The sequence below is a fragment of the Ranitomeya imitator genome, chromosome 5 (genome assembly GCF_032444005.1).
Source record: "Ranitomeya imitator isolate aRanImi1 chromosome 5, aRanImi1.pri, whole genome shotgun sequence".
NCBI classification, from domain to species: Eukaryota; Metazoa; Chordata; class Amphibia; order Anura; family Dendrobatidae; genus Ranitomeya; species Ranitomeya imitator.
In genome coordinates, this window is record NC_091286.1 from 264,073,595 (window position 1) to 264,361,952 (window position 288,358).

At 44.4% G+C, this 288,358-nt stretch overlaps 1 protein-coding gene across 1 annotated transcript; it reads right to left on the reverse strand.

Moving 5' to 3' along the window:
* Positions 1–63,535: 63,535 nt before the first annotated feature.
* Positions 63,536–238,262, reverse strand: SLC22A16 (solute carrier family 22 member 16). Its single transcript, XM_069726137.1, has 8 exons — positions 237,811–238,262; positions 179,957–180,433; positions 131,151–131,268; positions 127,731–128,268; positions 114,839–114,966; positions 95,465–95,574; positions 71,791–71,890; positions 63,536–63,814 (listed from the first exon to the last, which is right to left on the reverse strand). Exons 1-8 carry the CDS (start codon positions 237,846–237,848, stop codon positions 63,593–63,595), a joined length of 1,731 nt encoding a protein of 576 aa, XP_069582238.1. The 5' UTR covers positions 237,849–238,262; the 3' UTR covers positions 63,536–63,592.
* Between the last annotated feature and the right edge of the window lie 50,096 nt (positions 238,263–288,358).

Below are 288,358 nucleotides of genomic sequence, written 5' to 3' on the forward strand. Positions count from 1 at the left end.
ATAGTGATAGAGATAGTGATAGTGATAGAGATAGAGATAGTGATAGTGATAGAGATAGTGATAGTGATAGAGATAGTGATAGAGATAGTGATAGTGATAGAGATAGAGATAGTGATAGAGATAGTGATAGTGATAGTGATAGAGATAGTGATAGTGATAGAGATAGTGATAGAGATAGTGATAGAGATAGAGATAGTGATAGAGATAGTGATAGAGATAGAGATAGTGATAGAGATAGAGATAGTGATAGAGATAGTGATAGTGATAGAGATAGAGATAGAGATAGTGATAGAGATAGTGATAGAGATAGTGATAGTGATAAAGATAGTGATAGTGATAGTGATAGAGATAGTGATAGAGATAGTGATAGAGATAGAGATAGTGATAGAGATAGTGATAGTGATAGTCATAGAGATAGAGATAGTGATAGAGATAGTGATAGAGATAGTGATAGAGATAGTGATAGAGATAGTGATAGAGATAGTGATAGAGATAGTGATAGAGATAGTGATAGAGATAGAGATAGTGATAGAGATAGAGATAGTGATAGAGATAGAGATAGTGATTGAGATAGTGATAGAGATAGTGATAGTGATAGTGATAGAGATAGTGATAGAGATAGTGATAGAGATAGTGATAGAGATAGTGATAGAGATAGAGATAGTGATAGAGATAGAGATAGTGATTGAGATAGTGATAGAGATAGTGATAGAGATAGTGATAGTGATAGTGATAGAGATAGTGATAGAGATAGTGATAGAGATAGAGATAGTGATAGAGATAGTGATAGTGATAGTCATAGAGATAGAGATAGTGATAGAGATAGTGATAGTGATAAAGATAGTGATAGTGATAGTGATAGAGATAGTGATAGAGATAGTGATAGAGATAGTGATAGAGATAGTGATAGTGATAGAGACAGAGATAGAGATAGAGATAGTGATAGTGATAGTGATAGAGATAGTGATTGAGATAGTGATTGAGATAGTGATAGAGATAGTGATAGTGATAGAGATAGAGATAGAGATAGTGATAGAGATAGTGATTGAGATAGTGATAGAGATAGTGATAGTGATAGAGATAGTGATAGTGATAGAGATAGTGATAGTGATAGTGATAGAGAGAGATAGTGATAGAGATAGAGATAGTGATAGAGATAGAGATAGTGATTGAGATAGTGATAGAGATAGTGATAGTGATAGTGAGAGATAGTGATAGTGATAGTGATAGAGATAGTGATAGTGATAGTGATAGAGATAGTGATAAAGATAGTGATAGAGATAGAGAAAGTGATAGTGATAGTGATAGAGATAGAGATAGTGATAGTGATAGAGATAGTGATAGAGATAGTGATAGTGATAGTGATAGAGATAGAGATAGTGATAGTGATAGAGATAGTGATAGAGATAGTGATAGTGATAGAGGTAGAGATAGTGATAGAGATAGTGATAGTGATAGTGATAGAGATAGTGATAGTGATAGTGATAGAGATAGTGATAGTGATAGAGGTAGAGATAGTGATAGAGATAGTGATAGTGATAGTGATAGTGATAGTGATAGAGATAGTGATAGTGAGAGATAGTGATAGTGATAGAGGTAGTGATAGTGATATAGATAGTGATAGTGATAGAGATAGAGATAGTGATAGTGATAGAGATAGTGATAGTGATAGTGATAGAGATAGTGATAGTGATAGAGATAGTGATAGAGATAGTGATAGAGATAGAGATAGTGATAGAGATAGTGATAGAGATAGAGATAGTGATAGAGATAGTGATAGAGATAGAGATAGTGATAGAGATAGAGATAGAGATAGAGATAGTGATAGAGATAGTGATAGTGATAGTGATAGTCATAGAGATAGAGATAGTGATAGAGATAGTGATAGTGATAAAGATAGTGATAGTGATAGTGATAGAGATAGAGATAGAGATAGTGATAGAGATAGTGATAGTGATATTGATAGTAATAGAGATAGTGATAGAGATAGTGATAGTGATAAAGATAGTGATAAAGATAGTGATAGTGATAGAGATAGTGATTGAGATAGTGATTGAGATAGTGATAGAGATAGTGATAGTGATAGAGATAGTGATAGTGATAGAGATAGTGATAGAGATAGTGATAGTGATAGTCATAGAGATAGAGATAGTGATAGAGATAGTGATAGTGATAAAGATAGTGATAGTGATAAAGATAGTGATAGAGATAGTGATAGAGATAGAGACAGAGATAGAGATAGTGATAGTGATAGAGATAGTGATAGTGATAGTGATAGAGATAGTGATAGTGATAGAGATAGAGATAGTGATAGTGATAGAGATAGTGATAGAGATAGTGATAGAGATAGTGATAGTGATAGAGATAGAGATGGTGATAGAGATAGTGATAGTGATAGTGATAGAGATAGTGATAGAGATAGTGATAGAGATAGTGATAGTGATAGAGATAGAGATAGTGATAGAGATAGTGATAGAGATAGTGATAGAGATAGAGATAGTGATAGAGATAGGGATAGTGATAGAGATAGTGATAGTGATAGAGATAGTGATAGAGATAGTGATAGTGATAGAGATAGAGATAGTGATAAAGATAGTGATAGTGATAGAGATAGTGATAGAGATAGTGATAGAGATAGTGATAAAGATAGTGATAGAGATAGAGAAAGTGATAGAGATAGTGATAGAGATAGTGATAGTGATAGAGATAGAGATAGTGATAGAGATAGTGATAGTGATAGTGATAGAGATAGTGATAGTGAGAGATAGTGATAGTGATAGAGGTAGTGATAGTGATATAGATAGTGATAGTGATAGAGATAGTGATAGAGATAGTGATAAAGATAGTGATAGAGATAGAGAAAGTGATAGAGATAGTGATAGAGATAGTGATAGTGATAGAGATAGAGATAGAGATAGTGATAGAGATAGTGATAGTGATAGTAATAGAGATAGTGATAGAGATAGTGATAGTGATAAAGATAGTGATAGAGATAGTGATAGATATAGTGATAGAGATAGTGATAGTGATAGTGATAGTAATAGAGATAGTGATAGAGATAGTGATAGTGATAGAGATAGTGATAGAGATAGTGATAGATATAGTGATAGAGATAGTGATAGTGATAGAGATAGAGATAGAGATAGTGATAGAGATAGTGATAGTGATAGTGATAGAGATAGTGATAGTGAGAGATAGTGATAGTGATAGAGGTAGTAATAGTGATATAGATAGTGATAGTGATAGAGATAGTGATAGAGATAGTGATAAAGATAGTGATAGAGATAGAGAAAGTGATAGTGATAGAGATAGAGATAGAGATAGTGATAGTGATAGAGATAGAGATAGAGATAGTGATAGAGATAGTGATAGTGATAGTGATAGTAATAGAGATAGTGATAGTGATAAAGATAGTGATAAAGATAGTGATAGAGATAGAGAAAGTGATAGTGATAGTGATAGTGATAGAGATAGAGATAGATATAGTGATAGAGATAGTGATAAAGATAGTGATAGAGATAGAGAAAGTGTTAGTGATAGAGATAGAGATAGTGATAGTGATAGAGATAGAGATAGTGATAGAGATAGTGATAGTGATAGAGATAGTGATAGAGATAGAGAAAGTGATAGTGATAGAGATAGTGATAGAGATAGAGATAGAGATAGGGATAGTGATAGAGATAGTGATAGTGATAGAGATAGAGATAGTGATAGAGATAGAGATAGTGATAGAGATAGAGATAGTGATAGAGATAGAGATAGTGATAGTGATAGAGATAGTGATAGTGATAGAGATAGTGATAGTGATAGAGATAGTGATAGAGATAGAGATAGTGATAGAGATAGGGATAGTGATAGAGATAGTGATAGTGATAGTGATAGAGATAGAGATAGTGATAGTGATAGAGATAGAGATAGTGATAGAGATAGGGATAGTGATAGAGATAGTGATAGAGATAGTGATAGTGATAGAGATAGAGATAGTGATAGAGATAGTGATAAAGATAGTGATAGAGATAGAGAAAGTGATAGTGATAGAGATAGAGATAGTGATAGTGATAGAGATAGAGATAGTGATAGAGATAGAGATAGTGATAGAGATAGAGAAAGTGATAGAGATAGAGAAAGTGATAGTGATAGTGATAGAGATAGAGATAGTGATAGAGATAGTGATAAAGATAGTGATAGAGATAGAGAAAGTGATAGTGATAGAGATAGAGATAGTGATAGTGATAGAGATAGAGATAGTGATAGAGATAGAGATAGTGATAGAGATAGAGAAAGTGATAGTGATAGTGATAGAGATAGAGATAGTGATAGTGATAGAGATAGAGATAGTGATAGAGATAGAGATAGTGATAGAGATAGAGAAAGTGATAGTGATAGAGATAGAGATAGTGATAGTGATAGAGATAGAGATAGAGATAGTGATAGAGATAGAGATAGTGATAGAGATAGAGAAAGTGATAGTGATAGAGATAGAGATAGTGATAGTGATAGTGATAAAGATAGTGATAGTGATAGTGATAGAGATAGAGATAGTGATAGTGATAGTGATAAAGATAGTGATAGTGATAGAGATAGTGATAGAGATAGTGATAGAGGTAGAGATAGTGATAGAGATAGTGATTAACCCCTTCACCCCAAAGCCTGTTTTCACCTAAGTGACAGGGCCAATTTTTACAATTCTGACCACTGTCACTTTATGAGGTCATAACTCTGAAACGCTTCAACGGATCCTGGTGATTCTGACACTGTTTTCTCGTGACATATTGTACTTCATGATAGTGGTAAAACTTCTTCGATATGACTTGCATTTATTTGTGAAAAAAACAAAAAATTGTCGGAAATTATGAAAATTTAGCAATTTTCAAACTCTTAGTTTTTATGCCCTTAAATTAGAGAGTTATATCACATAATATAGTTAATAAACAACATTTCCCACATGCCTGCTTTACATCAGCACAATTTTGGAAACATAACTTTTTTTTGTTAGGACGTTATAAGGGTTAAAAGTTGACCAGCGATTTCTCATTTTTGCAACAAAATTTGCAAAACCATTTTTTTACGGACCACCTCACACTTGAAGTGACTTTGAGGGGTCTATATGACAGAAAATGCCCAAAAGTGACACCATTCTAAAAACTGCACCCCTCAAGGTACTCAAAACCACATTCAAAAAGTTTATTAACCCTTCAGGTGCTTCACAGGAATTTTTTGAATGTTTAAAAAAATTGAACATTTAACTTTTTTTTCACAAAATTTTTATTTCAGGTCCAATTTGTTTCATTTTACCAAGGGTAACAGGAGAAATTGGACAACAAAATTCGTTGTACAATTTGTCCTGAGTACGCCGATACCCCATATGTGGGGGTAAACCACTGTTTGGGCACATGGCAGAGCTCGGAAGGGAAGGAGCGCCATTTGACTTTTCAATGCAAGATTTGCTGGAATTGAGATCGGAGCCCATGTCACGATTGGAGAGCCCCTGATGTGCCTAAACAGTGGAAACCCCCACAAGTGACACCATTTTGGAAAGTAGACCCCCTAAGGAACTAATCTAGATGTGTGGTGAGCACTTTGAACCTCCAAGTGCTTCACAGAAGTTTATAATGTAGAGCCGTAAAAAAAAAAATTTTATTAATTTTCACAAAAAATGATCTTTTTGCCCCAAATGTTTTATTTTCCCAAGGGTAAAAGGATAAATTGGACCCCAAAAGTTGTTGTGCAATTTGTCCTGAGTACGTCGATACTTCATATATGGGGATAAACCACTGTTTGAGCGCATGGCAGAGCTCGGAAGGGAAGGAGTGCCATTTGACTTTTCAATGCAAAATTGGCTGGAATTGAGATCGGACGCCATGTCGCATTTGGAGAGCCCCTGACGTGCCTTAACAGTGGAAACCCCCCACAAGTGACCCCATTTTGGAAAGAAGACCCCCTACTAGGAACTTATCTAGATGTGTGGTGAGCACTTTTAACCCCCAATTGTTTCACTAAAGTTTAGAATGTAGCATTGTGAAAATTAAAAAATCATTATTTCTTTCCACAAAATGATGTTTTAGCCCGCAATTTTTTTTTTCCCAAGGGTAACAGGAGAAATTGGACCCCAAAAGTTGTTGTCCAACTTGTCCTGAGAACGCTGATACCCCATATGTTGGGGGAAACCACTGTTTGGGTGCACGGCAGAGCTCGGAAGGGAAGGAGCGCCATTTGAAATGCAGACTTAGATGGATTGGTCTGTAGGCGTCATGTTGCATTTGCAGAGCCCCTGATGTACCTAAACAGTAGAAACCCCCCACAAGTGACCCCATATTGGAAACTAGACCCCCCAAGGAACTTATCTAGATGTGTTGTGAGAGCTTTGAACCAACAAGTGTTTCACTACAGTTTATAACGCAGAGCCGTGAAAATAAAAAAATTTTTTTTTTCCACGAAAATGATATTTTATCCCCTATGTTTTTATTTTCCCAAGGGTAACAGGACAAATTGGACCCCAAAAGTTGTTGTCCAACTTGTCCTGAGAACGCTGATACCCCATATGTTGGGGGGAACCACTGTTTGGGCACACAGGAGAACTCGGAAGGGAAGGAGCCCTGTTTTACTTTTTCAAAGCAGAATTGGCTGGAATTGAGATCGGACGCCATGTCGCGTTTGGAGAGCCCCTGATGTGCCTAAACAGTGGAAACCCCCAATTATAACTGAAACCCTAACCCCAACCCTAACCCTAGCCCTAACCCTAACCCTAGCCCTAGCCCTAACCCTAGCCCTAACCCTAGCCCTAGCCCTAACCCTAGCCCTAACCCTAGCACTAATGGGAAAATGGAAATAAATACATTTTTTTACATTTTATTATTTTTCCCTAACTAAGGGGGTGATGAAGGGGGGTTTGATTTACTTTTATAGCGTTTTTTTGGCGGATTTTTATGATTGGCAGCTGTCACACACTAAAAGACGCTTTTTATTGCAAAAAATAGTTTTTGCATCACCACATTTTGAGAGCTATAATTTATCCATATTTTGGCCCACAGAGTCATATGAGGTCTTGTTTTTTGCGGGACGAGTTGTCGTTTTTATTGGTAACATTTTCGGGCAGATGACATTTTTTGATCGCTTTTTATTCCGATTTTTGGGAGGCGGAATGAACAAAAACCAGCAATTCCTGAATTTCTTTTAGGGGGGGCGTTTATACCGTTCCACGTGTGGTAAAATGGATAAAGCAGTTTTATTCTTCGGGTCAGTACGATTACAGCGATACCTCATTTATGTAATTTTTTTTATGTTTTGGCGCTTTTACACAATAAAAACTATTTTATATAAAAAAATAATTGTTTTTGCATCGCATTATTCTGAGAGCTATAACTTTTTTATTTTTCTGCTGATGATGCTGTATGGCGGCTTTTTTTTTGCGGGACAAGATGACGTTTTCAGCGGTACCATGATTATTTATATCCGTTGTTTTGATCGCGTGTTATTCCTCTTTTTGTTCGCCTGTATGATAATAAAGCGTTGTTTTTTGCCTTGTTTTTTTTTTTTTTTTTTTGCGGTGTTCACTGAAGGGGTTAACTAGTGGGACAGTTTTATAGAGCGGGTCGTTACGGACGCGGCGATACCAAATATGTGTACATTTATTGTTTTTTTTTTTTTTTACATAAATAAATGGATTTATTGGGAAATGTTTTTTTTTTTTGGGGGGGGATTTTTTTTTATTTTCTTTTACACATTCTATTTTTTTTTTTTTTACTTTCTAACATTGTCCCGGGGGGGACATCTCTGTATTAGATCAGATCGTTGATCTGACACTGTGCATAGCACACTGTCAGATCAACGATCTGACATGCAGTTTAGCTGGCTTTCCAGCGCCTGCTCTCAGCAGGCGCCGGCTAGCCAGGTCACTTCATGACCCGGAAGGAGTCCGGCGGCCATCTTGGATCTGGGGACTCCTTTCGGGTCACCGGAGCAACGCGATCTCATTGCGTTGCTCCGGTGGGAGAGCGCAGGGAGCCCCCGTCCCTGCGCGATCCCCCTCTATGCCGCTGTCACTACTGACAGCGGCATCAGAGGGGTTAAATGCCCGCGATTGGCGATAGCGCCGATCGTGGGCATTGCTGCGGGGTGTCAGCTGTCATATACAGCTGACCCCCGCACCCGATCACCGCGGCGCTCAGCGCGAGACCGCGGTGATCGGTGCGCCGTACTAGTACTGCTGCTGGCACTAATGCAGTGCCGGCAGCGCAGTACTAGTACGGCGCATGTCGCGAAGGGGTTAAGATAGTGATAGTGATAGAGGTAGAGATAGTGATAGAGATAGTGATTGAGATAGTGATAGAGATAGTGATAGTGATAGAGATAGTGATAGTGATAGTGATAGAGATAGAGATAGTGATAGAGATAGAGATAGTGATTGAGATAGTGATAGAGATAGTGATAGAGATAGTGATAGAGATAGTGATAGAGATAGTGATAGAGATAGAGATAGAGATAGAGATAGAGATAGAGATAGAGATAGTGATAGAGATAGTGATACTGATAGTGATAGAGATAGAGATAGTGATAGAGATAGTGATAGTGATAGTGATAGAGATAGTGATAGAGATAGTGATAGTGATAGTGATAGAGATAGTGATAGAGATAGTGATAAAGATAGTGATAGTGATAGTGATAGAGATAGTGATAGAGATAGTGATAGTGATAGAGATAGTGATTAAGATAGTGATAGTGATAGAGGTAGAGATAGTGATAGAGATAGTGATAGTGATAGTGATAGTAATAGAGATAGAGATAGTGATTGAGATAGAGATAGTGATAGAGATAGAGATAGTGATTGAGATAGTGATAGAGATAGTGATAGAGATAGTGATAGAGATAGTGATAGAGATAGTGATAGTGATAGAGATAGAGATAGAGATAGAGATAGAGATAGTGATAGAGATAGTGATACTGATAGTGATAGAGATAGAGATAGTGATAGAGATAGTGATAGTGATAGTGATAGAGATAGTGATAGAGATAGTGATAGTGATAGTGATAGAGATAGTGATAGAGATAGTGATAAAGATAGTGATAGTGATAGTGATAGAGATAGTGATAGAGATAGTGATAGTGATAGAGATAGTGATTAAGATAGTGATAGTGATAGAGGTAGAGATAGTGATAGAGATAGTGATAGTGATAGTGATAGTAATAGAGATAGAGATAGTGATTGAGATAGAGATAGTGATAGTGATAGAGATACAGATAGTGATAGAGATAGTGATAGTGATAGAGATAGTGATAGTGATAGAGAGAGATAGTGATAGATATAGAGATAGTGATAGAGATAGTGATAGTGATAGTGATAGAGATAGAGATAGTGATAGTGATAGAGATAGTGATAGTGATAGAGAGAGATAGTGATAGATATAGAGATAGTGATAGAGATAGAGATAGTGATAGAGATAGGGATAGTGATAGTGATAGTGATAGAGATAGTGATAGAGATAGAGATAGTGATAGAGATAGTGATAGAGATAGAGATAGTGATAGAGATAGTGATAGTGATAGTGATAGAGATAGTGATAGTGATAGAGATAGTGATAGTGATAGAGATAGAGATAGTGATAGAGATAGTGATAGTGATAGAGATAGAGATAGTGATAGAGATAGGGATAGTGATAGAGATAGTGATAGTGATAGAGATAGTGATAGAGATAGTGATAGTGATAGTGATAGAGATAGTGATAGAGATAGTGATAGATATAGTGATAGAGATAGTGATAGTGATAGAGATAGAGATAGTGATAGAGATAGTGATAGTGATAGTGATAGAGATAGTGATAGTGAGAGATAGTGATAGTGATAGAGGTAGTGATAGTGATATAGATAGTGATAGTGATAGAGATAATGATAGAGATAGTGATAGAGATAGTGATAAAGATAGTGATAGAGATAGAGAAAGTGATAGTGATAGAGATAGTGATAGAGATAGTGATAGAGATAGTGATAGTGATAGAGATAGAGATAGTGATAGAGATAGTGATAGTGATAGTGATAGAGATAGTGATAGTGAGAGATAGTGATAGTGATAGAGGTAGTGATAGTGATATAGATAGTGATAGTGATAGAGATAATGATAGAGATAGTGATAGAGATAGTGATAAAGATAGTGATAGAGATAGAGAAAGTGATAGTGATAGAGATAGTGATAGAGATAGTGATAGAGATAGTGATAGTGATAGAGGTAGAGATAGTGATAGAGATAGTGATAGTTATAGTGATAGAGATAGTGATAGTGAGAGATAGTGATAGTGATAGAGGTAGTGATAGTGATATAGATAGTGATAGTGATAGAGATAGTGATAGTGATAGAGATAGTGATAGTGATAGAGATAGAGATAGTGATAGAGATAGGGATAGTGATAGAGATAGAGATAGAGATAGAGATAGTGATTGAGATAGTGATAGAGATAGTGATAGTGATAGTGATAGTAATAGAGATAGTGATAGTGATAGAGATAGTGATAGAGATAGTGATAGAGATAGTGATAGTGATAGTAATAGAGATAGTGATAGTGATAGAGATAGTGATAGAGATAGTGATAGTGATAGTGATAGTAATAGAGATAGTGATAGTGATAGAGATAGTGATAGAGATAGTGATAGAGATAGTGATAGTGATAGTAATAGAGATAGTGATAGTGATAGAGATAGTGATAGAGATAGTGATAGTGATAGTGATAGAGATAGTGATAGAGATAGTGATAGTGATAGAGATAGTGATAGTGATAGAGATAGTGATAGAGATAGTGATAGTGATAGTGATAGAGATAGAGATAGTGATAGAGATAGTGATAGAGATAGTGATAGAGATAGTGATAGTGATAGAGATAGTGATAGAGATAGTGATAGTGATAGAGATAGAGATAGTGATAGAGATAGTGATAGTGATAGTGATAGAGATAGTGATAGTGATAGAGATAGTGATAGTGATAGAGGTAGTGATAGTGATATAGATAGTGATAGTGATAGAGATAGTGATAGAGAAAGTGATAAAGATAGTGATAGAGATAGAGAAAGTGATAGTGATAGTGATAGTGATAGAGATAGAGATAGAGATAGTGATAGAGATAGAGATAGAGATAGAGATAGTGATAGAGATAGAGATAGTGATAGTGATAGTGATAGTAATAGAGATAGTGATAGAGATAGTGATAGTGATAAAGATAGTGATAGAGATAAAGATAAAGATAGTGATAGAGATAGAGAAAGTGATAGAGATAGAGATAGAGATAGAGATAGTGATAGAGATAGTGATAAAGATAGTGATAGAGATAGTGATAGTGATAGAGATAGAGATAGAGATAGTGATAGAGATAGTGATAGTGATAGTGATAGAGATAGTGATAGTAATAGAGATAGTGATAGAGATAGTGATAGTGATAGAGATAGTGATAGAGATAGTGATAGAGATAGTGATAAAGATAGTGATAGAGATAGAGAAAGTGATAGTGATAGAGATAGAGATAGTGATAGAGATAGAGATAGTGATAGTGATAGAGATAGTGATAGTGATAGTGATAGAGATAGTGATAGTAATAGAGATAGTGATAGAGATAGTGATAGAGATAGAGATAGAGATAGTGATAGAGATAGTGATAGAGATAGTGATAGAGATAGTGATAGTGATAGAGGTAGAGATAGTGATAGTGATAGAGATAGTGATAGAGATAGTGATAGTGATAGAGATAGTGATAAAGATAGTGATAGTGATAGTGACAGACCTACCACCGAACCTCGCAAGTGTTACCACTGCAATCAGACTGGTCATATCAGTACCTACTGCCCAGCCAAGCAGAAGAACACCCCAGCCAAGGCCCCAGGGCCTAATGCAGCAGTTCTTTTGGTGGGTGGTGTGGTTGGGAGGGTGTGTGACAACGTACAGCACGTCACTGTGGGAGGCCATGTTGCTACAGGCCTCAAGGACGCCAGGGCTGAACGAACCCTCATCCGACCCGAACTGGCGGCCCCTGAAGAAATCATTCCGGGGAAAACCCTAACTGTCACTGGGATTGGGGGCATCAGCTGTCCCTTACCGATGGCCCGGGTTTTTATTGATTGGGGTGCCGGGAGCGGGGTGAAAGAAGTGGGGCTGTCTGATAATTTGCCCACTGATGTTTTGTTGGGGACTGATTTGGGGAGGTTGGTTGCATACTACGTCCCTGACACCCCTCCCCAATCTACTAATAAGGGTAACGTTAACCCTGATGATGATGATGATGATGATGATGATGATGGGAAATCGCATGTGTTACCTGACCATGCTTTATCTTGTAATGATGCATCTAATAACCATTTTTTCCTAGGATTGATGGTGAAAATGTTGTACCTGTGCCAACAGAACCTGATAATGATTTTTCTGTGAAGGTTAATGTGTCCATAGGTACAGGCGTGCCCAGCCACGTCGCTCTGCGGAGTGAGACGGCTGAGGTTCACCTTCCAGTAAAGACAATGATCCAAAGCATACTGCTTAATCAACACTCGAGTGGTTTAAGGGGAAATGTGTAAATGTTTTGGAATGGCTTAGTCAAAGCCCAGACCTTAATCCAATTGAGAATCTGTGGTCATACTTGAAGATTACTGTTCACCAGAGGAAACCATCTAACTTGAAGGAGCTGGAGTAGTTTTGCCTTGAGGAATGGACAAATATCTCAGTGACAAGATATGGATAGCGCATAGAGACTTATCCAAAGTGACTTGCAGCTGTAATTGCAGCAAAAGGAGGCTCTAAAAAGTACTGACTTTATGGGGATGAATAGTTATGCACACTGAAGTTTTCAGTTATTTTGTCCTATTTGTTGGTTGCTTCACAATTAAAAGAAAACCAAATGTTCACAGTTGAAGGCATGTTGATTACATGAACTGATGCAAACCCTCAACAACAACAAAAATTAAATTGCAGGTTGTAAGGTAGTTAAACAAGAAAATATCAAGGGGGTGAATACTTTGACAAGCCCCTGTAAACAAAATACTACAGATACTGTGAATTACACCCAATATACAGGACAGGAACAGTGGTACTGTGCAGTGTATACAGTATGCAGGCAGGACAGCACGGGAGCATAAATTATTCTTTCTTTGAGGTAAAACATTGCTTACAAACATGCAGTGAAATGTTTTACCTCACAAAAAGAATCAGCTGTGATCCCCTGCTGTAATTTCTGTATACTCTCTTTTGCATCCTCCCATGCCCAGGAGATGTGGTATGATGAAACCATATTTCTGTATGTTCAGACACAGTCAATACACAGTACACACAGCAGGGGCACATTTATTAGATTATCTCAGCACAGTAACATTATTTTTAACACGTCCAATTGTGGAACTTATTATTATTTCAAGATTTAATAATTAAAATATACTTTGTGGAAATCCCTCTTAATGGATTTATTGTACTTGTTACACATCAAATCTATAGATGCGCTCATTGGATGTGAGAGTTTTTAGGGGGACAGATGACTGTCTACAAACAGATTTGTATCGAAAATCCACAGCTGTTAATTCCTTTCTACACGCCTCCTCCTCGCACCCGCCAGCCGTGATAAGATCCATCCCCATTGGCCAATTTTTGTGTTTACGTAGAATTTGTCCTACAGACGAGAACTTTGAAAAACAGGCAGCAGACCTTAGGCTGAGATTCTTGGACAGAGGATATAGCCGCCGTTCTATCAAAAAGGCATACAATCGTGCCAAAAACACCACAAGGCACCAAGTACTATATTCTTCTAAGCCGAAGATGTCCAATCAACAGGTGAGATATATAACACAATATACTGGACAGACCACCCTGATGCGATACTATTTGGAAAAATCTTGGCCTATTCTCCAAGCGGACCCCGTCATTTCTCAATATATCAGTGGAAAACCTAGTCTAACATTCAGAAGGCCAAAAAATCTGAGAGACCAAATGGTCAAGAGCCATTATGTTGAAGAGGTCAGATCATCGTTCCTTTCTGTCTCTAAACCGACTGTTGGCTGCCGTCCTTGTGGCAGATGTGTGGCGTGCCCTAATCTTGAGAGAGCTCAGACCTTCACAAGTTCAGATGGCTTGAAGACTTTTAAAATCAATCATGCTATAACTTGTACCACCAAGGCAGTGGTGTACTACGCTACCTGCCCATGTTCTCTAATATATGTTGGTCTGACCACCCGCCAATTAAAAGTTCATATCCGCGAACATGTTTTGGGGATCTTGGCTGCTAAAGAGACTAAGGATATATCTGTACTTAAGATTCTTCCAAAACATTTTAGGACCTGCCATGATTCAGGTGCGTCGCTGTTACGAGTTATCGGGATTGATACAATTAAACCCACCATTAGAGGTGGTAAGATCAGTATACCATTGGCAAGATTGGAATCCAAATGGATCTGGACCCTCAAAACAGTTTCACCCCTAGGGCTAAATGAAAATTTTAGCTTTGCTTCTTTTTGTGCACCTCTTCTTTTAAATTGTATCGGTACGGTTTTTATTCTTTTATTTCTTTACACATATTTTTAGTGATTTATCTAGATATATATGTGTTGTTCTTATATATGCAGTTTCTTTTTTATATTCCAACTTTTGGAACATGCTTCCTTTATACATATATATATATATATATATATATATATATATATATATATATATATGTGCAATTTCCCGGTGGCCCTTGGTTGTTGTGGATAATTCCTTTTATATTCCAGCCCTTATAATATGCTTCTTTTATATTTATATATATATATACTATATGCAATTTCCCGGTGGCCCTTGGTTATTGTGCATAATTTATAATTTTTTCTGAATTTTTTAATATATATTTTTTTTATTTAAGTGTGCTTTATATTAATTATCCTTTTATTTATCTATTTAGTTTACCTTTGGAATTGTTTCTTTTCCTATGTGTACGGATTGATGTGAGAAGATTCTTGATGGATGGATCTTACTGCTGCTTCCATTTCTTCCACTTCCTAGTGATACCTGAATATATTTCCAAATTATACCACATGTACAGACAAAACAAAATCCTCTAAACTGCATGCTCGCAAACGCCAGAAGCCTGACAAACAAGATGGAAGAACTAGAAGCAGAAATATCTACAGGTAACTTTGACATAGTGGGAATAACCGAGACATGGTTAGATGAAAGCTATGACTGGGCAGTTAACTTACAGGGTTACAGTCTGTTTAGAAAGGATCGTAAAAATCGGAGAGGAGGAGGGGTTTGTCTCTATGTAAAGTCTTGTCTAAAGTCCACTTTAAGGGAGGATATTAGCGAAGGGAATGAGGATGTCGAGTCCATATGGGTTGAAATTCATGGAGGGAAAAATGGTAACAAAATTCTCATTGGGGTCTGTTACAAACCCCCAAATATAACAGAAAGCATGGAAAGTCTACTTCTAAAGCAGATAGATGAAGCTGCAACCCATAATGAGGTCCTGGTTATGGGGGACTTTAACTACCCGGATATTAACTGGGAAACAGAAACCTGTGAAACCCATAAAGGCAACAGGTTTCTGCTAATAACCAAGAAAAATTATCTTTCACAATTGGTGCAGAATCCAACCAGAGGAGCAGCACTTTTAGACCTAATACTATCTAATAGACCTGACAGAATAACAAATCTGCAGGTGGTTGGGCATTTAGGAAATAGCGACCACAATATTGTGCAGTTTCACCTGTCTTTCACTAGGGGGACTTGTCAGGGAGTCACAAAAACATTGAACTTTAGGAAGGCAAAGTTTGAACAGCTTAGAGATGCCCTTAATCTGGTAGACTGGGACAATATCCTCAGAAATGAGAATACAGATAATAAATGGGAAATGTTTAAGAACATCCTAAATAGGCAGTGTAAGCGGTTTATACCTTGTGGGAATAAAAGGACTAGAAATAGGAAAAACCCAATGTGGCTAAACAAAGAAGTAAGACAGGCAATTAACAGTAAAAAGAAAGCATTTGCACTACTAAAGCAGGATGGCACCATTGAAGCTCTAAAAAACTATAGGGAGAAAAATACTTTATCTAAAAAACTAATTAAAGCTGCCAAAAAGGAAACAGAGAAGCACATTGCTAAGGAGAGTAAAACTAATCCCAAACTGTTCTTCAACTATATCAATAGTAAAAGAATAAAAACTGAAAATGTAGGCCCCTTAAAAAATAGTGAGGAAAGAATGGTTGTAGATGACGAGGAAAAAGCTAACATATTAAACACCTTCTTCTCCACGGTATTCACGGTGGAAAATGAAATGCTAGGTGAAATCCCAAGAAACAATGAAAACCCTATATTAAGGGTCACCAATCTAACCCAAGAAGAGGTGCGAAACCGGCTAAATAAGATTAAAATAGATAAATCTCCGGGTCCGGATGGCATACACCCACGAGTACTAAGAGAACTAAGTAATGTAATAGATAAACCATTATTTCTTATTTTTAGTGACTCTATAGCGACAGGGTCTGTTCCGCAGGACTGGCGCATAGCAAATGTGGTGCCAATATTCAAAAAGGGCTCTAAAAGTGAACCTGGAAATTATAGGCCAGTAAGTCTAACCTCTATTGTTGGTAAAATATTTGAAGGGTTTCTGAGGGATGTTATTCTGGATTATCTCAATGAGAATAACTGTTTAACTCCATATCAGCATGGGTTTATGAGAAATCGCTCCTGTCAAACCAATCTAATCAGTTTTTATGAAGAGGTAAGCTATAGACTGGACCACGGTGAGTCATTGGACGTGGTATATCTCGATTTTTCCAAAGCGTTTGATACCGTGCCGCACAAGAGGTTGGTACACAAAATGAGAATGCTTGGTCTGGGGGAAAATGTGTGTAAATGGGTTAGTAACTGGCTTAGTGATAGAAAGCAGAGGGTGGTTATAAATGGTATAGTCTCTAACTGGGTCGCTGTGACCAGTGGGGTACCGCAGGGGTCAGTATTGGGACCTGTTCTCTTCAACATATTCATTAATGATCTGGTAGAAGGTTTACACAGTAAAATATCGATATTTGCAGATGATACAAAACTATGTAAAGCAGTTAATACAAGAGAAGATAGTATTCTGCTACAGATGGATCTGGATAAGTTGGAAACTTGGGCTGAAAGGTGGCAGATGAGGTTTAACAATGATAAATGTAAGGTTATACACATGGGAAGAGGGAATCAATATCACCATTACACACTGAACGGGAAACCACTGGGTAAATCTGACAGGGAGAAGGACTTGGGGATCCTAGTTAATGATAAACTTAACTGGAGCAGCCAGTGCCAGGCAGCAGCTGCCAAGGCAAACAGGATCATGGGGTGCATTAAAAGAGGTCTGGATACACATGATGAGAGCATTATACTGCCTCTGTACAAATCCCTAGTTAGACCGCACATGGAGTACTGTGTCCAGTTTTGGGCACCGGTGCTCAGGAAGGATATAATGGAACTAGAGAGAGTACAAAGGAGGGCAACAAAATTAATAAAGGGGATGGGAGAACTACAATACCCAGATAGATTAGCGAAATTAGGATTATTTAGTCTAGAAAAAAGACGACTGAGGGGCGATCTAATAACCATGTATAAGTATATAAGGGGACAATACAAATATCTCGCTGAGGATCTGTTTATACCAAGGAAGGTGACGGGCACAAGGGGGCATTCTTTGCGTCTGGAGGAGAGAAGGTTTTTCCACCAACATAGAAGAGGATTCTTTACTGTTAGGGCAGTGAGAATCTGGAATTGCTTGCCTGAGGAGGTGGTGATGGCGAACTCAGTCGAGGGGTTCAAGAGAGGCCTGGATGTCTTCCTGGAGCAGAACAATATTGTATCATACAATTATTAGGTTCTGTAGAAGGACGTAGATCTGTGTACTTATTATGATGGAATATAGGCTGAACTGGATGGACAAATGTCTTTTTTCGGCCTTACTAACTATGTTACTATGTTACTATGTTACTATGTTACAGTCTGATGTTGGAGGATCTTTGATGGACGAACTTCTTCTTTATATATTTTTTGGATATATTTTCCAATTACACTATATATTTTCTTCATTATTATGTATCTTACATCGCATAATATATATGTTTTTGTAGTTGAATGTCTTATATGTAACCACTCACTTGATATTCCTCATATTATATCACATGTATTTTCTCAAACTTTTTCACACTAATTAATTTATCATATTGTTCTCATTTTTTATTTATATTTACATATATATATATATTTTTAACTATTATTTATTATTTATATTCTTTTACATTCTAAAGGTTGTCTTCATCTATTTTATTTATTTCTATTACATATTTAGTATCTTTATATTTATTATTAATTTATTTTTTATTTTTTTATTTAATTAATTATTACTTATTACCGTATTTTTTACTATTTTTCTTAATGTTTTTTTTATTTTTATTTTTTTTATTTATTTTTTATTATTTATTCATTATTATTTATTTTTTATTTATTTACCGCTATTTCTTCTTTTCTTTTGCTGCACACTATTTACGCGTTGTACTTGAGGGATGGACGCTATCAGTTATTAGGTATTTTACCGTTCATTACTCCGTACTATATATGGTTTGTTGTTTTTAGGACAGCGGCATATTATCCTTATTATTGGCCCACAGCTTCTTACTTTACAGCCCCCACCCTTCCTTCAGTTTCATTTACACTCCGTAAGTGGCATATTGCCTTTATTATCAGCCCACACTTTTCCCTTCATATCTACCCACACACTGGTGGTATACATTCGACTTCCCTTCATATCCACTCACACACTGGTGGTATACATTCGTTTTTACATTCTTGCATTATTTTTAATTCCCCCCCCCCACGTTCTATTGCCTCAAAATATTATATATGTGGGGTATTAATTACTTACACATATATGCTTAACCTCTAGTTTTTGGCTACCTCACTGCTATTTGTTATTAATTGTTATTTGGCATTTATATAAGCACATTTGCACCTATTTACATTATTTACATAGTGTTGGTATTATATACTTATTGCATTGCACAATAGTACACTTTTTTACTCTTATGGCTGTGTATTTATGAGGTATTACTACATACAGTGGGGCAAAAAAGTATTTAGTCAGTCAGCAATAGTGCAAGTTCCACCACTTAAAAAGATGAGAGGCGTCTGTAATTTACATCATAGGTAGACCTCAACTATGGGAGACAAACTGAGAAAAAAAAATCCAGAAAATCACATTGTCTGTTTTTTTAACATTTTATTTGCATATTATGGTGGAAAATAAGTATTTGGTCAGAAACAAACAATCAAGATTTCTGGCTCTCACAGACCTGTAACTTCTTCTTTAAGAGTCTCCTCTTTCCTCCACTCATTACCTGTAGTAATGGCACCTGTTTAAACTCGTTATCAGTATAAAAAGACACCTGTGCACACCCTCAAACAGTCTGACTCCAAACTCCACTATGGTGAAGAGACCAAAGAGCTATCAAAGGACACCAGAAACAAAATTGTAGCCCTGCACCAGGCTGGGAAGACTGAATCTGCAATAGCCAACCAGCTTGGAGTGAAAAAATCAACAGTGGGAGCAATAATTAGAAAATGGAAGACATACAAGACCACTGATAATCTCCCTCGATCTGGGGCTCCACGCAAAATCCCACCCCGTGGGGTCAGAATGATTACAAGAACGGTGAGCAAAAATCCCAGAACCACGTGGGGGGACCTAGTGAATGAACTGCAGAGAGCTGGGACCAATGTAACAAGGCCTACCATAAGTAACACACTATGCCACCATGGACTCAGATCCTGCAGTGCCAGACGTGTCCCACTGCTTAAGCCAGTACATGTCCGGGCCCGTCTGAAGTTTGCTAGAGAGCATTTGGATGATCCAGAGTAGTTTTGGGAGAATGTCCTATGGTCTGATGAAACCAAACTGGAACTGTTTGGTAGAAAAACAACTTGTCGTGTTTGGAGGAAAAAGAATACTGAGTTGCATCCATCAAACACCATACCTACTGTAAAGCATGGTGGTGGAAACATCATGCTTTGGGGCTGTTTCTCTGCAAAGGGGCCAGGACGACTGATCCGGGTACATGAAAGAATGAATGGGGCCATGTATCGTGAGATTTTGAGTGCAAACCTCCTTCCATCAGCAAAGGCATTGAAGATGAAACGTGGCTGGGTCTTTCAAAATGACAATGATCCAAAGCACACCGCCAGGGCAACGAAGGAGTGGCTTCGTAAGAAGCATTTCAAGGTCCTGGAGTGGCCTAGCCAGTCTCCAGATCTCAACCCTATAGAAAAACCTTTGGAGGGAGTTGAAAGTCCGTGTTGCCAAGCGAAAAGCCAAAAACATCACTGCTCTAGAGGAGATCTGCATGGAGGAATGGGCCAACATACCAACAACAGTGTGTGGCAACCTTGTGAAGACTTACAGAAAACGTTTGACCTCTGTCATTTCCAACAAAGGATATATTACAAAGTATTGAGATGAAATTTTGTTTCTGACCAAATACTTATTTTCCACCATAATATGCAAATAAAATGTTAAAAAAACAGACAATGTGATTTTCTGGATTTTTTTTTCTCAGTTTGTCTCCCATAGTTGAGGTCTACCTATGATGTAAATTACAGACGCCTCTCATCTTTTTAAGTGGTGGAACTTGCACTATTGCTGACTGACTAAATACTTTTTTGCCCCACTGTATACGGTATATATATATATATATATATATATATATATAATATCTCTATTTGTGGGTTTTACAACCCGTGTCCTAACACCGATCTATATGTACTGTTGTCCGTCTTGATATTTATTACGTTTTAATCTAATTTCTTCAAGTACAGGCACATGTGATAGTGCCAGTTGCCAAATTCCAAATAAAGACTTTTTTAATATTATATGCTCTTTGGCTTTTATATATTTTATTACTATTCTTATCCCGATTTTTTTTTTGTTGCTTTCTAGTACCCCGAGTGGTTTAGCCACTCACCCTTTGCGTATCAGTAATCCCGCCCACTTGTATATGTATATTTATTTTACTATTTGCGTGAATGGAGTAACAAATTCTGGTGGGTCCGTCTTTTACTGTGTACATATTTCTCAAGCCAGGATTCTTTGCAGAATTTTCCTGAACAAAACTGGACTTTTTCTGCATTAAATCCGCTCGTGCTTTTATCGCGTTTTTTTTTGCGTATTTTTCACATTTAATTCACGTTTTTTATGTGGATTTTTCCAGAGCTATCCACTACTATATCATAAAGTGGCAAATCTGGAGATTTTCTGCAAAATTAATGAATATGCTGTGTTTTTTTCCGTAATGCGTTTTTTGCGGAAAAAACTCAACATGTGCACAAAAATTGCGGTTTGCATTCTAATAAATAGGATGCTTAATGTAAGCTTTTTTAGTGTTTTTACAGCAAAAAAATGCTAAAAAACACAAAAAGATCTGAACGTGTGCACATAGCCTTAATACTGAGTTAACAGTAAGTGCTGTGGCTTAGCAACTGCATATGATTGGTCAGCTGGAATGTGTGGGAAAAAGCAAATATATAAGGATCGGTCTCACTGTGAGTGGTCAGTACCCGCTCAGTCAGGAGAAGAAGATGGAAGCCCTGCTGTCCCAACTTCTAGCTAGAGTGAGGGAGGACGGAGGGCAAGGTTTATGGGTGTCAGTTGCCGCTTGACGAATAATTTATCGTCGGTTTAGCTGTTTGGTAAGGAAGTCAGGGAGCACATTGCTGAGGAGTTGTTGTTTTACCCCTTAATGACCGCCAATACGTCTTTTAACTGACCTGAGATATAAGAGACTAGTCTCTCCATACATGTGACAATACAGCAGTTATCAGCTGTACACTACAGCTGACAACTTGCTGCATCAGCCACAATCAGTGTTTGCACTGTCCACATCTGTTTAACAGCTTAGATGCTGCTGTCAATAGTGACTACATCATATAAATGCTTAACAGAGTGTGGAGACTTCCTATTTATCCCAATTTGTGCCCTCCCATCGTGATTGTGTGCTCCTGATGTTTGCCATGGCAATTTATGACCCTTAGTGTCTGACGGCTGTTGTAACCTGTTCAGAAGTTAGAGGCATTTAGGTGGTAAAAATACACATTTTCATTTCTGTCATGCCACTTTTGCATTAATTCCTGAAAAGCACCTGAAGGGTCAATAAACTACCTGACAGCAGTTTTCAATACATCAAGCGGTGCTGTTTTTAAAATGGGGGTTTCCCAATATATGGGACCGCTAAAGGCACTTCAAACCAGGATAAGTCCCTAAAAATAATACATTTTGTAAATTTCCTTGAAAAATAATGAAAAATTGCTGCGACATTTTTAAACCTCTTAAAATGCTGCCAAAATAATAGAACATTTTACAAATGATGCTGATGTAAAGCAGACATGAGGGAAATGTTATTTATTAATGTTTTGCTATGGGATGACTATCTGGATTAGGCTACATTCACATTTGCGTTGTGCGGTGCTACGTCGGCGACGCAACGCACAACGCATGCAAAAACACATGCAAAACGCAGCTTTTTGTGACGCATGCGTTCATTTTTTCATGATTTTTGGCGCAGAAAAAACTGCATCATGCAGTGTTTTCTGTTGTGCCAAAAAGACGCATGCGTCACAAAACGCAAGACAACGCATGCCCATGCGCCCCCATGTTAAATATAGGGGCGCATGACGCATGCGTCGCCGCAGCTGCACCCAATGCAGCCCCGCACAACGCTAATGTGAACGTAGCCTATAAGGGACAATCATTCAAAGTTGGAAAATTGCTAATTTTTTTACATTTTTCTCAAATTTCTGATATTTTTTATAAATAAACACAAAACATATCGACCTAAATTTACCATTATAATAAAGTATAATGTCTCACGAAAAAACGATCTCAAAATCACTGGGATTTGTTGAAGCATTCCAGAGTTATTACGACATAAAGTGACACTGGTCAGATTTCAAAAATTTGGCTCCGTCACTAAGGGGCTAATAGGATTGCGGGTCCGTTTTTGTCTCTACCGTTTACTAATTTTAGACTCTCCCCTTTGGGCATTGTCCCTAAAAAGGATTTGAAGTCAGTTAGGATAAGTCATCACCTCTCCTATCCAAAAGAAGCATCTCTGAATGATGAGGTGTACCCTCCTGCTTGTTCGGTTTCTTACACTTCCTTTGATGTGGCAGTGTCCATGTTGCGCAGTTGTGGTAGAAATTTGCTTCTGGCCAAGGCTAACATAAAGGCTGCGTTTAGGTTGCTACCAGTTTACCTTAGCGGATTTAACTCTTTGGGTTTTTCATTCGAAAATCGTTTTTATTTTGACATATGTCTCCCCATGGGGTTTTCCCTTTCGATCTTTTACTTTGAATCTTTTTCCTCATTTTTAGAATGGGCGACGACTGTTACAGAGGCTTCTGTTGGTACTGCTTTGCACTACCTGGATGACTTCTTGTTTTTGTGAGCCGCGGCACGGATGATTGTCACAAGTTGTTGGACACCTTTGTTCAGCTGATGGATTTTTTCGGAGTCCCACCTGCAATGGATAAAACTGTGCAACCTTGCATTTGTCTTGAGTTCTTAAGCGTGGTTTTGTACACCAACACCATGGATCTACGGTTACCTCAGGCAAAAGTGCTGAAATTGCTAGGTCTGATAAATGCGATGTTGTCAAAGCCGAAGCCTATCCTTAGGGAAATTGAATCTTATTTGGGCAGTTTGAATTTTGCTTGCGGATTTTGCTGATGGCTCGCGCTTTTTCCCCGACGATTGTATGAAGGGATTAAGGGAGTACATTCAGCGAGGGATCATATTAGGATTTCTTCGCCCATAAAAGCTGACCTGGGCGATTTTTACTGTCGTTTAATGTCTTTGTACTATTCAAGATGAGTTTGTTAGCTCTGTTAGCTTGGAATTGTTAGTGGGATCAATTTCCCCACACGGCTGTTCAGTGTTTTTCCATTTGTCATGGTCAGCGGTTATTTGGCCGCTATCCTGGGTAGATTGTGAGTTGATAACCAGACCAGTTCTTTGCAAGCTTTTTTTAGTGTTGGTCGCTATTCATTTATGGGGCAATGCCTTGGCAAATAGGAGAATTATCTTGCATTTGGATCATAACGGGGCAGTGGCAGTGTATGCTATCAACATGCTGTCTTCTAAGTGTAGCTTTGTCTCAACAGTTTTAAGTGAGTTGGTTCTTCTATGCCTGTCATATAATATTTGGTTGAAAGCGTCTTTTGTTCAGAAACGATGTAATTCTGCTGATTTTATTTCACAACAACGCTGGGGAGAGTTTCGCCACCATTTTCCAGATATGTCGCAATATGGAATTCCATGCCTGCAAGACCTGTGGGGGGTGATGGGGATTTGATCCCGTCACTGATCAGAAATTCGCTGTCTCCCACTGCATGGGCCTCTTATGTGGCTGCATGGGAAGAATGGAAAAGATTTTGTGCGGTAAGACGTTGTCATATTTTGGCTTTTGATTCTCCATTAACTTTGGAGCTTTTGCAGGAGAAGGTCCTCTCGGGGCCAAGTTTTCCAGCCTTAATAAAGTTTTGGCTGGTATTTTGTACTTCCTAAAATTGTATGGTCGGAGGCCAATGATCGATCTTTTTCCGGTGCAACAATTCCTGAAGGGTTTCAAGAAGGTTTAGTTCCGGCCTGACAATAGACGGCCGATTTCTACTGCTCTGCTGTACAAGCTATGGGACGCGCTTCCTCAGGTTTGCCTTAATAAATTTGAGACATGTTTATTCCAAGCTTGTTTTGTAGTCGCCTTTTTTGGAGCGTTTAGGATTGTGGAGCTGGTCGCATATAGTAAGCTTAAGGTTTCGGGGTTAATGCTATCTGATGTATTTGTATGTGCCTCGCATTTGCTCATCCATATTGGGAGATACAAAACGGATCAGTTGAGCAAAATGTTTCTGTTAAACTAGGTGCCATTCCTGGCTCTCACCTTTGCTTGTGCGCCAATATGCTGAAATGGTTGTCTATTCGGCCCTTTGTAGATGGGCCGCTATTTATTCATGTTTTTTTGGAGCCAGTGACCAGATTTCAGTTCAGTGTGTGATTTATGAAATGTTTAGGCAAATTGGTTTTAAGTAATTTAAAACTGACCATTCACTCGTTTCGGATTGGCGCGGCCACTGAGACGGCACGTCTGGGTTTCACAGGTGATAATATTAAAAGATTGGGCCGATGGGAATCTGATAGGATGAATATTTATATTAGTCCGGACATCTTGTCTAATTTTTAATCTTTCGTTTCAGTAGCAAAAATTGTCTAGGTAATAGGACACTTCTATGTGCACCGGGCAAGGAGGAGAGCAGCAGTACGATCCTATTCCGAGAATCTCTCCTTTGACAGTTCCAGTGTTCTTATCTTTTGGCATGGGTATAGAGGCATGCGGTGGGAGAATTTGTGTCTTTACTTAAAAAAGCTTTCATCTTCTTGCCCCCTTCCTGATCTTATAGTGTTCCATCTTGCGGGGAACAACCTTGGCAGGATCTGTACTTTGGATATGCTTTGGATGATGAAACGGGACGTGAATATTTGTTCCTTGTCTTTTCGGAGGTTGTCCCCCGCATGATTTGGAGTTAGGATCACCTGCGTTTTATGGATGGGATCAGGATACTTAATGTCTTCCTGTTTGGGCAAGATTGCTCGTCATGAGCGAATCAAGGTTTTTATGTTATAAGAGATTGGTTGATATTTATTAGTTATTTATTAAAGAAGTTTTATTATATGGTATTTATTATGAATGTAAATAAATAAATAAAGTAACCCTTAATAAAGCTCCATAGCCATTTGCTTTCACAAACGTCTGAGTGTAGGCTATTGGCTTCTATGTTGCTACGTTAAATCACCGGACCCTTCGTCTGGGGGTTTCATGGCCACATGGCCCCACTAATAGGATGATTTTGTAAGACTTATTGTGCTGTCTGAGTTTTATTCTATCAGTTATCTTAATACTGAGTTAACCGCTCGTTTGGCTGTGTGTGGAGATGATGAGAACATATTAACATGATTACGGAGCAGACTGGAGATGTTTGTACCTGCTGCTGTGGCTTTGCAATTGAATACGATTGGTCAGCTGCAATGTGCGGGAAAAAGCAAAAATATAAGGATCGGTCTCACTGGGAGTGGTCAGTATCTGCTCATTCAGAAGAAGAAGATGCCCACCCGCCCTCCCCCTTTTTTTATTCCTGTTTCCTTCTTGTATTCTATGTTTTTCCTGTCATGAATCTTTATTAGCGAGGGCAAAATTGCTCTTATCATGAGCAAATCAAGGGTTTTATGTTATAAGAGATTGGTTGGTATTTATTAGTTATTTATTAAAGAAGTTTTATTACGTAGTTTTTATTATGAATGTAAAATAAAGTAACCCTTAATAAAGCTCCATGGCCATTTGATTCCACAAATGTCTGATTGTCTTATTTATTTAATATATAGCGTAAAATCAAAATCAAATTTTAAATATTCTTCATTGAAAAAGATTTATTATGGTCCATGGCAGAATCATGTTTCGAAGGCAGATCTTCAGTGAAACATCTATGGGGGCATATCTCCCTACTTAGGATCTGTTTATATATTTCTCTTTTTTCTTTCTTTTTGCACTGATTCTAATGATGTATGATTGTAATGATTGTATTGCATATTTGTATTTTGATGCTATGCACTATATCATAGCACATTATTTATATCACTCTTTATCTTTATTACTGTTGTCGCATTATATGATATATGAATTCTTGCATTTGGGGTTACAATATGTATCATTAACTAAATTAATTTATTCACCATATGCACCTACACTTTATGAGTGTTCTCTATACTTCTTTTCCCAAGGAATTGGGTAATTAGAGACTATGGACATATTTGCCCTTTAACAACATGTGTTGCTTGACTCAGTGCGTATGTCTCCGGCACTGGATGGACCGCGACATCACTTCCGGCATCTATTCATGACGTATGCAGCTCACGACTACCTTGAGTAATAGTCCTGGCTTGGGGCCAGCTTCATATGGTCCAAGGCTACCAGTTCAAGTGGCTGCTTGGTGATGATCGTTATGGTCTTTCCTGCACAGGTTGCATGAGCCACATTCTCTGCACCACCTCTCAATGGCTTTCCTCATGCCAATCCAGTAGAATCTCTCACGAAGTAAGACCTCCAGCTTCTTCCACCCGAAGTGTCCTGCTCCATCGTGATATGCCTCTAAGACCATTGGCGCATCCCGCTTCTGGACTACCAGCTGCCAGACCAATTCGTGTGTGCGAGAGTTGATGTTCCTCCGACACAGCTTACCCTCATAGATGAACAGCTTGCCCTTCTCCTTCCACAACTGTTGCATTTCCTGTGGAGCATCTGGGCCAGGGTGTGAGTCACCTTGTGCAAGCAACTCCTTTACTAGGCGGACTACCGGGTCGCTGTCCTGCGCCTCTGCCCATCCATGGTGGGGCAATGGGTTAAACGTGGCCTCTTGCATGACATAGCGCTTGTTCCTCACACAATGGGAGCACTATGCCGCCTCAGGGCAGTGGAAGGCTGGTAACTCGATTTCTACTAGCTCTTCCGGGTCTTCTCCCTTGTCTGGTAAATTGGGCATCCTGGACAGCACTCGGCATTAGCGTTCTTATGCCCCGCTCGGTACTTGATGGTAAACTCGTAGTTGGACAGCCGGGCCATCCATCACTGTTCCAATGCACCTAACCTTGCGGTTTCCAACTGAGTCAGCGGATTATTGTCTGAGAAGACGGTAAACTTTGCTGAAGCCAGGTAGTGTTTGAATCGCTCGGTCACAGCCCAGACTATGGTGAAAAACTCCAAATTGAAGGAACTATAGTTGTCAGGGTTCCTTTCAGTGGGACGAAGCTTCCTGTTAGGTGTCCATCTTCTCGATTGGGTGTAATGGAAGACCTTTCGGTCCCTATTATACTATTTCTGCGGTGAAATTGATGCCACTTTGGTGGTGTCTGCCAATAATTCTTGTAAATGTGAACACTCCTGGTTGGGTTTTAGTAAGAACCAGGACTTGTGTCTGTTCAGGAAGTGTTGAGAGGGACTTGTGTGAGGGTGAAACAGGCAGGACAATAAGTGTGTCCTGACACTGAGAGACTGGTAAATTAATGGGAGAAAATCGATCCTACGATAACTGAGAACTATCAAGGTGGTTCTACCCAAGCACCTGTAACCTAAGAGAGAAAACAACGCTGTGGTACCAGTAATCCCTCAACATTGAAAATGGGAACGGGACTAACCTGGAAATATGATGGATCCATTAACCTGAATGAAGAGCTCTACACAACAAACTCAGTCGCACTACTTCAGGACCAAGCAGAAGCTATCAGATTTTCTCCTAAGCACAACAGAACTATGAGTGTGACACTGAGGTTCAACTGTGTTTGGGTGCAAAGCAGGGTTCTTTAGCTAGGGCTATGTAGCAGCGCTGCCCGATTATCAGATGGAGCAGGGGAGAAGGGATGACAGCTGGCTTCTGCACCACGCAGGGGAACAGCGCTTACTGCAGCGCTGCTTCCCCCGAACCATCCGTGTGGTACTGATGCGGTATGCGGTTGCCACACGTATGCCGCATGTAATACACACACACACACACGCGGACACGTATATCTCCGGTACCGTGTTTACCGGTACCGGAAATATCAGGACGTGTGAAACCGGCCTAAAGGACAGTTACTTTCAGGGCTTCCTACCTCAGCAATGTTCCTATTACACACACAACCCAGGATTGTGACACCCCTCTTCCTCTCAGAACTACTCACTGAATATTGTAACTAGTAAATCAATCTTTCTTTACTCCCAAATACTCCTCCCATCTGCAGGGCTGGCTATCTGTTAACTCCTCTGTTCCCTGCATCTACTCGGTCACTTTCCAAACACAAGTGCATAGAGGAGCATTAATACACATTAAACGATTGCATCAAACATCAGCATAAAGACAATGCACCATTATAACAATTATAACACTTACCAACACTATAAGGTATTCAGGAAAATATTTATTTTGTTTTGTTTTCCTTACAGACATATAACCATGAACTTGGATGTAGTAAATAAATGGAGGATATGCTGTTGAGCTTGTTAGAGTCAAGGAACTTTTTGAGAGTGCAGCAATATTTTTTATTATTTTAGTACTATTAAGTGAGTGTATATAAGGACATTTGGCAGTCATAGTCATTACTAAGGCTTTCGAATTATTTCACATTACACAATCTATGATATACTCAAAAAAATGATAAAAAATAATATTTGAACAGTTATTTAGCTACATTGTTAAATCAAATTGTTTTTAGTATTTGATTATCTTACTATATGGTATAGCCTAAGGATGCTTTGAGCAAAACTAATCTGGAATTATAGACAGAGAAAAATGAGTAGTTTGTCCAGCATTCAATCTCCAGATAAATTAGACATTAAACATTTTTACAAGTGCGGTAAACCAAGTGTCGTTTGTCTTAATTTATCAACAAAACCAAAACAATTTGGCTACATATAATAGTAAAATTTTCAATATTAAATATTTCCTTAATTGTAGTTCCACACATGTTGTTAATATCAAACAGTATGAACAATGTCATATGTAATATGCAGGAACTTTGAGGCAACGGTTAAGCAGACATTTGAGGAATATTTTAACCCCTTCACGATATGCGCCGTATGTGTACGGCGCATGTCATATCCCTCCCTTTAATGTGGTCTCCAGTGCTGATCCTACTTCTTTCCTGGCACAGGTCAGCTGGTTTGAACCTCAATTCACCCGCAGCGGTTAACACGTTAAATGCCACTATCAAACTCTGACAGCAGCATTTAATATGATTGCGCCGGAAGCGCGTCACTAATCCGCTCATCGGTGCCAGTGTCACATGACCTTGGGTTGTCGATGGGCATGACAACCTGGGGACTGCAGTAAACAAGCATGGTTGTCATTGCCGGATTGCTATGAGCGCCGCCCAGCGGTCGGCTATCATAGCAAGTGAGCATTTCTGCTACACAGGCGATCTGTTCATGGAGACTATTGAAGCATGCAAAAAGTAAAAAAAAATGTTGTTTTCAAAAATATTGAAAAAATTTAAATATAAAAGTTCAAATCACTAGGGTTGAGCGAAACGGGTCGGTAACATTCAGAAGTCGCCGACTTTTGGCAAGGTCGGGTTTCATGAAACCCGACCCCACCGTTTACCAGCGATCGCAAAAAAAAATAAAATCCGGATTTGCGTTGTGTTTCTCTCCCTTCTAATGTGATCGGACATTAGAGGGGAGAGAAATAGGGTCCCCCGAGCCCCCCATGGTACCTTATGTACCGGAGAAGGTGCCCCCCCGGTCCCCGACCCTCCTCGTTCTTCTCCCGGCTCCAAAATGGCGGGCGCATGTGCAGATGCGCCCGCCAAACCTAGCTTCCCCCGGTGTATTGGGGTCAGTTTTTACCGACCCCTGGAGCGATCGCAATCCCGGGGGTCTTTACAGACCCCCTGGGTTACGATCACTGCAAATAGTTTGTAAAAAAAAAAAAAAAAAATGCTTTGCATTTCTCTCCCCTCTGATGTGATCGCACATCAGAAGGGAGAGAAATAGAGCTCCCGAGCCCCCCACCATACCTCTTGTAGTCCTGCATGCCCCGGTCCCCGGTCCCCAGCCCACGGCTCCTGGCCCCCCTTCTTCTTCTCTGCTGGAAGAAAATGGCGGGCGCATGCGCAGTGCGCCTGCCATGATCTGCCAGCAGAGACCCAGCAACCTATGAGAATTTTCTCATTCGCTGCTGGGTTTTGATTACTGTAATATGACCTATTACAGTGATCAAAACCCCTAATATTTAATAAATATGGCAGCACTTGGGCTGTACCTCTCTCTTCTCTCTTTGTAGTTGTTCTAGGAGAGAAGAGAGACTACAGTTCAAGTGCTGCCCTGTCAGTTACAAAAAAAACACTTTTCTATATTCGCCAGCATCCAATTTACCCACTCTCCATAATCCCTGCATCATCAGCAGAGGATTATAAAAAAAAAGAAAAAAAAATTATAATTTTTAAAAAAAAATTTTTTAGGGTTAGGGGAGGAATTAGATAAAATGGCCCGCAGAACTTTCATCGCCGAGCAAGCTTACAGCCTGCTTTGCTCCGGCAGCGAAACAGATGACTCTTCCTCCACGGGATCCCCCAGCCCGGTGGTAGCGGAGTCTGTCGTCACTGCTGAAGCTTCAGAGGCAGGACCAAGTACCGCAGTCCCCCCACTGCTGTGGTATAATGACACCTCATTTTCCCCACAAATTCCCCCTTTTTCTGCAGTCCCTGGAATAAAAGTAGATGTCGCCAATTTTACCATTGATTTTTTTGAAATTTTCATTAGCCCCGAAGTCCTGCAATTAATTGTCCACCAAACAAACCTATATGCCCGGCAATATATTTCCCGAAAACCCACTGCCTTTCATTCCCGTTCCTGGATCCCCACAAATGTCCCCGAAATAAAAAAATTCTTAGGCCTCACCCTGACTATGGGTTTAGTAAAAAAACCCACTCTCCGCTCTTACTGGGCAACAAAAGCTGTCCACTGCACCCCTGTATTTGCAGCTATCATGACCCGAGCCCGTTACGAAGCCCTGATGAGATTCCTCCACTTCAGTGACAATTCCCAAGCTCTCCCACGAACTGACCCCAACTACGATCGGCTAAATAAATTAAGACCCCTAATTTCCCTCCTAAAAACTTCCTTTTTAAATTCCTATACCCCAGAGCAAAATGTGGCAGTCGACGAGTCCTTGATGAGCTACAAGGGCCGTCTGTTATTCCGCCAATTTATTCCCTCCAAGAGAGCCAAATACGGCGTAAAATTATATAAAACTTGCGAGAGCTCATCAGGGTACACGTCCACCTTCCTAATTTATGAAAGTAGAGACCGCCAAATAAACCCCCCAAACTGCCCCCAGACAATTGGTATCCCAGGCAAAATTGTCTGGGAGCTAATGACGCCCTTTCTCAATCAAGGGTACCACGTGTATACCGACAACTATTACACGAGCATCCCCCTATACAAATCCCTCCATGCTGCAAATACAGGGGCCTGTGGGACAGTGAGGAAAAACAGAGTGGGGTTTCCGTCACAGTTGGTATACAGACGTTTGGAGAGGGGGGCGTCATTTTCACTTGCAAGCGACCAACTTCTTGCAGTGAAGTGGAAAGACAGGAAGGACGTCTACATGCTTTCCACACTGCATACGGACACCACTGTGACGGTCAGAGAGAGGGGTGCCACCATGGACAAAGAAAAACCTGTCTGCGTCACAGACTATAACAGACATATGGGTGGCGTAGACCTGTCAGACCAGGTTCTGCAACCATACCTGGTCAAGAGGAAGACCAGGGCGTGGTATAAAAAGGTGGCAATCTATCTAATTCAAACTGCCAAATATAACAGTTTTGTCCTATATAAAAAATCTCAAGGACCACTTACTTTCCTGCACTTTCAGGAAAAAGTAGTAGAGAGCCTCATATTTGAGTCCATGGCACCGGGGGAAGCCTTCGACTCTGAGGATTCCCGGAGACTTTCAGAACGCCATTTTCCTCACCCTGTCCCTGTCACTCCCACCCAAAGGTATCCTCAAAAAAGGTGCCGAGTTTGCAGAAAGCATGGCAGACGGAGTGATTCCCGATTCTATTGCCCCACATGCCCATCCCAACCAGGCCTTTGTATCTCCCCCTGTTTTGAAACCTACCACACCACCTACAATTATTAGTTTGTTTTTTTTCAATAATTTTTATTTTCTGCTTAGTGGCCCCAGTAGTACAATTTGGAACAATTGATAAATAATATTTTAATTAGTAGATCCCATTTTACCCCATTTCACAATTAATTCCAGAACTTGATCAATCTCATACCAAACTACTATCCCAACAAATTCTCATCCACGTACCCACGTCTGTACGCTCTAGAGTGTGGACCCCACAAATGTTCTTGCAAAGTCAGGTCATCTGAAAATTCTACGACTCGATCAATCCCATACCAAACTACTATTCCAACAAATTCTCGTCCACGTACCTATGTCAATAAGCGTTAGAATGTGGACCCCAGAAATGATAAATGAATTCTAGGACTTGATTACTCACAAACATTTTTGACCATTTATCTAACTTTGACTGTTTTATGACTGTCTTGCTACACAAAACTTTGGCTTCCATTTATATTACTTATATTTATGTTGATGATACGGGCATGATCATTTTATTGTAGGATTTCTAAAAAAATTAGGAAGTTCCGTACTTATACACTATGGGCTTTACTTTATGGTTCTTGCCGAACCTCTGGTACCAGACAATACTTTCTATAGAGAACTGGTTGTTTTGTGCATATAGCGGTTCTGACCTTGGCGGGTGGGAGCTTGCTATGGTGTACCACGTCTATTGGCACATTCGTCTCTCATATAGGGATTGATGGAGCTAAAAGGACGTTGTACGACCAGTCTCTGAAAGTGTCTGCCATTCTAGCCCTGATGGTGTTCTTTCATCTTTGGAACAAACTCCGCTTTGCCACATAGTTGGCTGCATTTTCCTACACATTTTGCCCTTCATTCCAGTACAGTTTTTAATCTTCCTGCTACAATATACGCAAATGTGGGACAACTGTTTTGTTAGCAAGACCAATTTTATAGTCAGCCAATGTGTTTTAGGAGCATGCCTCCCTCTGTGAGTAATAATTCCTGGAAGGATTTTCTTTTTTGCTCAATGTCTCTAGAAGCATTGAATGGGTCCTGGATCTTCAATTTCAAATAAAGCCAAATTTGTCACATTGTGCCCCTTTCTGTCCAAGCCCTGCCATTTGTCCAAACAGAACTTTTTGACTACATATGGGATATCGCTGCGCTCATAATAAAGTGGGTAACGAATTGTGGGGTCCACTTTTTGATGTTATTTCTGGAAAAGTGAGACATTCAGGTCTAAAACAAGATTCTCGTGGAAAAAAAATGAATTTTTTCAATATGACGACCTAATGTTATCAAACTCTGTGTCATACATGTGGGTTCAAATTGCTCAATATACCCCTGATTAAAATCTTTGAGGGGTGTAGTTTCCAAAATGGGGTCAGTTGTGGGGGGTTTCTGCTGTTAGGCACATCTACAAACCCAAAATGGCGTCCGCTCTCACAATTAAGAGATTAAAAAGTCAAACGGCGCTCCTTCCCTTCCAAGCTCCGCAGTGCGCCCAAACAAAGGTTTACCCCCACATACGGGGTATCGACATACTCAGGACAAATTGCTCAACAACTTTTGGGAACCAATTTGTCTTGCTACCCTTGGGAAAATAAAAAATTGGGGGTGAAAAGATAATTTTTGTGAAAAAAAATGATTTTTAATTTTTTCGGCTCTACGTTATAAACTTGTGTGAAGCACATGGGGGTTCAAAGTGTTGACCACACACCTAGATAAATTCCTTAGGGGGTCTAGTTTCCAAAATGGTGTCACTTGTGGGGGGTTTCCACTGTTTAGGCACATCAGCGGCTCTCCAAACGCGACATGGTGTCCGATCTCAATTCCAGAGAATTCTATGTTGAAAAAGTCAAATGGCGCTCCATCCCTTCTGAGCTCTACTGTGCACCCAAACAGAGGTTTACCCCCACATACAAGGTATCGACATACTCAGGACAAATTGTACAACAACTTTTGGGGTCCAGTTTGTCTTGCTACCCTTGGGAAAATAAAAAATTGGGGGTGAAAAGATCATTTTTGTGAAAAAAAAATGATTTTTAATTTTTTCGGCTCTACGTTATAAACTTGTGTGAAGCACTTGGGGGTTCAAAGTGTTGACCACACACCTAGATAAGTTCCTTAGGGGGTCTAGTTTCCAAAATGGTGTCACTTGTGGGGGGTTTCCACTGTTTAGGCACATCAGCAGCTCTCCAAACGCGACATGGTGTCCGATCTCATTTCCAGGGAATTCTATGTTGAAAAAGCCAAATGGCGCTCCTTCCCTTCTGAGCTCTACTGTGCACCCAAACAGTGGTCCCTCCCCACATATGGGGTATCGGCATTCTCCGGACAAATTGCACAACAAATTATGTGGTTCATTTTCTTTTTTTACACTTGTGAAAATAAAAAAATTTGGTTCTGAAGTAAAATGTTTGTGAAAAAAAGTAAAATGTTCATTTTTTCCTTCCACATTGCTTCAGTTCCTGGGCAGCACCTGAAGTGTTAATAAACTTCTTGAATGTGGTTTTGCGCACCTTGAGGGGTGCAGTTTTTAGATTGGTGTCAATTTTGGGCATTTTCTGCCACATAGACCCCTCAAACTGACTTCAAATGTGAGGTGGTCCCTAAAAAAAATGGTTTTGTAAATTTTGCTGTAAAAATAAGAAATTGCTGGTCAAATTTTAACCCTTATAACTCCCTAATAAAAAAAAAAAATTTCCAAAATTGTGCTGATATAAAGTAGACATATGGGAAATGTTATTTATTGACCATTTTGTGTGACATATCTCTTTGATGTAAGGGAATAAAAATTCAAATTTTGAAAATTGCTAAATTTTAAAAATTTTCGCCATATTTCCGTTTTTTTAATAAATAAAAGCAAGTAATATCAAATAAATGTTACCACTAACATTAAGTACAATATGTCACGAAAAAACAGTCTCAGAATCAGCGGGATCTGTTGAAGCGTTCCAGAGTTATAACCTCATAAAGTGACAGTGGTCAGAATTGTAAAAATTGGCTCGGTCATTAAGTACCAAATTGGCTCTGTCACTAAGGGGTTAAATAAAAAACAACCTATACATGTTTGGTATATATGAATGCTTAATGACCTGGAGAATCATAATGGCAGGTCAGCTTTAGCATTTGGTGAACATGGTAAAAAAAATCCAAAAAACTGTTGTTGAATTGCACTTTTTTTGCAATTTCACCGCACTTGGATTTTTTTTCCCCGTTTTCGAGTACATTACATGGTAAAAACCAATGGTGTTGTTCAGAAGTACAACTTGTCCCGTAAAAACATGGCCTCACATGGCCATATTGACAGAAAAATAAAAAAGGTTTTTATTGAGTACCAAAGTTTTTTGTATTTACTTATGTTGTTTATGTCTCCACTCCTTGGTAAACTTCAGAAACTGCATCTCATTAGCTGCAAAGTTAGTTTGCTACAGTTTGCCCAAGATGGCTGCGAGGCACAACATGGCTATTTAGCATATTATGGCTGACCATCAGTAGCATACTGCCAATGGTGGCAGGCCACGCGACTGCTATGGGGCCCCGAGGGGTGAGGGGGCTCACCGGAGCCGCCATCAGGGGCCTGATGACCAGAATGGGTCTGCATCGGGCCCCGTCTCTTCTGGTCATCGGGCCCCAGCAGCAGGATTCTGATGGTGCAGAAACTGAACTTGTGTCCGAGATGCAGGTTCAGTTAAACTACAGTATACTGCCGTGTGGGCCCAGGCCCGAACGGCAATAGTGAAAAGCCACCAGCCAATCGGAGGCTGGCAGCGGACATCAGCACGCATGTCTTCAGCGTATGTCATCATTGCCGGTGAGTGCGCGCTTGAACTGTGTGGAGGGAACTTCGCCGCAGGAGCGTGGCAAGGTAAGGAGAAAGGTTTTTTTTTTTTTATTGAATGCGGCATGGGGGTATCTGTTCCTTGACTGTATGTGCTGTTATTTGGTCACTATGTGGTGGTAATATGTGGTCTGGTCATGGTGTGGTGGTATTTGTTCCTTGTATGTGCTATTATTTGGTCACAATGGGGTAGTAATATGTGGTCCGGACATGGTGTGGCGGTATTTGTTCCTTGTATGTGGTATTATAGGTCACTATGTGGTGGTAATATGGGCCTGGTCATGGTGCGGTGGTATTTGTCCCTTGTATGTGATATTATTGGTCATTTTAAAAATTGAAAAATAAATAAAAATATACCAAAATTGTATTGGATATTTTAACAAATTATTAATAGGATAGAGTAGAGTAGGGCTCGGCCAAAAGAGTCTACCTTGTCGTGGTGGCGGCTTAAAAAATCTTTTGGCTAAAACAAAAGCTGCTGGCTATATGTGTGACCTGGTGATGGGAACTGGTAATGTGTGATTGGTGAGAAGTGAAGTTTTTTCAAGAGAGAGCAGTAGGGCTGTGGACAGTTCAAGGGGTTGAGCTTGGGCGGAGTCTCAAAGGGGCCCCGAAAATTTTGCCAGTATGGGGCCTTGAAATTCCTAGTGGCAGCCCTGCATGTGCCTTTAATTAAATGTGCGCGCCGCCGTCACTCTGTACCTGGCTTTCTAGTCCTACACTGCTCCCGGGTGAACTCTCTGTCTGGATTTGCATAAGGATGCCATGCCTCCTGGCTGACATAGCTTTCCAGCCAGAGAGCAGTGTATGCTGGGCCCGGACAGAAGTAGTTGCACATGTGAGGGCGACTACCGGCTGTTGGACGTGGAGCATGAGGAGCTGAGGCTGTATGGAGATGCAAGACGGTGAGCTGGGCCCAGCGGTAATTTTTTTTTTTTTTTTATAAATTATTTATTTATAAGTAAAACAATAAAACAGTAAACGTTACAAAAATAAGGTAAATTTTCTTTTGTCCATTGTTCATACAGTAACGGCCTTATCAGGCGCAAGAAATGATTGGTTGGGGAAAGTTGGGTAGGGGAACGTAGAAACAGGGCAGGGGAAAAGGGAGAGGAAGGGTCAAGGGAAGGGGGCAGGAAAAAAGGGGGATCAACATGTAAAAAACACAAACAAAATATAATCATTGGTTGGTTACATACAATTTGAGATAGGTATAGTTAAGTCGCGTGTGTGACTTTCTAGTAAAGTAAGATGTCAAAGGCAGTTAAGAACGTTTAAGGGTGACGGCCTCTCGAAGTTTTTTCCAAGGGGCCCACGTAGACAGATATGAATCATGGCCAGAGACCTCCCAACTCGATAGTTCCTCAAGTCGTCATATTTGGTCTACTTTGGTATACCATTCCGACACAGTGGGGGGAGATGTGTCCCTCCAATGTAACGCAATTAGGTGCTTAGCGACGCCCACCAGGAGAGGAAGTAGGCCATGCTTCCTTGGCAAGAAATTAACTGACGGGAAGGAGAGGAGAGCCTCCGCTGCCCAAAGGCTTGATTTGATTAAATCTAATTTTTTAAGGATAGAGCCAACTTCCTCCCAGAAGATTCTTATTTTGGGGCAGTCCCAGAAGATATGTGTGTGGTGACCCAGCGCATTTAGGCATCTCCAGCAGGTCCCATTGTTAGCGAGTCCTCTCTGGAGTTTTGCTGGGGTCAAGTGCCATCTAGTTAGGATTTTGTATGCATTCTCCTGCAGAAGTATACACCTAGAGAAGCCTCTAGCATTAGATAATATCCTAGAGATTTGATCCTGCGAGAAAGAGATCCCCAGTTCCAGCTCCCATGAGTATATGAATGAGGGTTTGTTTGGTGAGGGAGGGGCGGAGAGGTGAGAATATATGCGAAATATAATGTTAAGTCTTGGAAGCGGGAATTTGGTTAGTACATCCAACCAAGACCAATTTGACCTGGACGGGTATTTCTGTATAAATTGCAGGACGGTACATTTGATATGGAGTTTCTGGAGGAAATTTTTGGGTTGGGCCGGTGTGTCTGGGGGCCATGTCCCTCCCTGGAGGATTTTATTATTGTAAAATCCATTTAGAGTTTCATTGGGTAAATTTGTCCAAAGTTTATATGGATCTCTAAACGTTGGGTCAATCAAGAATGGTATAGCACTGGGTGTCAGTGTGGAGGGAAAGGTGTCTAGTGTGAGCTCCTTATTCAGAAGTCTTTTTACTTTCAATGTTGTTAGTGTCTCCTCGTCCAGTCCAGTGACGGTTAATGGTTTGGCTCCGGACCAAAGATAGGGGATGCCGCGAGGGCCCAACAGGGCCAGATTAATGCTGTCTCCATTTCCCCTCTCCCAACATGATATCACCTTCAGCCATCTGCTAAGATGTATAGCTCTATAGTAGAGATATGGATCAGGGACTCCCAGTCCCCCCGAGGAGATGGGATAAGATATTGATTTATAGGGTAATCTGGCTGGTTTCGACTTCCAAATGAATTTGGAAATAGTTGTTTTTAGTCTCTTAAAGAAGGTCAAAGGTATCCGGATAGGGACCATATTCATAGCATACAGTATTAATGGCATAATATATGCCTTGAATACATTAATGCGTCCCATCCAAGATAGTGTGGGCAATCCATAGGACTTCATTAAGGTCTCGACTTTTTTTAGTAATGGTGGATAGTTAGCTTGGAAGAGGTCTAGAGGGTTACCGGTTATTGAGATTCCTAAGTATTTAATAGAGGACTTGGCCCATGAAAAAGGAGTCTGGGTGCTGAGAGAAGTTATTTGGGATCTTGGGAGAGTGATGTTCAGGGCTTCGGATTTCCCCGTATTAATTTTAAAATTTGATAGAAGGCAAAATTGACGGAATGTCTTGAGAATGATCGGGAAGGCCTGTAGTGGGTTAGAGATGAGGAAGAGCAAGTCGTCAGCAAAAGCTAGCGTTTTAAGTTTCATGGAACCAATTTTCAGACCCTCTATCCCTTCTTCTTGTCTAATGCTCTGTATCAACGTCTCTATTACCAATATGAACAGTGACGGGGACAACGGGCAGTCCTGTCTAGTCCCATTGTTGATGTTAAAACTATCAGACAGGGTGCCATTGATTCGAACTCTAGCTGTAGGTTGGGAGTAGAGGGAAAGAATTGCTGAGATGTATTGCTCTGGCAGGCCAAATTTAGACAAAACCTTTTCCATATAGCTCCAGCTCACCCTGTCAAACGCTTTCTCGGCGTCTGTTGACAGGAGAACCAAGGGAACACTACGGCTCCTAGCAAACATCGTAGCCTGTATGATCTTAGTCGAATTATCCTTGCCCTCTCTACCCTTAACAAAACCTGTCTGGTCTGAGTGGATTAGCTTAGGAAGGATGTTGCAAAGTCTTCCCGCTAAGATTTTTGCCCACAGTTTTATGTCCACGTTAAGTAACGATATTGGCCTATAACTGGAACATAGGTTAGGGTCTTTTCCCTCCTTCAGTAGGACAGTAATAAAGGCTTCTAGAGATTGCTTAGGTATAGGTTGGCCTTGAAGGTAGGAATTGAATAAGGTGACCAAATGGGGCAATAGAGGTTGTATTAGTTTTTTATAGTAGATGATTGAGAGACCATCTGGGCCCAGGGCCTTACCATTAGGAATAGTAGAGAGGGTGTCTAAAATCTCCTTGGAGGTAACGGGGCATGTCAGTAGGGATTGGCCTTCTTTGGTTAGTTTGGGAAGTTTTAGAGGGGCTAGGAACTCATTGATTTTCTGAATAGCTGGCACAGGATCCTGGAAAAGGTCTGGTGGGCTTAAATTGTAGAGGTTATCATAGAAGGTCCTAAACTCCCTGGCAATTTCAGCAGTTTCTGTCAATAAAGAGCCATTCTCGGTTTTGAGCTGAGTGATGAATGTCTTATCTTTACGTTTCTTGAGCAAAGAAGACATGAGCTTGCTGCTTCTGTTGCCATGGAGATCGAACCTCTGTTTGTTCCTCATATAAATTTTGGCTGATTGAATGTTCAATAAGTTTTTTAAATCATTCCTAAGAGTTATTAATTCTTCTTGCATCCCTTTTGCCTGTGACCTTTTGTGTATCTTTTTGAGGGAATTAATCTGATGTAAGATAGATAATGTCTTTTTCAGCCTCTCTCTTTAGATGTGAGCGTAGTGCAATGAGCTCTCCTCTTATCACCGTTTTGTGTGCCTCCCATACCATGGGCATGGGTGGGCCTGAATGTATATTTTCTTGGAAGTAAAGGTTAAGGGTATCTGTTAACTTTGTGAGCTTGAAGCTAGAGTCGAGTAACGTCTCATTTAGTGTCCAAGACCTAGCGGGTAACGGTAATGTCGAGATGGACAGCTCAAGGAAGTTTGGGGCATGATCCGATAGGGAGATGATATCGATCTCTGAAGATTTTACCAATGGTAAGTTTGGTGACTGTATTAGTAGATAATCAATCCTATGGTAGCTATTGTGTGGATGGGAGAAAAAAGTATAATCTTTACGGGAAGGGAAAAGAGATCTCCAGAGATCTATAAGATTTAGAGCTTGAAGGGAGAGATGTAGTTTTTTTCAGGGTTTTTGGGGAGATAGCAGACTTGCCAGAGGATGTGTCCAAGAATGGGTTAAGGGACACATTGAATTCCCCTCCCACTATTAAACATAGTATCGGATCTCGGTATCGGAATTCCGATACCGCAAGTATCGGCCGATACCCGATACTTGCGGTATCGGAATGCTCAACACTATTTATCACTATTGTATGAATACGTTACGGAGACCTTTGAACTATATATACCGGTCCACTGGATGGAGCATCTGTGAAATAGGCCACCAAAAAACCTTAAACTACATATACCGGTTTACTGGATGGAGTATGTACAAAATGGGCCACCATAAAAACCTCTGTTATCCATTCTGATTTATTAGTATGGACATTTGCTAGCACCTTATGAACTGTATATATCTGCACGGAGGTCTTTTCGTATGCGACTCCGATATATGATTGTGACAGACAGTTTCCTCTTTTTGTTATGTGTTTTTTATGTATAGTATAACTTGTTTCCTTTTATGTTTTATTTCATTCATTTTTTCTTTATTATCTATGTGTTCACACCAGGGCTTTATATATACGCCATTTGAGGGATCTTTAATAGATCGTCCATGATTGGGATAGTACACCTATATACATGTGGGCCACTTGATTATCTAGGTGATTGTAGCGCTATTTTACCCTATTTGGGTGCACTAATCAGTGCATAGATGTATATGGGTTTATGAGATTACTCTTTTAAAACTATAGCGTATGTTACTTTATGTCTCGTATGAGTATGGAAATGATAGTTTCCCCTGTCTATGTTTGTACCTTTGAGAGCAGTTTGGTCCCCTGTATAATGGCCACGCTGTGCACTTCCCCATGGCCTCCTCTATAATGGCCGCTTTATGAGATCTGCGCATGCGCGGACATTCTGCAGCAGTCTAACCCGGAAGTGAGGCTTCTGCCCGGGGCGATGTGGCGCCATCGCTGCGGTGAGCGCATGGGGCCCCGTGCGACTCCTGCTGCGTGGCGTCCGGGCGCTCTGTGAGTGGATTCACCTGGGACCTCATTAGTATTAGGTACTGTGCTGCTATTGGCTATATAATTATGGCTTGCTCTATCACGGTATGTTCCTTTCCCTTATATACCGCACCCAGCCTGTCACTGGTGTACCCCTTGAGAAAGGCAGTAGCCGAAACGCGCGTCGGGGGGGTCAGGTGTGCGGTGCCTTTGGACACGTGTTATCTGTGTACTCTGCCCGGTATGTATACATGATACTATGCATTGTCGCCATTTCCTGTACCTTATGGGTCGCTATACATGTAATCATATGCGGTGACTTGTGCATAGCTTATAACGTTTAGTGTACTGTATCCACAGGGTAGTTTGTACAATATTACTGGCACCTATCACCTGCCCATAGTATGTGTGCATGCTACGTGTAGTACGGGGATTGTTTTATCTCTCCGTTATTTTTTACCTGTTCTTATGATCAATAAAGTTTGTTGTAATTTTTGCATTATTTTGGACTGGTTGCTGCTTCTGTTTCCGTTTTTGGTTTTGGTTATTAATATGCAGTGTGTCCACTATGGTCCGATTTAGGGTCCCACTATACTATATTATATTATATATAGATATACCCTATATGGGTTTTTGAAATAATGTTGGTTACCTTTCGCTTATCCACTTTGTATATTTATCTGTTCCTGTTGCCAATTTGCAGAAATAACTGGCATGAGAGCAGATTTACTACAATCAGTGGTTTCATGGCTTGGGTTAAAGATTTCTTCAGGAAAGATCTAGAGAGTTTCCCCGAGTCGGATTGGGCTAGGTCACTACCTGAGGCCCCGTCGCTCGAGTCATAATCATCATCACGCTCCTCTGTGCCTGTGCCTGTGCGAGAATTTTTTGGGGTGGCCCGGGTCGATGCAGATTTTTGTTTCAAAAACTTGTCCATCTCGCTCTGTTTGCCTTGGTAAAGGACTGCGTCTAGGCTTTTAACACGCTCTTTACTTGTGTTAACCATTGTGTATAATTATAGCATGTGTTAATGAGATCACCACTCGTGCATATAAGAAGAGAAGAGCTAGGTGAGCATATTAATATTGGGAGCCACCACCAAATGGCATTTTGGCAGAGTAAGGTCTATAAAAACTGAATAGAATTATGGAAAGAAAAAGAAAAGAAAATGAGTAAAAATAAACTAAAAAGGGATGAGATCTGGAAGAGTACTTCTGCTGTGCCGCCAATAGGTGGCAGTGAAGTACTGTATAATGGCTTCTTTTGTTTCAGACCCAATCCACAGAGGGATTTTTATCCTCAGTGTTAAGTGAGACAGTTTATTGCAATATAAGGAGTATATGGCATCACAGCAAGCAGTCCCAGATCGCGCAAAAGGAAGGTGGGATGTCTACCACTGTGTGGGACAGCAGGGGACACAGATCAGGACCAGCTGCGTGTGATGGGTCACTGGAGTGTTGAGTGCTGTGTAACCCCCACAAGAGGTCTCACCTCTCACAGAAAATGGACGGTGTGCTTATTGTTGTTAATGGGTATGGGGCAGCAGTAGGTACATACTCGGTCCAGGAGCCGAGAGGGTTTTAGTGGGGAGGAACAAGTCTCTCCTGTAGGTTGCACACAAGCACCCATGGGTATTCAGGTCCAAGATGGCGGCGTATGGCTGGAAGGGAGAAGGGACCCTTAAGTCTCTGCAAAGTTGCCCCCAGCCGGGACCCAGCGCCGGATCTAAGGAGGGGGTGCGCTCCGCAACAGGCAAGCTCCGGGGTCTACACCCCAGTCACCCGCGAGCCACTAGAACCGCCAGCACAGGAAGATTGAGGCGAGCGGTGAGCGATAGGGGAGACCGCAAGAGAGGCAGCGGACGTACCCGCAGGGTCCGGATGCGGGATCTCACGTCACGGGTTCAGGCATTGACGCGTCTCAAGCTGGAATGGAGGGAGCGGGGACGGCGCACCGAGTCCGTATCCGCACGCAGCGGCCCTCTCACAGCGCAGCAGGTACAAGACGGCGCCCCCTCTCTTCGCCTACCTCACACACCGGCCGAGGCGCGGGAGAAAACAGTCCTCTCAGACACCGCAGCTCCCGCCCAACAGACCTCGGGGCACCGATCCCTCTGCGGCGTCCACGGCGGTGATCCAGGCGGCTGGAGGGGAAGCACTTCAGCTCCGGTGTGCCCCGCAAACAGGTGAGCAGGCACCCGGCGGAGCGCGGCAGAGCCCAACCTCCGGGGCGAACGTGGCAGGGCCGCAGTGGTCTCGGCAGGAGTAGGGGCCGGCGGGAGGCACCGCCAGAGAGGCCGCAAGGCGCACATCCTCCACAGGTCCTCTCACCTCTCCTCGGCATCACAGCACAGTCTCCCAGGCTCCACAGGACGTTCTGAACAGCCAGCCAGGACTCCAGATGCAAGGGTGTTGGGGGATTCCACTATAAGTTAGTCTGGCAGGTTCTCCAAACTTGGCTCTGCAGGTAGTCCACAACTGGCGGGAAGAGTACTTCTCCAGTAGGCCCCAAGTCCACGTGTAGGCCTCTGGTTGAAATTGTATTTAAGCACCGATTTGTGGGTCAGATGAGACGGAAAAGTCCTCTGGGCCCGCAGGGAGGTGAATAAAGGCCTCTAATCTGGTGGATGGTCTATCCAAGCTGTAGATTCAATTGGATTATTGCAGCCAGCAGAGGAGCTCAATGGAGACACGTCCTGCTCCTTCAGCTGCTAGCCACGCCCCCGATTTTATTTTTTTAATTGTCTTCTATTTCAAGGTAATCTCTTTCTTAGACAATGTTTGGCCTGTATCTATAACATTTATGCTTTGAGTTAAGAGCACCTGTTGATTTTTTTTTGGGGGGGCCCATTCAGACCTTTGCTATGGGGCCCCATGATTTCTATGTACGCCCCTGCTGACCATTCTCTTATAAACTCCCTCTCTGTGATGATTAACTTGAGATCGGAGATTATATAATCCCTCAAAATTGGTAAGGTATTTTCTGAACAACCTCGGTTTACACAGAGGGCACATGCAAAAAAAAACCAAACACAATTCTTCAAGTGATGAACTCCCAGAGTAACTGATCCACAAAGAAAAAGTTTACTGCACTGTGGAGGGGCAAAAATCCCTAAAAAAAAGCACAAAACCTAATAAATCATCAAATTATTTGTACCAAAATAATTAGTCCCATAATAGTTAAGTTTTTTGATCCATGTCCTCTATTTTTCTTTTTTTTTTTTTCTTTGGTCTCCGAAATTTTGGGGTCTTCTCCCCCTCTCACACTATCAGATTCCCACTGTATAGTGTGAAACAACATCTCCAAATCGTCAACGCTACAAAGTGAGAAGCTGAGGGAGTGCACATATTTACAAGTCTCAAGTCCAGGGCCGGGATAAAAGTTTAGGCAGGGTAGGCACCTGCTTAGAGTGCTACCTCTTGCCTACCCAAAGGGGGCACATTTTGAAAAAAGAAAGCTGAATGCCTGTGGTCACCCGATGCCTTCTTCCAGCTGCAGGAATGCAACACAGTGACTGCTGGGGCACAGGCACTCATGGGAGCAGTGTCAGTAACTGACATCACTCACCCCTCTCTCTGCCTGCTACCCGGCCATCGCTCCTTCCCTGTACTCAATTATATTTGCATCTGTCTGATGCAAATATAAAACTGAAGTCAGCACGTCCAGGACAGGAGCAAAGGAGCTGTCAACAGCCTCCTACTCTTTCGTAAACTCCAGCAAGACACAGGCTGGTCTAATCTGCATTTTGCTAGAGAAGGTGTGCGCAGCAGATGTCGGATGGCACAATGCAGTGACATCATTTTGCCGCCAAGCACCCACTTCTGTGCTTCATAGAAAAGGATGGATGCGGAGTCTGGATTATTTGAGTCAAAGCTTTTTTTTTCTTTTTTAATTCTTATATTATTTGATCATGAAATGAGGGGCTGTGTTGGGAGGGAGGCATAAAATGAGGGGCTATGCCACCATTACCACTCTATTCTACAAGACTACAAGGACGTTTTTTTCCCTCTGCTCCGATATCAACAAGTCAAATGCAACTTAATGGGAATCTGTCACCCCATTTTTCACCTATAAGATGCGGCCACCGACATCAGGGGCTTATCTACAGTATTCTGTAATGCTGTAGATAAGCCCCCGATGTAACCTGAAAGATAAGAAAAACAAGTTAGATTATACTCACCCAGGGGCGGTCCCGCTGCGGTCCTGTCCCATGGGCATCACGGTCCGGGTCCTCCCATCTTCATGCAATGACGTCCTCTTGCTTCCTGTCGCGGCTCCTGCGCAGGCGTACTTTATCTGGGAAAGGTCAGAGAGGCCCGGCGCCTGCGCACTGCAGTACTTTACGCTGCCCTCAACAGGGCAGATAAAGTACACCTGCGCAGGAGCCGCGACAGGAAGCAAGGAAGAGGACGTCATCGCATGAAGATGGGAGACGCCGAACCTGGACCGCGACACCCATCGTACCGGACCGCATCGGGACTGCCCCTGGGTGAGTATAATCTAACTTGTTATCTTTCTGGTTACATCAGGGGCTTATCTGCAGGATTACAGAATGCTGTAGATAAGCCCCTAATGGCAGTGGCCGCAGCTTATAGGCGAAAAAGTAGGTGACAGATTCCCTAAAAATCTCTACGGGGGACAGGTGTCAGCTTGAATCAACTAAAAGAGGTGTGGTTGCGCGCCAGCCTCTTTTGCTACGCTTGCCAGGCATCTCCATTCCGTCTTTTAAAGCTTCTTTGCTACTATATTTTTATAGTCCTTATTTTTTAGTATCTTTCTTATAAAAAAAATTGGGCAGACTAGAAGGCACTCGCAAGTGATTCTCTTTCCATCTGGATTCCGTTGAACGACTTCCACATGACACTATGCTTTTTCCATCCATTCTCTAGCTCTAACCTACAGATTCCTCTGAGGTTCTGCTGGAGGACCCTCCTGGGCTTCTCCTAGCTGCAGCTAACCAGCTCTAAGAAAGTCTGTGAGAGCTTTGTAAAGTCTGAGATGACTATGGAGTAGTGATGAGCGAGTACACTCGTTGCTCGGGTTTTCCCGAGCACATTCGGGTGGTCTCTGAGTATTTGTGAGTGCTCGGAGATTTAGTTTTTGTCAAAGCAGCTGCATGATTTATGGCTGCTAATGAGCCTGAGTACATGTGGGGGTTGCCTGGCTGCTAGGGAATACCCACATGTATTCAAGCTGTCTAGCAGCTGCAAATCATGCAGCAGCTTCGGCAAAAACTATATTTCTGTGCACTCACAAATGCTCAGAGACCACCAGAGCATGCTTGGGAAAACCCAAGCAATGAGTATACCCGCTCATCACTACTCTAGAGACAATCCTTCTGGAAACAGGGACTGAGGTTTATTAGAGAAGGGCAACAGAGCAGACACAGAAGACAGGATAGCTGATGCAAGAGGACACACACAGAAGTCCAGACAAGAAAGCGGCAGCCCGGAACTAGGGCGCAGGGTTTTTTTTTTATATATGGTTAGACAAAGGAAACTACATACTGCAGAGAAAGGAGTATACATTATAGAACAAAGCATGCAATGATACAACATACAATATTTACGAGCATTGTAGCAAAACTCATAATCCTATAGCCCTACATGTTCCTTCTAACTAATTCAATACTGTTGTTATCACTGACATATTTGGTCTTTTAAGGCACCTCAACTGACATAACTCTTCAAATACTGACAGCTCTTTTGACAACTAAGTTTCTATATCAATTCAACATGTTCACTATTAATTACCAAATATCACCACTTACCAACCACCATGGGCCACTACACCTATTCCAGTTAACCTTTTTTGGACTTCTTCTATATTTAATAGTGACACTAGTGTTATTTATGTCTTGTGACAGGGTAATGGCATGGTATGTGAAGGGAGATATGTGTCACGGAGATTTCTTTCCCTGTGATCTAGAAACCCATAATTTTCAGCATGATATGTGCTGAAGGAGTTAAGCAGTCATGTTATGGGCAGGTTTTTAGGAGAGTAGGTAAGAGATAGGCGGGACACCTACTCATCATATCTCCACCTCAAGGGTGTGGTTGGGGAAATAAATGTCCAGCCAGTTTTTTTTTTCTTTGTCTATGTTGTGTAGAGGCAAGGAAGCCTCTAGGCTGATGCTTCTGTGATACCTGCCATATGTGCTGGTCAAGAAGTACTGGGCAGAACTTTTTATTTCCTTTTGAGCCAGAAAGGCTGTTTTTCTGTTACCATTTTGGGTTTATGATACAATAAACCACCCAGAGGCTTTAACCCACATGTGCATGTATATACCTCGAGGAGCAGCTAAGTGAGGCAACCTTCCACAGTCTCCACACTGGGGACAACTTCAGAAACTGCATCTTATCAGCTGCAAAGTTAGTTTGCTAGAGTTTGCCCAAGATGGCTGCTCGGCACAACATGCCTGTTCAGCATATTTTTGCTGACCATTCTCTTACAGATTTCATAGTGATTGGCGTGGAAATTGTTACGAAACCTATTAGAGAGGGAGATTTGCAAAAGAAAGCTTATAACAGAAAGGCATTTTGGATACTGGCATTAGATGAAAGATACCCCTCCAGCTTGAAGCTATATTCTATTCATTATATTTTCCAATTTTTTTTATTTATGTCCACCTATATAGTGGGATTGTAGCAGACTTTTCTGAATTTACTCCATATTTGCTTCTTCATTAATTTAACCCAGCTTGGGCTGAGTTTCCCAGCTAATTTACTGAATACAGACACATATATAAAACAGGGAGTTGACTAACATTTATGCCATGATTAAGAACTACTTACATATCTAAGTTAGAAATGTGTATGTGCTCATGAGTAGGGTTGAGCGAAACGGGTCGAACATTTTCAAAAGTCGCCGACTTTTGGCTAAGTCGGGGTTTCATGAAACCCGATCCGACCCCTGTGCGGGGTCGGCCATGCGGTACGCGACTTTCGCGCCAAAGTCGCGTTTCAATGACGCGAAAAGCGCCATTTCTCAGCCAATGAAGGTAAACGCAGAGTGTGGGCAGCGTGATGACATAGGTCCTGGTCCCCACCATCTTAGAGAAGGGCATTGCAGTGATTGGCTTGCTGTCTGCGACGTCACAGGGGCTATAAAGAGGCGTTCCCGCCGACCGCCATCTTACTGCTGCTGATCTGAGCTTAGGGAGAGGTTGCTGCCGCTTTGTCAGAAGCAGGGATAGCGTTAGGCAGGGTCCATTAACCACAAAACCGCTTGTGCTGCAGCGATTTGCACTGTCCAACACCACCCTCGGTGTGCAGGGACAGTGGAAGTTTTTTTTTTTTTTTTTTCCCCTCAGCGCTGTAGCTCATTGGGCTGCCCTAGAAGGCTCCCTGATAGCTGCATTGCTGTGTGTACGCCGCTGTGCAAACCAACTGCTTTTTTCAAAGCACAAATCCTCTTGTTCCTTCCTTTCTGCACAGCTATCTTTTTTGTTTGTCCACACTTTTTATTTCATTTGTGCATCAGTCCACTCCTTATTGCTGCCTGCCATACCTGGCTGAGATTACTGCAGGCAGGGAGATAGTAGCTGCCTGCCATACCTGGCTGAGATTACTGCAGGCAGGGAGATAGTAATTGTAGGACATTCCCTGTTTTTTTTTTTTTTTTTTTTTTGGTGGGAGATTAAGATTGGCAATTTGGCATTTCTGCTAGAGTGCCATCCCTGTGTGTGCCATCTCTCTCACATAGTGGGCCATAGAAAGCCTTTTCATTTTTCTGTATTTTTTTTTGTGGGGTGTATAAATTCTCCCTGATAAAAATACAGTGGGAGATTAATATTGGCCTTTGGGCTTGTGTGCCAGTCCTGAGTGTGCCATCTCTCTCACAAATAGTGGGCCATAGAAAGCCTATTTTTTTTTTTTTGGGGTTTTATAAATTCTCCCTGAAAAAAAGGGAGATTAATATTGGCCTCTGGGCTTGTGTGCCAGTCCTGAGCGTGCCATCTGTGCCAGCCCTGAGCGTGCCATCTCTCTCACAAATAGTGGGCCATAGAAAGCCTATTTATTTTTTTTTTTTGTTTTATAAATTTTCCCTGAAAAAAGGGAGATTAATATTGGCCTCTGGGCTTGTGTGCCAGTTGTGAGCGTGCCATCTGTGCCAGTCCTGAACGTGCCATCTCTCTCACAAATAGTGGGCCATAGAAAGCCTATTTAAATATTTTTTTGGTTTTATAAATTCTCCCAGAAAAAAAGGGAGATTAATATTGGCCTCTGGGCTTCTGTGCCAGTCCTGAGCGTGCCATCTGTGCCAGTCCTGAGCGTCCCATCTCTCTCACAAATAGTGGGCCATAGAAAGCCTATTTTATTTTTTTTTTGGGTTTTAGAAATTCTCCCTGGAAAAAAAAAGGGAGATTAATATTGCCCTTTGGGCTTGTGTGCCAGTACTAAGCGTTCCATCTCTCTCTCTCTCTCTCTCAGTCAGTGGGCCATAGAACGCCTATTTTTGGTTTTATTTGTTTTATAAATTCTCCCTGAAAAAATCATTTTATTTTATTTGGTTTCTAAATTCTTCCTGATAAAATCTTTTTTTTTTTATTATTTTTTTTTCTAAAGTCTCCCTGAAAAAAAAAAAAAAAAACAGTGGGAGATTAATATTGGCCTTTCTGCTTGTGTGCCAGTCTTGACTCCTGGGTGTGCCATCTCTCTCTCTCTCTCTCTCTCTCTCTCTCTCTCTCTCTCTCCAATTGTGGTCCATAGAAAGCCTATATTTTTTTTCCTTGATTTGGGTTCTAAAATCTACCAGAGAAAATAACTACGTCATCAATCATTGGTAGAAAAATATTGGCCTCTGGGTTTGTGTGCCACTCCTGACTCCTGTGTGCGTCATCTCTCAGTCAGTGGGCCATAGAACGCCTATTTTTGGTTTTATTTGTTTTCTAAATTCTCCCTGAAAAAATCATTTTATTTTATTTGGTTTCTAAATTCTTCCTGATAAAATCACATTTTTTTTATTATTTTTTTTTCTAAAGTCTCCCTGAAAAAAAAAAAAAAAAACAGTGGGAGATTAATATTGGCCTTTCTGCTTGTGTGCCAGTCTTGACTCCTGGGTGCGTCATCTCTCAGTCAGTGGGCCATAGAACGCCTATTTTTGGTTTTATTTGTTTTATAAATTCTCCCTGAAAAAATCATTTTATTTTATTTGGTTTCTAAATTCTTCCTGATAAAATCATATTTTTTTTATTATGTTTTTTTTCTAAAGTCTCCCTGAAAAAAAAAAAAAAAAAAAAAAAAAACAGTGGGAGATTAATATTGGCCTTTCTGCTTGTGTGCCAGTCTTGACTCCTGGGTGTGCCATCTCTCTCTCTCTCTCTCTCTCTCTCCAATTGTGGTCCATAGAAAGCCTACATTTTTTTTCCTTGATTTGGGTTCCAAAATCTACCAGAGAAAATAACTCCATCAATCATTGGTAGAAAAATATTGGCCTCTGGGCTTGTGTGCCACTCCTGATTCCTGTGTGCGTCATCTCTCACTCAGTGGCCCATAGAAAGCATATAGTTTGTTACATTTGTTTTCTAAATTCTCCCTGCAAAAATCTTTTTTTTTTTTTTTGGGGGGTTTCTAAAGTGTTCCTGAAAAAAATAAAAATAAAAAAAAAATAATAGTGTGACATTAATATTAACATTTGTGCTTCAGTGACAGTCCTGCGTGTGGGGCATCTCTCTAATTTGCAGCCACCAAAAAAAGAGTGTGTAACATTGGGCCTGATTTTCGCTGTGGTCTCACCAACCTGTAAAGGGGTAGCTAAATCATACTGAAGTTATAGCTCACCGTGTAAGTTGTGTGACTGCAACAAATAAAGTTAGTTTGGTTACGTTTTTAAAACAATGAGGAAGTCTAGTGGAAGAGGTCGTGGCCGGGGGCGTTCATTGTCAGCTGGTAATGACGGTAGTGGTAGTGGTGGAGCATCAGGTGGTCGTGGGGGAAAAAATATTGCACCTAAGTCTGGAGCTGTGGAGCCAGGTTCGTCGTCCGGCTACACAAGGCCTCGAACGCTCCCTTTTCTGGGATTAGGAAAACCGCTTTTAAAGCCGGAGCAGCAAGAGCAAGTTTTGGCTTATCTTGCTGACTCAGCCTCTAGCTCTTTTGCCTCATCTCGTGAAACTGGTAAAAGTAAAAGCAGCGCGTCGTTAGTGGATGTTCACGGTCAGGGACAAGTCACTTCCTTGTCCTCTTCAGCAAAAACAACAACAGAGAAGAATGCAGCAGGCGACACAACGGGTTACTCCATGGAGCTCTTTACACATACCGTCCCTGGCTTAGAAAGTGAAGCAGTTAACAGTCCATGCCCATTACAAATTGAATCTGACATGGAGTGCACTGACGCACAGCCACAGCCAGACTACTATGCTGGTCCTTTGACTCAGACCACAACATTGCCCTCGCAGGGTGCTGATCAAGAATCAGACCCTGATGAGACTATGTTGCCCCATCACGAACGCTATACCACCGAACGACACGGTGACACAGACGAAGTTGCGCAGGAGGTACAAGAAGAGTTATTAGATGACCCAGTTCTTGACTCCGATTGGCAGCCATTGGGGGAACAGGGTGCAGGCGGCAGCAGTTCTGAAGCAGAGGAGGAGGAGGGGCCGCAGCAGGCATCAACATCGCCACAGGTTCCATCTGCCGGGCCCGTATCTTGCCCAAAACGCGTGGCAAAGCCAAAACCTGGTGGAGGACAGCGTGGCCATCCGGTTAAAGCTCAGTCTGCAATGCCTGAAAAGGTATCCGATGCTAGAAAGAGTGCAGTCTGGCATTTTTTTAAACAACATCCAATTGATCAGCGCAAAGTCATCTGTCAAAAATGTTCTACTTCCTTAAGCAGAGGTCAGAATCTGAAAAGTCTCAATACTAGTTGCATGCATAGACATTTAACCACCATGCATTTGAAAGCTTGGACTAACTACCAAACGTCCCTTAAGGTTGTTGCACCCTCGGCCAATGAAGCTAGTCATCAACGCAACATCCCTTCCGGCAGTGTAGGACCACCATTTAGCGCACCACCTGCTGTATCTGTGCAGGTATCTTTGCCAGGCCAAAGCAGTCAGGGTCAGGGAATCACCAGTTTCGTAGTAGGAAACACTGCATCTAGGGCACCGGCGGCAACAATACCATCTCCCACCGTCTCTCAGTCTGCCATGTCCACCGGCACCCCCGCTAGTTCCACGATCTCCAGCTCTCCAGTCCAGCTCACCCTACATGAGACTATGGTTAGAAAAAGGAAATACTTAGCCTCGCATCCGCGTACACAGGGTTTGAACGCCCACATAGCTAGACTAATCTCGTTAGAGATGATGCCCTACCGGTTAGTTGAAAGCGAAGCTTTCAAAGACCTGATGGACTACGCTGTACCACGCTACGAGCTACCCAGTCGACACTTTTTTTCCAGAAAAGCCATCCCAGCCCTCCACCAGCATGTTAAAGAGCGCATCGTCCATGCACTCAGGCAATCTGTGAGCACAAAGGTGCACCTGACAACAGATGCATGGACCAGTAGGCATGGCCAGGGACGTTACGTGTCCATCACGGCACACTGGGTAAATGTGGTGGATTCAGGGTCCACAGGGGACAGCAAGTTTGGGACAGTTCTGCCTAGCCCACGGTCTAGTAAACAGTTGTCTGTAGCCGTTCGCACCCCCTCCTCCTCCTCCTCCTCCTCCTCGTCCTCCTGCAGAAGCAAGAGCTCGTCCACAGACCGCAGTCGCACAAACACTCCATCCGCACCTGCCACTGTTGCACACCAGGTCTCCCATTATGGGGCAGCTACTGGCATACGTCAGCAGGCTGTATTGGCTATGAAGTGTTTGGGCGACAATAGACACACCGCGGAAGTTCTGTCCGAGTTCTTGCAGCAAGAAACGCAGTCGTGGCTGGGCACTGTAGATCTTGAGGCAGGCAAGGTAGTGAGTGATAACGGAAGGAATTTCATGGCTGCCATCTCCCTTTCCCAACTGAAACACATTCCTTGCCTGGCTCACACCTTAAACCTGGTGGTGCAGTGCTTCCTGAAAAGTTATCCGGGGTTATCCGACCTGCTCCTCAAAGTGCGTGGACTTTGCGCACATATCCGCCGTTCGCCTGTACACTCCAGCCGTATGCAGACCTATCAGCGTTCTTTGAACCTTCCCCAGCATCGCCTAATCATAGACGTTGCAACAAGGTGGAACTCAACACTGCACATGCTTCAGAGACTGTGCGAACAGAGGCGGGCTGTTATGTTTTTGTGGGAGGATACACATACACGGGCAGGCAGTAGGATGGCAGACATGGAGTTGTCAGGTGTGCAGTGGTCGAAGATTCAAGACATGTGTCAAGTCCTTCAGTGTTTTGAGGAATGCACACGGCTGGTTAGTGCAGACAACGCCATAATAAGCATGAGCATCCCCCTAATGCGTCTGCTGATGCAAAGTTTGACGCACATAAAGGATCAGGCGTCTGCACCAGAGGAAGAGGAAAGCCTTGATGACAGTCAGCGATTGTCTGGTCAGGGCAGTGTACATGACGAGGTACCGGGCGAAGAGGAGGTGGAGGATGAGGAGGATGATGGGGATGAGTATATTTTTAATGAGGAAGCTTTCCCGGGGGCACGGGAAATTGGTGGCGTGGCAAGGCCGGGTTCTGGTTTTTTGAGGGACACAAGTGACGTAGATTTGCCTGCAACTGCCCCTCAACCAAGCACAACCGCAGATTTGACAACGGGAACTTTGGCCCACATGGCGGATTATGCCTTGCGTATCCTCAAAAGGGACACACGCATTACAAAAATGATGAACGATGACGATTACTGGTTGGCCTGCCTCCTTGATCCTCGCTATAAAGGCAAATTGCAAAATATTATGCCACATGAGAACTTGGAACTAATATTAGCAACAAAACAATCAACTCTTGTTGACCGTTTGCTTCTGGCATTCCCTGCACACAGCGCCCGTGATCGTTCTCACACGAGCTCCAGGGGCCAGCAGACCAGAGGTGTTAGAGGGGCAGAAATCAGAAGTGGCGTTGGCCAGAGGGGTTTTCTGACCAGGTTGTGGAGTGATTTTTCTATGACCGCAGACAGGACAGGTACTGCAGCATCAATTCAAAGTGACAGGAGACAACATTTGTCCAGTATGGTTACAAACTATTTTTCATCCCTTATCGACGTTCTCCCTCAACCGTCATTCCCATTTGATTACTGGGCATCCAAATTAGACACCTGGCCAGAATTGGCAGAATATGCATTGCAGGAGCTTGCTTGCCCGGCAGCTAGTGTCCTATCAGAAAGAGTATTCAGTGCTGCAGGTTCAATACTAACAGAAAAAAGGACTCGTCTGGCTACCCAAAATGTAGATGATCTAACCTTCATTAAAATGAACCACAACTGGATTTCAAAATCTTTTGCCCCACCCTGCCCGGCTGACACCTAGCTTTCCTATGAAAAGGTCTTGCCTGTGGACTATTCTGAATGACTTTTCCAATCTCGTAATTTTCTTCACCTGATTGTCCAGCATACGACATGTTTCCACCTCACGAAATGGCCAAACTCCCCACACGGGGCCGTGCTATCGCCACTTTGCGCTTGGACCCTTGAGAGTGCTGTTTGTCTGAAGAGGTGGGTGTGGCCGCTTTTGGTCGACGGCACTGCCACTGGGTCCATCATAGTACAATAAAGTGTCTCTGGCGGTGGTGGTGCGCACCCAACGTCAGACACACCGTTGTAATATGAGGGGCCCTGTGCCTGTAACGCCGGCCACAAGACAGTTCCCCCCCCCAGCTCAAACAGTGCTCTACCACTAGCAAAATTATCTCTCACAGCTTCACCAATGTGTAGTCTAGGCGCTGACATCCTTCAATGCCTGGCACTGACAATACCATTGTTTTGACATTTTTGTTATGTTAGGCCTTCGAAGCCTGTCTGCGGTCCCTTCTTTCTACAACTACTACACTGACCAGGCCACTGCTGGCCGTGTTACCCTGGAACCAATTTAAAAGTGCCTACAGTCAGCCCAATTTTGTTATGTTAGGCCTTCGAAGACTGTCTGCCGTCACTCCTTCCACTAGACTTCCACTGACCATACACTGCTGCCCATGTACCCCTGGAACCAATTTAAAGTGCCTACAGCCAGCCCAATTTTGTTATGTTAGGCCTTCGAAGCCTGTCTGCGGTCACTCCTTCCACTAGACTTCCACTGACCAGACCACTGCTGCCCGTGTACCCCTGGAACCAATTTAAAAGTGCCTACAGCCAGCCCAAGTTTGTTATGTTAGGCCTTGGAAGCCTGTCTGCGGTCACTCCTTCCACTAGACTTCCACTGACCAGACCACTGCTGCCCGTGTACCCCTGGAACCAATTTAAAAGTGCCTACAGCCAGCCCAAGTTTGTTATGTTAGGCCTTGGAAGCCTGTCTGCGGTCACTCCTTCCACTAGACTTCCACTGACCAGACCACTGCTGCCCGTGTACCCCTGGAACCAATTTAAAAGTGCCTACAGCCAGCCCAAGTTTGTTATGTTAGGCCTTCGAAGCCTGTCTGCGGTCCATTCTTTCAACTACTACTACACTGACCAGGTCACTGCTGCCCGTGTACCCCTGGAACCAATTTAAAAGTGCCTACAGCCAGCCCAAGTTTGTTATGTTAGGCCTTGGAAGCCTGTCTGCGGTCACTCCTTCCACTAGGCCTCCACTGACCACACCACTGCTGTCCGTGTACCCCTGGAACCAATTTAAAATTGCCTACAGCCAGCCCAATTTTTTTATTTTAGGCCTTCGATGCCTGTCTGCGGTCCATTCTTTCAACTACTACTACACTGACCAGGTCACTGCTGCCCGTGTACCCCTGGAACCAATTTAAAATTGCCTACAGCCAGCCCAATTTTTTTATTTTAGGCCTTCGATGCCTGTCTGCGGTCCATTCTTTCAACTACTACTACACTGACCAGGTCACTGCTGCCCGTCTACCCCTGGAACCAATTTAAAATTGCCTACAGCCATGTGTTATTATTTTAGGCCTTCGATGCCTGTCTGCGGTCACTCCTTCCACTAGGCCTCCACTGACCACACCACTGCTGTCCGTGTACCCCTGGAACCAATTTAAAATTGCCTACAGCCATGTGTTATTATTTTAGGCCTTCGATGCCTGTCTGCGGTCACTCCTTCCACTAGGCCTCCACTGACCACACCACTGCTGTCCGTGTACCCCTGGAACCAATTTAAAATTGCCTACAGCCAGCCCAATTTTTTTATTTTAGGCCTTCGATGCCTGTCTGCGGTCCATTCTTTCAACTACTACTACACTGACCAGGTCACTGCTGCCCGTGTACCCCTGGAACCAATTTAAAATTGCCTACAGCCATGTGTTATTATTTTAGGCCTTCGATGCCTGTCTGCGGTCACTCCTTCCACTAGGCCTCCACTGACCACACCACTGCTGCCCGTGTACCCCTGGAACCAATTTAAAATTGCCTACAGCCAGCCCAATTTTTTTATTTTAGGCCTTCGATGCCTGTCTGCGGTCCATTCTTTCAACTACTACTACACTGACCAGGTCACTGCTGCCCGTGTACCCCTGGAACCAATTTAAAATTGCCTACAGCCAGCCCAATTTTTTTATTTTAGGCCTTCGATGCCTGTCTGCGGTCCATTCTTTCAACTACTACTACACTGACCAGGTCACTGCTGCCCGTGTACCCCTGGAACCAATTTAAAATTGCCTACAGCCAGCCCAATTTTTTTATTTTAGGCCTTCGATGCCTGTCTGCGGTCCATTCTTTCAACTACTACTACACTGACCAGGTCACTGCTGCCCGTGTACCCCTGGAACCAATTTAAAATTGCCTACAGCCAGCCCAATTTTTTTATTTTAGGCCTTCGATGCCTGTCTGCGGTCCATTCTTTCAACTACTACTACACTGACCAGGTCACTGCTGCCCGTGTACCCCTGGAACCAATTTAAAATTGCCTACAGCCATGTGTTATTATTTTAGGCCTTCGATGCCTGTCTGCGGTCACTCCTTCCACTAGGCCTCCACTGACCACACCACTGCTGCCCGTGTACCCCTGGAACCAATTTAAAATTGCCTACAGCCAGCCCAATTTTTTTATTTTAGGCCTTCGATGCCTGTCTGCGGTCCATTCTTTCAACTACTACTACACTGACCAGGTCACTGCTGCCCGTGTACCCCTGGAACCAATTTAAAATTGCCTACAGCCAGCCCAATTTTTTTATTTTAGGCCTTCGATGCCTGTCTGCGGTCCATTCTATCAACTACTACTACACTGACCAGGTCACTGCTGCCCGTCTACCCCTGGAACCAATTTAAAATTGCCTACAGCCATGTGTTATTATTTTAGGCCTTCGATGCCTGTCTGCGGTCACTCCTTCCACTAGGCCTCCACTGACCACACCACTGCTGTCCGTGTACCCCTGGAACCAATTTAAAATTGCCTACAGCCATGTGTTATTATTTTAGGCCTTCGATGCCTGTCTGCGGTCACTCCTTCCACTAGGCCTCCACTGACCACACCACTGCTGTCCGTGTACCCCTGGAACCAATTTAAAATTGCCTACAGCCAGCCCAATTTTTTTATTTTAGGCCTTCGATGCCTGTCTGCGGTCCATTCTTTCAACTACTACTACACTGACCAGGTCACTGCTGCCCGTGTACCCCTGGAACCAATTTAAAATTGCCTACAGCCATGTGTTATTATTTTAGGCCTTCGATGCCTGTCTGCGGTCACTCCTTCCACTAGGCCTCCACTGACCACACCACTGCTGTCCGTGTACCCCTGGAACCAATTTAAAATTGCCTACAGCCATGTGTTTTTATTTTAGGCCTTCGATGCCTGTCTGCGGTCCATTCTTTCAACTACTACTACACTGACCAGGGCACTGCTGGCCGTGTACCCCTGGAACCAACATCAGAAAATATAAAAATAAGTATTTTGCTTATAAAAAAGAAAATACTGGTGAGATATCAAATGCAGACATTTTAACATTAAAAACAAACACACAACTAAAATCTGGTACAGTACTAAAAATGGCCACCAGCTACAATTACTTTCTCCTGCAAGTAGTTAACTGAAAGTTTTTTTAAATTGAAAACACACATATGGCATCCACCGAGTGTTGTCCTGTCGCGTCTTCTTTATATTATTGCCGAGAAGATGCAAAATAATGAAAATAATAAAATCATTAATTACCAAAATAATAGAGAAAGTCAACACCACATTGCAAATAAACATTCATTCCAAATAAAGAAGCAAGGCGCGTCCGAGGGTGAGTATATACCTAATAAGAATCTAATCACCCTCGGACGCGCAATGCTTATTTCCAACAGCCTTCCTTCCTAAGAATCATCCCTTCCGTGGTGTAGAGAGACGTTGTGTTACACTCCAAGGTGTTCCCCAGGTTGCCTTTCCTGAGCTTCGATCTACCGGCTCTCGTTTAGTAGTTGTTGGAAACTACGCTGCATTAGGCCTTCAAATTGGGTATGGGGTGTAGAGAGATGGTGTGTTCCACTCCAAGGTGTTCCCCAGGTTGCCTTTCCTGAGCTTCGATCTTCCGGCTCTCGTTTAGTAGTTCTTGGAAACTACACTGCATTAGGCCTTCAAATTGGGTATGGGGTGTAGAGAGAGGGTGTGTTACACTCCAAGGTGTTCCCCAGGTTGCCTTTCCTGAGCTTCGATATTCCGGCTCTCGTTTAGTAGTTGTCGGAAACTACGCTGCATTAGGCCTACAAATTGGGTATGGGGTGTAGAGAGAGGGTGTGTTACACTCCAAGGTGTTCCCCAGGTTGCCTTTCCTGAGCTTCGATCTTCATGCTCTCGTTTAGTAGTTGTCGGAAACTACGCTGCATTAGGCCTACAAATTGGGTATGGGGTGTAGAGAGAGGGTTTGTTACACTCCAAGGTGTTCCCCAGGTTGCCTTTCCTGAGCTTCGATCTTCCGGCTCTCGTTTAGTAGTTGTTGGAAACTACGCTGCATTAGGCCTTCAAATTGGGTATGGGGTGTAGCGAGAGGGTGTGTTACACTCCAAGGTGTTCCCCAGGTTGCCTTTCCTGAGCTTCGATCTTCCGGCTCTCGTTTAGTAGTTCTTGGAAACTACACTGCATTAGACCTTCAAATTGGGTATGGGGTGTAGAGAGAGGGTGTGTTACACTCTAAGGTGTTCCCCAGGTTTCCTTGCCATTGCTTCGGTCTTCCGACTCTCGTTTAGTAGTTGTAGAAAAGTACACTGCATTAGGCCATACAAAATGGGTATGGGGTGGAGAGAGATGGTGTGTTACACTCCAAGGTGTTCCCCAGGTTGCCTTTCCTGAGCTTCTATCTTCAGGCTCTCATTAAATTGTGGTTAAATGGAACAACTGCATTTGGCGTACTAGTTGGTTTGGGGCCTACTATCGGTGTCTGCCACTCCTTGCTGTTCTCCTCCACTGAACAAAGCTGTGCCGCCTGTTTACTACGGTTGCCAATTTTGAACTGCATTTCGACTACTTACTGATTTGGCCCTACTCTCTGTGTCAGCCTCTCATTCCAGTTGTCCTCCACTGCAATGCCCCCTGGTTATTCCTGTGTTACCAATTTTGAACTGCATTTAGCCCACTTTCTTCTTTGGGCCTATATCTGTGTTTCCACTTCATCGTGCCCATTGCCCAGCCAGTGATAGATGAGTCTGCTGGTACATTGACCCATAACGCAACATTCCCCGTGCACGCTACACAACAACATTGTGACCCTGCTGAAAGTCAGGTTGCTCTTCCCGCATACCATACCACCTTACACGGGGACAAAGAGGAAGGTGCAGATGAAAGTGCAGGTTCCTTCATCAGGTGGGGGGAGGAATACTAGTTGGCGACGTCACTGGCACAGGGCCTCTCATAGTACGCAAAAGTGTTGCTGCCGGTGGGAGGCGCCCCCGCCGTGCAAACACACCGCTGTACTTTGAGGGGCCCTGTGCCAGTGCCAATGCCAACGAGTGGGCCCCCCCTGCTTGCTCAGGTTCACAGCACTTGCAAAGTTGAAATACTTACCTCTCCCTGCTCCACTGCCGTGACGTGGTCCAGATTTCCTGGGCCCACTAATTACTTGAACCAGCCCTACCCCCCACAACTTTAGCCAAATGACCCCCAATTTCAAATGCCTTCCAATTATTATAAGGTAAATTACGCTTGACAAGCTTCATTAAGAAGAATGGATGGTTTTGACATTAAAATGGGCACTCTAGGTGTTTTCCTGGCCCCCACTCACTGCCGACTATGCTGCCCCATTGACTTGCATTGGGTTTCGTGTTTCGGTCGATCCCGACTTTACGTCATAATCGGCCGATTTCACTCGACCCGACTTTGGACATAGTCGGGTTTCGCAAAACCCGGCTCGACTCTAAAAAGGTCAAGGTCGCTCAACTCTACTCATGAGTTTTTTCATGAGGTCTTGTTTGAAACTTGTGCTTTGTTTTGTTTTTTTAAACAAATAAAATTTCTATTGCTTTATATGGAGAATGAGTACTGAACAAACTACCAATTTTTCACAGACTTTTCACAGACTTCATAACCATCCTCCCCAACCAGGAATCATTGTTCGCACGCATCTTCTAAGTTCTTCTTTTTTCAATATTTTCATACATGAAGTGAGCTGAACAAACCCCCTTTTTTTCGTCTGTGATTAATCATAGACTGAGCCTTTTCTACAGACATTTCAGGTCACACTATAAAATACGTATGTGCTAAAGCAAATGACCTCCACTGTCTAATTTACACACCTAACAGAATGGTCAACAAGCTATACATTGATAACTTGTACTTGTTCAAAATATTCATTAACTTATCTTAATTCTACCAATCAATGCCATTATATAAACAAAACAGTTAACAGCAAGATTAATTTAAATCAAATTGAAAAACTAAAAATGTTTGCCTACATAGTAGCAGCTTGAATGTCATTGTGATTCAGAGTTGACTAGTCCATTAGTTCAAGCAAAAATAAAATGATCCCATAATCAGTTACAGCTATAAAATAACTATCAAGAGTATAAATCAAGTGTTAAGGTATGAGCTTGCCCTGATATGGTATTGGGGTGAGAGACGTTAAAGGCTATGGACACCTCTGACATGGAAAACTATATTTTTGTATGCATTTATGCATACATTTAGCTAAAGAAAAAAGTAACTACAATCTTCATTCCTTCATTCATTCTCAACCCAGCCAACACTAGTTTACAACCTGCTCGAAGTTTATCTTGTGGGAGATTCCATTCCAGTAATAAATGCTGGATATGAACTCTGTGTATATAGTTTAAGTATCAGCAATCAGCATAGCTCTTAAACTGAACTTCTTTCATTTTTTTGTGCTTTTCCCTTTGTTTTGTCTTTTCTTTCCACTCCAACTGCACCATCCCCGAGACCACAGATACTTTCTTTTCTCTCTACAGCAGTGGAAATATGAGTATAATAACCTCGCCTACCCAGCTGATATCAGGCCAGTTTCACATATTTGACATATGGATCACAATGTCTGGACTGGCAGCAGATTACTTGACCGAAATTCAACAGCCTCACAGGTATATATGTATGAATGAGTTGAAGGAAATGGGAGGGAGAGTGGCACTTCCAGCAGCTCATAAATCTATTAGTTGAGTTTGGGTCAGGCGGCTGGTGTAGATTTTACAGTCCGTACTTGGACAGTGAATGTAAGGGTATGTTTCCAATGTCCAGATTGGCAGCGCTTTGGACGCAGCTCCGTCCAAAGCACTGCCGGCTTTTGTACGCGCGGTGATTCTGCATATGTTCATTGAATCATGCGGAATCACAACATCCTACACATAGGACGTTGATATTTATCTTGCGGAGACTGAGCATCTCCGCAAGATAAAGTGACATACTGCAGTCTAGAAAGACACGCCGCATGTTCAGTTACACAGGGAAGTCGAAGGCATCCCTGCATGCATAGTGGAGATGGGATTTCATAAAATCCCATCCTCTATGCTGTAACATCTGGACGCTGCAGATTGGACGCTGCGGCTGTATGCAGTGTCCAATCTGCAGGAAATACTGACCGTGAAAACATACCCTTGGACTGTGAAACTAGTCTTACACTTTGATAAGGGAGGGGTAGAACAGAGAGAGCCATCACAACTAGGTGAGGTGCAAAAGCTTGGATTTGAATTAGTTTTGAAAAGCAGGCAGCTATTTAAAGGACTTGCAGACACTGCACCAGCAAAATGCTAAAAAATAATGAAGACTAGTTGGAAAGTTGCTTAAATTTTCATTTAGGAAGCAAATGAATAATACAAAAATTCTACTGGACAGTGTTCATAGCCTTTAACCGTTTTTTGTTTGCAGATTGCCAAAATTCAAAAACTGCAATGACTTGAGTTGTCTCACAGAAGTTGCTGTTTGTGACTTAGATTTTCTATGCTATATGGGAACTTTCAGTCTGTCCTGCAAACTTTTTACACCATACAAAAAAAGATAATTGGTTTTCAAGAGGATTATTGTGTATGTGAGAATGTATATGACATGGTAAGAAGCTTTACAATCTGTGCATCAAAGATCCATCAGAGATATCTGCACCAGAAGATTCTAGTTTTTCCATCACAACGCCATTAGGTTCCAGTAAAGTTTTCCTTTTGCTTTCTTCCATTTTCTGTAATTCTGTAGCTTCTTCCATAGTGTTCACAAGTGGTTTTCCAAGTGTTTCCGGAAGCATAAGTGTTAAAATACCAGTAACTAAAGCCATGATGCCTACAAGTAGCTGAGAAAATAGAAATTAAATATGTTACTTTTGTTACTAATATAGTATGGAAAGCCACTATAAAGTTACAAGGGCACATTTATTAAGCCTGCCATCTCATGTGCCAGTCTTAAGTTACACTTCACTGGATTATAACACTGGTCAACACAAAAAAGCATCAGCAAAGGTAATATGTCTGTTTTATGGAGTTTGATGTGCTGATTCCAAAAATATGCTTAGTTTTGCTCTATCACAATGTTTCTGCTATAGTTTTTTTGTCATTACGTTATTTCTGCATTTTCAATGTATGTCTTTTTTCCTATGTTATTCCCATTTCTTTGCTTGTCTTACTTAATTGTGAATTTTCTTACAGGGACAACATCAGTAAAGGTTTTAGCGGGTTTTATGGGAAGGAGTATTGACAGTGCAGTCAACCAATGACTGCTTCTCAGAAAGTCACATGTTATGGGGAGGAGCTAACTGTTATGAGGCGTTAAAATTTGAGTCAGTCAGAAACGGATGGTGATGGCAGCAAGGACTGGTATGTGAGACTGACAGGAGACAGGCCTCCAAAGGGATCTGAGCCCTGCCACAGGGAGATAGAAGGGAAGGCAGCGGACAGCCACCTTCTGGGCAGTACTGGGCAGAACTTTTTATTTCCTTTTGAGCCAGAAAGGCTGTTTTTCTGTTACCATTTTGGGTTTATGATACAATAAACCACCCAGAGGCTTTAACCCACATGTGCATGTATATACTTCGAGGAGCAGCTAAGTGAGGCAACCTTCCACAGTCTCCACACTGGGGACAACTTCAGAAACTGCATCTTATCAGCTGCAAAGTTAGTTTGCTAGAGTTTGCCCAAGATGGCTGCTCGGCACAACATGCCTGTTCAGCATATTTTTGCTGACCATTCTCTTACAGATTTCATAGTGATTGGCGTGGAAATTGTTACGAAACCTATTAGAGAGGGAGATTTGCAAAAGAAAGCTTATAACAGAAAGGCATTTTGGATACTGGCATTAGATGAAAGATACCCCTCTATCTGCTACAGGGAGATAGAAGGGAAGGCAGCGGACAGCCACCATTGTGAGAGGATTTTCACTGCATTTCTGGGAGGGCAAGTCACCTCAGAGGGAAGAAAACAGCTCAGCCATTGAGGTGTATCTGAGTGAGGGTCTCCACAGAGAGAAAACCTGAAAGAAGCCAGTATCACACGAAGAAACTGCCTGTCTGAAAATGTTCATCTGTAAGGAATAGGCTGACCCGTTTACCTCACAACTGTATATAGTTATCTACCAGATTACCTCCAGTAAAATCAATCCTAAATACAAGCTGCCTCTGTCATCTCTGGGGAAATATCTACATATAGTTCACTGGCTCTTCGCATTTCTTTTTTAGTTTGTCACCACCATTGAACTGAACTTACTTTACTGTTGATCTGATTTGAAGTAGAAAAATGCCTGACAGAGAATCAATCATCTGAACAGATTCTGCTATGTGTGTGGTTCTTTTACATCAAAATGCCAATTACGTTCAATTATTATTATTATTATTTATATAGCACCATTAATTCCATGGTGCTGTACATGAGAAGAGGTTACATCAAAATACAAATATCACTTACAGTAAACAAAACTAACAATGACAGACTGGTACAGAGGGAAGAGGACCCTGCCCATGAGGGCTTACATTCTACAGGATTATGGGGAAGGAGACAGTAGGTCGAGGGTTGCAGTAGCTCCAATGGTGTTGAGGTGGCCGTGTGGTCTTTACAGGCTGTAAGCTTCTTTGAAGAAGTGGGTTTTCAGGTTTCTTTTAAAGGATCCAAAAGTAGTGGATAACCGGATGTGTTGGGGCTCTGAATTCCAGAGGACGGGTGATATTCGGGAGAAGTCTTGGAGGCGATTGGGTGAGGAGCGAATAAGTGTGGAGGAGAGGAGGAGGTCTTGGGAGGACCGGAGATTACGTGAGGGAAGATATTGAGAGATAAGTGTGGAAATATACGGAGGAGAAAGGTTATTGATGGCTTTGTAGGTCAGTGTTAGTAATTTAAACTGGATACGCTGGGAAATTGGGAGCCAGTGAAGGGATTTGCAAAGAGGTGAAGCAGGAGTGTAGTGAGGAGAGAGATTAATTAGTCGGGCAGCAGAGTTAAGGATGGACTGGAGGGGTGTGAGAGTGTTAGAAGGTAGGCCACAGAGGAGTATGTTGCAGTAGTCGAGGCGGGAGATGATTAGGACATGCACGAGCATTTTGGTAGAGTGTGGGTTGAGGAAAGGACGGATTCTGGAAATATTTTTGAGCTGGAGGCAACAAGAGGTGGCGAGAGCTTGGATGTGCGGTTTGAAGGACAGGGCAGAGTCAAAGGTTACTCCAAGGCAGGGGATTTTGGGGACAGGGGAAAGTGTGATTTCATTTATTTTGATAGATAGATCAGGTAGAGAAGATATGCGCGATTGAGGAAAGATAATGAGTTCAGATTTGTCCACATTGAGCTTGAAGAAGCGAGAGGAGAAGAAGGAGGGTATGGCTGATAGACACTCTGGGATTCTGGAGAGCAGAGAGGTGACATCTGGGCCAGAGAGGTAGATCTGAGTGTTATCGGCATATAGATGGTACTGGAAGCCATAGGAACTTATGAGTTGTCCCAGGCCGATTGTATAGATTGAGAAGAGTAAGGGTCCTAGGACAGAGCCTTTGGGGACTCCAACAGAGAGGGGGCGAGATGAAGAGGTAGTATGGGAGTAGGAAACGCTAAATGTGCGGTTGGCAAGGTATGAGGAGATCCAGGATAGGGCAAAGTCTTTGACCCCAAAGAAAGAGAGGATCTGTAGTAGGAGGCAGTGGTCAACTCTGTCGAAGGCAGAGGACAGGTCTAGGAGGAGGAGTATGTTAGCTTTAACTGTAAGTAAGTCGTTAGTAATTTTGGTCAGGGCAGTCTCAGTGAAATGGTGGGGACGTAAGCCAGATTGTAGGTTGTCAAAGAGAGAGTTACAGTGGGGCAAAAAAGTATTTAGTCAGTCAGCAATAGTGCAAGTTCCACCACTTAAAAAGATGAGAGGCGTCTGTAATTTACATCATAGGTAGACCTCAACTATGGGAGACAAACTGAGAAAAAAAAACCCAGAAAATCACATTGTCTTTTTTTAACATTTTATTTGCATAATATGGTGGAAAATAAGTATTTGGTCAGAAACAAAATTTCATCTCAATACTTTGTAATATATCCTTTGTTGGCAATGACAGAGGTCAAATGTTTTCTGTAAGTCTTCACAAGGTTGCCACACACTGGTGTTGGTATGTTGGCCCATTCCTCCATGCAGATCTCCTCTAGAGCAGTGATGTTTTTGGCTTTTCGCTTGGCAACACAGACTTTCAACTCCCTCCAAAGGTTTTCTATAGGGTTGAGATCTGGAGACTGGCTAGGCCACTCCAGGACCTTGAAATGCTTCTTACGAAGCCACTCCTTCGTTGCCCTGGCGGTGAGCTTTGGATCATTGTCATGTTGAAAGACCCAGCCACGTTTCATCTTCAATGCCCTTGCTGATGGAAGGAGGTTTGCACTCAAAATCTCACGATACATGGCCCCATTCATTCTTTCATGTACCCGGATCAGTCGTCCTGGCCCCTTTGCAGAGAAACAACCCCAAAGCATGATGTTTCCACCACCATGCTTTACAGTAGGTATGGTGTTTGATGGATGCAACTCAGTATTCTTTTTCCTCCAAACACGACAAGTTGTGTTTCTACCAAACAGTTCCAGTTTGGTTTTATCAGACCATAGGACATTCTCCCAAAACTCCTCTGGATCATCCAAATGCTCTCTAGCAAACTTCAGATGGGCCCGGACATGTACTGGCTTAAGCAGTGGGACACGTCTGGCACTGCAGTATCTGAGTCCATGGTGGCGTAGTGTGTTACTTATGGTAGGCCTTGTTACATTGGTCCCAGCTCTCTGCAGTTCATTCACTAGGTCCCCCTGCGTGGTTCTGGGATTTTTGCTCACCGTTCTTGTGATCATTCTGACCCCACGGGTTGGGATTTTGCGTGGAGCCCCAGATCGAGGGAGATTATCAGTGGTCTTGTATGTCTTCCATTTTCTAATTATTGCTCCCACTGTTGATTTCTTCACTCCAAGCTGGTTGGCTATTGCAGATTCAGTCTTCCCAGCCTGGTGCAGGGCTACAATTTTGTTTCTGGTTTCCTTTGACAGCTCTTTGGTCTTCACCATAGTGGAGTTTGGAGTCAGACTGTTTGAGAGTGTGCACAGGTGTCTTTTTATACTGATAACAAGTTTAAACAGGTGCCATTACTACAGGTAATGAGTGGAGGAAAGAGAAGACCCTTAAAGAAGAAGTTACAGGTCTGTGAGAGCCTGAAATCTTGATTGTTTGTTTCTGACCAAATACTTATTTTCCACCATAATATGCAAATAAAATGTTAAAAAAACAGACAATGTGATTTTCTAGATTTTTTTTTCTCAGTTTGCCTCCCATAGTTGAGGTCTACCTATGATGTAAATTACAGACGCCTCTCATCTTTTTAAGTGGTGGAACTTACACTATTGCAGACTGACTAAATACTTTTTTGCCCCACTGTAGATGCAAAGTGAGAGGAAAGTTCAGCATGGACATGCTGCTCAAGGAGTTTGGAAGCAAATAGGAGCAAAGATATGGGGTGATAGCTGGACATAGCGATCGGGTCAAGGGAAGGCTTTTTGAGGGTAGGTGTGATAGTGGCATGTTTGAAGGCAGAGGGGAAGGTACCAGAAGCTAGTGAAAGGTTGAAGAGATGGGTTAGGGATGGGATTAGTGTGGTGGTGAGGTTGGAGAGGAGGTGGGATGGGATGGGGTCAAGTGCACAAGTGGTGAGGTGCGATTTGGAGAGAAGATGAGCAAGCTCCCCTTCAGAGATTTTGGAGAGTGAAGTTATGGGGTTTGGGCATTGGTCTCTCATACAAAGGGGTTGTGGTGGTTGGACAACAAAGACTTGCCTTGTTTGGTCTATCTTATTCTTGAAGTGTGTGGCAAAGTCCTCGGCAACGATTAGGGAACTCGGAGGGGGCAGTGGTGGGCGGAGGATAGAGTTAAAAGTGTTGAACAAGTGTTTGGGGTTGTGGGATAAGGTAGATGCGGGGGTCAAGTAGGCCTGTTTAGCAGAGGTGAGAGCTGATTTGAATGCCAGTGTTGCTTGTTTGAGTGCAGTGAAATCATCTTGTGAATGCGTTTTCTTCCAACGCCGTTCTGCAATTCTGGACACTTGCCAAAGGTTTTTAGTGATGTTATTGTGCCAGGGTTGTCTATTGGTTCGTCGCACTCTGCTATGCTAGGGGCGACCGTGTCAATAGCTGATGCAAGAGTGGCATTGTAGAAAGCAGTGGCAGTGTCTGTGTCGTGGAGTGAGGATATAGAGGACAGTGGTAGGATAGAGTCAGAGAGTGTGTTGGTGTCTAGGTGTGCGAGGTTCCTGCATGGGTGCGCATGGTGCTGGACATGGGTGACAGGTGAGGAGGACAGGGATGAGAAAGTGAGTAGATGGTGGTCTGATAGAGGGAGAGGGGAGGTTGTGAAGTTAGATAGGGGGCATAAACAGGTGAAGACCAGGTCTAATGTGTGTCCGTCTGTGTGGGTGGCTGAGGAGGACCACTGAGTAAGTCCAAAGGATGAAGTAAGGGACAGGAGTTTTGAGGCTGCTGACTGGTGGGTGTCAATGGGGATGTTGAAGTCACCCATGATGATGGTGGGAATGTCAGCAGACAGAAAGTGAAGGAGCCAGGTGGAGAATTGGTCAATAAAGGCAGTGGTCGGGCCCTCAATCACTCATGATATTAAAAAGATGTACTAGATGTACTTTAAGTGTTCACTTGGTGTTCAAGACAAAAGCTGGGCCCCTCACGTGATATGCTTAAGTTGTTTAAATGGTCTTTGTGACTGGTTGAATATGAGGAAAGTGGCTATACCATTTGCTGTTCTCATTATTTGGACAGAACCCAAAAATCATATTAATGCTACTTTTGTTATGTCAAACTGAAGGGTTTTTCTACAAAGAACAAACATAAGATTAATTACCCTGAACTTTAATCTGCGATTAGGCCAGTTCCACATGATGGTACCTTGCCAGTTCCTGTACCACCATTGTCTGGATTGGATGAAAATAAAGTAGAATATGAAGACTATGGAGATGAAGCTACTGGCGAAGACATGGAGACCTTAAGTCAAGATGAGTATGTACCTGATGGAGCAGCTGAGCAGCCAGAACGCTTTACTCAACATGAATTAACTGATCTCATCAGAGACTTTTCATTGTCAAAACATAAAGCTGAACTTCTAGCATCTAGATTGAAACAGAACAATCTTCTTCATGATGATGTCAAAGTGTGTTATTACCGAAACAGAAGTAACACTTTAAACACAATTTTTCACAGTTGATGGACCAATGGTGTACTGTAACAATGTGAATGGCCTCTTTGAAGGACTGAATCAAGAGTATTTTGTTACAGATTGGCGATTGTTTATTGACTCATCCCAGAGAAGTTTGAAACCAGTGTTGCTTCACAATGGAATATGAAACCATCAATCCCTGTTGCTCACTCATGTCATCTAAAGGAAAGTTATGAAAATCTGTCAGTTGTTTTGGATGCTATACAATATAAGCATAATCAATGGGATATCTGTGGAGATTTGAAAGGTCTGCTAATGGGAATGCAAGGAGGTTTCCCAAATATTGTTGCTTCTTGTGTTTATGGGACAGTAGAAGTACAGTAGAGCATTATGTTCATCGTGATTGGGGACAGAGAAACATCTATGCTCCAGGTAGAGTCAATGTTCAGCATAATCCTTTAGTTGCTTCAACAAAAATCTTTCTTCCTCCAATACTTATAAAGTTGGGATTGATTAAAAACTTTGTGAAAGCCATGGCAAAGACAAATTCACAAGGGTTCCAGTACATTTCACAGAAATTCTCCAGCATTTAACCAGCAAAACAGAAGGAAGGGGTATTTGTTGGTCCTCAGATCAGAGAGCTTATGAGAGATGATGTGTTTGAAGGAACTCTAAATGATAAGGAATTTTGATCCTGGAAAAGCTTCAAGTGGATCTGTGAAAACTTCTTAGGAAAACAAAAATCTCCAAAATATGTTGAAGGTGTTGAGGAACTGCTAAATGCATACCAGTGTCTTGAATGCTGCATGTCTCTGAAAATGCACTTTTAGATTCATTCCCTCAAAACCTTGGGGATGTAAGCGATGAACAAGGCAAGCGGTTTTACCAGGACATTAAAGAAAGGGAACACCGCTACCAGAGTTTTTGGAATGGCTCAATGATGGCAGATTGTTGTTGGATATTATATAGGGACAACCCTGAAAAAAAATCGTATCAACGACAGTCCAATGTCAAGCATTTTTAATTTCTGCTCATATTTTGGTTTCTATTTTGCATGTGAAATTATTTTGGTTCAATAAAAACTGTTTTATAAGGTAAAACATTTTTTTCTGATATGTAGATTACGGTTTTCTTAATGTCGCCAGTATATTTCCTATACCTTATAATAATGATGCTGCTCCATGGAAACTATACATGCTACAGAAAAACTATATACATTTTTTAAATCAGGACAAAAAGATTATTCAGAAAAGTACAAAGTCACCTGCGATGATTACAAAAAATATTTTTTGTAGACCCGTGTAATGTACCAAATGTATTAAGAGGTATACATCTTGAGCTAATAAGACAAAAAATGAAATCTACGGCTATGAAAACCAGAAACACTTTTAACCATTTTGGCAAGCACAGCACAAACAAATTTGGCACAACTCACAATTTTCATAAAATTTTTGCTCAGTTTAAACTAAAAGTGGACACATTGATTTATGACTTCCTCCCATAAAAGAAAAATGAGACTGTCAAAAAAATGTTTAAACCATAGAACTATGTAAGCGTGAATTCATAAGTTATCACATACATATGCCAATAAGGTTAGAGAAGTCTAAAAGCCAGTACCTGTGGCATGAATATCCATACTTCTGTCAGGTAAACGCAAAATGGAGCAACCACACTTCCAATCCGACACATCATGCTCCCACTACCAACAGCCAAGGATCTAGAATTGCAAGAAAAAGAACTGCTTAAAATGACGCCTGATAAATTTTGTAAATAACATCTTAAAAGTTAATCTGTCACCCTCAAAAATGCCTTTTTGACTAACTATACAGTGATATGGATGACTTCACCCCTACAACAATCAAACTGTGGAGATTTGAAAGGTCTGCTAATGGGAATGCAAGGAGGTTTCCCAAATATTGTTGCTTCTTGTGTTTATGGGACAGTAGAAGCACTGTAGAAGTACCACAACCACAACTACCTGTTCCTGGTACAGTGCTTCTTAAAATAACTTTTAATCCACAGGCAAATAATGGGGCTTCGGTGCATCAATGGAGTGGCCATAACCTGGGTGCATTGTAACTCCTTCTCAATTGACATCTTGAGGACTGCTCTTGCTTGTAATGGAGAGCGCTCACTCCTAGACCAAACGCTGCCCTCCTTGTATGGGCACTGATGCTGGCTGTACAAGCCGTGAGTGGATGGTCGCATTTCCTTTCTGGCTCCTTACATCAGGAAGTATAGGAAATAGAGTCCACAGAGAGCATGGCAGAAGAACGTGCCGAGCCACTTTGTATGCGCCGCTGGCAGAGCCAGCATCATAGTCTCACTGCGCATGTGCAATTACTCTGGGCAGTATTCGCTCTAGGAGTGAGAGTTGTCTTTCACTAGTTATGGCAGTCCCCAAGAAGCCAAATAAGGGGTTATAACAATACATCCAGCTCCTGGACATGGCATGAGTTGACCGTAGCCCTCTCCTTTGCATATGGGTTAAAAGCTATTTGCACAAGCTCTATAGCTTTAACAAGTACAATGCTAGTATGATATTTATAGGGGGAAAGTCCACTATATCACTGTACAGTTACTCTAAAAGGTATATGGAGGGTGATAGACTCCACTTAAAGCAAACTGGACACCAGGTTTGGCCAATGTGAAGTAAGGTTACCAATTTTCAGGGCTGCAGTGTGCTAGCGAAGTTATTGACACCAGTTTGCTGGTAAAAAAATTTACCTACATACCAGATGTTCAAAACTGTGGTTTGTTCGTCACACGGATCACATATAATTGCGCTCAAAATTCTGCCTTTTCTGGCCTCCATTTAAATTTTATTGCAGTATGCTAGCGAAGTTATTGCTGGTAAAAATTGTTACCTACAGGCCAGCTATTTAAAACTGTGGATTGTCAGTCACATGGATCACATATATTTGCGCTCAAAATTCTGCCACTTCTGGCCTCCATTTAAATTTTGTTGCAGTGTGTTAGCGAAGTTATTGACACCAGTTTGCTGGTAAAAATAGTTACCTACAGGCCAACTATTTAAAACTGTGGTTTGTCTGTCACACGGGTCACATATTCAGCCATTTGGAGTGAACGTGGAAAATAATTTCCTCCATTTAAAATGGGCAAGGCGAATGGCAAGGGACGAGGAAGTGGATGTGATGGTGGTGGAGCTTGCAGAGGCCGAGGCCGCGGGCAAGCTGAAATTGTGCCACAACAAACACCCACATCTTCTCGCCCGACCTTCCTGTCTCAATTACTAGGGAACAGCAACACACCACTATTGAACCCAGAGCAGTGTCAAAAGGTTGTTGGTTGGATAGCGGATAATGCTTCCACTCACTTTGCCACCACCACCCTGTCTTCCACACGGTCAAGTCTCAGTAGCCGTGAGTCTGGACCACATATTCCTCACGCTGATCCTCCTTCTTACCACCATGCCGAGTGCCCGGAGACAACTGATCCCACACTTGGACACTATGAAGAGCTGTTCACTTTTCCATTTACAGATTCAGGCCTTTCACCCCATTCACACAAAGGCGACATTGGGAAAGTGTCACAATAAGTGGATGATGATGAGACAATTGCCAGAAAGGAGGAGAAGCAGGGTGTGAAAGTGGAAGACGAGGTAGTGAATGATATAGTAACTGACCCAACCTGGCAGGAGGACATTCAAAGTGAGGACAGCATCACACAGGTGGAGGGAGGCGTAGCACCCCAACAGGCAAGAAGAAGCAGTGTGGTGGCCACAGACAGAAGGCGGGCAACCATTCCCTGTAACACCAACATGACGGAAGTTGCCAGTCCAAATGTTAGGTCTTCCCGAGTCTGGTTGTATTTTAAAGACTCTGGCAATAACCCCAAAAGGCCATTTGCAACACCTGCCAGGCCAGCATCAGCAAGGGTAGCAAAACTACCAGCCTGACCACCACCAGCATGATCAGGAACATGGCAGCAAAGCACCTGACTTTGCGGGCCGAACCCCAGGGTCCAGGAACAGTGTCTGCGGGTGACACCATTGCTTCTTTCGCTGTTGTGCGCGCAAGCCAATTCCTCTGTCCATGGTGCATGTGAAGATGCCTCCTGCCCTGCACCTGTCATTGCACACACTCAGCTAGCACCATCAGCAAGCACATCCACGTCCTTGTCCCGGCACAGCGTTCAGTTGTCCATACCCCAGTCCTTGCCAACGCCCAACAGGCCACATGACTAAATTCACACATTTCGTGACTCCTTGCGCTCGAAATATTGCCTTTTAGGCTTGTGTAGACAGAACCTTTCTGCAAGCTGATGGCGGCCATCCCAAGGTACTCGATCCCCAGCCACCACTGTTTCTCCCGATGTACCACTTCCGCCTTTTACAAGCACGTGTCCCACAACATTAGCTGTGCCCTCAGCAATGCAATAACTGGGAAAGTCCACCTAACCAAAGACACGTGAAGTGTTTGTGGGCAGGGACGGTACATCTCTCTGCTAACAATCAAAGAGGATGCATTGCAGGTGGAGCATGATAAGATGGAGCAAGGAACCATACAGGGTAATTACACACAGCCCAGCTTCATCTCATCCCAACATTGATTGGGTGACAATGTGGAAGAGGAGGAGGAGGAAGAACAGGAACTAGTTTCATGTGCTATAGACGGTACTACCTGCACAACTGACATACTCTCTATTCAGCGTGGATGGCCTGAGGGCAGGGAGGAGGAGGAGGAAAGCATGGTCAGTCATCCTCTTGGTGAGGACATGGAAGTCTAGCCTGTTAGCCATCTGGCACACATGGCTGACTTTATGCTATGCTGCCTTTCCCGTGACCCTCACGTTTTCCAAATTTTGAGTGACAGTCTTTACTATTTGGTGACACTTCTAGACCCACGCTACAAGGAGAACTTTCTATCTCTTATTCCTGAGGCAGACAGGTCTACTAAAATGGGAAAGTACCAAAAGGCACTTATTGCAGAATTATAAAAAAAAATTCCCATCTGAAAACGCTGGCGGCAGAGGTCACAGTTCGTTGGACAACCAAGGAGTATAGGTGAGAGAGACACCTCCAATCCAGCAAAGGCAGGGAAACAATGACAAAGTTCTGGGAGAGTTTTCTCAGACCCTCTTATTGCACAGGCCCTGAGGCACGGGGTACTCTCACAAGGAAGATGTTGAGGGAGTACCTTGCTGACTGTACCAATATCCTCCATGATTCCTCTGTGCCTTATAATTATTGGGTATCCAAGCTGTACACATGGCATGAATTGGCTTTCTATCCTTGGAGGTCCTGGCCTGCCCTGCCGCTAGCATTTTGTCAGAGCATGTTTTTAGTGCCGCTGGTGGAATTATAACTGATAAGCACATCCGCCTGTCAACTGAAAATGCTGACAGGCTGACTTTTATAAAAATAAACAAGGGCTGGATTGGGCCAGATTTCTCAACACCACCAAATGATAGCAGCGTAACAAACTCATATCCAGTGTCTTTTTTGGGAGGCCTGTTCCCATGCACCTCTTCATACCCACACATGGGTATACGCTTCCTGATTTGGGCTATTTGTTGTTGTCCTCCTCCTTCTCCTCCTCCACCATATCACCAGGGTGACCATGGTCTGTGATGCAACACCCACATAATTTTTTTAAAACCGTGTTGATAATGACCATAAAAAAATTGTTATACAGTATGTTCTTATATACCCCCCAGGGGTAAATGTTTGTCAGCCCATACACTTAGTGCATGGGTATTACAAGTATAGGAGACCCACTCCTTTCTAATGGGAACATTTTTTATGAGGCCCTCCTCCACGACTCTTCCAAGGGGCATTGGAGTGCCTCCAAATTGTTGGCACCCCTTGCATTCACTGCATAGGCAAACACCATGGGAGACCATTCCTAATAATAGGAACATTGTTTTCAGGAGGCCCTCCTGAATGTCTCTTCAAAGGGGTATTGGGGTGCATCCAATAACAGTATAGGAGACCCACTGTTTAATAATGGGAACAGCAAAGCATAGCCGGCTGATGGCTCTCTAAGAATAGTGAGGGCCAACTGCTGGCCCTCTAAGAATAGTAAAGGCCGCCTGACTACCCTATAAAAATAGGCTTTGTGACTTTCAGAGTCCCTCCTGCATAAATAAAACAGGATGTGTCTGATGATGTGTCACAAACCACATGGCCAGATAAGGCTGTAAAATGTTAAAGTGACATTTCCCAGTAAATGCATTTGTCTTGGTTGAAAGCAATGCTAAAGTTCAAAAACGTTATATGTGAACATAGCCCAAGGTGTGGAGGAGCATTTTTGTGTTTGGTTATTTATTTTGCCTTATATACAAGTCATTACCCTGGAAAGGATGTTCCTTAACATATTTCCCAGGAAAATCCATTTTGGTTTCATTTTTGTATGTTTTATTGTGAGTCTGTAAAAGTGGTGTAAGACTCTGACAACATTGTTAACAGCAGTGACCTTGGAGTCAGAAATGCTTCCAGGGGTCTTCTCCATGATGTTCCCATGTCATTTGAGCACTGTTCCCATCGATTTCCACAATTTATAGTCCCTCTGCAGACCGCCAGGGGAGGGGGGCGCTGGAAAAATGCTTGAGTTTCCCATAGACTTAAATTAGGGTCGTTGCTCGGGTCAAACACCCAAGCATTCCAATTTGCTAAACTCAAGCAACGAGCACCCAAGCATTTTAGTGCTCGCCCATCTCTAGAAGGGACGTGTCATCCACATGAAGCAAGCAGGAGGACGACAATTGTAAAAAGATGGGTTGCGCAGGACCAAGACCAGGGACACCCCTCGGACCGTACCGCTCCGCAGGTGAGTATGTAAGGGGGTGGATGAGACAGCGGGTACCTGCGTGCTGGGTCCGGAACTAGAGAGGCTGCATCCACTGCTTCCGGGGGGAAGCCTGAGGGAGACTGACCTCCCCATGTGGCCTGAGGGAAGCTCTAGGGAGGAGGGGCTTCCTGCTGTAAGAAGGGGATGGAGAAAGAAAAAGGGTAAGCACGCGAAGGAAGGCAGTTTAGCACTGAGTAGCGCGTAGTCAGGCGGGCCATGTGCCCTGTTCCCCTTCCCACCAGAGAGTACAGGGCCATTGACAGGCCGTGTTCCAGCGGATCAGGAACATAGGAGCTGCTGCGCTGAGAGACTTGGTGTGCCCAGCAGCAATACTGAGAGTGGTACCGCTGCCAGCAGAGCAGAGCCATTTAGCGCAGAGCCGAGTAGAGGTGAGCTGTGCAGCGCAGAGCCGAGCAGAAGTGAGCCATGCAGCGCAGAGCCGTGCAGTGCAGAGCAGAGCCAAGTCGGGTGCTGCAGCAGACAAAGAGGAGTGCTCTGTCTGGGGAGCACCTACGTCACACAGACCAGCGACCGCCGTCGCCCGCTGCCGCCAGCAGGGACAAGAGTTAAGGAGATGTACAGTTCTTGTCCAGTGATCGCCATAAAGTCAGGTGCCAGACACCCCGGGAAAGTGAGTACCGCGAGCGTGCTGCTTGAAAAGAGACCGGGAGCCTAAACTTCAGCTATCCCTGACTGTGTTCGTTAATAGCGGCCCAAACACGCGTGACCTGACTTCGCCAGGCATTATAGTTTTAGAGCTTCTGGTCCATATACCTGCACACGCCCCAGAGCAGAGCTACTTGCCGGTGACTCCCCACACTAGACTCAGTACCATGCTAGACACCTCCAAGCACGGTAAATCTATCCGCTTCCCAGAGACTGTGACGAGGCGTCACGTACCGTTGTTGTCCGTGCCACCGTTGGATCCCCATTTGTTACAAACTTCATCAAGACAGCACATGCCGCAGTTGTCGGTGCCACCGTTGGACCCCTGAGGCACCGAACACAAGAAGACTACAGTCTGATACTTTTTCTCTATCCAATACTAAACTTTCATTCGTCCCTGACCTACCCCGACATTCTCCCAGTTCTTCCCCATTACCCTGCAACTCACTACTCCCTCTGTGGAGTGCGCTTATTGTTAATAAACCTGTTAACCCTTGCTCTGCCTCCCGTCCATCACTGCATCCCGCGTTCCTGTTAGAAACCTTCAAGTATAATAAAAGTTATATTTCTTCTCTAAGGGTATGTGCACATGTTGTGGATTTTCTGTGGATCCGCAGCGTTTTGAAACGCTGCAGATCCACAATTGATTTACAGTAGAATGTAAATCAGTGAGAAAAAAAAAAAGCTGTGCACATGTTGCGGAAAATCCGCTGTGGAAATGCTGCGGTTTAAAAGAAGTAGCATGTCACTTCTTTTTTGAGAATCTGCAGCGTTTTTGTACCCATTCCATTATAGAAATCCGCAGGGGTAAAAAATGCAGCAAATCCGCAAAAAAAAAACGCAGCAAAAACGCACAAAAAACACTGCGACAAATCCGCAGCTGCGTTTTCTGCCAGGAGAGGCAGAATCCGCACCAGAAATTCCTAAGGCTAATCCGCAACGTGTGCACATACCCTTACAGGTTGTGTTGAGGGCAGATATACAGCATCATAGAATGCTGTATATCAGCCCCGAAATGTAACATAGTAACATAGTTATTAAGGTTGAAGGAAGACTATAAGTCCATCTAGTTCAACCCATAGCCTAACCTAACATGCTCTAACATGTTGATCCAGAGCAAGGCAAAAAAAAACCATGTGGCAAATAGTAAGCTCCACTTTGGGGAAAAAAATTCCTTCCCGACTCCACATAAGGCAATCAGACTAGTTCCCTGGATCAACGCCCTATCAAGGAATCTAGTATATATACCCTGCAACATTATACTTTTCAAGAAAAGTATTCAATCCCCTCTTAAATTTAGGAATGAATCACTCATTACAACATCATACGGCAGAGAGTTCCATAGTCTCACTGCTCTAACAGTAAAGAACCCGTGTCTGTTATTATGCCTAAACCTTCTTTCCTCCAGATGTAGAGGAAGCCCCCTTGTCCCTGTCTTAGGTCTATGATTAAAAAGATCATCAGAAAGGTCTTTGTACTGTCCCCTCATATATTTATACATTAAAATAAGATCACCCCTTAGTCTTCGTTTTTCCAAACTAAATAGCCCCAAGTGTAATAACCTACCTTGGTATTGCAGACCCCCTAGCCCTCTAATAAACTTGGTTGCTCTTCTCTGCACCCCCTCTAGTTCAGCTATGTCTTTCTTATACACCGGAGACCAGAACTGTGCACAGTATTCTAAGTGTGGTCGAACTAGTGACTTGTATAGAGGTAAAATTATGTTCTCCTCATGTGCATCTATGCCTCTTTTAATGCATCCCATTATTTTATTTGCCTTTGTAGCAGCTGCCTGACACTGGCCACTGAACATGAGTTTGTCATCCACCCATACTCCCAGGTCTTTTTCATTGACGGTTTTGCCCAGAGTTTTAGAATTAAGCGCATAGTTATACATCTTATTACTTCTACCCAAGTGCAAGACCTTACATTTATCCTCATTAAAGCTCATTTGCCATTTATCAGCCCAAGCTTCTAGTTTACATAAATCATCTTGTAATATAAAATTGTCCTCCTCTGTATGGATTACCCTGCAGAGTTTAGGGTCATCTGCAAATATTGAAATTCTGCTCTGAATGCCCCCTACGAGGTCAGTAATAAATATGTTAAAAAGAAGAGGGCCCAATACTAACCCCCGTGGTACCCCACTGCTAACCGGAACTTACCTCTTCACAGAAGCTGATCAGATTAGTCTGACATGAACGGTCCCTAGTAAACCCGTGTTGATACTGGGTCATGAGGTTATTCCTCTTCAGATACTCCAGTATAGCATCCCTTAGAATGCCCTCCAGTATTTTACCCACAGAAGAGGTTAAGCTTACTGGCCTATAATTACAGAGTTCAGTTTTTGTCCCCTTTTTGAATATTTGCACCACATTTGCTATACGCCAGTCCTGTGGTACAGACCCTGTTATTATGGAGTCTTTAAAGATTAAAAATAATGGTCTATCAATGACTGTTCTTAATTCCTGCAGTACTCAGGGGTGTATCCCATCCGGGCCCGGAGATTTGTCAATTTTAGTGATTTTTAGACGCAGACGTACTTCCTGCTGGGTTAAGCAGGTGACATTCAATGGGGAATTTTTATCACTAGTCATTTTGTCTGCCATGGGATTTTCTTGTGTAAATACTGATGAAAAAAAGTCATTTAGCATATTGGCTTTTTCCTCATCCTCATCCACCATTTCACCCAGACTAATTTTAAGGGGGCCAACACGATCATTTTTTAGTTTCTTACCATTTACGTAGTTAAAGAATATTTTGGGATTATTTTTACTCTCTCTGGCAATGAGTCTCTCTGTCTCAATCTTTGCTGCCTTGATTTTCTTTTTACAGAATTTATTTAATTTTTTGTATTTATTTAATGCTTCATCACTACCTACTTCCTTTAACCCCTTAATCCCATATGACATACTATCCCGTCGAGGTGCTCTGGGACTTAATTCCCAGTGACGGGATAGTACGTCATATGCGATCGGCCGCGCTCACGGGGGGAGCGCGGCCGATCGCGGCCAGGTGTCAGCTGCCTATCGCAGCTGACATTCGGCACTATGTGCCAGGAGCGGTCACGGACCGCTCCCGGCACATTAACCCCCGGCACACCGCGATCAAACATGATCGCGATGTGCCGGCGGTATAGGGAAGCTTCCCGCAGGGAGAGGGGCTCCCTGCGGGCTTCCCTGAGCCCCCCGCAGCAACGCGATGTGATCGCGTTGCTGCGAGGGTCTTAACTCCCTCCCTGCCTGCTCCAGACCCGGATCCAATATGGCCGCGGCATCCGGGTCCTGCAGGGAGGGAGGTGGCTTCACAGAAGCCTGCTCAGAGCAGGCACTGTGAAGCAGCCTAGACTTCTCTTAGATCGGTGATCTGACAGAGTGCTGTGCACACTGTCAGATCACCGATCTGTGATGTCCCCCCCTGGGACAAAGTAAAAAAGTTAAAAAAAAAATTTCCAAATGTGTAAAAAAAAAAAAAAAAAAAAATATTCCAAAATAATGAAAAAAAAAAAAAATATTATTCCCATAAATACATTTCTTTATCTAAATAAAAAAACAAAAACAATAAAAGTACATATATTTAGTATCGCTGCGTCTGTAACGACCCCACCTATAAAACTGGCCCACTAGTTAACCCCTTCAGTAAACACCGTAAGAAAAAAAACAAAAAACGAGGCAAAAAACAACGCTTTATTATCATACCGCCGAACAAAAAGTGGAATAACACGCGATCAAAAAAAAGGATATAAATAACCATGGTACCGCTGAAACAGTTATCTTGTCCCGCAAAAAACGAGCTGCCACACAGCATGATCAGCAAAAAAATAAAAAAGTTATAGTCATCAGAATAAAGCGATGCAAAAATAATAATTTTTTCTATAAAATAGTTTTTATCGTATAAAAGCGCCAAAAAATAAAAAAATAATATAAATGAGGTATCGCTGTAATCGTACTGACCCGAAGAATAAAACTGCTTTATCAATTTTACCAAACGCGGAACGGTATAAACGCCTCCCCCAAAAGAAATTCATGAATAGCTGGTTTTTGGTCATTCTGCCTCACAAAAATCGGAATAAAAAGCGATCAAAAAATGTGACGTGCCGAAAAATGTTACCAATAAAAACGTCAACTCGTCCCGCAAAAAACAAGACCTCACATGACTCTGTGGACCAAAATATGGAAAATTTATAGCTCTCAAAATGTGGTAACGCAAAAAATATTTTTTGCAATAAAAAGCGTCTTTCAGTGTGTGACGGCTGCCAATCATAAAAATCCGCTAAAAAACTCGCTATAAAAGTAAATCAAACCCCCCTTCATCACCCCCTTAGTTAGGGAAAAATAAAAAAAATGTATTTATTTCCATTTTCCCATTAGGGCTAGGGTTAGGGCTAGGGTTAGGGTTAGGGCTAGGGTTAGGGCTAGGGTTAGGGTTGGGGCTAGGGTTAGGGCTAGGGTTAGGGCTAGGGTTAGGGTTAGGGTTAGGGCTAGGGCTAGGGTTAAGGCTAGGGTTAAGGCTACAGATAGGGTTGGGGCTAAAGTTAGGGTTAGGGTTTAGATTACATTTACGGTTGGGAATAGGGTTGGGATTGGGGTTAGGGGTGTGTCAGGGTTAGAGGTGTGGTTAGGGTTACTGTTGGGATTAGGGTTAGGGGTTTCAGTTATAATTGGGGGGTTTCCACTGTTTAGGCACATCAGGGGCTCTCCAAACGCGACATGGCGTCCGATCTCAATTCCAGCCAATTCTGCGTTGAAAAAGTAAAACAGTGCTCCTTCCCTTCCGAGCTCTCCCGTGTGCCCAAACAGGGGTTTACCCCAACATATGGGGTATTAGCGTACTCAGGACAAATAGGACAACAACCTTTGGGGTCCAATTTCTCCTGTTACCCTTGGGAAAATACAAAACTGGGGGCTAAAAAATAATTTTTGTGGGAAAAATTTTTTTTTTTTATTTTCACGGCTCTGCGTTATAAACTAGTGAAACACTTGGGGGTTCAAAGTTCTTACAACACATCTAGATAAGTTCCTTGGGGGGTCTAGTTTCCAATATGGGGTCACTTGTGGGGGGTTTCTACTGTATAGGTACATTAGGGGCTCTGCAAACGCAATGTGATGCCTGCAGACCATTCCATCTAAGTCTGCATTCCAAATGGCGCTCCTTCCCTTCCGAGGCCTTCCATGCGTCCAAACGGTGGTTCCCCCCCACATATGGGGTATCAGCGCACTCAGGACAAATTGGCCAATAACTTTTGGGGTCCAATTTCTCCTGTTACCCTCGGAAAAATACAAAACCGGTGGCTGAAAAATAATTTTTGTGGGAAAAAATTTTTGTTTTATTTTTACGGCTCTGCATTATAAACTTCTGTGAAGCCCTTGGTGGGTCAAAGCGCTCACCACACATCTAGATAAGTTCCTTAGGGGGTCTACTTTCCAACATGGTGTCACTTGTGGGGGGTTTCTACTGTTTAGGTACATTAGGGGCTCTGCAAACGCAATGTGACGCCTGCAGACCATTCCATCTAAGTCTGCATTCCAAATGGCGCTCCTTCCCTTCCGAGGCCTTCCATGCGTCCAAACGGTGGTTCCCCCCCACATATGGGGTATCAGCGCACTCAGGACAAATTGGACAACAACTTTTGGGGTCCAATTTCTCCTGCTACCCTCGGGAAAATACAAAACTGGGGGCTAAAAAAATAATTTTTGTGGGAAAAAATTTTTGTTTTATTTTTACGGCTCTGCATTATAAACTTCTGTGAAGCCCTTGGTGGGTCAAAGTGCTCAAAACACATCTAGATAAGTTCCTTAGGGGGTCTACTTTCCAAAATGGTGTCACTTGTGGGGGGTTTCAATGTTTAGGCACATCAGTAGCTCTCCAAACGCAACATGGGGTCCCATCTCAATTCCTGTCAATTTTGCATTGAAAAGTCAAACGGCGCTACTTCCCTTCCGAGCTCTCCCATGCGCCCAAACAGTGGTTTACCCCCACATATGGGGTATCAGCGTACTCAGGACAAATTGTACAACAACTTTTGGGGTCCAATTTCTTCTCTTACCCTTGGGAAAATAAAAAATTGGGGGTGAAAAGATAATTTTTGTGAAAAAATATGATTTTTTATTTTTACGGTTCTGCATTATAAACTTCTGTGAAGCACTTGGTGGGTCAAAGTGCTCACCACACCTCTAGATAAGTTCCTTAGGGGGTCTACTTTCCAATATGGTGTCACTTGTGGGGGGTTTCAATGTTTAGGCACATCAGGGGCTCCCCAAACGCAACATGGCGTCCCATCTCAATTCCAGTCAATTTTGCATTGAAAAGTCAAATGGCGCTCCTTCGCTTCCGAGCTCTGTCATGCGCCGAAACAGTAGTTTACCCCCACATATGGGGTATCGGCGTACTCAGGACAAATTGTACAACAACTTTTGGGGTCCATTTTCTCCTGTTACCCTTGGTAAAATAAAACAAATTGGAGGTGAAGTAAATTTTTTGTGAAAAAAAGTGAAATGTTCATTTTTATTTAAACATTCCAAAAATTCCTGTGAAGCACCAGAAGGGTTAATAAACTTCTTGAATATGGTTTTGAGCACCTTGAGGGGTGCAGTTTTTAGAATGGTGTGACACTTGGGTATTTTCTATCATATAGACCCCTCAAAATGACTTCAAATGAGATGTGGTCGCTAAAAAAAATTTGTGTTGTAAAAATGAGAAATTGCTGGTCAACTTTTAACCCTTATAACTCCCTAACAAAAAAAAATTTTGGTTCCAAAATTGTGCTGATGTAAAGTAGACATGTGGGAAATGTTACTTATTAAGTATTTTGTGTGACATATCTCTGTGATTTAATTGCATAAAAATTCAAAGTTGGAAAATTGCGAAATTTTCAAAATTTTCGCCAAATTTCCGTTTTTTTCACAAATAAACACAGGTAATATCAAATAAATTTTACCACTATTATGAAGTACAATATATCTTGAGAAAACAGTGCCAGAATCACTGGGATCCGTTGAAGCGTTCCAGAGTTATAACCTCATAAAGGGACAGTGGTCAGAATTGTAAAAATTGGCCCGGTCATTAACGTGCAAACCACCCTTGGGGCTTAAGGGGTTAATTCTCTAAATGCTTTCTTTTGTCACTTATTGCGCCCCTTACAGCTCTATTTAACCATATTGGTTTCCTCCTATTTCTAGTATGTTTATTCCCATACGGTGTATACTGTGCACAGGTCCTATCCAGGATGCTAATAAATGTCTTCCATTTTCTTTGTGTATTTTTAGGTCTCAGGATATCGTCCCAGTTAATTGCACCAAGATCCTCTCTCATCTGTTGGAAATTTGCCCTCCTGAAGTTTAGTGTCCTTGTAACCCCTCTACTACACATCTTATTAAAGGATACATGAAAATTTATTATTTTGTGATCACTAGGGTTGAGCGAAATGGATCGGTCATTTTCATAAGTCGCCGACTTTTGGCAAAGTCGGGTTTCATGAAACCTGACCCGATCCCTGTGTGGGGTCGGCCACGCGGTCGGCAACCTTCGCGCCAAAGTCGCGTTTCCTATGACGCGTTCAGTGACATTTCTCAGCCAATGAAGGTGGACGCAGAGTGTGGGCAGCGTGATGACATAGGTCCTGGTCCCCACCATCTTAGAGAAGGGCATGGCATTGATTGGCTTGCTTTCTGCGGCGTCACAGGGGCTATAAAGGGGCGTGCATGCTGACCGCCATCTTACTGCTGCCGATCTGAGTATAGGGAGAGGTTGCTGCCGCTTCGTCAGAAGCAGGGATAGCATTAGGCAGGGTACATTAACCCCCAAACCGCTTGTGCTGTAGCGTTTTCCACTGTCCAACACCACCTTTTCTTTGCAGGGACAGTGGAGGCTAGATTTTTCTTCCTCAGCTCTGTAGCTTATTGGGCTGCCCTAGAAGGCTCCCTGATAGCTGCATTGCTGTTTGTACGCCGCTGTGCAAACCAACTGCTTTTTTCAAAGCACAAATCCTGTAGCTCCTTCCTCTCTGCACAGCTATAATGTTTGTTTGTCCACACTTTTGTGTGCAGCAGTCCTTTTTATTGCTGCCTGCCATACTTTTCAGAGATTACTGTAGAGAGATAGTAATTGTAGCACAGTCCCTTTTTTTTTAATATATATATATATATCTTCAAGTCACTTTCTGCCACAGAAACTATACTGTAATATAGTGGGCCTGATTTATTCACTGGTCTCCCATATCAAAAAAAAAAAGAGAGGGGGAGATTAATATTGGCAAATCTGCATCTGTGCCAGTCCTGTCTGTGGTATCTGTCACTCATTTTCTGCCACAGAAAATATACTGTATTACAGTGGGCCTGATTTATTCACTAGTCTCCCAGAAAAAATAAAAAAGGGGGAGATTAAGATTGGCAAATCTGCATCTGTGCCATTCCTGTCTGTGGTATCTGTCACTCATTTTCTGCCACAGAAAATATACTGTATTACAGTGGGCCTGATTTATTCACTAGTCTTCCATAAAAAAAAGGGGAAGATTTTAATTGGCAGTGTGCATCTGCGTCAGTCCTGTTAGTGGCATATCTGTCTGCCACTTAAGCTGTGTACTGTTCTACAGTGGGCCTAATTTTCCCTGCAGTCTCACCCACCTATAAAGGGAGATTTAAATTCACTACAAGTTTGCGTACACCTTGTAACTGATTTTACAGTACCAAATACCGTTTGTTTGGTTACATTTTTCAAAGAATAAGGAAGTCTGGTGGAAGAGGTCGTGGCCGTGGGCGGTCATTGCCAACTGGTAATGATGGTAGTGGTGGTGGAGCATCAGGTGGTCATGGGAAAAGCAATATTGCACCTAAGTCTCGAGTTGTTGAGCCAGCGTCATCGTCTGGCTACACCAGGCCTCGAACGTTCCCTTTTCTGGGAGTAGGAAAACCGCTTTTAAAGCCGAAGCAGCAGGAACAAGTTTTGGCTTTTCTTGCTGACTCTGCCTCTAGCTCTTTTGCCTCCTCTTCGGAAAGTGCAAAATGTAAAAGTAGCGCGTCGTCAGTGGATGTTCCTGGTCAGGGACAAGTCGCTTCCTTGTGTTCTTCACCCAGAACAACAGAGAAGGATGCGTCAGACGACACAACGGGTTACTCCATGGAGCTCTTTACACATACCCTTCCTGGGTTAGAAAGGGAAATTGTTAACAGGCCATGCCCATTACAAGATGAATCGGACATGGAGTGCACAGATGCATAGCCACAGCCAGATTATTATGATGTTCCTTTGACTCAGATCAGAACATTGCCCTCACAGTGTACTGATCCAGAATCTGACCCTGATGAGACTATGGAGTCCCGTCACGAACGCTATAGCACCGGCTTACATGATGACGCAGAGGAAGGTGCACAGGACATAGAAGAGGAGGTCATAGATGACCCAGTTGTTGAACCCAATTGGCAGCCATTGGGGGAACAGGGTGCAGGCGGCAGTAGCTCTGAAGCGGAGGAGGAGGAGCCGCAGCAGGCATCAACAACGCAAGAGGTTCCATTTGGCAGGCCCGTATCTGGCAAAAAACATGTGGCAAAACCAAAACCAGTTGTAGGACAGCGTGGCCATCCGGTTAAAGTAGCTCAGTGTGCAATGCCTGAAAAGGTATCCGATAGTAGGAAGAGTGCAGTCTGGCATTTTTTTAACCAAGATCCAAATGATCAGTGCAAAGTCATTTGTAAAAAATGCTCAAGGACCTTCAGCAGAGGTCAGAATATTAAAAATCGAAATACAAGTTGCATGCGTAGACATTTAACCACCATGCACTTGCAAGCCTGGACTAACTACCAAACGTCCCTTAACGTTGTAGCACCCTCTCACAATGAAGCTAGTCAGCAATGCTACATCCCTTCCCTCACTGTAAGCCCACCATTTACCACACCACCTGCAGCAAATGTGGAGGTTTTCTTCGCAAGGCCAAAGCAGTCAGGGAATCACCAGGTTCTTGGTAGGAAACACTGTATGTAGGCCAACAGCAAGAATACCATCACCAACCCTCTCCCAGTCTGCCATGTCCACCGGCACCCCCGCTAGTTCCACCATATGCAGCTCTCCAGCCCAGCTCACCCTACAAGAGACTCTTGTTAGGAAAAGGAAGTACTCATCCTCTCATCCGCGTACACAGGGTTTGAACACCCACATTGCTAGACTAATCTCGTTAGAGATGATGCCCTACCGGTTAGTTGAAAGCGAAGCTTTCAAAGCCCTGATGGACTACACTGTACCACGCTACGAGCTACCCAGTCGACACTTCTTTTCGAGAAAAGCCATCCCAGCCCATGCTGGTGGACAGCATGTAAAAGACCGCTTTGTCCATGCACTCAGGCAATCTGTGAGTAGAAAGGTGCACCTGACAACAGATGCATGGACCAGTAGGCATGGCCAGGGGCGGTACGTGTCCATCACGGCACACTGGGTTAATGTGGTGGATGCAGAGTCCACAGGAGACAGCAATATTGGGACAGTTCTGCCTAGCCCATGGTCTAGGAAACAGTTGGCTGTAGGCGTTTGCCCCCCTCCTCCTCCTCATCCTCCAGCAGAAGCGAGAGCTCGTCCACAGACCGCAGTCGCATGACCACTCCATCCACAGCTGCCACTGTTGCACACGAGGTGTCCCATTATGGAACATCTAGTGGCAAGCGTCAGCTGGCTGTATTGGCAATTAAGTGTTTGGGCGACAACAGACACCGCGGAAGTTCTGTCCGAGTTCTTGCAGCAAGAAACTCAGTCATGGCTGGGCACTGTACATCTTGAGGCAGGCAAGGTAGTGAGTGATAACGGAAGGAATTTTATGGCTGCCATAGCCCTTTCACAACTGAAACACATGCCTTGCCTGGCTCACACCTTAAACCTGGTGGTGCAGTGCTTCCTGAAAAGTTATCCGGGGTTACCCGACCTGCTCCTAAAGGTGCACAGACTTTGCTCGCACATCCGCCGTTCGCCCGTACACTCCAGCCGTATGCAGAACCATCAGCGATCTTTGAACCTTCCACAGCATCGCCTAATCATCAACGTTGCAACAAGGTGGAACTCCACACTGCACATGCTTCAGAGACTGTGTGAACAGAGGCGTGCTGTTATGTATTTGTGGGAGGATACACATACACGGGCAGGCAGTTGGATGGCAGACATGGAGTTGTCAGGTGTGCAGTGGTCGAAGCTACAAGACCTGTGTCAAGTCCTTCAGTATTTTGAGGAATGCACACGGCTGGTTAGTGCAGACAACGCCATAATGAGCATGAGCATCCCCCTAATGCGTCTGCTGATGCAAAGTTTGATGCACATAAAGGAGCAGGCGTCTGCAGCCGAGGACGAGGGAGGCCTTGATGAGTCAGCCATTGTCTGGTCAGGGAAGTCTACTGGACGAGGTGGCGGGCGAAGAGGAGGAGGACGAGGAGGATGATGGGGATGAGTATTTTTTGGATGAGGAAGCTTCTCAGGGGACAATAGAAACTGGTGGCGTTGCAAGGCCAGGTTCAGGGTTTTTGAGGGAAGCAAGTGACGTTGATTTGCCCGAAAGTGCTCCTCAACCCAGCACAAGCAGTGAATTGACAACTGGAACATTGGCCCATATGGCGGATTATGCCTTGCGTATCCTAAAAAGGGACCCCTGCATTATAAAAATGATGACCGATGACGATTACTGGTTGGCCTACCTCCTGGATCCACGCTATAAGGGGAAACTGCAAAATATCATGCCACATGAGAACCTTGAACAAATATTGACAACCAAACAAGCAACTCTTGTTGACCGTCTGATTCAGGCATTCCCAGCACACAGCGCCGGTGATGGGTCTGACACAAGCTGCAGGGGGCAACAGGGCAGAGGTGTTAGAGGTGCACAAATCAGAAGTGGCATTAAACAGAGGGGTTTTCTGACCAGGTTGTGGAGTGATTTCGCAATGACCGCAGACAGGACAGGTACTGCAGCATCAATTCAAAGTGACAGGAGACAACATTTGTCCAGTATGGTTACTAACTATTTTTCCTCCCCTATCGATGTTCTCCCTCACCAGTCATTCCCATTTGATTACTGGGCATAAAAAATAGACACCTGGCCTGAATTGGCCGAATATGCATTGCAGGAGCTTGCTTGCCCAGCAGCTAGTGTGCTATCAGAAAGAGTATTCAGTGCTGCTGGTTCAATTCTGACCGAAAAAAGGACTCGTCTGGCTACCCAAAATGTTGATGATCTAACCTTCATTAAAAAGAACCACTCATGGATTTCTAATTATTTTGCCCCACCTTTCCCGGCTGACACCTAGCTTTCCTGTAAATAGGTCTTGTTTTTGGACTGGTCTTACTGACTGTTCCAATCTCTTAATTTGCAGCTGCTGTATGTCCAGCATATGACATGTTTACACCTCCCTAAATAGGCTGACTCCCCCCCACGGGGCCGTGGTCTCGCCACTTGGCACAAGCACCCGTGAGAGTGCCATTTGTCTGAATAGGTGGGTGTGCTCACTTTTGGTCGAATGCACTGGCACTGGGTCCCTCATAGTGTAATGAAGTGTCTCTGGCGGTGGTGGCGTGCACCCAACGTCAGACACACCGTTGTAACATGAGGGGCCCTGGGCCAGTACCGCTGGGCACGAGAGTGCCCCCCCAGCTCAAACTGTGCTCTACCACTTGCAAAATTATCTCTCACTGCTCCACCGCTGTTTAGTTTATGCGGTGATGTCCTTCAATACCTGGCACTGACAATACCAATTTGTTGACATGTATGATGCTAGTTAAATTATTCAGTGGCCGTGTCCTACATTTACACCAGTAAATACTTTGCGCCAAATAACAATGTCTGAAAGCCAGCAGAGGAGCCCACCCCTGTACCTATGCATGCCACCCTTTTTTTTTTGTTTTGTTTTTTTTTGCGAGACATTAACATCTAGGTATTATTTTGGAGTACAAACTGTGTCAGACACTCCTTCCAATTGTCCTCCGCTGACCACACAAATGCTGCCTGTGTACCCCTGCAAGATAATTAAAACTGCATTGAGCCTATTTTTTTTATTTTAGGACAACTAAGTCTGTCTGCGGTCCCTCCTTCCAATAGTCCTCCGCTGACCACACCAATGCTGCCTGTCTACCCCTGGAACCGATTTAAAAGTGTGTAGAGCCTATTTTTTTTATTTTAGGCCTAGTAAGTCTGTCTGCGGTCGCTCCTTCCAATAGTCCTCCGCTGACCACACAAATGCTGCCTGTGTACCCCTGGAACCGATTTAAAAATGCATAGAGCCTACTTTTTTTATTTTAGGCCTAGTAAGTCTGTCTGCGGTCCCTCCTTCCAATAGTCCTCCGCTGACCACACCAATGCTGCCTGTGTACGCCTGGAACCTATTTCAAAGTGCATATTTTACGCCTACTAAGTCTGTCTGCGGTCCCTCCTTCCAATAGTCCTCCGCTGACCACACCAATGCTGACCGTGTACCCATGTAACCTTTTTTAAACCTACATCGAGCCAACTTTGTAGTGTAAGGCCTACTAGCAGTGTCTGTCTGCGCCACTTAATACTGCTGTCCTCTTAAAAAAAATGAGCTGCAATTGTCAGGTTTTCAGCCAATCGGAATTTTAAAACTGCAGCGGGGCTACTAGTTTGGTTGGGGCCTACTAACAGTGTCTGCCGCTCCAAGGTGTTCTCCAGGTTGCCTTTCCTGAGCTTCTATCTTCAGGTTCTCGTTAAATAGTTGTTAAATGGAACAAATGCATTGCTGCTACTAGTTTGTTTGGGGCCTACTAACAGTGTCTGCCGCTCCAAGGTGTTCTCCAGGTTGCCTTTCCTGAGCTTCTATCTTCAGGTTCTCGTTAAATAGTTGTTAAATGGAACAAATGCATTGCTGCTACTAGTTTGTTTGGGGCCAACTAACAGTGTCTGCCGCTACAAGGTGTTCTCCAGATTGCCTTTCCTGAGCTTCGATCTTCAGGCTCTCGTTAAATAGTTGTTAAATGGAACAACTGCAGTGGGGCTACTAGTTTGGTTGGGGCCTACTAACAGTGTCTGCCGCTCCAAGGTGTTCTCCAGGTTGCCTTTGCTGAGCTTCGATCTTCAGGCTCTCGTTAAATAGTTGTTAAATGGAACAAATGCATTGCTGCTACTAGTTTGGTTGGGGCCTACTAACAGTGTCTGCCGCTCCAAGGTGTTCTCCAGGTTGCCTTTCCTGAGCTTCGATCTTCACGCTCTCGTTAAATATTTGTTAAATGGAACAACTGCAGTGGGGCTACTAGTTTGGTTGGGGCCTACTAACAGTGTCTGCCGCTCCAAGGTGTTCTCCAGGTTGCCTTTCCTGAGCTTCGATCTTCAGGCTCTCGTTAAATAGTTGTTAAATGGAACAACTGCAGTGGGGCTACTAGTTTGGTTGGGGCCTACTAACAGTGTCTGCCGCTCCAAGGTGTTCTCCAGGTTGCCTTTGCTGAGCTTCGATCTTCAGGCTCTCGTTAAATAGTTGTTAAATGGAACAAATGCATTGCTGCTACTAGTTTGGTTGGGGCCTACTAACAGTGTCTGCTGCTCCAAGGTGTTCTCCAGATTGCCTTTCCTGAGCTTCGATCTTCAGGCTCTCGTTAAATAGTTGTTAAATGGAACAACTGCAGTGGGGCTACTAGTTTGGTTGGGTGTTGTGAATTCCGCTCTTGGGCTCCCTCCGGTGGTTGTAAGTGGCACTTTTGTGAGTTCTGCTCTTGGGCTCCCTCCGGTGGTTTTAAGTGGTATGGCTGCTCCTTGGATTTAGCAGCCTGCAGCTGCTTCCACTGATTGTCTTTCTGCTCGGCTATTTATGCCTGGCTCTTTCCTTCAGCCAGTGCCACTTGTCAATGGTTCCTGATTGGATTCACATCTCTCTTGGATGTCCCTGTTATCCTGACCAGTTCAGCAAAGTTAAGTCCTTGCTTGCTCTTTTCTGTCCACAGGTTGTGGACTTATCCGTTCTGTGCTTTTAATGTTTTGTCCAGCTTGTCAGTATGGATTAATTCAGTGAAGCTGGAAGCTCTGGGAAGCAGATTTACCCTCCACACCTTTAGTCGGGTGTGGAGATTTTTGTAAACTCTGTGTGGATTTTTTGTAGTTTTTATACTGACCGCACAGTATTACATCCTGTCCTATCTATCTAGCTAGACTGGCCTCCTGTGCTACATCCTGGTTTCATTCTGTGTATGTCTTTTCCCTCTCCACTCACAGTCATTACTTGTGGGGGGCTATATGTCCTTTGGGGATTTTCTCTGAGGCAAGATAGTTTTCCTGTTTCTAGCTTTAGGGGTAGTTAGTTCTCAGGCTGTGACGAGGTGCCTAGGAAGTGTCAGGATCATCCCACGGCTACTTCTAGTGTTGTGTTGAGCTTAGGGACTGCGGTCAGTATTGGTACCACTTCCTTCAGAGCTCGTCCCATGTTGCTCCTAAACCACCGGATCATAACAGTTGGGGCCTACTAACAGTGTCTGCCGCTCCATGGTGTTCTCCAGGTTGCCTTTCCTGAGCTTCGATCTTCAGGCTCTCGTTAAATTGTTTTTAATATAACACTGCATTTGGCCTACTAGTTTTGTTGGCCCTACTAACGGTGTCTGCCGCTCCTTGCTGTTCTCCACTGAACAAAGCAGTGCCGCCTGTTTACTACTGTTACCAATTTTGAACTGCATTTAGCCTACTTACTGATTTGGGCCTACTCACTGTGTCAGCCTCTCATTACAGTTGTCCTCCACTGAACAAAGCTATGCCGCCTGGTTAGTCCTGTTACCAATTTTGAGCTGCATTTAGCCCACTTTATTATTTGGGCCTATATCTGTGTTTCCTCCTCATCCTGCCCATTGCCCAGCCAGTGGTAGAGGAGTCTGCTGGTACACTGACCCAGACCGCTACATTCCCCTTGCACGCTACACAGCCAGAATGTGACCCTGCTGAAAATCAGGTTCCCCTTCCCGCATACTATACCACCTTACACGGGGACAAAGAGTAAAGTGCAGATGAAAGTGCAGGTTCCTTCATCAGGTGGGGGGGGGGGAATACTCGTTGGTGACGTCACTGGCACAGGGCCCATCATAGTACGCAAAAGTGTCGCTGCCGGTGGGAGGCGCCCCCACCGTGCAAACACACCACCATACTTTGAGGGGCCCTGTGCCAGAGCCAATGCAAACGAGTGGGCCCCCCTGCTTGCTCAGGATCACAGCACTTGCAAAGTTGAAATACTTACCTCTCCCTGCTCCACTGCCGTGACGTGGTCCACGTTTCCTGGGCCCACTAAATACTTGAACCAGCCCTACCCCCCACAACTTTAGCCAAATGACCCCCAATTTCCAATGCCTAACTATTATTATAAGGTAAATTAAGATTGACAAGCTTCAGTAACAAGAATGGATGTTTTTGCCATTAAAATGGGCACTGTAGGTGTTTTCCTGGCCTCCGCTCACTGCCGACTATGCTTCCCCATTGACTTGCATTGGGTTTCGTGTTTCGGTCGATCCCCGACTTTTCGTCATAATCGGCCGATTTCACTCGACTCGACTTTTGAGATAGTCGGGTTTCGCGAAACCCGACTCGACCCTAAAAAAGTAAAAAAGTCGCTCAACCCTAGTGATCACTATTCCCCAAGTGACCCCCAACCCTTATATTTGATATGCGGTCTGGCCTGTTGGTTAATATTAGGTCTAGCAGTGCCCCCCTTCTTGTTTGGTCCTGAACCAGTTGTGAAAGGTAATTGTCTCTCATAGTTGTCAAAAACCGATTACCTTTGCTGGAACTGCAGATTTCCGTTACCCAAACTATTTCAGGGTAGTTGAAGTCCCCCATAATAATGACTTCCCCTTGAGTCTCAGCTTCATCTATTTGCTTTACGAGGATATTCTCCATTGCTTCCATTATTATTAGCACGGGCAGCATGGTGGCGCAGTGGTTAGCACAGCAGCCTTGCAGCGCTGGGGTCCTGGGTTCTAATTCCACCCAGGACAACATCTGCAAAGAGTTTGTATGTTCTCTCCGTGTTTGCATGGGTTTCCTCAGGGCACTCCGGTTTCCTCCCACATTCCAAAGACATACTGATAGGTATTCTAGATTGTGAGCCCCATCGGGGACAGTGATGATAATGTGTGCAAAACTGTAAAGCGCTGTGGAATATGTTAGCGCTATATAAAAATAAAGATTATTTTATATTATTATTATTTTTGGAGATTTATAACAAACCCCTATCAGTAATTTATTATTTTTTCCCCCTCCCCTTATTTCCACCCACAGGGACTCTACATTTTCATTAGATTCACCTATATTATCACGCCGGATGGGTTTTAAGGACGATTTTACATACAGACACACCCCTCCCCCTCGCCTATCCATTCGGTCATTTCTGAACAGACTATAACCCTGCAAGTTAACAGCCCAGTCATGGCTCTCATCCAGCCATGTTTCAGATATCCCCACCATGTCATAATTATGCTCCAACAACATTAATTCTAATTAGTCCATTTTGTTGGCGAGGCTTCTGGCATTAGTATACATGCACTTGATGTTCCTCTCTGTACCCCTTTTCTTTCTTAAATTATTAACTGTTCTAACCCCACCTCCCATGCCACTGCCACCCCATCTTCCTTATTTGTGCCCAGGTCTCTATCTGCACTCTCTTCCCCTCCTATAAAATGAATACCCTCACCCCCAATTCCTAGTTTAAACACTCCTCCAACCTTCTAGCCATTTTCTCCCCCAACACAGCTGCACCCTCCTCATTGAGTGGTGTGGTGGCCTTGCTTCATATTAGCCAAAACTGGTGACAGGTTCACTTCAAGTATAAAGTATATTTCATAGGTTATACCAATCCATCAAATCCTCTTACCGTATGACTGTTGGATATAGTTCCGCTGTGTACAGGTAAATTAATCCAAATGCAATACCTATTGAAAACTTTCCTGCCATGCTCATAACAATGGTTGCTGTATTGTATTCCTGTAATACAAACAAATGGGTTAGCCTCACAGGTATGTGTTAAAAAGGTGGAGCTGTGTATTATGTCCAATAAGGATGTTGTTTATTCATGCCTTCAATCTGTCCCAGATTGAGCAGGATTTTACTGTGCTGGCAGAAATGCTCTATCGCAGCCTGCTTATTCCCGACATCTTACTTCCAAGGAATTCCACTGTGCCTATTCTCCTGAGGACTCCGCTCTAGCTAGTGAAGAGATTGGAGCATGAAGAAATTAAGTATTGTATTTTCTAAAGGCTAGTGACAAGGTACTATGACATTTTTTTCTGAGACTACAGAGGTCATTGATTTGGGACATTCTGGCTTGCTCCGTGGTTGACACTGCTAAGGGTCACTGTGAAGCATGGAGGAATTTGTCATAACATGATATTCCTTCCATCGCTACATGTCTCTCTATTGGCATGGGAAGTCTAGGGCTGGTGACAAGATTCAGGTGATACCATGGTTTGTTTGGTTTCATAATTCCTACTCTTTACCCATGGTTGGGATTCAAATTTTTAACAACAGGTTCTGTGTTTGTGCATAGGAGAAACACACCCATTTTTAAGCCACACCCATTTACACACACCTTTTCCTCAAACATATACAAGTAGGGCTGCAGTTTAACAGTTGAAAAAAAAAAATTGGAATGAGATCAGAACAGTGCACATTCTGGCCAGCGGCTCTCCTGTCCCGAGTGTGACATCTGCATATATTTCTATGCAGCTGTCTCACTTGACTGACCGGCTGGCCACATGATGCTCCATACTGTATAATGGCCACACATGGTGCTCCATACTGTATAATGGCCACACATAGTGCTCCATACTGTATAATGGCCACACATGATGCTCCATTCTGTATAATGGCCACACATAGTGCTCCATACTGTATAATGGCCACACATGATGCTCCATTCTGTATAATGGCCACACATAGTGCTCCATACTGTATAATGGCCACACATGGTGCTCCATTCTGTATAATGGCCACACATAGTGCTCCATACTGTATAATGGCCACACATGATGCTCCATACTGTATAATGACCACACAGTACTCCATACAGTATAATGGGGCAACATGATGCTGGGTACAGTATATTGGCCCCACATGATACTGTGTACAGTATAATGGCCCCATATGATACTGTGTACAGTATAATGGCCACACAAGGTTACCCCACCCCCATTATTGCCCTCACACCCCCATCATTGCCTTCTCCATCACTACACACACACACCTACACACCCTTCAACGTGCTTCCTCACAGCAGTCAACAGCTTCCACTCCTGCAGCGCTGACTGCTCATGTCGCTGCAGCTCCGGTACGCCACTGATAAAGACCTCTCCTTGCCTCCTGTGCCAGCCAGTGTCAGAGCGAGGAGCAATATCTGCTCCGATCTGACACACCTAGCGTCCGCTCCGTACACCTCGTACACACGCGGCTCCGCTTCGTACACACACACACACACACAACTCTGCTCCGAACACCTTGAACACATGCAGCTCCGCTCCGTACACACACACACATGACTGCTCCATACACCTCGAACACACGTGGCTGCGCTCCATACACCTCGCACACGCAGCTCCACTCCGTACACCTCGTACACATGCGGCTGCGCTCCGTACACCTCGTATATACGCGGCTGCGGTCCGTACACCTCGTACACATGCGGCTCTGCTCAGTACACCTCATATACACACGGCTCTGCTACATCCACACTGTAAACTCCTCCTGACCCCACACATAAACTTACCCTCATCCAGCACCATGACAACCAGCAGAGTCCTGCATGCATGCTCGGAGGTCCCAACCATGTGACCCCTGACTCTTCCCCTCCTGTGACCTCATCACAGGTCCTGTGCGCACAGCAGCCATATATGGGGTGTGCTGCTCTGCGGCTGGAGGGATGAGGCTGAGGCTGACATTGCAGTGCATGACGTTGGGAGGTGTACATAAGCACTGGATCGCGGCTCTGAATCTCCCCGGTTCGGGAATCGGCTGCTTTTTTAAAAAGTGGTTCCATCGAACAGGGGAGAACCGGCCGAATCCCACCCCTGTCTTTACCCTAAGGCTATGCTCACACGTTGGATTTTTTGCTGCATTTTTTTTAATGCAAATTAAAAGCTGCTATTTACAGTAAATAGCAAAAGCTATGAGATTTCATAAATCTCACGCACACACTTGTTTTTTCCTGACTGAATTTCTGCATGTCAATTCTTTTAGCTTTTTTTTTTGCAGCCTTCTTTTCTCTCATAGAAAGAAATGAGTAAATTCAAAAAAGCAGCAAAAAAAACCAGTTTTTGCACATTTTTAGTGAAACATCCACAGGTATACAAAGATGTGAAACCCATTAGTGATCTTACCGAAATAAGTACTTTTCCAAACTGAGACAAATCCATATGTCCCTGTGACCCGGGTCTAATTGACCTGGGATGTTTGGATACGTCCCAGTGATATTGCACATACAGTGGCTGTGCGCTCGTGATTGCCGCCAGGTGTCAGCTGATTCTGACAGTTGATGCCTGGCACTAAGTGCCAGGAGCGGTCCTGCACCAATCCTGTCACTTTAGCCCCCTAAATGCTGCAATCAAACGCTATCGCAGCATTTCGGGAGCAGGCAGAAGAAAGACAGCCCCTCTGCCTATGGATCGGAGACCCCGTTACGTCATCACGGGGTCCTGATCGTTGTCTGGTGATCCGATGTCATCATGACGACATCCAGGTCACCTGATCTAAGGAAGTTGCTGATCATGAGCAGTGAAAAAAAAACACAAAAAAAAAAAAAGTACACATATTTGACATCATCGCGTCCAGAACCACCCGACCTATGAAACTGTCCCACTAGTTAACCCCTTTAGTGAACACCATAAAAAATAAATACAATGATTTATCATTCCGCCGATCAAAAAGGGAAATAAAACGTGATCAAAAAGATGAATATAAACATGCTACTGCTGTAAACGTCATCTTGTGCAAAAAACAAGCCAATCATACAGCTCCATCAGAGGAAAAATAAAAAAGTTATAACTCTCAGAATAAAGCAATGCAAAAATAATTTTTTCTATAAAATAGTTGTTATTGTGTAAAGGCGCCAAAACATTAAAAAAAAACTATATAACTGTGGTATCTCTGCAATCGCACTGACCCGAAGAATAAAACTGCCTTATCAATATTACCGCAAGCCCTCACATGACTTGGTCGGCCGAAACACGGAAAAATTATAGATCTCAATATATGGGGATGCAAAAAGTAGTTTTAGTAGTTTTTGCAATAAAAAGCTTGAATCACTTTGCCACCTGGCTTCCACACTTTCTCTCCTGTGACATCCTCACCCTCATCATGGGTGATTTCAACATCCCCATTGCTTTTCCCCTCTCCTCATCTGCTTCTCACCTTTTATCTATAACCTCCTCTTTCGGCCTCTCGCAGCATACTAACTCTCCAAAGCATGAAGACAGAAACTCCTTCGACTTGGTCTTCTCCCGACTTTGCTCAGTGGACGATTTCACAAACTCCCCTCTCTCGCTCGCTGACCACAACCTTCCTTCATTCTCTATCAAGAACTGCCATCCCACTCATGTCACCCCCACTTTCCACACTTATACAAACATACAGGCCATTAACACCCAGAAACTTACAGTGTGCAGAATTATTAGGCAAGTTGTCTTTTAGAGGATTATTTTTATTATTGAACAACAACTACAGTACAGACCAAAAGTTTGGACACCTTCTCATTTAAAGATTTTTCTGTATTTTCATGACTAGGAAAATTGTAAATTCACACGGAAGGCATCAAAACTATGAATTAACACATGTGGAATTATATACTTAACAAAAAAGTGTGAAACAACTGAAAATATGTCTTATATTCTAGGTTCTTCAAAGTAGCCACCTTTTGCTTTGATGACTGCTTTGCACACTCTTGGCATTCTCTTGATGAGCTTCAAGGGGTAGTCACCGGAAATGGTTTTCACTTCACAGGCGTGTCCTGTCAGGTTTAATAAGTGGGATTTATTGCCTTATAAATGGGGTTGGGACCATCAGTTGTGTTGAGCAGAAGTCTGGGGGATACACAGCTGATAGTCCTACTGAATAGATTGTTAGAATTTGTATTATGACAATGTTTTTCAGCTAAGTAAAGAAATACGAGTGGCCATCATTACTTTAAGAAATGAAGGTCAGTCAGTCCAAAAAAATTGGGAAAACTTTGAAAGTGTCCCCAAGTGCAGCTGCAAAAACCATCAAGCACTACAAAGAAACTGGCTCACATGAGGACCGCCCCAGGAAAGTTAGACCAAGAGTCACCTCTGCTTCTGAGGATAAGGTTATCTGAGTCACCAGCCTCAGAAATCGCAGGTTAACAGCAGCTCAGATTAGAGACCAGGTCAATGCCACACAGAGTTCTAGCAGCAGACACATCTCTATAACAACTGTTAAGAGGAGACTTTGTGCAGCAGGCCTTCATGGTACAATAGCTGCTAGGAAACCACTGCTAAGGACAGGCAACAAGCAGAAGAGACTTGTTTGGGCTAAAGAACACAAGGAATGGACATTAGACCAGTGGAAATCTGTGCTTTGGTCTGATGAGTCCACATTTGAGATCTTTGGTTCCAACCACTGTCTTTGTGCGATGCAGAAAAGGTGAACGGATGGACTCTACATGCCTGGTTAACACCGTGAACATGGAGGAGGAGGTGTGATGGTGTGGGGGTGCTTTGCTGGTGACACTGTATGGGATTTATTCAAAATTGAAGGCATACTGAACCAGCATGGCTACCACAGCATCTTGCAGCGGCATGCTATCTTTGCGTTTAGTTGGACCATCATTTATTTTTCAACAGGACAATCACCCCAAACACACCTCCAGGCTGTGTAAGGGCTATTTGACCAAGAAGGAGAGTGATGGGGAGCTATGCCAGATGATCTGGCCTCCACAGTCACCAGACCTGAACCCAATCGAGATGGTTTGGGGTGAGCTGGACCGCAGAGTGAAGGCAAAAGGGCCAACAAGTGCTAAGCATCTCCGGGAACTACTTCAAGATTGTTGGAAGACCATTTCCGGTGACTACCTGTTGAAGCTCATCAAGAGAATGCCAAGAGTGTGCAGTCGTCAAAGCTAAAGGTGGCTACTATGAAGAACCTAGAATATAAGACATATTTTCAGTTGTTTCACACTTTTTTGTTAAGTATATAATTCCACATGTGTTATAGTCATAGTTTTGATGCCTTCAGTGTGAATTTACAATTTTCCTAGTCATGAAAATACAGAAAAATCTTTAAATGAGAAGGTGTGTCCAAATTTTTGGTCTGTACTGCATGTTCTCAATCAACCCAAAAAACTCATAAATATCAAAGCTTAATATTTTTGGAAGTTGTAGTGTTTTTATTTTTAGATTTGGCTATCTTAGGATGATATCTAGGTAACTATTACTGTGCAAAATTATAAGGCAACTTAATAAAAACCAAATATATTCCCATCTCACTTGTTTATTTTCACCAGGTAAACCAATATCACTGCACAAAATTTAGAAATAAAAACATTTCTGACATGCAAAAACAAAACCCCCCAAAATTAGTGACCAATGTAGCCACCTTTCTTTATGATGACACTCAACAGCCTTCCTTCCATATATTCTGTCAGTTTCTTGATCTTTTTACGATCAAAATTGTGTGCAGCAGCCACCACATCCTCCCAGACACTGTTCTGAGAGGTGTACTGTTTTCCCTCCCTGTAGATCTCACATTTTATGAGGGACCACATGTTCTCTATGGGGTTCAGATCAGGTGAACAAGGGGGCCACGTCATTATTTTTTCTTCTTTGAGACCTTTACTGGCCAGCCACGCTGTGAAGTAGTTGGAGGCATGTGATGGAGCATTGTCCTGAATGAAAATCATGTTTTGAACAATGCAGACTTCTTCCTGTACCACTGCTTGAAGAAGTTGTCTTCCAGAAACTGGCAGTAGGTCTGGGAGTTGAGCTTCACTCCATCCTCAACCCGAAAAGGTCCCACGAGTTCATCTTTGATGATACCAGCCCATACCAGTACCCAACCTCCACCTTGCTGGCGTCTGAGTCGGAGTGGAGCTCTCTGCCCTTTACTGATCCAGCCACTGGCCAATCAAGAGTCACTCTCATTTCATCAGTCCATAAAACCTTTGAAAAGTCAGTCTTAAGATATTTCTTGGCCCAGTCTTGACATTTTATCTTATGTTTCAAAGGTGGTCATTTTTCAGCCTTTCTTACCTTGGCCATGTCCCTGAGTATCGCACACCTTGTGCTTTTTGTTACTCCAGTAACGTTGCAGCTCTGAAATATGGCAAAACTGGTGGCAAATGGCATCTTGGCAGCTTCACGCTTGATTTTCCTCAATTCATGGGCAGTTATTTTTGCGCCTTTTTTTGCCAAACATGTTTCTGTTGGCTATTTGCCATGAAACGCTTGATTGTTCGGTGATCATGCTTCAAAAGTTTGGCAATTTCAAGACTGCTGCATCCCTCTGCAAGACATTTCACAATTTTGGACTTTTCAGAGCTCATCATATCTCTCTTCTGACCCATTTTGCAAAGGAAAGGAAGTTGCCTAATAATTAAGCACACCTCATATAGGGTTTAGATGTAATTAGACAACACCCCTCCTCATTACAGAGATGCACATCACCTGATTTACTTAATTGGTAGTTGGCACTCAAGCCTCAACGGCTTGGAGTAGGACAACATGTATAAAAAGTATCATGTGATCAAAATACAACTTGCCTAATAATTCTGCACGCAGTGTATGAAGAACCTGCAGTCCTCATTGGCCCCTATCTCCATCTCATGTCCTGATTCTGCACTGAAGCATTACAATGAAACCCTGCAAGTGCCCTGGGTGAAATTGCACCTCCTATACATAGAACAACTCGGCACACATGGCGACAACCGTGGCACACGCTGCAAACATTTCCTGCAGCGGAGCTCCAGGTGTGCCGAACGTCTGTGGAGAAAATCTAATCTACCCGAAGATTTCATCCATTATAAGTTCATGCTTAAGACATACAACTCTGCCCTGAACCTCTCCAAACAAACCTACTTTAACACCCTCATCACCTCACTGTCCAATAACCCTAAACGTGTCTTTGACACTTTTCATTCTCTACTCAACCCAAGAGTACATGCCCCAACCACGGATCTCCGCGATGACGATCTGGCCAATTACTTCAAAGAAAAAATTGACCACACCCGACAGGAAATTATCTCCCAATCCCTTCATACTATGCACTGTCCTCCCTCCCCCATTGCATCTAGTTCACTCTCTGACTTTGAACTAGTTACAGAAGAACTGTACCAGAAGTAATCAGGCTCCTTGCATCTTCTCGCCCGACCACTTGCACCAGTGACCCCATTCCGTCACATCTCCTCCAGTCCCTTTCCCCTGCTGTCACCTCTCACCTAACAAGAAAATTCAACATTTCTCTCTCTTCGGTATCTTTCCCTCCTCATTTAAGCATGCCATCATACATCCATTACTTAAAAAACCATCCCTCGACCAAAACTGTGCCACTAATTATAGACCTGTCTCTAATCTTCCCTTCATCTCTAAACTCCTCGAACGCCTGGTCCACTCCCGTCTTATCCACTATATCTCAGATAACTCACTTCTTGACCCTCTACAATCTGGTTTCCGCTCTTTACACTCTACTGAAACTGCCCTCACTAAAGTCTCTAATGATCTACTATCCGCTAAATCTAATGGTCACTACTCCATGCTAATTCTCTTGGATCTTTCCGCAGAATTCAATACTTTGGATCATCAGCTCCTCCTCATTATGCTTTACTCCATCGGCCCAAGGACACTGTTCTCTCCTCGTTCTCCTCCTATCTCTCTGACCGCTCTTTCATTGTATCTTTTGCTGGTTCCTCTTCTTCTCACCTTCCCCTTACTGTTGGGGTTCCTCATGGATCAGTCATAGGCCCCCCTCCTCTTCTCTTTGTATACTGCCCCTATTGGACAAACAATCAGTAGATTTGCGTTTCAGTACAATCTCTGTGCTGATGACACCTAATTATACACTTCTCCTGATATCACGCCTGCCTTTTTAGAAAACACCCATGATTGTCTTACCACTGTCTCTAACATAATGTCCTCCCTCTATCTGAAACTGAACTTGTCAAAAACTGAACTCCTCGTGTTCTCTCCCTCTACTAACCGACCTTTGTCTGACATTGCCATCTCCGTGAGTGGGTCCACCCTAACTCCCAAGCAACATGCCCGCTGCCTTTGGGTCATACTTGATTCCGAGCTTTTATTCACCCCCCACATCCGTTCACTGGCTCGCTCTTCTTATCTGCATCTCAAAAACATTTCTTGAATTTGCCCTTTTCTTACTTTCAACTCTGAAAAAACTCTTACTGTTGCACTTATTCATTCTCGCCTGGACTATTGTAACTTTCTACTAATTGGCTAAACTCTTACCAAACTCTCCCCTCTCCAATCTGTCCTGAATGCTGCAGCCAGGATCATATTCCTCACCAATTGTTATACTGATGCCTCTACCTTGTGCCAGTCATTACATTGCTTACCCATTCACTCAAGAATCCAGTACAAAACTACTACCCTCATCCACAGAGCACTCCATTACTGAGCACCACCCTTCATCTCCTCTCTGGTCTCAGTCTACCACCCTACCCGTGCTCTCCGATCTGCTAATGACCTGAGGTTAGCATCCTCAATAATCAGAACCTCCTACTCCCGTCCAAGACTTTTCACATGCTGCACCAATTCTTTGGAATGCACTACCGAGGTTAATAAGATTAATCCCCACAGTTTTAAGCGTGCCCTAAAAATGCATTTGTACAGACTGGCCGACCGCCTCAACGCATTAACCTAACTATCCCTGGGTGGCCCACTCAAAAAACTTAAACCATAATCAGGCTCCTCGCATCATGTTCTCATACACTTTATGCATTTAATAGCCCTCTATGTCTGTACTGTTACATATTTAGGCTGCTAACTCGTTCATGCAGCTTTACATGAACACCAAATCCTTACACTATGGCTGGTCTGAACAACGAAAGCAATTGTTACATCCACCTCTCGTGTCTCCCCTTTTTCCTCATAATTTGTAAGCTTGAGAGAAGGGCCCTCACTCCTCCTCGTATCTGTTTTGAACTGTGATTATTGTTATGCTGTAATGTCTACTGTTTGTACAAATCCCCTCTATAATTGAAAGCGCTGCGGAATATGTTGGCACTATATAAATACAATTATTATTACAATTATTATTATTATTATTATTAAAAAGCGTCTTTTAGTGTTTAACAGCAGCCAAACATAAAAAATCGATATAAATCTTGTATTGCGGTAATTGCACCAACCTGGAGAATAAAGTTTTCTAATCACTTATGCCACAGGAGGAACAGCATAAAAAATAAATACAACCAATTCACCTGTTTTGTTCATTCTGCCTCCCAAAGATCGCTGAGCGCTTCGGAGTTTTTGTGTAAATCTCTGAAATACATGGTTCAGAAGATTCCCTATAATGAGGCAAATAGAAGCACTTTGGACACCATAGGACCTGTGATCTGGCGGTGTACATCTTCTTAACATGGCATAAAAGTGCAGTCGGCCACAGTTTTGTACACTTCAAACTACACCTCTCAACGAATTCATCTAGGGGTGCAGTGATCATATTGACTCCATGGGTGCGTGACAGAATTTTATACCATTGGGCAGTGAAGACAAAATAACTACATTTTTACCACCAAAATTTTGTTTTAGCCCTGGATTTTACATTTTCACACAAGAAGTGGGTAAAAATGGCACCATAATTTGTCCCACAATTTCTACTGAACATGGCAATACCCCATATGTGGCTGTACAGTACTGTTTAGTCATATGGAGAGACTCGGGAGGGACCGAGCGCTATTTATCTCCTAGGAGCATAGATTTTCCTAGGATAGTTTGTGGACTCCATATACACAGAGCCCCCTAATTGCTAGAGGAGCAGAATCCCCCCTCAAGTTGCCCCATTTTGAAAATTATACCCCTTTGGGAATTCATCTACAATTGTAGTGATGATTTTTGACTCCATGAGTGTTTTCCAGAAACAAGCAGCAATGAAAATTGCAAACTGCCATTGTAGTGACCAGTACGTTGTAATGACCAGTACGTTATGTCCAGCTCATGTTTCTGGAGACATGCACCTGTAAGTTAGGAGGGCTTTCATCGCTTCAGAAATGCCAAACGTGTGGACACTATATGTGGTTTAGGTACACTGAAGGGCTCAGAAGGGAAATGTGCATTTGGATTTGGGAGCTCAAGATTGGCTGAATTTCTTTTGAGGGGCAAGGAGCCATTTCACTTTAACAGAGCCTTTGTACTACAGGTTACGTGGAAGTCCCCTATATTTCAATTAACACAAGACAGATCTGAGGGGGCTGTTGATTGATTTGAAGGTTTTAATGGGAACATTTTACATAATGTTTGGGATCACCTTTATCTGGTACTCTACGCTGAGCACTTACTTTGGGGTTTCCATCTAAGGCTAGCGTCACATTGCGTTAGGGCAGTCCATTTAGCGCATAGCGCTACGGACTGCGCTAACGCAATGTCCCAAAAGGGATTGCGTTAGCCGATCCCGCTAGCGCAGATCCCCGATCTGCACTAGCGAGGAATGGACCGCGAACGCTGCAAGCAGCGTTCACGGCCCGTCACTCAGATGACGGCACATCGCTAGCGCACTCCCAATGTGGGCATGCGCTAGCGATGCGTTCGCCATTACAGGCAATGGCGGCGTTAACGGACTACATTACACCGCGTTATGCTACGGTGTAACGTAGTCCGTTAAACGCGGTCACATAACGCAATGTGACCCAGCCTAAATCTCCTGAGTGATGTGAAAGTAAACAACTCAGGAAGAGACGTTACAGCCAGGGAACCGTGTGCTAGTAAGGGCCAAACGGCCCTAGAACTATACTACCACATGGAGGCAGTGCCCTACTGAGTAATGAGGAGAGTACATCCTTCAAGCCAATCTATGAGGTCTGGCCGAAGGGAGATGAAGAGACTCCGGATCAAGTGTTGCATTGAAATATGCTCCGTCCATGCTGCTCTGAACTGGAAGTGACAGCAGGATTGAGGTCCCTGGAAAAGCCACATGATGCCACCCAAGGAAGGGCTGTCGGCGATGATTAAAAATGGTTTACTGTGCCTGTGGAGGCCGTAAGAGATGACAACACCACCTTTGGAAGATAGATGAAAAGACAACTACTTAAGCAGGTGGCTGAAACTCTGGAGACTCAAGAGACACCCTTGCAGGAGGAACCACAAAGAACCGAATGTTCAAGTGCTGGCATTCCCCCTAAGGGTATGTGCACACGTCAGGATTTCTTGCAGAAATTTCCTGGCAAAAACCAGACATTTCTGCCAGAAATCCGCATGCGTTTCTTTCGCGTTTTTATGAGTTTTTTTACGTGGTTTTTTTGCGTTTTTGTGCGGTTTTTTTGTGTTTTTCCCAATGCATTAAATAGCGGGAAAAACGTGAAAAATCCGCAAAATTAATGAACATGCTGCTTTCTTTACCGCAATGCGTTTTTTTCGTGGAAAAAAATGCATGTGCACAAAAATTGCAGAATGTATTCTAAATGATAGGATGCATATGTCTGCGTTTGTATAGCGTTTTTATCACGAAAAAATGCGAAAACAGGAAAAAAACCTGAACGTGTGCACATACCCTAACTGTTATGCACAAGTTGAATTCGTTTGGGAGCAAATCAAACAGAAGACCAAAAAGTGCACTTAATTTTTGTCAGAAATTGGGCTATCTTTGAGGGAGCTCCGGTTACTTAGGGATTCCCCTAGCCCAAAGACATGAGATCTAAAAGGGAGGAGGAGTGTAAGAATGTCCGATGTAAAGGCTGAAGATATCTAGTGCTGTGTGGTATTTTTGTACAAGTGTAATGACCCAGGACGGGCTGGTTCTGGCTCTGTCCTGGTCAGGTCAGGATTAAGATACTTCGCCTCTATTTGGTTCTGGGGTGGCTATTTAATGCTGGTAGTTCCTGGGTCCAGTGTCTGTGATACTTCCTTTTACTCGGCTAGGGATTGCTGACCCAGGTCACTCATTTGTAATCATTGTGCCTCTGTGCTTGTGAGCTTTTTTGTGTATGACCCGGTTTGTCCCCGGACTTCTGCCTTTGTGCTCTGCTCTGTACTGACTTGTCCTTCCTAGTTCTTGGCTCTCCATTTGACTAAGTTTACATTTTGTGCCCAGTGTTCCACGCACTCAGTTGCTTCCCCGTCCTCAAGTACGGTAGCTCCGCCTCCTGCGATCACTGTGCTTAGTGTCAGGTCCTGTGTACACTGCGTGCTTTAGCTCTCACACTCCCTGCGCTCAGTTCTGGGCCCCGTACAAGCGCCCCCTAGGCTCCTCAGGTGACACACAGTGTCACTACATTATCACCGATCCACTTTCAAAATTTGCTTGAGGGCACTTTTGTTTGTCTGTATATATGGATCCGCTGTGTGCTTTGTCTGAGCAGGTAACTAATCTGACTCAGATGATGCAAAATCTGTCTGTGGAGCAAAGGTCCTTAGTGGCATCTCACCAACAGGTGCGGAGAGAACTTGCTGAGACTGTTAAATACGTTCAGAGTGATTCTTTTGTTTCCTGCTGTAAAGATGGGGGTGTGTCTGAAGTTTCATTACTTTCGTCTGAACCCTCTGTCAAACTTCCAGACACATTTTCTGGGGACAAGAGTAAATTCCAGGTGTTTAAGGAGGGATGCAAACTACTGTGTTCTTTGCTTCCTCGGTCTTCAGGCGATGAGAGCCAAAGGGTGGGCATTGTCATTTCTCTTGGAGGAAGGGTCCACAGTCCTGGGCTAATTCCCTGTCTCCCACCACCCCTGAGAGAATGTCTGTTGATCGGTTCTTTGAGGCATTGGGGCTGATTTACGATGAACTGGATTATGTGAGGTTGGCTGAGGACAACATTATGAGTCTCTCTCAGGGAAAGCTCTCAGCCGAATGGCATTGTTCTGAGTATTGACGTTGGGCTCCTGAGATTACTAGGAACGGCTCTGCACTCAGAGGGTTGTTCCGAAGAGGTTTGCCCAACAACCTTAAGGATGCGTTGACTTCGCATCCACCACCCGACTCTTTGGAGGAGGCCATGACGCAGGGCATTCGAATGGATAGCAGGCTTCATGAAAGAGCAATGGTGCAATGTGAGACTCCCTCACTTTCTACCAACTCTGAACCCGCATCATCTGTTGAGCCCATGGAGGTAGGATCTGTCTCCGTGAATGAGATGTCGTAGAGAGAATAAGCTCTGTTTCTACTGTGGGTCCACGGGACATCGTGAAAAGACTGCTCTTCCTGCCCTATGTCTTCCAAGGTGTCAGGAAACGCCCAAGTCTGGGTAACTGTCGTAACTGTCGAGGAGATTGCCCAGACTCCCATTTACATTTTTTCTCGGTTTCCAAGTTATTGCTTGAAGTTGATCTTGGTGTAAACAGCTTTTTTTTCTACGCTGCAGCTTTTGTGGATTGTGGGTCCACTGTGAATTTGATTGGCTCCAGCTTCGAGGCCCAGTGTAGAATAGGTACAGCTAGGTTGGCTACTCCCATAAAAGTGGTGGCTATCAACTCTACATCCCTCACCAAGAACGGGATCTGTTCTGTGTCAGAGGACTTCGTCCTCAAGGTGGGCCCCGTACACACTAAATGGTCACCTGTTTTGCTCTGAACAACTTGCTTGCGGGGTTGGTGTTGGGGTTCCCTTGGTTGCAATGTCATAATCAAGTCATCAACTGGGAATCTCGTGATATTGTTAATTGGGGTCCAAATTATGTTAAAAAATGCCTAATATTTGCATCTGTCTTGTCTGTTGGCTCTGTAGGGTATTCCGGAGTACTTGAAGGACTTCGAAGATGTGTTCTCTGAAAGCAAGGCTGAGATTTTACCACCGCATTGCCCTTTTGATTGTGCCATTGACCTGATTCCGGGGACTAAATTGCTCAAGACCCATCTGTAAAATCTTTCGGGTCCTGAGCAGGTTACCATGAAAGATTATATTTCCGAGATTCTTCGAAAGGGGCACATTTGCCCTTCTGTTTCTCCTGTGGTGGCAGGGTTCTTTTTTGTTAAGAAAAAAAAGATGGTGGTCTCTGCCCATCCCTCGACTTTCGAGAACTTAATAAGATCACGGTAAGAAATACTTACCCGCTTCCACTCATGCCTGATTTGTGTAACCAATTATCTGGGACTAAATGGTTTTCGAAGCTGGACTTGCAGGGGGCATATAACTTGATTCGAAAATGTGAGGGGGATGAGTAGAAGTCGGCATTTCTCACATCGAAAGGATTGTTCAAGAACCTTGTTATGACTTTTGGGTTGACAAATGCTCCTGCGGTCTTTCAGAATTCCATCAATTATGTGTTCTCTGATTTGATTGGGCTGTTTGTGGTCATATATTTAGATGATATTAAGATTTTTTCATCTGATAAGCAGGCTCATATTGGTCATCTGCATACGATTCTCCAGAGGCTCCGGGAAAATCAGCTGTTCGCCGAATTAGAGAAATGTTCATTCTTTGTTCAGGAACTGTCTTTTGGGGGGTTCATTGTGTCCTGTGAGCAGTTTTGCATGGATCCCAAGAAGGTTCAGGCCATTGTGGACTGGGTCCAGCCTCAGGATCTGAAAGGTCTGCAACCCTTCTTGGAATTTGCTAATTATTACTGTAGGTTTATTAAAAGGTTCTCACAGGTAGTTAAGCCCCTCACTGATTTGACGCAGAAAGGGGCTGATGTTAAGAACTGGTCAGTCCAAAGCTGTTTTGGCATTTTTGTCCTAAAAAAATTATTTATGACTGCTCCGGTTTTGGTTAAGCCTGATCCATCTGAGCCCTTTGTGGTAGAGGTGGATGCTTCGGAGGTGGAGGTGGGGGCGGGGTTGTCCCAGGGGCCCGCCACATCGACCATTCTGAGACCATGTGCCTTCTCTTCTAAGAAGTTCTCCCCGGCAGAAAGGAACTATGATGTGGGCAATCGAGAACTTCAGGCTGTTAAGTTGGCTTTTGAGGAATGGAGGCATTTTTTCGAGGGAGCAACTCATTCAATTACCGTGGTGACTGATCATAAGAACATGGCGTACATAGAGTCTGTTAAAAGGTTGACTCCTAGGCAGGCTAGGTGGTCACTTTTTTTTCCCGGTTCCTCTTCTCAATCACTTTTCGTTCAGGATCCAAGAATGAAAAGGCCGATGCCTTGTCCCAGAGTTTTAATCCAGTCACTCCCTCCGTACCTTCATCCTCCATTCTTCAACCTGGGGTAGTGGTGGCTGATGTGTCGTTAGGGCTGGAACGGGAGATTTGAGAAGCTCAGTCTCAAGCTCACCAGTCCAAACTGGTTGATAAATTGTTTGTGCCTATTCAGTTTCGACTTGGGGTTCTCCGTGAGTTCCATGACTCAGCTCTGAGTGGACATCTCAGGATCTCAGCTACTGGTTAGGCCATTGCGAGGGTTTTTTGGTGACCCTCGCTTACATCTGATGTTAAGAAGTTTGTGTCTGCCTGTGAAGTGTGTGCCCGCGCTAAGAGCTCTCATAACGGGCCGGCCGGGGAATTGGGGCCTTTGCCAGTTCCTGATAAACCATGGACACATTTGTCCATGGATTTTATCACCAATCTTCACCCTTCCAAGGGTAATACGGTCATATGGATGGTGGTTGACAGGTTTTCGAAACAAGCACACTTTGTACCTTTGGCGGCGTTCCCATCTGCGGAGACTTTGTCTAGGTTGTTCCTTGAGCATGTGGTGTGATAGCATGGTTTGCCCTGTTAAGGGCAGAGCAAAGTACTGCAGTGCGCAGGCGCTGGAAAGGTCAGAGAGGCCCAGCACCTGCGCACTGCTGTACTTTGCACAAAGTATGCCTGCGCCGGAGCCGCGGCGTGAAGACCAGAAGAGGACGTCATGGAATGAAGATAGGAGGCGCCGGAGCGGACCTGAGACACCCATTTGGCCGGACCAGCAGCGGGACCACCCCTGGGTGAGTGTAATCTAACCTCTTTTTCTCCTCTTTCAGGATACATCGGGGGCTTATCTACAGCATTACAGAATGGTGTAGATAAGCCCCTGATGACGGTGAGCTTACCTCACCATCGATTTTGGGGGTGACAGGTTCCCTTTAACAAGCGCATCCGGCCGGAAATTCATGCACCGGTGACCCCCATCACATGATCGGGGGTCATCGGTGCATTGGCATAACAACTAGAGGTCTACTGCAGACTTCTATGGTTGTTGATGCCTGATCCACCCTGTGGTCGGCGCTCATAGCAATGCTGTAATTTAGCTACATATGGGCGATTTGAGCATCGCTCCTATGTAGCAGAGCATGGCAAAAGTGAAAAAAAAAGTTTTAAAAAATATGAAAAAATAAAAAAATGACTAAACGTTTAAAACACCCCCCTTTTGCCCCATTCAAAATAAAACAATAAGAACATGAAACATACACATATTTGGTACTGCTGTGTTCAGAATCGACCAATCTATCAATAAAAAAGGGTTAACCTGATCGCTAAATGGCATAGCGAGAAAAAAGTTAAAAACACCAGAATTACGCTTTTTTGGTCACCATAACATTGCATTAAAATGCAATAATGGGCAATCAAAGGAATGTGTCTGCACCAAAATGGTATTATTAAAAATGTCAGCTCGGCATGCAAAAAATAAGCCTTCACCCATCCCATAGTGCTTATTGTATTGTTTGTTCTTTTTGTTTTTTTACTACCTGATGAAGGCTGCACTGTAAAAATAGCAGCCGAAACGCGTTGTACTGTTTTTTAAAAAAATTTACAAATATATTTTATTTTGAGAAAATAAATGAATTTTTTAACATTTTTCACTTGAAGTGGATGAATTCAAAAAATCCGTAGGTGCTTAGCGCCACATTTACTTGGAGTTTTTTTTTTTTTTTTTCTCTTTGAAATTGCCACCTATGTGGATCTGAAGCAGGATCAACACATAGTTCTCCAAAGTGAGCTGCACACCTTATTGGATTATAAAACATACGAAGAAGAGTTGCCTAAAGAATTGATTCCTTGAGAATCTCAACGTGCATTTCTTACCGATAGAAGGTGAGCATAACTACAAATAAAAGAAATGTTTTTAACTTGTTGGTAAAAACGTATTACGCTCAGAGGAAGCGCCGCACTTGTCTCTTTTTTTTTTTTTTTTTTTTCCCCCTCTTTCCCTAAACCAGGGTATTTCTAAAGTCTCCTAAGATGTGCAATGTATTCCATAGGGCCCTGCTGAAACCTTTGGGGGCTGTCGAAGAAGGGTCTTTGGATCCCTCGCCACCCGTTTCGGTGGATGGTCAGGAGCAGTACGAGGTGGAGCGCATTGTGGACTCCTGGATGGTCCGTCGTACCCTCCAGTATCTTGTGCACTGGAAAGGGTATGGTCCGGAGGAACAATCCTGGGTTCCTGCCCGATCGGTTCATGCCAATCGTCCGGTGCGGTCCTTCCGATTTCCTGGGAAATCTGGGGTCCGGTGGCCCCCATTGAGAAGTACTGTCATGACTCAGGATGGAGTGGTTCTGGCTCTGTCCTGGTCAGGGTTAAGATGCTTGCTTCTCTTTGGTTCGGGGATGGCTATTTAATGCTGGTAGTTCCTGGGTCCAGTGATGGCGATACTTCTGTTTACTTGGCTAGGGATTGCTGACCCAGGTTACTCATCTGTGCCTCTGTGCGTGTGAGCTTTTCTGTGTATGACCCGGTTCGTCCCCTGACTTCTGCCTCTGTGTTCTGCTCTGTACTGCCCTGTCCTTTCTGGTTCTTTAACCCTTGGCTCTCCATTTGACAACGTTTACGTTTTGTGCCTCGTATTCCGCACTCTCAGTTGCTTCCCCGTCCTCACGAGTGGTAGCTCTGCCCCCTGCGATCACATGACTGTTTAGTGCTAGGTCCTGTGCACACTGCATGCTTTAGCTCTCACACTCCATGCACTCTGTTCTGGGCCCCATACAAGCACTTCCTAGGCTCCTCAGGTGACACACACAGTGTGTCACTACAATAAGGACAGGCATCTGCGGTTCAAATGAGACCTTGTGGAACTAATCAGAAGAGGGATAGTTTCAGGAGGGACCAGTTTGGAAGGGGCACCAGGTCAGGTGGCTTTGATGATGCAGTTACCTGGTATGAAAAGCCAGGGCTCAAAACGGGAAAGAATTTGGTGCCCACAAGAGGGATGATCAGGACATATGGAAGCTGAGACTGAAGCTCTAGTCAATGGCTTGTGGCATATCTGAAAGTAGAATCCAGATAATGCCAGGCAAGCTCCAGAATTCAGATGACGCCGGCCAAGGCCCAAAGACCAGACCTGCACTAGTCAAGATTCGGAGCCCCAGACAATGCTAGTCAAGAACCAAGACCCAGACCTCATCCAACGGGAATTAGAGACATTCGTCGCTGGTCAAGCACCAAAGATTCATGGGGAAATTCCGCTCGAGTGGTGAACAGGAGTCGCGAGTGAGCCAGGACGTTGCTTCTAGCACTGACGTAAAGTATAGGCGTTGGCCTGGGATAGTACAGCAGACAGGATGGGGGACGGTTGATGCAAAAGAGGCCCAGTGAGCTTTCCTAGACTTAGTCAGTTGGACTTTCGGAATAACGGGAAGAACTGAGGGCCCATAATCAGGCCTGTGCTAGAGGAAGGAACTGCACAGTGACTCTCACAGTACTAGGATTACTGCCACTGTTAAGAAGTTATAAGATTATATAAGAAATCATTATAGTGAACCTAAGGATTCATTGTATATTTGACAATGTGCATTGCATGCTGTAATTACTTGCTTTGCAGTGTCTACTGTTGCCATAGTTACCACATTTTCAGCCCATGCATGAAAAAGCAGTTTGATTGGTAACTTCTACCTTGTCCCTGTCTGTGTGTTGCATCCGGTCACCTGCCTAGATTAGCACAATGGGCTACAATTTAATTTACAAGAAATGAAAATATGTTTTTTTTTTCCAATTTGATCTATATGCCGGGAAATTGCTGGATCCCTGAATCAAACTGGACAGAATATGGATTGGTGGTGAGGGATAATTCTGAGAAACGCAGTGCAAAAGGTAAATTATGTCATATAACAAGGGGTAGATGACCATTTGAGCGCACAAATATGAATGAGAAACTTCCTTCAATAATGTCAAAAATGATATGACAGTAACTTTTACATTGAGTGGAGCAGGATAGCATGTATACCTCAGGAATGACCATAATCGCAACACAAATGGCAGTACTGAGTAAAAGGAAAGGAGCCAGCGTATTTCTTCTGCCCAGTTTGTCCATACAAAGACAGCAGACAATATAGGATGGGATTTCCACAGCACCTGTTAAATAATTTTCCACAATTATTTTTTCTTAATTGAATACGTATAAATGATAACATATAAAGAATATAGACCTAGGCATTACAGTTTAGTCCTGTCATGTGGGATGTTGGTTAACTCCATAACTTTATTCAGTAAAAGAGATGAGCGAATATTTCAATATTCCATTTGGATTATGTTTGCCAAATTTGCATTATTTGCCGATTAATTCATTGAATACTTTCCGAACATAGCCAACCACCATTATAGCCAATGGGAGGCAAAAACAAATGCATGTACAACACCTTGGAACGGCCAAAACACATCAAATGAGGGACAGACACCAGGAAAGTGGCCGCAATATACTCACAGTACAAATTGCAGCATGGAACTGCAGCAATCAGCCAGGCATGAGGTATTGGGGTCTGGGACATCATTTACAGCTTTCCAAAGAACGTCACAGTAAGACGAGGTGGGTGAGGGATCAGTGTAGGGCCCCTTTGCTGGGAGCCCTGATAACACATGCAACACCTCTACCTGTTTTCATGCTGAGCCAGTCAGGTGGCACAAATATCAGTTTTCTAGACTACCATTGTCAGAAAAATTTAAGGATAGTAACACAGGTTGTTGAGTGCAAGGAATTGGAGGCCTGACGGTCTTGGAGGCCAACTGCTACAGGCAACACGCCTGAAGGCGACCTAAGCTTAGTGTTTACATTTCCAAAAATTATTGGCAGACACCACCAAATTGTCATCAACTTCACCACAGTAGAAATAGTATAATAGGGACCAACAGCTCTTTCACTACACCCAAACCAGCAGATGGACACCCTACAAGGTGTGTTCACATTTAAAGAAATGAGGGCCTTACATCACAGAAGTGGCATCAATTTCACCACAGTAGAAATAATCTTATAGGGACCAACAGGTCTTTCTCTACACCCAGTCCAGCAGATGAACACCCAACCAAGAGTGCTCACGTTTCCAAAAGTTATTGGCTTACACCACCAAAGTGGCATCAATTTCAACACAGTAGAAATAGTATAATAGGGACCGACATGTCTTTCACTGCACCCAATCCAGCAGATGGACACCCTACCAGGAGTGTTCACATTTCCAAAAATGTTTGGCATACACCACCAAAGTGGCATCAATTTCAATACAGTAGAAATAGTAGAATACGGACCGATTGGTCTTTCACTACACCCAATCCAGCAGATGGACACTAGTGATGAGCGAGTATACTCGTTGCTCAGGTTTTCCCGAGCACGCTCGGGTGATCTCCGAGTATTTGTAAGTGCTCGGAGATTTCGTTTTCGTTGCCTCAGCTTCATAATTTACAGCTGATAGACAGCTTGAATACGTGTGGGCATTCCCTAGCAACCAGGCAACCCCCACATGTACTCAGGCTGGCTAGCAGCCATAAATCATGCAGCTGCAGTCAACAAAAACTAAATCTCCGAGCAGTTACAAATACTCAGAGACAACCCGAGTGTGCTCGGGAAAACCCGCGCAACCAGTACACTCGCTCATCACTAATGGACACCCAACTTGCAGTGTTCACATTTTAAAAAATGAGGGCCTGACACCACCGAAGTGGAATAACTTTCACTAGAATAGAAATAGTATAATTGGGATTGGCATCGTCTTCCACTACAGCTAACACAGCAGATGTAGACCAACTACGACTGTTCACATTTCCACAAATTTGTGTTATCAGCAGCAGCAGCCACAGAAGCGACACTAAAGATATCACAGAGTGCAGTTATGTGACATTAATGCATCACACTAAAAAATGCGATATCACCTAGTCTGTACAGTCTGCGATTGGGGTGCAAAAGTCCTTGGAGATCCATGACATTCATCTTAATGAAAGTGAGGCGGTCAACACTTTTAGGGGACAGCTGTATACGCTTATCCGTCTGGATACCACCAGCAGCACTGAAAACACGTTCTGAGAGATAGCTGGCTGCTAGGCATGATAAAACCTCCAAGGCAAGGCATGTGAGGCGAGCTCAGGTCACTCCTCCACTTTGGAAGACCAAAATGTGAAAGGGTCCAAACCCTCCCTGAGGGTATTGATACTTAGTTCTAGATACTCCTGCACCATCCTCTCCATTCGTTCACCACGTATAAGACTTGGACTCCGTTGTGCTGGTGCATGAGTTGGTCTAAAAAAAGTGCTTCTTCCACTTCCACTACTGCTGCTGCTATTGTTTTGGCATTGACGAATTGATGGGCTGGAGGTTGGAAGTCTACAGCTGCGATGCGAACTGTTTTCTTCACTGCTGTCTTGGGGAAAAGCTCACTTAAGATAGTGCAGAAAGAAGGCACTCATATGTTGGAATCTACCATGAGGTCCAAGCCCATGCTGTGTTGGTGGCTGGGTAACAATGACACTCATTTCCTCAGTCCCCTCCCGTCAACCCCGAACAACAGAGAGGGGAGCATTATCCTCTTCATCTGTCAGTTGCTCGCCCATCACCTCTTCCTTCTCCATTTGATCATCGGATCTTGCACCTTCGATAACAGTCTGTTATCATCACCAGCCCCACTCAACCACAGTACTCCACCCTCCCTTGGCACCCGTCTGTAAGACGACAGTCTTGAACTTTGCGACAATGTTATCCCTTCCGCAGCCTCCTATCCTTCCTCCTCTTCTTCTGGGACCACCCTCTCCTCCCGCAGGCTATTCAAAGTCTGCTCCAGCATATAAATGACCGGTATAGTGATGCTAATGATGGTGTCGTCAGTGCTCACCATCTTAGTAGCCATTTCAAAACTGTGCAGAAGGGTGTAGAGGTCCTTAATCTGTGCCCACTCTGTAAACGTGATATGCGTCACCTCCGTACAGGCTATATGACATACTGCATCAGGGCTCATTGCTACGGTCACAGTCACTGCAACATGTGCAGAGTGGAATTCCACCATGTCGGTACATCACATATCAACCTATTAACTGGCATGGACAAAGACCTCTGTATCGATGCAAGTCGATTAACAGAGGGTGTAAACGGTGGAAATGAACACACAGCTTACGTGCTTTCTGGAGCAGGTCACCTAGGCCTGGATAGGGGCTGAGAAAAAGCTGCACCACCAGGTTGAGGACATAAGCCATGCAAGGCACGTATGTGAGCTTGCCTCGCCATAGGGCCGCCACCAGTTCGCACCGTTATTGGACACGGCCTTCCATGCAGGCTCAGCAGAGACAGCCATTGATCAAATTCAGTCTGTAGAGCTGTCCACAACTCTTCAGCTGTATGACTGCGATCTCCAAGGCATATCAATTTTACGACTGCCTGATTGTGCTGAGCCCTGGCTGCGCAGTATGGAGGTGGTGGGGGATTGTTATGCACTGTTGGAACGCCTGTCTTGTGAAGGCAGAGTTTGAGGGCACAGGTGGAGGCCATAGAGGAGATAGAGGAGGCAGAAGCAGTGGAGGAAATATTAAATGTAGAGGTTTGGCCTACAAGCATTGGGGATTCCAAGACTTGTGGATCAGTGCCTGTCACCACAGCCACGAGAGTCACCCAGTGCCCAGTCAACGAGATGTAACGCCCTTTGCCATGCTTACTCGTCCAAGTGTCTGTGGTTAAATGCACCCTGGCAGACAGACATTTTGTAAAGGAACGGGTGATGTTGTCTGATACATGCTGGTGTAGCAGAGGCACAGCTTTCTTAGAAAAATAATGGCGACTGGGTAACATACATAGTAACATACATAGTAACATAGTTAGTAAGGCCGAAAAAAGACATTTGTCCATCCAGTTCAGCCTATATTCCATCATAATAAATCCCCAGATTTACGTCCTTCTACAGAACCTAATAATTGTATGATACAATATTGTTCTGCTCCAGGAAGACATCCAGGCCTCTCTTGAACCCCTCGACTGAGTTCGCCATCACCACCTCCTCAGGCAAGCAATTCCAGATTCTCACTGCCCTAACAGTAAAGAATCCTCTTCTATGTTGGTGGAAAAACCTTTTCTCCTCCAGACGCAAAGAATGCCCCCTTGTGCCCGTCACCTTCCTTGGTATAAACAAATCCTCAGCGAGATATTTGTATTGTCCCCTTATATACTTATACATGGTTATTAGATCGCCCCTCAGTCGTCTTTTTTCTAGACTAAATAATCCTAATTTCGCTAATCTATTTAGGTATTGTAGTTCTCCCATCCCCTTTATTAATTTTGTTGCCCTCCTTTGTACTCTCTCTAGTTCCATTATATCCTTCCTGAGCACCGGTGCCCAAAACTGGACACAGTACTCCATGTGCGGTCTAACTAGGGATTTGTACAGAGGCAGTATAATGCTCTCATCATGTGTATCCAGACCTCTTTTAATGCACCCCATGATCCTGTTTGCCTTGGCAGCTGCTGCCTGGCACTGGCTGCTCCAGGTAAGTTTATCATTAACTAGGATCCCCAAGTCCTTCTCCCTGTCAGATTTACCCAGTGGTTTCCCGTTCAGTGTGTAATGGTGATATTGATTCCTTCTTCCCGTGTGTATAACCTTACATTTATCATTGTTAAACCTCATCTACCACCTTTCAGCCCAAGTTTCCAACCTATCCAGATCCATCTGTAGCAGAATACTATCTTCTCTTGTATTAACTGCTTTACATAGTTTTGTATAATCTGCAAATATCGATATTTTACTGTGTAAACCTTCTACCAGATCATTAATGAATACGTTGAAGAGAACAGGTCCCAATACCGACCCCTGCGGTACCCCACTGGTCACAGTGACCCAGTTAGAGACTATACCATTTATAACCACCCTCTGCTTTCTATCACTAAGCCAGTTACTAACCCATTTACACACATTTTCCCCCAAGCCAAGCATTCTCATTTTGTGTACCAACCTCTTGTGCGGCACGGTATCAAACGCTTTGGAAAAATCGAGATATACCACGTCCAATGAACACACAGCTTACGTGCTTTCTGGAGCAGGTCACCTAGGCCTGGATAGGGGCTGAGAAAAAGGTAATTGGTACTGGGGAATGTGATGGCCATCAGCTTTTGGAAGCTGTCGATATCCACCAGGTGGAAAGGCAGCATTTCCGTGGCCAACAAATTGGAGATGGTGGAGTTCAACCTCTTAGCTTTGTCATGCATAGGAGAAAACCATCTTTTCTGTTATCACAACTGCAGATCCATGGGCTGGCTGCAGTGCTGTGAGAGAGCGGAGTATGGTGAACCGGACAAACTGCTGGACTGTGAGAGAGGTGCAGGTGGAGTGGAAATGTTACTGTGGATTGAGAAACTTGTGGTGTGATCGTTCTGTGAGATCGGTCAAAAACAGCAGGCAGAAACTACTGCAATCCCTCACACTTAAAATCTGTGCCACTGCCCCCCACCCCCCTCCTTCCTCTCTCTGGGGCACTTTGGAATGCCCGCTCCATCTGCAACAAGCTCCACGTGACCAACGATTTGTTTACTTTCTGCAATCTTTCCTACCTGGCCCTCATTGAGACCTGGCTGACGCCTCCTGACATGGCCTTCCCTGCTGCACTGAGTTACAGTGGCCTCCAATTTACCCACACTACTTGCTCTAGCAACATACATGGTGGAGAAATGGGTTTCATTCTTTTTAAAAACTGATCCTTCAACCCTATCCAACCCCCACCCTCCCTTATCCTCCCTTCTTTTGAGGTTCACTCTTCCCGTATCTACTCTCCTAATGGCTGTCATATACCGACCACCGGGCTCAGTCACTGCCTTCATTGACCAATTCTCCACCTAGCTTGTTCACTTCCTCTCTGCTGATATCCTCACCATCATAATGGGCGACTTTAATATCCCTACTGACACCCGCCAGCCAGCAGCCTCCAAGCTCCTGGCTTCACCCATTGGACTCACTCAGTGGTCCTCCACAACCACCCACACAGATGGACATACACTAGACCCCATCTTCACCCCCCTCGGTTTCTTATCTAATCTCACAATCTTTCCCTTCCCCCTATCTGACCACCATCTACTCACCTTCTCATCCTTGTTCTCCTCACCCGCCCTCCTTGTCCAGCCATTACCACATCCTCGCAGAAACCTCGCACACCTAGACATTCACAGACTCTCAGACTCTCTTCTCCATATCTTCACTCCACAACACGGACAGCACCACCGCTTTCTATAACACCACCCTTACATCAGCCATAGGCTCAGTCGCCCCTCTCATGTATGGCAAAGTGTGACAAATCAATAGGCAGCCCTGGCATAACAATCTCACCAAAAAACTTTGACAAGCATCCAGGGTCACGGAGCAGCGTTGGAAAAAAACACGCCTGCCAGACGACTTTACTACTTTCAAACAAGCTACACTTGCCAACAAATTAGCCTTCACCTCTGCTAAACAGACCTATTTCACAAACCTTGTATTTTCATTATCCTACAACCCAAAACAACATTTAACTCTCTCCTTCGCCCATTACTGCCACCTCCAACTCCCCTCATCTCTTCCGAGGACTTTGCCACCTACTTCAAAACCAAGATCGACCAAACAAGGCAAACCTTTACTGTTCCACCACCCCAACCACTCCATATACCAGACTTCTGCCCTTCCCTAATAACCTCCCTCTCCAACATCACTGAAGGAGAGCTTACTCACCTCCTTTCCAATTCACACCTTACCACCTGTGCACTTGATCCCGTCCCTTCCCACCTGCTCCCCAACCTCACTAACACTCACACAACCTATCGCTATCTTCTGGTACCTTCCCCTCTGCCTTCAAACATGCCACATCACACTCATCCTCACAAAAACTAACCTTGACCCAACTGCAATGCCCAGCTATCACCCCATATCACTGCTTCCATTTGCTTCAAAACTCCATGAGCAGCAATGTCCATGCTCAACTTTCCTCACACCTCTCATCTACCTCTCTCCTTGACAACCACCAATCTGGCTTATGTCCCCACCACTCCACCGAAACTGCCCTGACAAAAATTACTAATGACTTACTCACAGCCAAAGCTAACAGACAGTTCTCCATCCTCCTCCTTTTCGACCTGTCCTCTGCCTTTGACACAGTCGACCACTGCCTACTGCTACAGATTCTTTCTTCCCTTGGCATCAAAGACCTTGCCCTGTCCTGAATTGCCTCATACCTTTGGGATCGCACATTTAGCATTTCCCACTCCCACACTACCTCCTCATCCTGCCCTCTCTCTGTTGGAGTCCCTCAAGGTTCTGTCCTAGGGCCCCTACTTTTTTCCATCTATACTCTTGGCCTAGGACAACTCAAAGTCCCATGGCTTCCTGTACCACCTGTATACGGACGACACTCAGATCTACCGCTCTGGCCCAGATGTCACCTCTCTGCTGTCCAGAATCCCAGAGTTTCTATCAGCCATATCCTCCTTCTTCACCTCTCGCTTCCTAAAACTCAATATAGACAAAACTGATCTCATTATCTTTCCTCCATTTCATGTATCCCCCTTACCTGATCTACCTATTATGGTAAACGGCATCACGCTCTCTCCTGCACCTGAAATCCGCTGCCTTGGGGTAACTCAACTCTGCCCTTCAAACCACACATCCAAACTCTCGCCACCTCCTGTCGCCTCCAACTCAAAAATATTGCCAGAATCCGTCCCTTCCTCAGCCCGCAATCTATTAAAACTCTTGTGCATGCCCTCATCATCTCCTGCCTCGATTACTGCAATACCCTCCTCTGTGGCCTCCCCGCTAAATCTCTTGCACCGCTCCAGTCTGTCCTCAATTATGCTGCCCGGCTAATCTGTTATGATCTGGTGGCCTTGGAGCAGCATGAGACGTACTCTGGAGAAGGTGGAACCTGTACTGACCGCAAACCCTGAAATTAACAGCGCAACTAGAAGTAGCCGTGGGGGTACCTAACACTCCCTAGACCCCTCGACACAGCCTAAGAACTAACTACCCCTAAAGACAGAAACAGGAAACCTATCTTGCCTCAGAAAAAATCCCCAAAGGAAAGACAGCCCCCCACAAATATTGACTGTGAGAAGAGAGGGAAATAACATACGCAGAAATGAAATCAGGATTTAGCATAGGAGGCCATACTAGCTAAAAAGAAAGAATAGAACAGAGTACTATGCGGTCAGTATTAAAACACTAGAAAATATCCACCACAGAAAATACAAAACACCACATCTGACTAAAGACATGGAGGGTATATCTGCATCTCCAGAGAAATAGGTAGGCTGCAAAAAATCCTTCACAGACTAAGCTGGACAAGATAAAAACATGAAAATGCACAGAACTATAAGGTCCACAGCAGGTGGACAGCAAAAACAAAGCCAGGACTTATCTTTGAAGAAAAGCACAGCAAACAGGAGAGACCAGAAGGGATGTGAATCCTCCAAAAACAATGGACAACTGGCACTGACTAAAGAATCAAGCAAGGCTATATAGCCCAGCCCGAATTGCAAAAAATAGATACACCTGATAAATGCTGCGATCCAACTACCGCAGCACTACCACTCAACCACCGGAGGGAGCCCAAGAGCAGAATTCACAACACTAATCCACCTTTCTCCTCGTTACTCCCCTGCTTCTCCCCTCTGCAAATCCCTCCAGTGGCTCACAATTCCCCAACGAATCCAGTTCAAACTGCTAACACTGATCTACAAAGCCATGTCCTGTCCCTTCCCTATATCTCTGAACTATTCTCCCAATATTTTCCCTTTTGTAATCTTCGATCCTTCCAAGACCTCCTACTCTCCTCCACACTTATTCGTTCCTCACACAACCACCTCCAAGATTTCTCCCGAATATCCCCTATCATCTGGAATTCCACGCCTCAACATATCCGATTATCCACCACCCTCGGATCCTTCAGACGGAACCTGAAAACCCATCTCTTCAGGAAAGCCTACAGCCTGCAATAACCATTCTGCTGCCTGACCACCACCTGAGCTGCCGCCTCACCACCACCAGAACTGCCGCCTCACCACCACCAGAGCTCCCGCACCCCCAACCTTCTGTCTCTTCCCCATTATCCCATAGAATGTCAGTCCGCAAGGACAGGGTCCTCTCCCCTCTGTAATTGTAAATTTGTTTACTGTAAACAATATCTATATGTAACCGTTTCTCATGTACAGCATCATGGAATTAATGATGCTATATAATTAAATAATAATAATGTCCGCTTCCGTTAAAGCTGAAGGCGGCCTCTCAGTCAGCATGACTCGATCGGGTAAAGAACCTGAGGTTCTACGGTCAAAGACCTGCATCTCAATAGTTGGCACGATAACAGAGGAGGAGGAAGAAGCAGCAGATGCGATTGAAAGGGTGGCTGATGTTCACTGGTCTGCATTTTTGCACAGTGGGATTCCCAACTAATGCTGTTATGACCTGGTGGTTAGGAGCACCCGGAATGACCTGATAGTTAAAACTCACACAGGACAAGCTCTGGGATGTGGGAGCTCTGCTGACCGCAATCCCTAATCCTATCACACACACTAGAAATAGCCGTGGAGCGCTCCTGACTCTACCTAGGCGCCTCGTCACAGCCTAAGAGCTAGCTAGCCCTAGAGATAGAAAATAAAGCCTACCTTGCCTCAGAGAAATTCCCCAAAGGAAAAGGCAGCCCCCCACATATATTGACTGTGAGTAAAGATGAAAGTCACAAACGCAGAAATGAAACAGGTTTCAGCAAAGGGAGGCCAGACTTACTAAATAGACAGAGGATAGGAAAGGTAGCTTTGCGATCAGCACAAAAAACTACAAAAGACCACGCAGAGTGTGCAAAAAGACCTCCGCACCGACTAACGGTGCAGAGATGCCACTCTGCATCCCAGAGCTTCCAGCTATCAAGACAAAATCATGATATCCAGCTGGACAAGAAAACAATGAATGAATTAGATACTATCAGGAACTTAGCTTCTGCTGGAGTAGACAGGTCACCAGAAAGATCCAAGAGCAAACTGAACCAATGCAGAAACATTGGTAGCTGGCATGGAGTAACGATCTAAGTGGAGTTAAATAGAGCAGCCAGCCAAAGGATAAACCACGTCACCTCTGTAAGGAACCTCAGAAGCAGCAGCTCCACTCACAGCCATCAGAGGGCGTCCATGGACAGAACTCACCGAAGTACCATTCACGACCACAGGAGGGAGTTCGACAACAGAATTCACAACATAAAGCATGTTGATTGCACATGTGAAGGTTCATACATGTAGTAGTCAAATTATTCCAGTTTTTACACTGACTCAGTTTTTTTCCAAAGTTGGCAGATTACGTGAGTTGGCTCATCCTTTGCAGTTTCAAAAAAGGCCCAGGCTAGGCAACGCTTGCCACACCTGCAAGCTGCTGACCCAAGGACAAGGCTGGTCAGAGGCACAGTTGTTGCTGAGGATGCATCGCTTGTCGTGGCTGCATCACTACATGTCTGCAACGGATGGCACAACATAACCTCCTTTTCTTCCTCCTCAGATGACCTACTCATCTGTGTGCCTCTATGTTCACGCCAACTGAGATCTAACACCTCATCATCCTCTGTGTTATCACATTCCTGGCCATTGGAGTCACTCTCCTCCTCTTCTTGCTCTGACAGCACAGTACAGACCTTGTGAGCCTCAGATATCTGAGTCTCATAAGGATCACCTCCTCCCCCAGGAGTTAACGTCTGATGATGAGGGTCAGGATACTGTTGGGACCATACTTCTTCCTGCCCTGGATCCAAGCTAAAAAAATTTGGGGCCTCGGTGCAGATTTCCTCTTCTTGACTCTGCAAAGCTTTTGAGTACACTTCTGATGAACATGGCATAGAATGTGTGAACAGCTCTTCAGAATAATCCATCTGTGGTCCCTTGCAGTCAGTTGAACGTTTGGATAGTTGGGATGCGGGGGGAAGTAAGGGGAATTTGGATGCCACATCTTTGCACTGTACTGGGTGCGATGTTGAGGTGGAGGAAGAGGAGGAGAGGTCACTTGAAGCTGCACTTGCCATCCACTCGAGTACATGCTCTTTCTGGGCATCATCAACAAGGCGTACCGCTGTGCATCTGCCAAAGAAAGGTAGTTGTGTAGCCTGTCCAGTAACACATAAGTTGTCAGTTGTCTTTGTATAGGACGTGACGTTGCTTCACTAGTGCTTTCACCAACATTACCAACTACCCCACGTACACCTTGAACACCAAGCCTAATTCCCCTTCCACCATGGCCTCGCTTTTTCACAGTCATGTTGTTCAGATAGTGTGGTAGGAGCACAGTATTAACAACCAAAAATTAAATTTTAAACTTTGCACCACATCTGAAAACACTTGAATTTCAGCGACAGTAAATTCAAAGTTGAAATATGGCGTGCTGTATCATGATAGTCACAGAAAAAATATTTTTTTCTTTGGATCGGGCCTCTATAACACAATAGATGCGACAAACTATTTTTCAAGTCAGGTCCTAACTGTATGATGTTAATAACTGAAGAATTTGTTTGTGGCCTATGTATCAGGCCTCCATAATACACTAGATGCTACAAACTCTTTTTAAAGGTAGGTCCCTTACTGTATGACGTTAACAACAGAATTTTTTTTTTTTTTGAACCAATGATCAGGCCTTTATAACACACTAGCTGCTACGAACTATTTTTCAAGTCAGGTCCCTTACTGTACGATGTTAATAACAGAAGAATTAGTTTTTGACCTCTGTATGAGGCCTCTACAACTTAATTTCAACCCAAACAAGTAAAGTGTGATACAGCGGGTTGTCTAACTTTTTGCAACTGAAAAATTATAATTTTTTTTTATGTGCCTTAGGTCTGCAAACAGTTTTATTTCACCTGAGCACTAAATTATAAGGTGGAATACAGCAGGCTGTTTAATATTTTTTCACTAGCACATGTGAATTAGAATGCTATACTCATGTATCGATCACAATAGAAGCAGTGCACAACACGTGCCCTGCTGGTTTTGTTTGTGCACCTCAGTATGGCCAAAAAAGAAAAAAAAGTGCTGAAAGGTAAATTTAACAGCCACACTGGACACTAGCTACCTACAGTATCTGATTGATATACAACCACCTATCTTACTAGCTAAAATCAGGAATACAGCAGGCTTTTCCACATTTAGCTATTGAAATAATATCATTTAGAATGCTATACTCGTGCATGCAGCACTACAGAATCTGTGCAAAACACACTTGTAGGACATGTGCCCTGCCGGCTTTGTCTGAGAACCTCAGTAATGCCACAAAAAAAAATTCCGGAAGGTAAATTTTACAGCTACACTGGAAATTATCTAGCTACACTATCTGACTGATATACAATCGCCTAATTAGCCGTGGTTGCAGGACATTGTGGGTGTTTCCTGCACCCTGATTGGCTAGCCGCAATGTGCACAAAGTTAGGGGGAAAAAAAGTGACTGCTGTGCTGTGTTTCCAAAAACGCCTTCGCCTCTCAGCTCTGGAAACCCCCTCCCCTCATCAAACACGTGCCAAACGCTCATAAAACACCACCAATATCATTGCTAAAGTCTGGGAAATATTTTGGTGGCAACACAAATATTTCCCCGCACTTTTACCGAATTTTAACGATTTTTTAGTGATTTTATAAAATTTTGCTCGGATTTACGATCACGAATCCGAATGTGCCATATTTGTGTTTGGCGATCATTTTCCGAACAAATTCGCTCATCTCTTTTCAGTAGTACAAATGGGTGCAAAATATAATTTCTACATGCAAGAAGGAAAATTGGGAATGTAGCTTTTCTGTAACCTGCAGTTATTACATGAGTACTGTTATGTTGTCTGCTTCTGGCATAAAGTATATGGCAGCTTATAACTTGATGTCTATGACAAACTGACAATACCTGTGAGAAAAAGGTTTAAATATTCATTTCCTCCAAGGTTGACAGAGTTTAAAGCGAATACATAGTATCCCAAACTTCCAGTAAACCAGGCGAGCCAAACAGAAATGGTTCTTCTTGCAAAACTGCAGTTGTGAAATAGGGCAAGCACATTGTGTCTTTTGGGGGGTTGGATATCATTTCCACCAAGCTCACCGGCCTCCTCCACGGGGCATAATTCTGAAAGCTTGCATGGAGTGCTCACTTTGTTCCACTTTTCCATTGTAGCGATTATATTTTCTACTTCTTTATATCTTCCCTGGGCGTGGAGCCAGAACGGAGTCTCAGGAAGCATCCAGCAGCAGAGGACAAATGGCAGGGTGATTACAGACAAAATTATTTGATATATCCACCATGTACGCACCAAGTAACCAACAAAAGCCACAACCATAATGCCAACAGCAAAGAAAGCATGAATGTGTATTGATGCCCAAGTGCGAGCCTTTATTCCTATATATTCTGTCACATAAACAAAGACCACAACTAGGTATCCACTGGATGCCTGAAAAGAGAAGAGAAGAGGATTACTCTTTATGTACAACTAAAAATAAAAATAAACATTATTAAGGGTTTATTCAAATCACACAATGTTATTTGTCTGAATATTAATTTGAGAGTATTACAGCTCGACAACTTTTGAGTTATACAAACTAAATTACTTTCACTGAGGCCATTGTTGTAAGACCAAAGTATCAGTAAAAGTATCATAATTTCCTGATCCCAATGGATCTTCCTGGAAATAATCTGTCATGAAAGTGTCAGGAGGCCCAATGCACATCAGATCGTTGCGTGAAGAAAAAAGGTTCCAGCTCCAGAAATCCTATAAAACGAATGTTTATTGAAAATTTTTAGCTACTAACCCTATAGGGGGGAGTTCACACTGGCAGATGTGTTTCAGATCACAAGGTCTTTAGTCATTGCATCCCATATTGTCCTACCCCTCAACCTTATATACCATTTCCTGTATGAAACAGCTGATTGAATTTAACCAATCCTATATCACTGCTACAAATGAGGTAAAAAAAACACACATTGATATTCATGCTGAACTGCCGACCTGTCTGTGCCTCAGATACCTGGCCTCAGTTGGGTAAGCTGACTATTTTCCTTTTTCTTTCTACATCAGATCGTTGGTCTAGCCCACCCAAATCAAGTTTAATTTAATGTCAGATGGATGGAGGGGTATGCAAGGGAAAGTAGGAGTAATAAATATGTAAGTCTGCTTGCAAATACAAGAAGCCTTGCAAGCAAAATGAATGATTTTTATAGACTCTTGTGTCAGCCACAGATTACAATTTGGTGAGCATCATGGAAACCTGGCTTGACGAAAGTGTTGGACAAATGCTAATTATTGTAAATACTAGATGGTGGCCCGATTCTAATGCATAGGGTATTCTAGAATATGTACGTAGTTTATTTATGAGGTTTTAACAATAATGCAATGAATACACAGGATTTTACGGGTAAAATATATACATTATCATTAGCAAAGCATGGTTCAAATCCCGAGCCGATTCGCGGCTGGACTGCGCTTGTCGCTGATTGGTCGCGCCAGCCGCCCACGACCAATCAGTGACGCGGGATTTCCGTTACAGACAAATGGACAGAATTAGACGATTATATAGTAGATTGCATCAGCTACTATTTACTGCAGGTTAACCCCTTCAAAACGCAGTCCTTTTTTGTTTTTTAGCGTTTCTCGCTCCCCTCCTTCCCAGAGCCATAACTTTTTAATTTTTCTGTCAATATGGCCATCTGAGGGCTTATTATTTGCGGGACTAGTTGTACTTTTGAACGATGCCATTGGTGTCACCATGTCTTGTACTAGAAAATGGAACAAAAATTCCAAGTGTGGTTAAATTGCAAAAAAAAAGTGCAATCCCACACTAGTTTTTTGTTTCGCTTTTTTGTTAGGTTCACTAAATGTTAAAACTGACCTGCAATTATGATTCTCCATGTCATTACGAGTTCATAGACACCAAACATGTCTAGGTTCTTTTTTATCTAAGTGGTGAAAAAAAATTCCAAACTTTTCTAAAAAAAATAAAATAATAATTTGGCCAATTTTCTGTTACCCGCAGCATCTCCATTTTTCGTGATCTGTGGTTGGGTGAGGGCTTACTTTTTGCGAGCTGCACTGATGTTTTTAATTACACCATTTTGGTGCAGATACGTTCCTTTGATTGCCCGTTATTGCATTATAATGTAATGTCGAGGCGATCAAAAAAACGTAATTCTGGCATTTTTACTTTTTTTTTTCTCATTACGCCATTTAGCGATCAGGTTAATCCTTTTTTTAATTGATAGATCAGGCGATTTTGAATGCAGCGATACCAAATATGTGATGGTTTGATTTCTTTTTCCTATTCTTATATTTTGAATGGAGCAAAAGGAGGTGATTTAAACTTTTATTTATTTTATTTTTTTTCATATTTTCAAAAACATTTTTTTTTTTTATTTTGGCATGCTTCAATAGCTTCCACCGGTGGTGCACGCATTTCTGGCCGGATGGCCAGAAGCACTTGTTAAATGCCACTGTCAGAGTTTGACAGCGGTATTTAACTGGTTAATAGGTTCGGGCCGATCACGATTTCACACGCGCCTATTGCAGGCACATGTCAGCTGTTCAAAACAGCTGACATGTTCCGGCTTTAATGCGGGCTCACCGCCTGAGCACATGTCAAAGCGGGGGTTTTGTCATCGGACGTACTACTCCGTCCGATGGCAGAAAGGGGTTAAAGCGGGCACTCATTAAGGGTGGAAGAAAGGAGATTCCGACACCTAAATAGGAAAGGATTCTTTAGTTAGATTAGTCAGACGGTGGAATGCCCTACCACAAGAGGTAGTAATGGTAGACACTATAACAGCTTTCAAAAAAGGGCTGGATGATTTCCTCAGTACACAGAACATTGTGGGTTATAGTCAATTTAGTGACAAAATGTTTAATGGACGTAGAAAGGTTGAACTTAATGGACCTAGGTATTTTTTCAACCTATGTAACTATGTGTGTATGGGGGCTTTAAGTCCATTTTCTAACAACAGCTCTTATGCTTTGAAACACTGATGATACATTATGATCAGTTAAAATGAGCCTTACAATTTTTGACCCATTGATGATAAAAAAAGCACTGTGATGTGTATCCTGTAAAAATCTGATAGATTGTAAATTGAGATTTGCACCAACCTTTCATACATCACTCATTGCGTTCTAGGATAAAAAAATATATATAAATATACATTGTGATGGATTGTTTTATATAATTAGAAATAATTTTATCACAATCAAAATGTACATTGTTTAAAATGTTTCAGTTTGCAAAAAACTTTTTTTATCAGAACTTTATACAGTACTGTAACATAGAATATAATAAAATATAAACAAACCATGGCCAAGAAAAAACGGACAATGACAAAGCTGTAGTAGTTGAAAGTAAATGCCACTGCAACACCGAATATAAACTGGCATGAACTTGTGAACCACATAATTGGTCGTCTTCCCACTCTGGAGATAATGAGAAAAAAAAACAAGAAATTTGGTATTGAAACATTAAAGAAAATTAATCCTATCATATTATTATAAAAAAATATTATAAATGTAAATGACTTGCTGTCCACATTCTCTTAGGCCAGTCTCACACGTCCAGATAATTCCGGTACCGGAAAAATCGGTACCGGAATTATCCGTGTCCGTGTGCCCGTGCGTTTCTGTGGCACATGAGTGTGGCACACGTGCGGCACACGTGTGCTGACTGGGTACCACATGCACCATGCAGGAGACAGCGCTAGAGATAAGCGCTGTCCCCTGCATCTGGTGCTGAAGCCGCCATTCATATCTTCTCTGCAGCAGCGTTTGCTGTAGAGAAGATATGAATAATCCTTTTTTTTTTTGTTTCTCGTGTTTAAAATAAAGATCCATGTCCCCAACCCCCTCCCGCTCGTCCGCTGTTATTAAAATACTCACCCGGCTCCCTCACTGGCGCTGCTTCCTGTCCTGGCCGCATCGTCTACTGTATGAGCAGTCACGTGGGCCGCCCATTACAGAAATGAATATGCGGCCCCACCCCTATGGGGATCTTTATTTAAAACACGAGAAACAAAAAAAAAAAGGATTATTCATATCTTCTCTACAGCAAACGCTGCTGCAGAGAAGATATGAATGGCGGCTTCAGCACCACATGGGGGGGAAAGCGCTTACTGTAGCGCTGTCTCCTGCATGGCACACGGACTGCACACGGACAAGGTCCGTGTGCGGTATGTGTTTTACACGGACCCATTGACTTTAATAGGTCCCTGTAATTCGTGCGCTCCCATGAACACTGACATGTCTCCGTGTTTTCCAAACGGACACACGGTCCGTGAAAACATGCTGACATGTGCAGAGACACATTGATTTCAATGTGTCTACGTGAGTCAGTGCCTCCGGTACGTGAGGAAACTGTCACCTCACGTACCGGAGCCACTGACGTGTGAAACCGGCCTTACAGTGAATATCTTACCTTAGGGCTCATGCCCACTTGCGATGAAATCGGACGAATTCAATCCGATAAAAAAAATCGGATTGATTTCGGACCAATGTTAATCTACGATGGTGTGCTCATCAGAGTTTTTTTCTTTTCCAGCTCGTATCGGATCACGATCGGCCTGGAAAAAAAAAAAAAAAAAAAAATCACACCATGCTGCGATTGTAATCAGACAACGGATCGCATCCTGCAATAGAAGTAAATGGGTGCGAGGGAAAAAAAAAAAAAAAAAAAAAAATCGCACAGCAATTGACCATGCTAGTGCTGTGCGATTTTTTTTTTTTTTATTATTTTTTTTTTCACCGGTGTCCTTTGTAAAGACAGTAATTCATATGCGGCTACTGTAAAATCACACTGACAGGTTATAACAGAAAAGATAGAATATATATATATATATATATATATATATATATATATATATATAATCTACTATATAATTGTCTAAGGGTCACTTCTGACCAATCAGCGACGGGCACAGTCTGGCGGCAAAATGGCCGCTCCCTACTCCCTTGCAGTCAGTGCCTGCTCCATACTCCCCTCCAGTCAGCGCTCACACAGGGTTAATGGCAGTGTTAACGGACCGCGTTATGCCGTGGTGTAACGCACTCTTTTAAAGCTACTATTAACCCTGTGTGACCAACTTTTACTATTGATGCTGCCTATACAGCATTAATAGTAAAAAGATCTAATGTTAAAAATAATAATAATAAAAAAAATCATTATATACTCACCTTCCGGCGCCTTTCCCGCTCCTCGCGACGCTCCGGTGACCGGTCCATGCATTGCGGTCTGGCGACATGACGACGTAGCGGTCTCGCGAGACCGCAATGAACTCTCGGTACCGGAGCATCGCGAGGAGCATCGGTAAACGCCTCGCCTGGATCCGGGGGCCGACGTAGGGTGAGTATATAACTATTTTTTATTTTAATTCTTTTTTTTTTAACAGGGATATGCTGCCCACATTGCTGTATACTACTTAGGCTGTGTTAGATACTGCGTGGGCTGTGTTATATACTACATCTCTGTGACATATACTATGTGGGCTGTGCTATATACTATGTGTCTGTGGTATATATTACGTGGCTGGGCAATATACTAGATCGCTGTGTTCTATACTAAGTGGCCTGTGTTATATACTGCATGGGCAGTGTTATATACTATGTCTCTGTGCTATATACTACGTGGCTGTGCAATATATTACGTATCTGTGTAATATACGTGTCTGTGCTATATACTACGTGGCTGGGCAATATACTACATGTCTGTGTTATATACTACGTGTCTGTGCTATATACTACGTGTCTGTGCTATATACTACGTGGCTGGGCAATATACTACGTGGCTGGGCAATATACTACGTGGACTGTGCTATATACTACATGGCCTGTGTTATATACTACGAGTCTGTGCTATATGCTACGTGTCTGGGCAAGATACTACATGGCTGGGAAATATACTACGTGGGCTCTGCTATATACTACGTGGCTGTGCTATATACTACGTTGTTGTGCTATATACTACGTGGCTGTGTTATATACTACGTGGCTGTGCTATATACTACGTTGGCTGTGTTATACGCTACTTGGCTGTGCTATATTTCTCGGCTGCATCTGTGCATCATGAATCGTGGTATGTGTTAAAGAGGGGGGCCCACTGAGACTTCTTTCCCCCGGGGCACTCAAAAACCTGGAGCCGGCCCTGGATTCACTGATTTGTCACGCCCGGCCGCGGACAATCAGCGACAGTCGCAGTCCGCCCGCGAATTGGCGTGGAATTTGAACCACGCTTCGCTAATTGGTCGCGGCCGGCCGGCTGAATCCTGTCTATAAATTGCATTAGTATGAAAACTACATAAATAAACTACATAAATATTCTAGAATACCCGATGCGCTAGAATCGGGCCACCATCTGTTATATATATATATATATATATATATATATATATATATATATACAGTGGGGCAAAAAAGCATTTAGTCAGTCAGCAATAGTGCAAGTTCCACCACTTAAAAAGATGAGAGGCGTCTGTAATTTACATCATAGGTAGACCTCAACTATGGGAGACAAACTGAGAAAAAAAAATCCAGAAAATCACATTGTCTGTTTTTTTAACAATTTATTTGCATATTATGGTGGAAAATAAGTATTTGGTCAGAAACAAACAATCAAGATTTCTGGCTCTCACAGACCTGTAACTTCTTCTTTAAGAGTCTCCTCTTTCCTCCACTCATTACCTGTAGTAATGGCACCTGTTTAAACTTGTTATCAGTATAAAAAGACACCTGTGCACACCCTCAAACAGTCTGACTCCAAACTCCACTATGGTGAAGACCAAAGAGCTGTCAAAGGACACCAGAAACAAAATTGTAGCCCTGCACCAGGCTGGGAAGACTGAATCTGCAATAGCCAACCAGCTTGGAGTGAAGAAATCAACAGTTGGAGCAATAATTAGAAAATGGAAGACATACAAGACCACTGATAATCTCCCTCGATCTGGGGCTCCACGCAAAATCCCACCCCGTGGGGTCAGAATGATCACAAGAACGGTGAGCAAAAATCCCAGAACCACGCGGGGGACCTAGTGAATGAACTGCAGAGAGCTGGGACCAATGTAACAAGGCCTACCATAAGTAACATACTACGCCACCATGGACTCAGATCCTGCAGTGCCAGACGTGTCCCACTGCTTAAGCCAGTACATGTCCGGGCCCATCTGAAGTTTGCTAGAGAGCATTTGGATGATCCAGAGGAGTTTTGGGAGAATGTCCTATGGTCTGATGAAACCAAACTGGAACTGTTTGGTAGAAACACAACTTGTCGTGTTTGGAGGAAAAAGAATACTGAGTTGCATCCATCAAACACCATACCTACTGTAAAGCATAGTGGTGGAAACATCATGCTTTGGGGCTGTTTCTCTGCAAAGGGGCCAGGACGACTGATCCGGGTACATGAAAGAATGAATGGGGCCATGTATCGTGAGATTTTGAGTGCAAACCTCCTTCCATCAGCAAGGGCATTGAAGATGAAACGTGGCTGGGTCTTTCAACATGACAATGATCCAAAGCACACCGCCAGGTCAACGAAGGAGTGGCTTCGTAAGAAGCATTTCAAGGTCCTGGAGTGGCCTAGCCAGTCTCCAGATCTCAACCCTATAGAAAACCTTTGGAGGGAGTTGAAAGTCCGTGTTGCCAAGCGAAAAGCCAAAAACATCACTGCTCTAGAGGAGATCTGCATGGAGGAATAGGCCAACATACCAACAACAGTGTGTGGCAACCTTGTGAAGACTTACAGAAAACGTTTGACCTCTGTCATTGCCAACAAAGGATATATTACAAAGTATTGAGATTAAATTTTGTTTCTGACCAAATACTTATTTTCCACCATAATATGCAAATAAAATGTTAAAAAAACAGACAATGTGATTTTCTGGATTTTTTTTTTCTCAGTTTGTCTCCCATAGTTGAGGTCTACCTATGATGTAAATTACAGACGCCTCTCATCTTTTTAAGTGGTGGAACTTGCACTATTGCTGACTGACTAAATACTTTTTTGCCCCACTGTATATTTCCAAACACTAAGTTTTGTATTTATTTTCAGAAAATGAGAAATGGTCAAAAGAACAAAAAAAATGCAGTGCTTGCAGACTTCAAAAAATGCTAAGGAAACAAGTTAATAATCATTTAGAATCAACAGTACTAATGTTTTAACTCAGGAAGAGTTCATAAATCAATATTTTGTGGAATAACCATGATTTTTAATCACAGCTTTCATGCATCTTGGCATGCTTTCCACGAGTCTTTCACACTGCTTTTGAGTGACTTTATGCCACTCCTGGTACAAAAAATTAAGCAATTCTTCTTTGTTTGATGGCTTGTGACTATCCATCCTACTCTTGATTACATTCCAGAGGTCTACATCGGGGTTCAGGTCTGGAGATTGGGCTGGCAATCAGGGCCGGTTTTAGACAAAGTGGGGCCCTAGGCAAAAATTTAAAGTGGGGCCCCAAATGCTAACATTGTAAAATCACTCAAACATTTAGGTTACATTACATGAGCAGGATGCGGATATAGTTGGTGGAGGGGCCTGGAGCTAGTGCTCACACTGTGGCCCCCATATTTAGGGGCCTTATATCGGCTAGCAGGTCTGCCATTATTAGCTGTATGCAGGGGCGTTGCTAAGGTCAGAAAAGATTGGGGGCCCAAGCCCCAAGACAAAGAATTGCCCTCAACTCCCTCTTAAATTTTTTTTTTTTTTTAACACCACAGATAATACAGTGATAACTCTCTGAGTACAGATAATTTAGTAGATGTCACCTGCAGTCCTATGTAACACCACAGATAGAATTAGCGTTTCAGAGTAAGACTATGTTTACATGCAGCATTTTTTTCAGTAGCCAAAACCTTTTCTATTAGCAGTAAAAATGTTGCGTTCAAAACACCTGTTTTTCAGCTTGTTTTGTGGTGTTCTTCACACTTTTTTCAGCTTTTTTTAGGAGTGAGGATGTTTGCTTTGTCTACAGTATGTTTCAGGCCAGTTTCACACGCCCAGATAATTCCAGTACCGGAAAAATCGGTACCGGAATTATCCGTGTCCGTGTGTCCTTGTGTTTATGTGGCACATCAGTGTGGCACACGTGCGGCATCCGTGTGCCGCCCGTGTGCCAACTGAGGACCACACGCACCGTGCAGGAGACACCGCTACAGTAAGCGCTGTCCCCTGCATCTAGTGCTGAAGCCCCATTCATTTCTTCTCTCCAGCATCGTTCGCTGGAGAGAAGATATGAAAAATATTTTTTTTTGTGGTTTAAAAAAAAGATCCCTGTCCCCAACCCCCTCCCACCACCTGTGCGCCCCCCGCTGTTAATAAAATACTTACCCAGCTCCCTCACTGCTTCCTGTCCTCGCCGCAGCTTCTCCTGTATGAGCGGTCACGTGGTGCCGCCAATTACAGTGATGAATATGCGGCTCCACCTCCCATTGGGGAACACTGACATGTCTCCGTGTTTTCCAAACGGACACACGGTCCGTGAAAACACACTGACATGTGCAGAGACACATTGATTTTAATGTGTCTACGTGAGTCAGTGTCTCCGGTACGTGAGGAAACTGTCACTTCACGTACCGGAGCCACTGACGTGTGAAACCGGCCTAAGACTACATTCATACGATCAGTATTTGGTCAGTATTTCTCATGAGTATGTGTAAGCCAAAACCAGGAGGGTGATAAATACAGAAGTGGTGACTGGTTTCTCAGGGTATGTGCACACGCTGCGGATTTTGCTGTGGATCTGCAGCAGTTTTCCATGCGTTGTACAGTACCATGTAAATGTATGGAAAACAAAATCCACAGTACACATGCTGCGGAAAATATCGCAGAGAAACGCTGCATTGTATTTTCTGCAGCATGTCAATTCTTTGTACAGATTCCGCAGCGTTTTGTACCTACTCCATAATAGGAATTTGCAGGTGTAAAAACGCTGTTGAAAACCACACAAAAACCACAGTAATTCCGCTCTAAATCTGCAGGTAAAACGCAGATTTTTAGGAATCTGCATGGAATAATCCACGGCAGATTCCGCAAAGTGTGCACATAGCCTCATTGTTCCACTGCGGTTTCTGCATTACAAATACTGATGTGAAATACTGAACATGTGAACGAGACCTAATAGTTTATTTCACCAAAACCACTTAAAAATTTGCGGTGAAAAATGCCGTTGTAATATCTGCAGCTTTTTTTATTCTTTCATTGCTTTCTACAGGTGAAAACACACTGAAAGAAGTGACACGCTACAGATTTAAAAAGTGCTACAGTTCTGGAAACCAGTCAGAAAACAAACAAGCGCCTGCAGGAGACTTCGGAAATCTCATGTTTTGCTGGCACTTTGAAAAGCAGCTTTTGGCCATGTTCATATGCAGAATTTTTGCAGCTTTTTCTTCTGCAAATAAGTTTACAGCATTTTACAGCACAAGCAAAAACTGAGATTTTCAGAAATCTCCTGCACACCCTTTTATTTTCTCCTTTTCTCACAACAGAAATGGCCAGAGCAAGGCCGTCCCCCCCCCCCCCTACCTCACCCAAGGCCTGGGCGGAGGCCAACATGACAGTGGTTTGGAGGTGGGTATTTAGGGTAATTAAGGGGTTAATGGGGCTGGGGGTATTATAAGGCTAGTTGGGGGTGGGGCCCGTCCGTTCCCGCTCTCTGAACCCCTGAAGCATCCCGCCCTCCCGCCCTCTCTTTTTGGTCATATGGGGGCAGTTAAGTGGGTCAGTGTCTATTTTTGCATTTTGCCGGGTCATTGCGGCCGAGGCGGCTGGGGGGGAGTCCTTGGAGTTGGTGGAAATTGGTTTGGGGGATCCATTGGCATATGGGTCCCCTGTTTTTTCAGAGTTCAACAGGTTTCGGATCTGGTGAATTGTGGAGGGGACTTTCGGCTGGGGTGGCCGAATCTCCGAGAAGTTTATCGTGAACAGTTAAACCTTTGAATTTATTGGTGCTCCCGAGCCAGAGTGGTAACGGCTGGGAGTAATTTGGTGTTTACTGTTATGTTTACAGTTATGTTTTGGGTTATTCGCCAGATTCTTTGTAGCTTCAAGGACTCCTCCTAGTAGAAGAGTTAATACATACATTGTGTGTAATTATTTATTTGATGTGTTTAAAATAAAAAGGCTGCTGTGGCCAAGTTATTCCAAAGAAATTATTGCCATGTGTTCTTTGTGTGAGTGGGAGTATGGGTATTGTGCAATGGTTGGGTAAAGGGGGAGGTTATAGGGGTGGGTTTTGGGTAAAAGGAGGTCACCCGGTATACCCAAGGACTCGACAATGCCAGTGTCATGCAGCCTTTTTTAAATCTGCAGCGTGTCTATTTCAGCAATTTTTTTTCACCCGTAGAAAGCAATGAAAAAGTTTTAAAAATGCTGCAAATGTTGCAACGTTGTTTTTCACTGTGTTTTTGGTGAATAAAACTAACTTTATTAAACATGTACTGTAGACAAAATGCATGCTGAAAAAAAAACAAACTAACCGCAAAAGCTCTAAGGGTGTGTGCCCACAATCAGTAAACGCTGTGGGTCGGCTGCTGTGTACTTGTACAGCGTCCAACCCGCAGCGGCCAGATGTTACAGTATAGTGGAGGGGATTTCAAGAAATTTCATCTCTACTATGTGTGCACTGACACAGGCACCTCACCCGCAGAGGCGCGTCTCTCCAGACCCCAGTATGCCAATTTTATCTGGTGTAGACGCAAGTCTCCACAAGAGAAATCTCACCCGTGCAATGTGTAGGACGTGGTGATTCCACACGGTTCAATGAACACATGCGGAATCACCTGTGTTCAAAACATGGCAGCACTTTGGACGCAGCACATGTCCACTGCATCCAAAGGGCTGCCATTTCCGGATCCTCTGCACATACCCTAAAAAATGGGTGCTTTGAAAGCAGTGTTTTTAATGCCAAGTGAGCAGGTTTTGGCTGCAAAACAAATGCACCAAAAACACGGATTCCTATGCACACCTGTACTATATATGTGTATGGTTTACCCTTATTATTTCACATGGGAATTCATTTATTTCAATATAATAAATGCCCTGATTCAGCAGACAATATTCCTGTCTTGTGTCATCCAGACAGTAGTGACAGGAGGTCGCCCTGTCGGATTAAAAGCAGAGATTTAGTTACTGTGGTCAGAGCCCATGCTGATGGCTGCTGTATGTGACTGATCCTACACCAATCAGCACAGAGCTCCTGGACCACAGTGAGTAAATCAATGCACTGAGGGGGTCTCAATGGGGGTTTGGGAGAGACGCTCTTGGACTACAGAGCAATGCACAGCATTATTCACTTCTGAACACCCTCTGGGCACTTCATATAGGGGGCTGCAGATGCAGGGGGCCCCCTTTGTAGGTGGGGGCCCCATGCATCTGCCTGGTCTGCCTGTGCCAAACTCTGGCCCTGCTGGCCATGGCAGGGATTTGATGTGGTGGTACTTCATTCACACATTGATTGACCTAGCTGTGTGGCGTGGTGCATTGTCCTGCTGCAAAAACCAGTCCTCAGAGTTGGGGAACATTGCCTGAGCGGAAATAATCAACTGTTTTTCCAGGATAACCTTATATGCGGCTTGATTCATACATCCTTCGCAAAGAGTAACCTGCCCAGTTGCAGTCTTGCTGAAGCATCCCCAGGTCATCACCGATCCTCCACCAAATTTCACAGTGGGTGCAGGTCTCTTTCTAAACATTAGACGACCAGGTGTTGTTCAAAGCTGAAAATTCTACTCATCAGAGAAGATTACCTTACTCCAGTATTCTATGGTCCAATCCTTATGGTCTTTGGCAAACTTCAGCCTGGCTCTCCTTTGCTTCCCATTGATGAAAGGCTTTTTTCTAGCTTTACATGACTTGAGCCCTGCCTTTAGGAGCCTGTTACGAACTGTTCTTGCTGTGCACTTCACCCCAGCTGCCATTTGCTGTGGTTGCTGAGTGACATTCGAATAAGATGATGGTAATCCCGGTCAGTGGAGAGTCGTTTTTGCCCTCTGCCAGTCTGTAGCTTTGTTGTCCCCAATGTCTGTTGCTTGACCTTGATGTAATGGACTGCCGTCTTAGAAATTTTAAGGATGGAGGCAACATGACGCTCACTGTCGCCCTCTGCTAATAAAGCCAGAATTGAGCCCTTCTTTTCCTCACTCAAGACTTTTCTTTTCAACCTCTTTGGTATTGTTAAAGTTATTTTTTTATTCCTATTACTTTTGGGATTTTACTAGCACTTGTTTTGCCATCCAGCTTGTCCTATTGCAAGAGGATTGGGAACACCACAGCAGGGTTTTTATACTTTCCTTCGTTAAATAAGATTTGGTTCAGGTAATCACCTAATCAGAAGCACATTAAGTAGAATGAGGTGTACGCTGGTTGGAATTCAACAGACACTGGAATGGAATGGCTGTCAGGCATGTAGAGAAGCTGATTTTTATAAAACTGTGCAGTGGACTCTTAATTTTTCCAGAGCTGTAATATATATATATATATATATATATATATATATATATATATATAATATTACAGCTCTGGCAAAACATATATATATATATATATATATATATATATATATATATCACATACATATGTACATACATATATATATATATGTATAGATAGATAGAGTCATAGCCAAGAATATTGACACCTCTGCAATTCTGTCAGATAATACTCAGTTTCTTCCTGAAAATGATTGCAATCACATATTCTTTGTTATTATTATCTTCATTTAATTTGTCTTAAATGAAAAAACAAAAGTGAATGAAGCAAAACGCAAAACATTGATCATTTCACACAAAACTCCAAAAATGGGCCAGACAAAAGTATTGGCACCCTCAGCCTAATACTTGGTTGCAAAACCTTTAGCCAAAATAACTGCGACCAACCGCTTCCGGTAACCATCAATGAGTTTCTTACAATGCTCTGCTGGAATTTTAGACCATTCTTCTTTGGCAAACTGCTCCAGGTCCCTGATATTTGAAGGGTGCCTTCTCCAAACTGCCATTTTTAGATCTCTCCACAGGGATTCAGGTCTGGACTCATTGCTGTCCCTTTTCATTCAGATGCCGACGGATAGTAGGGGCTGACACTGTTGTACCTTCGGACTGCAGGGCAGCTTGAACTTGTTTGGATGTTAGTCGAGGTTCTTTAGCCAACATCCGCACAATCTTGAGTTGAAATCTCTTGTCAATTTTTCTTTTCCGTCCACATCTAGGGAGGTTAGCCATAGTGCCGTGGGCTTTAAACTTCTTGATGACACTGCGCACGGTAGACACAGGAACATTCAGGTCTTTGGAGATGGACTTGTAGCCTTGAGATTGCTCATGCTTCCTCACAATTTGGTTTCTCAAGTCCTCAGACAGGTCTTTGGTCTTCTTTCTTTTCTCCATGCTCAATGTGGTACACACAAGGACACAGGACAGAGGTTGAGTCAACTTTAATCCATGTCAACTGGCTGCAAGTGTGATTTAGTCATTGCCAACACCTGTTAGGTGCCACAGGTAAGTTACAGGTGCTGTTAATTACACAAATTAGAGAAGCATCACATGATTTTTCGAACAGTGCCAATACTTTTGTCCACCCCCTTTTTTATGTTTGGTGTGGAATTATATCCAATTTGGCTTTAGGACAATTCTTTTTGTGTTTTTTCATTTAAGACAAACTAAATGAAGATAATAATACCAAATAATTTGTGTTTGCAATTATTTTCAGGAAGAAAAGGAGTATTATCTGACAGAATTGCAGGGGTGTCAATACTTTTGGCCATGACTGTAGATAGATAGATAGATAGATAGATAGATAGATAGATAGATAGATAGATAGATAGATAGAAACGGAACAGCATCCAAAAATACCTCAACTTTATGCAGAGCTCTTCCAACCAGCAGTCCAAAAGCCTCCAATGATGGTAACAAAAAAAGAAAAGCAGCACAGAACAAAATAGAAAAAAAAGTGGACTTTATTGCCTGAACGGCGTGGCGACGTTTCGGATACAAAATCCTTTTTCAAGCAGTGAACACATGAGTGAAACAACCATTTGTAAGCGTGGTAGGATGCCGAAGACCGAGTCCAACATGGCAAAACAGTGTTTGTGTAAGTCCTTTTTAATCATGAATTTTTGAGACAGGGACACCTGACTTTTTGGAATTATTAATTGCTCATTAAATGTATTTTAAGAATAATCACGGAATATGCAATATATTATGTTCACAGATAATGAATTTAGTGGGGCTATCATTATTCACAAGGATGCACTTTTTTATGGATTGTTAATATGTATAATCTATTAATAGTTACAATATTGCACATAATGAATTTTATAATTGGATATGTATGTGTTTTGTATAAATGGTTGTTTCACTCATGTGTTCACTGCTTGAAAAAGGATTTTGTATCCGAAACGTCGCCACGCCGTTCAAGCAATAAAGTCCACTTTTTTCTATTTTGTTCTGTGCTGCTTTTCTTTTTTTGTTAATATATATATATATATATAGCCGACAGGATAGGAGACATGGTTTACATACAGTAAATCCATGCAGAATAGTTTGATATATAGATGTCAGTGACTAATACAATTAGTATTTGTGTGTGCAAATTAGGGGACATGCATGTAATTTATAAAAGATTCTTTTTTTGGGGAAAAAATGGCGTGGGCTCCCGCGCAGTTTTCAAAACCAACAGAGGGAAAGCCAGTGACTGGGGGCAGATGTTTATAGCCTGGGAATCGGGTAATACCCATGGAGCTTCCCAGGCTATTAATATCAGCTCACGGCTGTATACTTAGGCTTTACGGACTATTAAAATGGGGGACCCCAAAAAATGATGTGTGGTTCCCCCATAATTAATAACCAGCAACGGCTATGCAGACAGTTGCGGGCTGATATTAATAGCCTAGGAAGGGACCATGGATATTGGACCCCCTGGCTAAAAACATCAGCACTCAGCCGCCGCAGAAAAGGCGCATCTCTAAGATGTGCCAATTTCAGCACTTAGCCTCGCTCTTCCCACTTGCCCTGTAGCAGTATCAAGTGGGGTAATAGTTTCGGGGTTAATGTCACCTTTGTATTGTAAGGTGACATCAAGCCGGCTTAGTAATGGAGAGGTGTCAATAAGACACCTATCCATTACTAATCCTATAGTTGTTACATATGAAATAAAGACACAGCCAGAATAAAGTATTTTAATGAAATAAAACACTAAACACAGTTTGCCATCTTTGTTGTACTCCTAATCCATGCAGCGCCCTCGATCTCCTGTAATTAAATAAAATAATAAACCAACAATATACCCATACCTGCCTGTAGTTGTGTCCCACGCCATAATCCATGTCTAGGGAATATACAATTTGCAACCAGGAGCGGTGCTAAGATGCGACCGCCCCAGCTGCAAACTACTGATCAATAATGAGATGCTGGGAGAGGAGCTTCAAAGACTAGCACTGCCGTCACTGAAGCTGCGCTCCTTCACAGCCTGAACTGCACTGAACTCTGGAGCATGGAAAAATGCCAGTTCATTTTCCCATGGTGCAGAGGTTATGGCAGGTCAGGTTGTGAGGGAGCGCAGCTTCAGTGACGGCACCGCTAGTCACTGAAGCTCCGCTCCCAGCATCTCATTCATTCACCAGTAGTTTGCAGCTGGGGCGGTCGCATCTTAGCACCGCTCCTGGTTGCAAACTGTATATCCCCTAGACATGGATTACGGCATGGGACACAACTACAGACAGGTATGGGTATATTGTTGGTTTATTATTTTATTTTTATTACAGGAGATTAAGGGCGTTGCATGGATTAGGAGCACAATAAAGATGGCAAACTGTTTAGTGTTTTATTTAATTAAAATACTTTATTCTGGCTGTGTCTTTATTTCACATGTAACAACTATAGGATTAGTAATGGATAGGTGTCTTATTGACACCTTTCCATTACTAAGCTGGCTTGATGTCACCTTACAATACAAAGGTGACATAAATACCTGTTGTGAATTCTGTGGCTGAGTTCACTTCTGTGGTCACAAGTGGTATTGCAGTCTCTGGGCTTCCTCCCTCAGGTGTTTTGGTGAGCTCGTTGGCTGCCTTGCTATTTAGCTCCACCTGAGTCTGTCTTCCTTGCTCCTTGTCAATGTTCCAGTGTTGGATCTGAGCTACTGCATCTTTCCTTGGGCCTGCTGCTCTGCTAGATAAGTGCTTCTAGTTTGTTTTCTGTTTTTTCTGTCCAGCTTGCTATTAACTTTTGCTGGAAGCTCTGAGAAGCAAAGGGGTGCACCGCCGTGCTGTTAGTTCGGCACGGTGGGTCTTTTTGCCCCTTTGCGTGGTTTTCGTTTTAGGGTTTTTTGTAGACTGCATAGTTCTCTTTGCTATCCTCGCTCTGTCTAGAATATCGGGCCTCACTTTGCTGAATCTATTTCATTCCTACGTTTGTCTTTTCATCTTGCTAACAGTCATTATATGTGGGGGGCTGCCTATTCCTTTGGGGTATTTCTCTGAGGTAAGTCAGGCTTGTATTTCTATCTTCAGGCTAGTCAGCTCCTCAGGCAGTGCCGAGTTGCATAGGTAGTTATAGGCGCAATCCACTGCTGCTTATAGTTGTGTGAGGATAGATCAGGTACTGCAGTCTACAGAGATTCCACGTCTCAGAGCTTGTCCTATTGTTTTTGGTTATTGCCAGATCTCTGTATGTGCGCTGATTACTGCACGCTGTGTTGCCTGATTGCCAGCCATAACAAATACCCCAACTATTAACCCACTTGCCACCACTACAGGGCAAGTGGGAAGAGTAAGTACCGGAATTGGCGCATCATAGCAATGTGCCTCTTCTGGGGCGGCTGAGTGCTGATGTTTTCAGCCAGCGGGTCCAATATCCATGATCCCTTCCTAGGCTATTAATATCAGCCCACAGCTGTCTGCATAGCCTTTGCTGATTATTAAATATGGAGGAAGCCCACCTCATTTTTTGGGGGGTCCCCCATTTTAATAGCCAGTAAAGGATAAGTATACAGCTGTGAGCTGATATTAATAGCCTGGGAAGCTCCATGGGTATTACCCCCTTCCCAGGCTATAAACATCTGCCCCCAGTCACTGGCTTTCCCTCTGCTGGTTTTGAAAATTGCGCGGGAGCCAACGCCATTTTTTTCCATAAAATATTTTTATTAATTAAATACATGTCCAGTAATTTACACACACACACTGTACTAATTGTATTTGTCACTGACATCTATATAGCTACCTATTCTATATGTATATACTGTATGTAATCCATTCCTTCTATCCTGTCAGTTCCTGCAGTGATTTTACAGAAGTCGGCAGATGTATTACCGGCTTTTCTTCTATCCATCCTTCTGTGCAATATAAATGCATATATATGTATGTGTGTGTTACTGATAATATATATCTGTTCTGAATTTTTATAATTGAGGTGTGGTATTTGCCTGGGGGGCTTTGCACTCGGACTCATTCTTTGTGCTGCTCTAATTTTCTTCTATCTAATATGTGTATATATATATGTGTATATATATATATATATATATATATATACACACATACATACACACACACACACACTAATACATATATATATATATATATATATATATATGTATTAGTGTGTGTGTGATTTGAAGAATATTCATTGAAAATGATGTGTAAATGACAGAGAATTTCTGTATGTAAAAGCTCATGTTAAAATCGCATTGCAATCAGAAAGCAATCACACTGCATTCTGATGTAAATCGGATGCTAGGTGTGAAAAATCGGATTGTACTCGCATAGAAAACGCATTACACTCGCATGACACTTGCATTACACTCGTCCGACTCTCCTGCATCAAAATCGGACCGATTTTTTAAATCGCTAGTGTGTCTCCAGCCTTAAGCTGCATTTACACTGAAAGATTATCATGAGTGAGCATTCTAAATGGGGATATGTCAGCAGTAGGTAGTGATAGCGAAACCGTGGATGTTCAGGTATGGCGAACTCAGACAAACATTTAAAAAAAAAGTTTTTGGTTCAGGTACCAGAACCCGAAGTTGGACTCCATTCAGAGGAGGCCCAAACATCCGTTGTTTACCGCACTGTCATCTGCTTAATAGAATGGGAAACACAGGCTGTGATCGGTGGTAAAATCGTTACTGCTTGTCAGAGTGCTGCAGTTCCCATGCTGTCAGATTACAGCATGTGAGGCATCAGCTGTGACCGGCGGTAAAAAGGTTACCGCTAGTAACAGGCATTGGATGAAGAGTACTACTCCAATCATCCTACACCTGCTCTCGCTGATAGCAGCAAGAGCAGGTCAGGTTGATGAGAATATTCATCAGCCGGCGCATGTACAATAAATAAATAAAAAAATAAAGTGGGATTCCCGTCTATTTTTGATAACTACCACAGGTAAAGCTGACAGCTCCGGGCTGCAACCCCCAGTTGTCAGCTTTATATTGTTGGGTTATCAAAAATAGAGGGGTCTCGAAGCCAATAAGCCATTGATGCCCATGTCCCACTATGAAAGACAAAAAAATAACAAAACACCATATTCCTCACCTGTCTGACAATAATCCATTATTGGCCATTTCCCATGAGGATCCAGATGATTTGGAGAGTGGTAACATCAGTGATATGACAGCTCCCCATGTCAGCCGGAACATACTGAGACATGAGTGTGATTACACTCCTGCAGTGTGTAGCGCTGACATGAAAAAGGTTATCAGAGTTCATAGCTAATGAACCCCAGTCACCTCACTTTTGGCACCGTTCGCATCGTAGGAAAATTCTCACACAGTGAGCAGTGCTGTAAGTGAGGTGTCCGGGGTTCATCAGCTATGAACTCTGGTGACTTTTCTCAAGTCAGCGCTGGACACTGCAGGAGCATAATCAGATTCTGTCTCATTGTGTTGCGGCTGGCATAGAGAGCGGTTGCATGATCCGGATAATTTGGAGAGCGGTCACTAGGAGACTTGGCCATTAATGGATTATTGTTGGACAGGTAAGGAATATGGGGTTTTATTATGTTTTGCCTTTTACAGTAGGACATGGGCATCAATGTATTATCAGCAGAAAGGGGAGTATAACTTTGCTTTTTATTTTTAGTGAATAAATGGGGGGAAGTTTTTATTTAAAACAAAGGAGTCTTTCAATTAAAGGAATTTATTCTGGCTGTGTATTTTTTACAATATATCTATGGGGTTAGTAATGTGAGCATCTTATAGAGACCTCTTCATTACTAACCTGTGGGCTTGATGTCAGCTGACATTACAAAGCTGACATCAATCCCACAAATATCATCCCACTTGCCACTGCACCAGGGTAAGTGGGAATAGCCAGGCAAAGCACCAGAATTGGCGCATCTAAAAGATGCGCCTATTCTGGTGCAGAAGAGGGTTTTTATTTTTAGGCTGGGGAAAGCCAATATCCATGGCCCCTTCCCAGTCTGAAAATACCAGCCCCCAGCTGTCTGCTTTAGATTAGATGGTTGCAAAAAATGGGGGACGTGTCTTAAAATAATTTATTTAAATAATTTTTAAAAAACGAGTGGGGACCCTTATATTTTTGATTACCAGCCAATATAAAGAGAACAGCTGGGGGCTGCATCCTTCAGCTGTTAGCTTTACCTTTGCTGGCTACCAAAATACAGGGGAACTGTCATGGGTGTGTCAGATGCTACAGACAGTCACTCTGCATCTGGCCACAGAATGTCTCCGCATTTAGCATCGCAAACGCCTTCTTAATCTGCTTCAGGGTGTCACCGGTGATAGTCACATTTTTCCCTTGCGAAGGCTTGGAGCTATGGCAGTACGCTTTCTTCCTCTCTGGTGCTGTTGGAGGACATTTGGTGTTATCTCTCTGGAGTCTGCTCAAGTTAAGTTGTTTCCCCTTGTTTGTCTCCCTTCTTCTCTTTAGTGTTGAATGGGGACTGACCAGTGTTCATTCCCCCCACTTCCCTATCCAGGGCCTAGCTCTATGGATATACCGGGCTTAGGTTCCTGCTCGGCGAATGGTGTGGAACCAATATAGGGATGATAGGGGAGGCAGGATACTATTAGATCTACCAAGGGGTCTCCACTCCCCCTTTCCCTAGCATTTGGGCTTTCTTCCCCTCGTGTTGCACTAGTCTTCCCACACTGTGCGTGACAGGAACCCATGCAATTTTTTTTTAAATTAATTAATTTATTGCCAGGACGCTGACTGATGAATACTCTCATGAGCCTCGCCTGAGATCGCTGCTATTAGCTAGAGCAAGTGTAGGATGATGAGAGTAGTACTTAACGAACTGACTGCCGATCAGAGTTGCCGGGGTTTATCAAGCTGTCACACAGATGACAGGGTGGGAAACATGCAATGTTCACGCTACCAAACGAAAACAGTAACACGTACTTCCTGGAGAAGTTCATGTTTGGGCTTTGCGCACGGACACTAGGTGTTCGGTACGGACCCCGAATTTTACTGTTTGGGTTTGCCCATCACTAGTCAGCAAGTTTTTGCCAAGTAACCTGAAGGCAGCATAAGGTAGGGGCTGAGACACAGATTTCAGTGATGTGTCATTTATTAGGCTTCATGCTGTTTCAACACAATGAGTGTTTTAGCAGCAGGAGACTATCACTGCCCGGACTACAGCTCGCATGAGCCTGGTCCAACTTAGGGTACCGTCACACAGTGTCATTTTGATCGCTAACACGGCACGATTTGTGACGTTCCAGCGATATACTTACGATCTCGCTGTGTCTGACACGCTCCTGTGATCAGGGACCCCGCTGAGAATCATACGTCGTAGCAGATCGTTTGAAACTTTCTTTCGTCGTCTAGTGTCCCGCTGTGGCGGCATGATCGCATGGTGTAACAAAGGTGTGCACGATATTGTATACTATGTGCGCATAGTAACCAACAGCTTCTACATCACAAATACGTCGTGAAATTATCGCTCCAGCATCGTGCATTGCGAAGTGTGACCGCAGTCTACGACGCTGGAGCGATATTGGAGCGATGCTGGAGCGTCACGGATCGTGCCGTCGTAGCGACCAAAGTGCCACTGAGAGACGGTACCTTAAGCCCCCAGCACTGATTAGCAGCTTACTATCAATAGACAATGTACATAAAAAGCCATGGTGTGGGCTGGGTAAGCTTTATGAGCTCTGCTACATCTAAAAACTCTGATTGTATCACAGCTGCTGCACCCAGAAAACTAAGTGGCATATCGCTGGAATCAAGGTATTTTGGCTACATTATGCTGCTCTCAGATGAGGTAGCAAAAACCTGGTGACAGATTCTCTTTAAAAAAAATGCTCGCTCATTTGGTGAAATTATGTCTTGTGCAATGAACTTTTGTGCAGCCCAAAATATAATTGTTCTCGGCTATACATTGTCCTGTGTAAACAGGACCCGAGGTGATAATCACAACAGTAGCCTGTACGCACTGAATGATCTGACACTGAGTGTACATAGTTAACCATATTCTATTAAAAGATTGCCAGTTTGTAAATGTTTATCAATCAACGGATATTAGTGCTGTCAGAAATTCCGTATAAATGGACCATTAGACATTCGCAACAGTTAGGTTGTTTGGTAAGTATTCAGTTCCCTCGGGGTCTCCGGCATGCTTCCTGCCTAGAAGATAAACTTTTATATCCTTACTTTAGGTGATTTATAGCATCAACAAGATTCTATTCTTTGCTGAAATTATTGTATTATTTCAGACACTTGGGACCACTTGTTAAAAGGAATCTGTCACCCCATTTTTCGACTATAAGCTAAATGTACCATCACACTAAGCGACACTGCAGTGATACCGACAACGATGTGGATCGCTGCAGCGTCGCTGTTTGGTCGCTGGAGAGCTGTCACAGACCGCTCTCCAGCGACCAACGATCCTGAAGTCCGAGGGTAACCAGGGTAAACATCAGGTTACTAAGCGCAGGGCCGCACTTAGTAACCCAATGTTTACCCTGGTTACCGTTGTAAATGTAAAAAAAACAAACACTACATACTTACATTCCCGGTGTCTGGTCAGGTCCCTCACCTTCAGCTTCCAGCACTGACTGAGCGCCGACCGTAAAGTACAGCGGTGACGTCACTGCTGTGCTTTGCTTTACGGCTGGCCGGCGCTCACCAGTCAGTGCGGGAAGCTGAAGGCTGGGGACATGACCAGACACCGGGAATGTAAGTATGTAGTGTTTGTTTTTTTACATTTACAACGGTAACCAGGGTAAATATCGGGTTACTAAGCACGGCCCTGCGCTTAGTAACCCGATGTTTACCCTGGTTACCAGTGATGACATCGCTGAATCGGCGTCACACACGCCGATTCAGCGATGTCAGCGGGAGGTCCAGCGACAAAATAAAGTGCTGGACTTTCCCCAGCGACCAACGATCTCCCAGCAGGGGCCTGATCGTTGGTCGCTGTCACACAGAACGATTTAGTTAACGATATCGTTGCTACGTCACAAAAAGCAACGATATCGTTAACGATATCGTTCAGTGTGACGGTACCTTTAGGCCACCGCCATCAGGGGCTTATCTACAGCATTCTGTAGATAAGCCCCGATGTAACCTGAAAGATAAGAAAAACAAGTTAGATTATACTCACCTGGGGGGCAGTTCGGGTCCGGCGCCTCCCATCTTCATACGATAACGTCCTCTTCTTTGCTTCCTGTCGCGGCTCCTGCACAGGTGTACTTTATCTGCCCTGTTGAGGGCAGAGCAAAGTACTGCAGTGCGCAGGCGCCGGGCTTCTCTGACCTTTCCGGCGCACTGCAGTACTTTGCTCTGCCCTCAAAAGGGCAGATAAAGTACGCCTGTGCAGGAGCCACGACAGGAAGCAAAGAAGAGGATGCTATCGTATGAAGATGGGAGGCGCTGGACCCGAACCATGACGCCCATCGACCGAAGCGCACCGGGATTGCCCCTGGGTGAGTATAATCTAATTTGTTTTCTTATCTTTCAGGTTACATCGGAGGCTTATCTACAGCATTACAGAATGCTGTAGATAAGCCCCTGATGCCGGTGGCCTTAGCTTATAGGCGAAAAATGGGGTGACAGATTCCCTTTAAAAGGATGACGTCTATAGATTGATAGGACTTAGTTCCCAAAACTCTATAGGAGGCCATGACTAGTTGTAACTGAACATCTTTAAGGGTACCTGACACGAGGTTTGGCCTATAAGAGATACGGCCATCACCTTTCAGGGCTGATCTGTTGTGAATTCTGTTTTCGAACTCCCTCCTGTGGTCATGAATGGTACTTCGGCGAGTTCTGTCCATGGACTCCCTCTGGTGGCTGTGAGTGGAGCTGCTGCTTCTGAGGTTCCTTCCACAGGTGACGTAGTTTATTCTTTGGCTGGCTGTTCTATTTAACTCCACTCAGATCGTTACTCCATGCCAGCTGTCAATGTTCTTGTACTGGTTCAGTTCGCTCTTGGATCTTTCTGGTGACTTGTCTACTCCAGCAGAAGCTAAGTCCCTGCTAGTTAATTATTTGTTCATTGTTTCCTTGTCCAGTTGGCTATCATGATTTTGTCTTGCTAGCTGGAAGCTCTGGGATGCAGAGTGGCACCTCCGCACCGTGAGTCAGTGCGGAGGTCTTTTTGCACACTCTGCGTGGTTTTTTGTAGTTTTTTGTGCTGACCGCAAAGATACCTTTTCTATCCTCAGTCTGTTTAGTAAGTCTGGCCTCCCTTTGCTGAAACCTGTTTCATCTCTGTGTTTGTGACTTTCATCTTAACTCACAGTCAATAAATATGGGGGGCTGCCTTTTCCTTTGGGGAATTTCTCTGAGGCAAGGTAGGCTTTATTTTCTATCTTTAGGGCTAGTTAGCTCTTAGGCTGTGAAGAGGCGTCTAGGTCGTGTTAGGTACGCTCCACGGCTATTTCTAGTTGTGCGATAGGATTAGGGGTTGCGGTCAGCAGAGTTCCCACTTCCCAGAGCTTGTCCTGTGTGAGTTTAACCATCAGGTCGTTCCGGGTGCTCTTAACCACCAGGTCCATAACACTGATCTACAGCATTCTATAATGCTGTATATCTGCCCTCAACCCGACCTGCAAGGGAAGAAAAATAACATTTATTATACCCCACTGCGGGGCCGGGCCGGTCAGATGGGTGTCGCTCTTTTTGGTTCGGCGCCTCCCTTCTTCTTTGATGCTGCCCTCCTGCTTCCTTCGTGTGGATGACGCATATCCTCCTGTGCAGGCACACTTCTCTGCCCTGTTGAGGGCAGAGCAAAGTACTGGCAGTGAGCAGGTGGAGGGAAATGTCAAAGAGCCCCTGCGCAGTGTAGTACTTTGCTCTGCCCTCGACAGTGCAGAGAATTACACCTGCGCAGGAGCGCTGTGCCTACGAGACTGTGTGGATGACACAAAGGGATGCGTCATTCACACAAAGCAAGCAGGAGGACGGGGATTGTAAGAAGATGGGAGGCGCCGGACCGAGACCAGCGACGTCTATCGGACTGGACTGCAGGTCAGGTTGGGGGCAGATATACAGCATTATAGAATGCTGTATATGAGCCCTGAAAGGCAGTGGGTGTATCTCTTATCAGCCAAACCTGGTGACAGGTTCACTTTAAATGCTCCAGAAGTGAATGTCTCCAAAGTGGAAAATTCCATTAATAAAATAGCATCCAGAAGAATTTGTGCAACTTCCATACAGAATTGGCAAATTAACCCCTTCCCGACCCATGACGCCACGTAGGCGTCATGAAAGTCGGTGCCATTCCGACCCATGACGCCTATGCGGCGTCATGGAAAGATCGCGTCCCTGCAGATCGGGTGAAAGGGTTAACTCCCATTTCACCCGATCTGCAGGGACAGGGGGAGTGGTAGTTTAGCCCAGGGGGGGTGGCTTCACCCCCTCGTGGCTACGATCGCTCTGATTGGCTGTTGAAAGTGAAACTGCCAATCAGAGCGATTTGTAATATTTCACCCATTATAACGGGTGAAATATTACAATCCAGCCATGGCCGATGCTGAAATATCATCGGCCATGGCTGGAAATACTAATGTGCCCCCACCCCACCCCTCCGATCGCCCCCCCACCCCCCCGATCTGGCCGGTACACTGCTCCGGCTCCCCTCCGTCCAGTGCTCCGCTCCCCCCCGTGCTCGTGTCCGCTCCCCCCGTGCTCCAATCACCCCCCCGTGCTCCAATCACCCCCCCTGCACTCCGATCCACCCCCCCCGTGCTCCGTTCCACCCCCCCGTGCTCCATTCCAGCCCCCCCGTGCTCCGTTCCACGCCCCCCGCGCTCCGTTCCACCCCTCCCGCGCTCCGATTCCCCACCCCGTGCTCCGATCCCCCCCCCGTGGTCCCCCCCCCCACCCTATCATACTTACCGATCCAGCCGTGGTCCCGTCCGTCTTCTCCCGGGCGCCGCCATCTTCCAAAATGGCGGGCGCATGCGCAGTGCGCCCGCCGAATCTGCCGGCCGGCAGATTCGTTCCAAAGTGCATTTTGATCACTGAGATATAATCTATCTCAGTGATCAAAATAAAAAAAATAATAAATGACCCCCCCCCTTTGTCACCCCCATAGGTAGGGACAATAAAAAAATAAAGAAATTTTTTTTTTTCCACTAATGTTAGAATAGGGTTAGGGTTAGGGGTAGGGTTAGGGGTAGGGTTAGGGTTAGGGTTAGGGCTAGGGGTAGGGGTAGGGTTAGGGTTAGGGGTAGGGTTAGGGTTAGGGGTAGGGTTAGGGGTAGGGTTAGGGTTAGGGGTAGGGTTAGGGCTAGGGTTAGGGTTAGGAATGTGCACACGTATTCTGGTCCTCTGCGGATTTTTCCGCTGCGGATTTGATAAATCCGCAGTGCTAAACCGCTGCGGATTTATGGCGGATTTACCGCGTTTTTTTCTGCGCATTTCACTGCGGTTTTACAATTGCGATTTTCTATTGGAGCAGTTGTAAAACCGCTGCGGAATCCGCACAAAGAAGTGACATGCTGCGGAATGTAAACCGCTGCGTTTCCGTGCAGTTTTTCCGCAGCATGTGTACAGCGATTTTTGTTTCCCATAGGTTTACATTGAACTGTACACTCATGGGAAACTGCTGCGGATCCGCAGCGTGTGCACATACCTTTAGAATTAGGCCATGTGCACACGGTGCGGATTTGGCTGCGGATTCGCAGCAGTGTTCCATCAGGTTTACAGTACCATGTAAACATATGAAAAACCAAATCCGCTGTGCCCATGGTGCGGAAAATACCGCGCGGGAACGCTGCGTTGTATTTTCCGCAGCATGTCAATTCTTTGTGCGGATTCCGCAGCGTTTTACACCTGTTCCTCAATAGGAATCCGCAGGTGAAATCCGCACAAAAAACACTGGAAATCCGCGGAAAATCCGCAGGTAAAACACAGTGCCTTTTACCCGCCGATTTTTCAAAAATGGTGCGGAAATATCTCACACGAATCCGCAACGTGGGCACATAGCCTTAGGGTTAGGGTTGGAATTAGGGTTGTGGTTAGGGTTAGGGGTGTGTTGGGGTTAGTGTTGTGGTTAGGGGTGTGTTGCGGTTAGGGTTGTGATTAGGGTTATGGCTACAGTTGGGATTAGAGTTAGGGGTGTGTTGGGGTTAGTGTTGGAGTTAGAATTGAGGGGTTACCACTGTTTAGGCACATCAGGGGTCTCCAAACGCAACATGGCGCCACCATTGATTCCAGCCAATCTCGTATTCAAAAAGTCAAATGGTGCTCCCTCACTTCCGAGCCCTGACGTGTGCCCAAACAGTGGTTTACCCCCACATATGGGGTACCAGCATACTCAGGACAAACTGCGCAACAATTACTGGGGTCCAATTTCTCCTGTTACCCTTGTGAATCTAAAAAAATGCTTGCTAAAACATAATTTTTGAGGAAAGAAAAATGATTTTTTATTTTCACGGCTCTGCGTTGTAAACGTCTGTGAAGCACTTGGGGGTTCAAAGTGCTCACCACATATCTAGATAAGTTCCTTGGGGGGTCTAGTTTCTAAAATGGGGTCACTTGTGGGGGGTCTCTACTGTTTAGGCACACCAGGGGCTCTGCAAACGCAACGTGACACCCGCAGACCATTCCATCAAAGTCTGCATTTCAAAAGTCACTACTTCCCTTCTGAGCCCCGACGTGTGCCCAAACAGTGGTTTACCCCCACATATGGGGTATCAGCGTACTCAGGAGAAACTGGACAACAACTTTTGGGGTCCAATTTCTCCTGTAACCCTTGGGAAAATAAAAAATTCTGGGCTAAATAATTATTTTTGAGGAAAGAAAACGTATTTATTATTTTCACGGCTCTGCATTATAAACTTCTATGAAGCACTTGGGGGTTCAAAGTGCTCACCACACATCTAGATAAGTTCCTTTCAGGGTCTAGTTTCCAAAATGGGGTCACTTGTGGGGGGTTTCTACTGTTTAGGCACATCAGGGGCTCTGCAAACGCAACGTGACGCCCGCAGAGCATTCCATCAAAGTCTGCATTTCAAAACGTCACTACTTCAATTCCGAGCCCCGGCATGTGCCCAAACAGTAGTTTACCCCCACATATGGGGTATCAGCGTACTCAGGAGAAACTGGACAACAACTTTTGGGATCCAATTTCTCCTGTAACCCTTGGGAAAATAAAAAATTCTGGGCTAAATAATTATTTTTGAGGAAAGAAAACGTATTTATTATTTTCACGGCTCTGCATTATAAACTTCTATGAAGCACTTGGGGGTTCAAAGTGCTCACCACACATCTAGATAAGTTCCTTTCAGGGTCTAGTTTCCAAAATGGGGTCACTTGTGGGGGGTTTCTACTGTTTAGGCACATCAGGGGCTCTGCAAACGCAACGTGACGCCCGCAGAGCATTCCATCAAAGTCTGCATTTCAAAACGTCACTACTTCAATTCCGAGCCCCGGCATGTGCCCAAACAGTAGTTTACCCCCACATATGGGGTATCACCGTACTCAGGAGAAACTGGACAACAACTTTTGGGGTCAAATTTCTCCTGTTACCCTTGGGAAAATTAAAAAATTCTGGGCTAAATAATTATTTTTGAGGAAAGAAAACGTATTTATTATTTTCACGGCTCTGCATTATAAACTTCTATGAAGCACTTGGGGGTTCAAAGTGCTCACCACACATCTAGATAAGTTCCTTTGGGGGTCTAGTTTCCAAAATGGGGTCACTTGTGGGGGGTTTCTACTGTTAAGCCACATCAGGGGCTCTGCAAACGCAACGTGACGCCCACAGAGCATTCCATCAAAGTCTGCATTTCAAAACGTCACTACTTCACTTCCGAGCCCCGGCATGTGCCCAAACAGTGATTTACCCCCACATATGGGGTATCAGCGTACTCAGGAGAAACTGGACAACAACTTTTGGGGTCAAATTTCTCCTGTTACCCTTGGGAAAATAAAAAATTGCAGGCTAAAAGATCATTTTTGAGAAAATAATTTTTTTTTTTATTTTCATGGCTCTGCGTTATAAACTTCTGTGAAGCACTTGGGGGTTCAAAGTCCTCACCACACATCTAGATTAGTTCCTTTGGGGGTCTAGTTTCCAAAATGGTGTCATTTCTGGGGGATCTCCAATGTTTAAGCACACAGGGGCTCTCCAAACGTGACATGGTGTCCGCTAATGATTGGAGCTAATTTTCCATTTAAAAAGCCAAATGGCGTGCCATCCCTTCCGAGCCCTGCCGTGCGCCCAAACAGTGGTTTACCCCCACATATGGGGTATCAGCGTACTCAGGACAAACTGGACAACAATATTTGGGGTCCAATTTCTCCCATTATCCTTGGCAAAATAGGAAATTCCAGGCTAAAAAATCATTTTTGAGGAAAGAAAAATTATTTTTTATTTTCATGGCTCTGCGTTATAAACTTCTGTGAAGCACCTGGGGGTTTAAAGTGCTCAATATGCATCTAGATAAGTTCCTTGGGGGGTCTAGTTTCCAAAATGGGGTCACTTGTGGGGGAGCTCCAATGTTTAGGCACACAGGGGGCTCTCCAAACGCGACATGGTGTCCGCTAACAATTGGAGCTAATTTTCCATTCAAAAAGTCAAATGGCGCGCCTTCCCTTCCGAGCCCTGCCGTGTGCCCAAACAGTGGTTTACCCCCACATATGAGGTATCGGCGTACTCGGGAGAAATTGCCCAACAAATTTTATGATCCATTTTATCCTACTGCCCATGTGAAAATGAAAAAATTGAGGCGAAAATAATTTTTTTGTGAAAAAAAAAGTACTTTTTCATTTTTACAGATCAATTTGTGAAGCACCTGAGGGTTTAAAGTGCTCACTAGGCAACTAAATAAGTTCCTTGGGGGGTCTAGTTTCCAAAATGGGGTCACTTGTGGGGGAGCGCCAATGTTTAGGCACACAGGAGCTATCCAAACGCGACATGGTGTCCGCTAACGATGGAAATAATTTTTCATTCAAAAAGTCAAATGGCGCTCCTTCCCTTCCGAGCCTTACCATGTGCCCAAACAGTGGTTTACCCCCACATGTGAGGTATTGGTGTACTCAGGAGAAATTGCCCAACACATTTTAGGATCCATTTTATCCTGTTGCCCATGTGAAAATGAAAAAATTGAGGCTAAAAGAATTTTTTTGTGAAAAAAAAGTACTTTTTCATTTTTACGGATCAATTTGTGAAGCACCTGGGGGTTCAAAGTGCTCACTATGCATCTAGATAAGTTCCTTGGGGCGTCTAGTTTCCAAAATGGGGTCATTTGTGGGGGAGCTCCAATTTTTAGGCACACGGGGGCTCTCCAAACGTGACATGGTGTCCGCTAAAGAGTGGAGCCAATTTTTGATTCAAAAAGTCAAATGGCGCTCCTTCCCTTCCAAGCCCTGCCGTGCGCCCAAACAGTGGTTTACCCCCACATATGAGGTATCAGCGTACTCAGGACAAATTGGACAACAACTTTCGTGGTTCAGTTTCTCCTTTTACCATTGGGAAAATAAAAAAATTGTTGCTAAAAGATAATTTTTGTGACTAAAAAGTTAAATGTTCATTTTTTCCTTCCATGTTGCTTCTGCTGCTGTGAAGCACCTGAAGGGTTAATAAACTTCTTGAATGTGGTTTTGAGTACCTTGAGGGGTGCAGTTTTTAGAATGGTGTCACTTTTGGGTATTTTCAGCCATATAGACCCCTCAAACTGACTTCAAATGTGAGGTGGTCCCTAAAAAAAATGGTTTTGTAAATTTCGTTGTAAAAATGACAAATCGCTGGTCAAATTTTAACCCTTATAACTTCCTAACAAAAAAAAATTTTGTTTCCAAAATTGTGCTGATGTAAAGTAAACATGTGGGAAATGTTATTTATTAACTATTTTGTGTCACATATCTCTCTGGTTTAACAGAATAAAAATTCAAAATGTGAAAATTGCGAAATTTTCAAAATTTTCGCCAAATTTCCGTGTTTATCACAAATAAATGCAGAATTTATTGACCTAAATTTACCACTAACATGAAGCCCAATATGTCACGAAAAAACAATCTCAGAACCGCTAGGATCCGTTGAAGCGTTCCTGAGTTATTACCTCATAAAGGGACACTGGTCAGAATTGCAAAAAACGGCAAGGTCTTTAAGGTCAAAATAGGCTGGGTCTTGAAGGGGTTAAGAATGTTGGTGGAATTAATTTATTGTGACATTCTAAGAAAAATCTGCTGGTCTTTGCACTTTTGTACTCCTAGGAGAGTTATAAAATGTTGGCTTCATTTGGTTTGCTGATGTACCTGTGATGGCCTCATTCAGCTCTGGCAAACACTTCAAAGGTAACTTGTTTATATGTAAACATGTTTCTGCAATTCCTATGAACTTGTGTGTAACTCATTGCCTCCTAGGTTCCTGGTGACATTCCAAATCTTGTGTGTTTATTTTTAAAGAATATCCTTAAAATCAAGCAAATCACAGCAGATGGTTACCCGTATACAGTACTGAATGTTCACATTCTGCTTAATTTCCTGGTTTCTGCCTGCAGTCTTTACATATCTTTATGTTCATATTCAATCTTAAATTAACGCTTAGATCATTTTCCGTTATTGTGCTTCCATTGTTTACTCCAACTCTCCTAAAAGCGAAAAAAAAATTTTGTTTTCCTTTTTTTGTCGCTATAGCTTTATGAGGGTTTGTTTTTTGTGGGAGTTGTAGTTTTAAAATGACAACGTTCATTTTAAATACAATGTCCTAGAAATAGCACAAAATAAATAACCTGGCAACATGATTTTCCTGGTCAGTATGACTGTAACAATAAGAAACTGGATCATTTAATTATTTTAGTGGTGAAAAAAAATTCTGAAGGGCGGGGACGATGCGGGGGGGCGGCACCTGAGCAAGGTTTTTTTTTGTTTTGTTTTTTAAAGTCCTGGGTCACCTCCCAACCGACCGCCCCCCTCTCCCCCCGCCCGCCTGCCTGCCTCCCACCCACCCTCCTTGAAGACGATACTCACCCTGCTCCAGCGATGCCTGGTCTCAGCGTCTGTAGCGTGTCCTGAGAGAGTGGTCACGTGGTACCGCTCATTAAAGGTCATGAATATGTACATATTCATGACCTTAATGAGTGGTACCACGGGATCGCTCACTCAGGAAGGTGCTGCACCGGGAGTCGGGACAGAGCCAGAAGGATGTCGGCGCGGCCGCGCGGTGTGGGACAGGTGAGTATGAGGGATGGGGGGAAGAAAGAGGACAGGGAGCCCGGAGCAGAGCCATGGGAGAAGGAGCGGGGGGGGGTGGAGAGATGAGCCATGCACACGGGGGTATTATGAGCCATGCATACAAGAGGTGGGGGGGAATTATGAGCCATGCATACAAGAGGTGGGGGGGAATTATGAGCCATGCATACAGGAGGGGGGAGGGAATTATGAGCTGTTGTGAATTCTGTGGCTGAGTTCACTTCTGTGGTCACAAGTGGTATTGCAGTCTCTGGGCTTCCTCCCTCAGGTGTTTTGGTGAGCTCGTTGGCTGCCTTGCTATTTAGCTCCACCTGAGTCTGTCTTCCTTGCTCCTTGTCAATGTTCCAGTGTTGGATCTGAGCTACTGCATCTTTCCTTGGGCCTGCTGCTCTGCTAGATAAGTGCTTCTAGTTTGTTTTCTGTTTTTTTCTGTCCAGCTTGCTATTGTCTTTTGCTGGAAGCTCTGAGAAGCAGAGGGGTGCACCGCCGTGCTGTTAGTTCGGCACGGTGGGTCTTTTTGCCCCTTTGCGTGGTTTTCGTTTTAGGGTTTTTTGTAGACTGCATAGTTCTCTTTGCTATCCTCGCTCTGTCTAGAATATCGGGCCTCACTTTGCTGAATCTATTTCATTCCTACGTTTGTCTTTTCATCTTGCTAACAGTCATTATATGTGGGGGGCTGCCTATTCCTTTGGGGTATTTCTCTGAGGTAAGTCAGGCTTGTATTTCTATCTTCAGGCTAGTCAGCTCCTCAGGCAGTGCCGAGTTGCATAGGTAGTTGTTAGGCGCAATCCACTGCTGCTTATAGTTGTGTGAGGATAGATCAGGTACTGCAGTCTACAGAGATTCCACGTCTCAGAGCTCGTCCTATTGTTTTTGGTTATTGCCAGATCTCTGTATGTGCGCTGATTACTGCACGCTGTGTTGCCTGATTGCCAGCCATAACAGTACAAGGAGCCAACCAATGATTCCCAATAGAGGGAAAAAAGAAATCCTGACATCATTTTTTTTTCTTAGCTCTGTCTTCAGTCTTTTTTTTCCCCTAGACATTAGAGTGCTTCAGGACACAGCTGTGGACATGGATATTCAGGCTCTGTGCTCCTCAATGGATAATCTCGTTGTAAATGTACAAAAGATTCAAGATACTATTGATCAGAAATCGATGCTAGAACCAAGAATTCCGATTCCTGATTTGTTTTTTGGTGACAGAACTAAGTTCCTGAGCTTCAGAAATAATTGTAAGCTATTTTTGGCCTTGAAACCTCATTCTTCTGGTAATCCTATTCAACAGGTTTTGATTATTATTTCTTTTTTGCGCGGCGACCCACAGGACTGGGCGTTTTCTCTTGCACCAGGAGATTCTGCATTGAGTAATGTTGATGCATTTTTCCTGGCGCTCGGATTGCTTTACGATGAGCCTAATTCAGTGGATCAGGCTGAGAAAAATCTGCTGGCTTTATGCCAGGGTCAGGATGATGTAGAAGTATATTGTCAGAAATTTAGGAAATGGTCAGTACTCACTCTGTGGAATGAATCTGCACTAGCGGCTTTGTTCAGAAAGGGTCTCTCTGAAGCTCTTAAGGATGTAATGGTGGGATTTCCTATGCCTGCTGGTTTGAATGAGTCTATGTCCTTGGCCATTCAGATCGGTCGTCGCTTGCGCGAGCGTAAATCTGTGCACCATCTGGCGGTACTGCCTGAGAGTAAACCTGAGCCTATGCAGTGTGACAGGACTATGACTAAAGTAGAACGGCAAGAACACAGACGTCTGAACAGACTGTGTTTCTATTGTGGTGATTCTACTCATGCTATTTCTAATTGTCCTAAACGCACTAGGCGGTTCGATAGCTCTGCCGTTATTGGTACTGTACAGTCCAAATTCCTTTTGTCCATTACCTTAATGTGCTCTTTGTCATCGTATTCTGTCATGGCGTTTGTGGATTCAGGCGCTGCCCTGAATCTGATGGATTTGGATTATGCTAAACGTTGTGGATTTTTCTTGGAGCCTTTGCGGTGTCCTATTCCGTTGAGAGGAATTGATGCTACACCTTTGGCCAAGAATAAGCCTCAGTACTGGGCCCAGCTGACCATGTGCATGGCTCCTGCACATCAGGAAGTTATTCGCTTTCTGGTACTGCATAATTTGCATGATGTGGTCGTGTTGGGGTTGCCATGGCTACAAACCCATAATCCAGTATTGGATTGGAACTCTATGTCGGTAACCAGCTGGGGTTGTCAGGGAGTACATGGTGATGTTCCATTTTTGTCTATTTCGTCATCCATTCCTTCTGACATCCCATAGTTCTTGTCGGACTTTCAGGATGTATTTGAAGAGTCCAAGTCTGATGCCCTACCTCCGCATAGGAATTGTGATTGTGCTATCGATTTGATTCCTGGTAGTAAATTCCCTAAGGGTCGTTTATTTAATTTGTCCGTACCTGAACACACCGCTATGCGCAGTTATGTGAAGGAGTCCCTGGAGAAGGGACATATTCGCCCATCGTCGTCACCATCGGGAGCAGGGTTCTTTTTTGTAGCCAAGAAGGATGGTTCGCTAAGACCGTGTATTGATTACCGCCTTCTTAATAAGATCACTGTTAAGTTTCAGTATCCCTTGCCATTGATTTCTGACTTGTTTGCTCGGATTAAGGGGGCTAGTTGGTTTACTAAGATTGATCTTCGTGGTGCGTATAATCTGGTGAGAATCAGGCAGGGAGATGAATGGAAAACGGCATTTAATACACCCGAGGGTCATTTTGAGTATCTGGTGATGCCGTTCGGACTTGCCAATGCTCCATCTGTTTTTCAGTCTTTTATGCATGACATTTTCCGTGAGTATCTGGATAAAGTCTTGATTGTTTACTTGGATGACATTTTGATCTTCTCAGATGATTGGGAGTCTCATGTGAAGCAAGTCAGAATGGTTTTCCAGGTACTGCGTGCTAATTCCTTGTTCGTGAAGGGATCAAAGTGTCTCTTCGGTGTGCAGAAAGTTTCATTTTTGGGGTTCATCTTTTCCCCTTCTACTATCGAGATGGATCCGGTTAAGGTTCAGGCCATCCAGGATTGGACTCAGCCGACATCTCTAAAAAGTCTGCAGAAATTCCTGGGCTTTGCTAATTTTTATCGTCGCTTCATCTGTAATTTTTCTAGCATTGCCAGACCATTGACCGATTTGACCAAGAAGGGTGCTGATTTGGTTAATTGGTCTTCTGCTGCCGTGGAAGCTTTTCAGGAGTTGAAGCGTCGTTTTTGCTGTGCCCCTGTGTTGTGTCAACCTGATGTTTCTCTTCCGTTCCAGGTCGAGGTTGATGCTTCTGAGATTGGTGCAGGGGCGGTTTTGTCACAGAGAGGTTCTGGTTGCTCAGTGTTCAAACCATGTGCTTTCTTTTCCAGGAAATTTTCTGCTGCTGAGCGTAATTATGATGTGGGCAACCAAGAGTTGCTGGCCATGAAGTGGGCATTCGAGGAGTGGCGTCATTGGCTTGAGGGTGCTAAGCATCGCGTGGTGGTATTGACTGATCATAAGAACTTGACTTATCTCGAGTCTGCCAAGCGCTTGAATCCTAGACAGGCCCGTTGGTCGTTATTTTTTGCTCGTTTTGATTTTGTGATTTCATACCTTCCGGGCTCTAAAAATGTGAAGGCGGATGCTCTGTCTAGGAGTTTTGTGCCCGACTCTCCGGGGTTATCTGAGCCGGCGAGTATCCTCAAGGAAGGAGTCATTGTGTCTGCCATCTCCCCTGATTTGCGGAGAGTGTTGCAGAAATTTCAGGCTAATAAACCTGATCGTTGTCCGGCCGAGAAACTGTTCGTCCCTGATAGGTGGACTAGTAAAGTTATCTCTGAACTTCATTGTTCGGTGCTGGCCGGTCATCCAGGAATCTTTGGTACCAGGGAGTTGGTTGCTAGATCCTTCTGGTGGCCATCTCTGTCACGGGATGTGCGTGCTTTTGTGCAGTCCTGTGGAATTTGTGCTAGGGCTAAGCCCTGCTGTTCACGTGCCAGTGGGTTGCTTTTGCCCTTGCCGGTCCCGAAGAGGCCTTGGACACATATTTCGATGGATTTCATTTCTGACCTTCCCGTTTCTCAAAAAATGTCGGTCATTTGGGTGGTCTGTGATCGCTTTTCTAAAATGGTCCATCTGGTGCCCTTGGTTAAATTGCCTTCCTCCTCTGATTTGGTGCCTTTGTTCTTCCAGCATGTGGTTCGTTTACATGGCATTCCTGAGAATATTGTTTCTGACAGAGGTTCCCAGTTTGTCTCGAGGTTCTGGCGAACCTTTTGTGGTAGGATGGGCATTGACCTATCTTTCTCCTCGGCCTTCCATCCTCAGACTAATGGCCAGACCGAACGAACCAATCAGACCTTGGAAACATATCTGAGATGTTTTGTTTCCGCTGACCAGGATGATTGGGTGTCATTTTTGCCGTTGGCTGAGTTCGCCCTTAATAATCGGGCCAGCTCGGCTACCTTGGTCTCTCCATTTTTCTGCAATTCTGGGTTCCATCCTCGTTTCTCTTCAGGACAGGTTGAGTCTTCGGACTGTCCTGGTGTGGATTCTGTGGTGGACAGGTTGCAGCAGATCTGGACTCGGGTAGTGGACAATTTGACCTTGTCCCAGGAGAAGGCTCAGCTTTTCGCTAATCGCAGACGCCGTGTGGGACCCCGACTTCGTGTTGGGGATTTGGTTTGGTTATCTTCTCGTCATATTCCTATGAAGGTTTCCTCTCCTAAATTTAAACCTCGTTTTATTGGTCCGTATAGGATTTCTGAGATTCTCAATCCGGTGTCTTTTCGTCTGACCCTCCCAGACTCCTTTTCCATACATAATGTATTCCATAGGTCGTTGTTGAGGAGATACGTGGCACCTATGGTTCCATCTGTGGAGCCTCCTGCCCCTGTTTTGGTGGAGGGGGAATTGGAGTATATTGTGGAGAAGATTTTGGATTCTCGTGTCTCTAGACGGAAACTCCAGTATCTGGTCAAATGGAAGGGTTATGCTCAGGAAGATAATTCCTGGGTTTTTGCCTCTGATGTCCATGCCCCAGATCTTGTTCGTGCCTTTCATGTGGCTCATCCTGGTCGGCCTGGGGGTTCTGGTGAGGGTTCGGTGACCCCTCCTCAAGGGGGGGGTACTGTTGTGAATTCTGTGGCTGAGTTCACTTCTGTGGTCACAAGTGGTATTGCAGTCTCTGGGCTTCCTCCCTCAGGTGTTTTGGTGAGCTCGTTGGCTGCCTTGCTATTTAGCTCCACCTGAGTCTGTCTTCCTTGCTCCTTGTCAATGTTCCAGTGTTGGATCTGAGCTACTGCATCTTTCCTTGGGCCTGCTGCTCTGCTAGATAAGTGCTTCTAGTTTGTTTTCTGTTTTTTTCTGTCCAGCTTGCTATTGTCTTTTGCTGGAAGCTCTGAGAAGCAGAGGGGTGCACCGCCGTGCTGTTAGTTCGGCACGGTGGGTCTTTTTGCCCCTTTGCGTGGTTTTCGTTTTAGGGTTTTTTGTAGACTGCATAGTTCTCTTTGCTATCCTCGCTCTGTCTAGAATATCGGGCCTCACTTTGCTGAATCTATTTCATTCCTACGTTTGTCTTTTCATCTTGCTAACAGTCATTATATGTGGGGGGCTGCCTATTCCTTTGGGGTATTTCTCTGAGGTAAGTCAGGCTTGTATTTCTATCTTCAGGCTAGTCAGCTCCTCAGGCAGTGCCGAGTTGCATAGGTAGTTGTTAGGCGCAATCCACTGCTGCTTATAGTTGTGTGAGGATAGATCAGGTACTGCAGTCTACAGAGATTCCACGTCTCAGAGCTCGTCCTATTGTTTTTGGTTATTGCCAGATCTCTGTATGTGCGCTGATTACTGCACGCTGTGTTGCCTGATTGCCAGCCATAACAATGAGCCATGCATATGGGGGGGATTATGAGCCATGCATACAGGAGGGGGGGTGGAATATGAGCCATGCATACAGGAGGGGGGAGGGAATTATGAGCCATGCATACAGGGGGGATTATGAGCCATGCATACGAGGGGGTGGAATATGAGCCATGCATACAGGAGGGGGGAAGGGAATTATGAGCCATGCATACAGGGGGATTATGAACCATGCATACAGGAGGGGGGTGGAATATGAGCCATGCATACAGGAGGGAGGAGGGAATTATGATCAATGCATATAGGGAGGGATTATGGGCCATGCATACAGGAGGGGGGTGGAATATGAGCCATGCATACAGGAGGGGGGAGGGAATTATGAGCCATGCATACAGTAGGGGAGGATTATGACCCATGCATACAGGAGGGGGGGTGGAATATGAGCCATGCATACAGGAGGGGGGAGGGAATTATGAGCCATGCATACAGGGGGGGATTATGAGCCATGCATACAGGAGGGGGGATATGAGCCATCATACAGGAGGGGGGGAATATGAGCCATGCATACAGGAGGAAGGGGGGAAGATGAGCCATGCATATGGGATGGGAGGGAGATGAGCCACGCATACAAGATGGGAGGGGGGCATTATACAGTATTGAGCATCATGTGGGTCATTATACAGTATGGAGCATCATGTGGGGCCATTATACAGTATTGAGCATCATGTGTGGCCATTATACAGTATTGAGCATCATGTGTGGCCATTATACAGTATGGAGCATCATGTGTGGCCACTATACAGAATGGAGCATCATGTGTGGCCAATGGCCATTATACAGTATGGAGCATCATGTGTGGCCATTATACAGTATAGAGCATCATGTGTGGCCATTATACAGTATGGAGCACTGTGGCCATATTTATTTTTGTTTATATTTATTGTATATGAAACAGTGTGATCAGCAGTGCTAAATGGGTGTGGTTGGGATGTGGATATGGGTGTGACTAGTTGTGAAATGGGTGTGGTCAGAGCCGTGGCCTAAAATTTGCCGCAAACTTTATACCTCTTTCCCTTCTTCAAAAGTTGGGAGGTATGGTACCACATTTGCCAGATCATGGCAAGTACCACAAATCCCATGGGGAATGAAGGAGGCCAAACGCAGTTTTTCCGTAAGTGATCCGTTACACGGCAGATGCAGAAAAACTGCCTGATCTGCTGCAAAAGGCTACTTCCACATCAGCGATTCTTGCCAAAGTCTATGCCAATAGTGTCATACTCACCAATGGGGGAGGTAGCACTAAAAGTGCCTAGGGCAGCAGAAACTCTAAGGCTAGGGTCACATTGCGTTAGCAGCAGCCCATTCAGCGCATACTCTAACGGGCTGCTGCTAGCGCAAGTGCCTGCGCTATATCACGCTAGCGCAGATGGAGCATCTGCTAGCTCCATCTGCGCTAGCAGTGACGGACCCAGAAACGCTGCAGCCAGCGTCTCGGGTCCGTCACTCAATGATGGCGCATCACTAGCGGACGCCCATTCTGGGCGTGCACTAGGCGATGCGTCCTGCATTGCATTCAATGGCGGCGTTAACGGAGTACGTTATGCCGCGGTGTAATGCACTCCGTTTAACGTTGCCCCTGAACGCAATGTGAACCAAGCCTAAATGCGGCCCTGGTCCTGAGATAATATTTTTATTAATACTAATTTAGGATACATATGATATTTTCATTGCTTTGCAGTGCATTTGTTGGGGAAATCTGGTGATTGAAAAATGGCATTACGATTTTTGTTTTCAGCTTTTTACCTCATGTGCAGGGCATTTCAGTAGCTTAGGCATCAATGGTTACGGCCACTAACGGCTAACTAACTGTTACTATGTGAATGCTCGTAATGAGGACTGGAGTTGAGAAACACTGATGTAGTGAAAAAACTTTATGAGTCTAGGAATATCGCTACATGACACTTTGAACAGAATGTGTATAAGGCCCTCCTTTATGTATAATACAGGGTGTATCTAAGTCCCTCTTCCAGCAAATTTTTGGCAGTTCCTGCTTCCTTCATAAATTACACTGACACTTCCATTTTTTAATAAAGATTTAAATTTTGGTTTATCTACATAACACTGTTTTTGGCGCCCCCGCTCAATGGAAGCTGACCCTAAATATTCCTGTAAGTCCCTGTTACATCAAATATTCCTAAGGGATCCTATACTAGACAAAGACCAACTCTCTGGCAGAAGCTTGAAACCTATGTGTAGTATACCTGGTGTCTAGCCACCGTTGAGCAGGGGCACCAAAAACTTCATTATCTAGGGTGCCAACCTCTGCTGCCAGGCAGAGTCAATTTAAGGACATCTCAAGGATTCATGGGTCCTATTTGGTATCACCTGGGATAAGCATGCAGTATCATTTTTCTCTGTATTTTCCGGTCTCCCTTTATGGTAACAGTGATACAGTGGGTATTGAAAGTATTCACACTCCTTTTAAATTTTTCATTCTTTGTTTCATTGCAGCCATTTGGTAAAATCAAAAAAGTTCATTTTTTTCTCATTAATGTACACTCTGCACCCCATCTGACTGACAAAAAAACAAATGTAGAAATGTTTGCATATTTATTGAAAAAGAAAAACTGAAACATCACATGGTCATAAGTATTCAGACCCTTTGCTCAGACACTCATATTTTCATATTTAAGTCATATGCTGTCCATTTCCTTGTGATCCTCCTTGAGATGGTTCTACTCCTTCATTGGAGTCCAGCTGTGTTTAATTAAACTGATCGAACTTGACTTGGAAAGGCACACACTTGTCTATATAAGACCTCACAGCTCACAGTGCATGGCCAAGGAGCTCAGAGACAGAATTGTGGAAAGGCACAGATCTGGCCAAGGTTACAAAAGAATTTATGCAGTACTCAAGGTTCCTAAGAGCACAGTGGCCTCCATAATCTTTAAATGGAAGAAGTTTGGAACCATCAGAAGTCTTCCTAAACCTGGCCAACCAGACAAACTGAGCAATCGTGGGAGAAGAGCTTTGGTGAGAGAGGTAAAGAAGAACCCCAAGATCACTGTGGCTGAGCTCCAGAGATGCAGTAGGGAGATGGGAGAAAGTTCCACAACGTCAACTATCACTGCAGCCCTCCACCAGTCAGGCCTTTATGGCAGAGTGGCCCAACGGAAGCCTATCCTCAGTGTAAGACATGAAAACCCGCATAGAGTTTGCTAAAAAAAAAAAAAAAACACATGAAGGACTCCAGGACTATGAGAACTAAGATTCTCTGGTCTGATGTGACAAAGATAGACCTTTTTGGTGATAATTCTAAGAGTTATGTGTGGAGAAAACTAGGTGTGAGCAGCAGTCAGGGCCGTAGTCATGTCCAGTATGGAAGAGGCATTGACATATACCTTGTCATTAGTGCCTTCTTCCCATATGAAGCCATATCCATGATCAATGTCTGCAAAGACTAAAGACTAATTGCCCGTGAGTACGACACCCAGACATAGCGCCCCCTCCGGGTTGGCGCAGTTCCACCCAGACCCCCTTCTCATGTTGTTTCTTCTGCTCAATTACTCCCACAATCCAGGCGGCCTGGCTGGGAGATGGGAAGAGGCCCTCCGTCTGTGAATGGGTATGGGCTTTATGGAGGGTCAAAATGCCACCGAGAGCGGGCCTGATATGCAGAGGCTCGTCTGGGCTGAGAAATCGAATGACAGACAGGGTTTCTGGGGTGAGGGACCGAGGTGCACTCACCACCTCCGGTTCGAGCATCCTGATCACACCTGTCCCATGTCCGCTGGATTCCTGCGCCACTCCAACCCTGCATTTCGGATCCCAATACTGAAGTTCCGGCTCAGACTTCACTTACGGCGCAAGCTCCTCCAGGGCAGTCATTGTTTCCAGTCCCCTGGCCTCCAAATCTCGACGCGGAGGTTCCTCTGGAACCTTACTTGTTTCCAATCACAGCACATCCACATCTGTTACAGCATCAACACAGAGTTCTGCACATTTCACATCCTTCACTTTCCCTGTGCTCTTCTCTATGTCCTTCAGTTGGTATCCGGATTGTACCATCTCGACCAGTACTGCAGCATCCTCCCTGCTCAGCGTCACTATGCTCAGTAGTTCCCTTGTCCATTTCGCGTCAGATGTAAGGGCATCTGCCCAAGTAGAAAGCTGCCACATTTTGGAGCGACCTGCATTCTGTTGTAGCCTTCCCCTGTAGCTTCTGGCGATCATAGACTCTGGACGGCTGGACTCCTAGCTTCACAACATTGCAGGGTCACTGTGTTGTCCCAGGGCTTTAAAACCCGTCCGGACTGTTTGGGCTCCCTGGTCCTACTACTCACAATAAGGAAATGTCCTAGCTTAATCACAGTGGCCCCTCCTATCTTAACTGTGTGTACTAAGGTACCCCATCTAGTGTCCTAACTGAGGTAATGCCCTTTCCCTATCAATAATGTACAAATAGCAGCACTAGATACGGCATATTAAATTCAACAATAAATACACGGTTTAACGGCATAACAAGGCAGCAATAAACATACAGTTAACCAGGATGTGTTTGGGGCACAAGACTGTTTTTATGACCCCTTACACAGGCACTGCTCATCAAATGCCCAATACAATACCAACTGTGAAACATGGCGGTGGAAGCATCATGTTATGGGCGTGTTTTTCAGCTGCAGGGACAGGACGACTGGTTGCCATTGAAGGAAACATGAATGCGGCCACATACAGAAATATCCTGGATGAAAAAGTCTTCCAGAGTGCTCTGGACCTCGGAGAATGACAGAGGATCCCCAAATCCAGGTGTGAAAAACTTGTTTCATCATTCCCAAGAAGACACATGGCTGTACTAGCTCAAAAGGGTGCTTCTACTCAATACTGAGCAAAGGGTCTGAATACTTATGACCATGTGATATTTCAGTTTTTCTTTTTTAATAAATTTGCAAAAATTTCTACTTTTGTGTTTTGTTTTTTTCAGTCAAGATGGGGTGTAGAGTGTACATTAATGAGAAAAAAATGAACTTTTTTGAATTTACCAGATGGCTGCAATGAAACAAAGAGTGAAAAATTGAAAGGGGTCTAAATACTTTCCGTACCCACTGTATATCTTTAAGTGGGAGAGGCAGTATAGATTGAATTTATTTATTCATTATTTCTGAGTCTAATTTTGGTCTGATCCAACAGACTACTATTACTGATCTGATTTCAACTGATTGTTGTTTCTGTTTTTGGTTTCTTGTTGTGCACTATAGGGATTTAAGTGATTTTTAGAAATGTATTATTAAATTTAGATTTTTAAAATGTTACATGTACGCACTTTTTGTCCCTTGAAATTATTTACTATATGAACAGTACCCATAATGGCCTATGCTGCTATGCACATGTCCATTTTTTCCCAGCAGCATGGATGACAAGGGCTAATCCAAAACTATGGGTCTGTGAAAAACATGTACAGCACACGGATGGAATCCCTGTGGCATCAGTGTTCTGGCTGTGTTTAACATTGCAAAGTACAGGAGAAGCTTTGTAATTTATTTTTCTTTATCCATATTATGACACACTGAAGGTAAAGAAGGGCACACGGATGACACGCTGATGGAAAACACTGGTGACAGTTTTTTTTTTCATGTACCCGTTTTATATGAATGTGTGAAATAGGCCTAAGATAAATTAACTATAATTCTGGCACAACTCGCAGCAAAATAAAGGCCTTTGTGACATGCACTAAATTTATTAGGTATTTAAGGACACGTTCAGTATTTTGGGTAGTATTTTTTATCAGTATCTGTAAGCCAAAATCAGGAGTGGGTGATAAATACAGAATGGTTGACGTGTTTCTATTATACTTTCCTGCGATTGTTCCACAAACAAACGTAGACTAGACAGTCTAAAGATGCACCAAACTGTACTATACACTAAAAGAGATGTACTCTTCCTTACCTTTCTTATTAGCTCAACATATCCAAAGATGTGTCGCATGAGATGTGTCATGAGATGTTGAGAAAAGCACTATTTTCGGTCACGAGATGTTTAATGTTAGATATGTATATGTTATATCGTATGTCTATATGTAGGTACCAAGCTTGCATGGAACCTGAAGCCTGTCAAAGGTTTTGTTAGCATATCATATGGAAATCGAGCCCTCAACAGAATGTAAAGATAGGTGAAAGCAGACCCATCTAAAACTGTGTGTTTGGGATGGGGGGTGTTGGGTATGGGGCTCTTTGATCTTGTGCAGATGAAATAAATGGGTTTACTTTACAATTTATTAATAAGGCCATACGAAAAATAGAACCAAAATAAAGGTGTCATTTAGACAAACAAGACATGAGAGTGAAAGTGGAGCAAATTATTTGCAGTGTCAGATTACCAATTAGGTACAGTGGGCAACTGCCTACGGGCCCCGCATCTCTTGGAGACCCAGTGCACTGGATTAAAAATACTATTGATTTGATTTGAAAGAAATTTACAATGACGGTAGTGGCCCGGGTGGCTGACATTGAAGGTCAGGTGGAGCAACAGAGCGCTGATGTGAACATTACTGCAAGCGGCAGTAAAATTATGTTTTGGTTGTAGTCGGCTATATTTGAGAAATCACAAGTAGTAAAGAAGGGGCATTGATCCAATAGGCCATGGCAACTGTGTGATTTGGTCAGAATGGGGAGTGCGAGTGGAGGAGAGGAAAGTGACTAAGTTCTGGACGACTCTAGATCATAATAAAACATAATAGAAGCTTCATTAACACAGACGAGTATACATTATTATAGGCCTAGGTCGAAATTAGTTAATTACCTTTTCTGAGCTATAATGAAGTTTGATTAACTTCATTTTTTATCTATTTAATAAAATTGAGTTGATGCATTAAAATTGTTAAGCTAAAAATGTATTAGAAAATATTTTGTTGGAGGGGCCACAAGATTCATAATGCTTTGTACCACAGGGTTTAACTCTTCACAACTTCTGACGTACATGTATGTCGAAAGTTGTGTCCCTGTCTGTCTTTGATGCTCGCACAGTGAGCTTGCATCTTTCCCTGCACATGATGACTATTTAATCAGCCATCATGTGCTTTTAAAGTTGCTATCAATCTCTGACAGCAACATTTAACACGTGCTGGCACTCGCCCATTGGCGCACCCGTGACGTGATTGCCATGACAGTCGGGGTTTGCTGAAGCTTGTTGTTTTAATCCTCCAGTGAAAGTCAGCCCATGACTAGCGTTCATAGAAGATCATAATTTCTCTAAACATAACAGAAAAGATTGCAGCTTCAAGTCCCCTAAAGGGAATATTAAATGCAGTAAAAAAGTGACAACATTTTAACCCCTTAAGCCCCGAGGGTGGTTTGCACGTTAATGACCGGGCCAATTTTTACAATTCTGACCACTGTCCCTTTATGAGGTTATAACTCTGGAACGCTTCAACGGATCTTGGCGATTCTGACACTGTTTTCTCGTGACGTATTGTACTTCATGATAGTGGTTAAATTTTTTCGATATAACTTGCGTTTGTGAAAAAAACGGAAATTTGGTGAAAAGTTTGAAAATTTTGCAATTTTCCAAATTTGAATTTTTATACCCTTAAATCACAGAGATATGTCATGCAAAATACTTAATAAGTAACATTTCCCACATGTCTACTTTACATCAGCACAATTTTGGAACCAAAATTTTTTTTTGTTAGGGAGTTATAAGGGTTAAAAGTTGACCAGCAATTTCTCATTTTTGCAACACCATTTTTTTTTTTAGGGACCACATCTCATTTGAAGTCATTTTGAGGGGTCTATATGATAGAAAATACCCAAGTGTGACACCATTCTAAAAACTGCACCCCTCAAGGTGCTCAAAACCACATTCAAGAAGTTTATTAACCCTTCAGGTGTTTTACAGGAATTTTTGGAATGTTTAAATAAAAATGAACATTTAACTTTTTTTTCACACAAAATTTATTTCAGCTCCAATTTGTTTTTTTACCAAGGGTAACAGGAGAAAATGGACCCCAAAAGTTGTTGTACAATTTGTCCTGAGTACGTTGATACCCCATATGTGGGGATAAACCACTGTTTGGGCGCATGGCAGAGCTCGGAAGGAAAGGAGCGCCATTTGACTTTTCAATGCAAAATTGACTGGAATTGAGATGGGACGCCATGTTGCGTTTGGAGAGCCCCTGATGTGCCTAAACATTGAAACCCCCCACAAGTGACACCATTTTGGAAAGTAGACCCCTTAAGGAACTTATCTAGATGTGTGGTGAGCACTTTGACCCACCTAGTGCATCATAGAAGTTTATAATGCAGAGCCGTAAAAATAAAAAATCATATTTTTTCAAAAAAATGATCTTTTTGCCCCCAATTTTTTATTTTCCCAAGGGTAAGAGAAGAAATTAGACCACAAAAGTTGTTGTGCAATTTGTCCTGAGTACGCTGATACCCCATATGTGGGTGTAAACCATTATTTGGGCGCATGGCAGAGCTCGGAAGGGAAGGAGCGCCATTTGACTTTTCAATGCAAAATTGACTGGAATTGAGATGGGACGCCATGTTGCGTTTGGAGAGCCCCTGATGTGCCTAAACATTGAAACCCCCCACAAGTGACACCATTTTGGAAAGTAGACCCCTTAAGGAACTTATCTAGATGTGTGGTGAGCACTTTGACCCACCTAGTGCATCATAGAAGTTTATAATGCAGAGCCGTAAAAATAAAAAATCATATTTTTTCAAAAAAATGATCTTTTTGCCCCCAATTTTTTATTTTCCCAAGGGTAAGAGAAGAAATTAGACCACAAAAGTTGTTGTGCAATTTGTCCTGAGTACGCTGATACCCCATATGTGGGTGTAAACCATTGTTTGGGCGCATGGCAGAGCTCGGAAGGGAAGGAGCGCCATTTGACTTTTCAATGCAAAATTGACTGGAATTGAGATGGGATGCCATGTTGCGTTTGGAGAGCCCCTGATGTGCCTAAACATTGAAATCACCCAAAAGTGACACCATTTTGGAAAGTAGACCCCCTAAGGAACTTATCTAGATGTGTTTTGAGAGCTTTGAGCCCCCAAGTGTTTCACTACAGTTTATAACGCAGAGCCGTGAAAATAAAAATTCTTTTTTTTTTTCACAAAAATGATTTTTTAGTCCCCAGTTTTGTATTTTCACAAGGGTAACAGGATAAATTGGACCCCAAAAGTTGTTGTCCAATTTGTCCTGAGTACGCTGATACCCCATATGTGGGGGGGAAGCACTGTTTGGGTGCATGGCAGAGCTCGGAAGGGAAGGAGCGCCATTTGGAATACAGACTTAGATGGATTGGTCTGCAGGCGTCACGTTGCATTTGCAGAGCCCCTGATGTACCCAAACAGTAGAAACCCCCCACAAGTGACCCCATATTGGAAACTAGACCCCCCAAGGAACTTATCTAGATGTGTTGTGAGAACTTTGAACCCCCAAGTGTTTCACTGCAGTTTACAACGCAGAGCCGCGAAAATAAAAAAAATCTTATTTTTCCCACAAAAATGATTTTTAGCCCCCCACATTTTTAGTTTCCCAAGGATAACAAGAGAACTTGGACCTCAAAAGTTGTTGTCCAATTTGTCCTGAGTACGCTGATACCCCATATGTTGGGGTAAACCCCTGTTTGGGCGCACCGGAGAGCTCGGAAGGGAAGGAGCACTGTTTTACTTTTTCAACGCAGAATTGGCTAGAATTGAGATCCGACGCCATGTCGCGTTTGGAGAGCCCCTGATGTGCCTGAACAGTGGAAACTCCCCAATTCTACCTGAAACCCTAACCCTAACACACCCCTAACCCTAATCCCAATGGTAACCCTAACCACACCCCTAACCCTGACACACCCCTAATTCTAATCCCATCCCTAATCCCAACCGTAAATATAATCCAAACCCTAACCCTAACATTAGCCCCAACCCTAACCCTAACTTTAGCCCCAACCCTAACTTTAGCCCCAACTCTAACCCTAACTTTAGCTCCAACCCTAGCCCTAACCCTAGCCCCAACCCTAACCCTAGCCCTAACCCTAGCCCTGATGGGAAAATGGAAATAAATACATTTTTTAAATTTTATTATTTTTCCCCTAAGGGGGGTGATGAAGGGGGGTTTGATTTACTTTTATAGTGCTTTTTATATCAGAGTTTTATGATTGGCAGCCGTCACACACTGAAATACGCTTTTTTTAAAGCAAAAAAGTTTTTGCGTCTACACATTTTGAGACCTATAATTTTTCCATATTTTGGTCCACAGAGTCATGTGAGGTCTTGTTTTTTGCGGGACGAGTTGACGTTTTTATTGGTAACATTTTTGGACACGTGACAGTTTTTTATCACTTTTTATTCCGATTTTTGTGAGGCAGAATGACCAAAAACCAGCTATTCATGAATTTCTTTTGGGGGAGGCGTTTATACCGTTCCGCGTTTGGTAAAGTGGATGAAGCAGTTTTATTCGTCGGGTCAGTACGATTACAGCGATACCTCATTTATATAATTTTTTTATGTTTTGGCGCTTTTATACGATAAAAGCTATTTTATAAAAAATATAATTATTTTGGCATTGCTTTATTCTCAAGACTATAACTTTTCTATTTTTTTGCGTATTAGGCTTTGTGGCAGCTCGTTGCGGGACAAGATGACGTTTTCAGCGGTATCATGGTTATTTATATCCATCTTTTTGATCGCGTGTTATTCCACTTTTTGTTCGGCGGTATGATAATAAAGCGTTGTTTTTTGGTTCGTTTTTTTTTTCTTACGGTGTTCACTGAAGGGGTTAACTAGTGGGACAGTTTTATAGGTCGGGTCGTTACGGACGCGGCGATACTAAATATGTGTACATTTATTGTTTTGTTTTTTTTTTTAAAGATAATGAAATGTATTTATGGGAATAATATTTTTTTATTTATTTATTTAGTAATTTTTTTTTTTATTTTTTTTTACACATGTGGAAATTTTTTTTTTTACTTTCTTACTTTGTCCCGGGGGGGACATCACAGATCGCCGATTTTACAGTTTGCACAGCACTCTGTAAGATCGGCGATCTCACTGACATCGCTGCAGGCTTACCAGCACCTGCAGGCGACCCGGAAGTACTCCCTGCAGGACCCGGATGCAGCCCCGTGGCCATTTTGGATCTGGGGACTGCAGGGAGAAGACGCTCGGTACACGGTGAGTACATCACCGTGTACCGATCGTCTCAGGGAAGCACGCAGGGAGCCCCCTCCCTGCGCGATGCTTCCCTGTACCGCCGGCACATCGCGATCATGTTTGATCGTGGTGTGCCGGGGGTTAATGTGCCGGGAGCGGTCCGTGACCGCTCCTGGCACATAGTGCCGGATGTCAGCTGCGATAGTCAGCTGACACCCGGCTGCGATCACATCACATATGACGTACTTTCCCGTCACTGGGAATTAAGTCTCAGGTCACCTGGACGGGATAGACGTCATATGGGATTAAGGGGTTAAAATATGAAAAAAACTCAAAAGCTACATTCACCTTCGTTTTGCCTCATTAAAAATAAAACCATTAAAAAAAAATTACACATATTTGGTGATCAAAATATAATTTCTAACCAAAGATGTTATCAGTAAAAACATCACCTCAGGGCTCAAAAAAATAAGCCTTCACACAGACTCATAGCCCGAAAAATGAAACCATTATAGACTCAGAAAATGACAAAAACAAAATTATTTTTATTAAAAATCTCCAAAAATTTTCTCATCACTTAACCCCTTTACCAACTTGGGTTTTCCCGTTTTTGTTTTTTTTTTCCTCTCAATATGGCTATGTGAGGGTTTGTTTTTTACAGGACGAGTTGTTATTTTGAACAACATCATTGATCTTACCATACAGTGTACTGAAAAACGGGAAAAAAATTCCAAGTGCGGTGAAATTGTAAAAAAAAGGGCAATTTCACAATTGTTTTTTTTGTTGTTTTCTTTTTTTTTACTATGTTCACTAAGTGCTAAAACTGGCCTACCATTATGATTAGCCAGATCATTACAAGTTCGCAAACACCAAACATTTAGGTTCTTTTTTATTTAAATGGTGAAAAAAAAATCCAAGCGTCTCCATTTTTATGTGTCTCACCCATCCCTCATCTGGCACTGGGTGAGGGCGTAGGTTTTGTGTGCCAAGCTCCTTTTTTGGTTTATAGCATTTTGAGATACATACAATGTTTTGATTGCATGATTTAGCATTTTATAGCAATGTTGCGGCAGCAAAAAAAAATACATAATTCTGGAGTTTCGATTTTTTTTTTTCTCGTAATGTCAATTACCAATCAGATTCATTCTTTTTATATTTTGCTAGATATTTATATTTTGATAGCCATTTTGAATCTGCAGGTTGTCATGCCAAGCCATTGGCTTCCTGTGGTCATGAGACTTGCATTCAGTTTGCATGGGTTAAATGCCGTTGTCAGAGATTGACAGCAGCATCTAACATGTTAACAGCCATGGGTGGATTATGAATCCACCCACGGCTGTTAGAGGCACATGACAGCTGATCGGATCAGGTGCGGGTTCAGCACCAAAGAGGGGAAGCGACCTATGAAAAAGGTTAAAATCCAAGAAAACCCAATGTGCTTTAGTTGGATAGGCCACCCTTACTGATAGCTATGTATCCATGAGTAAGAGTGATATATCCACTTGATGAGCGTTGATTTTCTTGGCTTTTTTCTTGTCCTGTACTCTTTGTGGACTAATTAAAAAGAAGAATATTTTTTAGAAGATTAGCTTGAGTGCTGGACTATGCCTCTATTATGTTAGTTAGATGGCACCTGCCAGCAGTACCACTTGTATTGCCATGGCTCTATGGCATCCTTGGGCATTGTTGTGCCCATTTTACTTGTACAGTCACTCCACTGTAAACTTGATTCCCATTGAATGACATACCTATGTGCACTGTCCTCTTACTATGAGGACAGAGTATCCATTATCCTTGTACTGTAGCCTCACTGCGCATGATTTAACTACAATGACGCAACTGTTCGAGCAAAGTCCTCTTATTATGACATTGTTTAGTGTAGTATTACTTAACTGTGATATGATTGAATTATGTGTCACTTTGTAGTCCATTCTGATCTCACTAAACTTTTAAGCACCTCTGGCTCTTTTCCAGAGTAATGTTTCTGAGTGCAATGAAAATCAAATAAAACAAAAGAACACATAATCCCAGGCTTCCACGAGCTGACAGGCTGCACTAAAGACTGCAGAATGGTAGAGAAAGAGAAGGCTGAAAATGGTAAACATCCCTGTACTTTCTCCTTTTTTCCTAATACAGTATGTGCATGTGTGCATGGTTACACATTCTAATGGTCAGAAGCGTAACTACAACAGGTGCAGGGGTTGCAATTGCACCCAGGGGCCCTAAAAAGTCCCTCTGGCCTATAGAAAAAGACTATTGCTATTAAAGATTTAAAATATTTGGGGGTGTCGTTGGAGCTTTTGCATCAGGGCCCATAAGTTTCAAGTTATGCCACTGCTGATGGTATACTTTGTACACAGCATAATAGAAAGACACTTTATAACCACCAATGTATTATCACGTCAACTTCCTGTTGCTTCATAGAGTTATATTTTTTGTTAAATTATTCATGATTCATGTAAAATGACTATTAAGTATTGCATTGTTACTGTGTATCTATTAAAATTGGTATATAAAGAAATTACCTGTCTGCGATATCACCAAAAGCTACTGCACCGATAAGTACTCCAACCATGAATATAGGTTGAGCCAATTTAGCAAGCCATTCATGGTCACATACCAGATCCCAATCTGTTACAATGCTGCTTTCCAAATTTCTGTGATCATATTGATATCCATCAGAGCAAGAATATAAAGTTTTATTTCCATGAAATGTATATGTTGGAGTAAATATCCCCTCACGTTTATACCGGTTGCAACGATACAGTTCCCAAATTTCTCCATGTTCCTGCTGTGCAACAATGGGATCTTTGGGTGATGTCCATAAATCCCAAACTTCATTAATCTGAGATAGAGTTTCATTGTGAAGCAGTAGGAGGCTCACATTTCCTTGAGGTCTGCATACATACTTTGGAGTAACAGCAAGGAACACTGAAGCCAAGTAGTGAATGCCACAAGAAGTAGCTTGAAAGGCACATGTAAAATATACATACGCTTGGAATCTGTAGAAAATACAAGGCATGGCATTAGTTAACACACAAAAATGCAAACCAATAATGAATATATAATAAACATGTACATTTGCCAATATGACCTCCGCAAGTTGCAAAACTGAGGTTGCCTCTTCTATGTCTTCAAGGGAAAAGTGGCCATGAATGAACATTTAGTTTCCAATAAAATGTACCGAACATATGGAAACTGTTTGAGTTGGTGGAGTTAAATGGGTCAGACTGTTACACCATGGAAGAGGTTGTGGAAAAGAAAAAAATATCCTTAATTGTGTTTAAATATAAAATATACAACTTGTTCATGCAGTGATAGAAATTCATCTTTTGGCTCAAACCTAGACTGAAAGTGGAGCTGCCCGAATTCGGGACCATGACTGACAGCTCTAAATAGGTTCACATTTGATAATGATATTACTAGAATAAGTTGTACTGTATATGTTTCAATTCCAAAAACATTTACCAAGATTTAATTCTAATTGGACAACTGCTTGTGAAAATCCCTGTAAAGTGAATATTCACCTTTGAGCAAGTTGCTGGGGTCTTGAGTTTCCCATTAAGGCCGGGATCACACATGCGAGAAAGTCGGCCAAGTCTCGCATGTTAATACCCGGCCTTGCCACCTGCACTCCGAAGCGGAGCGTGTGGCTCCATGTATTGCTATGCGACCGCACGCTCCGCTCTGGAGTGCAGGCGCTAGGGCCGGGTATTAAAGGGACACTGTCACCTGAATTTGGAGGGAACAATCTTCAGCCATGGAGGCGGGGTTTTTGGGTATTTGATTCACCCTTTCCTTACCCACTGGCTGCATGCTGGCTGCAATATTGGATTGAAGTTCATTCTCTGTCCTCCATAGTACACGCCTGCAAAAGGCAAGATTGCTTTGTGCAGGCATGTACTACGTTGTCCCTTTAACATGTGAGACTCGGCTGACTTTCTCGCATGTGTGATCCCAGCCTAACATCCATTATACTCATTACTTGAGTCGAGCTCGTCCGAGAGTCCGACCTGCTCGATTTGAGTACTGAGCATTCAAGCATTTTAGCGCTCGATTATCACTACTGTTTATACATGGGTGTGCTCTGTATATACATATGTGTGTGTGTAACATGCATTGTGTGTACCATACTATAAATGCATTTTAAATGTTTCTATGTGAAGGTGCATTATGTTAGCCAGGGCTGCCACCAGGAATTTCAGGGCCCATACTGGCAAAATGTTTGGGCTTCTTCGAGACTCCGCCCAGGCACCACCCCACATCCGCTTGCAACCCTCCACCACGTCCTCACCAATCACATATTAAAAGTTCCCATCTCAACAGTGATGTAAAAAAAAAAGAAAGTCTAAAAGGCTTTTATGCTTTCCTTCTTGTGACGAATGCCTCATTAGTGACAAGAGCGAGCGGAGGTACCGCTGTTAGGCTCTGCTGTGTAGAGCAGTCATCACACAATGGACTGGAGGGGACCCAACTGAATTGCATAAGAGAGTGATCTGTACAAAAGGTCTGCAGATATTCTTTAGCACTCACCTATTGTGAATAGTGGAGCCTGTGCTACCTATACACAGTGCTGATATCTCTCTTTCTACTGTAATCCTGTGTGTAGTAATATCTGGATAAATGCAGAAAACTGATTTGTACAGGCCAAGAAGTGGCGTCAATTATTAAATGTATGAAAACTCCATAATTTTATGTAATTTTTTATATAGATAGTGACATGTGAAATTTAAAAACAACATCAGCAAAACCACTGCCAGAATTGCCGTTTTTTATCCTTTTTGTCTCACATAAATTAAGCCCTTACACAGCTCCATAGACAGACAGCAGTCAGTAAGTTTGACCTTAGTAATACTTAGCAGATTGAAGGCAGAAGACAGGGACGGCCTCCAACTCAACACTACATGAGCAGGGAGTGGACCACAAAGAGTAGTGGGTGGGTCAGTAGGTGAGCAAATGGGAGGTTGGATGAGGGAATGGGAGGTTGGACGAGCAACCAAACGCATCCCATCACTTTTGGGCCCTCAACTCCTGCATATCATCTTCCACAAGGTATCGAAGCATGCCGGCAGCTTAGGAACAGAAGGTGAGCCAGCAGCATCTGTTGTCACAGATGTCAGATGCGACCGGCCCCCTCTGCTGTGGCTATGAGTGACTGGGGCTGCGGGGCTTAATAAACCAAGGTAAAGTAATTAAACCAGGCCTCAGGGTGCCACGCAGTCTGCCAAGCTGTTTGTATAGTGCATTGGCTGGGCTTCCTTAATGTAAGCTGCACAACTTGTCTCACCCAGTCCAAGCCCCTCTTCTTTGCTTCTGCTCACGTGGCCCCATAATCCAGTAATTGAAATATTGCCCTGATGGTGGCCCTGATGTTACCCCCACTTTGTCTAAAACTGGACCTGATGTGGAGACCTGTTGATCAATGTGCAAATGCTGAATAACAGGAGCAGTACAGTACACTATATGGTTTTGTTTAGAAGCTACAGGTCAGAATGTATTTTACAATAAGCCCTATCGTAACATGTATTAGTAGTAGCAGCTAGTCAACAGAGTTAATTTTGCTCAATATTAAGTGATAAAAATGAAAGTAATAATCTGAAAAAAGTTTGGCCTTTTGGTTCAGCCTTACACAACAGTTTCCCATGTGGCCCCTTGGAAAAATTACCGTAATTACTCACCCCTGCACTAGTGTAATAAATGGCAAAAGGCATGTTAAGAAACATTTCACCCCACAGTGCTGATGAAGTGGAAAATTAAAGCAAATTGTCTATTTGGCACTGAAACAAATTTTTGCCATTGCATCTGGGAAAAACAGTTGCATTGCTGAAAAAATAGATAGAAGTAGGTAGTTGGTTTCCATGAGCAGTTGATTTTTATACAGCTCATTTAAAAATTGTCAAAGACTAGAACTAGAGCCATGCCTTTCCTCAGACTACATTATCCTACAACGTTTATAATTAAACCGAAAACAATGAACTGGTGTATAAGTTGATATGCATGCAAAATAGAGGCATGTTCACATTGGCCATTAAACAGACACCGTCTAAGACAGAAACAAAATCTTTTTTTCTGCTTTAATTTTAGGTTTTTGCATTTAGTGCAAGTAAAGGAATGAGTATGTCCTCCTTTTCTTTGAGCTGGGCATTACATTTATATAACTTCCCATTTGCACTGTGTCCATGTTCAGGACCTGGTCCTGCTGAGCCCTTATTCTCACTGATGTCACTATGAAGCACAGTAAGGTTTTAACACCAGAGGTTAGAACTAGAGTTGAGCAAATTTTTTCAAAATTCTATTACAATCGGTGGCGAATATTGCTTTTATATTCGCTGAACGTCATTGGAGTCAATGGGAGTAGAAACTACAGAATATGTTTGGAACTGATCATCAAACATAAGTTTGGCACGAATAGGGTACCAATATGGCATGAATATGGCAAATTCAGATTCGGTGAGCAATTCCAAACATATTCGAACAACTCTAGTTAGAACCATTCTGAATTTGGGGACAACTTGATGCTGGTGGGATGGCTTTTACACTTTTTTTTTTTTTTTTTAACCAAAAACAGTATTTACTAAGTGTCCCATTTACTGTATTTATATGCACAATTACTGCTACTTATTTACTTACAGCAGGATATATGTTCATTTTTTTTGTCTAAAGATTACAATTTTAAAATAATATTTATGAAAGAATTCTGTCAATGTAACAACTGAATTTTAGAAGGGTTGTCCACTGCTACGATATTGATCACCTATCCATAGAATATACCGTACTTTCAAGTAACAGTAATGAACATTGAGGCCAAGTAGTGGATGCCACAAGAAATAGCTTGAAATTCATGTGTAAAATATGCATACACTTGGAATCTGTAGAAGGCACAACACATAGCATTAGACTACACCCAAAAATGCAAATCACAATGAGTATATAATAGGATAAATCATCAATACCAGATCATTGGGGGGGTCTTACACCTGGCAGCTATTATTCTGGTGGCTGGAGATAAGCAGTGTGTAGAGTGGAACAGCACAGCTCCGTACATTGTGTAATGACTGTTGCTGAGAATTGCAGATCAGTTCCCATACATTGTTTAAATCTGGCCACCACTGGAGCCGATCACAGCTGATCAGTGGGGATGCCAGGTGTCGGACCTCACTGTTCTGATATTGATGACGTATCCTAAGTTGTCAATATCATAATAGCAGACAACTTCTTTAATAGGGCATCTATGGGCAACACAATACATTTTATGAGGCCCATGGAGTGGAGAATCCCTTTGCTAGACTATAAAGAAAACCTAGAATGTAAGAAAGACAAAAAATGATTTACGGTACTCTAATTTTGCATCATAGTATACCAAGTATCTGTAGTCATCATTTGCTTAGAGGGATTAACAGCTGAATGCTTTTGGAATTCACTTATTGGCATAGGTTGCTACTAAGAGATGTATTTCTCTGCCAAGAATCTGTCTATTTCTACTTAAACATAAACCACCATACATCCATGGTGCAAGCCTTCAATTACATTGGCCAATATCATCACATTTCTAACTTTAAAATATACAAAGCTTAGTTAGAACTCCATGAAAATCTACTCTTGCATGTTTCTCTACCATTAGAACTCCGATGTCTACATGTTTTAACTTTTTATTACACAATATCCCTTTCAACCTAATTCAGTTTTGATAGGACTTGGTACTTTTCCATTATCTGGCAATCATTACAATTGTAAAATACGTTAATACATGATAATCAGCCAGCACTATGTCCTAGGTGAGATATAAATGGGAAATTATTGTCTGTTACACTTTGGTCACTATAAACATGCTCTAAACAGCACATTTTAGATGGTAATCCTTTCGTAATGATTAAGAATTATCATCCGAAACACGTTGACTAGAGCGTGTTCTCCATTCACCATACATGTGTAATGTTAGTTTCTATGTTGCTGTTTTTATGGAATTTTCTTGATAAAGAAAAAAAACTTTGTCACGAACTGTGGTGCTGGATCTATTTTTCGTGTTTACAGTACGTATTGTACCGTGACTCATGACACCAGGTGTAAGTGAGCTGCATTTACTTATTGCAGTTATAGACAGGTTTTCCTATTGCTAGGAAAATCTATACAGATGCCAGCCTATCGTCTATGTCAGAAAAATGTGTGAATACATTTTGGTCAAATTTAAGCAAGATGGCTGAAGTCAGAGTTATCAGGGTTATCAATTCAAAGAGTGTGTCCTGTCAGCCAGCACACATCCTGCTTTTGCCCGTTATTTAAGAAGTTGTCCACTACTATAAAGTTTGTTGTTTTTTTTCATAAATCTTGCTATTATGTGCCACTGAAAACATCTACTGTGTTTATTTCAGCAATATTACCTGTTATCATGCTGTAGCAGCACATCTTTAGTGCTGGATCCAGCTCTCATGGGGTTAATCGACAACTTCCTTTCTCCTTAGTTATTGTGGTCTAATACTACAAGTTCCATGATGCATTGCACTCGCCTGTAACTCTGCACCTGGCACACCCACTCCAAAACACACCCAAACCCCACCCTCCTCTCCCTCCTCTATGTTCAGGCTGATGAGGAGAGGTCATATCTTGGTCACAAGCTGTAAAGCAGCACCAAGAACTGCACAACCATGGTGATCAAGCTTTGAGCTTTTTTTTCCTTTCTCATCTATTTCATAGTATAGTTTATTATACATATATGATACTAGATGGTGGCCCGATTCTAACGCATCAGTATTCTAGAATATGCATGTCCACGTAGTATATTGCCCAGTCACATAGTATATCGCCCAGCCACGTACTATATTGCCCAGCCACGTACTATATTGCCCAGCCACGTACTATATTGTCTAGCCACGTACTATATTGCCCAGTCACGTAGTATATTGCCCAGCCACGTAGAATATTGCCCAGCCATGTACTATATTGCCCAGCCACGTACTATATTGCCCAGCCACGTATTATATTGCCCAGCCACATAGTATATTGCCAGCCACATAGTAAACTTCTCATTCATTCTCTGAACTGAAATACCCTGCATGTCCACTGCTCCCAGTGGCGTAGGAAGGGGGGTGCGGGGGGGGCGGGCCGCCCCGGGCGGCACAATGCAGGGGGCGGCACAATGCGGGGGGTGGGCCGGCGGTGGCTGAAGAAGAAGATGAGAGAGAGAGCGCTATCTGCGCTATACCATTTGCCATTACGGAGGCCGCGCGTGCGCAGATGATGGTAGTGCTTCCCGGGGCTTCAGGAAAATGGCCGCGGGATGCAGCTGGAGATCGCGGCGGCCATTTTCTTGAAGCCGTGTGCCCGTGTGTTCGCATCTTATTATTACCCGCCGGCCCTAACTTTCACTTTAACTTTCACTTTCACATCTCCTGAGGCGGCTGCCACTGCAGCGATTCCAGGAAGGCTAACGCTGGGGATCTCTGACTGGCTGCACAGCAGCAGCAGCTACAGTAACAGATCACATCACATCGGATTCGAATCGGATCAGAAGATTCATTCAGTCAGATCATCAGAGGCAGACTCGCTGCGCTGGGGTCCTGGGGATCTCTGCATGCACAGCAGCAGCAGGCAGCTACAGATCACATCAGATTCGGATCAGATTCATTCAGAGCAGCAGACTCTCAGGCATGCTGCGCAGCTGCAGTCCCTAACAGGTATTTTTAAGCACAGTTTTTATGTGGAATTTAATATTGGTTTGTGACTTTAGAGAGGGCCAGGCATCTAGGGTTTATGTACCACTTCCTTATGGTACTGTCTAAATGTATATTGTATGTTGTGACCAGTGCAACACTAAGGCTACTTTCACACTAGCGTCGGATTCGGCCATCGCATTGCATCGGGCCGAGATTCCGACGCTAGCGTTTGATGCGCCGCACAACGGGTGCAGCGGATGCATTTCTCCGACGCATCCGCTGCCCCATTGTGAGGTGCGGGGAGGTGGGGGCGGAGAGTTCTGGCCACGCATGAACAGTCTGAAAAAGCGGTCCGTCGGCAGCAAAAAACGTTACATTTAACGTTTTTTGCTCCCGGAGGTCCGCCACAACACGGCACAACCGTCGCACGACGGTTGCGACGTGTGTCAATACCGTACGTCGCAATGCGTCGCTAATGTTACTCTATGGGGCAAAACCGCATCCTGCAAACAACTTTGCAGGATGCGTTTTTTCCCCTAAACGACGCATTGCGACGTATTAAAAAAAATGCCAGTGTGAAAGTAGCCTTAGGCTGGCTACTTTCACACTGGCGTCGGAATCTCCCCGTCGCAATGCGTCGGGAAGAGATTCCGACGCTAGCGTTTAACGCTTTGCACAACGGAGGCAGCGGATGCATGTCTCCGGCGCATCCGCTGCCCCATTGTAAGGTGCGGGGAGGTGGGGGCGGAGTTCCGTCCGCGCATGGGGGGGGGAGGGCGCCAAACTCGGGAACAGCCCCGGGCGGCAAAAGCTCTAGCTACGCCACTGACTGCTCCAGTCCCTGACAGCAAGCAGTCTGAATGGTATCTGAGTCATTCTTTCTTCGGCATTGAATCCTGCATATATCTATATTTGTTAGCCATCTTAGTAATTGTTTTTGTTTATAGATATTTAACCCACTTCTGCTTGTCCTCATGCAAAGAGATCACATAACTGTTTCAAAGCGGTTTATGATCCATGTAGACCTGGACTCTTATTTATCTGTTCACTACATTTATTGTGTCCTGCTGTCTCAACTGAGTTAGATTGATTCCTAACGAGAGGGAAACCAAAAAAAAAGAAGAGATCTAAGAGCAAGCCTTCTATAAATGTAGACATACTTTGGGGAAGCATTCGTGCAGGGGTACATTCGTGCACTATTATTCGTGTACATTTATTCAAAGTGCTTTTTCTAAGTGCTGGCAGTTATACCATGGCAGTGAGACAGGTAAGACAATCTAAATCTATTCCCTGTTCATTTGGCACAGAACAAATACTCACCATATGTATTTGTATATTCTATATCCTGGCTGCCACATTCACCGCCCTTGCATAAACTCTTCACACTCCATCCATATCGGCCCCTCTGTCCTTCCCTCTCCTTTGTATAGCACTCAAGCAATGTGAACAGAGCATAACAGCGCAGATCCATTCAGTCCCACCATCCAACACAAGAGACGCTCTCACAAGTCACTTAACCATCTGCTCACTCTTTCTATCCTCCTTCTCCTAGTCGCTGGAGACATCTCTCCCAACCCCGGCCCCCTATGTTATAGCCAGTCAAACCTCCCAACTGCTACACTCAGAAACCCCTCTAACCTTATTAATATTCCATGCATGTCTTCTGTCTTTTTCAATTGTGCCCTTTGGAATTCTCGCTCTGTGTGTAATAAAATCTCCTTCATCCATGACTTCTTCCTTTCTAATTCTCTTAATCTCCTGGCTCTTACTGAAACCTGGATCCAGCAAGCAGACACCACCGCTGCTGCTGCTGCTCTTTCATATGGTGGACTACACTTTTCTCATACCCAAAGATCGGACAACAGAGCAGGTGGAGGCGTTGGTCTCCTCCTTTCACCCAAATGTACCTTCCAAGTTATCCCCCAAGTGCCCTCACTTGTCTTCCCTTCCTTTGAGGTCCATGCCGTCAGATTCTATATCCCCTTCTCCATGCGAGTGGCAGTGGTGTATCATCCTCCAGGCCCCTCAGTTCCTGGATCACTTTGCCACCTGGCTTCCATACTTTCTCTCCTGTGACACCCCCACCCTCATCATGGGTGATTTCAACATTCCCATTGCTTCTCCCCTCTCCCCATCTGCTTCTCACCTTTTATCTCTAACCTCCTCTTTCGGCCTCTCGCAGCATACTAACTCTACAACACATGAAGATGGAAACTCCCTCGACTTAGTCTTCTCCCGGCTTTGCTCAGTGGATGATTTCACAAACTCCCCTCTCCCACTCTCTGACCACAACCTTCTTTCATTCTCTATCAAGAACTGCCATCCCACTCAGGTCACCCCCACTTTCCACACTTATAGAAACATACAGGCCATTAACACCCAGAAACTTATGAAGAACTTGCAGTCATCACTGGCCCCTATCTCCGCCATCTCATGTCCTGATTCTGCTCTGAAGCATTACAATGAAACCCTGCAAAGTGCCCTGGATGAAGCTGCACCTCCTATACATAAAACAACTCAGCACAGACGGCGACAACCATGGCACACTCTGCAAACACGTTTCCTACAGCGGTGTTCCAGGTGCGCCGAACGTCTGTGGAGAAAATCTAATCTAACCAAAAATTTCATCCATTATAAAGTTCATGCTAAAAACATACAACTCTGTCCTTCACCTCTCCAAACAAACCTATTTCAACACCCTCATCACCTCACTGTCCAATAACCCTAAACGTCTCTGACACTTTTCAGTCTCTACTCAACCCAAGAGTGCAGGCCCCAACCATGGATCTCCGTGCTGAGGATCTGGCCAATTACTTCAAAGAAAAAATTGACCACATTCGACAGGAAATCATCTCCCAATCTCTTCATACCATGCACTGTCCTCCCTCCCCCACTGCATCTAGTTCACTCTCTGACTTTGAACCAGTTACAGAAGAAGTAATCAGGCTCCTTGCATATTCTCGCCCAACCACTTGCACTAATGACCCCATTCCATCACATCTCCTCCAGTCCCTTTCCCCGGCTGTCACCTCTCACTTAACAAAAACATTCAACCTTTCTCCTTTAAGCATGCCATCATACATCCATTACTTAACCCCTTCCCGACCTTTGACGCCACGTAGGCGTCATGAAAGTCGGTGCCAATCCGACCCATGACGCCTATGTGGCGTCATGGAAAGATCGCGTCCCTGCAGATCGGGTGAAAGGGTTAACTCCCATTTCACCCGATCTGCAGGGACAGGGGGAGTGGTAGTTTAGCCCAGGGGGGGTGGCTTCACCCCCTCGTGGCTACGATCGCTCTGACTGGCTGTTGAAAGTGAAACTGCCAATCAGAGCGATTTGTAATATTTCACCTATTATAACGGGTGAAATATTACAATCCAGCCATGGCCGATGCTGCAATATCATCGGCCATGGCTGGAAATACTAATGTGCCCCCACCCCACCCCACCGATCGCCCCCCCAGCCCCCCGATCTGTCCGGTACACTGCCCCGCTCCCCTCCGCCCTGTGCTCCGCTCCCCCGTGCTCTTGTCCGCTCCCCCCGTGCTTCAATCACCCCCCCGTGCTCCGATCACCCCCCTGCACTCCGATCCACCCCCCTCCGTGCTCCGTTCCACCCCCCGTGCTCCGTTCCACCCCCCGTGCTCCGTTCTACCCTCCCCGTGCTCCGTTCCACCCCTCCTGCGCTCTGATTCACCCCCCCATGCTCCGATCCCCCCCCCCGTGCTCCCCCCCCCATCCTATCATTCTTACCGATCCTGCAGGGGTTCGTCCGTCTTCTCCCCGGGCGCCGCCATCTTCCAAAATGGCGGGCGCATGCGCAGTGCGCCCGCCGAATCTGCCGGCCGGCAGATTCGTTCCAAAGTGCATTTTGATCACTGAGATATAATCTATCTCAGTGATCAAAATAAAAAAAAAAATAAATGACCCCCCCCTTTGTCACCCCCAAAGGTAGGGACAATAAAAAAAATAAAGATAATAATCTTTATTTTTATATAGCGCTAACATATTCCGCAGCGCTTTACAGTTTTGCACACATTATCATCACTGTCCCCGATTGGGCTCACAATCTAGAATTCCTATCAGTATGTCTTTGGCATGTGGGAGGAAACCGGAGTGCCCGGAGGAAACCCACGCAAACACGGAGAGAACATACAAACTCTTTGCAGATGTTGTCCTGGGTGGGATTAGAACCCAGGACCCCAGCGCTGCAAGGCTGCAGATTTTTTTTTTCCCCACTAATGTTAGAATAGGGTTAGGGTTAGGGTTAGGGGTAGGGTTAGGGTTTCGGTATGTGCACACGTATTCTGGTCCTCTGCGGATTTTTCCGCTGCGGATTTGATAAATCCGCAGTGCTGAACTGCTGCGGATTTATGACGGATTTACCGCGTTTTTTCTGCGCATTTCACTGCGGTTTTACAACTGCGATTTTCTATTTGAGCAGTTGTAAAACCGCTGCGGAATCCGCACAAAGAAGTGACATGCTGCAGAATGTAAACCGCTGCGTTTCCGTGCAGTTTTTCCGCAGTGTGTGTACAGCGATTTTTGTTTCCCATTGAACTGTAAACTCATGGTAAACTGCTGCGGATCCGCAGCGTTTTCCGCAGCGTGTGCACATACCTTTAGAATTAGGCCATGTGCACACGGTGCGGATTTGGCTGCGGATCCGCAGTGGATTGGCCGCTGCGGATTCGCAGCAGTGTTCCATCAGGTGTACAGTACCATGTAAACATATGGAAACCAAATCCGCTGTGCCCATGGTGCGGAAAATACCGCGGGAACGCTGCGTTGTATTTTCCGCAGCATGTCAATTCTTTGTGCGGATTCCGCAGCGTTTTACACCTGTTCCTCAATAGGAATCCGCAGGTGAAATCCGCACAAAAAACACTGGAAATCCGCGGAAAATCCGCAGGTAAAATGCAGTGCCTTTTACCCGCGGATTTTTCAAAAATGATGCTGAAAAATCTCACACGAATCCGCAACGTGGGCACATAACCTTAGGGTTAGGGTTGGAATTAGGGTTGTGGTTAGGGGTGTGTTGTGGTTAGGGTTGTGATTAGGGTTATGGCTACAGTTGGGATTAGGGTTAGGGGTGTGTTGGGGTTAAGGTTAGGGCTGTGATTAGGGTTATGGCTACAGTTGGGATTAGGGTTAGGGATGTGTTGGGGTTAGGGCTGTGATTAGGGTTATGGCTACAGTTGGAATTAGGGTTGTGGTTAGGGTTAGGGGTGTGTTGGGGTTAGGGTTGTGGTTAGGGGTGTGTTGGGGTTAGGGTTGTGATTAGGGTTATGGCTACAGTTGGGATTAGGGTTAGGGGTGTGTTGGGGTTAGTGTTGGAGGTAGAATTGAGGGGTTACCACTGTTTAGGCACATCAGGGGTCTCCAAACGCAACATGGCGCCACCATTGATTCCAGCCAATCTCGTATTCAAAAAGTCAAATGGTGCTCCCTCAATTCCGAGCCCTGACGTGTGCCCAAACAGTGGTTTACCCCCACATATGGGGTACCAGCATACTCAGGATAAACTGCGCAACAATTACTGGGGTCCAATTTCTCCTGTTACCCTTGTGAAAATAAAAAAATGCTTGCTAAAACATCATTTTTGAGGAAAGAAAAATGATTTAATATTTTCACGGCTCTACGTTGTAAACGTCTGTGAAGCACTTGGGGGTTCAAAGTGCTCAACACATATCTAGATAAGTTCCTTGGGGGGTCTAGTTTCTAAAATGGGGTCACTTGTGGGGGGTTTCTACTGTTTAGGCACACCAGGGGCTCTGCAAACGCAACGTGACGCCCGCAGACCATTCCATCAAAGTCTGCATTTCAAAAGTCACTACTTCCCTTCTGAGCCCCGACGTGTGCCCAAACAGTGGTTTACCTCCACACATGGGGTATCAGCGTACTCAGGACAAACTGGACAACAATATTTGGGGTCCAATTTCTCCTATTACCCTTGGCAAAATAGGAAATTCCAGGCTAAAAAATCATTTTTGAGGAAAGAAAAATTATTTTTTATTTTCATGGCTCTGCATTATAAACGTCTGTGAAGCACCTGGGGGTTTAAAGTGCTCAATATGCATCTAGATAAGTTCCTTGGGGGGTCTAGTTTCCAAAATGGGGTCACTTGTGGGGGAGCTCCAATGTTTAGGCACACAGGGGCTCTCCAAACGCGACATGGTGTCCGCTAACAATTGGAGCTAATTTTCCATTCAAAAAGTCAAATGGCGCGCCTTCCCTTCCGAGCCCTGCCGAGTGCCCAAACAGTGGTTTACCCCCACATATGAGGCATCGGTGTACTCAGGAGAAATTGCCCAACAAATTTTAAGATCCATTTTATCCTATTGCCCATGTGATAATGAAAAAATTGAGGCGAAAAGAATTTTTTGTGTGAAAAAAAAGTACTTTTTCATTTTTACAGATCAATTTGTGAAGCACCTGAGGGTTTAAAGTGCTCACTAGGCATCTAAATAAGTTCCTTGGGGGGTCTAGTTTCCAAAATGGGGTCACTTGTGGTGGAGCTCCAATTTTTAGGCACACGGGGGCTCTCCAAACGTGACATGGTGTCCGCTAAAGAGTGGAGCCAATTTTTGATTCAAAAAGTCAAATGGCGCTCCTTCCCTTCCAAGCCCTGCCGTGCGCCCAAACAGTGGTTTACCCCCACATATGAGGTATCAGCATACTCAGGACAAATTGAGCAACAACTTTCGTGGTTCAGTTTCTCCTTTTACCATTGGGAAAATAAAAAAAATTGTTGCTAAAAGATAATTTTTGTGACTAAAAAGTTAAATGTTCATTTTTTCCTTCCATGTTGCTTCTGCTGCTGTGAAGCACCTGAAGGGTTAATAAACTTCTGAAATGTGGTTTTGAGTACCTTGAGGGGTGCAGTTTTTAGAATGGTGTCACTTTTGGGTATTTTCAGCCATATAGACCCCTCAAACTGACTTCAAATGTGAGGTGGTCCCTAAAAAAATGGTTTTGTAAATTTCGTTGTAAAAATGAGAAATCGCTGGTCAAATTTTAACCCTTATAACTTCCTAGCAAAAAAAAATTTTGTTTCCAAAATTGTGCTGATGTAAAGTAAACATGTGGGAAATGTTATTTATTAACTATTTTGTGTCACATAACTCTCTGGTTTAACAGAATAAAAATTCAAAATGTGAAAATTCAAAAAACGGCAAAGACGGCAAGGTCTTTAAGGTCAAAATAGGCTGGGTCATGAAGGGGTTAAAAAACCATTCCTCGATCACAACTGTGCCGATAATTATAGACCTGTCTCTAATCTTCCCTTCATCTCTAAACTCCTCGAACGCCTGGTCCACTCCCGTCTTACCCGCTATCTCTCAGATATCTCTCTTCTCGACCCTCTTCAATCTGGTTTCCGCTCTTTACACTCTACTGAAACTGCCCTCACTAAAGTCTCTAATGACGTACTAACAGCTAAATCTAATGGTCACTACTCCATGCTAATTCTCTTGGATCTCTCCGCAGCATTCGACACTGTGGATCATCAGCTCCTCCTCACTATGCTCCGCTCCATCGGCCTCAAGGACACCATTCTCTCCTGGTTCTCCTCCTATCTCTCTAACCACTCCTTCACTGTATCTTTTGCTGGTTCCTCCTCCTCTCACCTTCCCCTTACTGTTGGAGTTCCTCAAGAATCAGTTCTAGGCCCCCTCCTCTTCTCTTTGTATACTGCCCCATTGGACAAACAATCAGTAGATTTGGTTTCCAGTACCATCTCTATGCTGATGACACCCAATTATACACTTCTTCTCCTGTTATCACGCCGACCTTTTTAGTAAACACCAGTGATTGTCTTACCGCTGTCTCTAACATCATGTCCTCCCTCTATCTGAAACTGAACCTGTCAAAAACTGAACTCCTCGTGTTTTCTCCCTCTATTAACCTACCTTTGCCTGACATTGCCATCTCCGTGTGTGGTTCCACCATTACTCCAAAGCAGCATGCCCGCTGCCTTGGGGTCATACTTGATGACGAGCTTTCACCCCCCACATCCGATCACTGGCTCGTTCTTCTTATCTGCATCTCAAAAACATTTCTAGAATTCGCCCTTTTCTTACTTTCGACTCTGCACAAACTCTTACTGTTGTTTCACTTATTCATTCTCGTCTGGACTATTGTAACTCTCTACTAATCGGCCTCCCTTTTACCAAACTCTCCCTGCTCCAATCTGTCCTGAATGCTGCAGCCAGGATCATATTCCTCACCAACCGTTACACTGATGCCTCTACCTTGTGCCAGTCATTACACTGGTTACCCATCCACTCAAGAATCCAGTACAAAACTATTACCCTCATCCACAAAGCACTCCATGGCTCAGCACCACCCTACATGTCCTCTCTGATCTCAGTCTACCACCCTACCCGTGCCCTCCGCTCCGCTAATGACCTCAGGTTAGCATCCTCAATAATCAGAACCTCCCACTCCCGTCTCTAAGACTTTACACGTGCTGCGCCGATTCTTTGGAATGCACTACCTATGTTAATACGATTAAGCCCCAATCCCCACAGTTTTAAGCGTACTCTAAAAACTCATTTGTTCAAATTGGCCTACCACCTCAACGCATTAACCTAACTATCCGTGTGTGGCCCATTGAAAAGCAAAAAAAAAATAAAAACATAATCAGGTCCTCGCAACATGTTCTCATACACTTTATGCAGTTATTAGCCCTCTGTGTCTATACTGCTACATACTTAGACAGTTAACTGCAGCTTTACATAAACACCTGAGCCTTACACTATGGCTGGTCCTACTAACTAAAGCAATTTTTACCATCCACCTCTCGTGTCTCCCCCTTTTCCTCATAGTTTGTAAGCTTGCGAGCAGGGCCCTCATTCCTCTTGGTATCTATTTTGAACTGTGATTTCTGTTATGCTGTAATGTCTATTGTCTGTACAAGTCCCCTCTATAATTTGTAAAGTGCTGCGGAATATGTTGGCGCTATATAAATAAAATTATTATATATTGCCCAGTCATGTACTATATATGGCCAGCCACGTAGTATATTGCCCAGCCACATAGAATATTGTCCAGCCACGTACTATATTATAGCTATTCAACCCAAAACGCATGAAGGCGGTTACGAAAGTGCATGAGACTGTTATCCGTGAATTACTATTTGCTGATGACTGTGCACTTAACGCTAGCACGGAACAGCAGATGCAGCATGAAATTGACGGTTTTTCGCAAGCCTGCGACAGTTTTGGTCTCGAGATCAACATTAGAAAAACCGAAGTCATGTATCAACCGGTTCCAGGAAAACTGTACAAGGAGCCACGTATCACGGTGAAGGAGCAAAACCTCAAAGCAGTCGATAACTTCACCTACTTAGGCAGCACACTTTCCCGTGAAGTAACCATAGACGCTGAGGTTAATAACAGAATCGCCAAAGCCAGTGCCGCCTTCGGGAGACTGCGTAAGAACGTCTGGGAACGAAGGGGACTCAGCCTTACCACCAAGCTGAAGGTCTACTGCGCGATGGTCCTCACCACACTTCTCTATGCTAGCGAGACCTGGACAGTGTAGAGCCGGCATGCTAAACAGCTTAATCATTTCCACATGAGTTGCCTCCGCAGAGTCCTCCACATCAGGTGGCAAGACAATGTCCCAGACACGGCAATTCTGGAACAAACTGGGCTCTGCAGTGTTTACACTCTCCTGCTGAAAGTCCAAGCCAGGTGGGCTCGACATGTGGTCAAAATGCCTGACAGCCGACTACCAAAATAACTGCTATACGGAGAACTGTGCCAAGGAAAGCGAGCAGTTGGGGGGCAGAAGAAGCGCTGTAAAGACTGCCTTAAGGTGTCTATCAAAAACCTGGAAGTCAACGCCAATAATGGGAAGAGCTTGCCCTGGATCGACCAGGTTGGCGGGGCAGGATCACCTCATGAGCACGTGCAGCTGAAGATAGGAAAATCTGTCACGCAAAAAGAAAGTGTGCTGTACGCAAGGCACAAATAGAATCTGGTGTACTGACCACATCTGCTTCCTTATGTCAAGTATGTGGGCAAACCTTCAGGGCCCGGATTGGATACATCAGCCACCTCCGGACCCATAACTACTAGTTCTCTTCTAACCGTGAAGTCATGGTCATCTTCGGAAAAAAAAAAAAGATGGACGAACATCAGTATATTGCCCAGTCACGTAGTATATTGCCCAGTCACGTAGTATATTGCCCAGCGACGTAGTATATTGCACAGAGACGTAGTATACAGCACAGAGCCACGTAGTATATTGCCCAGCCACATAGTATATTGCACAGCGACGTAGTATACAGCACAGAGCCACATAGTATATTGCCCAGTCACGTAGTATATTGCCCAGCCACGTAGTATATTGCCCAGTTACGTAATATATTGCCCAGCTACGTAGTATATTGCACAGCGACGTAGTATACAGCACAGAGCCACGTAGTATATTGCCCAGTCACGTAGTATATTGCCCAGTATAGAGAGATATTCAGCACACTCCAAAGAAGTCTGATGCAAGGAGGGGTGTTTAATACATACAGTATTCACAGTCACAAACGTTTCGGTCAAACAAAAGACCTTCATCGGTGTGTTCTAATGTTTACAAGGCGTTAGATTGTACACCCGTACTAATGTAGAATTTTGCGTCAACTTATGAAGTATGGTAAGGACAATAGCTTCCAAATGGAGGGCTGACACTAGCTGGTCGAGCAAAGGAGGTAGATCAGGCTCATTCATAGAGGGCTAACCTAGCCAGTCATCACTATTCAGGATCCAGGGGTGGGGGACGTGGCATCCACCGCAGGTCCACGGCGCGGTGGATGCCACGTCCCTCACCCCTGGATCCTGAATAGTGATGACCGGCTAGGTTAGCCCTCTATGAATGAGCCTGATCTACCTCCTTTGCTCGACCAGCTAGTGTCAGCCCTCCATTTGGAAGCTATTGTCCTTACCATACTTCATAAGTTGATGCAAAATTCTACATTAGTACGGGTGTACAATCTAACGCCTTGTAAACATTAGAACACACTGATTAAGGTCTTTTGTTTGACCGAAACGTTTGTGACTGTGAATACTGTATGTATTAAACACCCCTCCTTGCATCAGACTTCTTTGGAGTGTGCTGAATATCTCTCTATACTACGTCTTAAGGTCTGGGCACCTATTTTCATGCACCTCCACCTTTGGGCTGTGCTGACCATTTAATTTACTGTAGTATATTGCCCTGTCACATAGTATATCACGTAGTATATTGCCCAGCGACGTAGTATATTGCCCAGCGACGTAGTTTATTGCACAGAGACGTAGTATACAGCACAGAGCCATGTAGTATATTGCCCAGCCACGTAGTATATTGCACAGCAACGTAGTATACAGCACAGAGCCATGTAGTATATTGCCCAGTCACGTAGTATATTGCCCAGCCACGTAGTATATTGCCCAGCCACGTAGAATATTGCCGAGTCACGTAGTATATTGCCCAGTCACGTAGTATATTGCCCAGCCACCTAGTATATTGCACAGCGACGTAGTATACAGCACAGAGCCACGTAGTATATTGCCCAGCTATGTAGTATATTGCCCAGCCACGTATGTAACAGGTTAAAAAATAAAAAAGAAACATACTCACCATCCGAAGAGCCCGTTGTAGTTCCGGCACTTCTGTTCGGTGCACCCGGCAGCTTCCGGTCCCAGGATTGGTATAGCGCAGGACCTGTGATGACGTCGCGGTCACATGACCGTGACATCATGGAAGGTCCTTCTCCGACTCCCATAGCATCTTTGGAAGCGGAAGCTGCCGCTTGCAGTGCCGAGGAGAGGACGCGACGGCGGAGGGTGAGAATAAGGTTTTTTTTTGATTATTATTATTTTTAACATTAGATCATTTTACTATTGATGCTGCATACGCAGCATCAATAGTAAAAAGTTGGTCACACAGGGTTAATAGCTGTGTAACCGGAGTGCGTTACACAGCGGTCCGGTAATGCTGGCATTAACCCTGTGTGAGGGCTGACTGGAGGGGAGTATGGAGCGGGCACTGACTGACTGCGGGGATGAAAGAGTGGCTATATTGCCGCCAGACTGCGGCCGTCGCTGATTGGTCGTGGGCGTTTTGCCATGACCAATCAGCGACTTGGATTCCATGACAGACAGAGGCCGTGACCAATGAATATCTGTGACAGAAAGACAGACAGACTGACAGAAAGACGGAAGTGACCCTTAGACAATTATATAGTAGATACTGTAAAGAGATCTCACTGCGTATATGTCGTAGATATGTAAATTACACAGTACATGTGTGGGTATATATGTCCATCTACATACACTTGTGTGCATGTATATATTATGTGTGTTCTTATTTTACACTATTTGTGCTCATATACAGGCACAGTCCGGTGACAAATTGGCCCCCCACTACTTCCATCCAGTCAGTGCCCCCTCCATACTCCCCTCCAGTCAGTGCCCACATAGCGTTTTAGGACTGCGTTTCTCCACGGCATAACGCAGTCCTTTAACGCTGTCATTAATTGCCTAAGTGTGCCCAATTTTTTTTTACTATTGATGCTGCCTATGCAGCATCAATAATAAAAAAACATGATGTTAAAAATAATTTTAAAAAAATACATTATATTCTCACCTTCCGCGCCAGCCTTTCACACTACTCGCGACGATCCGGTCCAAATAATGTATTGCGGCAGTGCCCGAACATGACGTAGCGTTCTCGAGAGACCGCTACATCATCACGTGTTATGGCCGCAAGCATTACTGGCAATGGAACGTCACAACATGGCCTGGATGCGGGGGACGCCGGAAGGTGAGTATATAACTATTTTTTATTTTATTTCTTTTCTTTTTTTAACAGGGATATGGTGCCCACATTGCTATATACTACATGGGCTTTGTTACATACTACGTGGGCTGTATTATATACTACATACATATTCTAGAGTACTCGATGCGTTACAATCTGGCCAACATCTAGTAAATCTTATTCACGCAGCGTTTCCCAGTTGAAAACAAAATGGCAAAATACTAGGCAGAAACATGTGTTAACGCTGTGATAAAGTGCATAGTGCTAATAAGGTGATACATATAGTGCTTACTCATGTGGGTATGGTGCCCGCTGAGTACGTAGCTCCAACGCACCTTTCGCAATATTTGCTTCTTCGGGAGGCTTTTGTACTGCTGCTTCAGATTGTTGTGTCATCACCAATTATCCATGATCTTGACAGATATTTTATGACTTTTTGTATTGTTCAATCAGCTGGCAGAAAGGGGTTAATAAACAATGTTTATGTAAAAAAAAAAAAAAAAAAAAGGCGTGGGCTCCCGCGCAATTTTCTGCACCAGAGGGAGAAAGCCAACGGCCGGGGGCCAGTATTTTTAGCCTGGGAAGGGGTTAATACCCATGGCCCCTCCCAAGCTTTGAATATCATCCCGCAGCGGTCTGCATAGCCTTTACTAGCTATTAAAATAGGGTGACCCCTCCAAAAAATGACGTGGGGTCTCCTTATATTTTATAGCCAGAAAGGCTACGCAGACAGCTGCGGGCTGATATTCATAGCCTTGAGAGGGGCCACGGATATTGCCCCACCCCGGCCACAAATACCAGTCCACCGCCGCCCCAGAAATGTTGCATCTGTAAGATGCGCCAATTCTGGCACTTAGCCCCTCTCTTCCCACTCCCGAGTAGCGGTGTGATATGGGGTAATAAGGGGTTAATGTCACCTTGCTATTGTAAGGTGACATTAAGCTGGGTTAATAATGGAGTGGTGTCAATAAGACGCCTATCCATTATTAATCCCAGTGTAGTGAAAGAGTTAAAAACAAAATTAAGACACAGCCAGAAAAAAGTATTTTATTATTCTTCGTTTCACCATACTTACCATACTTCAGCGCCTGCAAAAAACATAAAATAATAAACTGCATACTACCTGTCCGCCGTAGTCCAATTAATAACGAGTGTCCCATAACGATCTCCCCTATTGAACAGTGACATCGGGTGATGTCACTGCTCTATAGGACCCTCTCTATAGGGTCCTATATCTGTCTGCTCTATAGGACTGACACACTGACAGGAGACAATGGCTCCTGCAGTGCATCACTGAGAGGTTACCTTAGGACAAACTCTCACTTTATGGCAATTGCTGCCTGGGAAAATTTCTCACACAGCAATGGCATAAAGTGAGACTAGGGACTATTTTCTCACAGGGGCGTAGGATTACAGTGTGGAAGGATACCTTCCTCCCATCATTGTAGTCTTGGAGCCCCTAGAGAGCGGTCGCATCAGCTGATGCTCCTGCTCTCCACGGGAGATCGTCGAGGGACACTCGTTTTAATTGGATTTCTGCGGATCAGGGAGTATAGTGTTTATTATTTTAATATTTTTTACAGGTGACAATGGCTTCGGGGAACGAAGTGACAAGTGATGGTGAGTATGTACTCTCTTATATGTACTGTATGTCTGCATGTACGTACTGTATGTACGTACTGTATGTATTGTATGTTGCATGTCCCATTTCGCATGTGGCATGTCCCATGTCGCATGTTGTCCATGTCACATGTTGCATGTAGCATGTTGTCGCATGTCCCATGGTGCATGTCGTCGCATGTCCCATATCACAGCATGTCGAATGTCGTCGCATGTTGTCCCATGTTGCATGTCCCATGTCGCATGTCGTCGCATTGGTGCATGTCGAATGTCATCGCATGGTGCATGTTGTTTCATGTTGTCACATGCCATCGCATGTTGCATGTCGCATGCTATCGCATGTCACATGCTGCATGTTGCATGTCATCGCATGTTGCATGTCATATGTTGCATGTCATCGCATGGTGCATGTCGCATGATGCATGTTGCATGGCACATGTCGCATGTCGTTGTATGGTGCATGTCGTCGCATGCTATCGCATGCCACATGCTGCATGTTGGATGTCATCGCATGTTGCACGTCATATGTTGCATGTCGTCACATGGTGCATGCCGTCGTATGGTGCATGTCACATGTCGTTGCATGGTGCATGTCGCATGTCGTCGCATGGTGCATGTTGCATGTCATCGCATGGTGCATGTTGTCGCATGGTGCATGTTGCCGCATGGTGCATGTCGCATGCTATCGCATGTCACATGCTGCATGTTGCATGTCATTGCATGTCGCATGTCGTCGCATGGTTTATGTCGTTGCATGTTGTCACATGTTGCATGATGTCACATGTCACATGGTGTGTGTTGTATGTATGTATGTACTGTATATGTGTATGTGTTTTTTTTCATTCAACACATTATCCGGATGATGGGACTACTATTGTCCCATCGTTGGCTAATGTGTCACTCACTGTCACTGTAGCAGGCAGAGCCCAATGGGAGTTGTAGTCCCATCGGACGATGCCTGCACACAGAGACACACACACCAATGACCACCCCTGCAGCAGACCCACCGCAGACCCCAGCGCCGGCCCACACATACCGGCACCGACCCGCACATACCGGCGTCGGCACGCAGACCCCCGCACATACTGGCGCCGGCCCGCACATACCGGCGCCGGCACGCAGACCCCCGGCATCCGCACAATCATCCCTGCCTAGCCCTGCCCACCCCCATCCCAGCCCCGCAGGCAGCCACCAGCCTCGCCCACAGCCCAGTCACTCTTGATGAGTGACTGCTGACTGTGAGGCTGGGTCACGCCTGCTGCTGACATCACGTCAATTTCCAGAGTCTGGAAATTGATGCGACATCGGCGGAAATAAGCGGCCGCTGCAGCCTGGGGTTCACATGACCCGGACTCAGCCGCCGGAATAGCGCCGCTCAGAGGCGAAAACGGCAACGGAAGGTATTTGCACAATTCATTAGGGGCCCTGGGGGGATAATTGAAAGTACCATATTGCTGCTATATGGCTTTCCTTAATGTCTTCACCGACTGATCTCAGCTGTATTACCACCTCCATCATGGAGTTTATATGCTCCTGTATGTCTTTCCTTGCACTTAATATCATCTTGTAAAGTTTTCTTAGCAGGAATACTTTGTGATTTAAGCTGGATCTTTCATGTAGCTCTCTCAATGCTTCCCACATTCCTTTTGCTGTATTCTCATTCCTTATGTGGATTAACTGATCATCCTCCCCTAATAAGCTGATCGTAGCTCTTGCTCGTCTATTTTTCTTATCCCATGTCTGATTATTATCATTGGGTCTGTCTGTAGTGCTTACCTTCCATAAATCATCTTTAGACAATAACATCTCCACTTTGAACTTCCATAACTGATAGCTCTAATTGTTCAGCTTAGCTACTGTGAGTCTCAGCTCGGAACTGCTGCTCATCTTTAACTTATTTGCCTTCCTTGTTTGGAGAGAATTGCTCTGAAGTATTCTTTTGCATTCACCAAGTCCTTTTTGGCAAACAAAATCTTTAGGACAGCATACATATTCAGATGGGTGGCCTCAGGCCTGGGTAACCCAACCACCACTCGCAATAGCCATGGAAATACTCCCAACAATATTGTATACAAATGAAAAATTAGAGTACCAGAATCCAGAACAAGAAGTAAAATCAAGATAATTTTATTTACTAATAGATATAAAGCACCAAAATAACATGAAACATGATCATATCATTAACAGAGTTTTTACAAGGCAAAGATTCAGGTGCAGCAGAACACATGCAACCAAACACAGCCAAGCAAGATGGCATCCACTAAGAGATCAGGACTGAGATCAGCCACCTGACGAAGCCCACGTGAAACGCGCGTAGGGGGTCACACGTGCGACAGGCACCACAACTATGGATAAGAACTATTGAACTTATGTGATTTTTAGTGGATGCCATGTGGTAATATGATCAGCTTTACATGTTTACTATATGTCACACTGACCACACTATGTCTTGATATGGCTACCCCTATCATCACCACTTAATTTTGGAGATACTTGAAGCACTGTCATTTACTTAAAAGGGTATATCTTTTAAAATGATCTTGCTTGGTTGTGTTATTTGGTTGCATGTGTTCTGCTGCACCTGAATTTTTGTCTTGTAAAAACTCTGTTAATGATATGATCATGTTTCATGTTATTTTGGTGCTTTATATCTATTAGTAAATAAAATTATCTTGATTTTACTTCTTGTTCTGGATTCTGGTACTCTAATTTTTTATTTGTATACAACCAAGTCCTTTTTGTCTTCTATGCTGGGCCCATAACCTGCTGCATAGTTTGGTCGCAGAAGAAACTTGTGAGAGTAGATTATATGGGGGTAATTCAACTTTTATGCACTTGATATTTGACTATCGCACTTAAACACACGGGCTGATGACCGGATCATGCAGCTTTATATGAAAATCCCTATTTATTATAATTGCCAGACCAGAAATAACAAGCACTTTTCACCTATTGTGTCCCCCCATTTCCTTGTAGATTGTAAGCTTGCGAGCAGGGACATCACCCCTAATGTCACTGTTTAAATTGTCTTAACTTGTACTGAATTTATTGTCTGTACATGACCCCACTTAATTGTAAAGTGCTGCGGAATATGTTGGCGCTATATAAATAAAAATTATTATTATTATTTTATCTTCACAGAACATGAGGTACATGCATCAGCTTCTTAATACAGCATAACAGGAAGTCTGAAAGGACCTTTTACCAGAGAGAAAGTGAAACCAAAAGTACAACAAGTATATGCATTACATTCAACTAAGCATGTAATAGTAACAACATCGCCATCTACTCTCAGAAAAGTGTAAACTCCTAATGCTCACAAATAAGTCTGTATCTGTTGCATATCTGCCAACACAAGGGAGGCCCATATTTTTACGCAGAGCTCCATGAAGTTGGCCTGCTCTGGGGGAGGGATGAAAAAGAAGGAAGAAAAAGAAGATAGCAACATACAGTCATACATACAAACTTAGGGAAACTACAAGGGTTGCTCAGGCATCTTCCTAATGGGGAGGGTGCCTTTTATATCAGATTACTCCCAGCTATTTGCGGGGGGCATCTTAGCCTAACAGTTTGTCTGTGTTTCTGTGACCACTTCGGAAGTATCCTATTCCATCACATGTGTGAACAAGGAAACATCTTCAACATCCAAGTTGTCAGTACAGTCCATCAGTCCCCGTTACCAGCTTGTCAGTGACCTCGTTTCAGCGAACCTGACCCCTGGGATTGGCAGCTGTAGTACTGCCGCGTGCCTAGGAGTGGTAACTGGTGGCTACCTGCAGCCCAGTCTGTCTCCACAGTCAGGAGCTCCAGTGAACACCAGGTCACCACTTAACTATGTCCCTTTCCAGGCATTTCTGGTTCTGTGGCACAGTGGGTCCATGTGCACCACCTGTGGGTGTGACCAGGGCCGGCTCCAGGTTTTTGAGGGCCCCGGGCGAACGAGTCTCAGTGGCCCCCCCCCTTTAACACATACCCGAGTCACTCACTCACTGCTTCGCCGGCCCGTCCATCGCCCTCGTTGTGGACACAGGAGAGGATGCACCGACCGTGCACCTCACTGCAGCTGCTGCTTGTCTTCTCCTGCTTGGCGCTGCCGCTGCTGGACCGGTCCTCATGTCCTGGGTGGTGGACGACGTATAACACACAGCCCACGCAGTATATAACACACAGCCCGTGACCCAGTATATAACGCAAGGCACAGCCAGTGACGCAGTATATAACGCAAGGCACAGCCCGTGACGCAGTATATAACACACAGCCCACGACGCAGTATATAACGCGCAGCCCACGACGCAGTATATAACGCACAGCCCGTGACGCAGTATATAACGCACAGCTCACGCAGTATATAACGCACAGCCCACGCAGTATATAACGCACAGCTCACGCAGTATATAACGCACAGCCCACGCAGTATATAACGCACAGCCACGCAGTATATAACGCACAGCCCACGCAGTATATAACGCACAGCCCACGCAGTATATAACGCACAGCCCATGCAGTATACAGCACAGCGCACGTAGTAATATCACAGCCCCGTGACGTAGTATATAAGGCAACACCTAAAATGGGTGAAACTGGCTGTCTGAGATGAGATTGTGAAAGTAAAAGGGTCAGTGAGACACGCAGCAGACCCTGGCTCAGCAGCAGGCTGCATCCCATGTTCCCTCTCCCCCACAAAGTGCAGACGAGTCACTGACTCACTCACTGCTTCGCCGGCCTGTCCATCGCCCTCGTTGTGGACACAGCAGGAGAGGGTGCACCGTCCTCACTGCAGCACAGCTGCTGCTCGTCTTCTCCTGCTTGGTGCTGCCACTGCTGGACCTGTCCTCATGTCCTGGATGGTGGACGCTGGACGACCAGGGGCTCTCTCTGTCTTCTTGCTCTTAGGATGAAGAGCCGACCGGAAGTAACAGGAGAGATGACCCAGCGTCGCCCGGAAGTATATTGTGTATCCATGGTGAGGGCCGGCAGAGGTGAGTATTGCTGCTATTGCAGCTGCGCAGCGCCAACCGCCAGCGAAACGGCACAGACAGAGCTCTGTGCCCCCTGCAGCCGAGGCGCCGCCAGGCGCCGGGGGGGAGGGGGGGTGATGTCCGATTTGATATGAGTCACTCACTGAAGACAGTCACACACAACACACAGCAGGGATGTAGTGAGTCATGTGTGCTACCATAAATGGGCCCCCCGTCTCACCAGGGCCCCGGCACTTGCCCGGGTGCGCCGGGTGCTGACGCCGGCCCTGGGTGTGACAGTCTGCTCTTTGAAAATCTCATGCGTACGTGCAATTTTCTTGCTTACAAATCATTGAGACTCTGAAGATGGGTGTACGATTCCTGATTTCAGAGGTGCACTATGCATGTCTTCAGCTCCTCTGTAGACGCCAGCTGTCTTCTATGCTTCCGTAAATGGGTTGTGGGTCTCTGAAATCAGGAAATGTACACCTGGCTTCAGAGGCTCAATTACTTGATTAGCAGAAAGTCACATTTGCATTAGAGTCGTAGAAATATGGCGATGATGCCGGCTCTTGCAAATCATGTTGCCACACCCAAAGGAGCGCGATAACATCCCAAGTGGAATGACTAATCTGGGGAAATAAGCTCCCCATCGACTAGTCAAAAGGATATTTGAATATGAAAAATGGACTGTAAAAATACTTTAACATCTTTTTAGGTGACAAACAGTATAAAGTGACTGTTAGGCAGAGTATTTAGCAATAAATATACAAACGCTGGTGGGTTTGAGGGCACCTGGAGGGGGACCTGTCAGATAATCTCTGTTATAATGAAAATGTACATTTACATTTGTAAAACTCATTCACTTCTCTGGCACTGTAATCTACAATGCACAAATCCACAGGTAACAACTGCAGAAATTCTATCCTGTGTGGCCTTGGCTTTAGTTTATTTGAAATGTGCATGTTTTGCAGCTTGAAAACTTCCTTAGAGAACCCCGAGAACTGTTGCAGCCTGGAATGCTCCAGATTGCACAGATGGACATAAGTAAACACACAGCCCCCTTACAGCTGTTGACCCAGAATTTGAGCTGAGGGTCTAAATTTCATCATAATATGTATTACACAGTTGAAGCATGCTTATTGCTTAGTTGACACCAATATGTTGAAACTGTACAACTCTTATTTAGTAATGCAATAAAACGGTTTCTGAATGTTGTAAACAAATCAATAAGTTAGTCACGACGGAAAGAACGGTTTTAAATAAACTGTTATTACTACACTGTAGAATGTTTTATTAGGTTTGGTAACCTAAAAGTTCTGTTAGTCATCTTCTAATCAAGCTTTACATTTGGATCTTAATTTCTATAGAAGTTTTGGAGAAATGGCACCATTCTTAAAATACATTATTTGTATTTAACCCCTTGCCTCGACAGCAAATTTTTGCTTTTAGTCTTGAACTTTCCTTTTTTTCAGGAGTCATAACTTTTTTATTTTTCTGTCCATATTGCCTTCTAAGGGCTATTTTTGCCACATAAATTGTAGTTTTGAATGACATCATCTATTTTACCATATAATCTAAAGTTAAATGGGGAAAAAATTCTAAGTAGTATAAAATGGTGAAAAAAATGCGATTTTTCTTTTTTTTTTTATTTAACAGTATTAATTGAATGGTAAAAATTACCCTTCAACATGCACGAACTGCACATTGTCTTGCTCACAATAAGAGATTGACAGTGACAATGATATGGTTAATATCTGGAATCCAGCCATCTTCAAAGTATCTGAACTCTTTCAATATTGCACAGACAAATGCTGCACCTATTTACAGCATAGGAGAGCACATAATATGAGCCAGCAGCACAACTATGCCACCTATCTGAACTGTCAGTCAATCAGGAACGTAACGTCCCCGGGCAAGCAAGAAGTTCAGATGCAGGGGAGTGCACTAGTGAAGATAAGTTCAGAATACCCTTTAAAGAAGCACTCGCATCAAAGTTTTTGTCCTCATAATATATTCCAATCATATTATATGGCACTGTGTTCTTCAACTGCTCATTTTGCCTTTCTACCCAGCTAATTCGCTCTGCTCAATGTAGAAATAGGAAGTCTCTTGCCCCTCCATTTATCATTCCGGTCTTCAATTCCTGACCCAGCTGCTTTCCTTCTCCCCCTGCCAGGGACCTTTACAGTGGCTCATTTTTCTACATACATCTTAGAAGGATTCAGCTAGTTAGTTTTTAATCAGGTGATGTCATAGAACTAATGGAAAAGAGAAGCATTAGCTGGACAGAAAGACAAAATGAGCAATTGTAAGTACACTGTTATATAATATGCTGATTGCAATACACTGTGTGCAGAATTATTAGGCAAGTTGTATTTTAGAGGATTATTTTTATCATTGATCAACAACTATGTTCTCAATCAACCCAAAAGACTCAAATATCAAAGCTTAATATTTTTGGAAGTTGGAATGGGTTTTTATTAGATTTGGCTATCTTGGGAGGATATCTGTTTGTGCAGGTAACTATTACTGTGCAGAATTATAAGGCAACTTAATAAAAACCAAATATATTCCCATCTCACTTGTTTATTTTCACCAGGTAAACCAACATAACTGTACAAAATTTAGAATTAAGCATTTCTAACATGCAAAAACAAAACCCCTCAAAATTAGTGACCAATATATCCACCTTTCTTTATGATGACACTCACCAGCCTTCCATCCATAGATTCTGTCAGTTGCTTGATCTGTTTACGTCCAACATTGCATGCAGCAGCCACCACAGCCTCCCAGACACTGTTCCGAGAGGTGGACTGTTTTCCCTCCCTGTAGATCTCACATTTTATGAGGGACCACAAGTTCTCTATGGGGTTCAGATCAGGTGAACAAGGGGGCAATATCATTTTTTCTTCTTTGAGACCTTTACTGGCCAGCCACGCTGTGGAGTAGTTGGAGGCATATGATGGAGCATTGTACTGAATGAAAATCATGTTTTTCGTGAACGATACCGACTTCTTCCTGTACCACTGCTTGAAGAAGTTGTCTTCCAGAAACTGGCAGTAGGTCTGGGAGTTGAGCTTCACTCCATCCTCAACCCGAAAAGGTCCCACAAGTGCATCTTTGATGATACCAGCCCATACCAGTACCTCACCACCTTGCTGGCGTCTGAGTCGGAGTGGAGCTCTCTGCCCTTTACTGATCCAGCCTCTGGCCCATCCATCTTGCCCATCAAGAGTCACTCATTTCATCAGTCCATAAAAACTTTGAAAAGTCAGTCTTAACATATTTCTTGGCCCAGTCTTGACGTTTTATCTTATGTTTCTTGTTCAAAGGTGATCATTTTTCAGCCTTCCTTACCTTGGCCATGTCCCTGAGTATCACACACCTTGTGCTTTTTGTTACTCCAGTAACATTGCAGCTCTGAAATATGGCAACACTGGTGGCAAATGACATCTTGGCAGCTTAACGCTTGATTTTTCTCAATTCATGGGCAGTTATTTTGCACCTTTTTTGCCCAACACACTTCTTGCGACCCTGTGGGCTATTTGCCATGAAACGCTTGATTGCTCGGTGATCACGCTTCAAAAGTTTGGCAATTTAAAGACTGCTGCATCCCTCTGCAAGACATCTCACAATTTTGGACTTTTCAGAGCCTGTCAAATCTCTCTTCTGACCCACTTTGCCAAAGGAAAGGAAGTTGCCTAATAATTAAGCACACCTTATATAGGGTTTTGCTGTCATTAGACAACACCCCTCCTCATTACAGAGATGCACGTCACCTGATTTACTTAATTGGTAGATGGCTCTCAATCCTGAACAGCTTGGAGTAGGACATGTGTAAAAAGTATCATGTGATCAAAATACAACTTGCCTAATAATTCTGCACACAGTGTATATTAATTCTGACATTTTGATATAAGTGCTTCTTTAAGCTTTTTTTTTAAATTGCACTTTTTGCCTTTTATAGTCTCTGCATTGTCCCGTTGTTTACACTGGTCATCAAAAAAATCATCAGCAAAGGTAATATGTCTGTTTTATTGTGATTGATGTGCTGATTCCAAAAATATGCTTAGTTTTGCTCTATCACATAACGTTTCTGAGATTGAAGCATTTTTGTTATTACGTTATTTCTGCATTTTCAATGTATGTGGTTTTTCCTATGTTATTGCCATTTCTTTGCTTGTCTTACTTAATTGCGAATTTTCTTAGAGACAACATCAGTAAAGGTTTTAGCGCGTTTAATGGGAAGGAGTATTGACAGTGCAGTTAACCAATGACTGCTTCTCGGAAAATCACATGTTATGGGGAGGAGATAATTGTTATGAGGCAATAAAAATTCAGTCAGTCAGAAAAGGATGGTGATGGCAGCAAGAACTGGTAGACTCTTGACAGGAGACAGGCCTCTACAGGGATCTGAGCCACAGGGAGATAGAAGTGAAGGCAGCAGACAGCCACCATTGTGAGAGGATTTTCATTACATTTGTGGGAGGGCAAGTCACCTCTGAGGGAAGAAAACAGCTCAGCCATGAGGTGTAACTGAGTGAGGGTCTCCATTGAGAGAGAACCTGAAAGGAACCAATATCACACTGAGAAACTACCTGTCTGCAAAAGTTCATCTGTAAGGAATAGCTGACCCATTTACCTCACAACTGTATATACACTGCTCAAAAAAAATAAAGGGAGCATTTAAAAAATAAAATATAACTCCAAGTAAATCAAACTTCTGTGAAATCAAATTGTCCACTTAGGACGCAACACTGTTTGATAATCAATTTCAGATGCTGCTGTGCAAATGGAAGAGACAACAGATGGAAATTATTGGAAATTATCAAGACACATTCAATAAAGGAGTGGTTCTGCAGGTGGGGACCACAGACATCTCAGTACCAATGCTTTTTGGCTGATGTTTTGATCACTTTTGAATGTTGGTTGTGCTTTCACACTCATGGTAGCATGAGATGGACTGTACAACCCACACAAGTGGCTCAGGTAGTGCAGCTCATCCAGGATGGCATGTCAATGCGAGCTGTGACAAGGTTTGTTGTGTCTGTCAGCGTAGTGTCCAGAGGCTGGAGGCGCTACAAAAAGACAGGCCAGTACACCAGGAGACATGGAGGGGACCATAGGAGGGCAACAAACCAGCAGCAGGACCACCTCCTCAGCCTTTGTGCAAGGAGAAACAGGAGGATCACTGCCAGAGGCCTGCAAAATGACCTCCAGGCCACAAATGTGCATGTGTCTGCACAAACGGTTGGAAACCGACTCCATGAGGATGGTCTGAGTGCCCGATGTCCACAGATTGGGGTTGTGCTCACAGCCCAACACCATGCAGGATGCTTGACATTTGCCACAGAACACCAGGATTGGCAAATTCACCACTGGCACCCTGTGCTCTTCACAGATGAAAGCAGGTTCACACTGAGCACAGGTGACAGACGTGACAGAGTCCGGAGACGCCGTGGAGAGCGATCTGCTGCCTGCAACATCCTTCAGCATGACCGATTTAGCAGTGGGTCAGTAATGGTGTGGGGCGGCATATCTTTGGAGGGCCGCACAGACCTCCATGTGCTCGTCAGAGGTAGCCTGACTGCCATTAGGTACCGAGATGAGAACCTCAGAGTCCTTGTGAGACCATATGCTGGTGCGGTTGGCCCTGGGTTCCTCCTAATGCAGGACAATGCCAGACCTCATGTGGCTGGAGTGTGTCACCAGTTCCTTAAAGATGAAGGCATTGAAGCTATGGACTGGCCCGCCCATTCCCCAGACCCGAATCTGATTGAACATATCTGGGACATCATGTCTCGCACCATCCACCATCGTCACGTTGCACCACAGACTATCCAGGAGTTGGCGGATGCTGTAGTCCAGGCCTGGGAGGAAATCCCTCAGGAGACCATCCACCGCCTCATCAGGAGCATGCCCAGGTGTTGTAGGGAGGTCATACAGGAACGTGGAGGCCGCACACACTACTGAGCATCATTTCCTTGATTTGAGGCATTTCCACTGAAGATGGATCAGGCTGTAACTTCCTTTTTCCACTTTGATTTTGAGCATCATTCCAACTCCAGACCTCCATGGGATATTAGTTGTTTTTTTTACGTTGATCATTTTTAAGTTTTATTGTTCTCAACACATTCCACTATGTAGTGAATAAAGATTTACAACTCGAATATTTAATTCATTGATATCTAGGATGTGTGATTTTAGTGTTCCCTTTATTTTTTGAGCAGTGTAGTTATCTACCAGATTACCTCCAGTAAAATCAATTCTAAATAGAAGCTGCCTCTGTCACCTCTGGGGAAATATCTACATATAGTTGGTCGGCTCATTGAATTTTTTTTTTTTTGAGTTTGTCACCACCATTGAACTGAACTTACTCTACTGCTTGATCTGATGTAACCCCTTAACGACCGCTGATACGCCTTTTAACGGCGGCCGCTAAGGGTACTTAAACCACAGCGCCGATTAACGGCGCTGTGGAAAAAGTAAATAGCGGCCCCAGAGTCGGATTTTCTCCGGGGTCTCGGCTGCTGGGGGTAGCCGAGACCCCAGAGAACATGATTCGGGGGGAGGGGTTTACCGACCTCGCATTTGCGATCGCCGGTAATTAACCGTTTACCGGCGATCGCAAAAAAAACCCGATTTCTTTTTAATTTCTCTGTCCTCCGATGTGATCGCACATCAGAGGACAGAGAAATGGGGTCCCAGGCAGCCCACCCAATACTTACCTGTCTCCCCGGTGCTCCTCGTGGCCCCCGATGGGCGCCGCCATCTTCAAAATGGCGGGCGCATGCGCAGTGCGCCCGCCGGCCGGCACCGGGAAAATCTTTGGGGTCTCGGCTGCCGGGGGTAGCCGAGACCCCAAAGAGCATGATCGGGGTCGGTTTTACCGACCCCTGTTTTGCGATCGCCGGTAATTAACTGTTTACCGGCGATCGCAAAAAAAAAAAAAAAGCAAAGTGTAATTCTCTGTCCTCTGATGTGATCGCACATCAGAGGACAGAGAAATAGGGGGATTCGGGGACCCTATTATACTCACCAGTGTCCCTGGGTCCTCCTGCTGCTCCTCCTGGTCTTCTTGGCAAAAGAAAATGGCGGGCGCATGCGCAGTGCGCCCGCCATCTGTCGCCATTTGCCGGAGATGCAGGAGAAGAGCAGTTGGGGCTAAAATTAGGGTTAGGGTTAGGGCTAAATTTAGGGTTAGGGTTGGGGCTAAATTTAGGGTTAGGGTTGGGGCTAAATTTAGGGTTAGGGTTCTTTCACACTTACGTCGGTATGGGGCCGTCGCAATGCGTCGGCCCGACATACCAACGCACATTGTGAAAATTGTGCACAACGTGGGCAGCGGATGTAGTTTTTCAACGCATCCGCTGCCCAATCTATGTCCTGGGGAGGAGGGGGCTGAGTTACGGCCACGCATACACGGTCAGAAATGGCAGACGCGACGTACAAAAAAAGTTACATTGAATGTTTTTTGTGCCGACGGTCCGCCAAAACACAACTGATCCAGTGCACGACGGACGCGACGTGTGGCCATCCGTCACGATCCGTCGGCAATAAGAGTCTATGGGCAAAAAACGCATCCTGCGGGCACATTTGCAGGATCCGTTTTTTGTCCAAAACGACGGATTGCGACGGATGCCAAACGACGCAAGTGTGAAAGTAGCCTTAGGGCTAGGGTTAGGGTTGGGGCTAAAGTTAGGGCTAAAGTTAGGGTTAGAGTTGGGATTAGGGTTAGGGTTTGGATTAGGGTTGGTATTAGGGTTAGGGTTGGCATTAGGGTTACACTTGGGATTAGGGTTAGGTTTGGGATTAGGGTTAAGGTTGTGATTAGGGGTGTATTGGGATTAGGGTTAGGTTTGAGGTTAGGGTTGAGATTAGGATTAGGGGTGTGTTGGATTTAGGGTTTTGATTAGGGTTATGGTTAGGGTTGACATTAGGGTTGTTTTGGGGTAAGGGTTGTGATTATCGTTAGGGTTAGTGATTAGGATTATGGATCGGGTTGGGATTAGGGTTAGGAGTGTGTTGGGGTTAGGGTTGAAGCTAGAATTGGGGGGTTTCCACTGTTTAGTTACATCAGGGGGTCTCCAAACACGACAGCCAATTTTGCGCTCAAAAAGTCAAATGGTGCTCCCTCCCTTCTGAGCTCTGCAGTGCGCCCAAACAGTGGTTTACCCCCACATATGGGGCATCAGCGTACTCGGGATAAATTGGACAACAACTTTAGTGGTCCAATTTCTCCTGTTACCCTTGTGAAAATAAAAACTTGGGGGCTACAAAACCTTTTTTGTGGAAAAAAAAATATTTTTTTATTTTCACGACTCTGCATTCTAAACTTCTGTGAAGCACTTGGGCATTCAAAGTTCTCACCACACCTCTAGATAAGTTCCTTGGGGGGTCTAGTTTCCAAAACGGGGTCACTTGTGGGGGGTTACTACTGTTTAGGTATATCAGGGGCTCTGCAAACGCAACATAACGCCCACAGACCATTCTATCTAAGTCTGAATTCCAAAACGGCGCTCCTTCCCTTCCGAGCTCTGCCGTGCGCCCAAACAGTGGTTTACCCCCACATATGGGGTACCAGCATACTCAGGACAAATTGGACAACAACTTTTGGGGTCCGATTTCTCTTGTTACAAAGTTTTCACCACACATCTAGATAAGTTCCATGGGGGGTCTAGTTTCCAAAATGGGATCACTTGTGGGGGGTTTCCACTGTTTAGGCACATCAGGCGCTCTCCAAACGCGACATGGCGTCCGATCTCAATTCCAGACAATTCTACATTGAAAAAGTCAAACGGCGCTCCTTCACTTCCAAGTTCTGCGGTGCGCTCAAACAGTGGTCTACCCCCACATATTGGGTATTGGCGTATTCAGGAGAAATTGCATAACAAAATTTATGGTTACATTTCTGTTTTTACTCTTGTGAAAATAAAAAAAATGGTTCTGAATTAAAATGTTTGCAAAAAAAAGTTAAATGTTCATTTTTTTCCTTCCACATTGTTTCAGTTCCTGTGAAGCACCTAAAGGGTTAATAAACTTCTTGAATGTGGTTTTGAGAACCTTGAGGGGTGTAGTTTTTAGAACGGTGTCACACTTCATTATTTTCTATCATATAGACCCCTCAAAATGACTTCAAATGTGATGTGGTCCCTAAAAAAAAAAGGTGTTGTAAAAATGAGAAATTGCTGGTCAACTTTTAACCCTTGTAAAGTAGACATGTGGGAAATGTTATTTATTAACTATTTTTCGTGACATATCTCTCTGATTTAAGGGCATAAAAATACAAAGTTTGAAAATTGCAAAATTTTAAACATTTTCGCCATATTTCTGTTTTTTTTCATAAATAATCGCAAGTAATATCGAAGAAATGTTACCACTAACATTAAGTACAATATGTCACGAAAAAACAATCTCAGAATCAGCGGGATCCGTTGAAGCGTTCCAGAGTTATAACCTCATAAAGTGACAGTGGTCAGAATTGCAAAAATTGGCTCGGTCATTAAGTACCAAATTGGCTCTGTCACTAAGGGGTTAAAGGAGAAAAATGCCCCAACAGTGCATCAATCATCTGAACAGATTCTGCTATGTGTGTGAATGCACTTGGACTTCTGGTGTAAAAGAACCAATCACTCATGATATTAAAACAATGTACCAGGTGTACTTTAAGTGTCCACTTGGTGATCAAGACAAAAGCTGGGCCCCTCATGTGTTATGCTTAAGTTGTTCAAATGGTCTTCGTTACTGGTTGAATATGAGGAAAGTGGCTATGCCATCTGCTGTTCCTATGATTTGAACAAACCCAAAAATCATAGTGATGAATGCTACTTTTGCTTTGTCAAACTGAAGGGCTTTTCTTTTTTTTTTTTTTTTTTACAAAGAACTAACATAAGATTAATTACCGTGAACTTGAATCTGCGATTAGGCCAGTTCCACATGAGTGTACCTTGCCAGTTCCTGTACCACTGTTGTCTGGATTGGATAAAAATGAAGTAGAATATGAAGACTATGGAGCTGAAGCTACTGGCGAAGACATGGAGACCTCAAGTCAAGATGAGTATGTACCTGATGGAGCTGCCAGAACACTTTACTCAACATGAATTATATGATCTCATCGGAGACCTTTCATTGTCGAAATATGAAGCTGAACTTCTTGCATCTAGGTTGAAACAGAAGAATCTTCTTCATGATGTCAAAGTGTGTTATTACTGAAACAAAAGTAACACTTTAGCACAATTTTTCACAGTTGATGGACCAATGGTGTGAATGGCCTCTTTGAAGAACTGAATCAAGAGTATTTTCTTGGTGATTATTTATTGAATCATCCCAGAGACGTTTGAAAGTAGTGTTGCTTAACAATGGACATATGAAACCATCAATCCTTATTGCTCACTCATGTCATCTAAAGGAAAATTATGTCAGTCGTTTTGGATGCTATACAATATAAGCATCATCAATGGAATATCTGTGGAGATTTGAAAGTGATTGGTCTGCTAATGTTTACGGGACAGTAGAAATACAGTATTATTTATTTATATCGCACCATTGATTCCATGGTGCTATACATGAGAAGGGGTTACATACAAATTACAGACATCACTTACAGTAAGCAAACTAACAATAGCAGACTGATACAGAGGGGCGAGGACCCTGCCCTTGGGGGCTTAAATTCTACAGGATGGTGGGGAAGAAGACAATGGGTTGGGGGGTTGTGGCAGCTCCGGTGTTGGTGAGGGGGTAGCTCTGGTGGTGGTGAGGAGGCAGTGGGGTCATTGCAAGCTGTAGGCTTTCTTGAAGAGGTGGGTTTTCAGGTTCTGTCTGAAGGATCCGAATGTGGTTGATAGTCGGACGTGTCAGGACACAAAACTCCAGAGGATGGGGGATATTTGGCAGAAGTCTTGGAGGCGATTAGGTGAGGAGCGAATAAGTGTGGAGAGAAGAAGGTCTTGGAAGGACCGGAGATTATGTGAGGGAAGATATCAGGAGATTAGGTCAGAGATATATGGAGGAGACAGGTTGTGAATGGCTTTGTAAGTCATTATTAGTAATTTGAACTGGATACGCTGAGAGAATGGGAGCCAGTGAAAAGAGTTGCAGAGGGGAGAAGGGGTGGAGTAGCGAGAAGAGAGAAGAATTAGTCAGGACAGCAGCATTAAGGATGGACTTGAGAGGTGTGAGAGTGTTAGCAGATAGGCCACAGAAAAGAATGTTGCAGTAGTCGAGGCAGGAGATTATGAGGGCATGAACAAGCATTTTAGTAGATTGAGGGTTGAGGAAAGGACGGATTCTTGAGATATTTTTGAGTTGGAGGTGGAAAGAGCTTGGATGTACGGTTTGAAGGACAGGGCAAAGTCAAGGGTTACTCCGAGGCAGCGGACTTCCGGTACGGGAGAAAGTGTGATGTCATTAATGGTGATAAATAGATCAGGTAAGGAAGATATGTGAGATGGAGGAAAGATGAGTTCAGATTTGTCCACATTGAGTTTGAGGAAATGAGAGAAGGAGGATATGGCTGATAAACTGGGATTCTGGCAGCAGAGAGGTGACATGTGGGCCAGAGAGGTAGATCTGAGTGTCATCAGCATACAGGTGGTACTGGAATCCATGGGACTTTGAGTTGTTCCAGGCCAAGTATATAGATTGAGAAGAGTAAGGGTCCTAGAACAGAGCCTTGAGGGACTCCAACAGAGAGAGGATGGGATGAGGAGTTAACGTGGGAGTGGGAGAAGCTGAATGTGTGGTTGGAAAGCTATGAGGAGATTCTGGATAGTGAGGTCTTAGATGCCAAAGGAGGAGAGCATCTGTAGTAGGAAGCAGTGGTCAACTGTGTCGAAAGAAGAGGACAGATCTAGAAGGAGGAGTATAGAGCTTTGGCTGTAAGTAGGTCATTAGTAATTTTGGTCAGGGCAGTCTCAGTGGAATGATGGGGACAGAAACCAGATTGTAGATTGTCAAAGAGCAAGTTAGATGAGAGGTGGAAGGAAAGTTCAGCGTGGACGTGCTGCTCCAGGAGTTTTGAAGTGAAAGGAAGCAGCGATATTGGGTTATAGATGGACATAGCGGTTGGGTCTAGGGTTGGCTTTTTAAGGATAGGTGTGATTGTGGCATGTTTGAAAGCAGAAGGGAAGGTACCAGAAGTTAGTGATAGGTTGATGGGTTAGGGATGGGATAAGTGTGGTGGTGAGGTTGGGAAGGAGGTGGGATGGGATGGGGTCTAGTGCACAAGTGGTGATTTGCAGAGGAGACAATTAAGCTCCCCTTCAGTGATGTTGGACAGGGAGGTTATGGGGTTTGGGCTTTGGTCTGGTACACAAAGGGGTTGTGAAGGTTGAACAATAAAGACTTGCCTTGTTTTGTCGATCTTATTTTTGAAGTGTGTGGCAAAGTCCTCAGCACAGATGTGGGAGGTTGGAAGAGGCAGTGGTGGGCAGAGGAGGGAGTTAAAAGTTTTAAATAGCTGTTTGGGGTTGGAGGATAGGGAGGATAAAAGGGTTGTGAAGTAGTCCTGTTTAGTAGAGGTGAGGGCAGGACAGTAGAGCATTATGTTCATCGTGATTGGGGGCAGAGAAATATCTATGCTCCAGGTAGAGACAATGTTCAGCATAATCCTTTAGTTGCTCCAATAAATATCTTTCTTCCTCCACTACACACAGTATAAAGTTGGGATTGATTAAAAACTTTGAAAGCCATGGCAAAGACAAATTCACAAGGGTTCCAGGACATTTCACAGAAATTCTCCAGCATTTCACCAGCAAAATTGAAGGAAGGGGTATTTGTTTGTCCTCAGATCAGAGAGCTTATGAGAGATTATGTGTTTAAAGAAACTCTAAATGATAAGGAATTGATATCTTGAAAAAGCTTCAAGTGGATCTGTGAAAACTTCTTAGGAAAAAGAAAAATCTCCAGAATATGTTGACAGTGTTGAGGAACTGCTAAATGCATACCAGTGCAAGGAGGAAAACTGGGCCACGGTTACCTATACCAAGCCGGGTCCAGAACTGTTGAGGCTGCCTCCCTTGTTGCCTGGAGGAAGGAATGAGGATCCGGACCGACCTCATGACCTGGGTAGGAGGTGCAGCTTAAAAGGAAAAGTGCGTGCAGCCGTAGGCAGTTTGGCGTGAACCAACAGCAGCGCACAGCCAGGTGAGCAACGTGCTCAATCCTCTGAGCACCGGCGCTGTGATGGGCTGTGGTGGGTGGTCCACGCCGCCTGCAGCAGGACGACTGAGGACAGAAGTGCCGTGTGCTCAGTAGCTGCCAGAGAGAGAAGTGCCATGTGCTCAGTAGCTGCCAGAGACAGAAGTGCCATGTGCTCAGTGACTGAGTACCGCGCACGTGCAGAAGGCCAAGTATGGGACAGACTTTTGCGACCTTCCTTGCCACTTGCTTCCCGCCCATTTTGCGGGATCATCTGTTGCAGAGGAGCATACAGGACACAATAAGTTCCTTCCTTGGACTGCTATTGTTTTACGTTTGTTATCCCCATTATCGCTCTTTTAACCATTAACCTCCCTGCGTGAAGTGAATACCTTGTTTTATTAAAGTGAACCTGTCACCCCCAAAATCGAAGGTGAGCTAAGCCCACCAGCATCAGGGGCTTATCTACAGCATTCTGAAATGTACAGGACAGACCAAAAGTTGGGACACACCTTCTCATTTAAAGATTTTTCTGTATTTTCATGACTATGAAAATTGTAAATTCACACTGAAGGCATCAAAACTATGAATTAACACATGTGGAATTATATACTTAATAAAAAAGTGTGAAACAACTGAAATTATGTCTTATATTTTAGGTTCTTCAAAGTATCCATCTTTTGCTTTGATGACTGCTTTGCACACTCTTGGCATTCTCTTGATGAGCTTCAAGAGGTAGTAATTTCTTTGATATTACCTGCGTTTATTTGTGTTAAAAAATGGAAATTTGGCAAAAATTTTGAACATTTTGCAATTTTCCAACTTTGAATTTTTATGCAATTAAATCACAGAGATATATCACACAAATACTTAATAAGTAACATTTCCCACATGTCTACTTTACATCAGCACAATTTTGGAACCAAAATCTTTTTTTGTTAGGGAGTTAAGGGTTAAAAGTTGACCAGCAATTTCTCATTTTTACAACACCATTTTTTAGGGACCACATCTCATTTGAAGTCATTTTGAGGGATCTATATGATAGAAAACAACCAAGTGTGACACCATTCTAAAAACTGCACCCCTCAAGGTGCTCAAAACCACATTCAAGAAATGTATTAACCCTGTTGTGAACTGGTGGTTTAGGAGCAACATGGGACGAGCTCTAAAGGAGGTGTGTTATGAACAGGTGATTCAGAACCACAATGGACCTAGTGGTTAAGAGCACACAAAGTGACCTGATAGTTACCAACATAGGACGAGCTCTGAGACGTGGGAACTCTGCTGACCGCAATCCCTAATCCTATCATACCACACTAGAGGTAGCCGTGGATTGCTCCTAACGCTCCCTATGCAACTCGGCACAGCCTGAGAAACTAGCTAGCCCTGAAGATAGAAAAATAAGCCTACCTTGCCTCAGAGAAATTCCCCAAAGGAAAAGGCAGCCCCCCACATATAATGACTGTGAGTTAAGATGAAAATACAAACACAGAGATGAAATAGATTTTAGCAAAGTGAGGCCCGACTTAATGAATAGACCGAGGATAGGAAAGATAGCTTTGCGGTCAGCACAAAAACCTACAAACAACCACGCAGAGGGGGCAAAAAGACCCTCCGCACCAACTAACGGTACGGAGGTGCTTCCTCTGCGTCTCAGATCTTCCAGCAAGCAAGAAAAACCAATATAGCAAGCTGGACAGAAAATATAGCAAACTAAAGTAACACAAAACTTAGCTTATGCAGGGCAGACAGGCCACTAGAATGATCCAGGAGAGAGCTAGACCAATACTGGAACATTGACTGGAGGCCAGGAACAAAGAACTAGGTGGAGTTAAATAGAGCAGCACCTAACGACTTAACCTCGTCACCTGAGGAAGGAAACTCAGAAGCCGCAGCCCCACTCACATCTACCAGAGGAAGCTCATAGACAGAACCAGCCGAAGTACCACTCATGACCACAGGAGGGAGCTTGACCACAGAATTCACAACAGAGGTGGTACCTGTACTGACCGCAGTCCCCAAGCTCAACACAACACTAGAAGTAGCCGTGGAATGCTCCTGTCACTCCCTAGGCACCTCGTCACAGCCTGAGAATTAACTACCCCTAAAGATAGAAACAGGAAAACTATCTTACCGCAGAGAAAATCCCCAAAGGATAGATAGCCCCCCACAAGTAATGACTGTGAGTGGAGAGGGAAAAGACATACACAGAATCAAACCAGGATGTAGCACAGGAGGCCAGTCTAGCTAGATAGATAGGACAGGATAGAATACTGTGCGGTCAGTATTAAAAACTACAAAAAATCCACACAGAGTTTACAGAGTCAGGTGTGGAGGGTAAATCTGCTTCCCAGAGCTTCCAGCTTAACTGAATTAATCCATACTGACAAGCTGGACAAAACATAGAAAGCACAGAACGAATAAGTCCACAACAAGGACTTAACTTTGCTGAACTGGTCAGGATAACAGGGAAATCCAAGAGAGATGTGAATCCAACCAGGAACCATTGACAATTGGCACTGGATGAAGGGAAGAGCCAAGCAAAAATAGCTGAGCAGAAAGACAATCAGTGGAAGCAGCTGCAGACTGCTAAATCCAAGGAGCAGCCATACCACTTACAACCACCGGAGGGAGCCCAAGAGCGTAATTCACAACATAACCCTTCAGGTGTTTCACAGGAATTTTTGGAATGTTTAAATAAAAATGAACATTTAACTTTTTTTCACAAAAAATTTACTTCAGCTCCAATTTGTTTTATTTTACCAAGGGCAACAGGAGAAAATGGACCCCAAAAGTTGTTGTACAATTTGTCCTGAGTACGCCGATACGCCATATGTGGGGGTAAAACACTGTTTGGGCGCATGGCAGAGCTCGGAAGCGAAGGAGCGCCATTTGACTTTTCAATGCAAATTTGACAGGAATTGAGATGGGGCGCCATGTTGCATTTGGAGAGCCACTGATGTGCCTAAACATTTAAACCCCCCACAAGTGACACCATTTTGGAAAGTAGACCCCCTAAGGAACTTATCTAGATCTGTTGAGGGCAGAGGAAAGTACTGCAGTGCGCAGGCGCCGGAAAGGTCAGAGAGGCCCGGCGCCTGCGCACTGCAGTACTTTGCTATGCCCTCAACAGGGCAGACAAAGTACGCCTGCTCCGGAGCTGCGGCATGAAGACCAGAAGAGGACGTCATGGCATAAAGATGGGAGGCGCCGGAGTGGACCTGAGACACCCATTTGACCAGACCGCAGCGGGACTGCCCCTGGGTGAGTATAATCTAACCTCTTTTTCTCCTCTTTCAGGTTACATCGGGGGCTTATCTACAGCATTACAGAATGCTGTAGATAAGCCCGTGATGACGGTGAGCTTACCTCACCATCGATTTTGGGGGTGACAGGTTCCCTTTAAGAAAGCAAAATTGGCTAGAAAGGTCCCTAATGGACTTGACTTCCTAGCAAAAGTCAGGTCTGAACTTCCAGGTTGTCGGACCTTGGTATGCACAGCAGAATATCACAACCCACTACGGCCATTCTCAAAATGAAACAGCGATATCTCGCAGGCAGAGATGAACCATGCCTTGTATCAAAAGTTATGACATCTGTAACCAGTACAAAAAGCACTGGTTCAAAACCCATTTAGAGTATTTCTTGCTTAGTTGATCTCTCAAAATAGTGTTAGCGTAGTATGTGCTTTATCTGAAATGCCTGCAGGCAGGGGCACAGATGGGAGGGCATGTGGCGAATGTGCTTAATGCAGGGCTGGACTGGGACTAACAGTCCTGCAATTGCAAGGTACACAGGCCCACTTGTTGAGTGTTGAATGTGTAATGTCTTTGTGCACTTGTAGGTTACAAGAAGTGAGGAGAGTGTAACACGACTATATAACATAGTCACAGCTGCGTCCAGTATTACAGCTCAGTCATATTTATTGCTTCGTTGCAGGACAATGCAAAGTCACTATATTACATACAGAGGGGAGTCTCGTAAGTGATAAAGAGGATGCTGCGCTCTCCATAGTGCTGCGGCCTCTTCATATAGCTGATGGGCAGGGATGCAAAGCATCAGATACCCACTGAACTAATATTGATGAACTATTCTACAAATAGGAGATCAGTTTCAAGTCCTTTATCATCAATTTAAAAGCATGAGTAATCTAAATCACACCAGAAAACAATAAAATATTTTTATTGTTTTACAAATTAATACGATAACATGAAAATCACAACAGTACAAAGAACAGTTATAAATAAAATGTTTAGTGAAATGAAAATTAAAGCACCACACCATTGTTTTTTTTAATTTTACCACTAGAGTGGTCTCAGTAATCTAAGATCCCTGACCCTAGTGTTAGGCCGGGATCACACATGCGAGAAATACGTCCGAGTCTCGCACGGTAATACCCGGCATTGCAGCCGTCACTCAGGAGCGTGCGGCCCCATGTATTGCTATGCGGCCGACGCTCTGCTCTTGAGTGACGGCGGCAATGCCGGGTATTACCGTGCGAGACTCGGACGTATTTCTCGCATGTGTGATCCCGGCCTTATACTCACCAGTCGCCGTCTTCATCTGTTCTCAGCACTGCTCCATTCGGTCTGCAGCAGTTTGTGACCTTCAGTGTTTGCTGGAAGTCACAACACAATGTGAATGTATGAGAGCAAGAACGAGGATCTCATAGAATTATACTGAAAGCTTGTGATCGTTACCTCTGACTTACAGTCAGTCAGAAGTTGCAATCACAAGATGGTGGCGGAGGAACGGAGTGGCGCCTGGAAAAGATGAAGATGGCGGCTAGTGAGTGCAATACTAGGAACACCAGAGTGGTGCTTTAATGTAGCTTACCAGTAGATATAACTGACATGTTATCTTTATTTGGCCAATACAATTGTGACAATATCAAATGCATAAACTACATTACGTGCAATTTTTTAATAAAATATTTTTTTCACCTATTTCTGAGACCCATTGTTCAAGTTTAGTCATTTTATGTGTCTCAGTTATCACCGACATTGTATTTTCTGTGTATATTAATTATTTCTATATTTTTGTATTGTAAGGTAACAGCACCATCTGCTGGCGGTTTAATGTATATATCCTAGTTTAGTTTGCAATGTATTATGGGAAGTTCCTAGAGAATTGTGGGATTGTTCCTGTTGCAGTGTGGTCTTATTATGACACTGTGGAAGGAACAGCAGCCATTGCTCCTGTATTCTTCTGAGGAGAAAACGCACCACTCGCTTTCGGTCATGCTCCTTGTACACAGCCTGCTCTAAGCATAGTTGGTAAGCCACTATGTGTTACACTCCTGTGTTCATCAGTACGTTTGCTGTATTAATAGCTAATCAGCTTGTATTACCTCATGTTACTGTGTATTGCAGACTATCTGTATTGTATGCACTGTACAGTTATATATTCTGAAATGCTCCTGTTATTGCATCTTATAGTTTCACCCTTTCCTGTCACATCTGCAAGCAATAAAAGATTACAACTTTACAGCCTCTTTTCCTTAAAGACTGGGGGTTTAGCTACATGTCTCGTTGCACACCCTGCTAACGTGTATGAGGACAGTATACCCATAACATTGGTTTTTTTCTGAGAGTGGGCAAATGGGGTTGGGAAGCTGTAGTTTTCAATGGTGCTAATTTTGGGTACTTACAAATGTGCAAATGACAGTTATGAGGGGCAGATCCCGCCATGGAAACCGCCATTGAAAATACTCAAATGCATTTATATATATATATATATATATATATAAAAAAAACTACTTGCCATGCATGCGTTTAGGCTTTTGATCATCTTTTAACCACTTAATGTCTCTAAAAACTCCAAGTGGTTCATTCTTCTGGTATTTTCCACTTGAAAGGCGCTCTGTACTTTACAATGCAAGTCAATGGGAAGGCTCATAAGATGCCTGTACGACTTTGGAAGCATTTTGCTTAAAAATGTATTTATTTATTTTACTCATTTATATAGCGCCTTTAATTCCACAATGCTTTTCAGACATTATTGACACTGTCCTCATTGGGGCTCACAATCTAAATTCCCGATCAGTATGTCTTTGGAGTGTGGGGTAAAACCAGACTATCCAGATGAAACCCACGCAAACACGGGGAGAACATACAAACTCCTGGCAGATGTTGTCCTAGGTGGGAACCCTGGACCCGTGTGCTGCAAGGCTGCAGTGCTAACCATATGTGAAACTTAAGTCATACAGCCAGTGCCTGATATATACTGGCCATGAATCAGTTGTCCGGTCCGCTTTAAGATTCCATAGGTGATTTATGATACATAGCTGCCAACCGTCCCTCATTGTGCGGGATTGTCCCGGTTTTGAGCCTTTGCCCTGCTGTCCAGCGCGGGACGCTCTGATCCCGCACCCGCAGACAGCAGGACCAACACGGCCCCTTGTGTTAAGGCATGCCCCGGGCCCTTACCCTTCCGTAAGGCTGCCTGCTTTCTGTGCACAGGGCCTGTGATGAGGTCACAGGAGGGGAGGAGTCAGCGGTCACATGATCGGGACCTCCGTGGATTGCAGCAGGACTCGGCTGCCTGTGCTGGATGCCAACTTGCTGCCACATGGTGCTGCAGACACAGGATGAGGTAAGTATGCTGCCTTGTGTGGGGTCAGGAGGTGTACAGTGTGGATGTAGCAGAGCCGCGTGTGTGCGAGGTGTACGGAGTGGAGCCGCGTGTGCGCGAGGTGTACGGAGCGGAGCCGCGTGTGCGCGAGTTGTACGGAGCGGAGCCGCGTGTGTGCGAGGTGTACGGAGCGGAGCCGCGTGTGTGCGAGGTGTACGGAGCGGAGCCACGTGTGTGCGAGGTGTACGGAGCGGAGCCGCGTGTGTGCGAGGTGTACGGAGCGGAGCCGCGTGTGTACGAGGTGTACGGAGCGGAGCCGTGTGTGTGTGAGGTGCTATGTGGCGCCATTATATGGTACGAAGTATCATGTGTGGCCAATATGCAGTATGGAGCATCATGTGCGGTCATTATACAGTACTAGATGGTGGCCCGATTCTAACGCTTCGGGTATTCTAGAATATGCATGTCCACGTAGTATATTGCCCAGCCACGTAGTATATTGCCCAGCCACGTAGTATATTGCCCAGCCACGTAGTATATTGCCCAGCCACGTAGTATATTGCCCAGCCACGTAGTATATTGCCCAGCCACATAGTATATTGCCCAGCCACATAGTATATTGCCCAGCCACATAGTATATTGCCCAGCCACATAGTATATTGCACAGCCACATAGTATATTGCACAGCCACATAGTATATTGCACAGCCCACGTAGTACGGTATATTGGCCAGTCACAAAGTATATTGCACAGTCACGTAGTATATTGCACAGTCACGTAGTATATTGTATAGTCACGTAGTATATTGCCCAGTCACGTAGTAGATTGGTCAGCACAGAGCCACGTAGTATAGAGATTTAAAAAAAATAAATAAACATATACTCACCTTCCGAAGGCCCGTTGAAGTCCTGCTATACTCACCCTCCACCGCCTTTCCCACTCCTCGCCACGCTCCCGGGATCGCTCCATTGCAAGCGGCAGCTTCCGGTCCCAGGGCTGGTGTGAGCAGGACCTATGGTGACGTCGCGGTCACATGACCGTGACGTCACGGCAGGTCCTTGTCGCACACCAGCCCTGGGACGGGACCGGAAGCTGCCGCTTGCAATGGAGCGATCCCGGGAGCGTGGCGAGGTGCGGGAAAGGCGGCGGAGGGTGAGTATAGCAGGTTTTTTGTTTTTTTTTATTATTTTTAACATAACATTTTTAGTATTGATGCTGCATAGGCAGCATCAATAGTAAATAGTTGGGGACACACAGGGTTAATAGCAGCGGTAACGGAGTGAGTTACACCGCGGGCCGTTACCGCTGCCATTAACCCTGTGTGAGCGGTGAGCGGAGGGGATTACGGAGCGGGCGCCGGGCAGTGAGTGCAGGGGAGTAGGGGAGGGACTAATCGGACTGTGGCCGTCGCTGATTGGTCGCGGCAGCCATGACAGGCAGCTGCCGAGACCAATCAGCGAATGAATAACCGTGACAGAAGGGCAGACAGACAGACGGAAGTGACCCTTAGACAATTATGTATATAGATGGAGCATCATGTGTGGCCAATATACAGTATGGAGCATCATGTGCGGTCATTGTACAGTATGGAGCATCATGTGCGGTCATTATACAGTATTGAGCATCATGTGGGATCATTATACAGTATGGAATCTTATGTACTCCGATTGGGGTCTGGTTCTGTTGTGATGACCCCACATGGTCTAAAGGGAAAATTCCTTAGTTCCTTAGTTGATGTAAAAAGACATAAATCCATGCGACACATTCATTCCTGCACTAAGACTGTCAAAGGTCATCATCAGTTTATATTCCCATATTCTTCTGTCTCTTTGAGATTTGAAGTTACCTTTTAAAACAAGTAATTTCATGTCCATAATGTTATGATTGGGGAGACAAAAATGTCTTGCCACAGGTAGATCCATTCTTTTTTCTCTTATTGTATGGCGGTGAGAATTCATTCTTGTTCTAAGCTTTTGTCCTATCTCCCCCACATACAGACCCCCAGTTGGACATTTAGTACACCACATTAGAAGTGACGCAGCTGAAAGTACCTGGGATCTTGTAGTCCTGATGTGAATTGGGGATCTTTATCTTGTCCGTGGTCATTATAAATGGACAGGTTTTATATTTTTTCTAGTTGCAAGGAAAGGTTCCTGCAGCTGTTGTAGAGGACAGGGAGCAGGGGTGGATTAAGGGTAGCCAGGGCCCCGGGCTGTTCACACACTGTGGGCCCCCCCGGTCATGTGACGGGGGTCATGTGACAGGGGTCACGTGACGGGGATCATGATATACCCGAACCAGATTATTCCAGAAAAAGGGCCAGGCCCTACTCTACTGTAACCTAGGAAATATTTGTTAAAATCTGCAATACAATTTAGGTATATCTTGACCAATAATATCACATACAAGGAACAAATACCACCGCACCATGACCAGACCACAAATTACAACCACAGTGATCGAATAATAGCACATACAAGGGACAAATACCACCACACCATGACCAGACCACAAATTACAACCACAGTGATCGAATAATAACACATACAAGGGACAAATACCACCGCACCATTTCCAGACCACATATTACCATACCTCCCGTTGCGCGCCGCAGCAAATTTTGGGACACACCTCTGACCACACCCATTCACTAGTCACACCCATATCCATGTCTCAACCACACCCATTTAGCACTGCTGATCACACTGTTCATAAAGAATAATTATTAAAAAAAAATATAGCCACACAGTGCTCGATACTATATAATGGCCACACAGTGCTCCATACTGTATAACGACCCCACATGACCACATGATGCTCAATACTGTATAATGGCCACACATGATGTTCAATACTGTATAATGACCCCACATGATGCTCAATACTGTATAATGGCCACACATGATGCTCCATACTGTATAATGGCCACACATGATGCTCCATACTGTATAATGGCCCCACATGATGCTCAATACTGTATAATGACCCCACGTGATGCTCAATACTGTATAATGGCCCCACATGATGCTCAATACTGTATAATGACCCCACGTGATGCTCAATACTGTATAATGGCCCCACATGATGCTCAATACTGTATAATGACCCCACATGATGCTCAATACTGTATAATGGCCACACATGATGCTCAATACTGTATAATGACCCCACATGATGCTCAATACTGTATAATGGCCCCACATGATGCTCAATACTGTATAATGACCCCACAAGATGCTCAATACTGTATAATGGCCCCACATGATGCTCAATACTGTATAATGACCCCACATGATGCTCAATACTGTATAATGGCCACACATGATGCTCCATACTGTATAGTGACTGCACATGATGCTCCATACTGTATAATGACCGCACATGATGCTCCATACTGTATAATGGCCACACATGATTCTCCATACTGTATAATGACCGCACATGATGCTCAATAATACTGTATAATGACCGCACATGATGCTCCATACTGTATAATGGCCACACATGATGCTCCTTACTGTATATTGGCCGCACATGATAATGGCCACACATAGCTACTCCTACACACGCGGCTGCGCTCCGTAAACTTTGCATACACGGCTCCGCTCCGTACACACGGCTCCACTCCATACATCTCATACACACACGGCTCCGCTCCGTACACATTCAGCTCCGCTCCATACACCTCATACACGGCTCTGCTCCATACACCTCATACACGGCTCCGCTCCATACACCTCATACACACACGGCTCCGCTCCATACATCTCGTACACACGGCACTACTCCGTACACCTCATACACACACCGCTCCGCTCCATACACATTGCACACACTGCTCCGCATACCTTGCACACACACAGCTCCGCTGCGTACACCTCATACACATACGGCTCCTCTCCATACATCTCGTACACACACGGCACTACTCCGTACACCTCATACACACGTGGCTGTGCTCCGTACACCTCATACACACGCGGCAGTGCTCCGTACACACGGCTCCGCTCCGTACACCTCGTACACACGCGGCTGTGCTCCGTACACCTCGTACACATGGCTCCGTACACCTCTTACACACGACTCCGCTCCGTACACCTTGTACACATGCGGCTGTGCTCCGTACACCTCTTACACACGACTCCGCTCCGTACACCTTGTACACATGCGGCTGTGCTCCGTACACCTTGTACACATGGCTCCGTACACCTCTTACACACAACTCCGCTCCGTACACCTCGTACACACGCGGCTGTGCTCCGTACACCTCTTACACACAACTCCACTCCGTACACCTCATACACATGCTGCTCTGCTCCGTACACCTCGTACACACGCGGCTGCGCTCCGTACACCTCATGCACACGGCTCCGTACACATCGTACACACACGACTCCGCTCCATAGACCTTTCACACGCTGCTCTGATCCATACACCTCGTACACACACGGCTCTGCTACATCCACCCTGTAAACACCTCCTGACCTCACACATACGCTGCCTTACCCTCCTCCGGCGCCATGGCAACCAGCAAAGTCCTGTACACGGAGGTCCTCCTCCCGATCATGTGACCCCTGACTCCTCCCATCCTGTGACCTCATCACAGGTCCTGTGCACAGAGCAGCCATTATGTGGTGTGCTGCTGTGCAGGCCTGGTGCAGGGACTCGGAGCTCTCAGCTGACCGGCTGATACACGCACCTCCCAACCAATGCGGGCCCCCTCTCTCTGCCCACCGGGTCCGGGGGCACACAAATGCCGGCGGGCATTCAGACAATTAGTGGAGGGTCAATCTGTGCGGTAGCCCAGGGCCCCCCCAGACCACTGGGCCCTGGGCTACCGCCCATATTGACCCTCTGATAATCCGCCCCTGACAGGGAGCTTTTGACAATGATGCTTCTTAGATTTGGGGGCTGCCTAAAATAGAGTAGTGGGGGGTCTGGAAAAATGGATTGTAAGGGGGCATCTTTTTGCAGTAAAGGTTGTAATTTCCGTGCAGCTCCCCTTAGCACCTCCAGATTTGGATTGTAGGTAACTACTAGAGGCACCCGGTCATTTTCTTCTTTAGCTTTGTAATGTAGCAGGTGATTCCTTGTTATTCTGGTGGCTCTTGTAATCTGGTTTTCAATTGTTCTTGGATGGTAGCCTGATTCAAAAAGGTCTTTCTGAGGTGACCAAGGTGTTCATCCCTATCCATGGGGTAAGGAACATATATGATTGTATCTGATGGCTTGGCTGTAGACAATGGAGGTTTTTTTTATGTGTTTTGGATGGAAACTGTCCCATTTAAGGTATGTTGGACGGTTGATTGGTCAATTTTTATTTATTTTTTTTTTTATCTACTGGCTAACACGGTACCAAGATATATATCTTTCCTGTATCATAATTTTTTAGTAATTTTATAGGATTAGAAAAACTCAGTACAATCTGCAATAGAGATCAAGCACACAATATTCTCCCCATTGCATCACTGAGGCATAATTGCTTTAGCACCTACCTGTAATGTTTAAGGTACCTTCACACTGAACAACTTAACAACGATATCGCTAGCGATCCGTGACGTTGCAGCGTCCTGGATAGCGATATCGTTGTATTTGACACGCAGCAGCGATCTGGATCCTGCTGTGACATCGTTGGTCGGAGCAGAAAGGCCAGAACTTTATTTCGTCGCTGGATCTCCCGCAGACATCGCTGAATCGGCGTGTGTGACGCCGATTCAGCGATGTCTTCACTGGTAACCAGGGTAAACATCGGGTTACTAAGCGCAGGGCCGCACTTAGTAACCCGATGTTTACCCTGGTTACATTTATAAATGTAAAAAAAAAAAAAAAAAAAAACAGTACATACTCACATTCCGGTGTCTGTCCCCCGGCCTCAACCTCCCTGCACTGCGTCAGCGCCGGCCGTAAAGCACAGCCGGCCGGCGCTCACAGTCAGTGCGGGAAGCTGACGGCGAGGGTACAGACACCGGAATGTAAGTATTTACTGTTTTTTTTTTTTTTACATTTACAATGGTAACCAGGTAAACATCGGGTTACTAAGTGCGGCCCTGCGCTTAGTAACCCGATGTTTACCCTAGTTACCAGGGGACTTCGGCATCGTTGGTCGCTGGAGAGCTGTCTGTGTGACAGCTCTCCAGCAACCACACAGCGACGCTGCAGAGATTGGCATCGTTGCCTATATCGCTGCAGCGTCGCTTAATGTGACGGTACCTTTAGAGGTGTGGGCTCAATAACAGGTGAGACTTCCCCCCCCCCCCCCCCCAAAAAAAAAAAATTAAAATTAAATTTTCGTGATTTCTTTTTATTGTATTATAAGAAACAATTCGGACTTCACCTCAGTATGCAAGTACAAAGAAATACACTGCTGTATACAACGTACATGTAGAATCTGAATTACCAAATTCTCCTATCTGTATCATTATGAGCTGTGGCTCATAGATAAAAATGCTGCCTATGAACATTGAGATGCAGAGATTGTGTTCTGGGGAGCCCTGATCACAAAAGAAGAAGCAGTGAGTAGTATAATTTAATTTATGCACTGAGCAGGGAGAAGTGGCCCCACCCCCGAGGAGGAACTATGGAGCAATGAAGATGTCAGTAAGCGGCAAATTTTAGGCCATGCCTCTGACCACATCCATTCATAACTAGTCACACCCATATCCACATCCCAACCACACCCATTTTGCACTGCTGATCACACGGTTTCACAAAGAATAATTATAAACCAAAAATATAGCCACACAGTGCTCCATACTGTATAATGGGCCCACATGATGCTCCATACTGTATAATGGCCCCACATGATGCTCCATACTGTATAATGGCCCCACATGATGCTCCATACTGTATAATGGCCGCACATGATGCTCCATACTGTATAATGGCCGCACATGATGCTCCATACTGTATAATGGCCGCACATGATGCTCCATACTGTATAATGGCCGCACATGATGCTCCATACTGTATATTGGCTACACATAGCTACTCCTACACATGCGGCGGCGCTCCATACACTTTGCACACCCGGCTCCGCTCCATACACCTTGTACACACACGGCTCCGCTCTATACAGCTCGTACGCACATGGCTCCACTCCATACACCTCGTACACACACGGCTCTGCTCTATACACCTCGAACACACATGGCTCCGCTCCATACACCATGACATAGCTCCGCTCCATACACCTCATACACACAGCTAACTGCACAGACTTCTCCATACCTGATACGTTGATCTGCAATTACAGCAGCAGAGGCCAGTAACAGAGGAAGCTGTGAGTGTTTCCATTTCACCATGCTCAGCCCCACTCATTCCACACATGATTAGTTTACTAGCCAGGCATGATCAGCTCAGCAGTCCACTGGTCTGCTGCTTATTGCGGCACCCAGGGCTGTGTTCGGCAGATAAGCCCTGGAGGTGGTGACTGACTGTGTGGTAACTTATGTACCTCAAAGAACAGAAGTGTCCCCTCTGTGTCTCCCTCTCTGAAGTTCTGTACCGCACGCACACTGGAGACTCACTCTGGAACATACCGGGAAGGGGCGTGGCCTAACACAAGGGGGCGTGACACGTACCTCAAAAATGTCCCCTCTCTCTCCCTCTGAGCTGTACCGCGCACACTGGAAGAAAAACAGACTGCAGGAAAAGGGGCGTGGCTTAACACAAGGGGGCGTGTCGGCTGCTTCTCCTGCTGTTTGCGGGAAGCAGAGCGTCCCGTACTGGACAGCGGGGCAAAGCATCAAAACCGGGACAGTCCCGCACAATGAGGGACGGTTGGGAGCTATGGTGTATCTAGCTCTTCCTGCACCCGGGGCAAAGGATCAGTTTGGCGCCCCCCCTCAGATTTCTTCCCCCTATAATGTCCTCAGATTTCTGCCCCCATCCCCTCCCTTCCCGGGTGCAGTTGCATGTGGTGGTGGAGAAATCTGAGGAACACAGTAGTATACAGCACTGCTCACATAGTAGTATACAGCACAGCCCGCATAGTAGTATATAGCACAGCCCACACAGTAGTATACAGCACAGCCCATATAGCAGTATACAGCACCGCCCACATAGTAGTATACAGCACCGCCCACACAGTAGTATACAGCACCACCCACACAGTAGTATACAGTACAGCCCGCATAGTAGTATATAGCACAGCCCACACAGTAGTATACAGCACAGCCCATATAGCAGTATACAGCACCGCCCACACAGTAGTATACAGCATAGTATACAGCACCGCCCACACAGTAGTATACAGCACCGCCCACACAGTAGTATACAGCACCGCCCACACAGTAGTATACAGCACCGCCCACACAGTAGTATACAGCACCGCCCACACAGTAGTATACAGCACCGCCCACACAGTAGTATACAGCACCGCCCACACAGTAGTATACAGCACCGCCCACACAGTAGTATACAGCACCGCCCACACAGTAGTATACAGCACCGCCCACACAGTAGTATACAGCACAGCCCACACAGTAGTATACAGCACTGCCCACACAGTAGTATACAGCACAGCCCACATAGTAGTATACAGCACCACCCGCATCTCTCCTTCTGGCAGTTCGGTGTCTTCAGCTCCAGCCTCCATTACTCAGCCGTCTGGAGCTGGAGCACTTACCACAAACCGCAAGGCTGCCTGTGAAGAGCCGGCGCGTGACGCCTGATCACGCTGCAGGCGCTTCACTGATGCAGAAGTGCCGGCGGCGGTGTCTTCAGCTCCAGCCTCCATTACCCAGCCATCTGGAGCTGGAGCACTTACCACAAACCTCAAGGCTGCCTGTGAAGAACCGGCGAGTGACGCCTGATCACGCTGCAGGCGCTTCACTGATGCAGAAGTGCCGGCGGTGGTCAGGTCATAGATCAAGGGTACTAGCGTATGAAGACGCTAGTACATCCTTGGGAACAGACGCGCAGCACTTTCTCTGAGCCAGCTGTCAATTTGACAGCCAGCTCAGAGAACGGAAGAATCTGTGTGGTGGCAGCAGAATTCTGCCGACAGGGAGCCTCCTCCTTGGACCGCCACATAAGGCGGCCTGCTGGCGCTCCCCTGTCGGCTGCGCCCGGCTGTTCCCCCTGGATATGCCACTGGCTGTTTGCATATTGCTAAATCCATCCAACCATCAAAAAAAGGGGGTTGTTCAGACGATCATATAACAATCATACAGGTGGCACATGGACAGGACCCACAGACCAATACAAGTCAATATTTTATAGCATTTTCACACCCAGATCAATGGTCTGTATGTAAAGAAATCGCAAGATGCACCACTTTTATTTAAATGTTAGAACAGAATCACCTATTTAAAAGGAAATGGTTGTGCAAAACCAGAATCACATATGGGTTATCATTCATATGGCATCCGTTTTTACAGATTAATTCCAATAATTAGCATAGGAAACTGTATTTGACCTTTTTATTATTTATTAAGTTGTCAATGTGAAACCAAGATGCCATATGGATATTGTGCGGATGTAAAAAAAAACAGGCATACTGGTGACATACAGATGACAATATAAATGAAAGATTGTTTTTTGGGTTTTTTTTAGATCTGAACCCAGCTTTAGGCCGGGGTCACACTAGCGTATAATACGTACAGGTGCTATGCGAGAAAACATTGCATAGCACTCGGACCACTGTGTGAGCACACGTTGCGGATTTTGCTGTGGATCCGCAGCGGATTGTCCACTGCGGATTCGCAGCAGTTTTCCATGAGTTTACAGTACCATGTAAACCTAGGGAAAACAAAATCCGCAGTGCACATGCTGCGGAAAAAAACGCGCAGAAACGTAGCGTTGTTTATTCCGCAGCATGTCAAATTCTTTGTGCGGATTCCGCAGCGGTTTACACCTGCTCCATAATAGGAATCCGCAGGTGTAAAACTGCAGGTGAAATCCGCGAAAAAATTGTGGTAATTCCGCAGGAAATCCGCAGTGTGGATTACCTGAGGATTTACCAAATTCAAAAATCCGCACCACTTTCCGCAACTTGCGCACGTGGCCTCAAATCTATGGGGCAGCTCACATCACCGTTTTCTTTCCTCGGGCGTATTCAGCGTGCGAAGTGAAATCGCAGCATGCTGCGATTGTACTCGTATATCACCCAAGTCTCGACAATGCAAGCCTATGGGTGCGAGAAAAACTCGGACACCACACGGACCATCCATGTGACTTGCGACAAATACGCACACATTTTTCTCATTTCAGCCCATTGAGCCATTAAATTCAATGAGGAAAAGCAGTGAGAAATGTAAAGCCATATGCATGTCATACCGATTTCATACGGATACGCAGGTGAGAGAAAATTGCATCATCGCATTGCAAACACATTACACATGGATGACCATACGGAGAACACTTGTGCGACTCTCGGCAGGGAGACTCGGACCGATTTTCCGTATGGCAAGTGTGTCCCCGGCCTTTTTTCTTCTGCATATTTTTATTACAAAAAAAACAGTGTCCTGTTTTTAAAATCTGCAGCATGTCAGTTTCTCTTGAAAAATATATATTTTTTTATTTTACTCACTTATATAGCGCTAATAATTCCACAGTGCTTTACAGACATTACCAGCACTGTCCCCATTGGGGCTCACAATCTAGATTCCCTATCAGTATGTCTTTGGAGTGTGGGAGGAAACTGGAGAACCCGGAGGAAACCCACACAAATATGGGGAGAACATACACACCCCTTGACATATCCATTTTTAGATCATTCTCTGATGGACATGCAGCAAAAACACATGTAATCATTTCATAACTTTATCAATGAAGTATTATTAAGGCGAAGTAACAGGAGGTAGACAAAATCGAACAGGTTTATTTAAAACCTGATCCACAAAAAAAGAGACAAAAAGAAGCAGCTAAAGAAACGTGATAAAAATGCACATATATATATATATATATATATATATATATATATATATATATATATATAACTAAATTAGATAATTGGTGCAGAAATGCTGCCAAAAATCTGCTGCATCAAAAACACACCAAAGACTCCTCACGGGAACATAGCCTAGAGCACTCATCAGGCTTGAGCAGACGTCATGTTTCCTTCATATATCACAATTCTAGCAATACCGTAATGTGATTTTTAGCCGCATCTGGCTGTACAGGTCGAGGTTAAAAAATGTTTTTACAATAGACGGGGAAACAAGATTTTTGGAATGAAAGATATGCATGTCCCGCCTGTAGACAGAACAGCATGTACTGTAACATAATATTCTTATAGAAAGGGTTTCCAAAACAGTTTGAAGCTGTTGAATAAGTATTATTTTCTAGATTATACGGCTGGAGGTAAAATTACATATAAACAGGGTTCTTCTGTAATTTTGCTTGGAAGTCTCCCTACGTGCATACACATATGGCGATCGCTTTAGCGGTTGCCCAGCTTGACAGCGACTTGTTTTCAGGTTCTCATACTACTCATAGCCTGAATCCCTGGTCTAACAATAGCCCTCTCTTCTCATCTAAACTGAGAATACAGCACTGCCTTCTGCTAGGATCAGATTCCTATGAAGCTTTTTCCACCCTCCAGCTCCATACATGACCCTAGTTTTGGCTTTGATTCTTTCCCCACTTTAAGCAGATACATTCACATACAAAGCAGGATGTAAAGTTGGCTTACCTTCCAAAGTGCCCCACATAGTCAAACAGCCCCTCCATGGCCTGGCAGCTGCAGCTCTGCTGTGGTGTTCAGCTTGAGATTTGACCCTGGATTCTTGTGCTTATTCAGCTGGGCAGAATTCTGGAGCCAAGTTGTTTTGTAACTAGTGTATTTCAGTTGATTATGGTGTTGTCAGTTTGCTCAGCTTTTGCAGATATTGAGTGTATGATCATAAAAGACTCTTTTATCAGTCTGTCATTTTTGTAAGGTGTGAAAGATGTGGAGTAATATAGTGTTCCTGCAGTGTGTTTATGAGCTGGTTCAGATGAGGAGTCTGCTGACTCAGACATGTGTTTGTAATGAGAGGTCTTGTAGAGACACAGCTCCTCCTTCACTTCCTAACTTCATGGACAGTTCCAGCAGAGCAATTTAAAGACAACATTGTTTTCCGTAATTCTGTCTATGTATGTAATGAGCTGTGCTCATTGGGGTGGTAATATATTTACCGATCACAGTCTTCTCCCATCTCCTGGGCAGTTCTCTTCTAGGTCACGTGACTCTAAATCAGACAGGAGTTTGCATGTACTGGAAGTCATTTTGTCAATGTACGGCTACTGTCACACTATCAGTATTTGGTCAGTATTTATAAGGCTAATTTCACACCAGCCTTCTTCCTCCGTTAAGCCCCGGCCACTGCCACACCTCTTCCTTCAGCTCCGCATGCATCCTGCGTACCCTATCTTTACATTGGGTACGCAGGCCATGCGGATGTATGTGGATGCCTCCGCATGCGTCTTTTTGACGCTGCGCCGACCGCAACAAAATACAACATGTTGCGTTCGATGCAGCTCAGCGCAGCCTCAAAACGTCGCTTGCGGAGGCATCCGCATACATCCGCATGGCCTGCGTACCCAATGTAAAGATAGGGTACGCAGGATGCATGCAGACGTATACGGCAGTGGTCGGGGCTTAACGGAGGAAGGCGGCTTTCATCCGCAGCCCTGCCGAACGCTAGTGTGAAACCAGCCTAAGCCAAAACCAGGAGTGGGTGATAAATGCAGAAGTGGTGACGTGTTTCTATTATACTTTTTCATTGATTGTTCCTTGCCTGGTTTTGGCTACAAATACTAATACTGACCAAATACTGAATGTGTGAACGTGGCTGAAGTCAATGGATTTATTTCTGAGCCCCCACACAGCAGTCCCTGCAAGATCAGGAAAAGAGGTGGAGCAGTCACGTGATGTAGAAAAGGATTGGATTGGAGAGGCATTGGAGACCGGGGAAGATGGTGATCAGTGAGTATGTTACCCTCCTACACTGCATTAAATAGGTAGATAGGATTAGGGAAAAAAACTGGGAATGCTTCTTTAAAGAGCAATTTTACCTGATTTTAAAATTCTTGCTAATATTAAACTCATCTAACTGAATAATGACTTTCAACATGGGGGGTTGATTAGATGTGGAACATAGTTCTTTTTTTTTTTTTTTCCAAAGATTTTATTTTAAGATAAACAGGCAATTCTGGAATAAGGGCAAGAAGTAAAGTGGGAGGGGAGGGGGTAGGAGTGATGAGGGTAGGGAAGGAAAGGGGGGGGGGGACATAGGGGATCAAATATAACAAGTATAGCAAATATTACACTTAATGCAATATAACTGAAAGAACATATATTAGATTATAAAGTAAAATATATGTAATGCCCAGAAACTCTGGGGATATGTGAAGTACAGAGGTATTGATTGCAAGCCATTTAAGGCCAATCATGTGTGAACAACAATTAAACATTTAGTTAATGAACAGAAATATGCAATTAAATGGTATTGCACCTATAAGTTAGTGGTGAATGAATTAAGTAATGGGTGGTGGAAAGGCCTTGTCCCATTTGCTCCACTTCTTGTAGAATTTTCAAAACTGATTATTGATCAAAGCGAAATTCAGTTCATGGGATCTATGTTGCTGGAATAATTGTAAAATGAAATCCGGATTTGGGAGTGTTTTGTTTTTCCAGTGGAAGGTGGTGGTATTTTTTGCTACAAGACATAAATGGATGAGTAAAGGTTGAAGTGCCAAATCCAATTCATCCAGATTAAGGGATAGAAGGGCCATTTGAGGGGTGAGGGTAAAGACTTTATTGGAAAGTTTATTGAAAGTAGTAGAAATCCAAGACCAAATTGATTTGACTTTAGGACATTCCCAAAACATATGTATTAGGTCTCCCTTGAAGCCGCAATCCCTCTAGCAGAGTGGTGAGGTTGAGGGACCAAAGTGTGCCAGTTTTGCCGGTGTAAGATACCATCTGCTGATAGTTTTGAAGTGCGTCTCTTGAAGCGGAAATTAGATTGTGGAGTTAGGGTATGTTTCCACGTGCAGGAAACGCTGCGTGTCTGACGCTGCATAGAGCCGCAGCGTCAGACACGCAGCGTCCAGATGTTACAGCATAGTGGAGGGGATTTAATGAAATCCCGTCTCCACTATGCGTGGTAACACGCACGCGGCGGCCCTGCGACTCCGGACATGCTGCGCGTCTTTTCAGATCGCAGCATGTCCGTATATCTTGCAGCGACGCTGCGTCGCCGCAAGATATAGCACAGGGCCCTATGCGATGGGTGCGATGATGCCGGATGTGTGCTGTGAACACATCCGGCATCATCGCGTCCCAGAAGGGGGCGGGGCTTAGCGCCGAGCGGCAAAGCCGCTCCGACGATACCGCCGGCCATCCTGATCGTGGACACGCAGCCTTATAGGTTATGGCGAGAGCCTCTTCCCATTGCTCTGGGGAAAAGATAGAGTCCAGGGTTTTTTCCCAGGTAATCATGTAGGGGCTTTTTGACAGACTTTCATCATTGTTGAAGGAGTCGTAAAGGAAGCCATGGCTCCAGAAAATTTTATGATGCGGATTATTTAGGACTTTAATGGAAGCATGAGTGAAGTTGATTTTTGAATTGAGAAATGCAAAGATATTATCTTTTAGGAGAATGAATTCTGTGAATAAGGAAAAGGGGACATTTTTTCTCAGCGATATGAAATCTAGGAAATTACAGCCATTGTGAATATCCCCCAATTTTGTCATTTTCAATTCTGACCAAATGGCAGGGAGAGTTTTGTTAGAGAGGCTAAAAATGAGTGAGGGGAAGTTTTTTAGAATGGAGAATTTGTGTGTCCGTCTCCTTGGTTTGGAGAATTTGCTCCATGCTTGGGCAATGGTAAGGAATAAAGGATGGGCATTTAGGCTGGGAAGGTGGTTTGAGATTGCTTGAATAATAATGTTACTTAGTTGGTTACCATTATTTAAAAATAGTTCTAAGTCGAACCAAGCTGGAGAATCATAATGAAAAATCCAATGAGCACTTCGTTTGATCAGCAGAGTTTGGTAGTGGGCAATAATGTTGGGAAGGCCCATGCTCCCGTGGAACATAGTTCTTTTGAGCAAATAGAAGTGCAGCACCCCAGGAGTTCGGATACCACAGTGGTACTGCCTTCCTCTCGGGGAGGGTGATGCCATGCCTGGAAATGAGGAGGATCCCTTTGACAGGTAATTTGTACATGCAACATGTTCTGACTCTAGGCCAAAAGGGGGAGCTGTAGACATGGTTTCAGGGGAGCATCCCTAGATATATATAGTCTGGCTTGGAAGAGGAGTTAGTTCAGTCTGGAGTTTGTGTGAGACAGAGGAGGGAGGAGCAGAGGAGAAGTGAGGAGCTGGAGGGGAGCTGCGACTGGGCTCCCTCCATGCTGAAGCACAGAGACCGGACACTGGGAGTCAGAGGCTGTGTAGGACTTCATGCCCCACAACAGAAACCGGATTGTAGGAGATTGAAAGTAACTTGTCCACACCTACACCCTGAGGTACAGCAACATACAGAGCCTGGAGACACCATGAATAGAGATCCCTATAAAAAAGGCTCGCTTTGCCTACCATGCAGGAACTGTCGCAGGACAGAGAGTGAGAGAGGACCTTGAAAGAAGCCATAGGCAGCAAGTGACTATTATACAGCGCACTGAGGAAGGCTCCCTATCTGATCTGGCAAAGGGATTTCAACCAGTTTCCAGGCTGCCTTGACTCCACAGTCACCTGTTGCTGGTACCCTGGACTATGGCCATTGTTATGATAGGCAATTCAGTAACACAATGTACATAGCGATCAGAGCACATACAGTGATCTGACAATAACCCAAAATAATAGAACGAGCTCTGAGACGTGGAAACTCTGTAGACCGCAATTCCTGATCCTCTCCAAACACAACTAGAGGCAGCTGTGGATTGCGCCTAACGCTCCCTATGCAACTCGGCACAGCCTGAGAAACTAACTAGCCTGAAGATAGAAAAATAAGCCTACCTTGCCTCAGAGAAATACCCCAAAGGAAAAGGCAGCCCCCCACATATAATGACTGTGAGTAAGATGAAAAGACAAACGTAGGGATGAAATAGATTCAGCAAAGTGAGGCCCGATATTCTAGACAGAACGAGGATAGGAAAGAAAACTTTGCGGTCTACACAAAACCCTAAAGAAAACCGCGCAAAGGGGGCAAAAAGACCCTCCGTACCGAACTAACGGCACGGAGGTACACCCTTTGCGTCCCAGAGCTTCCAGCAAAACAAATAGACAAGCTGGACAGAAAAAATAGCAACAAATAGCAAAGAAGCACTTAGCTATGCAGAGCAGCAGGCCACAGGAATGATCCAGAGAAACACAAGTCCAACACTGGAACATTGACAGGAAGCATGGATCAAAGCATCAGGTGGAGTTAAGTAGAGAAGCAGCTAACGACCTCACCAGATCACCTGAGGGAGGAAACTCAGAAGCTGCAGTACCACTTTCCTCCACAAACGGAAGCTCCCAGAGAGAATCAGCCGAAGTACCACTTGTGACCACAGGAGTGAACTCTGCCACAGAATTCACAACAGGCCATAAATTACCAGTAAAGCAGGTAAAGAGACTGCAGCCTTTTATTCTCTGATTATTTCTGGCACCACACTATCTTTGCCAAATACACCGAGAGCCTTGGGATCCAGCTTCACCTGAGGGAAGCCATACCATCCTTGCTGCAGTGCCATCACTCCCCTGAGGGCCCCTTTAAGCAGCATCAGTCACCCCTGAACAAATATCACAGGTGGCGCCACGAACATTTTTATTTCTAAAAACCCCTTTAAAGACATTTCCTTTAATTTGGACTCCCAGGGCCATGGACCGGGTTGCTGCCACGGTGACCACTGTTATGAAAGGTAATTCAGTACCACAATGGACATAGAGGTCAGCGCACATACAGTGACCTGGCAATAACCCAAAAAACAAGAACGAGCTCTGAGACGTGGGAACTCTGTTGACCGCAATCCCTAATCCTCTCCAACCACACTAAAGGCAGCCGTGGATTGCGCCTAACGCTCCCTATGCAACTCGGCACGGCCTGAGAAACTAGCTAGCCTGAAGATAGAAAATAAGCCTACCTTGCCTCAGAGAAATACCCCAAAGGAAAAGGCAGCCCCCACATATAATGACTGTGAGTTAAGATGAAAAGACAAACGTAGAGATGAAATAGATTTAGCAAAGTGAGGCCCAACTTTCTGAACAGAGCGAGGATAGGAAAGGTAACTTTGCGGTCAACACAAAACCCTACAAACACCACGCAAAGGGGGCAAAAAGACCCTCCGTACCGAACTAACGGCACGGAGGTACACCCTCTGCGTCCCAGAGCTTCCAGCAAGCAGAAAAAAACAAATTGACAAGCTGGACAGAAAAAAACAGCAAACAAATAGCAAAGAGGAACTTAGCTATGCAGAGCAGCAGGCCACAGGAATGATCCAGGAGGAAACAGGTCCAATACTAGAACATTGACTGGAGGCCAGGATCAAAGCACTAGGTGGAGTTAAATAGAGCAGCACCTAACGACTTCACCACATCACCTGAGGAAGGAAACTCAGAAGCCGCAGTACCACTTTCCTCCACCAACGGAAGCTCACAGAGAGAACCAGCCGAAGTACCACTTGTGACCACAGGAGGGAGCTCTGCCACAGAATTCACAACAGTACCCCCCCCCTTGAGGAGGGGTCACCGAACCCTCACCAGAGCTCCCAGGACGACCAGGATGAGCCATATGAAGGGCACAAACAAGATCGGGAGCATGGACATCAGAGGCAAAGACCCAGGAATTATCTTCCTGAGCATAACCCTTCCACTTAACCAGATACTGGAGTTTCCGCCTTGAAACACGAGAATCCAAAATCTTCTCCACAATATACTCCAACTCCCCCTCCACCAAAACCGAGGCAGGAGGATCAACAGATGGAACCATAGGTGCCACGTATCTCCGCAACAATGACCTATGGAATACGTTATGTATGGAAAAAGAATCTGGAAGGGTCAGACGAAAAGACACAGGATTAAGAACCTCAGAAATCCTATACAGACCAATAAAACGAGGTTTAAACTTAGGAGAGGAAACCTTCATAGGGATATGACGAGAAGATAACCAAACCAAGTCCCCAACCCGAAGTCGGGGACCCACACAGCGTCTGCGATTAGCGAAACGTTGAGCCTTCTCCTGGGACAAAGTCAAATTGTCCACTACATGAGTCCAAATCTGCTGCAACCTGTCCACCACAGTATCCACACCAGGACAGTCCGAAGACTCAACCTGCCCTGAAGAGAAACGAGGATGGAACCCAGAGTTGCAGAAAAACGGTGAAACCAAGGTAGCCGAGCTGGCCCGATTATTAAGGGCGAACTCAGCCAAAGGCAAAAAGGACACCCAGTCATCCTGATCAGCAGAAACAAAGCATCTCAGATATGTTTCCAAGGTCTGATTGGTTCGTTCGGTCTGGCCATTAGTCTGAGGATGGAAAGCCGAGGAAAAAGACAAGTCAATGCCCATCCTACCACAAAAGGCTCGCCAAAACCTCGAAACAAACTGGGAACCTCTGTCAGAAACGATATTCTCTGGAATGCCATGTAAACGAACCACATGCTGGAAAAACAATGGCACCAAATTAGAGGAGGAAGGCAATTTAGACAAGGGTACCAAATGGACCATCTTAGAGAAGCGATCACAGACCACCCAAATGACTGACATCTTTTGAGAGACGGGAAGATCTGAAATAAAATCCATAGAGATATGTGTCCAAGGCCTCTTCGGGACCGGCAAGGGCAAAAGCAACCCACTGGCACAAGAACAGCAGGGCTTAGCCCGAGCACAAATCCCACAGGACTGCACAAAAGTACGCACATCCCGCGACAGAGATGGCCACCAAAAGGATCTAGCCACTAACTCTCTGGTACCAAAGATTCCAGGATGACCAGCCAACACCGAACAATGAACCTCAGAGATAACTTTATTCGTCCACCTATCAGGGACAAACAGTTTCTCCGCTGGGCAACGATCAGGTTTATTAGCCTGAAATTTTTGCAGCACCCACCGCAAATCAGGGGAGATGGCAGACACAATTACTCCCTCTTTGAGGATACCCGCCGGCTCAGATACACCCGGAGAGTCGGGCACAAAACTCCTAGACAGAGCATCCGCCTTCACATTTTTAGAGCCCGGAAGGTATGAAATCACAAAGTCAAAACGGGCAAAAAACAACGACCAACGAGCTTGTCTAGGATTCAACCGCTTGGCGGACTCGAGATAAGTCAAGTTCTTATGATCAGTCAAGACCACCACGCGATGCTTAGCTCCTTCAAGCCAATGACGCCACTCCTCGAATGCCCACTTCATGGCCAGCAACTCTCGATTGCCCACATCATAATTTCGCTCAGCAGGCGAAAACTTCCTGGAAAAGAAGGCGCATGGTTTCATCACCGAGCAATCAGAACTTCTCTGCGACAAAACAGCCCCTGCTCCAATCTCAGAAGCATCAACCTCGACCTCAAATGGAAGCGAAACATCTGGTTGACACAACACAGGGGCAGAAGAAAAACGACGCTTCAACTCTTGAAAAGCTTCCACCGCAGCAGAAGACCAATTGACCAAATCAGCACCTTTCTTGGTCAAATCGGTCAATGGTTTAGCAATACTAGAAAAATTGCAGATGAAGCGACGATAAAAATTAGCAAAGCCCAGGAACTTTTGCAGACTTTTCAGAGATGTTGGCTGAGTCCAATTATGGATGGCTTGGACCTTAACAGGGTCCATCTCGATAGTAGAAGGGGAAAAGATGAACCCCAAAAATGAAACCTTCTGAACACCAAAGAGACACTTTGATCCCTTCACAAACAAAGAATTAGCACGCAGGACCTGAAACACCGTTCTGACCTGCTTCACATGAGACTCCCAATCATCCGAGAAGATCAAAATGTCATCTAAGTACACAATCAGGAATTTATCCAGGTACTCTCGGAAGATGTCATGCATAAAGGACTGAAACACTGATGGAGCATTGGCAAGTCCAAATGGCATTACTAGATACTCAAAATGGCCCTCGGGCGTATTAAATGCAGTTTTCCATTCATCGCCTCGCTTAATACGCACAAGATTATACGCACCACGAAGATCTATCTTGGTGAACCAACTAGCCCCCTTAATCCGAGCAAACAAATCAGATAACAATGGCAAGGGGTACTGAAATTTAACCGTGATCTTATTTAGAAGGCGGTAATCTATATAAGGTCTCAGTGAACCATCCTTCTTGGCTACAAAAAAGAACCCTGCTCCTAATGGCGACGATGACGGGCGAATATGCCCCTTCTCCAAAGACTCCTTCACATAACTCCGCATAGCGGCGTGCTCAGGCACAGATAAATTAAACAGTCGACCTTTTGGGAATTTACTACCAGGAATCAAATCGATAGCACAATCACAATCCCTATGCGGAGGTAGGGTATCGGACTTGTGCTCATCAAATAAATCCCGGTAATCAGACAAGAACTCAGGAACCTCAGAAGGGGTGGATGACGAAATAGTCAGAAATGGGACATCACCATGTACCCCCTGACAACCCCAGCTGGACACAGACATGGATTTCCAATCTAATACTGGATTATGGACTTGTAGCCATGGCAACGCCAACACGACCACATCATGCAGATTATGCAACACCAGAAAGCGAATAACCTCCTGATGTGCAGGAGCCATGCACATGGTCAGCTGGGTCCAGTACTGAGGCTTATTCTTGGCCAAAGGCGTAGCATCAATTCCTCTCAATGGAATAGGACACTGCAAGGGCTCCAAGAAAAACCCACAACGCCTAGCATACTCCAAGTCCATCAAATTCAAAGCAGCGCCTGAGTCCACAAATGCCATGACAGAATACGATGACAAAGAGCAGATCAAGGTAACAGACAGAAGAAATTTTGACTGTACCGTACCAATGGTGGCAGACCTAGCGAACCGCTTAGTGCGCTTAGGACAATCAGAGATGGCATGAGTGGAATCACCACAGTAGAAACACAGCCCATTCAGACGTCTGTGTTCTTGCCGTTCAACTCTGGTCAAAGTCCTATCGCACTGCATAGACTCAGGTTTAAGCTCAGGTAATATCGCCAAATGGTGCACAGATTTACGCTCGCGCAAGCGTCGACCGATCTGAATGGCCAAAGACATAGACTCATTCAGACCAGCAGGCATAGGAAATCCCACCATGACATCCTTAAGGGCTTCAGAGAGACCTTTTCTGAAAATAGCTGCGAGCGCACCTTCATTCCACTGAGTGAGTACGGACCACTTTCTAAATTTCTGACAATATACCTCTATTTCATCCTGACCCTGACACAGAGCCAGAAAAATTTTTCTCTGCCTGATCCACAGAATTAGGCTCATCGTACAGCAATCCGAGCGCCAGGAAAAATGCATTGATATTACTTAATGCAGGATCTCCTGACGCAAGAGAAAATGCCCAGTCCTGAGGGTCGCCACGCAAAAAAGAAATAACGATCCTAACTTGTTGAACTGGGTCACCAGAGGAGCGAGGTTTCAAAGCCAGAAATAGTTTACAATTATTTTTGAAACTCAGAAATTTAGTTCTATCTCCAAAAAACAAATCAGGAATAGGAATTCTCGGTTCTAACATAGAATTCTGAACCACAAAGTCTTGAATACTTTGTACTCTTGCCGTGAGCTGATCCACACATGAAGACAGACCTTTAATGTCCATTGCTACACCTGTGTCCTGAACCACCCAAATGTCTAGGGGAAAAAAAAGGCAAAACACAGTGCAAAGAAAAAAAAGTTGGTCTCAGAACTTCTTTTTTCCCTCTATTGGGAATCATTAGTACTTTTGGCCTCCAGTACTGTTATGAAAGGTAATTCAGTACCACAATGGACATAGAGGTCAGCGCACATACAGTGACCTGGCAATAACCCAAAAAACAAGAACGAGCTCTGAGACGTGGGAACTCTGTTGACCGCAATCCCTAATCCTCTCCAACCACACTAAAGGCAGCCGTGGATTGCGCCTAACGCTCCCTATGCAACTCGGCACGGCCTGAGAAACTAGCTAGCCTGAAGATAGAAAATAAGCCTACCTTGCCTCAGAGAAATACCCCAAAGGAAAAGGCAGCCCCCACATATAATGACTGTGAGTTAAGATGAAAAGACAAACGTAGAGATGAAATAGATTTAGCAAAGTGAGGCCCAACTTTCTGAACAGAGCGAGGATAGGAAAGGTAACTTTGCGGTCAACACAAAACCCTACAAACACCACGCAAAGGGGGCAAAAAGACCCTCCGTACCGAACTAACGGCACGGAGGTACACCCTTTGCGTCCCAGAGCTTCCAGCAAAACAAATAGACAAGCTGGACAGAAAAATAGCAACAAATAGCAAAGAAGCACTTAGCTATGCAGAGCAGCAGGCCACAGGAATGATCCAGAGAAACACAAGTCCAACACTGGAACATTGACAGGAAGCATGGATCAAAGCATCAGGTGGAGTTAAGTAGAGAAGCAGCTAACGACCTCACCAGATCACCTGAGGGAGGAAACTCAGAAGCTGCAGTACCACTTTCCTCCACAAACGGAAGCTCCCAGAGAGAATCAGCCGAAGTACCACTTGTGAGTGACCACAGGAGTGAACTCTGCCACAGAATTCACAACAGGCCATAAATTACCAGTAAAGCAGGTAAAGAGACTGCAGCCTTTTATTCTCTGATTATTTCTGGCACCACACTATCTTTGCCAAATACACCGAGAGCCTTGGGATCCAGCTTCACCTGAGGGAAGCCATACCATCCTTGCTGCAGTGCCATCACTCCCCTGAGGGCCCCTTTAAGCAGCATCAGTCACCCCTGAACAAATATCACAGGTGGCGCCACGAACATTTTTATTTCTAAAAACCCCTTTAAAGACATTTCCTTTAATTTGGACTCCCAGGGCCATGGACCGGGTTGCTGCCACGGTGACCACTGTTATGAAAGGTAATTCAGTACCACAATGGACATAGAGGTCAGCGCACATACAGTGACCTGGCAATAACCCAAAAAACAAGAACGAGCTCTGAGACGTGGGAACTCTGTTGACCGCAATCCCTAATCCTCTCCAACCACACTAAAGGCAGCCGTGGATTGCGCCTAACGCTCCCTATGCAACTCGGCACGGCCTGAGAAACTAGCTAGCCTGAAGATACAAAATAAGCCTACCTTGCCTCAGAGAAATACCCCAAAGGAAAAGGCAGCCCCCACATATAATGACTGTGAGTTAAGATGAAAAGACAAACGTAGAGATGAAATAGATTTAGCAAAGTGAGGCCCAACTTTCTGAACAGAGCGAGGATAGGAAAGGTAACTTTGCGGTCAACACAAAACCCTACAAACACCACGCAAAGGGGGCAAAAAGACCCTCCGTACCGAACTAACGGCACGGAGGTACACCCTCTGCGTCCCAGAGCTTCCAGCAAGCAGAAAAAAAACAAATTGACAAGCTGGACAGAAAAAAACAGCAAACAAATAGCAAAGAGGAACTTAGCTATGCAGAGCAGCAGGCCACAGGAACGATCCAGGAGGAAACAGGTCCAATACTAGAACATTGACTGGAGGCCAGGATCAAAGCACTAGGTGGAGTTAAATAGAGCAGCACCTAACGACTTCACCACATCACCTGAGGAAGGAAACTCAGAAGCCGCAGTACCACTTTCCTCCACCAACGGAAGCTCACAGAGAGAACCAGCCGAAGTACCACTTGTGACCACAGGAGGGAGCTCTGCCACAGAATTCACAACAGACCACCCCTTTAATGATGACTGGACCCGGTACTGAGTACCCCTAGGCCCTGGCAGGCGCTCCAGAAGCTGTTATGGTGGGATATGGTCTGTGGATATCATTTTATTTGTATTAATATATTACTGATTTTCATGGTGTTCTCTTGTAGGATGAGTTACTTGCTAATTGATGAATGGCTGTTGCTGCCATCTGATATCAGCCCCCCACAGTACTGTATTGTTGTCTTCTCATATGGTCAGTGAATAATCCTGTTTGCTAATATGTTAATGACAACTAGCTAGTTGAAACAAGGAGCCCCAGTGACCTTCCCCCTCCGGACCTGTGAATGAGGGGAGGGACTTTTAAAATATCAGGGAGGTGAGACACAGATCAGTCCTGTGTGGAATGATGATGTGTTCACAGCACCTCAGAGAGAAAGAAGAGTATGTGGATTGTGTTATCCTCTGTCTGCTGGATTGTTGGACTTTTATCCTATTACTGAACTGCATTCGGGTTTTGGACTATCTTATCCTTTGTGTGGTGGATTGTATATGGGCCTTTTGTATTTTTGCCTAAATAAAGGTCTTGGAAATGTTCACTATTCTCTTGCTCTGTTGATTGTGTGATACCGGAGAAGGACCCCGTGAGAAGGACCCCCTGATAGAAGCAATAACTAAGGAAGGACCTGTGTAGGAAATGAAACATGGCAGCGGTTTTTACAACATAAGAATGCACATATGACTTTATGGTGTTGTAATAAGGCAAAATATTAGTTTATTGAAGGGGTTTTTGGTGCTGGATATAAGTGTTTTATGCTATGATCATCACTGATAGCCCCTGAGTTTCTGACCCAGACTCCCAGAATCCGCATCAAATAATATCTGATTGTTGAGCTTTATTATGACAAATCTAACCCTAGACTTTTAACTCCTTAGTGACAGAGCCAATTTGGTACTTTATGACTGAGCCAATTTTTACAATTCTGACTACTGTCACTTTATGAGACAGAATAAGGTGCAGACTCCTTCTGTACCCGGGAGAAGCAATTTATAGACCTGGTGACCACATACTAGATATAAATCCTTATGCAGTATGCAGGGTATGATATCAGTGAGTCTCCCAAGACACAGTATACTTGTCAAAAGTTCTTGCATCGTAGGGTTTGCACTCCAAGTGCTGTTGTTTTGTAAACTTCATTCCTTCGGCATGGCAGACTTAAAATGGTAATCAAATCTGTCAAGTTGTTCACAAGTCTGGGCAGAATCGGTAAATCACAACTCAATATTGCTCAAATATCCATGGTTATTTCCTGAAAATACCCTTCATCACAAATCATAGAAGTGCTTTCACACCATTCCTAGTCGTTGGAGTGTGGGCATCGCAAGCTGAATTTAAATTTTTTCACTGGAATCTCACCTACTGGAAAATTTATAGCTCTATGTGTTATAAATTTACCTTGTACTAGGTCTACCTCATATCAACGTTTTAAGCTATGCATGAGATTTATCTGTAACCATGGACTCTCTACCCACCTCACAGTCTGGCCCATTACCACATGGCTGCTGGTGAGGTTTCCTCCATTATAACGGGCAGTATCAAAAGTCTCTTTGTGGAAACAGCTAGAGTTAAAATCCTCATATGAGGTTAGGGGCACTGCGAGATATGTCATAGTATTAGAGGATGTTGGGCTATGGGTGCATATCCAGCAGTTCGTAGGAACATATTTAGAAACTATGATTTGCAGCTGGAAATGATGATACGTATTTGTCCCAGTCCTCCTTTAGTACCTCATTGAGAGTTAGGGAAAGGGATGCAATTGTCATCAGCATGGTCCAAAGGGGCAGGGTCATCATCTTTGCTGCTGCCTGGATTCAGGACCTTTCAGTGGCTGGCGTCAATCCAAGTGTCTTTGCCTTGGAGCTTGACAGAAGTAGCAGTGGTCAGTAACACTTGAAATGGATCACTATATCTGGGTTCCAATGGTCTTCTCATATGTCTCTTGACCATGACCCAGTGTCCTAGTACCATTGTGTGTATGCCTCTTATGCAAGTTAGGTTCTGGGATGGAGGAAAGATCACTATTATGAGTAACAGTCAAGACATATTCAGTGAGTACACTGTAGGAGAACTGCAGCTGCTGTAGGGACTACAACCCTGTTCAAGGGACACTACAAAACAGTATCTCATACGGGGACAGCTTCTCTCCACCCCTCCGGGTGGTTCTCACTGAATACAATGCAATAGTCAAGCAATCTACTCAGGACAAGTGTGTTTCCTCCATGCACTTCTGGATTTTTTTTATCTCTGAGTACCATTAAGGCGTTCCACCTTCTCACTACTTTGTGAGTCTAGCGAACATGTAAAGCCTGCTCTATAAAAAAAAGTTGCCATAATCTGTTTCATCAGTTCCTTAGTGAAGTGAGTTCCTCTGTCACTCTCTATGGTTCTGGGCACCCATATTTACAAACCGCCTCACTGACCAATCCTTTTTTTAACGTTGTTCACAGCCAAAGCTTCAGATCATCTTGAAAAGAGATCAATGCATACTAGGACATATTCAGCATCGGACTGGAGCACCTTGTGCCCACCAGAGAAAATCATTCTTGGGGCCCACTATGTAGCTACATAGAAATAAATACAAGACCACCAATTGTTCAGTAAAATGTGCTAATATTAGGGTAAAATATAAGGTAGCACACGTCTTAATTATGTAGCAGGGGTTGGGGTAGCCCCCTCAAAGAAAATAAAGTATCCCCCTCAGAGAATATAATATAGCCCCCACATAGAATATACAGTAGCCCCCTTCATAGAATATAATGTAGCCTCCCTTAGAATTTAATGCAGCCCCCTCACATAATATAATGCAACCCCCCTCATAGGGTATAATGCAGCACCCCACAAAATATAATGCAACCTGTCATGATCCCAATGGCAGGGGATCACAAAAGGACAAGCACAAAAACAAAACAAGCTCTAGGGTGATGGAACCTGAGCTGACCGCGATCCTGAACCTAAACACACAACTAGCAGTAGCCGGGGAACGTGCCTACGATGATTCCTAGACGTCTCGCGCCAGCCGAAGGATTAACTTCCCCTATAAGAAGAAACACAGACCTCACTTGCCTCCAGAGAAACACCCCACAGAAATAGCAGCCCCCCACATGTAATAACGGTGAAATGAGAGGAAAGCACATACGTAGTTATGAAAATAGAATCAGCAAAAATGAGGCCCGCTAAAGCTAGATAGCAGAGGATACAAAAGTGAACTGCGCGGTCAGCGAAAAACCCTTCAAAAAACCATCCTGAAATTACTTGAACTCATGTGCCAACTCATGGAACATGAGGAGTAATTTCAGCCCACTTGAGCAACAAGCAGCAAGGAATCACATATCTGCAAGCTGGACTAAGACAAAAAGTAAGCAAAACGTAGAACAGGAAAATCAAAACTTAGCTTGTCCTGAAGATAACAGACGCAGGGAGCAGAGGTAAAAAGACACGCTGATTACATTGATAGCCGGCGAGGAAATGACAAAAAAGCCAGGTTAAATAGGAAACACCCATAACCTGATGGAACAGGTGGACACCAGAGACCGCAGAGAACACAAGTCACCCAGTACCATCAGTAACCACCAGAGGGAGCCCAAAAACAGAACTCACAACAGTACCCCCCCCTTGAGGAGGGGTCACCGAACCCTCACGAGAACCACCAGGGCGACCAGGATGAGCCCTATGAAAAGCACGGACCAAATCGGCAGCATGAACATCAGAGGCAATCACCCAAGAATTATCCTCCTGACCATAACCCTTTCACTTGACCAAATACTGGAGTTTCCGTCTGGAAACACGAGAATCCAAGATCTTCTCCACAACATACTCCAATTCACCCTCCACCAGCACCGGAGCAGGAGGCTCAAGCGAAGGAACGACAGGTACCTCATACTTCCGCAACAACGACCGATGGAACACATCATGAATAGCAAACGATGCCGGGAGATCCAAACGAAACGACACAGGGTTAAGAATTTCCAAGATCCTATAGGGACCGATGAACCGAAGCTTGAACATAGGAGAAGAGACCTTCATAGGAACAAAACGAGAAGACAACCACACCAAGTCCCCAACAAGAAGTCGAGGACCCACGCGGCGACGGCGATTAGCAAACTGCTGAGCCCTCTCCTGGGAAAACTTCAAATTGTCCACCACATGACTCCAAATCCGATGCAACCTATCCACCACCATGTCCACTGCAGGACAATCAGAAGGCTCCACCTGACCAGAGGAAAAACGAGGATGAAACCCCGAATTACAAAAGAAAGGAGAAACCAAGGTAGCAGAACTAGCCCGATTATTAAGGGCAAACTCGGCAAGCGGCAAAAAGGAAACCCAGTCATCTTGATCAGCAGAAACAAAACACCTTAAATAAGTTTCTAAAGTCTGATTAGTTCGTTCCGTCTGGCCATTCATCTGGGGATGGAATGCAGACGAAAAGGACAAATCAATGCCCATCTTAGCACAGAACGTCCGCCAAAATCTAGACACAAACTGGGATCCCCTGTCAGAAACGATGTTCTCCGGAATGCCATGCAAACGGACCACGTTTTGAAAAAACAGAGGGACCAACTCAGAGGAGGAAGGTAACTTAGGCAAGGGTACCAGATGAACCATCTTAGAAAAGCGGTCACACACAACCCATATGACGGACATTTTTTGAGAGACAGGGAGATCCGAAATTAAGTCCATGGAAATGTGCGTCCAAGGCCTCTTCGGGATAGGCAAAGGTAACAACAATCCACTGGCCCGAGAACAGCAAGGCTTAGCCCGAGCGCAAACTCCACAAGACTGCACGAAAGAACGCACATCCCTCGACAAGGAAGGCCACCAAAAAGACCTGGCCACCAAGTCTCTAGTACCAAATATTCCAGGATGACCTGCCAACACAGAAGAATGGACCTCGGAGATGACTCTACTGGTCCAATTATCCGGAACAAACAGTCTTTCCGGCGGACAACGATCAGGTTTATCCGCCTGAAACTCCTGCAAAGCACGTCGCAAGTCTGGGGAGACAGCCGACAAAATCACCCCATCCCTAAGGATACCAGTGGGCTCAGAATTTCCAGGGGAGTCAGGCACAAAACTCCTAGAAAGAGCATCCGCCTTCACATTCTTTGAACCTGGCAGGTATGAAACCACAAAATTGAAACGGGAGAAAAACAGTGACCAACGAGCCTGTCTAGGATTCAGACGCTTGGCAGACTCAAGGTACATCAGATTTTTGTGATCAGTCAAGACCACCACACGATGTCTAGCACCCTCAAGCCAATGACGCCACTCCTCAAATGCCCACTTCATGGCCAAAAGCTCCCGATTACCAACATCATAATTCCGTTCAGCGGGCGAAAATTTTCTAGAAAAGAACGCACATGGCTTCATCACTGAGCCATCGGAGCTTCTCTGTGACAAAACCGCCCCCGCTCCGATCTCGGAAGCATCAACCTCAACCTGAAAAGGAAGCGACGTATCTGGCTGACGCAACACAGGAGCAGAAGAAAACCGGCGCTTAAGTTCCTGAAAGGCCTCCACAGCTGCAGGAGACCAATCAGTAACATCAGCACCCTTTTTACTCAAATCCGTCAAAGGCTTAACAACACTAGAAAAATTAGTTATGAAGCGACGATAAAAATTAGCAAAGCCCAAGAACTTCTGTAGACTCTTAAGAGATGTAGGCTGCGTCCAGTCACAAATAGCCTGAACCTTGACGGGATCCATCTCAATAGTAGAAGGGGAAAAAATATACCCCAAAAAAGAAATCTTCTGGACTCCAAAGAGACATTTAGAACCCTTTACAAACAAAGAATTGGCCCGCAGGACCTGAAACACCTTCCTGACCTGCTGAACATGAGACTCCCAGTCATCAGAAAAAACCAAAACATCATCCAAATACACGATAATAAATTTATCCAGATATTCACGGAAAATATCGTGCATAAAAGACTGGAAGACAGAAGGAGCATTAGAAAGTCCAAAAGGCATCACCAAATACTCGAAATGGCCCTCAGGCGTATTAAATGCGGTTTTCCACTCATCACCCTGCCTTATCTGCACAAGATTATACGCACCCCGAAGATCAATCTTAGTGAACCATTTAGCCCCCTTAATGCGAGCGAACAAATCAGTCAACAATGGCAAAGGATACTGATATTTGACTGTAATCTTATTCAAAAGACGATAATCTATGCAAGGCCTCAAGGAACCATCTTTTTTGGCCACAAAAAAAAAACCTGCTCCCAAAGGGGACGAAGATGGACGGATATGTCCCTTTTCCAAGGACTCCTTAACATAATTCCGCATAGCAGTATGCTCTGGCACTGACAGATTGAACAAACGACCTTTAGGGAATTTACTGCCAGGAATCAAATCTATAGCACAATCGCAATCCCTGTGAGGAGGAAGCGAACTGAGCTTAGGCTCCTCAAAAACCTCCCGATAATCAGACAAAAATACCGGAACCTCAGAAGGAGTAGATGAAGCGATAGAAATCGGAGATGCATCATCATGAACTCCCTGACATCCCCAGCTTAACACAGACATTGTTTTCCAGTCCAGGACTGGGTTATGAGTTTGTAACCATGGCAGACCAAGCACTAAGACATCATGTAAATTATACAGTACCAGGAAGCGAATCACCTCCTGATGAACGGGAGTCATACGCATGGTCACTTGTGTCCAGTACTGAGGTTTATTCATAGCCAAAGGTGTAGAGTCAATTCCTTTCAAAGGAATAGGAACTTCCAGAGGTTCCAGACTAAACCCACAGCGATTGGCAAATGACCAATCCATAAGACTCAGGGCAGCGCCTGAATCCACATAGGCATCGACGGAAATGGATGATAATGAACAAATCAGCGTCACAGACAGAATGAACTTAGACTGTAAAGTACCAATGGCAACAGACTTATCAACCTTTTTTGTGCGTTTAGAGCATGCTGATATAACATGAGCTGAATCACCACAATAAAAACACAATACATTTTTCCGCCTATAATTTTGCCGTTCACTTCTGGACTGAATTCTATCACATTGCATTATCTCAGGTGCCTGTTCAGAAGACACCGCCAAATGGTGCACAGGTTTGCGCTCCCGTAAACGCCGATCAATCTGAATAGCCATAGTCATGGACTCATTCAGACCTGTAGGCGCCGGGAACCCCACCATAACATCTTTAATGGCCTCAGAAAGGCCATCTCTGAATTTTGCAGCCAGAGCGCACTCATTCCACTGAGTAAGCACCGACCATTTCCGAAATTTCTGACAATATATTTCTGCTTCATCTTGCCCCTGAGAGAGAGCCAATAAAGCTTTTTCAGCCTGAATCTCTAGGTTAGGTTCCTCATAGAGCAAACCCAATGCCAGAAAAAACGCATCCACATTGAGCAACGCAGGATCCCCTGGTGCCAATGCAAATGCCCAATTCTGAGGGTCACCCCGCAGGAAAGATATAACAATCTTGACCTGCTGAGCAGGGTTTCCAGAGGAGCGAGATTTCAAGGAAAGAAACAACTTGCAATTCTTCCTAAAATTCAGAAAACTAGATCTATCTCCAGAAAAAAACTCTGGGACAGGAATTCTAGGTTCAGACATAGGCGTATGTACAACAAAATCTTGTATATTTTGAACCTTAGCAGCAAGATTATTCAGGCTGGAAGCCAAACTCTGGACGTCCATGATAAACAGCTGAGGTCAGAGCCATTCAAGGATTAAGAGGAGGAAAGAAGCAGTCAAGCTGCAATTAAGGCTAGGCAGCAAACACTGAGAAGGAAAAAACAAAAAAAAAAAAAAAACTTCCTCAGACTACTTTTCCTCCTACTTCAGCCAAAACGATGACCAATTTTTTATGGCCGGCTATACTGTCATGATCCCAATGGCAGGGGATCACAAAAGGACAAGCACAAAAACAAAACAAGCTCTAGGGTGATGGAACCTGAGCTGACCGCGATCCTGAACCTAAACACACAACTAGCAGTAGCCGGGGAACGTGCCTACGATGATTCCTAGACGTCTCGCGCCAGCCGAAGGATTAACTTCCCCTATAAGAAGAAACACAGACCTCACTTGCCTCCAGAGAAACACCCCACAGAAATAGCAGCCCCCCACATGTAATAACGGTGAAATGAGAGGAAAGCACATACGTAGTTATGAAAATAGAATCAGCAAAAATGAGGCCCGCTAAAGCTAGATAGCAGAGGATACAAAAGTGAACTGCGCGGTCAGCGAAAAACCCTTCAAAAAACCATCCTGAAATTACTTGAACTCATGTGCCAACTCATGGAACATGAGGAGTAATTTCAGCCCACTAGAGCAACCAGCAGCAAGGAATCACATATCTGCAAGCTGGACTAAGACAAAAAGTAAGCAAAACGTAGAACAGGAAAATCAAAACTTAGCTTGTCCTGAAGATAACAGACGCAGGGAGCAGAGGTAAAAAGACACGCTGATTACATTGATAGCCGGCGAGGAAATGACAAAAAAGCCAGGTTAAATAGGAAACACCCATAACCTGATGGAACAGGTGGACACCAGAGACCGCAGAGAACACAAGTCACCCAGTACCATCAGTAACCACCAGAGGGAGCCCAAAAACAGAACTCACAACAGCAACCCCTCATAAGGTAAAATGCAGCCCCCCTTAGAATATAAATTAGCACCCTCATAGAGTATAATGCAGCCCTCCTCATAAGGTATAATGCAGCCTCCCATAGGGCACAATGCTTCCCCCTCATACAGTATGATGTAACCCCCCAGAATATAATGTAGTCCCCTGACAGAATAATGCAGCCCCCACACAGAATATAATGTAGGCCCCTCATAAAGTGTAATGCAGCCCCACCACAGAATATAATGTAGCCCCCTCAGAGTATAATGCAACCCACTCAAAAGGTATAATGCAGCCCCCCATAGGGCATAATGCTGCCCCCTCATACAGTATGATATAACCCCCCAGAATATAATGTAGTCCACTGACAGAATAATGCAGCCCCCGCAGAATATAATGTAGGCACCTCATAAAGTGTAATGCTGCCGCCCTCATAGGGTATAATGCAGCCCCCTTCTACCTCCATCATTGTTCTCCCCCTCCACCCCATCATTGTCCTCATCCCCACCTCCATCATTGCCTTCTCACCCACCACCCCTATCATTGCCCTTTCCACCACCTCCATCATTGCTTTTTCTCCCACAACCCCCATCATTGCCCATTCCACCACCTCAATCGTTGCCTCCTCCCTCACCACCACCATTGTCCTTTTCTCCACTACCATCATTGTCCTTTCCACCACAATCATCATTGCTTTCTCCCCCACCACCCCATCATTGCCCATTTCAACACCTCCATCATTACCTCCCTCTACAACCACCATTGCCTTCTCTCCCACCACCCCATCATTGCCCATTCCACCACCTCCATCATTGCCCATTTCAACACCTCCATCATTGCCTCCTGAGTCGCCCACCAGGACAATGGGGATACTCAAGGGGATGTCACAGTGGCTGCGACCTGGTCCGTGGCCCTGGGCACTCAATTAAAAGGGAAAAGTCTTTTAAGGGGTTTGTAATAAAGTTTGCATTCCTGACGCCACCTGTGATTCTCGGTCAGAGGGGACCGACGCTGCTTAAAGGGGTCCTTTGGGGTGATGTTACTGCAACATGGATGGTGACGCTTCCCATAGGTTAAGCGGGGTCCCCAGGGTTCCCAGTATACTGGGCAAGAATGGTGGGTTGCCGGTAAATAAACAAAGGACACAGGGTTGCAGTCTTTACCTGGTTTACTGATGGTAGCAGGCCACAGTCCAGGGTACCGGCAACAGGTGTAGATGGAGTCCAGGCAGCCTGAAGACAGGTGGAAACCCCCTTGGCCGGTCAGGTTGGGAGCCTTCCACTTTGCGCTGATTATTAGTCCCTTGCTCCCTGAAGTGTCCTAACAAGGTCCTCCTTCTCTCCTGTCCTGGGACAGTGTTATGATCTGGTGGTTAGGACAAATAGTGGACCTGGTAGTTAGAGCACCAGAAAAGACCTGATAGCACATTAATACAGGACAAGCTCTGGGAAGTGGAACCTCTGCTGACCGCAATCCCTAATCCTATCACGCACACTAGAAATAGCCGTGGAGCGCTCCTATCATGACCTAGGCGCCTCGTCACAGCCTCAGAACTAGCTAGCCCTAGAGGTAGGAAAAATAAGCCTATCTTGCCTCAGAGAAAATTCCCCAAAGGAAAAGGCAGCCCCCCACATATATTGACTGTGAGTAAGATGAAATCACAAACACAGAGATGAAATAGATTTAGCAAAGACAGGCCCGACTTACTAAACAGACAGAAGATAGGAAAGGTCACTTTGCAGTCAGCAAAAAAACCCTACAAAAGCCACACAGAGAGTGCAGGGAAAAATACCTTCCACACCGACTAACGGAGCGGAGGCGCCCCTCTGCATCCCAGAGCTTCCAGCAAGCAAGGCAAAATTCACATAAGCATGCTGGACAGAAAAAATAGCAAACAAGAAAAAAGCAAAGCAAAACTTAGCTTCTGCTGGAGGAAACAGGTAACCAGGAAGATCCAGGAGCGAACTAGACCAATGCTACAACATTGACAGCTGGCATCGGACAAGGATCCAAGTGGAGTTAAATAGAGCAGCCCACTAACGAATTAGCCTCGTCACCTGTAGAAGGAAACTCAGAAACACCCACAGGCATCAGAGAAAGTCCATGGACAGAACCAGCCGAAGTACCACTCATGACCACAGGAGGGAGCCCGAAAACAGAATTCACAACAGTACCCCCCTTGAGGAGGGGTCACCGAACCCTCACGAGAGCCCCCAGGCCGACCAGGATGAGCCAAATGAAAGGCACGAACCAGATCGGCCGCATGAACATCAGAGGCAAAAACCCAGGAATTATCCTCCTGAGCATAACCCTTCCACTTGACCAAGTACTGGAGTTTCCGTCTCGAAATATGAGAATCCAAAATCTTCTCCACCACATACTCCAACTCCCCCTCAACCAACACCGGAGAAGGAGGGTCAACGGATGGAACCACAGGCGCCACATATCTCCGCAACAACGACCTATGGAACACATTATGGATGTCAAAAGAATCTGGAAGGGCCAAACGAAATGACACAGGATTGATAACCTCAGAAATTTTATACGGACCAATGAAGCGAGGCTAAAACTTAGGAGAGGAAACCTTCATAGGAACATAACGAGACGACAACGAAACTAAATCCCCAACACGAAGTCGGGGACCCACACAGCGCCGGCGGTTAGTGAAACGTTGAGCCTTCTCCTGGGACAATGTCCACCACATGAGTCCAAATCTGCTGCAACCTATTCACCACAGTATCTACACCAGGACAGTCAGAAGACTCACCCTGCCCTGAAGAGAAACGAGGATGGAAACCAGAATTGCAGAAAAACGGCGAAACCAAAGTAGCCGAGCTGGCCCGATTATTAAGGGCAAACTCAGCCAACGGCAAAAAGGACACCCAATCATCCTGATCAGCAGAAACAAAGCATCTCAGATATGTTTCCAACGTCTGATTAGTTCGTTCAGTTTGGCCATTTGTCTGAGGATGGAAAGCCAAGGAAAAAGACAGATCAATGCCCATCCTAGCACAAAAGGATCGCCAAAACCTCGAAACAAACTGAGAACCTCTGTCCGAAACGATGTTCTCCGGAATGCCATGTAAACGAACCACATGCTGGAAAAACAATGGTACGAAATCAGAGGAGGAAGGCAATTTAGACAAGGGTACCAAATGGACCGTCTTAGAAAAGCGATCACAAACCACCCAAATGACCAACATCTTTTGAGAGACGGGGAGATCCGAAATAAAATCCATAGAAATATGCATCCAGGGCCTCTTCGGGACCGGCAAGGGCAAAAGCAACCCACTAGCACGAGAACAGCAGGGCTTAGCCCAAGCACAAGTCCCACAGGACTGCACAAAAGAACGCACATCCCGTGACAAAGAAGGCCACCAAAAGGATCTAGCCACCAAATCTCTGGTACCAAAGATTCCAGGATGCCCAGCCAACACCGAACAATGAAGCTCAGAGATAACTCTGCTAGTCCATTTATCCGGGACAAACAGTTTCTCTGCTGGGCAACGGTCAGGTCTATCAGCCTGAAATTTTTGCAGCACCCGCCGCAAATCAGGGGAGATGGCAGACAAAATTATCCCCTCTTTGAGAATACCTGCCGGCTCAGAAACACCCGGAGAGTCAGGCACAAAACTTCTTGACAGGGCATCAGCCTTCACATTCTTAGAGCCCGGAAGGTACGAAACCACAAAATCAAAACGGGAGAAAAATAACGCCCATCGAGCCTGTCTCGGATTCAACCATTTGGCAGACTCAAGATAAGTCAAATTTTTGTGATCTGTCAAGACCACCACGCGATGCTTGGCTCCTTCCAGCCAATGACGCCACTCCTCGAATGCCCACTTCATGGCCAACAATTCACGATTACCAACATCATAATTGCGCTCAGCAGGCGAAAACTTTCTAGAAAAGAAAGCACATGGCTTCATTCCCGAGCCATCAGAACTTCTTTGCGACAAAACAGCCCCTGCTCCAATCTCAGAGGCATCAACCTCAACCTGAAAAGGGAGCGAAACATCTGGCTGGCACAACACAGGGGCAGAAGAAAAACGACGCTTCAATTCCTGAAAAGCATCCACGGCCGCAGAAGACCAATTGACCACATCAGCACCCTTCTTGGTCAAATCAGTCAATGGTTTAGCAACACTAGAAAAATTAGCGATGAAGCGACGATAAAAATTAGCAAAGCCCAGGAACTTTTGCAGGCTCTTCACAGATGTCGGCTGAGTCCAATCATGAATGGCCTGGACTTTAACAGGGTCCATCTCGACAGTAGAAGGGGAAAGAAATGAACCCCAAAAATGAAACCTTCTGAACTCCAAAGAGACACTTTGACCCCTTCACAAACAAGGAATTAGAACGAAGGACCTGGAACACCATTCTGACCTGCTTCACATGAGACTCCCAATCATCCGAAAAGACCAAAATATCATCCAAATACACAATCAGGAATTTATCCAGGTACTCTCGGAAGATGTCATGCATAAAGGACTGAAATACTGATGGAGCATTGGAAAGCCCGAATGGCATCACCAGGTACTCAAAATGGCCCTCGGGCATATTAAATGCTGTTTTCCATTCATCGCCCTGTTTAATACGCACAAGATTATACGCTCCTCGAAGGTCTATCTTGGTAAACCAACTAGCCCCTTTAATACGAGCAAACAAGTCAGACAGCAACGGCAAAGGATACTGAAATTTGACAGTAATTTTGTTAAGAAGGCGGTAATCAATACAAGGTCTCAAAGAACCATCCTTCTTGGCCACAAAAAAGAACCCTTCTCCCAACGGTGATGACGACAGGCGAATATGGCCTTTCTCCAAGGATTCCTTTATATTACTCCGCATAGCGGCGTGCTCTGGCACAGATAAATTGAATAATCGGCCCTTAGGAAACTTACTACCAGGAATCAAATGAATTGCACAATCGCAATCCCTATGAGGAGGTAGGGCACTGGCTTTGGGCTCATCAAATACATCCTGATAATCCGACAAAAACTCCGGAACCTCAGAAGGAGTAGAAGACGAAATTGACAAAAATGGAACATCACCATGTACCCCCTGGCAACCCCAGCTGGACACAGACATAGATTTCCAGTCCAATACTGGATTATGGACCTGTAGCCATGGTAACCCTAAAACGACCACATCATGCAGATTATGTAAGACTAAAAAACGGATATCCTCCTGATGTGCAGGAGCCATGCACATGGTCAATTGGGTCCAGTACTGAGGCTTATTCTTGGCCAAAGGCGTAGCATCAATTCCTCTCAATGGAATAGGATGCTGCAAGGGCTCCAAGAAAAAACCACAGCGCCTAGCATACTCCAAGTCCATCAAATTCAGGGCAGCGCCTGAATCCACAAATGCCATTACAGAATAGGACGACAAAGAGCAAATCAGAGTAACGGACAATAGAAATTTTGACTGTACCGTACCAATGGTGGCAGACCTAGCGAACCGCTTAGTGCGCTTAGGACAATCGGAGATAGCATGAGTGGAATCACCACAGTAAAAACACAGCCCATTCCGACGGCTGTGTTCCTGCCGTTCAGCTCTGGTCAAAGTCCTATCACACTGCATAGGCTCAGGCCCATGCTCAGATAGTACCGCCAAATGGTGCACAGTTTTACGCTCACGCAAGCGCCGATCGATCTGAATAGCCAAAGACATAGACTCATTCAGACCAGCAGGCATAGGAAATCCCACCATGGCATCTTTAAGGGCTTCAGAGAGACCCTTTCTGAAGATTGCTGCCAGGGCACATTCATTCCACTGAGTGAGCACAGACCACTTTCTAAACTTCTGACAATATATCTCTGCTTCATCCTGACCCTGACACAGAGCCAGCAAGATTTTCTCTGCCTGATCCACTGAATTAGGTTCGTCATAAAGCAATCCGAGCGCCAGGAAAAACGCATCCACATCACGCAATGCCGGATCTCCTGGCGCAAGGGAAAATGCCCAGTCTTGAGGGTCACTACGTAACAAAGAAATAATGATCCTTACTAGGGTTGAGCGAAACGGGTCGAAATTGTTCAAAAGTCGCCGACTTTTGGCAAGGTCGGGTTTCATGAAACCCGACCCGACCCCAGTGGGGGGTCGGCCATGAAGTCGGCGATCTTTTGAATCTGGAATCGGAATTCCGATCCCGATTCCCGATATGTTTAAGATATCGGGAATTGGTATCGGAATTCAGATTAAAGTGTAAAATATAGAATTAAAATAAAAAATATTGCAATACTTACCCTCTGACGCGCCCTGGTACTAACCGGCAGCCTTCCTCCTTCGAATCCGCGCTTCTAGGACCTTGCCGTGACGTCGCGGTGACGTCGCGGCTTGTGATTGGCCGCGCGGCCGCCCATGTGACCGATCGCGCGGCCAATCACAAGCCGCGACGTCACCGAAGGTCCTGGAAGGGCTGATTCTTAGGAAGGAAGGCTGTCGGAAGGAAGCAGGGCGCTTCCGAGGGTGAGTATATACCTAATAGGAATATACTCACCCTCGGAAGCGCCCTGCTTCCTTCCGACAGCCTTCCTTCCTAAGAATCAGCCCTTCCAGGACCTTCGGTGACGTCGCGGGTGACGTCGCGGCTTGTGATTGGCCGCGCGAGCGGTCACATGGGCGGCCGCGCGGCCAATCACAAGCCGCGACGTCACCGAAGGTCCTGGAAGGGCTGATTCTTAGGAAGGAAGGCTGTCGGAAGGAAGCAGGGCGCTTCCGAGGGTGAGTATATACCTAATAGGAATATACTCACCCTCGGAAGCGCCCTGCTTCCTTCCGACAGCCTTCCTTCCTAAGAATCAGCCCTTCCAGGACCTTCGGTGACGTCACGGGTGACGTCGCGGCTTGTGATTGGCCGCGCGAGCGGTCACATGGGCGGCCGCGCGGCCAATCACAAGCCGCGACGTCACCGCGATGTCACGGCAAGGTCCTAGAAGCATAGATTTCCAGTCCAATACTGGATTATGGACCTGTAGCCATGGTAACCCTAAAACGACCACATCATGCAGATTATGTAAGACTAAAAAACGGATATCCTCCTGATGTGCAGGAGCCATGCACATGGTCAATTGGGTCCAGTACTGAGGCTTATTCTTGGCCAAAGGCGTAGCATCAATTCCTCTCAATGGAATAGGATGCTGCAAGGGCTCCAAGAAAAAACCACAGCGCCTAGCATACTCCAAGTCCATCAAATTCAGGGCAGCGCCTGAATCCACAAATGCCATTACAGAATAGGACGACAAAGAGCAAATCAGAGTAACGGACAATAGAAATTTTGACTGTACCGTACCAATGGTGGCAGACCTAGCGAACCGCTTAGTGCGCTTAGGACAATCGGAGATAGCATGAGTGGAATCACCACAGTAAAAACACAGCCCATTCCGACGGCTGTGTTCCTGCCGTTCAGCTCTGGTCAAAGTCCTATCACACTGCATAGGCTCAGGCCCATGCTCAGATAGTACCGCCAAATGGTGCACAGTTTTACGCTCACGCAAGCGCCGATCGATCTGAATAGCCAAAGACATAGACTCATTCAGACCAGCAGGCATAGGAAATCCCACCATGGCATCTTTAAGGGCTTCAGAGAGACCCTTTCTGAAGATTGCTGCCAGGGCACATTCATTCCACTGAGTGAGCACAGACCACTTTCTAAACTTCTGACAATATATCTCTGCTTCATCCTGACCCTGACACAGAGCCAGCAAGATTTTCTCTGCCTGATCCACTGAATTAGGTTCGTCATAAAGCAATCCGAGCGCCAGGAAAAACGCATCCACATCACGCAATGCCGGATCTCCTGGCGCAAGGGAAAATGCCCAGTCTTGAGGGTCACTACGTAACAAAGAAATAATGATCCTTACTAGGGTTGAGCGAAACGGGTCGAAATTGTTCAAAAGTCGCCGACTTTTGGCAAGGTCGGGTTTCATGAAACCCGACCCGACCCCAGTGGGGGGTCGGCCATGAAGTCGGCGATCTTTTGAATCTGGAATCGGAATTCCGATCCCGATTCCCGATATGTTTAAGATATCGGGAATTGGTATCGGAATTCAGATTAAAGTGTAAAATATAGAATTAAAATAAAAAATATTGCAATACTTACCCTCTGACGCGCCCTGGTACTAACCGGCAGCCTTCCTCCTTCGAATCCGCGCTTCTAGGACCTTGCCGTGACGTCGCGGTGACGTCGCGGCTTGTGATTGGCCGCGCGGCCGCCCATGTGACCGATCGCGCGGCCAATCACAAGCCGCGACGTCACCGAAGGTCCTGGAAGGGCTGATTCTTAGGAAGGAAGGCTGTCGGAAGGAAGCAGGGCGCTTCCGAGGGTGAGTATATACCTAATAGGAATATACTCACCCTCGGAAGCGCCCTGCTTCCTTCCGACAGCCTTCCTTCCTAAGAATCAGCCCTTCCAGGACCTTCGGTGACGTCGCGGGTGACGTCGCGGCTTGTGATTGGCCGCGCGAGCGGTCACATGGGCGGCCGCGCGGCCAATCACAAGCCGCGACGTCACCGAAGGTCCTGGAAGGGCTGATTCTTAGGAAGGAAGGCTGTCGGAAGGAAGCAGGGCGCTTCCGAGGGTGAGTATATACCTAATAGGAATATACTCACCCTCGGAAGCGCCCTGCTTCCTTCCGACAGCCTTCCTTCCTAAGAATCAGCCCTTCCAGGACCTTCGGTGACGTCGCGGGTGACGTCGCGGCTTGTGATTGGCCGCGCGAGCGGTCACATGGGCGGCCGCGCGGCCAATCACAAGCCGCGACGTCACCGAAGGTCCTGGAAGGGCTGATTCTTAGGAAGGAAGGCTGTCGGAAGGAAGCAGGGCGCTTCCGAGGGTGAGTATATACCTAATAGGAATATACTCACCCTCGGAAGCGCCCTGCTTCCTTCCGACAGCCTTCCTTCCTAAGAATCAGCCCTTCCAGGACCTTCGGTGACGTCACGGGTGACGTCGCGGCTTGTGATTGGCCGCGCGAGCGGTCACATGGGCGGCCGCGCGGCCAATCACAAGCCGCGACGTCACCGCGATGTCACGGCAAGGTCCTAGAAGCGCGGATTCGAAGGAGGAAGGCTGCCGGTTAGTACCAGGGCGCGTCAGAGGGTAAGTATTGCAATATTTTTTATTTTAATTCTATATTTTACACTTAAATATGGATCCCAGGGCCTGAAGGAGAGTTTCCGCTCCTTCAAACCCTGGGAACCATGGAAACCCAATGCACTGCATTGGGTTTCGAGTTTCGGCCGACCCCGACCCCGACTTTTTTATAGGATCGGCCGATTTCACTCGACCCGACTTTTCCAAAAGTCGGGTTTCGTGAAACCCGACCCGATCCTATAAAAGTGAAGGTCGCTCAACCCTAATCCTTACTTGTTGAGCAGGATCACCTGAGGAGCGAGGTTTCAAAGCTAGAAACAATTTACAATTATTTTTGAAATTCAAAAACTTAGATCTATCACCAAAAAATAAATCAGGAATTGGAATCTTAGGCTCTGACATCGGATTCTGAACCACAAAATCTTGGATGTTTTGTACCCTTGTAGTGAGATTATCCATCCAAGAGGACAGACCTTGAATGTCCATGTCCACACCTGTGTTCTGAACCACCCAGAGGTAAAGGGGAAAAATGAGACAGAACACGCTGGAAAGAAAAAAAAATGGTCTCAGATCTGGTGGTTAGGACAAATAGTGGACCTGGTAGTTAGAGCACCAGAAAAGACCTGATAGCACATTAATACAGGACAAGCTCTGGGAAGTGGAACCTCTGCTGACCGCAATCCCTAATCCTATCACGCACACTAGAAATAGCCGTGGAGCGCTCCTATCATGACCTAGGCGCCTCATCACAGCCTCAGAACTAGCTAGCCCTAGAGGTAGGAAAAATAAGCCTATCTTGCCTCAGAGAAAATTCCCCAAAAGAAAAGGCAGCCCCCCACATATATTGACTGTGAGTAAGATGAAATCACAAACACAGAGATGAAATAGATTTAGCAAAGACAGGCCCGACTTACTAAACAGACAGAAGATAGGAAAGGTCACTTTGCAGTCAGCAAAAAAAACCCTACAAAAGCCACACAGAGAGTGCAGGGAAAAATACCTTCCACACCGACTAACGGAGCAGAGGCGCCCCTCTGCATCCCAGAGCTTCCAGCAAGCAAGGCAAAATTCACATAAGCATGCTGGACAGAAAAAATAGCAAACAAGAAAAAAGCAAAGCAAAACTTAGCTTCTGCTGGAGGAAACAGGTAACCAGGAAGATCCAGGAGCGAACTAGACCAATGCTACAACATTGACAGCTGGCATCGGACAAGGATCCAAGTGGAGTTAAATAGAGCAGCCCACTAACGAATTAGCCTCGTCACCTGTAGAAGGAAACTCAGAAACACCCACAGGCATCAGAGAAAGTCCATGGACAGAACCAGCCGAAGTACCACTCATGACCACAGGAGGGAGCCCGAAAACAGAATTCACAACAGGACAGTACCTGTATGGTAGGCAACTTGAGCCATTCCTCTCGGGTCTCTGTATATGGTGACTCCAGGCTCTGGAATGCTGCTGTACCTCAGGTTTAAGGTGGGCAGGTTATTTTAAGCTCTCTGCCCTCTGGTTCTGCTGTGGGACCTGCAGTTGCCTACAACCTCGGGCTCTCGGTGCCCGGCTTCTGTGCTGCAGCTTTGAGGGGCTCAATCACAGCCCTCCTCAAGTTCCTGATCACTCCTCTGCTCTTTCCCTGTCTCCTGTCTGCACCAGACTGACTAACTCCTCCACCTGACCGGGATGTATATTGAGGGACGTTCCCTTAAAACCGGGATTTGAGCTTCCCCTTCTGGCCTCGATTCAGAATGTGTTGTGTGTACAGTTTACCTGCCAAAGGGATCCCTCGTGTCTCCAGGCGTGGCATTACCCTCCCTGAGAGGAAGGCAGCACCACTGTGGTACCCGAAGTCCTGGAGTGCCACACTCCCCCCACTACCCCCATCGTCCTTTCCACCACCACCAATATTGCCTTCTCCTCCACCACCCCATCACTGCTCTCTCCATCACCCACATCATTGCCAATCTCCAATGCACACACACAGCACCACACACACAGCACCACACCACTCTGTCACACACACACACACAACGCACCACACTGCACTGTATACACACGCACACACACAGAGACAGACACACAGCATCACTCACCTCTCGGCACATTCCCCACAGCCGCAGCACAACCCGGAAGCATCTTTGTCGCCAGCAGCTTTCTGTCTGAAACAAGCGTGAGCTGAATGATGACGTCATTCAGCTGTGCTGTGTCAGACAGGAAGCGCTGGGCAGGAAGCAGGACGCCATCGGATCCCTGCAGCTCCACTCCAATGCCAAGCTGCGAAATCACTCCCTGCCCTCCAATTGCCCTCAGGGTTAGCCACCCTGAAGGGGCCAACTCTGAGGCCCCGATGCAGCCGCATCGGCTTTACATGCGGGCAGTGTTAGCTTCAGCCTGCGGCTAACACTGCCCGCTATTAAAGTGAAATGAATGTACACGCCTCTCCACGCCCATGGGGGCGTGGAGAAGCATGAATATTAATTTCTCTTTGGCATCGGGCAGGCCCCCTTGACTCAGGGGCCCCATAGCTGCTGGGTGTGCCGCTATTAGCGACACGCCACTGGCTGGGGGCCTCTGGAGCAGTGGGGGCCCTAGGCAGCTGCTTGCCAGTATGTCAGCAGATGTCTGTGCCTGGACCCACCGGGGAATCCTCTGGTTCTCTGGTGGACCAGTCTGACCCTGGACATATTCATAAGTACCAACCTTAGGTAGCTGTATGTAGTCCACCTCTGCAGTCTCTGAAATGGGTAATCTGGAATCACGGTTCCACCCCTCAGTGTGTCTAGGATGCAATTACCGACAGATCGGCCATCCAACCTGGTATAGGGGCATACTGAAGCTGACAGTACTTTGACAGTTAAGCCATCCAATCTGGTATAGGGATGTGCTGAGCTTGTCAGTGTGTTGATTGACAGCTCAACTATCCAGTCTGAGACGTTAGCTGTCTCCAAGTGTTCATTATTCCAGGTGATTGCTATACTACTTAACTGAGCTGTTTCTCCCAGACCCCTGTCAGACTTACATTCAGCTGGTGAGTTTTGTGCTTCCTGTACCTTGAGTTCTGTATGCTTGATCTTTTGTTACCTGACCTTGGACTTCGTTCTGACCATCTGTCTGTTTAACCTGATCAGCTCTGATCCATTATCCTCTCAGTACTCTGACCTCGGAACGTTACCAGACCAAACTTTTTTGTCTTCCTTCTGTTTATGAAGTACCCTACTGACTTTTGACCTTGGACTCCTTGACCATTCTGACTTACGGCTTGGCCGTGAGAAGTGACTAGTGTCATATTACGCCAGGCCAAAACGTTTTTCTTTTTCATCAGTATGGCTCCTTCTCACATGCCTTGTTATCAGGTGGCGAATTTGATGCAGATGACTCAGGATCTGGTGAAGGATTGCCAGAGTCTGGTGTCTTTGCAATATCAGTTACACGGTCAGATAATTAAATTGATGAAGACCCCCCACATAGCCCCCCACTGCCGGCAGTGGCTGTGACATCAGTACACTCTGATGTACAGTTGGTCTCTCATGAACCTGTGATAACCCTCCCTGATAAATTTTGGGGGAGAAAGAACTGTGGGTTATTTTTTTACCCTGCTCCCCTGGTCATCAGGGGAGGAGTTCCAGCAGGTGCAAATAATCATGTCTCTACTCCTCAGACCTGGGCATTTTCTTTATCCCCACCAGCCCCAGAATGGTTTTCTTTTGATGTCTTTTTTGACAGTTTAGGTCTGATATTTGATGAACCCAACAGAATCCAGGTCGCTGAGGCTAAGATCATTAACTTGGCACAAGGGGGTCGCACAGCTTAGGATTACTGTACTGGGTTCTGCAGTGGTCCACTGAAGTTCTATGGAATGATGCTGCTCTCAGGTGCCAGTTCCAAAAAGGCCTTTCCGAAACCCTCAAGGATGCTCTGGAGGCCATGACTCAGGCCATATCAATGGATCGCAGAATCTGTGACAAACGTGGTGAACAGCAGGCTGAATATTATACTTCCTCGGAGCAGGTCCATTTCCTAAGGTTAGAGTTGCCAGTCTTCATGTTGCAGAGAGAAGACTGAGACCAGATCGAGGACTCTGTCTATACTGTGCCTCTCTGGACATTTACTTAAGAATTGCATTGCTCAACTCGTCCTCAAGCTATCAAACCATCGGGAAAATGTCTGAGTTTGGGTGATGGCCAAGGATGTCACCCAGGCTCCCAAGTTCATTCAGCTGGTGAGGTTCATGCTTTCTGTTCCTCGAGTTCTGTATGGTTGATCTTTTTGTTGCCTGACCTTGGACTTCGTTCTGACCATCCATCTGTTTAACCCCTTCAGCGCTGATCTGTTATCCTTCCTTGGAACATTACCAGACCACTCTTTTGTCTCTACCTTCTTTTTGTGAAGTACCCTTCTGGCTTCTGACCTTGGACTTCTTGACTATTCTGACTTATGGCTTGGCCAAGAGAAGTCACTAGCATCACACCAAGGCTATGTTTCTCACAAACAAGACAAGTCTTTCTTTGCAGCCATATTAAAAAACCCTGAGGGACACCAATTTTGTAGCACTACTGCACACATCACACTCTTTGAATTATGCACTGGGGAAATGTGCTAAGGCAGCCATCATGGGGAACAGGCAGCATGGTAGGCAAATCCTGGTGTTTACCTGCCATACCCCTGACTCTGACCATACAGTACCCGCTTTGGCCCATGTGTTCTTTTCATGTGAGGGAACTTTGGTCTGAAAGACTTGCAGTAGCACACGATCAACGGCCACTGGGGCTGGTGCCGTGACAGTCTCCTTTGTCAAAATAGGGCTTCCTGCACTTTCGGTCACTGAGTCCCCTAGCGGGGCCGTGTCTGTTATGGCCAGTATTCCAGTCAGAGGTAGTCATGCTGTTTCCTTAGTGGCCTGGTCGGCCAAGGCATTCCCTACTACAAGGAGAGTTTGTTCCCATGTGTGCCAATAGCTGCCCTTCAGGGAAGGGTGAGGTGCTGTGAGTAGCTGCTCTATTGCCTCATAGGTTTGCCAGCAGAGTCCTGAAAATTACGGCTGCGCCAAATGGCACCAATGTCATGTGCGACCCTTTAAAACATATCTCGTGTCTGAAAATACATGAATCTCTCTTTACCTTTTTACCCAGATTGCATATTGCAGCCAGAACCTTCAACTCTACCTCTTGCGCAAAGCAGCTGGAGGAGAGTGGTTCATGCATATCCGATGATGAATCGTCCTTGATCATTGATCCAAGCTCTGGGACAATCTACAAAATACTCAGCAGAGGGGTCAATGAGGGGGACATCAGTTGTATCTAACAAGCCCTATGTTTATGCCCCCATCAGTGCCTGACTGTCATGTTCATGTGTTAGGCTACTTTCACACTTGCGTCGTTTAGCTTCCGTCTCTCTCTCTCTCTCTCCATTTGATTCCCGGAATTTGTGTACGACACATCCGTCATTACACTGGATGCGTCGCACACGTTTTTTCCCTATTTTCATGACATCCGTCATTTTGCTGCACCACGACGTACAGCACAAAATGCAAGTGTGAAAGTAGCCTTAGTGTCACACTGAGCTTCCTCATCTGCTAGTTTACAAGGGCAGGTTTTGGTTCTGCCCTTCCTCTTCCCCATCCTGATATTCTCCTCCCTTTTGTAAATCCACTCATAGTAGTGTAGCTGGATTTAGAACATTACAGTGTTTGTTAGTTATATTGGGGGGATATTAAAGGGAACCTGTCACCCCCAAAATCGATGGTGAGGTAAGCTCACCATCATCAGGGGCTTATCTACAGCCTTCTGTAATGCTGTAGATAAGCCGCTGATGTTACCTGAAAGAGGAGAAAAAGATGATAGATTATACTCACCAAGGGGCGGTCCTGCTCTGATGGGTGTCTCAGGTCCGGAACAGCGCCTCCCATCTTCATTCCATTATGTCCTCTTCTGGTCTTCACGCCACGGTTCCGGCGCAGGCGTACTTTGTCTGCCATGTTGAGGGCAGAGCAAAGTATTGCAGTGTGCATGCGCCGGAAAGGTCAGAGAGGCCCGGCACCTGCGCGCTGCAGTACTTTGCTCTGCCCTCAACAGGGCAGACAAAGTACGCCTGCGCCGGAGCCGCGGCGTGAAGACCAGAAGAGGACATCATGGAATGAAGATAGGAGGCGCCGGAGCGGACCTGAGACACTCATTAGACCGAACCGCAGCGGGACCGCCCCTGGGTGAGTATATTCTAACCTTTTTTTCTCCTCTTTCAGGTTACATTGGGGGCTTATCTACAGCATTACAGAATGCTGTGTTTAAGCCCCTGATGACAGTGAGCTTACCTCACCATCGATTTTTGGGGTTACAGGTTCCCTTTAAACAGGGAGGTTATAGGGACAATAAAACCTCCTGTCTGGAGCTCTGGGACATTATCCTGTGTCATCGCATTCTAGACAGCACATATAGAGTCCTGCTTTATAGACCTGGTTTAAGCTTTACTGTCACCAGCCAATGGGCAATTTTACCAAATCAAGTTTGTAACATACCCACAGCTGACTGGGTATGTCCTCGAATCAAGTAGGTAGGGAATGGTAGTACATCTTAGAACATGTACTGTCCAAGTCTGTAGGAATTGTCAGGGACAGGACACTACACAGTTGGCCATTTGGAGTGAATTCTATGCATTTTTCTGCAACACGTCGATCCCTAACAAGTTAAGATACATCAGGGCAACTAAACCTGGGTCACAATTAAATTGAATTATACAAATTCAGTTTGAAGGGGCTGAGTAATTTGTAATTTAGTAGGTCATCCCTCTACCCCTTCACAAGCTACATATGCAGGGGACAGTATGTCCTCTGAGATGTGTTCTTATATTAATAGTATACAGGCTGTGTCTATCATGAAGGAAACAGATCGTCCCTTCCCAGGAAAATATCTGCAGGCCTATCCCATCGTTCTTGCATAAGGCATGGGTGTCAAAAAGGAAAGTTTTACATCAAGTACATAGACTACAGGGGTCTCTCCAATTTCATACTATGATAGATTACTTACACAATTCTATGTTATTTCCTCTGATTTACTTTCGCTCACTGAGAAATGCTTTGATTACTTCTAATCACATCCTACCCAGCTCAAGTCTGCTCTTATCTATCTTCAAGTAATCCTTCCCAATTACAAATACACTTCTCCCATTCCTTCTTAGTAGTTTCACTATATCACATGCAGTAACAAGGGTGGTACCTCTGAGGTTTATTTCCTTGCAGCTGCCAGTCCTCTGACTGCAACTTCAAGGCTACTTTTACATATGCTGGGTTTTTTGCGGCCTGTTTCTACGGGCCGTTGTTGTGGGCTGTATTGCCATATTTTTTGCGGTCTCCTGCAAAAACGAGCCCCAAATAACCTTCTCTAATCACCGTTTTTCCCTGTTGTTACAAATTGCAGGGGAAAAAAACGGCGATCTGCTAATACGGTGTACCGCGAAAGCAAGCTACCGTTGTATTTGCGGTAGCATTGTTTTAAATGGAGGCCGGGACATGGCGCTACAATATATTTTTGTGGGCTGTTTTTGCAGCCCCATAGAAATCTATTGGGGCCGCAAAAACGGCCCGCAAAAACACGACAAGGGTAAAAGCTGCCTAATGCCCACAGTTATCCAAAGAACTGAAGGGGCTCATAGATTCTTAACCACAGAAGACTCTACTCTTCACCCAGCACCTATTCGCTCGCAAGAGAAGTATTTCAACTCTCAGAGCCACTGTTCTTGCAAAGAGTAATTTCTAGGAAATCTCAACATCAGGTAACCAGCCCTTTGTACCTGTGCAACTTTGACACACAACCAACAAAATAATAATAATCTAAAACATATTACCAATAGTTCTTGCAGTTACTTCCACTGGTCAATATAAAATGTCGTGGGAAAATAAAGGTACTGTCACATTAAGCGACGCTGCAGCGATCTAGACAACAATCCAACGCTGCAGCTGAGAGAGAATTTTAGTCTAAGAAGAGGTTTCACATGTACTCATTCAGATGGAGACGTTTATTCTCAGCGAGGTAAGGCAAGTTTAGGACCTGGTATAAGAGAGATGCCGTAAAGGGGCTACCAGGTACACATAAAATTGGCCATTTTTATGCGCTAAAAGCTCTCATTTTTCATATTTCTAGTGCAGTAATGCAGTTCAGATTTTGTGTTTTCAAGTTTACATGTTTTAGCGCTGCAGTGTGCTGCCTTATTTACTTAACTATATACGAGTTGGCGACTCTAGGTTCAGCACCTGTTCACACTTAGTCTATGTTTGGATGTGCCGGTCAGGTTTTTGAAATGTATTCTTTAGCCTTCTGATCGTGCACTCCGCCTCCTAGCTTCAGGTGTTTTAATTACAGCAGGTCCAATACCCCTCCACAGAGAGAGAGAATTTTAGTCTAAGAAGAGGTTTCACATGTACTCATTCAGATGGAGACGTTTATTCTCAGCGAGGTAAGGCAAGTTTAGGACCTGGTATAAGAGAGATGCCGTAAAGGGGCTACCAGGTACACATAAAATTGGCCATTTTTATGCGCTAAAAGCTCTCATTTTTCATATTTCTAGTGCAGTAATGCAGTTCAAATTTCGTGTTTTCAAGTTTACATGTTTTAGCGCTGCAGTGTGCTGCCTTATTTACTTAACTATATACGAGTTGGCGACTCTAGGTTCAGCACCTGTTCACACTTAGTCTATGTTTGGATGTGCCGGTCAGGTTTTTGAAAAATAAAGGTACCGTCACATTAAGCGACGCTGCAGCGATCTAGACGACAATCCAACGCTGCAGCGTCGCTGTGTGGTCGCTGGAGAGCTGTGACACAGTCAGCTCTCCAGCGACCAACGATGCCGAAGTCACCTGGTAACCAGGGTAAACATCGGGTTACTAAGCGCGGCCCTGCGCTTAGTAACCCGATGTTTACCCTGGTTACCAGCGTAAACGTAAAAAAAAAAAAAAAAAACACTACATACTTACATTCCGGCGTCTGTCCTCTCCGGCGCTCTGCTTCTCTGCACTGAGCACTGGCCGGAAAGCAGAGCACAGCGGTGACGTCACAGTGCAGAGAAGCACAGCGCCGGGGGACAGACACCGGAATGTAAGTATGTAGTGTTTGGTTTTTTTACATTTACACTGGTAACCAGGGTAAACATCGCGTTACTAAGCGCGGCCCTGCGCTTAGTAACCCGATGTTTACCCTGGTTACCAGGTGACTTCGGCATCGTTGGCCGCTGGAGAGCTGTCTGTGTGACAGCTCTCCAGCGACCACACAGCGACCCTGCAGCGTTGGATTGTTGTCTAGATCGCTGCAGCGTCGCTTAATGTGACGGTACCCAATGTTTACCCTGGTTACCAGTGAAGACATCGCTGAATCGGCGTCACACACGCCAATTCAGCGATGTCTGCGGGAGATCCAGCGACGAAATAAAGTTCTGGACTTTCTGCGCCGACCAGCGATGGCACAGCAGGATCCTGATCGCTGCTGCCTGTCAAACTGAACGATATCACTAGCCAGGACGCTGCAACGTCACCGATCGCTAACGATATCGTTCAGTGTGAAGGTACCTTAAGTTCTTTTTCCTACAAAAGTTTTATTTACATCCTCTGATTCAAGCAGATTACATCTAGCACAAAAGAGGAGGTATTACCTAGATCAGAGCATAATGGCAGGTTTTAAATACTTAATCAAAATGTTCCCTTCAACATCTTGCAAGGGGGCACAGCTTACCAATTAATTCTGTAGTATGTTTCCCCTCTCTGGCTATTGTTTCTTGGTCTGGATATACTGATTGGATGGATTACTACTCCTATCATGACATTTCCTGTCTTGAGGTCACACAGAACAAAGCAGAGGCACTGAGAACAACTAATCTGATTTACCAACCCAATTTTACAATATGTAAGTCACTCAATCCACATTCCACAATCGCGGGTATAAAATCCTCCTGCTGTATTCAGGCTAAGGCCGGGGTGACACTTGCGAGTACAATGCGAGAAACTTGCACGCGTCTCTCGTATCAATACCCGGCACAGCCGTCGACTCTTGGGAACGGAGCGTTTAGCTGCATAGAAAAACATGCAGCTGCACGCTCCGGTCCGAGTGCCGGCAGCTGTGTTGAGTATTGATCCGAGAGACTTGTGTAAGTTTCTCTCATTGTATTCGCAAGTGTGACCGTGGCCTAAGGCTGCATTCAGCTCTTCTTTCAAGAGAGTGCCCTTATCAATTTACAGTGGACATTTAAAACCCTTAGAGTATAAGGGTACCGTCACACTATACCATTTCGATCGCTACGACGGTACGATTCGTGACGTTCCAGCGATATCGTTACGATATCGCTGTGTCTGACACGCAGCAGCGATCAGGGATCCTGCTGAGAATCGTACGTCGTAGCAGATCGTATGGAACTTTCTTTCATCGCTGGATCTCCCGCTGTCATCGCTAGATCGGTGTGTGTGACACCGATCTAGCGATCTAGCGATGCGATCCAGCGATGCGTTCGCTTGTAACCAGGGTAAACATCGGGTAACTAAGCGCAGGGCCGCGCTTAGTAACCCGATGTTTACCCTGGTTACAAGCGTAAAACTAACAAAAAAACAAACAGCACATACTTACATCTGGTGTCCGTCACGTCCCTTGCCGTCTGCTTCCCGCACTGTGACTGCCGGCCGTAAAGTGAAAGCAGAGCACAGCGGTGACGTGCTTTCACTTTCACTTTACGGCCGGCAGTCACAGTGCGGGAAGCAGACGGCAAGGGACGTGACGGACACCAGATGTAAGTATGTGCTGTTTGTTTTTTTTTAGTTTTACGCTTGTAACCAGGGTAAACATCGGGTTACTAAGCGCGGTCCTGCGCTTAGTTACCCGATGTTTACCCTGGTTACCCGGGTACCTCGGCATCGTTGGTCGCTGGAGAGCTGTCTGTGTGACAGCTCCCCAGCGACCACACTACGATTTACCTACGATCACGGCCAGGTCATATCGCTGGTCGTGATCGTAGGTAAATCGTATAGTGTGACGGTACCCTTACCTTACCATGAAGGATTCCTCTGTTATGAACAGTCACACTTCACTGATCCTGTTAAGGACCAAATTTTTCTTTTCACCACATATGAAGGAACACTCCTACTGGAATCCCTTACCAATCAGAGACCGTAGTAATTTCGCAGGAAATCCGCACTGCGGAATTACCGTGGATTTACCACAGTTTTCCCCCATTTTTTGTGCAGATTCCACCTACGGTTTAACACCTGCTGATTTCTATTGAGGAGTCCGCACAAAGAATTGACATGCTGCGGAATAAAGCGTTTTTTGCGCATTTTTTTCCGCAGCATGTGCACTGCGGATTTTGTTTTCCATAGGTTTACATGGTACTGTAAACTCATGGAAAACTGCTGCCAATCCGCAGCGGCAAATCCACTGCGGATCTGCAGCAAAATCCGCAGCGTGTGCATATACCATTATAGTTTACAACAACATCACTCCAGACTTTACAATCACATAGGCAACAAGGACAACATATAACAATCATCCTACTCCTAAAATATACAGGTAGAACTGCGAAGGCATCTGACCAAAATCGTTGGGCAAGGTTGGCTACTTGTCACTTCATTCAATGTTCATTCAACCATAAGTCAATCGTCAATTATACATGTAAAGACACATTGAAACATATAACAGACCACAAATGATACATACAAAAATTTAAGCATTGGCAAAGATTGAACAGAGATTGTCTTGTTCAGACCACCAATTACTAGGGTTGAGCGACCTTTACTTTTATAGGATCGGGTCGGGTTTCACGAAACCCGACTTTTTCAAAAGTCGGGTCGAGTGAAATCGGCCGATCCTATAAAAAAGTCGGGGTCGGGGTCGGCCGAAACCTGAAACCCAATGCAGTGCATTGGGTTTCCATGGTTCCCAGGGTCTGAAGGAGCGGAAACTCTCCTTCAGGCCCTGCGATCCATATTTTAGTGTAAAATAAAGAATTAAAATAAAAAATATCGCAATACTTACCCTCTGACGCGCCCTGGTACTAATCGGGAACCTTCCTTCCTTAGAATCAGCCTTCCAGGACCTTGCGGTGAAGTCGCGGTGACGTCGCGGCTTGTGATTGGCCGCGCGGCCGCCCATGTGACCGCTCACGCGACCAATCACAAGCCGCGACGTCACCGCTGACGTCACCGAAGGTCCTGGAAGGGCTGATTCTTAGGAAGGAAGGCTGTCGGAAAGAAGCAGGGCGCGTCCGAGGGTGAGTATATTCTTATTAGGTATATACTCACCCTCGGACGCGCCCTGCTTCTTTATTTGTAATGAATGTTTATTTGTAATGTGGTTTTGACTTACTCTATTTTTTTGGTAAATAATGATTTTATTATTTTCATTGTTTTGCAGCTTCTTGGCAATAATATAAAGAAGACGCGACAGGACAACACTCGGTGGATGCCATATCTGTGTTTTCAATTGAAAAAAAACTTTCAGTTAACTACTTGCAGGAGAAAGTTTTTGTAGCTGGTGGCCAATTTTTGTACTGTACCAGATTTTTGTTGTATGTGTTTGTTTTTAATGTTAAAATGTCTGCATTTGATATCTCTCCAGTATTTTCTTTTTTATAAGCAAAATACTTATTTTTATATTTTCTGATGTTTTATACCAGAGTGTTCCTCGGGGCACGCTTATAAAGTGTCTTATATATGTGTTTCTAATGAGTCACATTATATTTTTTTTCTAATTGTTGCTCTAAGAGATCTCAAAGATTTTATGGTTTGGAAATGATTGTTATGCCTTTACTGTCTTATATAAAAAAAAACTGAATGGACACTTGTCAGCTCTTCTCAGGTGAAATGTTAGCAAGTTCCGTCTGTTGGGCCATTATTCTAGGTCATACCCCCAGATCTGTGAACTGAGCAGTAAGGAAAATTAGCTGGTCTAAGAAGCATATCCATCTTTCCTACTTAAACACTTTCTTCATTGCTACTTAATGTTTTATATTTTAAAGCCATTGTAAGATTTTATAGAAGGAACTGATTGTAATTAGCACCATAGGTATCATCAGATTTTAAGTACAGTGGGCAATCATTCAGCACTTTTTTGTAGGCATACATCCTCTCCCCAGCAACCTGTATGCATTTGACATGACATTATTTGTTCCTTTTATTGCATTACTTTCTTCATTGATTCCTTTTGCATAATTTATATGTAGTTTTAGTGCTGGTTTTGTACTCTGAGCTTGTTGCCCTGTGCACAATATTTTAAGACAGACTGAAATGTCAAGTTTGTTCTGTCAAAAGCAGTAGTGTTTCAAAATAGATAAAAAACAACATAAAGACTACATTCTAGAGCTGCTGTTATACTTATAAAGACAGTAAAATGTGATAACAACTATTAGCAGGTCATCTTTAGTATGTAGGTTTGATGAATCGGTGAGTGGTTGTATTGTATTGTGTGTGGTATTGTTATTAGTATTGTGAACTTTATTAAAATGTTTGCCTTCTGATTCAGTGTTTACTTTTCTTAATTTCCAAAATGCTTGATTTCTTTGAAGGTTGTGTCTTCTGTCTTTACACACTTCTTTCTTAACCCCTTCCCAACATGCGCCATATATGTACAGTGCTGTGGGATCACATGAGCTCACACCAAGCACCGTCACGATCAAATGTGGGTGTCAACTCAATATGAGAGGTGACGCCCTGCTAGCATTGATCGTGGGCGTTTAGCCCCTCTGATGCTGCTGTCAATAGTGACAGTGACAACAATGGGCATCGCAGAGGGTGGTAGCTCCCTCTCTGCTCCCATGATCACAATGCGTTTGCCATTGCTTTGTGCCGACGGTCTCCATGGTGACCCCGGGATGAAAGATGGCTGCAAGGTCACCCAGGGACTATGGCCTTGGCCTTTAAGCTCTTTGAGAGTAGGAGCTGAAATGCCTCCTCCCTGCCTGCAAGACGCTGATCTGATGCCCTGCAATTTAAATGCATTGCAAAGTATGAGATCAGGAAACATAGATGTCCCATACTGGGACAAGGTAAAAATGTATAGGCTCGTCCAAGGTTGCCTCCCCCTGTTTGATGCGGCGATGAGCCTGCAACTTTTCTCCGATCCACCCATGGCTGTTAACATCTTAAATGCTGTTGTCAATCTCTGACAGCAGCATTTAACATACCTGTGCCGGAAGCGCAATTTGAAATTGGTTCCATGGGTTACACGGGCAGCAGTGGTCTGGTCAGTGGAGGTCTAGTGGAAGGAGTGACCGCAGACAGGCCTCAAAGGCCTAACATAAAAAAATTGGCCTTGCTGTAGGCAATTTGAAATTGGTTCCATGGGTTACACGGGCAGCAGTGGTCTGGTCAGTGGAGGTCTAGTGGAAGGAGTGACCGCAGACAGGCCTCAAAGGCCTAACATAAAAAAATTGGCCTTGCTGTAGGCAATTTGAAATTGGTTCCATGGGTTACACGGGCAGCAGTGGTCTGGTCAGTGTAGTCAGATTGTAATGAGTGTCTGCCAGTTAGTAGTCAAAAACAATACAGAAATGTGAATGTCTCGCATTTAAAACACAACGGAAACACTAAAGGGTGCAATCATTAGGTACAGGGGTGGGATCCTCTGCGTAGTTTCTGACCTACTAATTTGGCGCAAAGTATTTACTTGGGTAAATAGAGGACACTGCCCCTGACTATGTGAAGTACCATCATACATGTCAACACAATGGTATTGTCAGTGTCAGGAATGGAAGGATGTCAGCACATGGTCTAAACATTGGTGGAAGTGTGAGAGATAATTGTGGAAGTGGCAGAGCAATGTTTGACCTGGGGGTGGGTGAACTCTCTTGTGGACGGCGGTACAGGCCAAAGGGCCCCTCATGTTACAACAGTGTGTCTGACGTTGGGTGCGCACCACCACCGCCAGAGACACTTTATTGTACTATGAGGGACCCAGTGCCAGTGCTGTCGAGCAAAAGCGGGCACTCCCACCTCTTCAGACAAACAGCACTCTCACGGGTGCTTGCGCCAAGTCGCGATACCACGGGCCCGTGTGGGGAGTTTGGCCATTTAGGGAGGTGTTAACATGTCGTATGCTGGACAATCAGCTGCTGCAAATTAAGACATTTGATAAGTAATTCACAGTAGTCCACAGGCAAGAGCTTTTCAGAGGAAAGCTAGGTGTCGCCCGGGCAAGGTGGGGCAAAAGAATTAGAAATCCAGTTGTGGTTCATTTTAATGAATGTTAGATCATCAACATTTTGTGTAGCCAGACGAGTCCTTTTTTCGGTTAATATTGAACCAGCAGCACTGAATACTCTTTCAGATAGGACACTAGCAGCCGGGCAAGCAAGCTCCTGCAATGCATATTCAGCCAATTCTGGCCAGGTGTCTAATTTGGATGCCCAGTAATCAAATGGGAATGACGGTTGAGGGAGAACATCGATAAGGGATGAAAAATAGTTTGTAACCATACTGGACAAATGTTGTCTCCTTTCACTTTGAATTGATGCAGCAGTACCTGTCCTGTCTGCGGTCATAGCAAAATCACTCCACAACCTGGTCAGAAAACCCCTCTGTCCAACGCCACTTCTGATGTGTGCACCCCTAGCACTCCTGGTCTGCTGGCCCCTGGAGCTCGTGTGAGAACGATCACGGGCGCTGTGTGCTGGGAATGCCTGAAGCAAACGGTCAACAAGAGTTGATTCTTTTGTTGCTAATATTAGTTCCAAGTTCTCATGTGGCATAATATTTTGCAATTCGCCTTTATAGCGAGGATTAAGGAGGCAGGACAACCAGTAATCGTCATCGTTCATCATTTTTGTGATGCGTGTGTCCCTTTTGAGGATACGCAAGGCATAATCCGCCATGTGGGCCAAAGTTCCAGTTGTCAAATCTGCGGTTGTGCTTGGTTGAGGGGCAGTTGCAGGCAAATCGACGTCACTTGTGTCCCTCAAAAAACCAGAACCCGGCCTTGCCACGCCACCAATTTCCAGTGCCCCCGGGAAAGCTTCCTCATTAAAAATATACTCATCCCCATCATCCTCCTCGTCCTCCACCTCCTCTTCGCCCGCTACCTCGTCCTGTACACTGCCCTGACCAGACAATGGCTGACTGTCATCAAGGCTTTCCTCTTCCTCTGGTGCAGACGCCTGATCCTTAATGTGCGTCAAACTTTGCATCAGCAGACGCATTAGTGGGATGATCATGCTTATTATGGCGTTGTCTGCACTAACCAGCCGTGTGCATTCCTCAAAACACTGAAGGACTTGACACATGTCTTGTATCTTCGACCACTGCACACCCGACAACTCCATGTCTGCCATCCTACTGCCTGCCCGTGTATGTGTATCCTCCCACAAAAACATAACAGCCCGCCTCTGTTCGCACAGTCTCTGAAGCATGTGCAGTGTTGAGTTCCACCTTGTTGCAACGTCTATGATTAGGCGATGCTGGGGAAGGTTCAAAGACCGCTGATAGGTCTGCATACGGCTGGAGTGTACAGGCGAACGGCGGATATGTGCGCAAAGTCCACGCACTTTGAGGAGCAGGTCTGAGAAACCAGGATAAGTTTTCAATAAGCACTGCACCACCAGGTTTAAGGTGTGAGCCAGGCAAGGAATGTGTTTCAGTTGGGAAAGGGAGATTGCAGCCATGAAATTCCTTCCATTATCACTCACTACCTTGCCTGCCTCAAGATCTACTGTGCCCAGCCACGACTGCGTTTCTTGCTGCAAGAACTCGGACAGAACTTCCGCGGTGTGTCTGTTGTCGCCCAAACACTCCATAGCCAATACAGCCTGCTGACGCTTGCCAGTAGCTGCCCCATAATGGGACAACAGGTGTGCAACAGTGACAGCTGACGATGGAGTGGTTTCACGACTGTGGTCTGTGGAAGAGCTCTCGCTTCTGCAGGAGGACGAGGAGGAGGAGGAGGGGGTGCGAACGCCTACAGCCAACTGTTTCCTAGACCGTGGGCTAGGCACAACTGTCCCGAAATTGATGTCCCCTGTGGACCCTGCATCCACCACATTCACTCAGTGTGCCGTGATGGACACGTAACGTCCCTGGCCATGCCTACTGGTCCATGCATCTGTAGTCAGGTGCACCTTTGTACTCACAGATTGCCTGAGTGCATGGACGATGCGCTGTTTAACATGCTGGTGCAGGGCTGGGATGGATTTTCTGGAAAAAAAGTGTCGAGTGAGTAGCTCGTAGCGTGGTTCAGCGTACTCCATCAGGGCTTTGAAAGCTTCGCTTTCAACTAACCGGTAGGGCATCATCTCTAACGAGATTAGTCTAGCTATGTGGGCGTTCAAACCCTGTGTACGCGGATGCGAGGATAAGTACTTCCTTTTTCTAACTAGAGTCTCATGTAGGGTGAGCTGGACTGGAGAGCTGGAGATCGTGGAACTAGCGGGTGTGCCTGTGGACATGGCAGACTGAGAGACGGTTGGAGACGGTATTGTTTCCGCCGGTGCCCTAGATGCAGTATTACCTCCAACGAAACTGGTGATTCCCTGACCCTGACTGCTTTGGGCTGGCAAAGAAACCTGCACAGATACTGCCGGTGGTGAAGAAAATGGTGGCCTTACAGTGACGGAAGGGATGTTGCGTTGCTGAGTAGCTTCATTGGCCGAGTGTGCTACAACCTTAAGGGACGTTTGGTAGTTAGTCCAGGCTTGCAAATGCATGGTGGTTAAATGTCTATGCATGCAACTTGTATTGAGACTTTTCAGATTCTGACCTCTGCTTAAGCTAGTTGAACATTTTTGACAGATGACTTTGCGCTGATCAATTGGATGTTGTTTAAAAAAATGCCAGACTGCACTCTTCCTAGCATCGGATCCCTTTTCAGGAATTGCTGACTGAGCTTTAACCGGATGGACACGCTGTCCTCCAACATTTTTTTGCTTTGCCACGCGTTTTGGGCAAGATACGGGCCCGGCAGATGGAACCTGTTGCGATGTTGCTGCCTGCTGCGGCCCCTCCTCCTCCGCTTCAGAACTACTGCCGCCTGCACCCTGTTCCCCCAATGGCTGCCAATCGGGGTCGACAACTGGGTCATCTATAACCTCCTCTTCTAGCTCGTGTGCAACTTCGTCTGTGTCACCGTGTAGGTCGGCGGTATAGCGTTCGTGACGGGGCAACATAGTCTCATCAGGGTCTGATTCTGGATCAGTACCCTGAGAGGGCAATGTTGTGGTCTGAGTCAAAGGACCAGCATAGTAGTCTGGCTGTGGCTGTGCATCAGTGCACTCCATGTCAGAATCTACTTGTAATGGGCATGGCCTGTTAACTGTTTCACTTTCTAAGCCAGGGACGGTATGTGTAAAGAGCTCCATGGAGTAACCCGTTGTGTCGCCTGCTGCATCCTTCTCTCTTGTTGTTGTTTTTGCTGAAGAGGACAAGGAAGCGACTTGTCCCTGACCGTGAACATCCACTAACGACGCGCTGCTTTTAGATTTGCCAGTTTCAGAAGAGGAGGCAAAAGAGCTAGAGGCTGAGTCAGCAAGGTAAGCCAAAACTTGCTGTTGCTGCTCCGGCTTTAAAAGCGGTTTTCCAACTCCCAGAAAAGGGAGTGTTCGAGGCCTTGTGTAGCCAGACGACGAACCTGGCTCCACAGCTCCAGACTTAGGTGGAATAATTTTTTTCCCACGACCACCTGATGCTCCACTACCACTACCATCATTACCAGCTGACAATGAACGCCCACGGCCACGACCTCTTCCACCAGACTTCCTCATTGTTTTACAAACTTAACCAAAGTAACTTTATTTGTTGCTGTCAGACAACTTACACGGTGAGCTATAACTTCAGTATGATTTCGATATCGCTTTACAGGTTGGTGAAACCGCAAGGAAAATCAGGCACAATGTTACACACTCTGTTTTCTGTGGCACAAAATCAGAGAGATGCCACACACGCAGGACTCTCACTCAAGCAAAAATGTCAATATTAATCTCCCACTTTTTTTTTTTTTTTTTTAAGGAGACTTTAGAAAAAAATAAATAAAATGATTTATTCAGGAAGAATTTAGAAACCAAATAAAATAAAATGATTTTTCAGGGACAATTTAGAAACCAAATAAAAAAAAAATATAGGCTTTCTATGGCCCACTGAGTGAGAGATGGCACCCACAGGAGTCAGGAGTGGCACACAAGCCCAGAGGCCAATATTTTTCTCCCACTGATTGATGTGATTTTTTTTCAGGTAGATTTTAGAACCCAAATCAAGCAAAAAAAAAAAATATAGGCTTTCTATGGCCCACTGAGTGAGAGATGGCACCCACAGGAGTCAGGAGTGGCACACAAGCCCAGAGGCCAATATTTTTCTCCCACTAATTGATGTGATTTTTTTCAGGTAGATTTTAGAACCCAAATCAAGCAAAAAAAAAATATAGGCTTTCTATGGCCCACTGAGTGAGAGATGGCACCCACAGGAGTCAGGAGTGGCACACAAGCCCAGAGGCCAATATTTTTCTCCCACTGATTGATGTGATTTTTTTTCAGGTAGATTTTAGAACCCAAATCAAGCAAAAAAAAAAAAATAGGCTTTCTATGGCCCACTGAGTGAGAAATGGCACCCACAGGAGTCAGGAGTGGCACACAAGCCCAGAGGCCAATATTTTTCTCCCACTGATTGATGTGATTTTTTTCAGGTAGATTTTAGAACCCAAATCAAGCAAAAAAAAAAATATAGGCTTTCTATGGCCCACTGAGTGAGAGATGGCACCCACAGGAGTCAGGAGTGGCACACAAGCCCAGAGGCCAATATTTTTCTCCCACTGATTGATGTGATTTTTTTCAGGTAGATTTTAGAACCCAAATCAAGCAAAAAAAAAAAATATAGGCTTTCTATGGCCCACTGAGTGAGAGATGGCACCCACAGGAGTCAGGAGTGGCATACAAGCCCAGAGGCCAATATTTTTCTCCCAATGATTGATGTGATTTTTTCAGGTAGATTTTAGTACCCAAATCAAGCAAAAAAAAAAATATAGGCTTTCTATGGCCCACTGAGTGAGAGATGGCATACACAGGGATGGCACTCTAGCAGAAATGCCAATCTTAATCTCCCACAAAAAAAAAAAAAAAAGGGGACTGTCCCACAATTACTATCTCCCTGAAGTAATCTCAGCCAGGTATGGCAGGCAGCAATAAGGAGTGGACTGATGCACAAATGAAATAAAAAGTGTGGACAAACAAACAAGATAGCTGTGCAGAAAGGAAGGAACAAGAGGATTTTTGCTTTGAAAAAAGCAGTTGGTTTGCACAGCGGCGTACACACAGCAATGCAGCTATCAGGGAGCCTTCTAGGGCAGCCCAATGAGCTACAGCGCTGAGGAAAAAAAAAAATGTAGCCTCCACTGTCCCTGCAAACCGAAGGTGGTGTTGGACAGTGGAAATCGCTACAGCACAAGCTGTTTTATGGTTAATGGACCCTGCCTAACGCTATCCCTGCTTCTGAAGAAGCGGCAGCAACCTCTCCCTAAGCTCAGATCAGCAGCAGTAAGATGGCGGTCGGCGGGAACGCCCCTTTATAGCCCCTGTGACGCCGCAGACAGCAAACCAATCACTGCAATGCCCTTCTCTAAGATGGTGGGGACCAGGACCTATGTCATCACGCTGCCCACACTCTGCGTTCACCTTCATTGGCTGAGAAATGGCGCTTTTCGCGTCATTGAAACGCGACTTTGGCGCGAAAGTCGCGTACCGCATGGCCGACCCCGCACAGGGGTCG

Bases quoted from the DNA above. Each gene is read 5' to 3' on its own strand.
- SLC22A16 (XM_069726137.1), bottom strand. From the start codon at position 237,848: ATGGAGGGGCTGTTTGACTATGTGGGGCACTTTGGAAG. The intron at 114,967-127,730 runs GTATTGTCAGTT...ATTATTTAACAG, and splicing joins TTTAAACCTTTTTCTCACAG to GTGCTGTGGAAATCCCATCC. The intron at 71,891-95,464 runs GTAAGAGGATTT...TTGCAATTCTAG, and splicing joins CTATATCCAACAGTCATACG to ATCCTTGGCTGTTGGTAGTG.